Raw genomic sequence first — 246,814 nt, forward strand, 5'->3', positions numbered from 1 at the left:
CATATGAAGAAGAAGCAACGTACCCAGGAGCCACCTTGTATGAAAAATTGATAGAAAATGGGAATAGACCAGTAGGAGAAGAGAGGATTGAGAACAAATGTTCTAAGCTTATGGGAGGGAAGGGCAAGAATGTCACACATGGGAATTAGAGAGTTGGAAAGGGCAGGAAGGACTGCTTTGACACCTCTATCTTCCCATATGTCTTACTTTCTATTTAGGGATAACAGGAGATAAAGCAACACTTTTGGCTGCATTCTCGACACCCATTTCCCATTTCTCCCTTGCTGTATCAGTCAGAAAGGGTTGAAGCCTCACTGACATGGCTTCAGCACACTTTCAGCAGCCTTGGAAAGGTTTCCACACCAGCTCCCTCAATCTAACATGCATTTCCCAACAAATCATCATTTAATTTCCTTTTTAAAAAATTGTTTAATTTTTTATACAAGGGGGAAGGCAGATGGGGAGAGACAAGGATACAGATAGATAGAGGGACAAATATATAGAGACAGGGAGGGAGGCAGAGAGAAATAAAAAGAGAGAAGAAAGTCACGGAGAAATAGGAGGGAGAGGAGAAGGACAAGAGGTCCTAAATGAACTAAGCAAGGCAGGAGGACCATGGAGACTCTCATTACTTCCTCCTGGGCAATGTATGGGTACGGAGCTAAGAAAAAGGCAGAACCTGAATGTAGCTAGAGTCTATCAGAAATGGCAACTCCAAACCCCCAAGCTGCCTCCAGAGCAGACATTACCAATTCAACCCAGAGCGCTCTCTGGGTTGAATTTAATTTCCTAAAATAAGCCATGTGGGTCTTGCCATGAATACACAGCCAAGACCGAAACGAAATACCTGAAGATGCACTTGATCAGCCTGCTCTTGAGAAGGAAAAAATGAAGTTTTTTCCTTCTTCAAGGGAGCTCAAGGGACGAGCCACACTTCAAATGTAGAAATGTGCAGAAAAAAATTAATGGCAGGCCTAAGACTGCTTCCTTAGAAAGTCCTGCTTGCAAGCCTGGCCCTTGACTGGCATCTGGGAACCTAGATGTAGGGAAGGTTCCCACAATTCCTTAGTTCGTGAGAGTGGCCTGAAGTGTCAAACTGTGGTTTGTGCTGCATACCTGCTGCCTTCTACATTTACTAATTGAGCTCCAGTTGTTTTTTGTTTTATTTTGTTTTTCAGGTATGAACCCTATAGTCTAAATCAGTCATAGCAGAAATTTTGTCTTGCCTAATGACTGCTTTAAGTATGAAGGGGCATGTGCCCCAGTTCAGACCAATGATACACTAAGGTAACTCAGCTGGGGCTTCTGGGAGAGGGTTTCGAACTTACAGAATGTGCTCAAGGAAGGGATATTGCTTTCTGCCTCTGGACTGAGTATTTCTGGGCATGATATTGATAACTACTGTGTACATCCAGACTGAGGAGGAAATCCTCATGGTAAACTTGGCAAAGCAGAAATACAGAAAGAACCTGAGTCTTTTTTTTTTTTTTTTTTTTTTTTAAGACTGAGTTTTGTTCTTGTTACCCCGGCTGGAGTGCAATGGCGCCATCTCTGCTCACCGCAACCTCCGACCCCTGGGTTCAGGCAATTCTCCTGCCTCAGCCTCCCGAGTATCTGGGATTACAGGCACGTGCCACAGTGCCCAGCTAATTTTTTGTATTTTTAGTAGAGATGGGGTTTCACCATGTTGACCAGGATGGTCTCGATCTGTTGACCTCGTGATCCACCCACCTCGGCCTCCCAAAGAGCTTGGATTACAGGCGTGAGCCACCGTGCCCGGCCCAGAACCTGAGTCTTTTGCTGACATGTTTGAACTACTGAATGAACCCAGGCAGAAGTCACCATGTCTACAGACTTCTTGCTGTGTGTGATAATACATCTTGTTTAAATGATCTTTGATTGAATTTCTCTTATTAAGTATCCTAGCAGACAATTAAAATATAATTTCACTACCTCGTTAAGTGAATTTAGATTGTAGTGTTTCCTTGTTGTTGTTCTGTAGAGAAGGAGCTCTTCCTGTGTTGCCTAGGCTAATCTGAAACTCCTCAGCTCAAGCAGTCCGCCCGCTTTGACCTCCCAAAGTGCTGGGATTATAGATGTGAGCCACTGAGCCTGGCCTAGACTGTAGTTTTTGAAGAAAATGTATTTATGCAGTTGTTTAACCAACAATTTATGGAATGTCTTTTATATGCTATGTGAATGGAGGACATCCAAGAAGAATAAGAGAAAGGGCTTATAATTTCAAATATAAATAAATATATAATTGTTTACCCAAATAAATACATAACAAATATAACATGAGGCATCTTAAGTCACATGAGATACTACAACATAATGCTGGTGTTCTGTAAGTTGTTTTACACCAATGTTGTTCAGGGTTCATGTTATTTAGGACACAAGTTACTCCAAGTCCTTAGCAGAGCTATCTTGATGTCTTGTTGTCCAGAATTGGGGCAGAAACCCATTCATGCTTAGAGCAGTCACTGACAAGCAAATGCCCACCATGAAAGATTGAGCCTCTGGGAGTGATCAGGACAGAGCTTGTAAAGTTTAGGTCTTTTTGATCTCCTCTTTGCCCCCTTCCCCCTGCCCAGTGAAAGGAGTACCCACATGAGGGACTCCCCTGATTTCAAGCTCCTTAAAGTAATAGTTGCTTGTGGTTCAAGCACACGCTAGCCTTCAGCTAAACACAAACGGTCAATCCACGGTAGAATGTTCAGCCTCCCAGAGCTCAGGCTCCTTTATCATATGGAGCTATTATGAGTTCCTATTTCTCTTAGTTGGGAAGAGGTTCCCCAGGTACCATCCTATTCAGGGAATACATGGTTCAGTTTACTGGATAAACAACCAGGCTTTCTGACTCTTATCTGTTCAATGTATACTTACTGTCCACTTCCCTTAGAAATGTGACTCCATAATGTGGGAGAGGATGGGGTGAGAGCAACAGGCTCTAGTATCAACACAGCAACACCAGCTAGCACAGGCTTGAGGAAAACAATTTTCAGACCCATATTCATGGGACATCTTTTAACCCAGTAATTCCACTCTAGAAATTTCCCTAAGAAGGAACTAGTAGGCAAATAGATACTTCATTGTAACATGATTAAAATAGAGATCAAGTAGATTTCTTTGTGAAATTACTAAAAAATAAATTTTTATAAATATCTTCCTTTCCTTAAGGACCTGCCTCAGCTGATCACATTATTACTTTCAATCCCTATAACAATCTATGAGGCAGCTATTAGGAACTTCATTCTTTTTTTTAATTTCACTTTAAAAAAATTTATTTATTTTACTTTAGGTGCATACTATATCTGGCATTTCTCCCCATGTTATCCCTCCTCACCCTTCCTTTCCTCCCCACCCCTTGCTGTCTCTCCCCTAACCCCCACAACTGTCCCCAGTGTGTGATGCTCCTCTCCCTGAGTCCACGTGTTCTCATTGTTCAACACCCACCTATGAGTGAGAACATGTGGTGTTTGGCTTTCTGTTCTTGTGTCAGTTTGCTGAGAATGATGGTTTCCAGATTCATCCAAGTCCCCACAAAGGACAGGAACTCATCGTTTTTTATGGCTGCGTAGTATTCCATGGTATATATGTACCACATTTTCTTTGTCCAGTCTATCATTGATGGGCATTTGGGTTGGTTCCAGGTCTTTGCTATTGTACACAGGGCTACAATGAACATACGTGTGCATATGTTTTTATAGTAGATGCTGGAGAGGATGTGGAGAAATAGGAGCACTCTTACCCAGTTGGTGGGAGTGTAAATTAGTTCAACCATTGTGGAAGACAGTGTGGCGATTTCTCAAGGATCTAGAAATAGAAATTCCGTTTGACCCAATAATCCTATTACTGGCTATATACCCAAATAACTTTAAATCGTGCTACTATAAAGGAACTTTATTTTTAAAATGAAGAGGCAAAAATTGAGAAAGGTTAAATTACTTGCCCAAGATGAAAGAACTACTAAGTTGAAAAAGTAATAATAAAACCTACTTTTCTGTATGCAAACTTCAGTTATTTCTGCTGTGCTACAAGTTAAGTTGATATACATATTTTCAGGTCTTTTTGTAGTCTTCATAATGATCATATGAATGAATTAATAATATTTTGTTGATAATTATGATATAACAATTAGGAAAATATATTAGTATCAAATCAAAAATGTAACAAGTGTGTATTCACCCTAAAAATACAACTGTGTGAAAAAATATTAGAAGGAAACATTGAACAATAAAAACAGCTTTTTTTTGTAGATAGCATTATAGACAATTTTATTCCTTTTCTTTAACTTCTATTGTTATTAATATTATTTTAGAGGCAGGGTCTTGCTATATTGCCCAGACTCGTGTGCAGTGGCTTTTCACAGGCATGATCATAGCTCACTCTAGCCTTGAACTCCTAGGCTCAAGTGATCCTCCTACCTCAGACTCCCAAGAAGTTGGGACTGCAGGTGTGTGCCACCATGCTTGTCTAATTTCTTTTATTATTATTATTATTTTGCTATTGTTTTGCTGTTATTTTGTACACAGTTGCTTTTGCAAGAAATGCTGGGGTAAAGCAAACGCTGAAAGTTCATTCTTTTGGAATCATCAGACTTTCTTCCCCATCTCATAGTCCCAGCAAGTTGCACTCACTTCAAGGAAGGAAAAATAAGGATTATATAGGTATTGATATGCCTAATTCTAACCATATACTCTTCACAGACAAGCTTATTTGTGGTTCCAGGTAATCAGTTTATTATCTTAACAGTCTGTAAGAGCCAGAGCAAGATAGTCACCGTTTCTTCCCTGAAGTGCTAATTTCATCTGAGTGTGGTATTCCAATTGCTGTGGATCAGTAGGGAATAGTATGTAAGAAATAAGCATCAGGGAACAGGAACTTTCTTTTGATGAAACCACAGGTTGAAATAAGTTTTTTCATCTTTGTGTTAGCCTCTTCATATCTCCACAGTGTTGTTTAAACAGCAATTTATGGAATGTCTTTTATGTGCTATGTGAAGGGAGGACACCCAAGAAGAATAAGAAAAAGAGCTTATAATTTAGATGGGAATACAAAATGGACACCCAAATAAATATATAATAAATACAATATGAGGCATCTTTAGTCACATGAGATATCGCAACATAATGTGAAAACACAGTTTTCACCTTTGTGAAATACTCGCAAGAGTTATTGTGAAATAACTCTTACACTCAATTCCCTACTGATCCACAGCAATTGGAATATCACACTCCAGTGTTGTAGAGTTAAGAAGAGGCTAACACAATGGTGAAGAATTTACTTCAAGTAAAGGTAAGACTATACACAGACATGGGGGATTCCTAGTTTTCATTTCTGTAAAGAGGGAAAGATCTACAGGAACCCAGCTATGGCATGATGGAGGCAGCCAAACCAAGCCCACTTCTGCCGTTTCTTTTGATACATTTGGCAGAGTCGATGTGGATGTTCTAAGGAATAGGGAAATATACTGAAGAGGAAAGGGATAAAATAAAAATCAATTATGTTATGACCCAAATAATAACTTTAAAAGGGGCAGCATCTTTCTGTTGTCAAGTTGCTACAAAATCATCTCTGTGACCTGAGCATGAGCCCATTATCTCTAATAACATCTCTCTCTGTTCACTGGGTCTGGGGTGGGTGCCCATATCCCAGCTCCCCAACTCCAGCCACCATTAAAGTTTATTCTTTGGGATTCGGTTTATTCATTCAACAAATATTTGAATGCTTACTAGGTGCTAAGTATTGAGACAGGCATTGAGAGAGTGAAAGTTGTCAGAATCAAAATGGAGTCATTTGTGTTAAAAACTCTGACAAATAGAGCTGGGGAAAGCCCTGAAGGGACAGTTCCTAGGCTTTTATGCCTGATAACCAGAACTGTCCCCAAAGACTCTGCAGTAGCCATAACCTTGCACAAAGAGGCCCCCACAACCTTACACACAAAAATACCTCTGCAAGGGCATCAACCTAGCAACTGCCTGTCCAACCTCAGACTGGTGCTACCTTTGTTATTGATCCTTGAAGCCACGGATAATTATCTCATAGATAATTAATTTAATTCTCTACTTTTCTCCTAAAAGCCTTTACCTCCCTGAATACACACATGGGTGACTATGGCACACATATTCCCATTGGAATGCCCTGTCCATGAACAAATACCATTTTATTTTAGAGAGCCTCTCTCTGTTTGTTTTTTAGGTTGTCAGGAGACTAAAAATACATGTGATCTTCACCTTGTGGAGCCTACAATCCAGCTAGAAGACAGAAATTAGTCAGAAAAACTATGAAAAGTTAACATAATTTCAGCTGTGATCGGTGCTACCAAAACAAACAACTCCCCCACAACCCTCCAAAAAACACACAACTTAGTTTTAACCTGAGAATGATAGGCTGAGTTGACCTGATTGTGAACGTCAAGGAGGACTTCCTTGAGGAACAGATGACTGAAGGAGCTCTAAAGGAAGTCTGCATTAACTAAATGAGAAAGGAACAGCATATTCCAGCAGAGAGTGGGAAAAGTTTGTGCAAATGCCCCATACCAGGAAGGAACAAAGTCCCAGAAGCAGACCAGTGTGGAGAAAGGGAAAGGCAGAAAGGGCAACTTGGCACAAGATGAAGCTGGTTGGACGTCAGACCACATGGAATCTTGAGAACCATGTAAGTAGTTTTGTCTTTATCCTAAGAGCAATGAGAAACTGTGGAAGATGTTCATGATCAGATTTGGGTTTTAAAAAAAATGACTGTGGGTCAGGCATGGTGGCTCATGCCTGTAATCCCAGCACTTTGGGAGGCTAATGTGGGCTGGCAGCTTGAGTCCTGGAGTTCGAATCCAGCCTAAGCAACATGGCAAAACCTTGACTCTACCAAAAAAATCCAAAAATTAGCGGGGCGTGGTAGTATATATGCCTGTAGTCCCAGCTACTCGGGAGGCTGAGGCAAGAGTATTGCTTGAGCCTGGGAGTTTGAGGCTGCAGTGAGCTATGATTCTACTTGCCACTTCACTCCAGCCTGGCGGGTAGAGTGAGACCCAGCTTAAAAAAAATCACTCTGGCTTCAGAGTAGAGAAGGGCTTATAGTAAGAGCAATGGCAGTTCCTGGTCTGTTGCAATTTTCCAGGCAAGAAATGATGGTGGCTTGTACTACAGTGGTGATGTTAGTGGTTATGGAGATGGGAAATGAGGGGGAATTCACAAAGGTCTTCTGAGTCATTCTATAATTAGGGAAACATACCAGAAAGTATGACATATAACAACTTTTTCTGCCAACATATTTGTTGGAGATTTGGAGGAAATAATATGGTGAATGCTGTGGCTTGGGCCACTCAACTTCTAACCTAATTTCCTTCTAATGTGCTTTTCTTTAGTGCAGAGGCCAGAAAGATAAAATTGCATTGCAAATCCCCTGCAGTTAGATTTGCAGATGTGGTTCAGAATGTACCAACCCAATGTACTTACATAAAACATGAATTCGGGAAAGAGGTAATAAGGGAAGAAGCAGGATTCAAGGTATACTTTGTGCCGGTGTGGCTTGTAACAGAAAGGGTAGGGTTCTGGCAATTCTTTCTGATTTGACAGGTGGCCTCCTGATGGTGGCAGGAGCTAGGGCAACCAGCAGCCCAGTTTAGCAGTGCCTGGCCCATAAATGCTTAAAACTCATGGGCTATTATTATTATGCTTGGGCTATACAGCAGATAACAATACAGGATGTCTATGTGCTACAGAGACAGTGACTAAAGGATAATCAAATGCTCACCCCAGCTTCTAAGGTAGTTTAATCCTGAAGGGAATATTGTTTCATGGTTTAATGTGTATGACATTGGTGTTCCGAAGCCCCTGTTATATTCCTTTTTACAAGTAGCTTGTGCTCCACAGGCATAACATGCTAAAAAACCTGATTCTGTCAAATGCTTGGGAGAAAGCTAGTCTGTTGAAACTAAAGGTGGGCTGGGTGCAGTAGCGCATGCCTGTAATCCCAGCACTTTGGGAGGCCAAGGCAGGCAGATTGCTTGAGCCCTGGAGTTTGAGACCAGCCTGAGCAGCATGGCGAAATCACATCTCTACAAAAAATACAAAAGTTACTGGATGTGGTGGTGTGTGCTTATGGTGCTAGCTACTGGGGAGGCTGAGGCAGGAGGCTTGCTTGAGCCCAGGAGTCAGAGGTTACGGTGAACGAAGTTCACACTGTGGCAGGCCAGGTTTCACTAATGCAGGCCTCCATAACAACTGTTTCAGTACTGATTGAGTGGTTAAGTTAAATATTAAAAGCCAGTGCCCTCATACAAAGACTGGGATGTAACAAAAGCACAAGAGTTTTGCCTAAGCCTTTCCTGAGCCTTAAAGCATGACAAAATAATGAAGGAATTCTTAATAGGATCCATTTAGGATTAAGTAAGTTTTATTGTGGGTCTGAAGAAACTCCCCAGGCTTCCACAAACAAGTTTATTGGGAGTCAAAAGGAATGCTCCAAACCTCCGTGATTTAGCAGGAGACAAGGTAAGGGTAGTCATCCCAGCACCTAGACCCATGTAAATTAAGTAAATTTACTGAGGCTCCAAAGGAAGGTCTTCAGGACTCAGACCTTAGTTATAGATTAAAAGAAGTTAATCACTTATGTCTTAAATGAATGCACGCTTACATGCAGACATACAACTTAGAAAGTACATAAGCTCTGGAAAACTTTGTAATTTCGAGTTGGTCTGGTGATAATTTCCAGGCCTTCTCCCTGTAACCAGTTGCAGAAATAAAAACTCTCTCCCTTCTTGGTTTATCTGCATCTCCTTATTGGGCCACGAGAAATAGCAGCCCAACCCTCAGTTTGGTCTGGGAACAACACCATTGCACACCAGCCTGGGCAACAGTGAAATCTTGTCTCAAAAAAAGGGAAACTAAAGCTGAGCAATCTACCTCTAGAATATCCCAGTAATCCCAGAAATTTTAAACAGCTGATGAAAAGCAATTTAGAATTAGAATAATCTGTGACCTTTAGTTGTACTGATAGTATTGACTTAAACTAAGCAGGAACTGTATCTGAACCAGGAAAACTAACCATGTTACAACATTCTCAACAAGGATACCTTTACTGTAATAAATAAGAATTTTTGTTGAAAAGTTAAAAACGTTAACAAAGACAGGCAGGAAATGGTTCTCTGCTCCTAATTCCCAAAATAATTTCTCTCTTCTTTGAACACATTTTTGGTACCTCTTAGGATGTTTTCCATTTTTTAGCTTGTGTTGTAGTTATGTCCAAATCTGATCTGCCCAATATAGAAAACTATAAAAGCACTGAAGGGACACTTACTGATTCATTTTTATTCACTTTAAAGGGCTTGCTAAGAACGATCCCTTATACAAAGGAGGCAATCTATATTTAATAAGGAATTGGTGAATCCTTGAACAATCCTTGTGAAGAATTAAACTAACAGTTGTAAAAGAATGCTAACAAGGTGTTCATATGCAACTAAATACTTTGATTTATTTATCAGATAAAAGTGAAGGAGGAAGAAGATGAGTCGGATTGTACAGGGTGAAGAGGGTGGCAACTCTGCTTTAGACAAGTGTTTTTCCCCCTTCCCATAGGTGGTAGATATGGCAAAAAGATGGCTAAGAGGGTTAGAGACTTAGCCTCTGACCATTTGTAGGCTGTATGATTATGGTCAAGATCCTGGGAACTTCCTGGGCCTTGGTCTGCCACCCCTTCATAAAAGAGGTTGATGAAGTGATAAACAATAGTTCCTCCTCACTTGTAATTGTATCAGAAGACTGAAGCTATTAGGGATCTTAAAGGTCATCTAGCCCCAGAATGGCAATTCAGCATCATCTTAGATGCCTATCAGTGGCAGCTTCTTGCAGTGCTGAGAACCATTCACAGGCTCTATTTGCATTCAGTGGAAAAGGCAGCCTTGACTTAATAATGATGTCTACATAAGGTGGGAGGAGAGTGGCAGCAAATAAGTCAAGATGTGCCATCCCTAATCTAGAACAATGCCTTCTCTTCACAGGAGAAAAAATGAGACCACAGCCCATATTTTGAGTTTACCATGTGCCAGGCACTGTGCAAATTACTTTTGCATGCACAATTGTATTTAATCCTTAGACAGCTTTAAGAAGTTAGCATTATTATCATTCTCATTTTACAGATGAGGCTTAAGGAAGCAACATTTGCCTGAGGTTCATACCATAGAAACCCATATCCATAAGCATTTCCCCATATTGCCTCCTGCAGGTTCTTACCATGTTATGCCAATGGTTCTCAACAGAGGGGATTTTGCCTTCCAGAGGACTTCTGACAAAAGTCTGGAGACTTTTTGTTATTAAGACTGGGGAGGACAGGGTGTTCCTTGCATCTAGTAGGTGGAGGCCAGAGATGCTGCTAAATGCACAAGACAGCATTCACCACAACCCCTCACCTCCAGCAGGAAAGAATTATTTACCTAAAATGTTAATAGTGCTGAGGTTGAGAACTGTGCACTAGGCTATGCAGCAATTGTTTGCAAATGGATGGTCAAACTTTTCCTACAGTCCAGCAGGTACATAAATATCTCCATTTTACAGACAAGGAAAGGTGATCTCAGAATCAGGTGGTCATCACAAGACAGGAACTGAAGTACTCTCATTCTAGTGTTCCCTGCCACTATACCCCATTATGATCAGTTTCCTTTACTATCAAAACATGCAGACTCAAGTAGCACCTGCTTACCTATTACCAATTTCAGAAGCTAAGAACACTGTGCCATCTGTGAAAAATTCCCACTGTGGTGTGTGTTTCCAAAGAGAAAAAGTACCTGTTCCACAGTTCAAAGAAGAGGGTCTCTAGGAACTTACTATGGAACCACTGATCTTTATTAGCCATTCAAATCATTGCTTTAAGATAAGACTCTTGAGGAGAAAGCTAATTTTAGAACATTAACAAGCTTCTTCAAGAATAATTAGCTCTGCGTGGGTTTCAGCTTTAACTTTTTTTTTCCTTTTGATTTTAGGAGCTGGAAAGCCTGGAAGCTTATTTAGGAGAAGAGGAAATGAAACTATGAAAAGCCCTTGTTTTCTTGGAGGCAAGGCACAGTCTGAATAATTCTCATCCTGTCTAATTAACTGCCCTCAGGTACACACACACACACACACACACACACACACACACACACAGAGAGAGAGAGAGAAAGAGACAGAGAGAGAATGTACACTCTATTATGGCTTGATTTGGAAGACATTAATGAAAAAGCCCAAAACGGCATGCTAGTTTAAACAATAAAGCCCTATGCAAATAACTTGCTTTCGGTTCGAAGGCTTGTCTCCTACAGAAAAACCAATGCTAAAGAAACAGGCAGAGAGATTCTGAAGGTGGAGAGCAAAAGAAAAAGAAATAAAATAGCTTGACCAAGGACGGGGACTGGCAGGAGGAGGAGAGAACAAGCTTCTCTCAAGAGGAATTACAGAAAAATGAAAGGAAAACCCAGTCTAAGCTGCTCCGGTGGCAGGGATGGGCGTGGGCAAGGTGCCTTCTTGGACGGTCCGCGCGCCTGCCAGACACGTCCAACCACCTGGCGCTGGTCGGGCTTTGAGAGGTGGTTTAGGAACTGCAGAGTCATTCGATTTGAAATCTTCTCCAATAAGCTTCTCCGTGTGCCGACGCCGGCAGCGTGACAGTCGGTTTCTCGGCAGCATCTCTGGCGCCTCCCGCCCTCGCCCGCTGCCTGCCAGATCCGAAACAGACAGTCCCAGACATTCCGCGACGGGGATGGTTCCAGAAAGCAGAGATCTGAGCGTGGTGAATGATATGTGAACAGAATAGCTCCGGAAAGAGTCTTGGAAACCTTGAATTGGGGTCTGTTGAGACTGGAAATGCGTTGAGCGCCGCAGGTGGGGGATGGCAGGGGAATGTAACACTGTGGAACCATTACTCTGTGCCAGGCGCCGAGCCCAGAGAGCCATGCGCGGCGCTCAGCTCGGGGAGGTCGGCCAGTTGGGTCTTCAGGGAGGCGAAATACCTTGTATTTACTATGCCCTTCGCCTGGAACGTTCTTCTCGAGACTGGGTGTGACAGCTTCTTTCCCAGGCTCAGGAGTCTGGGTAAAAGCCAACCCCGCCTAGAGACCCTCAGGGTGAGCGCCCCATCACGCACTTCAACACTTTTGAAAGCTGGGCTTAGCCCTTCTCTCAGTACTAACAGTCTGTCAGCCTTTTCTTTTGTGCATAGATATGTATATTCTCTTCTTTATTGTCTGCTTTTCCACAAAAATGTAAGCCCCATGAGTACTGGAGCCTGGTGCTCCTTTCTCACAGTTGCAAGTTCACAACGGCTCCTGGCACACAGTAGGTGCTCAGTAAATGCTCATGGCCTTCCCACCCCGCCACCTGAGGCACTCGACACTTGCAGCCTGCAAACTGACCCCAAATCATCAGCTGCTTGCATTTGTGCTAGGATCAAAGAGGACCACTGAGCTAGAGGAAAGTCAAGTCGGGTAGGCTTTCCCGTCTTTCAGGAAGATTTAATAGTAATGACGGTGCTCTCCCCACCTCCTAGCCCCTTGCACGAGAACTGCACAGAACAAAACCACCCGGGCACGAATCTGCACAGCTGCCTCTGGAGGTGGGGTCACGGTCTGCGAGCCCGGGTTCTCACACTGATGCTCTCCTTTGTCATCCTGTGCCTAGAGTCTTTCCTCCCCATGCATTTCCTCCGTTCTCGACTCCTCTGTCTCAGTCTGACTTCCTCAGGAGGTCGAGTTCTCCTAGCCGGTGCTACCGCCAGAGTCCCCTGGAGTTTTCTCCTTAAACCTGCCCCTCCCGCGCCACCCTCACTTCTTCCTCCTTCCCCGGCCCGGAAACGCCACTCGAGGAACATTTACGAACGCCTGCTACGCGCAGGCACAGAGCTAGGCCGCCGGGAGCCCCACCCCGGGCCCCACCGCCATTCTCCCCTCCCTCTGCGATCCCCACCCGTCCGGAATCCGGGGTCCCTAGTCCCCCGCCGCGTCACGGAATCCTCGGGCTTCTTCCGAGGGCATCGCCCCACCTCTTTCCCCGAAGACGACTCCTGACTGGTGGGAGTGTGCGTCACTCTGATGGCTTCTCGCTCCTCAGGGCCCCGCCCCTGGGCCTCGCAGGCCCCTCCCCTGCGCTCCCGCCCTGCGCGGCTCTTCAGGCTAATCGCCTGGCGGCGCGCGTGGAGAAGTTCTGAGCAAACTATTGAGAACTGGCCGCGTACTCGCGACGCCCGCCAGCCAGCCCGAGAGAGGGGACCCTAGCGCGACGCGGCCGGTGCGCAGAGCGGCTCCGGCCCGGCCGTCTGTCCGCGAGTGGCCGTCCCCGCCCCCGACTCCCGTGGCGGGTGCGGGAGCTGTCAGCTGCACGTTCCAGGGGTCCGGAGAAGCCCGGGTTGTCTTCTTTCGGGTCTGTGCGCGAACCCCAGAGCCCAGCACCGGGGAACTAGGAGGCGTCTCCGGCGGCACAGCGCTCAGGTGAGCGGCGGGGCGCCAGCCTAAATGGAGCCGGGAGGTCGAGGGGCCTGGCGGCGGGCTTAGAAGGGCTGCGGTTTTGGTGGGCGCCGCTAGTCTCCGCAGGACCGGAGTCTCTGCTCCTGTCGCCCGGGGAGGAACCGGCCCTGGCGCAGCCCCAAACCAGGGAGCTCACCCTCAGTGCCGGCTGCAGCTCCCGGGGAGGGAGGACCCATGTCTCACCCATCCTAGGGTTCCGTCCTTCGAGGGACCGCTTGGGGATTGACTGCCAGGAGGAGCCGAGCGCAGGAGCCGGGGCGCAGGTGCAGGAGGATGCAGCGTGCGGAGCTGCCCTGGGCAGCCGGGAGGCGCTGCGCCGGGGTGGGAGGCGCAGGAAGCCTGGTTAATTGGGCCGAGCGCGACGCTTTACCACGTCCGCGGGATGGGGCGCGCCGGGGAGACTGGGACAACGCTCCGCGGGGCAGGCGCTCCGCTCGTCCACCTTCCCAAACCAGGCATGCTCGCCCCTTAGCGCTGCCAGGTTTCCCGGCGAGTGTTTGTAGCCTGTAGAGTAGCTGATGGACACTGTCATAGGTCATCCAGATACTTCTGGAGCCGGGGCCGCCGCCCCTCCTTTGGCAACGCAACTTGCTTGCTGCCTTCTGCCCACTTGTGCTCGCCCTTCTCCACCTCACAAGCCACCAGTTTCTTCAGTCGGGACACTTGGAGCTGAGGGGACTGTGAAGTTGTCTCTTTCCGTGTGTCTGCATACTGCGCAGAGGTGCTTGAGGCCCCCTTAGGTGTTGCTCTGACTCTCAGAGTTTGAGTATTGGGCTGAGGGCATTCAAAAATATTTTAAACTACAGCTGCAGAAAAGATACTGCCACAGATAGATGAAAGCGAAGGCCTGGCTTCTGATCATCCACACTGTACCATCATACAAGGTGAGGTCTTTGTCCTGCCTAAAGATCAGTCAAGCATACCTGGGCTCGTATGCATCCAAGCTAAATGACCGTCCCCTCCAGCCAAGCCACATCACCTTGTTTGTTGTTCCTCTCTCTCTGAAATTGTCCCTTCGGGTTATCTGCCTTCCCCAGCAAGGATGCAAATACCAGGAAAACAGAGACCTTGTCTGCCTTGTTTCATCACTGATTGCCTGCGTCAAGAACACACAATAAGTTTACAGTAAACATTTATAGAATGAATAAATGAAACCTCTGTAAATATGAGGAATGGTGATTTTATATAGCTGATTTTGGTTTTTATCCTTATCCTTTTTTTACTTTTGGGAAAATTAACAAATAGCAATACTAGGAACTTTTGTAGATTATCTCATTCAGCTTACAGAAGTCTATTAGCTAGGTATTTTTAACCAGATGGGAAATTGAGGGTCCAGCAGGTTAACCAGTGTGCCAGGGTTATCCTGGCAGAATTAGGATTACAGCCCATTTTGTCTCTATTGTGCTGGACCTCTTCCAAGAAACTAAAATGTGGTTTCCACCAGTACAGCTAATAGACATTTAGCTTTATTTGTATCAAAAGCCGTGGCTTAGCCAAAAGATTTACTATTTTATAATTGAGATATATTTTCAATAATCACTAATAGTTACATCATAACCCAGATAATCCCAGGCTGCCATAAGCTGTATTATCTCATTTAATTTCCACCATCTTGCTGGGCTGTGTTGTGAGGTTATCTCCATTTTTCAGGTGAAGAAATGGAAAACAAGGTTTAGGAACTTGCCTAAGGTCACCAGTAAATTGCTGAACGGGATTTTTTTAATGGTCTGACTTCAAACCCTTATCTCCTACTCGGTAAAGATTCCTGTCCCACTCTTTAATTAGATGTTAACTCATGGTAGAGTCCAGTGACACAAATATTAAAACCATCTGAGATTGGGTTATAAACTTTCTGGTGCCCATATCAAGTGTCTAGTTGTACTATTTTCAGAATCCTTAAGACTCGTACTGCCATTGATTTTTGTGGCTGAGTTTGTGGTTTGTGGGCCTGGTAGATTGGGAACTTTTAATATAGAAGGAAAGGAAATCCTCCTTTCATCTAAATCTAAAGAGAAATCTGGTTGGTTTTACCCGCTGTGGTAAATGAACTTGGAACAGTTATGCTTTTATACCTCTTAAAGAAAGTGCTGGAAAGCCAGCTAGTTCCTCTGTTCTCTAATGTGGAGAGTTAGAAACCACTGCTGATTCCAAAAGCATCTGCAGTAGGCTTTCAGTGAAACAACTACATTTCAACTTTCCCTTCTTGCGCTGAGGGTGGAAAGTTGGGGAAGAGTGGCATGGGTACCACCTAAAGCACTCATGGCAAAAGGGGATGGGTAGGGAATTAGTGACACCTTCTTTCTTCTACTTTATTCCAGTTTGGGGACCGGTATAACATTTCCTCTTGCATGAGGGTCTGGATAATGCAATTTTATTTATAATGTGCTTCTCAGCAGTACTATATTTTTCTATTTGTTAATTCCATTTCAGGAATACTCCAGAGAGGGTTGGAGAACCCTGCAACCTAGAATGCCTGAGGAAGAGCTTGAGCTGTAGGATACCAGGGAAGATGCAAACTGTTAGGTAGAAAAAGTCTTCCAAGCATAATTGAGAGTTGTTTATGGTTTTCTGCACATTCCTTTCCTAAATTTACATATTCATCAGTTTTCTGGCCCCTTTTGGAATTTTTTTTTTTTTTTTTTTTAACTTTCCAGTCGCTGTGGTTGAGATCACCTTCAGCCTCACTGTAACTCTTGCCTCAGTATCTCTCATGTTGGTCCTTTACTGGAGGCCCTGCAGCATCTCACTTCAGGATCTTAGGGACTTCTGCACCCTGTCTTAACGTTGTCTGCAGGTGGGTTTCCCTGTCTCTGTTTATTCCATGGTAGGTAAATTCTTTAAGTACTATCATGGTGTTGTTAAAAATTCTTGTGTGGCTTAAATAATTAACAATAACATTAATAACAGCAGTAATAGCTGCTGAACTTTTATGTACCGGGTGCTGCCATAAGTTGCTGTACCTTCATTATTGCATTTAATCCTCAGGGCAGCATTGAAGCAGGCACTGTTTATACCTCCAATCTCCAGGTGAGGCTAGGAAAAGTTAAGTTCACAACTGCTTTGCAACCAACATATGGTGGATCTCAGACTCAGTCTCCAAGTTCTTTTCTCTACTTATTTGCACATAGTTTTCTTATGTAGGGCTAAGGTCCCCACAGGGTCGTGGGGTGTCCCTTTTGCTGTGCTGAGGTGCGGGTTCTGAAAAATAAAGAGACAGGACACAGAAGTACAAGAAAAAACGCAGCTGGGCTCAGGGGGTCCACGCCACCTATAAGCAGAGACAGGCGAGGCCCCGAATGTCCAGAAGCATCTGTAGTTATTGTGTATAGGTTAGGGGGCAGGGTAGTGAGTAAAGTCATCTTTAAGGATAGTGATAGGGTCGTGAGCAGTAAAACAAGGAGTCCACCCCCATTAGGTCACCTAGGGTAGGAGGTGGACAGTGCGCAGCACGGGGTGCATTCCCATTAGGTCATTGAGGCAAGGAAGTGGGCTGTGTGCAGTAAGGGGTCCACCCCCATTAGGTCACCAAGGCATGGAGGTGGGCTGTGTGCAGTGAAGAGGGTGCAGTGTGCAATACCTCTATCTATGGGCATGCTACTTCTAAGAAGATTTATAGGAGGGTGCTTAAGTCCCACATCAGTGACAGAGTTGTCAGGGTCTACCACCACCTGCTGGCAGCTTCCAGTGATTTCTATAGGAGAATGCTTTTTGAGCAAGCACAGTACAGAGCTGATAAAGTTCACAGTCACCAAGGTGCGATTATCTGGAGGGATTTTGAGCCCTCGGATGCTTGAGGGTTTGCCGGTCTGAGGGCAACCTTCCACAAGAACTGGAGCAAGGTCCTACAACTCCTTTATCAGGAGGAGTGGCTCTTGCCCTAAGCCTGCCATACAGCGGGTGTCTTTACGATACTGAACGCTGCTGCCTGGGCCATGGATTCTTGTGCTGGTATAACTGTTTTCCCTTAAATCATGCTCTGTGCTGTGTCTGCTCCAGACCTTCCTCTGACTATAAGCTGCTTATTCCTTAATCCATGCTCTGTACCGTGTCTGCTCTAGGCGTTCCTCCAATTATGAACTAAGATATATATATATATATATATATATATATATATATATATATGGAAATAACTGAGTGGTAAGATATTCTTTAGGCACTCATTCTATGAACTAATATAAGATTATATATAGAGGATTATATAAAAGGAAATAATTGAGTAGTAACATTATAAACTGAGATATTCTTCAAGCCCTAATTCTATAAACTAATATATGATTATATATAAAGGATTATATAAAAGGAAATAACTGAGTAGTGACACTGTAAACCGAGATATACTTCAGGCCTTAAGTATGCCAGGATTCTGCTTAGCTCTCCTTCCTCGATACCTATTTGGGGGGTTACCCACACCTTAGCCTAAAGCCAGGATCCAGCAGCCTGGGCTTAGCCTTGGCCTTCATCCCATCATTCCCCAACCCTGTGAGCTGGTAGTCTGAGTTTTATTAATCAACCAAGTGTTTTGCCTTTGTCCATGCACTCCTGTTGCCTAGAAAGCTCTTTGGCATCTCCGTGTGAAAACCTAAGTCTTTCAAAGCTGAACTCATAAACTACTTTTGTCAGCATAATCTCTCTAAACCCAATTTCCCAGAGCATTTGTTTTTTAAAATATGAGAAACTTCCCAGTTCAGTTTCTGATCACAAAGTATGCTGCTGGTGCCCTTCCTTCCTTCAGCACTTCTTACCATTTACCTTTCCTATTCCTCTCACCCTGTTGTTTCCTGGCCTAGTAATTTATTTGAATCTATTGCCTCCCTTACTGGATTTTAAATGCTATGAAGCGGGGAAGGTGTGTGTGTGTTCCTTAGGTTTCTGTTCCTTTACGTCACTAAACATGGTGTCCTGTCTATAGTAAGTGCTCAATTGAAAAAAAGAATATTGAACAATTATATTTGCTTGCCTTTTGTTAGAATATTCTGTGAAAAAGTAATTGGAACATGACATTTTGTTTTCTAGTTTTCTAATTTGTTTTGATCAACGGTATTTTAATGCCATCATTATTTTATGATGAAGCAATAGAATTCTGAGTTAAATCCATGAAAAGCACCTGTTCTGGTTGCTCTCCTTTTTGGACCAAGGAGATACTGCAAGGTCTTAAATTCACACATATAATAATCATTGTCTGTAGATAAATATCTTGCCTATGTTGTGTACTATTTTTTCATGTCTATGGTAATGCTGCCACTAAAAATGTACTAAAATTGTTATGGAATTCAAATGGAATTTTTGTCAATATTTTATGAATCAGTTAATATTCTACATTTTAAAGCAGATTTGCAAGACCCTCTGAATCAGCTCCTGCTTCCCTGTCTAGACTCATAGCTCACCACTCACCATTTATTCTGTGTGTTCTAGTTGCACTGAATTAAGTAAAGCCTCCACCCTTACCCCCAGAGCCCATGCACGATGAGCTCTGACTGCCCAGCTTTTGCCTAATCTGTCATCTTCATTATATTTTCCTTCTCAACCATATTCATTCACCTGGCTCATTTCCATTCATCCATAAGTTTCAGCATAGATGCACCTTCTAGGAACCTTTCCTTGCTCCTCCAAGTTGCAGCTGGAGAATGCTCGCAGCACTCTGTGCCCACCCATTTTATATGGAGTATTATCATACTGCTGTGTAACTAACTGGCAGTCACTTGTCTGAATCTTGCTCTGAACCACTGTTTGTCATTTGGCTTACATTAAAATTACTTTACTTAGAGATCTTTAAACAATGTTCCCTACCCAGGCCCTATTACCAAAGTTTCTGGATCAAGTGGCTTGGTATGAGAAGGATTGGTCACTGGAATATTTTAAGAATATTTTTCTAAAGCTTTCTCATTCTGTATTACAGCTGGATAAAATTCCATTGTGTGAATGTAGTATACTTTAGTTACTTTAAAAAATAACAGCAGGGTGGGCATGGTGGCTCACGCCTGTAATCCCAACACTTTGGGAGGCCAAGGTGGGGATAGATCACAAGGTAAGGTGTTCGAGACCAGACTGACCAACGTGGTGAAACCCTGTCTTTACTAAAAATACAAAAATTAGCTGGGTGTGGTGACGCGTGCCTGTAATCCCAGCTATGGGAGTGAGGGGATGGGGGGGTAGAGGGGGTGGGAGTGGTGGGGCTTAGGCAGGAGGATCACTTGAACCAGGAGGCGGAGGTTGCAGTGAGCTGAGATTGTGCCACTGGACTCCAGCCTGGGTGACAGAGCAAGACTCTGTCTCAAAAAAAAGCCCCCCAAAAACAAAAGAGCCGTGCAAAAATAGCAATATTGAGATAAAATTCACATTTCATACAATTCACATTTCAGGTCGAAAATTTAATGGTTTTTAGTATATTCAGAGTTGTGCAACCATCACCACAATTGATTTTGAAACATTTATCACCCCCCCAAAAAAAATTTGTACCCATTAGCAGTCATTCCTCATACTGTCCATCCATTCCCTCAATCCCCATCCACTAATCTACTTTATGCCTGTATAGATTTGCCTGTTCTGGACATTTCACATGAGGGGAGTTTCTGTGGCCTTTTGTGTCTGGCTTCTTTCACTTACTATGTTGTTTTCAAGGTTAATTTCTGTTGTAGCATGTATCAGTACTTTATTCCTTTTTACTGCCTAGTAATACCCCATTGTATGTGTGCACCATGGTTTTATTTACCTATTTGCTAGCGATGGAACTGACATTTTTAAAAAAGTTTGATTCTAATGTGACCCTAATGTGTAGTCCAGAAGTTCCTTTGAGCCCTGTTCACTGTTTCATTGTGGGGCTAGAATTGGCACCTGGCACAAGATAGTTGCATAATAAACATTCAGATGGCTGCAGCATTTTACTAAAAGTGTAACTCCTATTACGTTGCAGTCAGCGAAAAATCTTGTCATTAAACAGAGGCCCTCATAGTTGATTGTTTAGATACTGATTTGAGCAACCCAACTGTTAAAAAAAAATGAGTCAAGGAACTTTGAAGATGGCTGCAGTGCTACAGTATTTAGGATTTGCTCTGAAATAATCTGGGGGTGAGGAGGGAGTACAGAGGAAACAAGGATCCCTGAGCTGATGATCATTGAAGCTGGGTGATGAATTCTCTATGTAGTTTGCTGGGGCAGCCATTGGGTGCATGTGGCTATTCAGCTTTTAAAATGTGGCTAGTCCTTATTGAGAAGCACTGGAAGTATTAACACCCACTGAGTTTTCAAAGACTTACTATGAAAAAGAATGTAAAAATATCTCAATTTTTAAACATCACATGTTGAAATGATAATATTTTGAATATATTGTAATAATGTGTAATTAAAACTAACTTGTTTTCTTTTACTCTTTGTCTACTTAAAATTACATGTATGGCTCCTATTACATTTCAGCTGGACAATGCAGCTATATACTTTTGTATATGTTTGAAATTTTTTGTAATAAAAAGTTTAGAAATATCAAATACATCTTTTTTAAAGTCTGGATTATATGTGTGTGTGTGTGTGTGTGTGTGTGTGTATATATATATTTTAAATAAAGGATTCCTCTGGTGTGAAAGGATGGGAAATACTGATTTTTTTCAAAGATGCTTCTTTGTAGAAGCTTATAGCAGGCAGGCTATAGCCTTCCAATATCATTCCTGGGCTTATTTAAGCTATGTTAACATTTTAAAATTCCTTTATAATAATAAGTAGAATAGCAGTGTAAAGAATTGCTTCTTTAGTTATTAATCTAAATAATTTTGTTTTGAAGTTGATGAAATATTTTCTTCATCTTGGAAAAATACAGAAGGCTCAGTGGTAATTTCCTTGTTCTTAGTCACATTGTTTGTACCCCTGAAATTGAATTTCCTCTGGACTTGGTTTATAATCACCTCTACCTAATTCTGTTGTTTGAGAGTCAGAATATGGTTGTTTCTAGATGCTCAAAGACTCCTTGAGTATGAGTGGAATATGATTCTTAAAATAATAGTAATGTGTGAGTTTAAAGCCAGGAAGCAAACTTCTTTCATAAAAATTTCTTTAGATGAAAATTTACTTATGAAAAAAGATCCAAGGTAATCAGCCCAGTTCTCTGACGGGGTATGGGCTGGATGAACAATCTTAGAGGAATTCTCATCTATGATTTCTGAGATTGTGTGAGAGTAGACCTGAGTTAGAAAATAGCTTAAATGTAAAGCAGAACAGAATGAAATCGCAGTGAGCAATCCAGTACGGGATTGGCAGAGGATCCCTGACAGTTACTATAAGTAAAGTTTGCCATGTTGTTTATGCTCTACAGTTAAAATACTAAAATCATTATTTTTAGTATTGTGTGGGTCCAAATACTTTCCTCAGTATAACATTTCTCCACATATGCATTAAACTGCAGTACTTGTAAAGATTCCCACACTGGTTTCCTGTCTTGATATAAAATATTGTAATAGTTACAAGAAATTTAAAATTATAGTTTACATCTTATAAAACAAATATTTCTCCCTCCCCAAGTCATTTGTAGTAGACGGTGATTTGAAATGTTTAGAAGCTAAAGCTAATATGTATATTTTAATCAACATATGTATATATATAAGTATGTGTATATATTTATGTATGTATATATTTTTAAATCTCAGCAACTCTTATTAAATTTGAAGTTAATGCCTCCCTAGAATTAAAGCACGGACTAAGATTTTTGCTCATACATTTCATAAATATTTATTAAGCACATGCCATGTGCCAGACACCAGGCTGGGTGTAGGGGATGTGGTGGTGAATTGAACAGTTGTGGAACCTCCCTTCAGGGTGCTTACAGACTAGAAAGGGATGTAGACATGAAAGAGTTGGAGAGAGTTCATTAATTACTGTGGGGGGATGTGGCTCAAAAGGAATGAAACTGGCTTTTAATGGGGACCTCGGAGAGAAAAGTTCCATTTTTCTGTAGGTTGTGATTCAGGCTGCTGAAGGAAGAGAAGAGAGAATGTGGCTGGGGAATACTCAAAGGAGGATGAGATGAGCAGAGTCCTGCACTTTTGTGTTTTTCTGCCATTGCTGGAGGCCACAGGGAACTGAGTGGGAAGAAGCCTTAACTCCTCTTTTGAGGTTTTGAATTTCTTTCTCTGATGAGACACACAGGTTTGTTTATTTGCAAATGGGAGTTGAATCCACAGTTGAGTTTTTAACACCTTTGTAGCAGAAACAGAATGAGATCTAACAACCTGTCCTCTAGCATAGCCCTTCATGTAGCTTAAAATAGCTTGCTGGCTGGATCCTAGTGTAGCTTAGTTGTCTAGCATCTGAGGCAAAATGGGTTAGAGGTATGTGAAGTCTAAAAGAATACAGGGAAGCCCACTCGGGTTTTTCTCACAGGTTTAGGGCTGCTTCATGCAAATCCCTGGTGTATGTAGAATTAACTGAGGTTTCCTTTGGAGCTCGTTGGAGTTATTAGGGAATGGGAAACCATCCTTCCTTTGAAGGTGGAGGTAATTATGAATAACAATAATAGCAGTGCAGCCAGTAGCTAAATGCCAGGCTAAGTGCTTTACATTCACTACCTCTTTAGCTCTTATAACTTAGGAGGTGGTTGCTGTCATTCCAGTTTACCAATGACAAAAGATTTTTCTAACATCCTTTTACTCTTCCTGATTTCCATTTGAGAAATCACTTCTTGCTTTGGATGTAGTCTGCTGGAACCAGAAGGAGGGGCCCTGTTCCCCTAAGCCGTGGCCCTGTAAGCCATAGTCATCTGACCTGTGAGGTCAGTCAGATGCCTCTCTTTGGACTCTGGGTGTGGGAGGGTTGTGGAGAGTGTGCTGCGAGGTGTGTCATGGCCAGACCATCTGTGCATACAGCTGTGTTATACGGTGTAGCTTTCCATCCCTGAGAGCTGTGCCTGGGCTTGCCTCTCCAGCCCCCTCATAGTTCCTTCAATTGATTTTATTCTAATACATTTTCTTTGGCTTCATTTATGAAATTGTTTTCTGTTGCTTCCACCCAAAGAACCCTGGCTATCCAGGCCTAGAGAGGGTGAAATAGTTTACCTGTGGTCACCCAGAGAGCAAGCGGCAGAACTGGGGTACAGTCAGGTCATTCAGCCTCTGTTGCCAAGCCCTTGACCAGAGACCCCCTCTGTGTGCTGAACATCACTGCACTGGGAGTCCGAGGAACAGAGGATGGATGCAGTTCCAGTGCCTTTGGGACTTTGGGCCACTGCCTCTTTAAGCTGGACAGGGTAGACAGGATGAAATCTGTACATATGTAAGTGACACCCAGCTTGAGAGGAATATTCATGTCCATGAGACTTTTGGACACATTTTGCCCCAGTTTTCTAAGGGCATTTACTTTGAGGTTTGAGGAACGGTCTGAGGTAGTGGTTTTCAAAGCGGGACTCCAGGAGATGTTTCAATGTCACCTAGGAACTTGTTCACCAAGTGGGTGGGGCCCTAACCCATAGATTGGAAACTCTGGGGGTGGAGTCCAGCAAACAGGTTTTAGCCCTTCAGGTGATTATGATGCACACTAACGTTTTGAGCCCCAGACATTTTCATTTTATTAAAAACAGTTTATTATGTTCAAGGTGCTAACCTAGAAGCAGAGAGCAGGCAAATGTTAATTAGCCATAGCCCCTAACCTCAAAGAATATTCACTTCAGTTGGAGAAATACACACACACACACACACACACACACACACACACACACGTATATGTTTATAGCACTCCTCCTTTTCCCTACAATTGTGTTTTTTATATCTATATGTCTGTCTATATCTATATCTCTATATATTGATAGATCTATCTCTCTACTTCTATAAACAAAATATTGAAATACTATAGGAGTGAGGGAGGAGTGAGGGAGATGTTTTCGCAGAGAAGTGGGTGTTTGAGCCATGTCTTGAAGGGCACATGGGATTGAGATAAAGGGATGAAGGGGCTGAGTGTGATGGCTCATGTCTGTAATCCCAGCACTTTGAGAGGTTGAGGTGGGCAGATCACCTGAGGTCAGGAGTTTGATACCAGCTGGACCAATATAGTGAAACCTCATCTCTACTAAAAATAAAAAAAATTAGCTGGATGTGGTGGTAGGCACCTCCAATCCCAGCTACTTGGAGGCTGAGGCAGGAAAATCTCTTGAACTTGGGATGTTGAGGTTGCAGTTAGCTGAATTCTTGCCACTGCACTTCAGCCTGGATGACAAGAGCGAGACTCTGTCTCAAAAAAAGAGAAAGGGATGAAGGGAAAGGTAGGAAGGACATTCTAGGCAGAGGTGCTAGGTAGGATGAGCCCAAGGCATAACATTTTAAGAGTTGATGGACCACCCAACTTGATAAAGAGAAGGACTGTGTAATGGGAGAAGTGAGAGCATACAGGTAGATTGAGGCCTACGTGGTATAAGTCCTGAATCCCATAGTAAGTCCAAAGACTGTTCTGTAAACAGCAAACATGGAGGTGGCATGGTAAGAGCTATCTTAGAGGAAAGTGTTCTGGTGGTGGTGGAGAAGGGCAGAGGCCGGGAGTATAGGCACAAAGCAATAAGACCTGAACTGGGATGGTCACAGTGAGAGGAGAAAGAAGACAGATCACATCAAAATACTGGAAAGTTAGAATGATAGTCCCTAGGAACTAGGTGTTGGGAATAGGGTGAGGGAGAAGATAAAGATGATTCCACAAGTGATAATAAATGGTGTTGGTACAAATCAGACAAAAAGTAAAATAAATTTCACATTCATCAAAACTTTTAAAACAAATAGGAATGCCAAAAGTAGAATACCCTATTTTAGTAGTAAGATGAAAAATTCTTTCTAGATAGGACACAAAAGCCAGAAGCTGTAAAATAAAAGATTGGTTTATTTGATTACACATCATTTTTGCGGGCCCAAATTTTAAAAACTATGTCAGAAGGCAACCAACACATTTATCAAAATAATTGCAATTGATATCACAAAGATCTACTTTTACCAATATATAAAGAAGTCCAACAAATCAGTACAAGAAAGGCCAGTTACTGTAAAGGCAAAGAGTTTGAACACATAGTTCACAAAATGGCATACAAATGACTCTTAAACCTATGAAAACTTTAACCTCACTCATAAAAAGAAAAGTGTGAATGAAAACTTCAGTGCGATGCTATTTTTCACCTATCAGATTGGCAAACATCACAAAATGTAATGGTATTGGCAAAGGTTTGAAGAAACAGGTACTCATATATCGTGGATGGAAACGTAAATTAGTCCAAACTGTAGAGAGCCATTGGCAGTGTCTGTCAAAATTGCAAATGCATGCACTCTTTGAATCAGCAATAACAGTCCTAGGAACTTTATTCTATAGATACGCAAATGCACAAAATGATATATATGCAAAATTTTTTCTTAGAGTATTTGTATAAATACAAGATTGCAGGTAACTTAATTTTCAGCAATAAGTACTGGTTAAAAATGAGGCATTTCTACGTCTTCTGATATGGAATGATCTGTGAGATTTATTGTAAAGTTAAGAAAAAAGCAAAGTACAGAATATCCATATATAATATATATATTTTATATGTATATATACATATGCACATGGACATATATTCATGTATATATGCACACACGTATAAAACTGGTGGGCTGAGGCCAGCACCATGGCTCACACCTGTAATCTTAGCACTTTGGGAGGCCGAGGTGAGTGGATCATCTGAGGTCAGAAGTTCGAGACCAGCCTGGTCACTATGGTGAAACCTCATCTCGACTAAAAATACAAAAAATAGCCAGATGTGGTAATCCCAGCTACTCAGGAGGCTGAGGCAGGAGAATTGCTGGAAACCGGGAGGCAGAGACTACAGTGAGCTGAGATTGTGCCATTGCACTCCAGTCTGGGTGACAGGGGAAGACTGTCTCAAAAAAAAAAAAAAAATAGGCGGGCCGAAGCCAGTTTACACTGGCACGTGGAAACCAACTGTGTGTATGACTTACCAAGCCCTTAGCTGATGGCAGTTTGAAATCAGCCACAGTGGGAGTGTTTACACCGTGGAAATCAGGAAATATAACACATCAGGACATTTTTGTTTTTGTTTTTTCCAGAGAGTTGGTTGATAAACATTTAATTGTACTCACTGTATATATATAAATATAAAGCATCTTTTGAAGGTGAGCCTGCTATAACATCAGGCTTTCTCAGGAATGGGAGGCAGGATAGGTGTAAAGTTGAAATTGTACCTTTCAAATATTGTTCCAAGTAAATGTATTACTTATTTGGAAGTAAATATATAAAACAAACCAAAAGTAACTGCAGAGTTTCAGGCCTATGTGACTCTGTTATTTATGGTGCCATCGACTACTGCTGGGGAAAATAGGAAGGTGAGTAGATCTTAGAGAAAGAGAATGCTTTTGATTTTGAATGTGCTGAGCTTGAAGTGTATGGGTGGTATCAGTGCGGACATGTCCAGCAATAGCACAAGAGAGAGGGCAAAGCTGTTGATCAGTTCTGGAAATCAGCAGTTTAGTTAAAATTGTGACAGTTAAGGGGGCCCTTAACTGTACAACCTTTGGGACAGGTCCTAGGAGAGAAAGGGGGAAGCATGTGGTACGTTGAAGAATGTAAGCCAAGAGGTATGTAGGGGAAGGGTAATTGGTCACAAAGTTCAAAGGACCATAAAATAATAATAATGGTGGTTTTTTAAATGAAGTGTTTGCTGGAAGTGAGATATTATTCTCTGTACTTTTTGAAAGAACATCACCTGATTTAATTCTCACAATAATTCTCTGGGATGGGTACTTTTTTCAAGATATCCTTCAGTTGGGGAGGATAATTACAAAGAACAAAGCAGAAGAGATCTCTTGGGAAGGGTGTTAATAGAGCAAGACCTTGAAGTGGTAGAATTTCAAAAGGTAGAGAAATGAGAGAGAGAGACATTTTAGGTAGAGGGGAATGATGAGCAAAAGTGGAAACAGGGTTATCCCTTGCAGCTGAAGGGCAAGAATTCATGGGAACCCAAGGGTGGTGCATGACTACTTCATCCTCTGGCCATTGGAGAGCCACAGAATGTTTTGAGCTAGGGAATATATGTTAATCAGTTCAACTGGTAGTCAAATGCAAAAATTAAATGTTGTATGATTGGAAGACTTCTGTGTGTACATTGTGGGAAGGAGGGATGATAGGAAACAGGAAAAATTACCATAAAAATGTGAGATATGGCTGGGAGCAGTGGTTCATGCCTGTAATCCCAGTACTTTGGGAGGCCGAGGCAGGCAAATCATGAGGTCAGAAGTTCGAGACCAGCCCTGCCAAAATGGTGAAACCCCGTCTCTACTAAAAATTCAAAGTTAGCCCGGCATGGTGGCACGTGCCTGTAGTCCCAGCTACTGAGGAGGCTGAGGCAAAAGAATTGCTTGAACCCAGGAGGTGGAGGTTGCAGTGAGCGGAGATCCCACTACTGCGCTCCAGCCTGGGCAACAGAGAAGACTCTGTCTAAAAAAAAAAAAAAAATTGAGATAATGTAGATGACTTGTGAATACACATATTTAGAGTGTCTGCAAACAGGCATTGTGATGGCTCATGCAAATTCAGTTTCTTAAGCTAAATTTGCCGTGTGGCAGTGTATTGCTTATCTTATATATTAGTCATTTAGGGGATGTTTTCCCTGTATTTTCTAGAAGACTGCGAATGGGGAATAAGCAAAGTGGAGGTAAATAAAGAAGTGATTATTTGTGATGTACATTTGTATGTATGTGATTTATAAATGAGTTCTGCCTGGGAAGTATTGATCAGCCTCACGAGGGACACACAAGCCCATCCTCTTTAGAGAAGCACTGTGTTTGTACTGGCAGTTCTTTTACCTTATAAACATGTATATACAAATATAGAGGAAAAATTCCACCCTGATTAGGTTTTCAGCTCAGTTTTTCTCTGGCCCAATGTCTTCTTTAAGTGTGTTTTTTATGTGTATCATTAAGGAATGATACCAATAATAGGGTGTCGAAAAGGAAAGTCTTTGGCCTAAACATGGCTCAGAAAAAGGACTGCCTGGCCTTCTTCATGCAAACCTGCCAGTGTGTCATACTTCTGACCTGTAATTCCTGTTTTTCTAGTCTTTGATCCTGTGGGGCAAAATAACATTCCGGCTTGTTTGTTACTTTCAGTTCTGCATCGTTTGTTCCTTGATTAAGGGCCTGGAAACCTCTCTTGTTTGTGGCATCCATAAATCTTATTTTCCTGGGTGTGTATAGATAGGTGTAGATAGATCTTGTATTAGATGACTGCTTTTTCTGACCCACAGATAAGACATCTTTGTCTGACAGATGGTAGGGGCCAGAAGGACAAGATGTGGAAATTTTGGTTCCTTTTGTAAAATGTGCAGTGTGTGGTCTCCACAGGTGCTAGATTTCCCTTTGTGGCTAAGAACTTCGCAGTCTGGAGAAAATACCCATGTTGTAGGAAGTGAGATCTATGGGTCTTGCTGTAGCTAGTTAATTCAGACTGAGATTTAGCAAGTCATGGACCTCCCACATCCTTGTGAGCAGTACCGTTTTTCCTTCTCTCTCTGAGAGGACTTGTGTGAGACTTAGCCAGGTGTCAATGGATGTGAAGGGGGTCTAGAGGAAACAAGGGCAAGGCAACATTCCAGCTGGGCAGGGAGCCAGCTGGAGGGGTGGGGCCGCATGAATGGGACACACTCTTGAGGGCAGTGGTTCTAAACCTCAGCAGTGTCGGAGTGTCCTGGAGGGACTGGTAAAACACAGATTTGAGTCAGTCTCAGTGGCTCACACCTATAATCCCAACACTTTGGGAGGCCGAGGCGGGAGGATCGCTTGAGGTTAGGAGTTCAAAACCAGCCTGATCAGAATAACCAGACTCAGTCTCTACAAAAACAAACAAACAAATTAATTAATTAATAAAGCAGATGATAGGGGCCTACCCCCACAGTTTCTAATTTAGTGGGTTTGTAGTGGGACCTGAGAGTCTGTAATTCTAACAAGTTATTAGGAGTTACTGACTCTGGTTCACAGACCTCTTAGCAAATCCAAGCATTGGTTCAGTAGACTAAAGACCCAGTCTTAACCAGCCTGCAGTCCATTCTGATTCAGAGAAGAACCAGAGAATTCTGGTTATCATTAATTTTTCCTAACCCCCTTATTTTATATAACATTTCCACATTTGTAAAGCACTTTGGCATGTGTTGCTTCTCACAACAAAATAAGCCTGTGAGGTAGGCAGGGCAGGTATTAACCTTGCTGGGAGATTAAGGAAAATCAGACTGAAGATAGATGACAGACTTATCCTAGGGGCAAACATGGTTGAGCTCATGCTTGTATCTAGATTTTCTTACTGTAGATTTATTGCTTCTTCTACATTACCTTTTCTTCTTTGAAAAATACTACATTTTTTTTCAAATGATTTTTAGATAAAACAAAATTAGGGAGATGTAGAATCCTTTCTCTCATGCATTCACAATAAATATTTTTTGAAGACATAATACAGAACACATACTTATTGTTGAATAAATGAATGGTTTCTATAACTCCCTAACTCTACTTCATGTACTTTTGTGGCCCAGTAGTATGAATTACAAATAAAAAGAAAAACAATAATTAATCATTATAGCATGCTTATTAAAAATACTACCCAAAGCATTGCCTTTAAAGCTAGTTAAAAGCTTAGATCATCTGATTATGTAATGCTCAAACTTTGTCCAACTTTACTTGTTTTAATCACAGCCCCCAACACAAAATTGAGTTTAGAGTAGTTTTAGAGGTAGAAAAAAGATGTAAAGATACTCAAAGAATTCCCGGCCGGGCGCAGTGGCTCATGCTTGTAATCCTAGCACTTTGGGAGGCCAAGGTGGGCGGATCACGAGGTCAAGAGATCGAGACCATCCTGGCCAACATTGTGAAACCCCATCTCTACTAAAAAATACAAAAATTAGCTGGGTGTGGTAGTGCGCGTCCCAGCTACTAGGGAGGCTGAGGCAGGAGAATTGCTTGAACCCGGCAGGCGGAGGTTGCAGTGAGCCGAGATTGCATCGCTGCCCTCCAGCCTGGTGCCTAGAGACAGAAGGAGACTCTTGTCTCAAAAAAAAAAAAAAATTCCCATATGCCCCAAGTGGTTCCCCATTGTCAATATCTTACTATGATACATTTGTGACAATGAATAAACCAGTACTCTTGCAGTATTATTAGCCAAAGTCTATACTTTATTCAGATTTCCTTAGCTTTTCCCTAGAGTCTTTTTGCCATTCCAAGACTCCATTTGGGGTTCTACATTATGTTAGTTGCCATGTCTCCTTAAGACTTCTCTTGGCTGTAACAGTTTCTCAGGCCTTCCTTGTGTTTGATGACCTCCAGAGCTTTGAGGAGCAGTGGTAAAATATTTTGTAGAGTACGGTCTCCATTGGGATTTGTATGATGATTTTCTCGTATTGGACTGAGGTTATCGGTTTTGGGGAAGAAGATCACAGAGATAAAATGCCACTCTCATCACATCATATCAAGAATATATGTTATCAGCATGACTTACAGTTTGGTCATGTTGACCTTGCTCATCTGGCTGAGGTAGTGTTTGTCAGGTTTCTCCACCATAAACGTTGTTTTTTCTTTCCCTTTCCATACTATACCCTTTGGAAGTAAGTTATTAGGCACAGCTCCTACTTAAGGACTGGGTTACGCTGCACTTCCTTGAGGGTGTGTAGCTACATACGTTATTCAACATTCTTCTGTGAGTCGGATTCGTTTCTTCTCTTGCATTTATTTATTTATTCAATCTGTATTTTTTTAATCAGCGTGAATCCATTGATATTTATTGTATATGTTGGATTATAATCCAGTAGTACTCTATTTTGTTGCTCAAGTTCTTCCAGCTTTAGCTATTAGGAGCTATTTCATTTGACTCCTGTTCCCTTTGACATTAGTCCGTCATTGTGGATGTTTTTTTAGCATGTCCCTACTTTCTGGCACTACAGGGTACTGAGGCTCATCTTGTATATTCCCTGTCCCTGGTCTAGAATCTTTTTGTGTGTGTGGTTGATGTTGGTCTTGATCCACTAAATTGATTTCATCACCCACCACATGGTTTACTACCGCCGGTGAAAACACAGATCCATTTCCACTCCTCACATGTTAAAGATAAGAAAATAGACACCTCGAAAGGTGCAATGGTTTATCTAAGGTTATGCCTCTTTGGTAGCAAATCTCAGGCTAGGATCATGTCTTCTGAACTTTTAGTCCTGTCCCTTTTCTGCCACTCCATGCTGGCAAAGTCCACCACTCAGAGCCTGCTTCAGTGTACTCCCACCTCGCCAAGGTCCTTGTGCATAGGCAGTCAGATGTGCGCTCAGCGGGATGTGCTACTGTCTGCCCAGGGCAGATATCTGCAAAAAGGGGAAAGTGGGCTGGCTGGATTCTTTGTGGAGGCTGCTGTGGTGAGTCTGTGTTGCCTGGTTGAAATGGAGTTTTGTCATGGTGAACCCATTACAGACCCACAGAGTGGCACTGCAGACATCAGCACTTTGTGGCTGTGGTTTGACCACATGACTGGCCTCTGTGTGGTGGGGAAGTGGGCAGAAGAGAGGCTTGTAAAATCCAACACCCCCTTCTTTGGGTTCTCTTCCTTTTCATGGGGGAGGGTGAATTCAAGCAGCAAACCCCTCAGATTTCTCTTTATCCTGTGAACTCCTGACATCCACAAAAATAGAACCGAGCAGACAGGTTTTTGGTGTTCTAAAAGCCCAAACAACCTGGTATTAGGATCGGGTGTGAAAAATCAGTTATGCCAAGAAGCTTATTTTCCTTTGTGAGTGGAAATAATTTAGTCATCAAAAGGTTCTGAAGATACAGGGAAGAAGGGACAATCTTATTTCATATTCATTTCTCAGAATGTTCCATTTCAAAAATATTTGAAAACTCTTTATTATAAATTGAGGGTAGGCACACTGGCTGAAGAATTATTCCTATAAAGAGTTTTAAAAGAATTCAGCAATAGTGCTGAATTAGGGCATTTGTTTGCATGACAGTAACTCATCCAGCATAAGGACAATGTAAAAGAAAATGTTTTGGCTTGTTACTAAAATGTCCAAGAGTAGGGCTAGCTTTAGACACGGCTGGACCTAGGTAGGCTCAAGTTATGCCATTAAAGCCCTGTTTCTTGCCATGTCTTAGCCTGTTTTCATGTGACTTCCTTCTCAGGCACACTTTCTCTGTGTGTTTCTTAGCAGCCACTGGCTTCTTTCCTATATGCCCAGTAACTGTTAGTTCTACAGATGCTTCTTGGCTCTGGTTATTCCTGCCTGGGTCATGTGCCTAACCTTGAACTGGTTGTTGGGGCCAGAGTTGTCAGGGCTGTCACTGGCCAGGCATGGGCCAAGTGTCTATTTATTTATTTCTTGGAGGCAGAATTTCGCCCTTGTTGCCCAGGCTAGAGTGCAATGGCAATATCTCGACTCACTGCAACCTCTGCCTCCCGGGTTCAAACGATTCTCCTGCCTCAGCCTCCCAAGTAGCTATTACAGGTGTGTGCCTCCATGCCTAGCTGATTTCTGTGTTAGTAGAGATGGGTTTTCACCATGTTGGCCAGGCTGGTCTCGAACTCCTGACCTCAGGGGATTCACCCGTCTTGGCCTCCTGTAGTGCTGGGATTACAGGAGTGAGTCACTGAATGTCTCTTCATTAAACCATAGAAAGGTTGATGTTCTGGTACAAAAATGGGGAGTTGGCTGGGCAGACCACAATAGCGGATGTCTTTTTTTTTTTGATGTTGTTAACACTGAGGGTAAATGCTTGATGAATGAGTAAATGGCCTGCTCAGTGCTATCCATGCATTTGTTTATCTAGTCCTTTACCAAGTTGTACTCATTTACTGTATGGATTTTTGAGCCCTTCTAGAGAGAGCTCCTTGTTTAATGCACTGTGCTGACTGCCAGTATTTGTTGGGCCCTGTTTTAGTTTGTTCAGGCTGCTATAATAAAATACCAGAAACAAAGAAGTTTATAAACAACAGAAATTTGTTTCAGTTCTGGAGGCTGAGAAGTCCATTATCAAGGCACCAGAAGATTTGGTGTCTGGTGAGGGCCTGTGTTCTCATCTACACCTTCTAGATAGGTCCTCTAAATGGTGGATGGGTAAGGCAGCTCTCTGGGAGCTTTTTTATGAGAGCGCTAATGCCATACTGGAGGGCTCCATTCTCAAATCACCTCTCAAAAGCCCCACTTCTGAATACCATCCCCTTGGGGATGAGGATCTCAACATAGGGATTTTGGGGGAACATAAACATTCAGACCGTAGCAGGACCTCAGCAAATGCAAATTCTGTTAATTTGTTATGGTCTGAATGTAAATGTCTTTTGTTAATTTCAAGGTTAATTTCAGCTAGACTTGGCTAGATCATGATGAGCCTCTCTTCTCTGAACCTGGTCAGATGCTGGTCTAATACTAACCATGTCAGTATTAGATAGTTTATGATTGGTTTTGGCTGAATGGTCAGCCTAAAGACCATTTTTATTAAAGACATGGATGCTGTTGATGGAAAGAATATATCTTCCTTTTTCCCTTCATGCCATTCTTAGTTCAGATTATTAGTGGCTAATTCTAATCTTCCCTCTATAAAGGGGAGAATAATTTTTTTTTAATCATTACATGAACAAAGAATTGTCCCAGGTTTAAAAAATTATTTCAAAGTTTAATTATTCAGATCCCTTGCTGGTTTTCCTTGTTGCTACCTGCTTTCTGCAAATTTCGCTGCCCACCCAAAGATAGGCAAGGAAAGATTGAGAGGTGTCATTAAAACCTTGATAGCAGCCTATCTTTTTTCTTACTTCTTTTTGGAAGGACTGTGTACTTGGTGATATTTCTGTGCAAAATCAGTTTTGTCTATTGACCAACATGAACTGTGATGGATTATTCGTGAAATTCAGTTAATCATCTTTTCATGTCTCCTTTTACAACAGGAAGTTTAAAGTTGACTGTGAAATCACCCCTGGCCACTGGTGGTCACCTAGACTTCCCGAATCCTTTTCTTTTTCTTTCCTCTTGAGTCTTGTTGAGATCAAATTAAAAATGAATTAATGCTAGGTTCAGAAGAGGGTAAATGTTTGGGGCTGTTCATCTGTCTCAGAGTACCAGTTCTATATTTCACAGCCCAATAGAAAAAATTTTTAAAAATCTGCCTCCATTAACACAGATAATTGAATATACTTTATATTGATTTTGTGTTGTCTAGCTTCTGCATTTATTTCTGCTCTGCTTGACGAGCTTAGCACCATCAATTTCTTTTCCTATTTTTAATCTCCAAAGTATTTGTATGTGGGTTGTGGTCAAGATTCATAAAAACCATTTTGATTAGGTTTCTCATTCATTTATGTACCACACAGGCAGGGTATACCTTTGTATTTTGAGAATATTTTTAGAAGACTAATGAGGTGGAAGGATCTGTGTTTCATTTCCCTTAGTTTCCCTCTATTGAGACACCTGCAGTTGCCATTAATTACGCCTCCTGTGCTACTCTCATGCTCTCTTTGTCTGTTGTGCAATGTTTTAAAATAATATTGGGAGGGAAGCTGGGTGCTGATGCATATATCTGCCCTGGAATAAATAATCATTTTTTTTTTCTTGGTAGTTCAACAGAAGGTTCATTTAAGAGTAGTAGCTATTTTGGTACCATTTTAAGGAAATTTTGTTACCTTTCTCTGAAATATTTGCCTGCTCTCAGTAGCTGATCTCCTTTGGTCACCTCACTTAATTTTTAATCAAAAAATGTGAATACCATTTGTGACTCATGAATTGTTTTGGGAACAGAAAATTTTTTGGTCCAAGTTCTCTTTTTAGTGGTAGGCTCTTTGGTCAAATTAGTGCAAGTCAATTGGATTTTACAAGTGTCTGATAATCACGTCAGCATTTAGAAAAACATTTATTCGTGAAAGGTGTTTTAAAAGGAATATATTTTCTTTTGGAAGTTTCACCTGTTGATTTATTTTAGGAACATTTTTATTAAAATATAAAATGCCTGCAGAAAAGTATAGAAAGCATCCATGTATAAACTAATAAGTTTTCAGAAAACAAATAACCTGTGCAACTAGCATCCAGAACAAGAAACAGATTATTACTAGCTCCTCCAAAGTCCTTTTAATATAGCATCCAGTCCCTATCCCTACCTGTAATGGGTAATTTCCATCCTGATTTTAACATCATCAGATTAGGTATGCTTGTTTTTGCAACTTATGTAAATGGGCTCATGTAGATGCTTCAGGTCTGTGAGAGTCACTCATATTTTGATGTGTGATTTTTAGTTTGTTTATTCTTCTTGCTGTTAGAATTGCATTGTGTTAATATGCCAAAATTTATTTATCTGTTCTATTGATAAAGATTTGTTTTTTTTCTATTGGGAATTTTTATGATTAATGCTGCTGTGAATATTCTCATATACAACTTTTGGTGAACATAAGTCTGCATTTTTATTGAGTACATACCAAGGAGCAGAATTGCTGGGTCCCAGAGTTAATTTATGTTTAGCTTCCATTGATTCCCGCAGACAGTTTTCCAAAATGGTTGTGCTCATTTACACTTCTTCCAGCAGTGTATGAGAGTTCTAGTTGCTCTACATCTATACTTGTTCTTTTCTTTTTTAGTTTAGCCATTCTAGTGAATGTTTATTACAATTCATGGATTATAGAAAAGAAGTGTGTAATCCCCTTTAATACTTTTATCTTAGTTATGTACTTCAGTCATTCAAGTCACAGCCAGGATTTCATGGTAAAGCAAACATTAAACAAAAAACTTAGAGAAAAGACGATCAGCATTTAAGTTGTGATATGAATGTCTAGGCCAAAGAATAAGTCTCCAGATCTTCACTTTATTTATTATCCCCATCACTAGATTTACAACATTGCTTTGGAAGTTTAAAACCACATATGCAGTTAGAAATGCACAATCTTTTAAATTCAGTCTTGCATGCTGCACTAATTGAGTGAATGTGCTGACATTACAGGGAATGCTAAGATGAAGAATATAGTCTGGACCTTCAAGAAGTTCGTGTGTGTACCTGGCAGAGTGAAGTGATGCTATTAGGAAGCGTTAAAAATGCACCCTGGGCACTCTGAGGGAGGAGGGATTAAGTCCTTTGAGAGGAGTACAGGAACCCTTCATAAACATTGAAATGCCTTTGAACTTGACTGTCAAGAAATTTTGTAAGTGAAGGGGGAAATAATGGGCATTTTCCAAAATGTAGCCCATTTGCAAATAGCTCAGAGTGGCTGGATCATAGAATGTGCACAGTAATACAAAGGAAGAAAGTTAAAGAGAGTGAAATAAATTTTCTTAAAATTGATGATTATATGATTAATATATTAATGATTGCTAATATATATAATAATATATATATTATCTATATTTACTTGATTATATTAATTGCTTCCTGAGGGAACGAGATCATGGAGGACTTTGAATTCTAGTCTAACAGTTATATTTTTTAGGGTTTATAAAATTCATCCACTTGTTCTTCCCTCATTAGTTCTCACATTAACCAAGTAAGGAAGCAGTTTTTATTTGTGTTTTACAGATGAGAAAGTTGAGACGCAGGAATTTAAGCAAAACCATTCAGTGGTTGATATTAGATTTGAGAACATTAAGTGTATTATTTAAGAAATAACTTAGATTTACTGTCTTTTGTTACTAAAAGGACAAAAAGCAAAATACTAGAGTATTTTTAGGATGAATGTGTACTGAATAACAGCAGTTGAAGCTTAGTGATTTGAGATGTGTTTATTAGCAATTTTATCTGGATCCTTACCTGAGTACCCTATTACCACCATGATCACATTTCAGCTGTTCAACCTAGATTAAAGCTTGGTTTCATACTCCCTATCCCTGGGTGGAAAAATGGGAATTGATTAGGAAAGAGGTAGTTGAAGGCTCGATAAGTTTTTGCTTAATGCAACCTGAGGATTTGTTTGTTTGGGGCGTTTAGAACTGTAATCCTGTTTTTTGTTTTTTTAATTGACTGGAAGGCAGGCATTGGATTTGTTGGTAAATTTTTTTTTCTTTTTTTGTCTGTTTTGCCATGTCTCAGCAAAGTGTGGGTGACTTTAATAGGATTGGCCCCCCTTCTTTTAGAGGGTTAAATTTTTCTCTGATTGGAAGCAATAGGTCCATTCAGGTACAGAGACTGAAACTTTCTAGAGTGGCTTAAATAGCAGATCTACCTACTTGGTCTTATTTGACCTGCATAGCACCAGGCAAGGCAGACAGCATGAGTTATTCTAGTTAGACTGATGAGCAGACAGAACTCATGGTTGCAAAGGGGTGTGCCCCAAATCTTACCACTTTAATTGATAGAACAGACAATGAATAAAAAAATCTAGAAATTCAGTAGAACAAAGAGAACACATTTTAAAAAAGAATTTCAACAGAACTCCTTGAGAAGAAGGTAATAAAGGTTCAGGGGTAAAAGAGTTTAAAAAAGAAACAATTCTGAATTTTCTTATAAAGAAACAAAATACTATATCCCCATGGAAAAATAAAAGTTTATTACTAAGATAACACAAGTATCTAAAAGACAGATGCGGAAACCACAAAATGTAGAAAAGGCCTGTTTTACAAGGAAGAATACAAAGAATCCAAAAGTTTTAGTTCTTACAATGAGACTAACTTTATAAACAGAAAACCTTCCTTGATAAATGTATGCCCCATGTACACAAGGCAAAAGAAGATGGCCATCTGATAGTGAAGTTGTGAAAATGGTAATACTAGTGCTTTACTCTGCAGTTCTTCATAACAACAAATACACTGAATGGGCAGGTGTGACAACCTAAAGCCAGAGTAGAGAAAACTAATGCAGGATTGGTTTTTAAAAATTAACTGTATTCTCATCTGAGTTTTCTCATCCATTAATGAATAAAACCATTCTGTCCACTGGCATCCTTTGCAGATGTGGAAATAGAAGAACAGGGAAGGGTTGGTTAACTGGGAACCAATTGGCACCTTTGAGGCTGAGTCCGGGGCAGGCTTTGCAGTATTTCCGTAACAGAGTGGTTTTATTGAAGCCTTTGTGGCTAAGTGGTTTCATGCATGATGGGAAACAGCACTGAGTTCACATTCAGATGTTGACTGTGGGTCATTTTCATCCTGGGAGGAGTCAGTGAATATTTTCCATGGAGACTGATCCTTGGCCTGATGGAAATGGACATTTTCATTAGTGATCTGGAGTGGAAATTATACTGTTAGGGTTTACATAATCTCATAGCTACAAATTCAAGGTTTTCTCAGCAGGACCAATAAATAGTTTGAGTGGAAATGATGTGAAAGATCTAATACTACTTAGATCTAATTACTAATGCATCAAGACCCTTTGTGAGTCCAGGGGATACAACAGCAAACAAAGTCCCTGCCCTTCTGGAATTTGCATTATAAGCAAATAAATATATGTTAGGTGATAGTAAGTGCTGTGGAGAACATTAAAGCAGGGATAAGCAGGTTAGAGTGTACAGGAGACGGGACACTGCTATTTGATTTTACATAGAAATGGCCAAAGACTTCTCTGATTAGATGACTTTTGAGCAGAAACTTGAAGAAATAGGAGAAGTGCAGACTGCACAAACATCTACTTAGAGAAAACAAGAAGTGCAAAGGCCCTGAAGTCACACTAGTAGCTGCTTCTCCACAGAGCAGCCAGGGAGAATCACTAGAATGGAAGCTCTAGGAGGGCAGGAACAACATGTATCTTGTCTACCACTGTATTTACAGCACTGGAAAAATTCCCAGGACGTTGTAAATGCTCAGTATATTTTTGTTGTTGCAATGGATTAATTGCCAAATGATACAGTAGCCCCCAAACTCATTATGGGAAAAGTTTGCATATTGCCTTATTGGTGGGGAATTAACTGGTAAATTAACCTACGACTGGCTTTCGACAAATTCATGAATGATTGAACTGTAACAGTTTATTAATTCAAAAATAATTTTTTGGAAGTCTATTATGTGACACTGTTCAAGTGTTGGTGATATGTATAGTAGTGAACAAAATAAAATCCCTGCTTCGTGAAACTTGAGATATGGCTAACTCCCTGGCAGAGCTGACAAATGGTCAGATACTGAGAATCAAGAAGTAACCAAGGCACATTATGGATCTTTGAGGCCATGAATATGGAGGGCATGATCACATTTTTCCTGTCTGCCCCGTTGCCTCACCCTCTCCTTCATCCTTAGATCCATTCCTTTAGCACTGTCAGCAAGAACCCTTGGCCAGAAGGACCACTTATCAGACCCCAGGTGATACTTTTTATACTCTTTCCAAAAAACCTTTTCAAAGTGTCTTCCACCTTTATAATTTCTACGTAATAAGGTTTGGTCATCATATTCATGCTAAAAATTTCCAGGTTTGAAATTAAAGAGAGTGTCGATGCGAGATGAATTTTTGTTTGTTTGTTTAGGGTCCACATCTTTAATTCCTTTCAATGTACTGTTGGAAGAACCCAAGTTTTTGTAGGAATGGGGTAAGGAGGATTGCAGACTTGACTTTTTAGGTTTTGGACCCCTCTCTCCCCGCGCCGACATTCTTTTTTTTCTGATTTGTGTGAGAGAATTGGCCAGGCAGCAGTGAGTAACATGGGATAGAGAGAGTGCTGTTTGTCTAAACACTTCGTTTGCAGCAGAAATGCAAAGGTTAACTGGGTCTCTCATGGATATGTTGATATGAATTCAAGTAGTGTAGATGATTGGCATAAGCATAGCTGTAACAACATTCATTATTATATAAAACTTTAAAGCTATTTTGGTCTGATACCTTTCCTTGGGACTGAAAGATTTTGACATCCTTATAGAGAATGGATTAAAGAGTAAGTCTCCTTGGGTGCAGAGAATAAATAACTTCATGTCTAAAAATATCTTAATGTGCAAAAAAAAAAAAATTAATCCAACGTGTTTGGACAGATTTTTCAGCACCACCAGATGATTTCTGCTGCTCAGGAGAGTATTTTGGCTTAAGTGATTCTGTGTTTGTACTTTATCACTACTTTGTTTGCCTACATGAAAATGATAGTTTTGGGAGAAAGTAGAAGAGTGGTATACCATGAAAGAGGAAGGAAGGTCTTGGTTGGAGAAGAGCTTCACAGGGCCTGCTGGGTGCCGCCACCTCCAGTGTACCCAGACCCTTTCTCTGAGTTTGCTCTAAGATTCATCTGGTGACTGAGGAAAAGTTCCAGACTGTTGATCATCATTGTGATGATTACCATGAAGATTATTTTCTTCATGAGCTGTTTAGTCTCACATTTTGTAGCAAAAGCTATGCTGGAATACATGCTGCCTCCTTGTAGTTCATGCTGTTGAACATTTAATGGAAAGTCAGATGGTATTGTCCATTTATTAAATGGAGCTCCAATTCTGCCTTGATCTAAGTGACTTGGAGTTTTATTTTCATTCATTTATTGAGCACCTACTGTACTGGGATCTGAAATAGGTAGTGGGCACAAATCTGCAGCTTCTGTTTAGAGTAAGCCTCCTTCCCTGGCTGTGAACTGTTTGATCAGTGATACAGTCTGACTGCTTTCTAATGTGCCTAATTCTTTTTCTGATAATTTATTTAGTTTTCTACTGAGAGTAGTAATGAATGCTCAATTGATAAACTTTTATTTAAGATGAATATTCAAGTCTGGTTACAATTCAGCAGACATGCAACACTTTTTCTTTTTTAACGATACTTTAATAAGGCACATTTAAACCCAACTTCTGAGCAGCTTTTCTGGGAGGGATAGGAAATTAGAACCTGCTGGTATAATTTTTTTTGAAAGAAACCCCAGGGAAGAATGGCTTGATTGGGAAAGATATGGGCTTACTCCTTGGCAGAGCCGACAAATGATAGCATATTGAGAATAGAGCTGTAGATGGATTGCCAGAGTAATTAAAGTGATGAAGCAAAACTACTCAAGTGAAGGCTTTACTCTTTTTATATTTTAAGATAGTATTATGTTAGCAAAAGCCCAGAGTATTTATTTATTTACTTATTAGAGACAGGGTCCTCACTCTGTCATCCAGGCTGGAGCGCAGTGGTGTGATCATGGCTCACTACAACCTTGAAATCCTGGACTCAAGTGATCCTTCTGCCCCAGTCTCTCAAGTAGGTGGGACTACAAGCATACACCACCATGCCCGGCTAATTTTTAATTTTTTTTTTGTAGAGACAATGTCTTGCTGAGTTGCCCAGGCTGGTCTTGAACTCCTGGGCTCCAAAGATCCTACCACCTCTGTCTCCCAAATCTGCCTCTGAGATTTTAGGCATTGGTCATCCCAGAGTTATTTTACATAAGATTGGGAAGAGGAAGCGGGTTGGTAGGGAATTGGGTGGGGAAATATTTTATATCTGGGAACCTTGATGGTACTCTTGTTTATAGATTAAGCTGATAGTTTGCATATTGGTAGGGCGGGCCTAGAATCCTGGAAATAACCCTACCATAATCTCCATAGAGTTGATGTAATGCACAAAGTTAAGAGTGTTGCAGGATTTTGCCTGTGAATATACATATGCCTGGCATGAACTGTACTGAGATACACGGAAAATTTCAGTACCTAGTCTCCAAAGGTGGCTCATTGGAGGATCCTTCCTTATTTATAGAACAGCATCTAAAATTTCATCCAATTTCAGGATATTCCTTAAGGCTATTAAAAATAACATTTTATACATGGAAGATTAGACTATACCTTCTGAGGTTTCTGAGGTTTCACTTTGCTACAGGGCATTGTATTGAATGTCAGGAGACTTAAGATAACCAGATATATGGCTAGTGATTACATGACATTGGGCAAAACTTGAGCCTTGTGGGCCTCAGTTTCTCTGTCCTTAAAATAAAAAGTTGGACTACTTATGTTTTACTTAGCATCTTAATTTTTTTTCTTAATTCTGTTTAGATTACATATCCTAACTCACATGAAATATTAGCCTATTGAACAGAATTTTGGGCATTGTTTCAGTGTCTGTGTAGTTCAAGTGCCTCCTGCCTATTGCATTCTAAGACTTGACTCAAAGTCTGAGCTTCCTTTTTGAAGCTTGAAAGATTGGCTGGGGGGAGGCCTCTCTACATTCATCCCTGACTTTCTTTTAAGTTATTAGATGTTATAATCCAGTCAATAATATCCCTAAGAAGTGTTGCTGTCAACAGTACTAGAGCTCTCTACAGTCTCATTCATGTTGGAATAAATTGATTCCTTTTTATGTTTCAAAAAATGAAAACATTTGAGATCTCACTGGAAGTGTTTATTCATTCCAGCTGAAAGATGTACCGTGGGTGTTGTGATTTTGGAGAGCTTCTGCAGCAGGTTTATGTCTAGAGTGTTTTGTCCCTGTTTGTGTTTGTTTAGACTGAAATTAATAGAGTTTTTCTTGCAAGCCGTGAGGATCATTAATACAGTTTTCTCCCCCATGGTGTGTTTGTCAGCCTTTACATGAAAGAACAAAATGAAAGAATATTTTTTATTTTAAGCTCAAAGCTTATGTCTTTATCATTAAATTGGGGAACTTGGGAAAAAAGAAAAGAACATCCTGTGTGTGTGTGGAGAGGGAAGGCATTTGTGTGTATGCCCAATAATAAAGTTTAAGTCACAAATACTAATAGTCTTCTGGCTTTTGCAAACTAGATTTCTTTCCTGGCTCTAAAAGTGTTTTTATTTTTTGTGTCTATATCTGAAGTCATGCACTTGATGCATATGTTTAATAATATTCAGTGATTTTTTTGGTTCACCATTATTTTTCATTTTTCCCCTTTCTTTTTACCAGAAGGGATATGAAATTAAATATAAATTCTCTATGCATAATTGAAAAAGTGATTTTGATTTACTTTTTACTTGAGCAAGGAGTTGCTTTTATTTAAAGGCATTTTTATTGTTAAGAAGCTTGGGGAAAAAAACCCACTTAAGGATTTACTTACATAAGGCCACTAGCAAATATTTTTAGATAAGATTTTGATTGATTTCTTTCACAGTCTAATTCCATAATCTCAAATTTCTTCATTTCTTTCCTCACACTTTCCATTCTCTTGATGCCACAATCATCAAATAATTTGTATTAGGAGATTCTTTCTTTTTGTTGGGGCTGCTGAGGGGGAGAGAGATTGTTGTTTTGAATATTAAATGATCATTTAATGGGGGCTTTGATATAATATCATGTAAATGCAACTTTAATCCATTAATTCAGATTTAAGGCTTAGCTTTAATATAAATATGAAACTTAAATTTTTTTTCTTTCAGCTCAAGTGCAGTCTCCCTGATTTTGTAACGGACTTTTAACTGTTGAGCATTGACTTTAAACGTTCCTCTGTGGTGACTTGAGTTCCAAATTACATAACCACTTTAATTCTGCACAAATTTGTTCTGAATGACCCTCTTTCTTTCGTTTTACCCTTATCATCTTTGGCTAAGAAATTTTACATGTTCTGTGTATTGAACTAAATAGTTTCTGCCTTTCCCTTTTGAGAACTTTGATGAGTTTAACTTTTTCTATATTTTTTGGATTTCAAGTTGTAAATCCTAGTTATAAGGACTTAAATGAATATTGATACAGGCATTTTGATTCTGTAGAAATCTGCTTTCACCAGTATGTGTGTGTGTTTGTGTGTATTTTTGTATGTATATGTCAAGGTGCATGGATATGTGTTCCTGGAGCCTTAATTGCATTACTAATATTTTTTTCTGGTAAAGAAAGGCAGTGTGGCAGAATGACACGTTTCCTTAGGAACTTTTATGCTGGCACTCCATGCTGCCACAAATACTTTTTACAACCCAGTTTGCTAATCCCATCATTTATAATGGCATTTAAATGATTAGATTAGCAATTATATTTTTTTGAAAATAATTGAAAGAAAATGTTCCACTAAGGAAGGAAAATATGCTGCCAGGTAAACTATGATGGCTGTTAAATGTGAGACACACCTATTATCAGAGATATTAAAATGTGGAAAAGGGTGTGTTCCAGAATTGGTGGAACACAGGGATGTGAAGCTATACTGTAGGTCTATATGTCCTGTTATGGAAAGATGTTAGGAATACATTGTTAAATGAAAATGGCAAGTTATACAACAGTGTGTAAAATGTGGTTCCGTTAATGTGAATAAGCAGATTGATAAATTCTAGGTGAATTTACACTCAACTATTAACACGAATTCTCCCCAGTACGGTGAGATTACTCACAGTGTTTTCATGGCGAGGATGCACATGGTATGACACAATTCACAAAGAAAAAATAAAGTAAAAGTCCAGAGAAATCATGATTTGCAGACTCTTTTGATAAGTCATTAACATAATAAAAGCCAGATCTGAAGCTTCCTCCTGGAAATTGTTTAATTAATTTGTTTCTGTTGACTAGGAGCAACATTGTCATTAGGAACAACTAATTTCCTGTGATGACTCATAATTCAGCGTATACTTTGTATGCATACCTCAGAAGAGCTTGTCCTGAGGGACCTCCATCTACCCTTTCAGTTAAGATACTCCTGATCCCTTTCTTCACTCTTGATGACAGAGGGCTTAGTGAGATTAGCTGGCTTTAATATTAGCGTAGGTAGCCAAACATCAAATAAAGATGTAGAATTAAGGATTCTGAGATCTTTAATAGATGATTTGGGAATTATGTACTCAAAGAAAAGATGGAGACCTCCTCTTCCATAGAATGGAGAATAGAATCTTAGGGCTGAAAGAAGGTATGATAGTATCACCCAGTTCAATACATCATCTGATTCTGTAATCTATAGAACTTTGTGGAGGGACATCATTTAGCCTATAAAAGTTTTTTCAGTGACTCAGTACTATTGCCTGAAACCCATTCCAGCTCTCAAATTGTTAGAAGCGTCTTTAAAAAATAAAAAAAATTAAAAAACAAAGGATAAGGTAAATCTGCTTGCTTTGACTTCCACCCATAAGCTGTAGGTCTATCTTCTGAAGTATTAATATAAAAGTCTAATGTCTTTTGTATAGAAGTACTTCAACTATTTCCTCTGAAGTAAAATAAGCCTGATGTCTTCTGTACAGCAATACTTCAAATATTTGAAAAGACCTATCTGTCTTCTCCTAAGACTTTCCTTTATAGGATATCATTCCCAGACTTGAAACCGCTTGAGAATCTTCTCTCTTTGTCTTCCGTAGCCAAGGGAGACTGTTTCTCTGTGATCTGTCTTTGTTAGCTCCAGCCGAAGGGATTTCTGTATAGATCTGCAAGCTTGCTGTATGGCATGTCTTAGTTTGATTTTTTATTTCTAGTAAAAGATTTAGAAATGAACATTGGATTAAAGAAATCATTCTTCTCTCTTTTTTTTTTTTTCCATATGGAGTCTCACTGTTGCCCAGGCTAGAGTGCTGTGGTGCTATCTTGGCTAACTGCAACCTCGTCTCCTGGGTCACTCTGTTGCCCAGGCTGGAGTGCAGTGGTGCTATCTTGGCTTACGGCAACCTCCGTCTCCTGGGTTCAAGCGATTCTCCTGCCTCAGCCTCCCGGGTAGCTGGGATTACAGGCGCATGCCACCATGCCCAGCTTACTTTTGTATTTTTAGTAGAGACAGGGTTTCATCATGTTGGTCAGGCTGATCTTGAACTCCTGACCCCTTGATCCACCTGCCTTCACCTCCCAAAGTGCTGGGATTACATGCTTCAGCCACCAGGCCCAGCAAAAATTCGTTATTCTTAAAGCTTAATCTGCAATACAATTCTTGCATCTTTGGCACACAGTGAATGGATGGAGTTTTTGGGGACATTACAGTGTCTGCCTATACAGTGTCAAATCACCAACACCAGTCACAGAATCTGCCGCATTGGTAGTATGCAATAAGTGAGTGAGTGTGGTGTCTGTGATTTAATTAGCTATGTGTGTGTGTTTGTGTGTGTGTGTATATACATACACACACACACACATTACTGGTGTTCAGATTATAGTTTAGTTTGTAGCATATTTCCAATGTTCAAATTTCAATAAATACTGTGCTATCTACTCAGAAATAGTGATTCCTAGATATTTTTGGCAATGTTTGGATTCCTCCCTCCCCATATAGATAAGTCGCTGGTATGGTTAGGGATTAAACATTATGCTAAAAATGTGACTTTGATATTCATTTCTTGATAGGGACTAAGGAAAGGTAGTTTCTGTGAAATAAAAATTTCAGCTTTCAGGAGAAGTCACCAGGGGAGCAAAAGTAGCAGTTGGGAGTGATGGTCTGGAGGTTTCTGTTGCCTGGGTAAAGCCAGACTCCATACATGATGTGGGCTGATTCCTTCTGTAGCCATTGAACTATACCTGGAAGAGCTTTATTCAGAGAATTTCCTAGCTGTCTTTTTCTCTATGTTAATACATTTTCGGAAGGAGATAGTGAATACTGACATCCCACACATTTATAGGAATTCAGTTTTGCTTTTGTTTTCTAAATCCCTTTTTATGGAATTGTAAAAGTCTTTCTTAGAAGGGACCTTAGAATCTTAGAACTTCCATCTGATGTTTTACTACTCTCTACAACATCTTGACTTGACATTAAGAACAGGGCATCCTGAGTTTGTTTTTAGACAGCTCCATGCCTTGCTAGAACTCAGCAGTCCAGCTTCCTCTGGTGCGGATTGTTTTCTTTGTTTTACAATTTAAAGACATGAAAGGGGCAAGAATAATGAACAATAAAGCTTATCCTTTTCATTTTGAGCACAAGCCAAGCAGCAAAGCTTTATTGTCTGCCTACTGCTTTATTGGCAAGTACTGGGAAGAAAAAGAGTTAAGACAGTTCTTATCCTCACAAAGCAAATGATATAGATGTAGTCAATTTCTCTCTTCTCCCTCTTCTCTTTCTCTCTCACACACACATCCCTGGTACTTCAGCTCATGAATCCAAAGTATATGATTAAAAAATGATGCGAGCAGAGGAGGAAGAAATGTTTGCCATATGGAGTGGATAAGGCGGACCTGAGCCTGCCCTTCTTACTGGACAGGACTCTATGGTTGTGTGGCCTTTTGTTGCTTAAGAGTCCAAAGTGCAGAAGCAGCTCTATAACCCTCAGCAAAACAAGATACTTGTTCTGAGCAAAATAACAGATGTCTTTTATTTCCCTCTTAATGTCTCATATCTAGAATACAGTCTTCTACCTAAGCACATTTATTAACTAATGGAAACTTACACCTTTAAGTTCTGTGGAAGTTTTAAAAACTCACCAGAAGTTCTTTCATTGATAAGTAGGGTCTGTTTACCCTCCTCTTAAATACGAGTTGGTTTGTGTTTGCTCCAACTGAGAAAAGTACGGCAGAAAATAACACTATATGACAATCTAGTATTGAAGATTGTAAAAGGCTATGCAATTTCTGCTTGCCTCTCTTGGGACGTTAGTTCTGACCATGCTAACTGCCAGGTAGAAGTGTGGCTACTCTGAGATTCCATGCTGGAGAAACCATGTGTAGGTTGCTCAGTCAACAACCCCAGCTGAGCTCCCAGCTTACAGCCAGCATTGACTACCAGCCTTGGAAGGGAGTCACCTAGGACACCCACCCATCGGAGCCTTCAGATGACTCTAGCCCCACCTAGCTCCAGCCCCACCTGGAATCTGATTGCCATCAACTGAGACACTCTGCGAGAGCTGCTGAGCCCAGCCTTTCCTGAATGCTTGACCATTTAAATTATGAGCCAGATGAAACAGTTGTTTGAAGCTACTAAGTTTTGGGGTACTTTGTTACTTAACAATACTACCTGGAACAAGTACTAAGAAATAAAAATCTTTAAAATCACATCTCTCTAAATTGTATTCTCCACTGTACTCTTTCTTTGAACAGTTGTGACATAATTCGAACCTCTTATGAACAATAAGCATCTTCCCTCTTACATTGTGATTAATATAGTTATACCCTCAAGCTATAAATTGAGTTGCAAAGGGACTCTAGACTGCTCAGCTTATCAGAGTCTTATGTATACTTCTAGTTTTTTTTCCACACCTGGAATCACTGTGTTCAAATTTAGATACTGCCCTTCATGCCAGATGTTTTCAACAAATATTTAATGAGTACTTACTTTGTGTCTGGCCTTGTTCTAGGTGCTAGATGAGATGTTTAGCTTTAAGATAGCAGTGATTTTTGTCACTGATGTATCTCCAGTTCCTAGAATAATATTAATACTTGGTATCACTAAGTCTTTGTCGAATGAATAAATATACAGGACACTGTGTTAGGTGATCAGAGCACATACTCACGATGGATTCTACCCTTAGAAGAGTGAATAGGATGGAGAAGGAACTGGAAACCGTGTTATGGGAGAATGAGTGAATTAAATGGAGATGTTGCCTGGAAAAAAGAAGGGTTGATTGAAGGAGAGAAGGTTTATCATGTGGAAGAGAAATGATACTAGATTTGAAATAAAGTATTTTTCTTTTTTATTTGTTCCTTTATTATCAAGTGATAATATAATTTAAGATAATACAGGTGATAAACTCTACCCAAGACTTCATAATCAGGTAATCAAGTCTTGATTGGGGTTTGCCACCAAATGACCTGGCAGTGGCAGTTCTGTTTAAAGACTGCTGCTTTCTCAAATGCTAGAAAATATCTAGTCACGGAATCTAGCAGGAAGAGAAAATCAGATGTTAACACCATTGGCCAGAATTATTGTTTCCTGTTTTGTGTTTTCTAAAATATTTCTTGACAATGATGTGGTTGTTCATTCATTTAAAATGTCACTATTAAAGCAAATGAGAAGAGTTTTATAGACGAGTTATGCACTCTGCCAGATAAGAAAAATACAAATACCATTTTGTGGTACAAACCTTTGGATAAAATAGTGCATGCAGAAGAACTTTTGGCATTCCTTCTGTTTTGAAAGAGAGAGGATGAATCTCAATAAACTCAGGTTTATTGAGATTTTAAATTCTTAAATATCACCGGGGCACTTTTAACACTTGAAGTTTCTTGTTAGTTTCACCACCATAGTCCCAGTAATGATCAGGTAAGTTTAATGCAAATGAGAAAATAGACGTCTTGCTTAAAGTCTCGCAATAAGTTTAGGAGGTGTTACAGCCATTATTGTAACCAGACATCTTAATTTAGAATACAAAGAATCCAAAAATCTCTTCAAGTCAAGATAACTTTTTAATCTTTGGTTTCTCCCTGATAAAAATGTTTTCTTAAATAATTGTTTTTTTACTTTAGACTGGAAAATTTTAAATTTCTTTCTTGGTTATTCTTTACTTATGAAAGGAAATTATTGACTTCCTATAGTCTCCTATCCATGCTAGGAAGACTGATTAAGTAAAAGATTCTTAATTCAGTTTTTATTGTTTCTTCCAGTTTGTGTTTAATCTGCAACATAAGGTACATTTCACAAATTGACTTACCTGGTGGAGTACAATTATAAATATCAAGATTCAAAATGGACCAACCATAGGCACATCTGTTTATGATATTCATTCTGGATAGTGACATCTTCAGCAGTGCATTCCAATTTAGTTGTGTCATAGTGAAGATGTAGTCAGCACCAGGGAACATGAAAGCTTTTCTTAGAGTCACATTTCCATTTTAGTAAATTCCACTTGCCTGATCTGTTTCAAAATTGAATCTGTTTTTTAGCATGACTCTAATAGGACATGGGTTTCCTTGGAGATATGTAGAGATACAGAATTACAGCATTAACTTTGATCTTATCTCTAGTTTAATGGAACTGTTCTTAGAAGAGGTTCCATTTTTTCTGCATACCTTTCTTAGAAAGGTATATCATTATTTCAGTCATTAAAATATCCCACCAAAGCAAATATAGAAACTATGCAGGTAAGATTTGAGGTGATAAATCCCAGGTTATGAACATGGTGCTTGATTGCAGGGATTATTTCGGAGGTGAGGATGGGGAGTAGGGGAAATGACTGCATTTTTAAGTATCGCTCCAGATAGACTTTTTAGAGGGAAAGACTGTGGATCAGTGTACCTGGCAAATACCAATCCTAGTGCCAGCAATTTAAGTTCATATGACTGTGGAAAGAGACCTAGCATGTACCTGATATTTTCCTGCTCTTTAATAAAATAAGAGAAAACGGATTCTGCATTCTCAACTGTAAAATTTTGAAGACTCCAGAGATGTATAGAGGGAGCCTAGGAGGGAATTCATGACACCTTGTTCAGAATTGAGCCTATTTGCTTTTTAAAATATTGTGTCACTTGTCCTCTAAATGATGCCAAATACAGGTATGCCTTGCTGTGCTGAACCTAATCCATGGAAATGAAACTGACGTTCATCATTCATACGTAATGGGACAAATCTGACATAAACACTTGATAACTATGTTTTCAGTCTTTAGGCTGTTTTCTTTAGTCGTGCATTTCATTAAACATGTACTCAGACTATTTACATCTGTGGAGATCCATAGGCCCCTTTTCTTCTGCTTCATTTTTGTCTGCCTTGTGTTTTTTAAATGTTATATCAGTGAATCTGCTGATAACACCAGCTTAGCCTTCACAGAGGGCCAAGAAACTGGGACCTAGGAATCTCATGAATGGGCATGTCATCCTGCACCAGCATCTTTGGAGGAGGCCCAGCTTAGAAGCTAGAAACCATATTTGTTATTTTTATATTGGAATGAAATAACTAAATGAACGGACTGAAATGTATTTTGTCCTTCCTTTAAGCCTCTAAGGTACAAGCAGATGTATACAGTCTGCCTCACAGCTTGAGTATCCTTGTCTCATTCACTGTGTCATGACTTGCTATGGTGTGACCTAGAGTATTGGAGAATGACAGGGTCAGATTCTTCAGCATGAATCTAGCTAGTGTGCTGGTCATGGCACTGCACCAGGGCAACCATGGAAGAGATGTAAATTAGTTAATTCATGAACCCCTGGGTTGCCATATCCAGGAAAGTCTATAGTAAGGACTTAATCATCTGTAGCATAACAACATGGGGAAACTTTCTGAGGTTCCATTTTACCTGGGCATTTCTTCTAGCCCTGGGCTGGTGTTCTGTTTGAAGCCGGAGAGAGATCGGCCTTTGCAGGTGGACATTGCCATAGCATCTTACCTTTGCAGAAGAAGCAATAATACTGCTCAGCTCCTTAAGTTACAGTGTTACACAGTTGTTTGTAATGTAGTTTCTTAATCACAGTTGTGAAATCTGAATAGTGACAGGTTTTGGGCTTTTTGTGGAGCTCATTTGGTGAGTTTGCCCTGCCCTTCCATGAGGCTATTCATGGTTATTATCCCACTTAAAAGGGATGTTCATACATGCAAAAATATCAGTGTGTTTGACTGTGAGGTGCTGCTCTAAGCTCTGCTGGAAGTGTTATAAAATATATGATGTGTATCATATTACCTTCAAAAAGCCATTTTGAATATTCCTAGCCTTGAAGGTTTCAGAAAAGGAAGTGAAGACTTGTGCCTAACAAGAAGAAAAATGGCCGTCACCATAGAAACACAGAAGCTTTCATACTTTGCATTTATCCTAAGTTAATATTTTAGGGACTAAATTCTCTGTGGTTGAGTAGATGAGACCTGATACCAGGATATCCGTATTCTGTTGGTGATCAGTGTGGAGTGCATGGATTATCATGGGACAGAGAAGAGGCCTGTGAAGGATCTAAATCCAGGAAACAACAGAAGCAAAGTGTCTGGAAAGGTGCCAGACAGACATGCTTCAGGCACTCCTGGCTCTAAGTGCACTTAGTGCCGTGGTCAGACGTGGCGGTTCTTAGCTGTATTTAGAACTACAGGTTCATTATATTAGTTGTATAAAAGAATACCTATGCTTAGGTTGACTATTTAGTAAATTTGGTTTAGTTCATTCCATATTGTATGAATTCCATTTTTCAAATAACCCCCTTGTTTCCTTATCAAGTTCTGAGGTTAAAAAAAAGCATCTTGAGATATTTTTAAAGGAAGGCTTCTTGAGTCAGTCAAGATATTTTTGAGTCAGTCATTTTGGGCACCACCAGACACAACATTTCTGGTGGTGCCCAAAGTATTGGAGCCGATAGGCAGCAAGCCTTACAGAACAAAACTTCTGTTGGATTATATGTTAGAAAGAGAGATGTGAGCAAAACACAGCCCTGGGTCCTTAGAAAGACATTGAAGTTTGGATATGGATAACTATGCAGCCTGCCTGCCCTGGCTTGCCTTGCATTTAGGAGAAGTGGAATAAAATGTGAGATAAAGGGGGAAAGAAGGTTGGGTTGGCACTTGGGAGGGCCTTGAATACCACCACTGTATAGTTGGACTTCATGTTGTACATCATTTGTTCACAAGTTTTGCATTTAGAATTCCATGCAATGATGTATTACACTTCAGATAACTAAATGTATTATTTTATGCTAAGTTAGAGAGCTCTTCTACTAGATGTGATTATGGTCAAGTGGAGAACAGATTGCCATTTCTTGATTTTTGTGGTGGGAATACTGTGACCTATCTTATGGGATACAGGTGCTAAAAGAGCTTGAAAGTCAGTGCTCTGGGTGAGGAGGAGTCACTGCAGGTCTTCATGTAGAGACGAGTAATCAAAGAGATGCTTCAGGAGGATTCAGTTGGCAACTGTGTGTGGCATGGTTTGTGGAGAGAGCCCACTATAGCTTGGAAAGCTAGGTAGGAGCTACTGTAGTCATGAAGGCAAGAGATGATAATTGCTACCTAAACCTGGCAGGCAGCAGTGGGAATAGAAAGGGAGGAAATGTTGGGAGCAGAGACTTTAAGGAATATCCTAAGTGCATTGGATTTATCTCCACTTTTCTCATTTTATTCCTCCAGGGCTCTTCTAAATTGATAAGAAGAAAGACCCAATTAGGAGTTGTCTGATAATGGACTGGAATTTTTAGGATTTTCCCATGGTTCAGGACAACATTTTTAATGCGCATGTGAAAGGTCATCTCTCTGAAACTACTGTTAAGGTGAATGGAATTCTCCTTAAAAGAAAGAAATGTTAAGAAGATGATGTGGGAGGTGTGAGCTTTGGTATGTAGCTGTCTTCTGTTTGCCTTCAAGCTCCTGGACTGTTGTTATCCTCTGCTGTGCCCATATTGAGGACTTACCTGGCATTCTGATTCACTGTTCCTCATCTCCTTGGTTTTAGAGATTTCCCACACCACCTCAGCAGCCCATTTCAGTGGCTAAACCCTGGTGCTCTCACTTTGGAGATGGTTATCTCTGAAGTCACAGCCCCTGTCTTTCCTGTCTGCTTTCTCTCACTAAGACTTATTGTGAATTTATTCCCTGATCTGCACCGTTTGTTCAGCCTGTCTAGTCTTTACTCTTCCACACTCTTTACTTCTTCTCTTGTGTAGCTGGTCTATATTGTTAACACTTTTGATGATCTGTCATTGGTACTAGTAATTTTTTTTTTTTTGAGACGGAGTTTCACTTTTGTTGCCCAGGGTAGAGTGCACGATCTCAGCTCACTGCATTTTCCACCTCCTGGGTTCAAGTGATTTTCCTGTCTCAGCCTCCTGAGTAGCTGGGATTACAGGCATGTGCCACCATACCCAGTTAATTTCGTATTTTTAATAGAGATGGTGTTTCTGCATTTTGGTTAGGCAGGTCTTGAACTCCCGACCTCAGGTGATCTGCCTGCCTTGGACTCCCATACTGCTGGGATTACAGGCGTGAGCCACCGCACCTGACTGGTACCAGTAATTTCTACACCTCCTGATCTTCAGTAGGATTCATTTCTTTATCCAACTCTGATTCAACATAGTAGTCTACTTCTTCTGTCCTTGTACTCAGTTTATCACTCTGCTTCTTGGCTTTCTTACAAATTTATGATTTTAATATTTACAGAACCTTTTGCTGTTTTGACACACCTTTTCCCATTTTTTGTAGCAGCGTTTCCAAACCTTTATTATTCTCTTCAAGAGTACAACTTTCTTTCACAATCTCGTTCTCACCATTTGAACTTGTTTTGTTTCATCTGGAAATAGAAGTTACGAGGAAGAAATTCTCCCAACTTTATTTTTATTTATTTATTTTTATTTTACTTTAAGTTCTGGGATCTATGTCCAGAACATGCCGGTTTGTTAGATAGGTAGACATGTGCCATAGTGATTTACTGCACCTGTCAACCCATCATTTAGGTTTTAAGCCCTGCATGCATTAGATATTTATCCTAATGCTCTTCTTCCCCTTGTCCCCCACTCTCCTAACTTTAGTTACAGCCTCCTGTTATTGATTTTTTACCCCTTCTCAGTGACTGAACTAGGCTATTTCATTCTAAATCTTCACTGTCTCCCAAGGCCTGCGATGACATTTTGGCCTGTCTGTTAATGTTTAATACTGTTGACTATTAGGATGATTTTGGCTGCAAGTAATGGAAAACCCAAATAGATGAAATTACATTTAAAAAGTCTGAAATAGGGGCAATTTCTGAGTTGCTTAATTCAGTGGGTTGATAGTGTCCTCAAGTACCCAGTTTCTTTAGTCTTTTCTTCCTGCATGTTTAATTTTTTTAAAACGTGGAACATGTTAACTTTTTGTCTCCCAAACTTTCCCTAGGGTTCCATTGGCCAGGATTGTTTCAGATGCACTTGCCTAAGCCAATCAATAGCAAGGGGAAATGGGATTACCTGATAGGTTTAGAATTGTTAAGATTTACAGCTAGGGTTGGGGAGGGGCCCAGGCTCTCCTCAAGCACATAGCTTCCTAATAGCTGAACAAAATTGGAATTCTTGTTAGCCACAAAGCAGCACAGGAGAGTGGCTGCTGGGCAGACAATTACCAGTAGCTTCCACCTCCTCTATCCTGAAAGACTTTGTTCCTTTGGATTATGGACAATGATTTTCTTTCTTCTTTGAATATTCTTGATGTCTTAGTTTCCTTCATTGACCTTTTCTCTTTCTTTCTCTTAAATATTACATTTCCTGGGATACTTACCTCACCATCTCTTCTTGTTCAATGCTGGTTCCTTGGGCTATCTTAACTGTTCCTATGATTTAATCTGGTATCTCTTTGCCAAAAATTCTTTAATCTTTATTTCTACACCAAGTCCTACTCCCTGTGCTCCTTCCTTTTATTTGTTCTTGTGTTGTGCATTGTAATTAATCACATTATTTACTATGTCAAATAATGTTGTCTTCCATTATATACTTTTTTCTTAATAACAGTCTTTTTTTTCTTTCTTTCTTGGCCACATCACAGTTTTGCTCTCAAAAAACAAACACATCAAACAAAACTGCATTATCCATTTTTCCTTGCAGTTTGGTATGGCCATGTGACTGAGGTCTTGCCTGTGTATGTTACTAGGAGTATTGTATGGGACTTCCAGAAAGCCCAATAAAAAGAAAACTGTTCAGCTGGGAGTTATTCCCTTTTACACATCAACTTTTCCTTCTTCTGCCCTTCAAATTTGAGAGATAATTAGAGTTTTGGAAGTCATCTTGGACCTTAAGGAGACCCTGAAAATTGAAACTGGCATAGAAGGATGTTGGGTCATTATAACCATGCAGCTGCCATATCAGCTGTGGAATGCCTACCTGTGGCTTTTTATATGGCAATGTATTAGTTCAGGCTGCTATAACAAATACATAAACTGGGTAATTTACAAACAGTAGAAATGTGTTGCTTACAGTTCTGGAGACTGTGAAGTCCATGATCAGGGCTCTGGCAGATTCAGTGTCTGGTGAGGGCTCTTTGCATCATAGATGATGCCTTCTATATGTCCTCATGTCGTGGAAGGCAAGACAGCTCTGTGGGCTCTTTTTCATAAGGGCATTAATTCCATGAGAGGGGGGAGCCCTCATGACCTAATCACCACCCAAAGGCTCCACCTCCTAATACTATCATCAGGTTGGTGATTAGGTTTCAGCATGCCAGTTTTAGCGGGACAAAAACATTCAGCTCATAGCAGCAAATAAACCCTTGTTTACTTAGACCACCATTTGGAGATGAAGAGGAAGCATCTTATTGGTTGCAGTTAAATGTAGTTCCTAACAGATATTTCTACTTTTGTTACCCAAGCAGAACACTCCATAGTTTTCTTCTCTGTCCTTCACTGTCCACATCCTAATTCATGGATTACACTTTGGAAATAGCTCTTGATTCTGGAAACATACTGTAAAACCAGAACAAGAATATCATTTCTACACTCATAGATTTGTTCAAATTAAATAGCTTGACTATAGCAAGTTTGGGCAAAGACATGTAAAATGAAAACTCATGTTTTGTTAATGGCAATATCATTTGGAACAACCAGTTTGGAGAATGATTTGGTAATAAGTAATTATTTAGTTTTAAGGTGTTTCATGGTTTATGCCTTATAGCACTATACACCTGCAGTTTTAATTCCAGGTATGTAAACGTGTGGCACATGTATTGGGACGTATTCTATATGTTTTGTTCACTGCTGTATTGTTAGTTAGAGCAAAAAATTTGAAGCAAACTAAATGTCCATGAGTGAAATGGATAAATAACTATAGTGGACTCAGTAAATTAAATTCTGTAGAGCAGAAAGAACTGAAACTATATGTATCCTTATGGGTAAAACTTAAGAATAATGTTGAACAAAAAAGTCAAGTTGGGGATTATATACAGAATGATACCATTTATAATAGTTAAATAATTGAAATAAAAATTTACTAATATGGTTTGGTTGTGTCCCCACCCAAATCTCAGCTTGAATTGTTGTTCCCATAATCCCCACATGTCATGAGAAGGACCTGGTGGGAGAGAATTGAATTATGGGGGAGGTTCCTCCCATCCTGTTCTTGTGATAGTTCGTTCTCACTAGATCTGATGATTTTATAATATAAGGGCTTTCTCCCCCTTTGGCTTGGCATTTCTCTCTCCTGCTACCATGTGAAGAAGGACATGTTTGCTTCCCCTTCTGCCATGATTATAAGTTTTCTGAGGCTTCCCCAGCCATGCTGAACTGTGAGTAAGTTAAACCTCTTTTCTTTTATAAATTACCCAGTCTTGGGTAGGCCTTTATTAGCAGCATGAGAACAGATTAATACAGTATCCTTTTCTCTGACAAATGCTGTTGCTGCTTCTAGTCAGGACCTTATCGTTTTTCACCTGGTATATAGCGTTAAGAGCTCAGTAATTTATTTTCCTATTCCATTCTTTCCATTCCAACTCACTTTTGATACTGATAGCAATCTAGCCCTCTGTTTAAAAGCCTTTGAGTTTCCTACTGCATGTAGGATAATGCAGGCAAACTTTTATCATGGTATTCATGATTGTTTCCAGAATCATGTCCCTTCACACCGTCCCTAATTTGTACATACCTGTTCTCCAGCAGGTCCTCAAAGTCTTTGTGCCTGTAGGCAGTCTTTGTGAATGGAGTGACTCTTTCCCCTATTTTCATTTTCTCTTTGTCACTGGCAAAGGCCCAAATAGAAGGTTTCAAGGCCCACAGCTAGGGTCCTTCTTTTCTCGGAGTCATTCTGCTTTCCCACTCCTAAACAGAATCGTCTATTTACTTCTCCATATGCTTTCAGGATATTATTCTCATTGGTGGTATAAGAACTTGGTTCACTGTATTGCATTGCAGTTTTGACTTTTTTAAGAGCAACGATCTTTGTCTTGTGCATGTTGAGGTCTTGGAGAACTTTGCATAATTTTAGCACAGTCTGTGGTCATTAAAGGTTATATTGAAAGAATGTATTCATGTTTGTGGATTGTGAGAGGAAAAGTTCGCCCTAAGTAACAGCCTGTATTCAGTGTCTCAGCTTCCTTTGAAATATTCACATATGTTCTTACATACTCACTGAGCTTCATGGGGAAGGACTTTTCAAGTTTGTCTTTTATTGGAACCAGTAACTTAAGATCCCTTCATTACGAAGTTGATATAGGTTGTGTTTTAGAGGAGTGATACAAAGGATCGTACTCTTCAACCAGAAGAAATCTTAAGAATGAATTCTTTTTTTTTTTTTTTTCAGGAGAGAGCTGGAGTAAGGAATGAATTCTTGATAAAAGTGGTTACAAAAAAAGATTCCTTCTTTGAGAATACACAGTACATATCTTTTTTGGGTCTTTTTTTCTGCTTTATTAAAGTAACTCGTACTCATTGCCAAATAAATGCCAGAATACATAAAGTAGAATTTTTAGAAGAAAATTAAATGTTGGTGTTCTCCCTACCCCACCCGTGGGCACATAGAGACACATTATGTGAGAATTGAATCACTCTATAAATATTGTTTTGTAACTTTAAAAGAAAACTTAATGTGTCATCAATCAATAGATCTTTATCATCATTCTTTTAAAATATAAGCATACTTTATAATCTAAATTGTATATATCTGAAGTATATGGCCTAAACACCACCCAAGTCAAGATATAGACCATTTCTAGTACTGCAAAAAGTTCCCATGTAGTTTTCTCTGTGGTGATGGACAATTCTGTATCTTGTTTGTGGTGGCAATTACATAAATATATATGAGATAAAATTGTATGGAAATATATACGGTACATATATATACACATACACACAAAATGAGTTCATGTACAAATTGGTGAGTTTCTGAGTAAGTTCTGTAGCTTACTATAATCTGTGTAAACTTTGTAGCCTAATTAATTGTATTGTGCCAGTATTAATTTCCTGGTTTTTTTTTTTTTTTTTTTGAGACGGAGTTTCACTCTTATTGCCCAGGCTGGAGTGCAGTGGCGTGGTCTCGGCTCACCGCAACCTCCGCCTCCCAGGTTCAGATGATTATCCTGCCTCCATTTCCCAAGTAGCTGGGATTGAAGGCATGCGCCCCCATTCCCAGCTAATTTTTTTTTTTTTTTTTTTCCGTTTTTAGTAGAGATGAAGTTTCGCCATCTTGGGCAGGCTGGTCTTGAACTCCTGACCTTGTGATCCACCCGCCTCAGCCTCCCAAAGTGCTGGGATTACAGGCATGAGCCACCGTGCCTGACAAGTTCCTATTTTTGACTGTAGTTATATATAAGATGTTACCATTGGTGCGTGCTGAGTGAAGGGTACACTGGACCACTCTGCACTATTTTTGAAACTTCTAGTGACTCTATAATTATTTCTTTAATTAAAAAACCTCCCTCATGCCTGTTTTATCATTTTAATGGATGTCTTATAGTTGTACTATACATTATTTATTCAGTTTTCTCTCCATTGAGTGTTTTCCTGTTTTTTGACTAGTACAAACAACCTTATGATGAGCAACCTTATATACATGTTTTGAAAGGGACTTAAAAAAGGAAAAGTCACTAAAGGTACTTGTGAGTATTTTAAATGGCTACATACAATTTTTAAGAAAATGCATTACATAGAATGAAACAAACCCATGCAGCAGAAATAACTAAGTATATTGAAGAAATAAATGCCCCAGAAAGAAGGCATTTCAGCAAAATTATGATTTCTGGCTTTTCCATCTGCTTGTTGCCAAAAGTCCAAGGGTGTTGAATCTCAAGCCAAGGAATAGAAGACATAACTGAAAGCTGGCCTAATTCAAACCCATGTCGTTACATTGCTTCTGAAGGGTGAAATATTTCTTGAAAAGATCCATTGAAAAGTAATGTGTGTGGCAAACTCTATTTTACAGTCTTTATTTAAAGGATAAAGCCGGCTAAGTAGTTATGCTAAGTTTCCTTGATATGGTTCATCCTGATTTCTAATCGGATTTCAAGAAGACCAGCTTGCATGTCAGGCTTCTTGAAAGCCTAATATACTTTGTGCTACTCCCTAGTGGTTGGCCAAAAGATAGATGTGTTTTTGGTAACACATGAATTATCTGAGAGTTGTTTTCCATCTGGGCACAGCAGGTACTCTATGCTCTAACAGTAAATGAAGGTGTTTTGTTTGGTGTTGTTGACAGTGTTCAATTCACTTATGTTCTATTCCTGGCTATTGTGTCTTTGATCCGAGGAGCTCAGCTATCTGTCATTAAAGCTTAAAACTCAGACACAAGAAAGGATTATAATGAAAAGGTTATTGCTTCTGAGACATCCAGCAAAGCAGGCTTACACTTGTCAATAAGATCAGTGTTGAACATGCCATATCTGTGTAGTATTTGAATAAAAATTTGTTGAGATGATTGATACTGGTGTTTTTCAAATGAGGCCTGTATTGAAGTGGTGAGATTTAATTTTTCACGTAAAAGACTTTATGACCTTTTATGACCAGTATGACCTTATTTTCCATCGTTTACAAGCTTTAACTCTTGGCTCCAGCTGAGAAAATTAACTTTCTCTCAGATTCTCATTTTAGAGCTATTACACACATGGCCTGTCTGTATTCTGAAACTTTGCTTTTCTCATTTTATCTGTGAAGGTATTCGTAGACTAAACTGATTTAATGCCAACAAATCTTAGTATTTGTTGTTTTACTCTTTCTATTTATGTATGTTAAGTGATATAGCTCTTGTGTATATATGTTTCACTGTATATTTGACTGAAATTCCAAATTTTGATAGCAAAAGCAGATAGTAACTTTGGGAATTACCCATTGGTTTGCTTTTCTCATAATTATTTAAATATATATTTCTGATCAGAACTGAGAGCACAGGCAAATACTTGCCTCAGCTGGAGTTTAAGATAAATAAATAATAGAAATGCAAAATTTCTTTCTTACATAAGCTTATAGTTTTGCTGAATTACTAGTTTTTCTTGGGAATGGAATCATAATCAGAAATATTAATGATTTAAATGTTTTACACAGTAGGGTGAATCTTTGAGTTTTAGACTAGCTTGTGACTGTTAGTAAAGTTTTCTGGATATTTTTGTTTTCTTGATGTTGGGCTTCTTTTTACATACTCATAAACTTAAGATATTGTTATGCACATGAAATTATTCAGTAAAATTTGGGGACCAAATCAGAGTCCAGTGAGAGAGAAAATGTTTTAAAGGGTGTATGTTGGCAGGGTTGCTTTTTACTTTCATGGGTTGGTTCTTTTTTTTGACTCTAGAATACGGTTAATAAATTGTCAAGCTGAAATGCCTCATATTTGACTGCCTTTTTGGGAGTTTGCAGGTGGCATTAATGATGTTTTCTCCCTTGAACACGTGTAATTTGACTATCCCTGTTCTCTTTGTTCCCTGTTTTAACCTTGAGCAGTGAACCCCCCTCTCAGCTGGGTCCCAGTTCTGCAGGCGTCTGTGTGCGTGGCCCGTTATTACTCTCTGAATCACTGCTGGCCTTATTAAACTATTCTGGGCAGCAGCCTTTCCATTCTCCTCCTGTGAACCGTGAAGACTGGAGTTGCTGCAGCAGCATCAGGTCCGGTGTGGAATTTGAATACAGAGGAAAGACGGTTCACTGGTTTGTAACATGGCATTCTGCCTTACAGAACAGTGGGGGTCTGCCCACGGGGACCACTTTGAGTCTTGAAAGTTTTCATTTGTTTTAAAAAGTGACCTTAGAAAGATTGTTTCTGAATTCTCAACATTTAAAATGCTTGATACATAAGGCAGTTTGGTCTTTTCCCCTGTCTTAGTCCATTTGGGCTGCTATAACAAAGTAGCATAAACTGGGTGGTTTATAAACATCAGAAGTTTACTTCTCATAGTTCTGGATGCTGGAAAATGCAAGAATGAAGTGCTGTTGGATTTGGTGTCTTAGAGGCTCATTTTCTGGTTGGTAGACAATGTCTTTTTGCTGCAAGGCAGCTCTGTGGTGCCTCTTTAAAGGGCATTAGTCCCATTCATGAGGGCTCTGCCTTCCTGACCTAATAATCATCTCCCAAAGACCCCACATCCCAGTGCCATCAAATTGGTGACTAGGTTTTAATGTATGAATTTCAGGGGAACATAAACATTCTCACCAGAACATCCCCTTTTCCCTTTCATTTTCTCTAGCATGTTTATGATCCTGGGTGGTGTTGGCGGTGTTTCCTTGCTCTTGCATTCTAACCTAACTCAGACCCCAGGGCCCACAGCTTGAACCTTGACCGGGAAATGCTGCAAGTACGCTGGCATTTCTGGTCCAAAATGCCTGCATTCAAATCCCAGTGATGGTGGACAAATATGACCTTGTTAAGCCTCAGTTGCTGAAGCTTTATACTGGACAAATGTGCCCATTCCATTCTTTTTTTTTTTTTGAGACGGGGTTTTGCACTTGTTACCCAGGCTGGAGTGCAATGGCATGATCTCAGCTCACCGCAACCTTCGCCTCCTGGGTTCAGGCAATTCTCCTGCCTCAGCTTCCTGAGTAGCTGGGATTACAGGCATGCACCACCATGCCCAGCTGATTTTTTGTATTTTTAGTAGAGACGGGGTTTCACCATGTTGATCAGGATGGTCTCGATCTCTTGACCTCGTGATCCACCTGCCTCGGCCTCCCAAAGTGCTGGGATTACAGGCTTGAACCACCGCGCCTGGCCCCATTCCGTTCTTATTAATTAAATAAGACATGGTTTATGGGAAAACTGACCACTGGTTTAGACCAGTCTGTAGGGAAGTCTCTCTGGCCTTTGTTCAGGAGATATTATCATTCATCTAGTCTACATGTTTTGTTTTATAGATCAGTCACTGAGACCCGAAGGTTATGTTTTCCCAATGATACATAGTCGATGTGGGAGGAAGAGAGCCCAGGTTTTCTAACTCCTTAATATTTTTCCATTAAGCCTTAGCTTCCCCATATAGTGCTGGCTCAGGGCCACATTTGAGACAGTATTAGTCTTGTTGACAGACATGTTTGTTGTTCATCAGAAAATGCTTTTTTCATATGCTGTTTCATACTTCTCTTTATTTCCTTACATCGCCTTCCTTTTTCTTTAAGGGAAGACTATATTCGTTGCCTGTTACTGCTATAGCAAATTAAGTTGCTTTACACTTAAGTTGTTTAAGTTTATGGTTTGAGCCAACACAATTTTATTTTCTTACAGCTCTGAAGGTCAGAAAACTAAAATCAGGTGTCAACAGGCTTTGTTCCTTTGGGAGGCTCTTGTGGAGAATTCACTTCCTTGCTTTTCTGTCTTTTAGAGGCTACTTGCATTCCTTGGTTCATGGCCTCACATATGACTCCTTGTCTTCCTCTGCTTCCATCATCTCAGATTGCTTTCTACATCTCCTGCCACCCTCTTATAAGGGCCCTTGTGGTTAGATTGGACCTCCCAGAACAATCCAGGATAATCTCCCCGTCATATCTGCAAAGTCTTTTTTGCCATATAAGGTACATTCAGTGCTTCTGGGGATTAGAATATGGACATATTTGGGGACCATTAGTCTGCCTACCACAGATAGACACCTGCCTTATAACCCAGAGTTCCCAGATTATCTCTTTTCACCTACTGTTCTGAATTTTTTCCAAATTAAGTAGCATTTATCGGTCTGCTCGCAAACATTTTTGCTAGCTATTCACACTCCTCCCTCTGTGCCCCACAATAAATACCTCCGTTTAGAAAAGACCTATTCTAGAAAGGGAAGGAACTGACACCACCCCCTCAAATGACTATTCAGACTTCTTGGCTTACCTTGATGTTCAGGAAGCAATGGTTGGGAAATGGATGTCTGGGAGCATCTGTCTTCCCACAGCTTACTTTTTGCCTCTTAACATGTACTTCCTGTGAGAATGTTAAATAATTTTTGAAATTAAAAATATCGTCTTCACATTCTACCATGTATATGTATTTGACATTTGGATTGGAGAGAGGTTTGCCTTCTTGTTTTTGGATATAGGTCAAGTTTGAATGAAGAAATCTCATTGATGAATTCATTTAAACAGAAGTCCTTCCTCTCAACCTAGGTTCTTAAACCCTTAAAGACTCCACAGAAGGTTTTCAGAGCACTAGACTCCTTGGGACCATGAAAAACCATATAATCATTTCTGGAAAGAATGGACCATAACTTTCATTAAATTTTTTAAGAGGTTAACCTGGAAAGGTTAATGACCAACTGAATTGATGCCTTTATTCTTAATTTCTCCCTTAAGGTAAGAGGCCCTAAGGAAGTACACTGCATATGTATTTTTAATCTGTGTTCTTTTTTTGCCTGCAACTCAGTGTCCCCCATTCATACTGAAATGGACCTCCCACTGAAACTCATGTCTTTTTTGCTGTCAGCAATACAGTTTTGTGGGTTTTTAATTTTGGGGGGTGGGGCATGTTTTGAGATATCTTTAGAACAAGAGATGGGAAACCTTTGTTAAGTGTAATCTGCATCTTGGATAGACAGTATATAATTGGTTTGTTTAGACAGGAATTGAAGATAGAAAGTGTTGCTTTTTTCCCTGTATTTCCACAAACACCAGATGTTTTATTTGTACATTTTTTTTTAGTGCATATTTCTTTGGAACTGAAAAAACTAATTTCCTTCAGTTTTGCTATGCATTTCTCCCTTACCTTTGATCATTAGTTACCCTTTCTTCTAACGCCTAAAGTTTCCTCATAAAGAATGTATGATGTTTTCCTTCCTTTATCATTAACTATGCCTTCACTTTTACTTTGTCTCTTTACCTTGCTTTTTGAGAACCCAGAGAGGTGAAGACTAACTTTGGGGATTTGGTTGGTTTTCTTACATTGCTAGATATACAAGGCTGAGCAATAGTAAAAAGATATTGTATAAGCATAAGGCAGACTGTCAAATGAAATCCAAAGATTTGCCAGTTGAGTCACTGAACAGTTTAAAGCTTAGTGAGTAAAACACACATGACCAAGGATGATTACTTATGCTTTTTGAATCAGAAACGTTTTACAAACAGATACAATTTGGAATTAAGCTCAGATGACTATGAAAGGAATGCATTAATGTTCACATGAAAGTTCATGATTTGGCAAATTAGCTTGGAAGCAACAGGCAAGAATTCCTTCTGTCGAATGGAACCCCGTTCTTGATAGATTCTTATTCCTTAAAAAAAAAAGTGTGGTATTTTGGAGAGAATTATGGCATGAAATAGAATATATTATCATGCAAATTCTCTTTGAAAACTGTTGGACAGTCTGTAAAAAATGCTTAACTATTATGAAAGTACTGTGTAATTTCAGTAAAACTCATTTATGTTCATTTTTATTTTGTACATGAATTTAAGCCTTATTTGGCCCAATTAACTATTTTATTAATAGGGAGAAATGAGGTGGGTTAGATAGTCTTTAAAGCATTATGCAACTATTTAGTGACAAAATTGGTGATAAAATTTAGGACAATGACCCTGATCCAGCAACCTTTCAGTATGCCACATTGCCTGTGTTCCTTAGAATGAGGAAACGTTTAATCACGGAATGAAACAGATTTCATACCTTCTAAATTACTGCAGTGAGGCACACCTGCATACCCATCAGCATGACTAAAATGTAAAAGACTGACAATAGCAAATGTTGGCTAGGATGTGGAGCAATTAGAGCTGTCATGCATTGCTGGTGAGAGCATAAAAAGGTAAAGCCACTTTGGAGAGCATTTTGGCAATTTCTAAAGCTAAACATCCTTACCCTGCTCCTTTGGATTTACCAAAGAGAAAGGACTGTAATACAAATGTTAATAGCAGCTTGATTGTAACAACTAAAAACTGTAAACAACTCAAAGGTTCACCAGCTGGTGAACAGATAAACTGTGGTATATTTTATACAAAAAAATGCTACTCAGCAGCAAAAAAGAAGGTACCACTAATGTTAGCAACAGCATGGCTGAAACTCAGAAACACCATATCGAGGTGAAGAAGCCGTAAATGAAAAGAGCATATTCTCTATGATTCCATTAATATGATGTCCTAGGACAGGTAAAACCAGATGATTTTGATAGAAATCAGAGGCATCAGGGTCAGAGTTGACTGTAGAAGACCATGGGGGAGCTCTTTGGGTGAGGGAATGTTCTTTGAGGTGTTGATTACAGCAGCGGTTATATAGGCATATACATTTGTTCCAGACTTACCAAACTGTACACTTAAAAGGGGTGCTGTATTATCCCCTTCTGTTACTGCTATAAAGAAGTTAACAGAGTAATTTATAAAGAAAAGAGGTTTAATTGGCTCACGGTTCTGCAGGCTGTACAGGATGCATGATTGGGGAGGCCTCAGGAAACTTAACAATCATGGCAGAAGGTGAAGGGGAAGCAGGTACGTCTTACATGGCCTGAGCAGGAGGAAGGGAGAGAAGGGGAGGTACTACACACTTTTAAACAGCCAGATCTCACAATAACTCACTCACTATCATGAGAACAGCACCAAAGGGGAAATTTATCCCCATGATCCAATCACCTCCCACCAGGCCCCACCTCCAACATTGGAGGTTACAATTTGGCATGATATTTGAGTAGGGATATGGACCCAAACCATATCAGGTACATTTTATTGTATATAAATTACACCTCAAGAAACATTTTTTTTCTTTACAGAAAGAAATAAGGTAGTGAGAAGCTAAGGTGTTGAACAGCAAAACACAGTTGGTATAAAGTGTAAAATATTTTTAGCATGTCATTGAATTTTCTCTGGTCCTATTTTCTCTCTCAAAATGGTAAACCTTCTGTTACTATGCCCTTACCACTTGTCTGAGAACACAGACATAACTATAAGCAAGTGTATCACTGTGAAAAATACTGAACAATCCACCCATACACATTTTCATCAGCAAGTTTCTTCTGTGCCTGAGGATATTTTGCCAACTTAAGCAGTAATCATGGGAATCATTGAGAGCTTCAGTTATTAATTCTTCTTTAGTCACCAAAATTTTACTAGCATAACTATATATGCAAGTAAAATAATACCAAAATAATACCCCAAGAAATGCCAAGTGCTATTCTGTTCTCTGGGAGGAAGTTTAGAGGATTTGTAGACTGAGTAGCTTGGATTTATTGCCATATTTTCTGCTAAAACGTCTAAAAATAAAAACGTTGGCATTATAGTTGGTGTTCTGAGTCATATTTTAAGTCCCTCAAGCCTGTAGCTTAGAAAAATGCTATTCAGAAAACTCTAAACTGCACTAAAATATATCTTCGTTTTTGTCAATTCCCCTCATGGCTTTTTTCTTTTGGGTTTTCTGTCAGAGATATCTGGGACTAGAGTTGAAGACATATGAATCCCCTTGAAATGAGTTCTAGACGTAAAATGGAAGCAGCATTGCTTCTAACTGAGTCAGAGATCCCCAAGCACTTTCTCTTATAGCATGCTTGAGGATGATTAAGTAACTCTTGGAACCCAACGCTCATTACAAAAAATCTATTTGAATAAAAACTAGCGATTATGTCCATTCAAATTTTCTTCTGTTCAGCTCAAAATAATGCCAGCAATCTGTTTCTTACAACATTGACCACATTGGTTTTACTGGATGCAATTATTAGTTCATCAGACATTTTTTCATTACCTATCATATAATGGGTATTTTGCTAGACAGCAGGATATCAAAATCACAGAGACCAGGTCCTGTCCTCCAGGAGCTTATAGTTCAGATAGGAAAGAAGCATGCAAGTATCTTTATTGTAATGGTATTGTAATGTATATGCAAAGTATATACAAGGGCAGCTGGTGCATGCCAGCCTGGGAATGTTAGGCAGAAATTGACAAGAAGGCCTCATTTGAGCTATGACCTTATACAGTGGCCACTCTGCCGTGCCCACAGTGAGGGTAGGCATGGATGCTACAAAGGTTTAGAGATAGTCTGTAGAGAACTGCAAGTTTATTTGTGTGGCTGGATGGTGAAATGTCAGCTGAAAAGTGGTGGGAATTGAGCCTTGTATGTAACACAGAGACTTCCTCTTGCAAGCCTGTAGTCCTCAATCCTGTGCATTTCAATCATCTGGAAAGCTTTTTTTTTTTTAAAAAAGAATGTTTATAACTGGATCCTGGGAACATTGAATTAGAATTTTCAGGGAGAGTATGTCCTGAGCATGTATTTTTCTTTAAATTGTCCATGGGTGATTCTGAGTTGGAGATAGATGACCTCTTATTTGTAGGTAATGAATATTCACTGAATAAACTTGTAGGGGCATGGCATGACCCTACATTTCCAAATTGAAAACTGGAAAACTTTGTATGAAAGAGTCCATCTTATAAACACTACTTCTATAAGTACAAAGATGTCATTATCGTTATCCTCAATTCAGTACACCTAAGGGGTAATTGTTGTAGAAACAGAGAAATAATAGGATCCAGTTACCACGGCATACCAAGCCCTGTTATGGGAACCACCTGACTGGAGTGTCCGCCTCTTCATCACACCATTGCAAAACTTAAGGCTGTTAAGATTTCAATCTCTAGCTATTTAAGGATCCTTTTAATGAAACAGGATGAACTTTATATTTCTAATTCCAGTTCTATCATCTTGTGTTAATAGTGATCCATGGAAACTAAAACTGCTATTCTGTTTAACCTTTTCCATATCACAAATCTGGGTGATATAAATATAGGTAGCCAGCCAACTCTCTTCACTCTAGCAACATTGAGGTATAAAGGAGAAAGCTTGCTTTAAATGCACATCAGTGAACTTGTATCTATTCCTGCTTTTCTCTTGTATACAATTCAGTGATTCTGTCTGTTGCAGTGATCGAGAAAAGCAGTGAAATGTTCCAGTCAAAATCGGAACTGCTGAATGCATGTTTAGCCCTGATAAACTAGAGAATACTTTTGCAGGGAAGGATTTATTCCTTAGGAGTTGAACTTGAAAGGGAAGCCGTCTTTGTAGAGTTCCTTTGAGACATTTCAGTGCCTCTTGTTTCAAGCAGTCCTGTCAACTGGCTGCTTAGAAGAAAGACAGATTTTATTATTAAGTAAGGACCAGCAAGGAAAGATGGGAAAACTGTACTGGGTCTTTGAATATTCAGGCTGGAATTGGGATATTTCTTCTTTGCTTGAAAAGTCATGTGGCTACATATTATTATAGGCAGACATCACTCCCCAGTGTTCCAAAAACTCAGACAACAATAACAAAGTCAGATGAGCATGCCCATGTCAGCCCAGAAGGCTAACCACCCACCCTCTACATGTGCTTCTGGGGTTGATGTTGAAGGGGCTGAGGGAGGTTTGTAATCACAGCTATAGGGCTGTAAACAGTCTACCAGGATAATTTCTTTTTCAGCTGTTGGCTTTTAAAATCCAACTCTGTGCTCATATACATGGTTTTTTGTTGTGAGCCCGGGAATCTCGTCCAGCGAGGGTCCCAAACCTGGAAGAGAGCGTGTGCTAGAAAAAAAGGAGAAAGAAAAGAGCAAGGTCTGGAGGGCCACATGAGCTATGCCCATGCAGCAATTTTATTTTTGCAATAGGTTCCATTATATAGTTTTCTGCTTAATGTTGTTTACATCAGATCAAAATACTTAAGTCAAGTCACAAGGTAAGCAAGTTAAGCCCACTAAGTAAGTTACTCCCAGTAAGTAAGTTACGCCCAGTAAGTGGGTTACGCCCAATAAGTCAAAGTAAGTAAGTTACACCCAGTAAGTTACGGTAAGTAAGTTACGCCCAGTATATACTTAAGTTAATATTTTACAACGAATGTAACAAGGGTCCAAAATGAACACAATGAAACAATAAACCATAAGGAGCCGAAAGTGGACACAATGCCTCCCAAGTCTTCATATCCATAAAGTAATGTCTGTTAATTATTTTGAATAACATAGTTCCTCTCTCGGTTCCTGCTTTCCCTCAGCTCGACTCCTCCAACTGGGGATATGTGTCCGGGCTCAAGCTCACCGTATGGCATGGCCCATTTCCTAGGGGCCTTACACGGGAGCGATCCCCACAGATCCCTCAGTTTTTAAAACACCTAATTCTGTGGTCATGTCATTTTGAAATCTTTAGTAACATTTTTTGAATGTTAATTGTATGTGTAGTTCCATTGTGCTCTTACAAAGAACAGAAAGACTTATACAGATGAAGAATTGCTATGCCTTCTCCCTTGTCTCCCTTGTGTATAAACACACAGAAAGAAGTGAAAAAGAGTGACAGCTATATAGAGTTGACTCTTACTATCCCCTAAAGAAGGGAAAACAAACACAACACCTGAACTGGGACAAATCTGACTGCTAGGCAGAACCATGAGCAGCTCTAGGTCTAGGTATCTTCAGAAAAGGGGGAACTTGTTGAGCATCTAACAGCCTTCTGATTACTTTCAGAGTGGTGAGCTGCTAGACAGGCCTCAGCATGGCTGATTAAGTTGGAGATAATCAATGTCACCCAAACATTTAAAAATGAAATTGGCTGTTTTAGGAAGTAGCAAGTTGCCCATCAGAGTATCAGCAGCCATTACTCAACCTTGTACAAAGTGGGCAGGCATTGAGGAAATGTTTACTGAGTAAATGTCACCATGACAATACTGGGAAAAAGCTTAGCCAGATGATGGCAATTATTTTTCTATTTTTATTTTTAATTCAGTTTGAGAGCAGGTATTGCTTATAAACCTACCAGCTTAGAAAAATAATCATGGTAGACACCTTAGTTCATTCTTTTAATAAGCCTGTTGATCTGGTCCGTTCTGTTGCCAGCGTCTCCACCTTCTACAAAATGGGTGCTCTTTTTCTTCATTTCACCTCATGGAGAAGATAATTTGAGGGTACAGAAGTTATTTGCTTCTTTGAAGTGTTTTCCAACAGTATAGATCTCGTGAATCAGATCCTCCATGCAGGTGATGCCATATTTACCAAGAGATCAAGCAATCAACGTGTTACCTGTCAGAGCAATTCGCTTCTTACTGATTTTGCCATTACCAGACTTATTAGTTCATTTACTGATTCAGTTTTGGAACCCCCATGCAATATATGGCTCTGCAGTCCTCAGCATGCTAATTGAAGCCTTGTTGAGTTTCACAAAGGTTCCACTGAAGATGTGACGAAGGGAAAGAAGCTGCACCACCTTTCAGACCTTTGGGCTCACACCATTGATACCTGTGATCCTGATGACAAGCACCAGTTTGGGTTCTTCAGGTATTTAGAAGTTGCTGGCTTTTCTTGCCATCCTTGCCATTCCTATTTCAGTTCTGTACATCTGCCTGTATTCCTTGTGATTCCTTATCACTTTGTCGTAGATAAGTTTCCTCCTTGCCTTTTGAAGCATCTTTTGGGCAAACTTCTTTCTCAGGCGCTTGATCGTCAACTCTGCAAAATTCCTTCACTTTTTCTTAAGGGTTTCTGGCACAGCAGGAACCGTCTTCTTCTCTTCTACACCCTCCATGGTTCCAGCCGGAAAAAGAGGGATGGTAATTCTTAGAGCCAGTTCTGTGTAGGAATCCATACTGGGTGTTGTAGCAATAGGAAAGTCACAAGTAGAAAAGTGTATTGGGGATAGACTCTTACTACTTTTTCCCTCTTTATTCTATTTTTTGAGTAATTAAATATATCATCTTGAATATATTCTCATTATGGAAATGTTGAAAATACAGAGAACATATAGAGGAAGAAAAAAATCTCTTAGCGTTGCCACCCAAATATAGCCTCCTGTCATCTCTCTGGATATTTCCTTGTGATCTTTATTTTCAATGTACATTTTTATATAGTTCTAGGTACTTTTTTATAGTTAGCATTTTTCTCTTAACCATAAATATTTTTAGAGGCGATATTATTCACCACATGAAATAAATGTATTCTGGTCTTAATTTGCTTAACTTTTCTTCTACTGTTTGGCATTGTGGTTGTATATACTTTTTTCCTATATACAAACAATGATTGAGTCCAAAGATAGAATATTTTATAGAATTTTGATAGTGATAGCTAAGTAGTTTTCCCAGATATTTTTATTTAGTTATCCACAGTACATGTCAAAGTTGCCAATCCTTCTCCTGTCACTGGGTGTTAATATTTAAAATTGTTTTTCTAGATTTCGTAAGTGAGAAACAGACTGGATCAGGTAAGAGAGGGTTTATTGAGTGATGCAAGGGGGCAGCTCTCAGAGCCCCTGGCAGGCAGCAGGAAGCACCGCTGTGACGTTGGAGGGCATCCCACTTGGAGGACAGAGCCTTTAGAGGATCTCCCTTCTCCTGACCCAGCCGCCCGCCCCACTCCCTATCTTACTGGGCTCCTTTGGGTTTGTGTTACTTTGCCTGCCTCTGTCTCATTGCATGCGCGTGCTGTCTGTCCGCCTGACTCTGTGCCTCACACTCTGCATTTCTCCAGGACTCTTGTCTGTCACTCTCTCTTCTTCTCTTTCAGTCTGTATCTCTCTGTCTGCCCCGCCTTCCCATTCTCATCCCTGCTTGCCCCACTCATGGTTAAAAATAGCAGCCCTGGTAGTCCTGCTCATCTACTGAGTTAGTTCATTGGTCTTCAGAGTCTGTCTAGGTCACTGTATGTCTAGCTTCCAAATTCTTCCACATTCTAAGGAAGGGAATCTGTTTGGCTCAGCTAGGTCAGCACAGTGGCAGCCCTTGGTTGGGGTTACTTCAGTGGCCTGGGAGACATGAGGCACAGACCTGGTTGCTGATTCCCGCCCTGAGAGTGGAAGATGCTGGTTTTAGGAGCAGGTTGCTGAGGAGTGGAGATACTCTTCTAGCTCTGACTCCATAGTCCTGAGGAGCCTCCACTCTAGGGAGAGGTCAGCAGACGTGCTTGGGCTCCTCTGTGGGCTTAGTGATGGCCCTTTCTAGATAGATAACCTATCATGATTGATGGAAACTATTTTCTAGGATTAGATTTGCTGTTCTGAACTTGAAGATTTGCTTCATTTGTTCCATCTCTGATTCTGTGTGTGTGTTGGGGTGGGGGAGGTATGTGGTAGTTAACAGTGTAGAGTGTCTCTGATGGTCATGCTTATATGTTTTATTCTTATTCTTTTCCTTTATTTTTTCTCCCCAAACTGTAAGCCAATGTGCTTTTTTGTTTGTTTGCTGCATCGACCCTAAGGTAATAGCTTGCTTTGGAATCAGAATTAGCCCTGTGGTTCTCCCTGAGAGGGTGATCCCACTTTCACCAAGAGAGTGAGGACGGGGGGACAGGGTTGGACAGAGATCCTTGACCTGGAAACCTGAAGCAGGACTTGGGGTTTACATGCAAACAGCATGGTTCATAGCAAGGCTGTGAGTCAGAAGCAGGTGGTCAGGCTAGAATGAGGTCAGATCGAAGACCAGGGCAGAGCTGGCAGCTCTGTGGAAGTCACAGGACAACCAAGAGAGGGCACAGGGAAATAAGGGAAGGGTTAGGGAGAGCAGCCTGGCATTTTTATGCACTTCCCAGCTCTCACTTGGGGTTTACTGTAATGATGAATCACATAGTGCATTTTATGTATTTAATTGTTGAACGAGAAAGGCATGTTTATAGAACCAAACTTTAAAAGCACCATGGTATCCACTGAAAACTTAATCTCCCTCCCACTCTGTTTATTCAGCCATACAACTCCCTTGAGAGGGAATTGTTCCTTGGTTGAGAATATTAAGGTACAAGAAGCAGATTTACTCAAAGTCACATTGCTGGCAAGGACAAGCCACCTTTCTAACACCAAAGTTTGTGCTCTCCCCAGTCTACCTCACTGTGCTCTATTAGGACTTCTTGAAACATAGTCCAGACAATGCAGTATTTGTGAATAGTTTGTGTTTTTTAACTTATTTCCTATTTCTCACCTAAATGATGTCTTTTCTGAGGCCAGGTCAATCCTGTTAATCTCCATCACACTGTATGTAAATTATTTTACAGTATTTAAAAAGTAAGCTGCATTCACAATACTAACAATGTTAGAAGTCCAGAGATTCTGCAAGTGTTTCTGAGGTAGCTGCTATGTGCCAGCCTCTTTGCTGGGTGTGGAACATAAAGGTGGTGAAAAATTGAATTTGTATTGGTTGTAGATGTTGAGAAGCTGCCAAAAGTAACGAATCTAGTTTTCCTAATTTACTTTTCATGTGTCTTCCCTATAAAATATGTTTTTGAAATATCCAGCAATTTGGCTTTCTGTAAGAATGTAGTACTCCATTGGAAAGTTCTTCAAAATCCCATAATGTGAACTCTTGTTTGTTTTCTTTTCCAAATTAGCAGAATTTTACAGAGATTAGAACTTTGGGAGAGTAGCAGGAAGCCACGGGTCCTTCCAGGCTTAGAGATCCCTTGTGAAGGATTTGTATGTCTCAGTGGGAGTAGGATGGGATTCCCAGTGTGGACCATGCCCTGTATTTGCTCATCAGTTTAGGGCACCTGAGAGGTACCATAGAGGGTACAGAGTCTTTCTATTTCCTGCTGCTGCAGCCAGGATGCTGCCACTTCTGAGGTGCATTCTGGAGTTGACCTTGGAAGGCGTGTTTAGCTTCAAGGACATTGCATAGCCCTATCTGGGCTGGCCTGGCACATGACCAAACTTCTATGAAAAAATGTGTTTTGAGTAGTGTCAGAGAGCTGATTTACAATTACCTTTTGGAACACAGCCTCTCAAAAGTTGGGATTATCTGTGCTGCTCTATTCATTTTGTTTTTTTGACTGTAGACAATGCAATTCAGGCTTTTCATTAGCCTGTGTCATTCTTTGGATTCATGATGGGTTGGTTTGTGTGAATATGGGTGTACATATGTGTATCTATTTTAGCCTACATTGTGGTATTTCTGAGAATTAGAGTTGTAACTTTTTCTTTTAAATGTGGGCTTGAGTCACTGCTAAATGTAAAGCAAGCGTATAGAGCAAAGATCAACCAATTGTTTCAGAGTTTGAAAGTCATTTTCATGTGACATCCAGATTAGGCTTTTAGTCATTCTGTAAAGATTTTCATTAGACCTTGGATTTACACATAAATAGATGCTCAGAGATCTAAGCTGGGGCTGCCTTCTGGGATAGAAGAAAGTCTTGAAGATGTTAGAAGGCCCCAGGTTCATTACTAAATATAACTGTCACCAGTCTCTCAAGTGAGTTCTAGGATAACTCATGTGGCAGCAGGATTGACAAGTCTTGTCATAATTTGTACAAATGTTTCCATGTGTTGAAGTTGGATTTGACCTCTGACTTTTGCTGTTTCATTCTTTCATTTCCTTGAGTTTACTAGATGGTATAGATTCAGTAGGCTTTATGTAGACTGATTCTAAATCACAAGGTCCCATGTTGATTTTATTTGGTCATTTGTTTTCAACTGAGCCTGCTATTTTAAAGCAGTCTTGGTGGGGTTTTCAAAACTTTCTCGTTGGAGTTTTCAAGGGATTTTTACATTTAGATATAATTAGCATACCACAAAATTTACTCTTGTAGAACATATGCCAATAATATTTTTTAGTATCTTCATAAAATCATGTAACCGTCACCACTATCTAATACATTTCTATCACCTCAGAAAGAAACGCCATATTACTTTATTTCCTTCTGCCTCTACCCCTTGGCAAACATTAATCTATTTTCTGTCTCTAAATTTGTTCATCAAACAAATTTGTTCATTTGTTTATATTTTATATAAATGAAATAATACAATATATAGCCTTTTAAAAATCTGTCCTCATTCACTTAGCATAATGTTTCCTAGGTTCATACATGTTGTAGCATGACTCAGTTTAATTCCTTTTTTTTTGGCTAAAATAATATTTCATTGTGTGGATATTCTACTTTTTATTTATGCATTCAGTTGATAGACTTTTAGTTTTTTCTACTTTTTGACTATTATAAATAATGCTACTATGGACATGCCTGTATAAGATTTCGTGTAGGCATACATTTTCATATGTCTGGAACTGCCTGAAGGTTATTCAAAGTTTACATTCCCACCAAACTGTATAAAGTTCCAATTTCTCCACATCCTCAATAACTTGTTACTGTCTATTAGTTAATTAATTAATTTTATGTAGACATTTTAGTGGTATCTCATTGTGGTTTTGATTTGCATTTCCTTATGGTTAATGACATTGAGCATCTTTTCATGTGCTTATTGGCCATTTGTATGTCTTCTTTGAAGGAGAAATGTCGTTGTAGTTATTTGCCCATTTAAAATAGTGGGGTATCTGTTTTTTATTCTTGAGTTGTAAGAGTTCTTTATTCTGCATACTAGACCCATATTAGATGATTGGCAAATATTATCTCTCATTTTGTGGACTATCTTTTTATTTTCTTGATAATATCCTTTGAAGTGCAAAATGTTTTAATTTTGATGCAGTTCAATTTATCACCTTTCCCCCTCTGTGTTTTAAGCGCCATATATCAGAAACCGTCACCTAATCCAAGGTCAGGAAGAGTTATCTCTATGTTATCTTCTAAGAGTTTTGTTGATTTAGCTCTTACATTTATGTCTTTGGTCCATTTTGAGTTAATTTTTGTACATAGTGTGAGGTAGGGAGCCCAACTTTATTCTTTTGCATGTAGATATTAAGTTCTAGTACCAGCATCATTTGTTTTAAAAACTGTTATTTCCCCATTTGATTATCTAGGCCCTTTTGTCAAAAATGAATTGACTATAAATGTGAGAGCTTGCTGTCTACCTTCTCATTCTTACTCCACTGATCTGTATGTCTGTCTTTATGGTAAGACACATTGTCTTGATGCCTGTAGCTTTGTAGTAACTTGAAATCAGAAAGTGTGACTCCTCCAAGTTTGAAAAGATTATTTTTTGATGTGATATTGATGTCTGTCCTTCTCCCACACATATTTTGAGATATCTTTTTTTTGTCATCATGAAGTCGTATTGGAAATGTTATTTTGAAGTGATCATGAATTCAGTTTTAGATCTAGCCTCAGTATTTATATAAAAGGTGTGGACTTGGATGGAATCGGACATATTCCAAAAATTTGGCCACTGGCTCTGTCTGTTCCTTAACTATAAAATGAAACTTTATCAAATCAAGAATAGTTTTGGGAATAAAATAATGTGACATATGTAGGAGCATCTAGCATTGTACCTGGGAAATGTTAGGTACAAAATTTATGTCTTTTGCCTTTTCTATCCTTTTCTCATGGATTCAGAAGCTTGCTTGGTACCTTGTAATATGATTCTAAATTCTTCCTTAAAGTAATTTGTCTTCCATTTAGAAATTATTTTCTCCAGGGTCCTAAGAATTGGAGTTACTGAATTTTCTAGTCTATGCTGCGATATTTGTGTAATGTTTCAGACCAGGTTCACTGCTTTATCTCCAACGTCTAGGACTGTGCCTGACCAATCTTAAGTGATCGGTGAACATTTGTGAATTGAGTACTAAACGTTGATCCCATTTTCTTATTTGCTTGGGTAAATATAAAGTTAATTGCTTATACATATGTTTCTGTGGTAAGCCCACATAACAGTTGTGTGAATATTTAATTACTGAGGTATTTTCCACAAGATTTTTATGAGTAGTTTATCCAGCCGACTTAGTGTTTTAACTCTCTTGTGTGGCACTTCTTTCTTCCAAATACTCATGTACTCCCATCTAGATGTTTTCTCTCTAGGGTAATTCCAGATTGAAATAGTAAGGATTGAGTCTGAGTAGTAAAGTTTAAACAGCAAGTAGAGAGCAGAGTGGGACATTGGGGATGGAATGTCCAAGGAGGGACCAAGGAGGGAAACTTAGGGAGGATAAGGTCAGGTAGGAAAGCACGCTGCCAGCTTCTGAATGTTGCCACAGTGTTTATGTGACGGTCAGTTTCTCATGACTCTGTTGACCTCTCAGGTCTATACATGAAATGATAAAGAATATCCAGGTGTTAATACTGCTGCTGTGAGCCTGATACACACTGAGAAATGGCACCTATGCTTGTTATTATGTGCGAGGGTAGGCCAACCTTTATAGGTAAGAGTTCAAGTCATTTTGTGGACTCATAGGATCACTAAATTTGAAAGCTAGACAGGCTCGTCAGGCTGAAGGAATGTTGGTAACTGGGTAAGTTTTGCCTCAGGGAATGGATTCCATAATCAAATAGGTTTGGAATGAGTTCAACCAAGTTAACAGGTTTGGGTTTTGTTGTTGTTGTTGTTGCTGTTTATCAGGATTTCTCAGTCTTTAATGTGCCAACATATGTTACATGGTGTCATTAAGAGTGAATGTAAGAGCAGGACTTCCCAAAGATGACTAGTCTCTGGAGTCTCCCCGTAGCCCGCAGAGAGCCTTCTGGGATTGTTATTTGCCAGGGCATATTTTGCAGTTAGGATTCAGGGTAATGCCTTTATTTCTCAGACCTGAAGTCTTATTTTTTTAGTCTTTCTGAGTTGCTGTTTCTAAGAAAGGTCATGTCTGCTGGTGCATAACAGAAGCTGACTGTGTCTGTTCTCTAAGAACTGTCACAAAATGAGAGCTTAAATTGGGAGTTACAACCAAATTGATGAAACTCTGTGTATGTGTGTATATATATGTTATAAAATATCCTATGCTCCAGGGTATCAATATTTGGGTTTTAAAAAATCTGTTACTTGTATTGCTCGGTTTGTGTGATGCCTGATAATCTTTGATACAGTGAACTTGAAAATGCGATTTCTGCAGCTTTTGCTTTGATACACACCCCTTAAGATGGAGAACAGGGAGAGACAGGAGGAGGACCTGTGGTAAACATGACCACTGACTTCTGCTACAGAATAAACAAAATATGGACCATTATCATGGTGCTGGGGTTGTAGATAAGCTTGTCATCACTGGAACACATTCGTGGAGTTCTGTGGTAGAGCAAATTGTGTATAGTTACAAATGTGGGTGCAGGCCTCTCCACTCCCGGGAATTCTTTTTCCTTCCCTCCCTCTATCCACACACTCATCCTTCCTTCCAACTTCTAAGTCATCAAATAGGAGTTATTTAATTTTCTAAAAAAAAAGAGAGAGAGCAATGGGGGAAAATGGAAGGCGTCTTAGTGGCATGGCTGCCAGTAAACTTGGTTTGTGTGTGTTGGTGTATGTCACCATTGTGGTGTAACAGCAGCACAGCTGGGATTCCCAGCATGGGTAGTTTCCATTTCACATCTCTAGTGAAAATACCCAGACACCACGTTTTTCTTATCTACATTCTTGGGAGGTTTCTACACTTCCCTACTTGATGATGCTGTCGGGAGGAGTGATGTCAGGCAGATTCTTTTACCTTAGAGCATGACATATACGGTTTTTCCAATAACTGAGACACGACCAGAGAAGAGGGTCAGGGAATAAAGAAGACTGATGGAGGTATATGAGTCAGATTCAGAGGTTGGTGAGTATTGGGGGAAATAAGAGAAACACAGATCAGGTGAACAAATGGAAAAAGAACCATGCAAACCAGAAAAGTCATAGCTGTTTTATTTTTACTTTAGCAATATTTTCCTAATTTTAAAAAATAAAAAAATTCAAAGGAGAAAGTAAAATATTACCCCATAAAGCTCAAGCAGAAGATACAAATGTTAACATTTATTTCAGCCATGCCGCTGCACGTATAGTGAGAGAGGAACAGAGGATGGGGAGATAAATGACAGGCAGAAATAATTGTGTAAAATTGAGTTCAAACAAAACATGGCTTTACAAGTACCGCATTCAGTTTGATCTTACTTGAATTTAACAAAAGAGAAAGAAGTTGTCGATCTTCTGAAAAGTAATTCTTTAGCATAAGAGTATTTATTCTCTTAGGTTCAAAAAAAAGATGAAAATCGCCAAGAGGTCGGGAGGCAGGATGAATTGAGAATAACCCGACCACGTGATAAACATCGAGTGTCTCCTCCCTCCGTCCCTGCCTGGCTTTCTGATATATGCGGCTTGTTTTATTTTTGTTTTGTTCGGCTTTATACTTTTAATACTCCGTATCTCTAATTTCCCCTTGGTATCCTTTCACCTATTTATTCCTAATCAATGTACTGTTAACCATTGGTCTTTTTACCGTGGATTTTCATTCTTAAAAATTTAATGTTTGGTAATTTAATGGTCATTTTTTTTTTTTTTTAGAAATGGGTTTTGGATGCCATATTCCTTGAGTTTGGAAATATTTCATGTTTGAGGATTACCATGTTTGGGAATCGTCTGTTGCCTTTTATTTTTGAAAGACTTTTTTAAATTGCCTAACTGTCTTCTAAAGAGGTTGTTTGCATTTCTAGGCTACTAGCAATTTGTCAGAATGCCTACCTTCAATGGGGAGCTTTAAAAACTGTTTGCCTGAAATGGTGAATGCTATTGGGTAGTGGCTGAAGTCAGTTTGAGTTGGTAAATCAGGGGTCAGATTATGGAAAAACTTACATGTTGGAGAACTGGCTGTTTTCTTGGTGAGTTTCTCCTTTCTTTGATAGATTAACAACTTTCCAGCAGGCCAAATGAGAGCCGTTGGACAGCTTTGTGGAGCTGTTTACAGGACTTTGTAAACTGTGTGGGAACCCTCTTAAAATATTTCTCATTCTCCCTCCCCACTCATTGTGAAAAGGCCCCTGGCTGGCTGATGGTAGGTTTCAGTAGCCATCTGAAGATATTAGAAAGTGATAAATAGTTTCATCTCCCAAAAAAAATTGGCATCTGATTTTTTTTTTTTTACCAATAACTTTTTTGGTTATGAAGTATGATCTTTTGCCTTGTCTGACAGCCTGTTGTCTTGATACTGAGCAGGTGGATTATGAGCCATTCCTAAACAGTTTCTAGTTGAAGCTGTATGAGCTGGAAGGTCTGGTCCTTACAGGGCAGCTCATTCCTTGTGACAGATACACAGTTTGAAATACCTGTCAGTTTATGTTAGGCTTTTTACTAAAAAACCCTGCTGATCTCATGTAGAAAACCAATAGCCTGTTTTATTTTTTATTTCATTTTATCCAGACAGTGGAGGAAATGGGAAAGAAAATTGCCTGGATATGACTTAATACCCTTAAGTTTTGGCCTTATACTTTGTGGTAAGTCAGGTGTACACCAGCCACCTACTTTTTCAGAGGAGGTGGAGCAGGACACACCTGGAAGATTTCAGGAAGCAGAAATGTCTAGGTTTGCCCATTTTGTGCTATAGAAAAAGGGGAGAAGGTTAACTGGTTTAGAGTGATATGGTCTAAAACTGGGTTCTCCAGTATGGTAGATGCCACCATCTGTGGCTACGTAAATTTCAATAATTTGAAATTTAGTTTCTTAGTCTCACTGGCCACATTTCATGCTCTCACTAGGGCATGTGGCCGGAAGCTACAGTATTGGACGGTGTCAAGTTCTACTGGCTAGTGGATGCTACTGAACTTGATACTGTCCAATACTGGCTCTGCTGTCCAATGGTTGGCTGTGGTCTGCATGCTGATCTTTTCTTTCCATGATCCTGCGGGGTTCATCCCAGCCTTAAGAGTTGGGCTCTTGTCTCTTCTCCCTTGTTGCTCGGGATTTTGACTCTTTCATAATAAATCTTCTCCTTAGGAAAGTTACAGTGCATACACGTACAATTTTTACTTTAGCTCCCTTTTCCCTTTTTGGATGTATGTTCTTGACAGGATATGGTGTTTGATGCTTGGCCCTGTCCTAGTTGTACCCCCACTGACTGACCCTGTGACCTTAGTGAGAGACTTAATTTTTCTGTGGCTCAGTTACCACATGACAATGCACTCCCAACCACAGCTTCAACTATTATGAAGATAAATGCCAAATGATAAGGGAGAAATTTTGAGGTCGGGGCTGAAAGGAATTTTTATAGGGTTTTTAAGGATTTCATATGTCATGTTTCTGCCCAGTCTTAGATTCCCAGTGTCACTTTGTGATCTGTCTATCACTATCAGACACATATAGGCCTTGGTCAGCTGATTGGCCCCCACACTAGACAATGTCTGCTTCTTGTAAGTGACTTTATAAGGGAGTCAGGGTTTGTTGGTCAAGGAGCCTCCTTCTAAGTCTGACCTACATGGCAGGAGTGGGATGCTCTGGTAGAAGGAGCCTGCTGGCCTGAGGGTCAGGAGAAGAAAGCATTGCTGCTGACTTAACTAGGAGACTTTTTCACTCCACATTCTCATACTTCCCACCTGCCCAGCCTGGAGGTCAGCCAGGGCTTCCTGCCTAGGGTTTCAGTGGTCTAATGCTATGTAACAACCCCAAAACTTGGTAAATTGAGACAATGACAATGAATTGGAGGGTTAATGGCAATGTTTTTGTATCTCTGACAGCTTTAATTTGGGTGGCACTTGATGAAGAGACATAGTTTCTGCTCTACTCAGTGGCAGCTGGGACAGCAGGAGGGATGGAGGCTGGGAAGGATTGAATGCTTGCTTAGTAACATGTCTGCGTGTTGATGCTAGTTATTGGCCTAGGTGGCAGGGGCTGCCATTCTTTTCCAAATGGATCTCTCCATGTGTTCTTTCCACATTGGCTAGCTAGAGCTTACTCACATTGTGGTGGCTGAGTTGAGACAAGAGGATATCAAGTGGAAGTTACATTGTCATTTTTAACGCAGCCTCAGAAGTCACAAGCATTATTTCTGCCCTAATTAGAAGCCACTCAAATTAAAAGAATGGGAAAATAGAAGCCACCCAATGACAAAGAAGTGTCGCTGTCACATCGTTAGAGGAGCGTGTGGGATGGGATGTATATTAGTGTGGTCATCTTTGAAAAATATGCCTTCCACACACCGTAATGATGAATCAGAACTGGCATTAGCTTGCTCTAAGCCGTAAATAAGCCTTGACGTCTGCCTTGGGTCTGAGACTGGGTGTCTCATTTTCAGGAGCTGTGATTGTCATTATTCTGTGCGGACTGTTCTGTCTTTAGGTGTGAAGATGGAGGAGTTGCCTTTTGCATAGTAGTCAGAGTTCTTTGATGAAAAACGGTAAGCACAGAATGGTTTATTAGACCACCCTTAATCAATGGATGTCTGCAATGAATGTGCAAAATAGGGGAATAGGCAAGGAAGACCAGGGCCCTGGTGGCTGAATTTGATTTTTAAAATTAACTTGATGTAATCCAGCTTAGAGTTTTAACACATTACTTATATCCCACATTTTGACATAGATTTTCTTATTTGTAATTCCTATGAACTGTTATTTTTTGATAACGTCCTCATTAGATGTAAACTCCTAAAGAATTAGGATCCATCTTTCTACAATATTTAAAAGTTTGATAAATGAATTCTTGCGAATATTTTCTTCTGAGATAAAATAAGTTTAGTAAAAATCTTCTAGCAGCTAGTGTGAAGGGGAGGGAACACAGGTTATCAATTTTATAAACAAGCTACCACCAACCAGGTCAATTAAGACAAAACAAAAACAAGAATGAGACAGAGTCTTCAAATTATTTCTGATCTATGCACTCTTCTGGAGAGAATAACTGTGTCATTGTTAGCATTGGGAACAAAGGTGCTTTTAGATTTTTCTTGTCTTTTTTAGCTCTAGTCTGCCAGTAATCACCCCACCTTTTAAAAATCGGTTTTCTCTGCCTTTTCCATTTATGTCTCTCTTTTTTTCCAGTTTGTACTAGTTTAAGAGTGTCTCAGGTTAAGTTTTTTTCAGTAATCTTTTTTTCCCCATAGGTATGAGTAAAACTTCCTGTATCCCTTTTTCTCCCCACCTACGTACCCTAAATTAGTGATTCTCTTACAAGGAATTGTTTATTATTGCCCCTGCAGTTTTGGAAGGATACCTCCAAAATATATCTTGGGGACTTAGATTTATAGAACTTGGTTTAAGTTTAGATTTCTAGTCCCAGGGTTATTTTTAGTTAGGCAGACAAACAAACCTGAAGTGTGTACATCTGATACATGACCCACTAGGGTATTTTGTTACTTGTTATTTGAGAGCGTTCAGTTAGTACTTATAGAGCATTAACCATTGTTAGCTGGCTGTTCACATTTCTGAAAAGATGATAAGTAGATTTTTATAGGAAATAGGGAAGTTTTAAAAATTCACACTCAAAGTTTATAGTAACTCAATTGATAGTCTTTTTAGATAGGTAATGAAATGCTGTCTGTGGTTGCCAATTGTTAAAATTCTACCAGGCTTCCGCAAGCAGTTGTCAGTTAAGGGAACGTAACAACACCCACTGATAAAATTCAAACCACCAGATGTTATTTTAAGTTCTTGGGTGGTGCTATCTTTTCTTACCCTTTAAACTGCTAAGTCACATCCTGCTTTGCATTTCAATTTTGTGTAAATTGGAAGCAGCAGACATAGGTCTGGCATAAGATGCTCAAACAAAATTAAATACCAAAATTAAAGAAGGCAGTTCTGTGGAGTAAATCTGTCATTTCTGGATGCAAGATTATGTTAGCGCAGTGGCTCAACCCTTGCTGTGTATCCTAATCACCTGGGAGTATCTCAAGATGCCCTTTCCCTGGCCTCATCCCCAGTGTCTGGACCAGTTGGTATGAAATGGCACCAGGCTTTGGGATTTTGTAGAAGCTTCCCAGTGTGATCTTGTCATGCAGCTGGAATTGAGAAATGTTGCAAGAGGTGCCCCTCGCTGCCCAGCTCACGGCTTTGTCTTCCATGCTTCTCCTTACCCAGTCAGGCCCTACTCACATCTTTATGGCCCCCTGTAGGCCACCCCTTCCAAGCTTTTTCTCAGAAGTCCAGCCCCACTGAGCTCTTCCCTTGTGATTTCCCGCAGCACCTACCAGATGGCTCCCCCTGGGATGTGTTCTGGCTTATTTCATTTGTGACATCTTATCTCCTTGATCACAGTGGTTTTCTCCTTGGATTAAGCTTCTGTCACTTAGTTTCCATCACTGAAGGGTTATCACGGCAGTGGACACATAGTAGTTACTTTATGGGATAGATATTGAATTGAGTTTTCATCAGTGTGCCTGTCTTCTTTTGGCCACCTGTTCATTGTAGCTTCCTTTATTAGCTTACATTTGTTCTTAAGTATTTCTTCCTTGTAAGGTGTGGAAGGACAAGTAAGAGTAGCTAAACTGTAGAAAGAGGAGGAAAACTCAGCCCATTTCTGATTTCAGCATTTAGGAGTGAAGGAGTTGTCAGAGGACTTACGGACTCATCTCTCTCCCTTCAGAACATTGATTTATCCTGATCTGTAGTGACTCTTGGGACCACATGGGTGACAAATGCAATGTGAAAGTGGCTGTCCTGCTGGAGAAGGTGAAAGTGATTTGAGCGTTGGATCTCTACCATCTTTTTTTCAGAAGCTGGGATTATGTCAGGCCCAGATAATATACACATTCAAATTGAAAATAGTAGCTTTTGGCTGGGAGAGGTGGCTCACACCTGTAATACCAGCACTTTGGGAGGCCTAGGCGGGCAGATCACCTGAGGTCAGGAGGTTGAGACTAGCCTGGCCAACATGGTGAAACCTCATCTCTACTAAAAGTACAAAAATTAGCCGGATGTGGTGGCGGGCATCTGTAATCCCACCTACTCAGGAGACTGAAGCAGAAGAATTGCTTGAACCCAGGAGGTGGAGGTTGTAGTGAGCCAAGATCGTGCCACTGCACTCCAGCCTGGGTAACAAGAGCAAGACTCTATTAAAAAAAAAGTGTAGCTTTTCTTATTTTGTCAGATAATGAAAAGGATTCTCATTGCCAGAGGTTCCTATTTCTGGCACAGGAAGCTGGCCAAGACAGAGGTGATTGGCAGCTTTTTGTTAAGATGTACAGAGGTGACCTAAGGTTCCTAATTTTAAGGCATGCCAGCTTCTTAGGGCCAACATTATTGGCACTAATACTGTATAACTGAGAGATCCAAAAAGTAAGCAACTTTAACACGGTTAAAGTTTATTTCTCTCTCATGTAACTGTCTAGATGTCGTTATTCCTTGGCTGGCATGGTGACACTACAGTCTTCAACTAGTGGCTTTCATTTCTGGGTCCAGCTATCACCATCTTTTATTTCTCAGGAATGAGGGAAAAGGCAGGGAACATGTGCATCTCTTTTTAGGATCATGACCTGGAAGACAAACAGCTCTGCTCACATCTCATTGGCAGCCCTTAATCACGAGCCCCCACCAAGCTGCAAAGAATGCTAGAAGTGTAGCCTCTTATTAGGTGCCCATGAACCCAACTAAAACTCAAGAGTTCTATTGCTAAAGAAGGGAGAAAGGATATTGCTGGACAAAAAGCCAAGGCATGCATGCTAACTTACCAAAATATCAGATCTATCATTTATCACCCCTGTTCACTGCTTTGGGTAAAAATACACTAAGTGTCAAAAGAAACCTCAAATGTATCATGAGTTCTATGAAATCATGGTAGGAAACTAAAGAACTTGAGGGGGATATGTGGTGTCTCCACCTTTTGGGGAAAGGTAGACCATGAGCTTGAAGAGGATATGGAAAGTGTACATGTAACTACAGCACAAATAATGTTGACAAGTAGAGTTTGATTTGTGGAGTAGGTTCTCGCCATCTTTTGAGGACAAAAGTGTGTTTGCCAAGAGATTTGCTAACCTGTTTAAGAGAGTTGAACTGATATTTGATGGGAAGGAAAAAACATTAAAACTTGATTGGCTGGAGAACAACAGGCAGAGCAAAGATAAGAAGACCAATAACAGGTGGAGAACTTCAGTAATTTCTTTTTAAAAAAAGGCTGAGCAGCTGTTGGTTGGTAATAATACCTGCAGCTATTTGCCATTGCACAGCCTATGAGAATGAAGCGAAATAAAGCTGAGACATTAAAAGTTGGATATAGATAGCATCACTGGATCTGTCTCTCCACAGTTAGGGTGGTTCTCGTGACCAGAATATGATTGTAGCAGGGGATGCTTTGCTGCAAAGAAGCAGAGTCTTGGGGAAATCTAGACCCTAATGATGGATCCCTGGGTAAGGGGGAATGGTAGGGAAGAAAGATTGTATTATGGATGGCCAGACAGAGGCTATAGTGGGCGCTTTCTTCTCAGAAACTGTAACTTTAGAATGAATACCACATGTGCTGATAAAAAAGAGATTCAATCAGATGTGTCATTCTGCTAACTTATGATAAACTCTTGACTTGTTTTGCTGATCATTTAATTTTTAAGAAGATTGAAAAAATTATGCAGAGAATGATAGCTCTGGGTTTCTTTCTGAGCCAGCAAAGAAGTATTAGCCAGTGACGGAAAGTGGGAGAAACCAGGAAATGAAATCCCCCAAGAAGGATGCTTTGGGCATAACATCTGTATGATACTAGAAATATTTGAGACAAGTCAGAGAAAAGAGAAATGATGTTTCTTATGGCCAAAGACTTAAAATGACAAGGAGATCTCACAAGGAAAGAATAGCCAAAATATTCTGAAATACATAAGTAATCCCAAATGATTCCAGTGAACAGTAAAGGAGGAAGGCGCCTACAGGAATAAATAAATGTGCTCACACAGAGAACTCTTTCCCTGGCTCACCAATCTTTGTAAGTTACTTTTCCACAGAATGTAGAGATGAATAAAATGCAGTCCCTGAGTGAATTGCAGACCCAACATCTAACAGTCAGGATATGAAGAGTGAGTCAGAGTGCAGGAAACGTGACTAATACTTTCAGGGAGCACAAAAGTGAAGCAGAGTCCAAGAAGAAGCAAACCCATTTGGGGTGGGAGGGGGGCTGAGAAAAGGCTTCACGGAATAGGCAGTGTTGAAAATGGTCTTCGGAAGATGGAGGACTTTGCCTCAGACGGAAGAGGGAAAGTGGGATAAGAGGATGCTCCGTGAAGAAGGACTCACTAGGACAAAGGGAGAGGGTAGAATGCAGAGTGTGTATATGTGAGTTGTTAGAGATGAGGTTTGAGTAATAACAGCCAAAATGTAACTGAGTGATGTCTGGCAAGGACTGTGCTGAATGTTTTACATGCATTATTTTAGTCAATCTTGACAAAACCCTGTGAGGTTAGTATGGTTATTCATGCCTGCTTTCAGATGACGAAGCAGCTCAGACATTTAGCAACAGAGTAAGTGAGAGGTAGAGCTGGAGTCCAAAGCCAATGAAATGTAACTGTATAGAGGAGGATTTTGCCTGCTAGGCCTTGCTGTTTTACTCAAGCCTGTAGGCATTGGGAATTGGAGCAGGGGAGAGCCTGGCAATGACTCGGACTAGGGATTGAATATAAGGATTGAAGTGCTGGGAGAGAAAATCTGGAGTCAATTGCAGGGCCTAATGGTGGTCTAAAATGGATTGGTGGTTTTGAGAATAGAAGAATGTAAAACACATTGTGGGGTGATGAAGTCAGTCAGTGTCAGGGAGAGCTGGAATCTACAGTACTGAGGGTTCTGGGAGAGCTGGAATCTACAGTATTGAGGGTTCTGGGAGAGGTTGGATTAGTAGAGGGTGTGTGTCTTAATCAGAGTTAGGGAAGCCAGTGACAGGTATTAATATAGTATGAGGGAGTGATGAGCGTAGGCTTGCTGTTCCAGTGATGAATCCAGGGGCCAACACCAGGCTGGGGACTGGAGGGAGGGTAAGGAACAGTGTGGCAGCTTTGCTAAAGTCACAGGCCTATAAGATGACTAAGAGCTGAAGTGCATAGAAAGAAGTGGATAGGGGACAAAACTTTGGTGATTGTCTATGGAAATGGGAGAGAAAAAGAGGAGCCAGTAAGCAACATTTTAAAGTTAAGAGGTGTCAGCACTCCTGTGTTCACAGAAGCACTGTTTATGATAGCCAAAATGTGGAAACAACCTAAAAGTCCATCAACAGATGAATGTGTGAAGACACTGCGGTAGGAACAGAGGGGCCAGTGGCCTGCAGAGCAGCTTTCCCATGTGTGATTGTGACTATTGCAAGACATACCTCACTCATGACTCTTCTGTGCAAAAGATACTCTACAGTGGTATCTGCAAAGAGAATATGAAAGACTACTGTCAGAACTGGGTTGAAGAGCAGGCTCAGAGCCTGATGGACAAAGCAACATCTGCATTTCAACAAGGAAAGCTTCCTCCTACTTCGTTCTCTGCCCCTCTCCAGCAGGGGCAATGATCCCACCTCCCCTCAAGTCTCCTGCCTCCTCTTTGCTGTGGTATGATGCCAGCAGCTCTTATGAGGGGCCCTCCCATGATGTCAATGTTGGGTTCTCCTCCTCCTGGGATGTTGCCAGCGGGACCTGCTCCTGGAATGAGGCTGCCATAGGAAGCCACATGTCAATGATGCCTATGCTCCCAGTGATGGAACCTCCCCCTGCTCCATGATCATGCCTACTCAGCCTGGAATGACTCGACTGTACAGATGAGGACAGCAGGGAGGCTTCTTTATATGTGTTTTCTTTCTATTACTTGTTCTGCTTCACCAGGAGATCATGGTGCTGTGTCTTTGCATGTTTCCTTTTTTTTTTTTTCTGAGATTGAGTCTGGCCCAGGCTGGCATGCAGTGGCGCAATCTCGGCTCATTGCAATGTCCCCCTCCCAGGTTCAAGCAATTCTTCTGCTTCAGCCTCCTGAGTAGCTGGGATTACCGGTGCCCACAACCATGCTTGGCTAACTCTTATATTTTTAGTAGAGACAGGTTTTCACCATGTTGGCCAGGCTGGTCTTTAACTCCTGATCTCAAGTGATCTGCCCACCTCGGCCTCCCAAAGTGCTGAGATTACAGATGTGAGCCACTGCTCCTGGCCACTGGATGTTTTCTTAATAGCATGGCAAGGAAGACTTATGCCCTCTTCCTATCAAGGAGAATAGTTTTGGAGTCCATACTTACCAGTATGGAGTCATGACTCTTAGCCCTGGACACCTGTCAGAATATCCTAAGGAGCTTATTCCACTTCAGTCATAGACACTGGGTTGGGGCCTGGGCAGCAGTATTTTGTAAAACTACGTCAGTAGTTTGCAGCCAGGGTTGAGAATAATTGGTCTAGATTTTTCAGAAATTTCCTTTCTGTTTGTAATAATCTTTACAGGATCTACCCAATTTTCATTTTTTGATACCTATCTCACTCTCCCTCATCCGGTGTAGTTTACCGTCAGGTCCCATGAAGACTGAAGTCGTTGAGTCCCCTCATCTGTTTGAGCTAAATTGTTATCTGGAACCCATCTAGCAGAGCTGGGTACACATTTCCTATCTCTTATCTGTCGTTTCAAGTCTCTCTTCTCTGTGGTTATTCTATTCTTTCTCTTTAGTACCTCTCCTTTAAGAAAAAAGATGGAAAACAAGTGGGATTGCAACAATCCTCTTGACCCCTGATGCTTTTTGAAGGGAGTTTCCGCACCCAGAAGCTCATCTTCTGTTTGTGCATCTGGCTCTGGCTATGTGTCCACAAAGCTGTTTAGTTTTCACCACTGCTGTTTGTGAGCCTTGGCTTGCTCCTGATACTAGTCCTGCAGGCATTATTCCAGCATGTTGTGCAATAGTCTTGATTGTGGGCCTGGCCATGCAGTGCTCTAAAACACATACACACATACACACACACATACTCTCTCTCTCTTTCTCTCTTTCTTATTATGGTCAGAAAACACTTAACTGAAACTGTGTATCCATTAAACAATAACTGGTATTCTCCCATCCCCCCAGCACCTGATAGCCACCATTCTCCTTTCTGTTTCTATGAATTTGATTATTTTAAGTATCTCATATAAGTGTAATCATGTAGTATTTGTCCTTCTGTGACTGGCATTTTTCACTTAGCATAATGTCTTCCAGGGTCATCTGTGTTATTGCCCATTGTAAGATTTCTCTAGGTTTTATGGCTGAAAATATTCTGTTGTATGTACAGTTGTCACCCAGTATCTATGGGGAACTGGTTTTGTGATCGCCACCGATACTAAAATTCACGGATGTTCAAGTTCCTGCTATAAAATGGCAAAGTATTTGCATGTAACCTATGCACATTCTCCTGTATATTTAAATCATTTCTAGATTACTTATAATACCTAACATAGTATAAATGCTATGTAAGTAGTTGCTATACTGTATTGTTTTAAAATCTGTATTATTTTAATTGTTGTATTGTTATTGCTTTTTCCTCCTGGAATACTATTGCTCTGTGATTGGCTAAATCCATGGATGTAAAACCTGCAGATACAGAGGGCTAACTCCATATACCACATTTTCTTTTAATTAAAAGAGTTGGCAGTTATATTTTGACATTTCAGCTGTACTTTTTCTGTTCTACATCTCTCCTCCAAAACTATTCTCTTTGCTAGGAAGAGGGAGTAAGTCCTCCTTGTCACGCTGCTAAGAAAACATCCAGTGGCCAGGTGCAGTGGCTCACGCCTGTAATCCCAGCACTTTTGGAAGCTGAGGAGGACCGATCACTTGAGGTCAGAAGTTTGAGACCAGCCTTGCAAACATGGTGAAACCTCATCTCTACTAAAACGACAAAAATCAGCCAGCTGTGGTGGTGCATACCTGAAATCCTAGCTACTCGGTGGCTGAGACATGAGAATTGCTTGAACCTGAGAGGCGAAGGTTGCAGTGCGCCAAGATCTCACCACTGCACTTCAGCCTGGGTGACAGGGTGAGACTCTGTCTCAAAACAAAACAAAATGGTGAGAACATGGTAGCCATTGGGGAGGACACAGCCTGATGAAGTCAACCCTACGGCAAAACCCACTATCCCAAGTGATGTCAGTGGTCAGGGGTCAGGGGTCAGGGGATATGTGCCAATAGTGAAGCCCATGTGACCAGGAGGAGGGACTCAGCATTGGAGCAAAGTCCTGGGCATTCAGGTATTGAGTGTTGGCAGACACAGGGGTGGATGTGTAGCAAACATCTTTCTCTCTCTCGCTCTCTTTTTTTTTTCTGAGACAGATTCTTGCTCTGTCACCCAGGCTGGAGTGCAGTGGCATGACCTTGGCTCACTGCAACCTTTGCATCCCAGGTTCAAGCAACTCTCTGCCTCAGCCCCCTGTGTAGGTGGGATTACAGGCACCCACCACCAGTCCTGGCTAATTTTTGCATTTTTAGTAGAGACAGGGTTTCACCATGTTGGCCAGGCTGGTTTTGAACTCCTGACCTCATGATCCACCCGCCTCAGCCTCCTAAAGTCCTGGGGTTGTGAGCCATCATGCCCAGCCATCTTTCTCTTTTTTTAAGGAGGATGTCAGACTTCTGAAAAGTCCACTTGAGGTATTCATCAACATATCTATCTGGTGATAGCATTGTGAACAAGGTAGAAAACCAAGATCTGAGTCAGTAGCTTTTCCTGGCAAAGGATAGGATTACATTTGCATAAAAATCATTTGGAAATTATCTTTCCCTCCTTCTTCCAATCTGCCTGCAAGTGCCCTCTCCCAGGAATCCTGCCAGCTTTGAATTGTCCATCTGTGAACTTCAAAAGGCTAGTAGTAAGCAACCTTAGACATTTGGGTCTCTCTTAATCTCTTCCTTTCTTCACTGGCAGGTACCTTTGATATGTGGCTTTCTGATTCTGTGAACTAGAGGCTGTTATTTGTGAGTCTACTCTTTCCTCATTTCTCACTTGTTCTAAGGATGCTTGTGGCCATAGGAACTGTCAAGCTGAGTCTGGGAGCCATAGGGTTCACCCAGAAGATGAAATTGAAGGCATCCTAGCGTTGGAAGCCAAGTATTAGGTTGGTGCAAAAGTATTAGGTTGTGCTGTGGTTTTTGCCACAGTATTAGGTTGGTGCTGTGGTTTTTGCCAATTAGAAAACCACCAGTACCAGAACATCTTGCCAAGAGCACAGCAGCACCTTGCCTTACTTTCCAACTTAAGAATAAAAGGCAATTTATTTATTTATTTATTTTTAACCTGGTGATAGGCATTTTTATTTTTATTTTTTTATTTTGCTTTAGGTACATACTATATCTGGCATTTCTCCCCATTTTATCCCTCCCGACCGTCCCCACTCCTCTCTGTCTCTCCCCTACCCACCCCAACTGCCCCAGTGTGTGATGCTCCTCTCCCTGAGTCCACGTGTTCTCATTGTTCAACACCCACCTATGATTGAGAACATGCAGTTTGGCTTTCTCTTCCTATATCATTTTGCTGAGAATGATGGTTTCCAGATTCATCCAAGTCCCTACAAAGGACCTGAACTCATCGTTTTTTATGGCTGCATAGTCTTCCATGGTGTATATGTACCACATTTTCTTTGTCCAATCTATCATTGATGGGCATTTGGGTTGGTTCCAGGTCTTTGCTATTGTACACAGGGCTGCAATGAACATACATGTACATATGTCTTTATAGTAGAACAATTTATAGTTCTTTGGGTATATACCCAGTAATGGGATTGCTGGGTCAAATGAAATTTCTATTTCTAGGTCCTTGAGAAATCGCCACGCTGTCTTCCACAATGGTTGAACTAATTTACACTCCCACCAACTGGGTAAGAGTGTTCCTATTTCTCCACATCCTCTCCAGCATCTGTTGGCTCCAGATTTTTTAATGATCACCATTCTAACTGGCATGAGATGGTATCTCAATGTGGTTTTGATTTACATTTCTCTAATGACCAGTGATGATGAGCATTTTTTCATATGTTTGTTGGCCTTATATATGTCTTCTTTTGTAAAGTGTCTGTTCCTATCCTTTGCCCACTTTTGAATGGGGTTGTTTGTTTTTTTGCTTGTATATCTGTTTTAGTTCTTTGTAGATTCTGGATATAAGTCCTTTGTTAGATGGGTAGATTGCAAAAATTTTTTCCCATTCTGTTGGTTGCTGGTTCACTCTAATGATGGTTTCTTTTGCTGTACAGAAGCTCTGGAGTTTAATTAGATCCCATTTGTCTATCTTGGCTTTTATTGCCATTGCTTTTGGTATTTTAGTCATGAAGTCCTTGCCTATGCCTATGTCCTGGATGGTTTTGCCTACGTTTTCTTCTAGTGTTTTTATGGTGTAGGTTGTATGTTTAAATCTTTAATTCATTGGGAGTTAATTTTAGTGTAAGGTGACAGGTAGGGGTCCAGTTTCTGCTTTCTGCACATTGCTAGCCAGTTTTCCCAACACCATTTATTAAACATGGAGTCCTTTCCCCACTGCTTGTTTTTGTCAGGTTTGTCAAAGATCAGATGGTCATAGATGTGTGATGTTGCTTCTGGGGCCTCTGTTCTGTTCCATTGGTCTACATCTCTGTTCTGGTACCAGTACCATGCTGTTTTGTTTACTGTAGACTTGTAGTATAGTTTGAATTCCAGCAGTGTGATGCCTCCGGCTTTGTTCTTTTTGCTTAGGATTGTCTTGGTTATGCGGGCTCTCTTGTGATTCCATAAGAAGTTTAAAGTGGTTTTTTCCAGTTCTGTGAAGAAGGTCATTGGTAGCTTGATGTGGGGGATAGTGTTGAATCTATAGATTACTTTGTGCAGTGGGGCCATTTTCATGATATTAATTCTTTCTAACCATGAGCATGGAATGTTTTCCCATCTGTTTGCGTCCTCTCTTATTTTGTTGAGCAGTGGTTTGTAGTCCTTAAAGAGGTTCTTTACTTCCTTTGTTAGTTGTATTCCTAGGTATTTTATTCTCTCTGTGGCAGTTGTGATTGGGAGTTCACTCTTGATTTGGCTCTGTTTGTCTGTTGTTGGTATATAGGAATGCTTGTGATTTCTGCGCATTGATTTTTTTATCCTGAGACTTTGTTGAATTTGCTTATCTGTTTGAGAAGATTTGGGGCTGAGACGATGGGGTCTTCTTGATATACAATCATGTCGTCTACAAATAGAGACAGTTTGACTTCCTTCTTTCCTAATTGAATAACCTTTATTTCTTTTTTTGCCTGATTGCTCTGGCTAGAACTTCCAATACTATATTGAATAGGAGTGGTGAGAGAGGGCATCCTTCTCTAGTGCCTGATTTCAAAGCTTTTGCCTGTTTAGTATGATATTGGCTGTAGGTTTGTCATATATAGCTTTTTATGTTTTATGATACATTCTGTTGATACCTAGTTTATTGAGGGTTTTTAGCATGAAGGGCTGTTGAATTTTGTTGAAGGCCTTCTTTGCATCTATTGAGATAATCATGTGGTTTTTGTCTTTGGTTCTGTTTATGTGATGGATTATACTTATGGATTTGCATATGTTGAACCAGCCTTGCATCCCTGGGATGAAGCCTACTTGATTGTGATGGATAAGCTTCTTGATATGCTGTTGCAATCTGTTTGCCAGTGTTTTATTGAAAATTTTTGCGTCGATGTTCATCATGGATATTGGCCTGGAGTTTTCTTTTTTCTTTGAGTCTCTGCCTGGTTTTGGTATCAGGATGATGTTGGTCTCATAAAATGAGTTAAGGAGATTCCCTCCTTTTGTATTGTTTGATACAGTTTCAGAAGGAATGGAACCAGCTCCTCTTTGTACATCTGGTAGAATTCAGCTGTCGGCCCATCTGGACCTGGACTTTGGTTGGTTGGTAGGCTATTGATTGCTGCCTCTACTTCAGTTATTGGTCTATTTAGGGTTTCAACTTCCTCCTGGTTTAGTCTTCATAGAGTACAAGTGTCTAGGAATTTATCCATTTCTTCCTGGTTTACTGGTTTATGTGCATAGACCTGTTGGTAGTAATTTCTGATGGTAGTTTGTATTTCTGTGGGATCAGTGGTGATATCCCCTTTATTGTTTTTTATTGCATCTATTTGATTCTTCTCCCTTTTCTTTTTTTATTAATCTGGCTAGCAGTCTATTTTGTTGATCTTTTCAAAAAACCAGCTTCTGGATTTATTGATTTTTTTGAAGGGTTTTTTGTGTATCTCCTTCAGTTCTGTTCTGGTCTCAGTTATTTCTTGTCTTCTGCTAGCTTTTGAGGTTTTTTTTTTTTTTTTTTTTGGTCTTCCTCCTCTAGCCCTTTCAATCTTGATGATAGGGTGTCAATTTTAGATCTTTCCTTGTTTCTCATGTGGGCATTTATTGCTATAAATTTCCCTCTTGACACTGCTTTAAAGATGTCCCAGAGATTCTGGTAAGTTGTGTGTTCATTCTGATTGGTTTTGAGGAACATCTTTATTTCTGCCTTCATTTCATTGTTTATTCAGTCGACACTCAGGAGCAAGTTGTTCAATTTCCAAGTGGCTATGCGGGTTTGAGTGTGATTCTTAATCCTGAGTTCTAGTTTGATTGTGCTGTGGTCTGAGAGACTGTTTGTTATGATTTCCATTCTTTTGCATTTGCTGAGGGGTGATTTGCTTCCAATGATGTGATCAATTTTAGAGTAAGTGCAATGCAGTGCTGAGAAAAATGTATATTCTGTGGATTTGGGGTGGAGCATTCTGTTTATGTCTATTAGGTCTGCTTGGTCCAGCTCTGCATTCAGGTCCTGGATATCCTTGTTAATTTTCTGTCTCGTTGATCTGTCTAATATTGACAGTGGAGTGTTGAAGTCTCCCACTGTTATTGTGTGGGAGTCTAAATGTCATTTTAGGTCGTTAAGAACTTGCTTTATATATGTGGGCGCTTCTGTTTTGGGTGTGTATATATTTAGGATAGTTAGCTCTTCTTGTTGGATTGATCCTTTTACCATTATGTAGTGTCCTTCTTTGTCTCTTTTGATCTTTGTTGGTTTGAAGTCTAGTTTATCAGAGATTTGGATTGCAACCCCTGCTTTATTTTGTTCTCCATTTGCTTCGTAAATCTTCTTCCATCCCTTTATATTGAGTCTCTGTGTATCTTTGTATGTGAGATGGGTTTCCTGAATACAGCATACCAATGGGTCTTGACATTTTATCCAGTTTGTCAGTCTGTGTCTTTTGATTGGGGCGTTTAGGCCATTTACATTCAATGTTAATATTGTTATGTGTGAGTTTGATCCTGCCATTTTGTTACTGGCTGGTTTTCTTTCCCATTAGTTGACTCATTTTCTTCATTGCATTTTTGGTCTTTGCCAACTGGTTTGCTTTTGCAGTGACTGGTACTCCTTCCTTTCCATGCTTAGTGTTTCTTTCAGGAGCTCTTGTAGGGCAGGTCTGGTGGTGACAGTATCTCTCAGTAATTGCTTGTCGGTAAAGGATTTTATTTCTCCTTCACTTATGAAGCTTAGTTTGGCTGGATATGAGATTCTGGGTTGAAAGTTCTTTTCTTTAAGGATATTGAATATTGGCCCCACTCTCTTCTGGCTTGTAGGGTTTCTGCTGAGAGATCTGCTGTGAGTCTGAATGGCTTCCCTTTGTGGGTGACCTGACCTTTCTCTCTGGCTTTTTCCTTCATTTTAACCCTGGTGAATCTGACAATTATGTGCCTTGGGGTAGCTCTTCTTAGGAATATCTTTGTGGAGTTCTCTGTATTTCTTGAATTTGAATGTTGAACTGCCATGCTAGGGTTGGGAACTTCTCCTGGATAATTCATTCTCCCCATCATATTCAGGTACACCGATCAATACATAGATTAGGTATTTTCACATAATCCCATATTTCTTGGAAGCTTTGTTCATTTCTTTTCACTCTTTTTTCTCTTGTTTTGCCTTCTCTTTTTATTTCATTGAGTTGATCTTCACTCTCTGATATTCTTTCTTCTCCTTGATGGATTCAGCTATTAAAGCTTGGGTTTGCTTCATGTAGTTCTCGTGCTGTGTTTTTCAACTCCATCAAGTTGTTATGTTCTTCTTTAAGCTGGTTATTCTAGTTAGCATTTTGTCTAACCTTTTTTCAAGGTTTTTGGTTTTTTTGCATTGAGTTAGAACGTGAGCCTTTAGCTCGGACACGTTTGTTATTATCCACCTTCTGAAGCCTGTTTCTGTCAATTTGTCACACTCCTTCTCATTCATATTGTGTTCCTGTGTTGTTGAGGAGTTGTGATCCCTTGAAGGAGAAGAGGTGTTCTGGTTTTTGATGGTTTCATCTTTTTCGCACTGATTTGTTTCCATCTTTGTGGATTTACCTGGCTGTGGCGTCAGAAGGCTTGCTTGATCAGGTCGCTTGTCTGCCTGTGGAGGCACTACTGGGTTTCTAGGGACTCCTTCAGGTTACTACGGAATCTTCCTGTGTCTTTTTTGTTTACACTGGGGGTTTAGGCCCACCTCTTCCGCTGACCTGGTGGTGCTGCTGGGTGGTCAAGAATGCAGTCCCGTTGCTACCTAGGCTTCCTGTGTTCTTTGTTAAAACATGTAGCCCAGTCCCATCTCTCTAATCGTGGGTTGTACACTTCCTCCACTGGGCTGGATCGTTCAGGGTTCAGCTCAGACTGTGGCACTGGCTGCGCAACCTGCTAGAGTCAGAGCTTCAGCCCCCTGGGGTTTGTGGGGGAGGGTAGGGACCCGCCCAGTTGCACCCAGCCATCTCCCCCTTTCAGCTTCCTCTCTCTCCAGTCATGGGGTAGGGGCCTGCCCAGCTGCTCCTGCTTACAGCTCCCTCTCCCTCCAGGCAGGCTCTCCCAGCCGCCTTTTGGGCTTATGTGTCTGTTTAGGTCTGTGCACCAATACGGGACACCGTCCTGGGTTATTATTCAACTCCGTAATTCCTGGCGCTTGACTGACAAAGATCCCCTGTTCTGTGTATTGATGAGGCTTTGGGGGAAGCGCTGTGTCTGGACCGGAGTGCCAGAGGGAGAGGCACCAATTTGCCGGTCAGATGTACTTTCTGGGTGAAGCAACACCCTTCCCCGCCTCGGTCTGCCCTGCGTGGGCTTTGCTCACTGTCGGACCAGACCTGTTGAAATGCACCTGGTACCTTGGTTGGAGCTAGGCGATCTCTGGATTTCTGCGTCTCTCTTGCTGCGTGTTGTGTGCTGGAGTTGTGTCTATTCGGCTATCTTGGAGAGTCCCCCAAAAAGTAATTTGTTTACACATTGTCTTATTCCACAGAGTTTTTGAAGTAGTCTCCAATAATACACATAGTGCACATGGAATTAGTCCATAGTTGAGAGAATTGGAGCACAGTGACAATAAAGGGAAGCCAAGCATGGAGAAATACACATCTCCTGCTCGGGAAGGTTATCAGTGGTGACTCATCAATTTGACCCCCTGTCTTCCTAGTACCTCAGACAAAGAGGGAGAAGCTCTGTTCTCAGTCTCTAAAAGCTAAGAATAAGCCAGTCGTTTAGGTGTGGCATTCAAGAATCCCTTCTTTATTATTATTTTTTCTTTTCTCTTGTAAATGACCATAGAAGAGACTTTTAAAAGAAGCCTCTGTACAGTGTAAGTTGGTGAGGCCATTTTGAATAGCAATTTGGAATAGTAAAACAAAAACTAGCCCTACCTTAAGATGCAGCAGTTTCACTTTAGAAAATTACCACCACAGCCTCACGAGAAGCAGATACAAGGTTGTTCATTGCATCACCATATTTAATAGCAAAGAATCAGAAACATCTGAATGAATAAGTACAGTAAGGCATAGTCGTGTTGCAGGAGTGGAACAAAATGTGTATTTTTGTATGTGTGATAATTTTCAGTGAAAATAAGCCAGCTGCAGAAAGAAATGTATGGTATGATGCCATGTATTATGCAACGTTTAAAAAGCCCCAGAAAAATGTGTGGAAACCTATTAATATTGGATGATAATAATATGGATATTTTTATATATCCTTTGTGTTTTACTGATTAAAAGAGTACAGTACCCATTGTGATGTTGTACAGGATAGTGACCAGTATCCTACACTGCCTAACTCCTAGCAGTGTGATTGCCTTCTGCTAAATGGCCTTATATGGATTAGCTCATCTAATCACCTCAACAACCCCTTTCAGGGAGATCCTTTAATTATTCCCATTTTGGAAATGAAAAATTGAGATCTAGAGAAACTAAAAGCTTACTAAAGCAACTTAGTAAGGCTGGCTGTGAACCTGGGTAGTTTGAGTGCACAGCTTTTAGTCTTTATGTACTGCTCCACACAATTTCCCAGTATCGTACAGTGGGTTGGTTATTTATTTATTGACAGTGATTATCTCATTGTAGGCTACCCCCATACTCCTAGAAGACAATGCAAGGAAAGCAGTTCTTAGAGATCAGAATAGGGTAGTTCCATCAACTCAACCATCAGATGACATGGCTTGAGTTAGGTGTATACGTTGTCTTATCTTTTTGGATCGATTAACGGTGGCTCACAGTCCCGGAGCACCTTGTCAACCCTGGTCCTATACCAGAAAAACCTGTGGAGGTTTAGGAATACCAAAGCCTGGCCCCACCAGAGATTTCAACATAATAGACCTAGGATAGGCCTGTTGATCAGCATTTTTTAAAGTTCTCACATTATTTCATTATGCACTCAAGTGTGTGATCCACTGAATGATAACGTCTGGACAGTACATCGTTCAAAGTTATAAAGTTTGGCAAGAGCCTGGTGCATGGGAGTTTTGTGTTGAGGATCAGGGACAGGTCCGTATGTGTTGACTTTTATGAGCAGATTACAACTAATGTCCTGTGAAATCATGGCTCTTAATCAGGATAAAGGATTGCATCTTAGCAGGATAGATCTGTCTTACCAACTCTCTTTTTTTTTTTTTTTCCCAAGATGAAGTTGTACTCTGTCACCAAGGCTGATCTCAGCTCACTGCAACCTCTGCCTCTCGGTTTCAAGCAAATCTCCTGCCTCAGCCTCCCTAGTAGCTGGGATTATAGGCGCCTGCCACTGTGCCCGGCTAATTTTTGTATTTTTAGTAGAGACGGGATTTTACCATGTTGGCTAGGCTGGTTTTGAACTTCTGACCTCATGATCTGCCCTTCTCGGCTTCCCAAAATGCTGGGATTACAGGCATGAGCCAATGCGCCAGGCTTTTTTTTTTTTTGAGACAAGGTCTGGCCCTGTCACCCAGGCTGGAGTGCAGTGTCAAAATCTTGGCTCACTGCAACCTCTGCCTCCCAGGCTCAAGTCATCCTCTCACTTCGGCCTCCCCAGTAGCCGGGACTACAGGTGTGCACCAGCACACCTAGCTAATTTTTGTATTAGGTTGGTGCCAGTGGCAAAAACTGCACGTTTGCACCAACCTAATATTTTTTGTAAAGACGGGGGGTTTTGCCATGTTGCTCAGGCTGGTCTTGAACTTGTGAGCTTAAGCGATCCACCCACCTTGGTCTCCCAAAGTGCTGGGATCACAGGCATGAGCCACCATGCCCGACTGGTCAACTCTGTGTTTTAGTTTTCTGGAGAGCTGTTTGAGGAAATTTGCCATGATGACAAAGCATAGGAGTGGAGACTGGAAGCACATATATCTGGTATTTGCCATCCCTTGACTAAGGATTGGCTAAACAGTGGGACAAAATCTTTCTCAAAAAGAACTCAGGATCTACTCCAATCCCTGACAGTAAGTCCTTATGTATCTTCATTGATAAGTTCTCGGAAACTGTGACTTTAAGTGAAACGATGTATAAAGCTAATTTTACCATAGGCTAATTGATAAAAACAATGGTATATTTTCTGTGGCATATTTCTGGTTGCAAAAAACATCACCAAACTTCTAAATAATGAAGTTAGATAAAACAACATTATTTGTGGACCTGCTGTATACCAGAGGCCTAAAGATTCTATGCCATGGATGTGATATTAACCTGTGACAGTGGTTCCTGGATAACTTGTGAAAAACAGATCCCTTGTTCCCACTCACAGGTCCTGATTTTGTATGTCTGTGTTCTGAGATTTTGCCTTCCTAACAATGTCCCAGGTGATACTGATGCTGCAAGTCTGAGGGCCACTCTTTAAAAACCACAGGACTAGGATAATGAAAGAGGGTTTTAGCTTCCTACCCTCTGCCACATCACACATACACACATAGAAGGATTGGCTCAGAGTCAGATAAGAAGAGTTAAAAGCTATAGGCTAAGTTAGTTATGTTCTCAAACTTTCATGTAGGCAAAAATCACCCAGGGCACGTGTTAAACATGTAGATTATCAGGCCCATCCCTAGACAGAAATTCTGATTCAACTCATCTAAAGTGGAGCAAAATCTGCATTTTAAATAAGGATCTGGAAGACTTTGAAGAAGGTGGATCTGGACACTTTGAGAAATTATAGGAGCCTATCCAGTTATGGGTATTTACAGTGGGTTGGCAAATTTGTATGCAGAAATGCTAATTAATAAACAAATTAATGTCAGGCTGCAGAGACCTCGATGCCCTGGGTGCTCTTCTCCTTACTAAATCTCCAAGTACAATTTACTTGGGTGAGTATAGAATTCATATGCCTGTGCAATCTATGTATGCTGTGACAAAGAAGTCAGCCAATGACCATTGGTCCCCAGAAATATCTTGATGTGGGTCAAAATTAACATGAGATAATTTAATAATTAGTATAATGATGGTAATAATAATAGAATAGTCAAGTCCTGAATTTTAGTGAAAGGAAGTAAAGGAGCCTTGTTCAGAAAGAAGGAAGCCCTACTTCTGAGAAATCCCTATGACCTGACACTCCCGGTAAGAACTCTGAGTGCTGGAAAGAAATGCGCGTTCCCCCAAAGCTAAGGCAAATCCAGCAGTATTAACAATTGCAATGTGTTTGAGGCCGGGAAGGTTGTCATTGCCTTCTCTTCTGCTCTGTCCAGACTACCCCTGGAGCTTGTCTTTAAATCTGGGCATCAATATCAGAGAAGCACAAATTGAAGTGTGATTAGAGTTGAACATCTGGGATCCCAAGGGCTCTTGATCCATGTCCCATAAGAAATGGATGATGATGACAATGAGACTGTTTAGTGTGGAGAAGAAAAGATTCGCTGGGTGGGATGTGGGGATGGTGGTGGTTTCAGTGAAGGTTATGGTTTTAAAAAAATGGTCTGTCTTGTTCTTTGTAGCTGCCAAAGACAAAAATCTAGGAGCAGTGTGTGAAATTATAGTGAGTAATTATTTCAGCCCTAAATAATGACAAACTATCTAGAATAGATTTTTAAAAAAATAAAAAGTGAAATGGAGTTTCTTGTTTCTATCACAAGAAGTGATCAAGCAGTGATGATCTAACCATGTTATAGAAGGAGTTCTTGCTTTGTTTAAGGAAGAGCTTGGGCTAGAATTCATTCTTAGACTCCATGAGTCTGTCTAATGACTGGTGTTAAACACTTGTTTTGTTTACTCAGTGATGACAAAGAAATGGTTCCAGCATACATTGACAGCCAGATACCACTGTTCAGCTTTTTGTCTCATGGAAGCTGCACACTTCAAATATGCATCCGGGTGCATTTCTGTTGCTAGATTGAGCTCTGAGCAATCTGATCTTCCCTGAAGAAGTGAATTATGAAGGTCATGGATGGCGTAGGGAATAGAAATGGATACCCTGAATGTGCCAGAGTAAGCATTTGAGTCTTTAGGCCTGTGGACTCCTGTCTTGCCATAAGTGAGAATAAGATAAAAAAGTGGTTTATGGAGGAATTGTTTGACTTTAAGGAAGTGACTTCTGTGCACACTGAGCCTTAGTACTCATCTTCCAGAATCAGGCAGATATGTACCTTTGGATCAGACCAGCAGTTCAGATACTCTGGACACGTGGACAGCAGTTCAAACAGAGGTCCAGGATCACCAGTCAGTATCTGAAGCTGTTGTGATTAGAACCTGCTTCCAGAAACTTCTGATGCTGAATCTCTGGTCCGTGATGCTTAAAGCCAAATAACCAAAGTGCTGCTTTTGACCATGTAACATTTTTGAAATCAGGATGTTTCTGAGGGGACCTTTTGTAAAATGATGCATATCTAGGATTTGAATTATTTTATTTTACCAAAGACCAGAAATACATAACCCACTTTAAAATTTTTTAGTTCAATTCAGGACATAATTTCTTTATATGTTTTACTGGGAAATTACCAACTATTTGGAATTATATGCCATCTGGCCTTCATGAAAGTTGTTTCCAACTATGGAAGCAAAATCTCTTTCTCAAGCAAAATGTGGCCAAGTGTCTGAGTATAGACCCCGAGGCCTAATGGGTTAATAAGTAGCTGTGTTACATGCCACTCTTTGCAACCTGCCAGATAATATTGCTTTTTTGGAGAGCTGGTGGTGATGAATTCTGTGGCTTTTATCTTTCTGCATTTGTATCTTCTTCAAAAGCAGGCACGCTGCTTTAATGATTTAACACTAGTCTGTTCACACTCATGTTACAGATTTTGGGAGATTTTAATATGTTGAAGGACATACACATTTTAAGATTCTGTCATCTTTATTTGTTTGTAGTTGAAGGAGGGTTAGAACTTCTTATTTTGTGCTGCACCTGCCACTTTCAGCAAGCCAGGAGAGAGGAGGCAATGGGCCTTTGCATCTGTTGAGCGTCTATTCTATTCCAAAGCCAGACACTGTATCCTCATTTTCTCATTTAATCCTTCTAATTTTCCTCCCTCCCTCCCATCCGTCTGTCTCACTCTGTCACCCAGGCTGGAGTGCAGTGGTGTAATCTCAGTTCACGGCAACCTATGCCTCCCAGGTTCAAGCAATTCTCCTGCCTCAGGCTCCCAAGTAGCCAGGACTACAGGCACGTGCCACCACACTCGGCTAATTTTGGTATTTTTTAGTGAAGATGGGTTTTACCATGTTGGCCAGGCTGGTCTCAAACTCCTGATCTCAAGTTATGCACTTGCCTTTACCTCCCAAATTGCTGAGATTATAGGCCTGAGCCACTGAACCTGGCCAAATCCTTTAAATTTTCTGAGGTGGCTATTATTATTCCCCATTTTATGCAGGAAAAAATAGAAATCAAAACTTAATACATTTGTCAAGGTGCACAGAGTTTGTAATAAGGAAGCACCAATTCAAACCTAGGTCTGACTCCTTCCAGCACACATATATGTCTCCTTTACATCTTTTCCCAAATTTTGTCTTCTTTTCTGAGTGAAACCTACTAAAATGAGTCTTAAAGTCAGCCTTTGTTGCCAAAATACTTGACGGTGCATTGGTTATTTATTTTTACCCATTCTGGGTAGAAATCAGGGTTCTCTTTTCCTAATGGAAACCCCAGGACAGCTTACATTTGGATGTCATATGCCCATTTGACTTTTAACCAAAACACTACCTTTTCACACAGTGACCCATCATCTTCTCAAAGGTGGGCGGCAGTGGTGAGAGACGATGAAAGTCATCTCAGAGGCACAAACAGCATTTTTGAACTGACACAAGTCTATCTGGTGTTTTGTACCTGTTAGATTTGGTGGCCTCTGTGATTGAGAGGAAGGGGAGGGCCATAAGTTCTCTCCTCCTGAATCTCACCGCCAGGTAGTTTGTTGAAACAAAAGCAGAGCCCAAACTTAATTCTGTCACACATCAAACACTGACACGAGTCAGTGTTTGATGCAGTCATAAAACCTGTCTCATAAACTGGGGGAAGTCCTAGCTCTCCATCCTTAAGGCATGTTGACAAGACCTTGCAGGAGAGATTTACTCAGGACAGCAATCTGCAAAAAGATCAGCTCCAGGGGACCAAGAAGCCTTCTTGGCAGGCTGTAAATATTCTATTTTTTGATCCAGCTGATGATTATATGAGTACTTGCCAGTGTAACATTCTGTATATGTACTTAAGATTTGTGTACTTCAGTATATCTGTCATTTCTCGGTAAAAAAATAAGGTGTAAATAAATGACCACCTTAAGTTATTCATAGTCTGTGAGTTGGGTAATTATTATATATTGTTCGAGCCCACAAACCTTTTGAATTAGAGGTTTTCCATGGAAGGATCTCCAGGTGGAGTGAAAGTACTCAGGGCCTCCTGCTGAGGCCTCCTCTCTGCTGACCCCAGCCCATCCCCATGGTGTCCCCTAGAGTGGACACAGTAGTTGCCTCCATCCAAGTGACCATCTTGGCACCTGGGATATCTTAGTCTTGGGCTACTGTTGCCTTCATTCTTTATTCTTCCCTGTTTTAAGTAGAGTCATACATTGCTTAAGATGGGAGACATTGTGAGAAATGTGACATTAGGTAATTTCATTGTTATTGTGGGAACATCATAGAGTGCAGCTAGCAAAGCTGGATAGCAGAGCCTACTACACACCCAGACTATGTGGTACGGCCTGCTGCTCCCAGGCTACAAACCTGTATAGCATGATACTGTCCTGAATACTGTAGGCAGCTGTAACACAGTGCAAGGATTTGTGTATCTAAACATAGAAAAAGTACAGTGAAAATACAGATTTATGGTCTTATAGGAACACTAGTGTATAGGTGGGCTGTCACTGACCAAAACACCATGATGTGGCATGTGACTATATACCCTTCTTTTGGAATTTGACTTCTTTCACTTTTTAGGCTGCTTTTTGTGGTTTTAACCAAATGCCTGATGAGGCTAGGCAGGAAGGTTCTGGGGGATGAAACAGATTTATTTCCCTGGGCAACAATCCCAGACTCCACTGTGGGGCTGGGCATGGGAGGAGCTGTGGGTCCCCTTCTCTTTCTTTCCTAGAAGGGGAAAGGCAGGGGTAGGGGTCGCCAGGGGTCGTGCTGGAAGAGGCCTTAGCTCTAAGTGTCAACTTTGATAGCTATTGGATGTGGCCTGCTAAGCCCTGGCTGTTGCCTCCCAAGTGAAATTCCACAGAGCGAAGAGATAAGGGTGACTCTGTATCAGCTGCCTCTAGGACAGGGTTGTGATATTTCTGCTTTGTCGGTTTTAGAATTCCTATGACTTTCATTTATAGCCCATGTTTCTCTCCATTTACATTGCACACACCCCCGTCTCATCCCAGACTCTTGTTCGACAGAACCTCAGCCTTGAAGAAGAAACAAAAGCAAAACTTGCATACACAAACAAATCCACTGTGGAATCTGTTGCCGTACCATGGCTGCCCCCTCTCCACCCTAAGCACAGACACACACTGCATCACTTGGGGCTCCCGGTAGGCTTTTTTTTTTGTTTTTTGTTTTCTCTTTTTCAAACAGCAACAGCCAACACTGTTATTAAATAAACTATTAATGTATCTTTATAGACTCTCTTGGTGCTTTTTAGACTGCATTTGCTTCTAACTTCAAGTACACCCCCATAAGTAAGGCTGACTTTATGAAGAGGCTGGTGCTGGTTTGCTTTTAGTATTACTTATTATTGGATTCAATACTGAATGAATAAAGAGATCTAGGGAGTATCCTAAGAGTCACATGGGAGTTGAGCTCTATGGCTCTTGGCACCTTAATTGCATTTTCTTTTCATTATTTTGATATTAGCTTATTGCTTTAACATACTCTTTATTTTTTTGTTTAAAGAACTAAGTGTTAACGAAGGCATAGGAGATGAGTATTTGATAATTAGCCAAGTTTGATATCATATTTAACTAGCTAGTTCCTAGACAAATATATGATATTCTTCTTTTTACAATTAGACTATGTGAACATTAATAACTGAATGGGTTGGCTATGATTTTTTTTTAATGTTGTTAACATGCTTGGGAAAGTTGTAGAATTTACTTGAACTTGGTGTGTTAAATAAAGTCCTGGTTTTCTGAATCCAAAACCAAACATGTTAGTTACTCTTAACCCAGGGCTATAGGAGAAGCCAGTGATTCTAGACCCACATTTCTCCTCTTTGAAAACTAGAAACTCCTCCATCAGGGCAAGACCCCCAAAAAGCTGCAGGTGGCAGTTCAGCTGACTGCTTGTAGGGGCACCCCACCTTTGTCCTTCTCAGTCTCCTTCCCCACCACAGACACTGTGCCATCTTGGAAATGCGAACCATGCTGTAGTAGGTTTGCAATGAGATGTTGCCTTTTCAGAGCTTGATACCTCCCTCCTGATTCTTTCTAGTTCAGCTCTTAGGTCTCGTGGGTCTCAGAGATGGGGCAACAGCTGTTATCATCAGACCTGGTCACCAGGGAGGGGTGTGCTCATTTCCAGCAACGTAGTTAAAAGGCTGGAAAAAAACTCTAGTTCAGCCTCTTGGCAGCTATGTGATAGGGCAAGTTCCCTAACTTCTCAGAGACTCAGTTTTCTTCTCCATAAAATAATGATACTCCACTCCATCAGGCTGTTGATTAAATGAGACAGTGCTTGTGGGAATCCTTAATAGAGTGCTGGGCAGTAATTAGCATATACTCAATGAATGATCATAAGTTTTCTTTAAATATGCTCAAAGATGATATGGAAAATTCTACTCTACCCCCTCTGGTTATTTGTCACATGAGATTGTAGTTTTTAAAGAAGATGGTTCCAAAAATCTTTGGGAGAAAAAATTCTCTACCCTACTCCCAGAAAACTAGAAAGAACTTTTAAAAAGTTGTAATAAAATTCACTTTTTTAACTATCTTCAAATGTACAATTCAGTGACATTTAGTACATCCACAATGTTGTGCACCCATCACTATCTAGTTCCAGAGCATTCTTTTTTTTCAAACAGTCTCTCGTTCTGTCACCCAGGCTGGAGTGCAGTGGCGTGATTTTGGCTCAGTGCAGCCTCCACCTCCCGGGTTCAAGTGATTCTCCTGCCTCAGCCTCCTGAGCAGCTGGGATTAGAAGGGGCCCACCACCACACCCAGCTAGTTTTTGTATTTTCAGTAGAGACAGATTTTGCCATGTTGGCCAGGCTGGTTTCAAACTCCTGACCTCAGGTAATCCACCCACCTTGGCCTCCCAAAGCGTTGGGATTATAGGCATGAGTCACTGAGCCTGGCCTAGTTCCAGAACATTCTTATCACACCAGAAAGAAACTCTGTAGCCATTAAGCAGTTGCCCTATTCTCCCCCAGTCACCACTAATTATTGGCCTTCCGTCTCTGGATTTGCCAACTCCGGATATTTCATATGGAAACATACGATGTTTGTTTTTTGTGTGTCTGGGTTCTTTGACTTAGTCTAATGTTGTCAAGGTTCATTGATGTTATAGCATGTATCATTAATTCCTTTTAATATCTGAATAATATTCCATTGTATGTATACACCAGATTTTGTTCATCCATTCATCAGTTGATGGACATTTGGGTTCTTTCCATCTTTAACTATTATGAATAACATTGCTGTGCACATTGGTCTATAGCTTTTTGTTTGAGTACCTGTTTTCAGTTCTTTTGGATCCATACCTAGGATTGGAATTACTGGATCATATGATAATTCTGTGTTTAAATTTTTGAGAAATAGAATAGCTACCAAACTGTTTTCCACCGTGGCTGTGTCATTTTACATTTCCACCAGCAATGTCTGAGGGTTCCAATTTCTCTACACTCTAACACTAGTTATTTCCCATTAAAAAATTATTATAGCTATCATAATGGATGTGAAGTGGTGTCTTACTGTGTTTTAAGATTTTTTATAGTAGTAATTTTGTATGTGTCTGGACTCAAATTTCTCTATTAATGTTCTTAAGCCTCCCATATTGCAAAGCTACATGAGAAATATCCTATACAAAATTCCCAATAAGAAAATGGCGTAGAGCTTCTTTTCCTTCTTAGCCCCTGCTATAGCTAAACATTGTGGATGTGTAATCAATCTCTAGTATGTTTAAACTACTTGCAGATGATTTGTGGCAAATTAGAGATGATATCTGATGCCTCTGACCTTCTCTCTAATTTCTGTTTTTTAGGTTTTAGGGTTTCCTTTTGGTCACCCAAAATGCTTTTTAAACACATTGGATAAGAGCTGAACCACCTGCCTCTCCATACTCTCAGCTCCCTTGTCAGACGGAATTTTGACTGTCTCGAGGCCAAGTGACATGCTGCCCATGATGAGTGATGAGAAGAACCTTGGTGTGTCCCAAAAATTGGTATCACCCTCAAGGAGCACAAGTAGCTGTTCTTCCAAGCAAGGAAGTAGACAGGTAAAGTTTAGCTCATGCAAATTTTAATATGCAAATTTAAGCCATCAAGTTTGCTGGCTAAAATGCACACATTTACTTGGGAACTCCTACTTCTCAGTTTAAGAGCATTTGCTTTTGGTTATATCTTGACTGTATGAGGAGAGTAAATTCTGTATAATTTTAAGAATGTAGCTTGAGTGCCTACCAGGTGGGAAGTACTGCATTTGATTCTTCGTATAATTTTATTTAATTCTTGCAGCAGCTCCCCAGTGTCTATATTAACATCTCCATTTTTTCCATGAGGAAGCTGACTCAGACTGACCAGGTTACTTGCCCAAGGACACACAGCTAGTAAGCAGCAGAGCAAGAACTAAAGCTGTCTGTTTGGCTTCAGAGCCCACACTTTCCTTTATATCCTGCTAACCAAAACAAAAAAACAGTCAATCGTTTTTTCCAGTAATTATAATATCCATCCTGACTTCCTTCCCTTTATCAAACCTTTTATGGCAGCTTGTAACCACAGATTGTTAGTAGCTTGGAGTCTTACCTGCTTTATGTCTGTAATGGATGAGGGAAACTAATCTACAGAAAAATGGTCTAAAGAAATTAAGTAGGAGGGAGAAAGAACTGAAACAAAGGATTGAATAATTAACTCCTAGATAACCGTTGGTTAATTATATATTGTTTCTTGGTTTCCTTTCTAATAAATCTTTGTTGGCAGAATTTGCTGGTTTTAGATCAGTGGCAGTAAATGCGCATTAATCATTATAATTCTTCCTCCAGCAGTTAGGTGGAGAGAGAATGAGCTGTCAGAAAGCTGAATTTATGACCAAAGTGGTCTCTGAACTGAGCCTTTTCAGCACCTGCTGGCTCTGTTGGCATTTCCTTTTCGTCATGGGAAGTGCTGGCCTGAGAAATCACCCAGAGTCTTTGGTTCCAGAATTGGAAGCAACAATTAAGCAACTCCCACCTCAGTCATATCCACACATTTATGACACATCATCAGGGGTCTGTCCATCTGAGCGTTGCCTGGGATAAGGAGCTTTGCCACCCATGAATCTGTGATTCCAGGAAAATTAGATTTTGCCACAGGCCTGACATTTGGGAAGCCCTCCAGCATCTCCCCTGAGGGATTAAGGAGAAGAATTTTGTCAGCACTCTCATCAGTTCCTTCTGAGATTAAAAAAAAGAAAAGACTAAAATTAGTCATTAGCTAATGCATCGTGGCTCCCTGGAGTTCTGTTTTCATGAGGGTCATTATGCTTGTCTTCTTTGTCAGCTTTCCACAGGAGTATTTTTCTCCCTAAGCCAAAATTCTGGTTGGTATTAAGCAGCATGTGGTATATTCCCTACCCACACCATCTTTCTTATACCCAGGGATTGTTAGGTCCTTCTTTGATAAAGGGGGAGAACATGATTCATTTAAATAGCAAGTGGTGATTACACCATAGGAATTGGAAAAGTACAATGAAATTCTCAGATCAAATACTACAGAAACTGTTTTTAGGGTGTTATTTTGAATCCATTTGGTTTTCACAAAGCTTTTTTGGAGGTTATATCATAAAGGGTAAGCAGAATGTGCTTGGTCCCTCAACTTATTTCTGACTTGAAATGCTTGGTCAATCAGCCACTCATTCATCAAATGGTCATTTTTTTTATATTTAGGGTCTCCCACTTTAATATGCATATAATGTGGCTTTATAAATGGAAACACATTTCCTCTGTGGCAGACAGAAAAGGTAGAGAATTTAATAAGCGTATTTCAACTTCAGCCTGAAGTTACTTAAAAAGCCCACATTTGATTTCCAGAGGTCGTTTTCTTGGTCCATCTGCTTTCTCAACCTTCTGTCGAAGAAAGGTGTTCTGTGCCAGGGTATGCTTAGGGATTCCATCCACATGGTCCACCTTGACTACCCATACCCCTTTTGCCTTTGCAAACTGGCCCAAGATTGTGCTTCAGTCTTTAAAGTGCCGCAGAGGTGCAGGAACTTTTGAAGCTCCCTCACTTAGGGTACACAGCCATCTCTGATGGTCTGTTGGCTGCTAAATATAAGGATGAAGCTGTGTTTCCAGTCACGTCACTGAATAGTAAAAGTTAAATACTTAAAACGTCAAGATTTTCATAGTAAGCAATTTAATTAGAGTAATATGAAAATATATCTGAAGATAATCTGTGCAAATACCTAATTGTATTTCGAACACCAGTTTAAAGTTATTTTGAAATTGCTCTCTTCCTTTCATCTGGAGGGAATATATCTGATGTTGATTTTATTGGTCATTTTTCTTAGTGCTAGCTTTTCTCATGTGCTCTGGAATTGCGGCTCAGAGCTTCATCTAGAGATGGTTTCTCATGTGTTCTTTCTCTGTACTCACCCTGACCTGTCTAGGCATTTGCTGTTGCCAACTTCCTACCTTCCAGGTCCCCAGTGCAGAGTCAAGTCTAATATTTCAGTGCAGAGTCAAGTCTAATATTTCTGTTCCATGATGATGATGGAATATCTGGGACCCAGCACCAGGCCCCAGACAGCATAGCCCAGTGCCTGACTCTGAGGCTATGTCTCCCTCCTCCCCTCTCCCTGCAGAATTTTTTTTCTTTTTTTTAAAATATATATTTTATTGCATTTTAGGTTTTGGGGATACATGTGAAGAACATGTAAGATTGCTGCATAGGTGCATACATGGCAATGTGGTTTGCTGCCTTTCTCCTCATCATCTATATCTGGTACTTCTCGTCATGTTATCCTTCTTCAACTCCCCACCCCACACTATCTCTCCCCTAGTTCTCCCCCATAGACCCCAGTGTGTGATGCTCCCCTCCCTGTGTCCATGGGTTCTCATTGTTCAACACCCGCCTGTGAGTGAGAACCATGCGGTGTTTGATTTTCTGTTCTTGCGTCAGTTTCCTGAGAATGATGATTTCCAGGTTTATCCATGTCCCTACAAAGGACATGAACTCGTCATTTTTGATTGCTGCATAATATTCCATGGTGTATATGTGCCACATTTTCCCAGTCCAGTCTATCATCGATGGGCATTTGGGTTCGTTCCAGGTCTTTGCTATTGTAAACAGTGCTGCAATGAACATTCATGTACATGTGTCCTTATAATAGCATGATTTATAATCCTTTGGATATATACCCAGTAATGGGATTGCTGGGTCAAATGGAATTTCTATTTCTAAGGCCTTGAGGAATCGCCACACTGTCTTCCACAATGGTTGAACTAATTTACACTCCCACCAACAGTGTAAAAGTGTTCCTATTTCACCACATCCTCTCCAGCATCTGTTGTCTCCAGATTTTTTAATGACCACCATTCTAACTGGAATGAGATGGTATCTCAATGTAGTTTTGATTTGCATTTCTCTAATGACCAGTGATGATGAGCGTTTTTTCCTATGTTTGTTGGCCTCATGTATGTCATCTTTTGTAAAGTGTCTGTTCATGTCCTTCGCCCACTTTTGAATGGGCTTGTTTTTTTCTTGTAAATCTGTTTTAGTTCTTTGTAGATTCTGGATATTAGCCCTTTGTCAGATGGGTAGATTGCAAAAATTTTTTCCCATTCTGTTGGTTGCCGATTCACTCTAATGACTCTTTCTTTTGCTGTGCAGAAGCTCTGAAGTTTAATTAGGTCCCATTTGTCTATTTTGGCTTTTGTTGCCAGTGCTTTTGGTGTTTTAGTCATGAAGTTCTTGCCTATGCCTGTGTCCTCCTGGCACAGTTTTAAAGGTTTCTTTCATTGCGATGTGACGGCTTCCTTCTCCACAGTTTCAGATTTCCAACAGTGAGTCTGGTCTAGGTTCTAGCCTTTTCCTGATGAGACTTTTCACCCCATTAGCCCACAGAAATAGGCCAATGGACACCTCTATCTACAGTATACTTTACATTTCTCTTTGGGTCTGATCCATGAAGATACTAATCTTTTTTTGCCACATTATTCATTTTTTTTTCAGATTTGTTGAGGTAATAAATGACAAACGAAAGTTGTATATATTTATGGTATATAATGTGATGTTTCGATATATGTATGCATTGGGAAGTGATTACCCATTATCAAGCTAATTAACATACCTGTCACCCCCCCATAGTTATCTTTTTGTGCATGTGTGGTAAGAACATTTAAGATTTACTCCTATAGCCAATTTCAAGTATATAATGCAGTTGTATTAACTACAGTCACCATGCTGTTACATTAGATCTCCAGAACTTATCAGTCCCTGGTAATGACCATTCTACCCTCTGTTTCTAGAAGTTTGACTTTTTTTAGATTCCACATGTAAGTGAAATCATGCAGTATTTTTCTTTCTGGGCTTGGTTTATTTCACTTAGCATAATGTCCTCCAGGTTCATCCATGTGATTGCAAATGACAATATTTCTTTCTTTTTAAAGGCTGAATAGTAGTTCACTACATAAGTGTATGTACCACATTTTTCTTTGGAAATATTTCATCTTGTTTTTTATCACACAGACACAGAAGAGCCCTATGTGTTTATAACTTTGTGTATTTTTGCCATATTTGGAATGAGGGTAGCATTTTGTATATTTTTGCCTTATTTGGTATGAGAGTGGCAATAGGAAAGGACACTAAATGCATGAACTTGAAATGCCATCTTAGCTGGAATACATAGTTTTCTTAAGTCCTTTTTACTTAAATTCTTATCCAATATTGCCAAGTGACCTTGAGAGTCTCTGTATTCCAGCCACACTGGCTTTCTTTCACTTTCTGGAACTGAACTTAAATTTGAACCTGGTCTTCCTATCTCAGACCTGTTCATATAAAATCTCAAGGAGCTATGCGTGTATGTATAGATACTCCCCTGCCTATATATCTTTGTTAAAAGAGCTTGCTTCCTTGAAGGAGAAAATGATTGAGACCAAGGTGTTAATTACAATCTGTGTTTTCATTTTCACAACTGACCTAAGACAAAATGTACAACTTAGTGCCATGAAAACCCTAGGAGGAGGGCTCTAACATTTTTTGACTTAAATACTGGGGCTCCTTAGATTTTAAAAACATGCCTCACTTTGCCAGTATGAAAACAACCTGTCTATAAAATCTCAAGATAATTTGAGGAGAAAGGTATGCATAGTGATTAGAACATTAATTCTCCAATCTTGGGTCCACCCGTTAATTGGTTCTATGACCTTAAACTCTCCGAGCCTCAGTTTTTTCATCAACAAAATTGAAATAATAATAGTTCTTTTCTCACAGCATTGTGGTGAGGATTAAAAATAAAGCACTTATTCTAGGGTCAGACTCAGGATAGGTGTGGAGTAAATATAAATGTGTGTTTTTATCATTATAGTTAACATTAATTCGACCTTCATTCTTATTTGTGAAAGTCTTGAATGTGCATAGTGAATAGTTCTAGCTTTTTTTCTCCCAGGAACTTTTACCGTATCATACATGTACCCACTCATACCTTTTTAGTGTTGTGCAAAAGCCCACTACAATACACACTGTACATGTGAATATATACTTTTAAAACAAAAATTACCTTACTCTACGCATTAATAAAATGCTTTTTTAAAGAATACAATAGAATGTTTAATAACTGAGCTGCATTTGACACCTTTAGGCATAACCTGTACCTAAAACAAGTGAAAATAGTTGATGAATTCTTACCCCATTCTGCTATGCCTTGCCTTCCTTAGGTGGTAAATGGTTTTCCCCTTTTGCCCCCATGCCAGCATCTATCTCTTGGTAGTAGCTGCATAGAGCATTGTGTTAAAAAGGACTTTGCAGCTGAGTCTGCATTCAGGGGAAAGATTGCCCTGTTTTTTGCTGTGACTTGTGGGCATAAGGCAGGGAGAGCACAGCATGGACACTGTGTTTGTCACCCCTTTGTGACAGAGAGTTGTTGAAATTAAGAGCTCTCTGTTGCAGTTTTTATATTATGTTTTTGGATGAACTTCAGGCAAGCATAAGTTGTCTCAGTTCTCCATTCATAAAATGGAAGAAAAACTCATCTTCTGCTTTTCCCTCTGGAAGAGAGTTGACCACAAGAGGAGAGATGGTGGTAAGAGAAAATTGAGAATTTTAGAAGACATTGAAAGTCTTTGGAGAAAAGTCTTCTGTAAATTTAAGAAACTGGTATAATTACAGATGAGCTGCCTCTACTTTGGCCAGTTCGGGAATCAGAAGACACATGGCCTTGTTTCAAGAAAGCTGACACTCTGCAGAATTCGTTCCTTTGAAGTAGATCATTTTTCAGATACGTGCCTTCACCATAGAGGAATCTACTTTTCTTGTAGGAACTAAACAGACCCTGCTTATTAAAAAAAAAAAAAAAAAAAAAAAAAGGTTGTTGGTCCCTCCTGACTGTCTTAATCATACCATGTTATTTGTAGAGTTCTAAGCGGACCTTCAATATTCTTCCTCATCCCAGGTTTTGGCTCAGCTATTCCTTTAGCTAGGATGATCCATATGAAACCCTACTGCCCTTTTGAATTATGTCATTTCCTTAGCAATAATTTTCATTTATTGCTTTAAGCTTTTAAAATGATTTTTATAAAAATAAGGTTTGCTCATTGTAGGTCATTTACAAAGTAAATGTGAATTGCTATCCTTTAATTAACTTGTTTTTAAATGGCTGCTGACACGTCAAATAAAATGCCTGAAAATGACCATGGGCTGTGGAGGTCATTGTCATATGGTTTCCTTGCAGTCCTGGGGGTGAAAGGCTGATCAGTGTTGATTGATGAGAGACTAGGAACAGAGAATAGAACATCCAGTTCTACCAGATCCCCCGACAGGATTTGAGAGAGGCCTTCACAGATGTTCTGGTTTGGAACCTTGAGCTTGGCTAATCCCATCCTTAACACTGCCATTATCTCTCCTCTTGTGGTCAACTCTTTCAGTTGCTTCATTGGTTAAAAAAGTATATGGTTCTTTAAATTTATTGAACACCAGCAACAAATGTCCTTCTATTGGGGCAGGTGAGAATGTATGGCCAGGTATACATGCAGAACATGTGGTAGCAAAAAGCCCACAGATTCTTAAGCTCCCCCACTCCAGTGACAGTTATGAGAATCTATAATAAAATGAAGAAGGGCTTCCCCATTGAGTTTATTCTGCCAAATGATGGCATGAGTAAATGTTCTTCTATACCTGTGGTCTGTGAAGGAACCACTCTGTCGAAAGTCTGGAACAAAAGAAAAGACAGTGGCTGTAGAAACTGATGGGTGTTCTCACTGACTTTGCTTTTTGTCTGCTGAATAACCTTGCCATGTTATTTAACACATTCTGAGTCTGAGCCTTTTAGCTGTGAAATTTGGATGATTTTGCTTACTTTTGAGAACTAAACAAAACAGTACTTAAGCACCTAGACTAGCATATGGGAAACATTCATTAAGTGTAGATTAAATTAATGAATGAATGAGTATGCAGTTGCTCAGTAGAAAGATTACCATTCACAAAGTTTTGTAGCTACATTAAGTGGGTTAAGGAATATCTCAGTGGGAGGGAGAATTGCTATTTTAAAATGTGTAAAATGTGAGTAATTGCAATTTCCTCTTGTCTTTTTCCCACTGCCCCCTTACATTTGCTTCCTAGAGCTTTCAAAGTAATACATTTCAGAGGCCAGATTAGCTCAATAAATATGGTTGAATATGTTTTGTCTTTATCAAAAGAGTCCTATAGCCTTGAGTTTTATTTCCTCAACCAGTATCTATTGGGAACCTTTTATTTAAAGGCTCTGAGCAGAGATATACGAAGCTATGAAGGACAGGACAGCTGAACAGTTCATCATAAATAAGAAATAAATTCTGATTGGAAAGACTATGGGCTGTAAAGAGTGCACAGTTTTTATTCATTTTTAAAAATATATTGTTAGCACTTAGCCTAAAAGTTAGAAATAGAGAGTAAATCCTGTCAAAATAATTGACAAGTGCTTCACCCTTGATTGCTGGGGTTTTGAAATGGAGAGATCTATTGCTAGGTAAGTTTCTATACAATTATGCAATTCACTGTTGTCACCCTGCTGTTTCTGGGCTAATCTACAGTGGCTTGAACTCTCTCAGGGTCACCTGATGAGAGCTAATTTATGCAGGGTATTAGATTATGCTGCACTCCAGAGAGCTGGGCTCAGGGCTGGAACTCATAAAACAGGTGAGTGGAATGGGGAAGAATTTGCCAAGAAGAGAAAAGTGAATTAACACTTCAATATCCGGGTGTTTGTAATTTTAGCTGTCTGGGTATTGAAAATGTGTAGTCCCATTTCTTTCTTGGCTTTTTGTTTGTTTGTTTGGTTGGTTTTTCGTGTTTTGAGACAGAGTCTCACTCTGTCACCCAGGCTGGAGTGCAGTGGCATGATCTCGGCTCACTGCAACCTCCGCCTCCCAGGTTCAAGTGATTCTCCTGCCTCATCAGGCTCCCGAGTAACTGAGACTGTAGGTGCATGCCTGTAGCGCCACCATACCCTCAGGTGATCCACCCGCTTCAGCCTCCTAAAGTGCTGGGATTACAGATGTGAGCCACTGTGCCTGGCCCCATGTATTTCTTTTAATTCATAATGTCTTTAGAGATACTAAGATTTATTATCTCCACATTTATTTCAGTATTCAGTGTAGGCTGAATAAACACCACAAGAAAGTCCAGCCAAGGAGGAGGGACCTTGGAAACATTGTGATTGTCTCACATTGTTCTATGATGATCATAGAAGAGGAGAGGCAGCAAGTGTGAACTCTGGAGCCAGATGGCCTGTTTGAATCATGGGCTGTTTGTAAGCTGTTTGACCTTGGACCAGTTAATACCCTCTCTGTGCCTTGTTTTCTTATGAGGTGTAAATTGCTTAGTTCGAAGACAGCCTGTAGTAGGAAGTGCTATGTAAGTATTTGACAAATAAACATTCACCTTTTGTGAGCAGGGGAGTCTCAGGAGCCCTTAAGCAGTGTCACGGCTGCTTCCCTGCTTCACCTTTCCGGCTGGGAGGTGGGTGGCACACTGTAGAGGCAGGCAGCTTGGCTTGTGTCTAGGCTGCTCTTAAGAAGACTCAGCATGGGATGTTCAAAGTTAAAACTCTTCGATAGCATCTTCACAGCTCATAATATCCCTTCATGCTACCCTTTGGAGTTTCAACACAACTCAGTGAGGTCTGTGATGTTTACCCCACTGTGGAAAGGAAATAAGGCCCAGAGGTATTCACTGATTTGTTTGGAGTTCCATGGCTAATAAGTGGTAGGGGACCAGGCAACCAACTATATGGAGAGTACTGGCTTTCTTTAGATGCTAGAAGCCTTCTTCAGAGTTAATTCAAATTCTGGCTTATGTACAAATGGTTATTTAAACAAGCCTCCATCAGCTCACAGTTCTATGAATGGAGGGCCAAGAAGAACGTGGATGATTGAAGCAGACTTAGGATGCCTGTATTCCTGGTGCTGTTTTTTTTTCCCAGTGGACCCCGCTGAGAAAAGTAATTAATTATATATTTCATATAGTTTTCTAGATTCTCTTTTTCTGGGCCTTTTACTTCTCATCTTTACTGCTGACCTTTTAGCCACCCCTATGGTTATGACATACCTTAAAGGCAGGAAGGCTAAAGAAATAAGACAGAATTCTCAATATATATCCACTCTGAGTAAGTCTTAAAATAAATAAACAAACATTTGATATCAGAAGAGGTTAAAGTATCAGCTCGAATGACATATTTGAGTTATCAAGACTTCTTTGTTCCTCTTCATGTTTGCAGATGACAGAGTGTCAGCTGCATTTCACACTCTGAAGATCAGGAGAAACTGAACTCTTAAAACACTTCCAGAAAGTTGCTGAACTATTTGTATTGTTCTGCAATTCTGGAATAATAATCACAGCAAATATATCTGGGTGAGTTTTAGAAATATTACTTTGGTGAAAACTATGTGGGATGCTTTAAGAAAATAAATATATTTATTCATGGTTGGCAGTGGGCACAGTTTAAGATGCAGGAAGGCAGAACCCTGGCCAGATGCTTTGGTTGAGAGCACAGTGTAGAGGCTGTACAAGGTAATGGAACGCTCTCAAGAAGGTATTGTTGCAAATGTGAGATGAACTGACCGATTCAACAGTTCTTTCCTGGAAGGAAAGTCTACTTCAGTAATTTGACAATATTAAAATACTAAAGGTCCAGAAGTAACAGTGTCAGAAGTAGGACAGAGGCACAACGGAAGGTTTTTCTAGTGTCATCTGACATTCCTCTAAAACCTGCACCCTGGCCCTACTCTCGAGTCCAGCTGTGTTTCCTGCTGCCTCTGTACATAAGCCCACATTACCACCTAGATCAGCTCCTCTCTGTTCCTACTCCAGATGAATAACATTCCTGGCACATCTTGGCCCAGTGGTCCCTGGTGCCCTGTGTAGTGAGCTGAATCATCAAAAGACATGTTCACTTCCTACTTAATTAAACTAAAAAAGTTTCTGCACAGCAAAAGAAATAATAAACAGAGTGAACAGACAGCCTACAAAATGGGAGGAAATATTTGCCAACTCTGCATCCAACTGGGGACTGATATCTAGAATATACAAGGAACTCAAACAGCTCAACAACAGCAACAACAACAAACAAATAATCTCATTTAAAAACAAACAAAGGACACGAATAGTCATTTTTCAAAAGAAGACATATAAATGGCCAACAGGTATATAAAAAAATGTTCAACATAATTAATCATCAGGGAAATGCAAATCAAAACCACAATGAGATATTATCTTATGTCAGTCAGAATGACTATTCATACAAAGACAAAGAACAACATGTCAGTGAGGATGCAGAAGAAAGGGAGCTATTTCACACTGTCAGTGGGAATGTAAATTAGTACAGCCTCATCAGAAAACAGAATGGAGATTTCTCAAAGAACTAAAAGAAGAACTACCATATGATCAACTGCTAGGGAGCTAACCAAAGGAAAAGAAATAAATATATCTAAAGTGTACCTACACTCATATGTTTATTGCAGCAGTATTTACAATATCACAGATATAAAATCAGCCTGTTTCCATCAACCATTGAATGGATAAGGAAAATATGATATATACACACAATAGAATTACTATTCAGCCATCAAAAAGAGGGAAATCATGTATTTTTCAGCAACATGGATGGAACTGGACCAGGTCATTATCTTAAGTGAAACAAGCCAGGCACAGAAAGACAAATATCACATATTCTCACTCATAAGTCAGTGTTAAAAAATGTGTTCAGGTGGACATAGAGAGTGGAAAGATCTAGATAATGGAGACTCAGAGAGTGAGTGTGAGGGAGGAAGGAGGAGGATGAGGACGAGAAATTAGGTAATGGATACAATATACATAGTGATGGGTACCCTAAAAGCCCTCACTTGACCACTATTCAAACTATGTATTAAGAAAATTGCACATGTACCCTATAAATATATACTTTTTTAAAAAAGAAAAAGAAAAAGAAAAAGCTGAGTTAAATGCCTGGACTCTCCCCTGGCTGGTATCAATACTTACCCATTAAGGAAAGAGATGACTGCAGAAACCAGTGAGATACCCACCTGCTTGTTCACATGCACGGGTGCTCTCAGCTCTGCTAAAGCCAATGCATGGTGTTTCCAGAGGAACAAGTCCTTTTCCAACTGGGCATGCATGCTAAAAACCTGTATTTTCATGCTTTTCAAACAGTATGAATAGTCAGCCAACTAAAGACTGTGTGTTATGATAACACAAGGACAACTTTCTAGTTAGGAAATTTATTCTGGGCACTTCAGTACTGTGACAGTTACGTTTACAGGACATAGTCTTTTGGGCAACCGGTAGATGCCCAAAGCATGAAGCACATATCTTTTATTGGAAATATGCAAATTCAATACTTTTTCATTACAGTCTATAGAATTGGAGATTTCAGTATTCAGATTGAATTTCAGATTCAATTTTCAGATTGAATCTCCCAGTCTTAGAACCTGTGAATGTTACCACATTTGGAAGAAAGACCTTTGTAGATGTAATTAATTCAAGGATTTGAGATAAGGAGGGATCTGAGATTATCCAGGTGGGCCCTAAATTCACTGACAAATGTCCTTATAAAAGAAACACCTGGGGGAGAAGACAGGCATAGAGGAAAAGGTGGTGTGATGGTGGAGGCAGAGATTGGAGTGATGAAGCTACAAGCAAAGGCATATACCATGGAATGCTGGCAGCCACCAGAAACTGGGAGCGGCAAGGAATGAATCCCCTTGAGGTCCCTCAGAGGGAGCATGGATCTGCCAACACTTTGATTTTGGACTTCTTGCCTCCAGAACTGCTAGAGAATAAATACATGTTTATTTAAGCCACCAGAGTTTGCGACTGTTCATCAAGGTGGCCTCAAGAATCTAAGGCACCCTGCTTCTTACTGTGTGTCATTTTTTTCTGGGTGTCCCAACTCAGGTGGATCTAGGCCTTGGAGATTATGCCTGTCTGAGCTCCTGTAGTGGGTTTGTGTGAATCTCCCATTTGACACTTACAAGTTTTTAACCTTGTGGTATCTCTTTTATTAACATTTGTAATGTTTGTCAGCTTCTTCAAAGCCAGCACTTGATTTTACATCTTCGCATCTCTGGTTCCTAATAATGAGCTTTGAACCTTTGAGCAGGGACCACCTATTAAAGAGAAGCTCAGTTACAAACTGGACTCTAACATACTAAGCACTAAAGTCAATCCTTCTTTGATTTGTAAAGTTCTCTGAGATCTTAACATTGCTTCTATTTTTCATTATGAGAACCAGTTATTCTTGGGTAGTACTGTGGTAAAACTCACTTCTGATTTGGATCCAGATAAAGAAGTTTATTGTGCTAAACTGCCACCTACTCCTGTGATTCTAAATCATGCATGTGTTGATTAGTCAGAATGTATCTCTACTTTGATTGCAAATTTCAATTAGCTTTAAAAAAAATAGTTTTGAGCACCCTGTAAGAGAGAACACTGTTCTCAGCTGGTGCTGCCCAGCAAAGCAGAGGGCCTACTTGAAGAGTCGTGAATGCCGTGTAGTTGGCATACAAAAGTATTATATCTGAGTGCAGAGTCTGTGATTCTCTTCTGTGTGCAGACACCAAAGGGCAGGGCTCTGCAACATGCCTCTGAAAGGTTTCTTTTTTAATTAAAAGATAATGAAGATAAATATTACAATAGTGCTGGGTGATATAAAAAACAAAAATGTCTCACCTTAGGCCTGAATCCCATTCACACAGAAGCCTGTTTTGGAGTTTTTCTTCCCTTCACACAGGATATATGCTCATGAGGTAGAGTCAAAAGAGCTGAGTCTTGGTCCTCAGAGGCCCCTCACCCATTTTTGTGGCTTCAAACAAATTACTCAGCATAAATTCCTCATCTCTAAATGAAAGAGCTGGGTAAATGAATTCCCCATTCTCTGTCGCACTCTGAGACTTAAAACAATGTTCCATGATGGTGCAGGAAAGCCAATCATTTTGGTATACTTGGAAGGAAAAAGAAAACCCAGAAGAGACCCTTGAGTTACTTGGGTGGACAGAGCCATCTTGTCTTTATTGACTAAGCTGCAAGCATATAGAGGGCAGAAATGTGCCCCGGGAACAAAAGGCATACTTGTTGCACTGGGAGAGAGTATTGGGAGTGAGAGGCAGGACTGGTAGGGGAGGGTTGGTAGGTGGTCCTGGATGGACTCAGCTGACTGCTAGTGTGCTTCTAGGTGATCTTGTCCAGAGCAGATGCTCAGCTGTGAGATTCTGCGTGGGATCTCCAGACTCAGTCCGCAGATGGGTTCTACCTCTTAATAGTTTGTGATCTTGCCCAAACTGATTTGGAGCTTCAATTTTCTCATCTGTAAAAAGAGGATAATAATAGTTTCATTATAGAATCACTGCAAGGCACATGATTAAAAAAATAGTAGTCGTCACTTTTATAACTATAATCACTACCACAATAGCAACCGTAAAAACCCCATCTCCACCCCAGGGGGCTGCATGGTCAGAGAGGAATGACATTTATCGGCTGGGTGTTTTCATATTTAATGGTAGCCTAAGAGACCCTGCTTACAGAACAGAGCATTAGGAGGATAGAAAAATGCATAGAAGATGCTGTTTTGGCTTTAAGGAGCTTGATACAATTAGGGAAATATTTAACAAATATTAATGACTTCCAAATATATCTGAGGGGCCTAAAAACATGCCAAAGTAATTGTAGCCATAAATGCTGAGTGAGTGATCAATAGTGTGGAAATTGTCATATGTGCATTGAAGTGTTTTTATTAATGCTGTTTTAATTATAAATCCATCTGTGGTCAATACAGTTGGAAAGCGTTTTTCTCTAATTTAGAAACTCAGTATGGGAATGACCTCAGGTGGAGCCACTGACAGAGCTGGCAGTCCATAGGTTTTTCTCTCCCCATTGTCACTATCAGCTGCTGGCAATGGCTGCTTTTCCTTCCCTTTCTCAGGGGTTCACCACAAAGACTGCTTGAATATTCTCCCATTTTCTAAGTCATGAAGGCACCAGTGTTTTTGGTCTGTGGCTAGTCGAGTAATAAGACTTGAAACAATCTGGGGTCTGAATCATCTGGATATTCACTTCCCGAGCCCTGGCATGAGATTGGAGAGCTACATGCCTGTGTGAAGGGAAAGACGGGATGGTGACGGTGGTGGGTAGCCATTAGAATCCAAGTGCGTGCTTCACTGCTCGGTCTCCTTTTTTTTTCTTTAATCTTCTCACTTAGATCCTGAAGTCAGGGATTGTACCCGAGATTATAGGGCTAATGCAAATGCTGCTATTGAGTATCACATGAGTTTATGGTAGAAGATTTAGAAAGGATCTCACAGCTTGCTTGTTCTAAACTCCCCACCAGTCTTGGAATCTTCTCTGTGGTGCCTGTGCCAGGTGGTCACCAGCCTCTAACGGAACACTCCAGAGACTTTCATAGAGCAGCCATGTCATTTTTGTCATTTTTCATGGCACTCATTAGATAGTGAGACAAACCATCCTTTAGGCAGAGCTGTAGCTTTAGGGCCCTGTAGCTCCCACCCATTAGTCCTGGTTTTGCCCTCAGTCTGTCAAGCCATATCCCAATTTTTTGAGGCAGCCTGGTTTCCTGGAATGTGGCTACAGTTGGGCTTGTGGTCCAGCAGCAGTGACAGCCTCATCTGTGCAGGTGCAGAATATCAGGCCTCCCCCAGACCTACTGAACCTAAATGTATTTTTGAAAGATCTCCCGGTGATTGATATGCAAATTACAGTTTGAGAGGCACTGAGTGAGAGCTCATACACCACCTTTCCCCCAACTAATTTTTTTCAAATTGCCATTGCTATCAGGCCTGCTGGTGCTAAAAACAAACAAACAAACAAAAACTGATAGTTGAGAAACATTTAACAAGAAACAGCAACTCTAGCTGTCAGTGATTGTAATGTGAGTACAGTTTTGGTCTGGCATCAGACCAAAAGCTGTCATTCTATTAATTGAAAATCTATTGACAAGTATTGCCAGTGTTCACAGAACAATCATAAAAGGTAATATTGATGATCGTTAGCCTTTCTTAATAGGCTGTAGAAGATCCTGAATGCCTTTAAAATTAGTAAAGACAGGCTGGGTGCGGTGGCTCAAGCCTGTAATCCCAGCACTTTGGGAGGCCGAGGCGGGTGGATCACGAGGTCAAGAGATTGAGACCATCCTGGTCAACATGGTGAAACCCTGTCTCTACTAAAAATATAAAAAATTAGCTGGGCATGGTGGCACGTGCCTGTAATCCCAGCTACTCAGGAGGCTGAGGCAGGAGAATTGCCTGAACCCAGGAGGTGGAGGTTGTGGTGAGCCGAGATTGCGCCATTGTACTCCAGCCTGGGTAACAAGAGCAAAACTCAGTCTCAAAAAAAAAAAAAAAAAAAAAAATTAGTAAAGACAGATTAAATTACGTGAATTAATGCTGGGTATTGCCTTGTAATTTTTTAAAAACCTGATAAACAGACTAAATAAGTAATCAGGACACCCATTCTCCAGCCATGCCAGATAGAGGCAACCACAAGACTTCCTGAACACTCTTCAGCTGCACAAAGAATAAAAGTTTAAATCGTTTTCTATTTCTGACATCACTGCAAGGGTAGTGACTGAGGATTCAGCATTTGAAAGGTGCCTGTGGAAACAGCTGTGCTGGAGGGAAGTGCTTTCAATTCGTACACTCAGCAATATGGAAATTAACTTGGCCAGCACATGAGCATGAATAAATGCTTAGCTGCCTTTGTAACCACAAAGCAGCTTTCTATATTTGGCACTTTTCAGACATTCAGTAAAACAGACTAAATTTAATGCCAGATGACAGCGCCGGACTGTCTTCAGTGAAACTCAAGCAAAAACCTTAAGAAGCCATACCCCCAACCCTTCCTGTGTTTCTCTCTCCATCTAGTATTCATGGTGACCTTTAAACTTGACACCCTACAGGATGAGACATCAGTGCAGCCGTGTTGGGCTAAGTCAGCAGGGCCTTGATTTCCCCAAGGGCCCAAGTCTATCCTTTATGGTGTCTCAGGATATGCAGCTCAAGGTGTGTGCCCTACTCCTGGGTCACCAGATATATGGAGGACAGCAGGAGTCACTCTTAAGTCCTGGTTCCTTTAGCCAAGAGAAACCAACATTCCTCTCATTTTCTGTCCTGAGTACCAATTCACTTGAATCCAGCACACATTATTAAAATTCCATGTCCTGAAGGTTCTGGGGGACTCTTTTGTTATCCCTCGTGCTTTGCAGACTCATTCAGTAAATATTTATTTTGGCTCCTATTTCCCAGGTAGTAGGTTTATAATAAGACACAGTCTCTGTCCTCCCTGAACCCGTGTTCTAGCTAGGGAGGCTGACAGTGCAAGGTGACTGTCATCCAGGGAGGAGGTTTGGGTCTAGATGAGAATTTACCAGGCTAAGAGGTAGATGGGGCAGATTTGAAATAAACGAATGATGAAGACTTGGCAGCCTAAAATGCACAGGCTAATTTCCCTTCCTGTTTGGTGGGACTACAGGATAAGGAAAACGGTGGCTCTGAGAGGGTTGAAGGCCTTACTTGCCTCCATCCTTACTGCACTGTTTCTTAACTCCTTCCAACTGTCTCAGGGCCTCGGCCCACCACTATTCCTCTACCCCATGGGATTTACTGCTTTTTCTTCATCAGAATTTACATATTTAAACTACAGTAAAAATCCAGTATGCTATAATATGTAACAGGATGATTAAAAATGTAAGTTCTGCAGTCAGGTGGCCTTGTCACTTGGTTTTATAACATAGTCATCGAATTCTCTCTTCCTCAGTTTCCACATGCAAAAAATAAAGAATACTAATAAATTTAATCTCAAAGGTTGTGCAGGAATTAAACATGATCTTCTAAGTATGGTGTTTAGCACGTTATCTGACATAGAAGATGCTTAATAAGTGTTAGCTGTTATAATTGCTCTATTAGTTCTTTCAACATATTTATTGATATATTCTATGCACTATTTTAAGTAGTGAACAAGACAGAAAAGTTTCCTTCTTTCATGGAGCCAGAAAGTGTTCTCCAATTATTTTATATTATTATCACTTATATTGTTATATTTATGTATTATTTCAGTTGACTTCGCTGGGTAGTATTTCCTGAGGCACCATTCTTTTGTGTTTTAAATGGCATGCTGTACAGAATTGTGGATACAGCTTAATATGTCTTTGTAAGCCAGCCACTCAGTGCTATTTACTTCATTTGAGAGCTTATTTTCTTGGTTTGAGAACCCAACAATGAATAAACCAGGGGAAATCTCTTAGTTCCTACTAAATATATACTTAGTACTTTACTAGGATTTTAAGCAAGTTGAAAAGATGGTCACTGTGATAGTTTGGGAAGAAAAGACCAAAGCACTGGAGGTAAAAATGAAAGGGAAAAAAAACCTTACAGGTTAATTAAATGATAAATTATTTGGTAATGGACAGTAATAATAATGCAATTTATAGGAATATGTGACTGACGTGGTTTGGATAATTTAGGAATTTCATGGAAGGAGATAGAAGCCTAACTAAAATCCCAAAGAGTTTACATGGTTGGAAAAGATCAAGAGAAGATTCTGGGAGGCCAAAATATAAGTAAATCCCCAAAGTAGAAATAAAGACAACCATTTGTCATACTCATTTTCATATTGCATGAAGAATAGGACATAATGAGGCCCCATAAATGGTTGTTGACTTTAGTACAAGTGGGGAGCTAATGGAATGGATGAGAGCCGAGGTTAGGGTGGTGGCTGGGGAATAGAGAGGAAAGGAAGTAGAAAATACTCATTTTAAAGATGGAACCAGCAGGACGTACTTACAAGAAAATATTAAGCCTGTACAGTTTTCAAAGTGATTTTACATATCTTGTGTCCTGGCCTAGTATTCTTTCTCACAACGGTACACAAAATTTGTGCCAAGTTGATTAGTGGTTCTTACCCTGTCATCTACTTAACCAATGTCCTTTTATTATGACCAGTATTTTAATGATTGCTTTACTCTCCTCCAAAATTTACTCTCGTACAAATTTATATATATATAATTTATATATGTAAATATGATATATGTTACATACATAATTTTGTACATATTAAAAATGATAACTTTTTTTAAGAAGGTCTCTTTCACCCAGGCTGGAGTGCAGTGGTGTGATCATAGCTCTCTGTAGCCTTATACTTCTGGGCTCAAGCATTCCTCCTGCTTCAGCCTCCCCAAATCCTGGGATTACAGGCACGAGCCACTATGTCCAACTGAAATTCATTATATTTTATTTTATTGTATTTTATTTTGAGATAGAGTCTTGCTCTGTTGCCAGCCTGGAGTGCAGTGGTGCGATCTTGGCTCACTGCAACCTCCACCTCCCGGGTTCAAGCGATTATCTTGCCTCAGCTTTTGGAGTAGCTAGGACTACAGGCACGCGCCACCATACCCAGCTAATTTTTTGTGTGTTTTTAGTAGAGATGGGTTTCATCATGTTGGCCAGGATGGTCTTGATCTTTTGACCTCGTGATCCACCTGTCTCGGCCTCCCAAAGTGCTGGGATTATAGCTGTAAGCCACCACGCCCAGCCCTGAAATTCATGATTAATGTAACCTCCTTGAATACCTAATTTTGAAAGCATCAACATCATGCTTTACTGTAATATAAAGGAAAATTCAAAGAATGTGGTTAATGTTAAAACATGTATTTCCATATGTAAAAGCCCAGTCATGACTATACCATAAGACATAATGAAGTGGTAAGATGTACCTATACATAGAAAGTGACAACTGTAAATGCAGAAGATACAGGTGTATGGTATTAATAACTCAGATGGCATGACATTCAGCAACATCGTTCTCTAAAATAGTTGGAGACATGTGGTAAAGTTTTAGAAAGAACAAAATACAGTCTTCCTTCAGTTACTCAGCAGTTACATCCGAAGAGTGTGTAAAAACCATGCAAAAATACTTTGATGTATGTGTGAAACAGAGTTCTGTTCCATGCTCAAGTGATTTTAAGCACATTTCATCTATGGAAATGGCTAATGGCACTTTGGGAAGTCTTTGGGGTGTGGGACAGCTTTGTCTTGGTGCAAGTCCGAGGCATTGCAGGACATCTAACATTCCTAGCTCACAGCCATTCCATGCTGGAGGCATCCCCCTATCATTGTCACACCCAAAAGTGGCTCCAGGATTCCACAGTGGCCCTGAGGGAGCAGTCGCAACCTCACTGAGAACTACCAGGTTGGATGTTGGCCTTGTGACTCCTGGACGGTGACAGACAGGGAAGTTGGCAATGGGGTGGGGCGGTGGATTTGGATGTCAAGTCTGGAAAAGGACTTGGTGGCACTGCTTTTTCAGACAAAGAGAGCCTTCACTTTCTTAAATACTTCAAATCTGGATTCCAACCTGGTAACAGTTTCAAGTTCTGAGCCCAAGTGGAAGATAAATGAAGAAAACAGTGTTTTGTAGGAAAAAAAAAATGCAACCCTTATTTTTTTGTTTGTTTGTTTACGTGAAGGGCCAACAGATGTACTTTATTTCCCTGCCCTCCATGATCGCTCACTGACAGGAATGCATGCTGCCTCAGGAGGAGGACCAATCCAGTTCTAACAGGAATTTTTGAAATAGTTCTGAGATTTAATTCTTGTTTTCCTTTAAACTTATAGGTATGATCTTATCTATTTTTTTTTTTCAGTTTTGTAAAGGATGCAATAACATCTGATTCCTTTTGGTATTTGCATTGTGCACGATTGAATGTTTTGAGCAGATGTGCCTGATTGTTTAGTATTAGTGCCCTACAGGTTGCTTTTGCCTGAGAGTCTTAAACAAATCAAAAGGGCTTGATCCACTTAGAGTACTTTTCAGAAGATTTTAAGTCTTGGATTTTTATTTAACAGTGACAACAGCACCCACACCCCACTCTTTCACAAATGTGGTTGCATTGTATCTAATTTGTAAATAGTCATTTGATTCAAAGATACTGGGCACACTTCAAATGCATGCTAATTTATGACATTCCAAGAAGATAAATCTCTTTGCAGACTTATTCCAAGACTAAGTTTATTTATTTGCTAATTAGATGCTTACCATCCACAGGACAGCAGATTAGGCATTGTGGGGAAATCAGAAATACACTGGACCTTTTATGCCCTCAAAGAGCCTGCTGTTCAGCAGGGATGATGAACCCTCATATACATATTATCATAAGAAAGTGGTGAACCTCTGAAAAAATAAGGTGGCGTACTTATGGAGTCTCTAGGGATGAAATGGTATTTTCCACTGGAGGAGGTGAAATTTGAGGTGGAATTTTTAACTTGACAACCTTAAAGATTCATTTGTGATACAGCTGGCCTAGAATTAGAACCAGTACAATGCCATTTTAAAATGGGAAACTGTTTCCATTCTCCTGACAATGACTACTAGCCATGGCTTCTGTAAACTACTAAGATTACCTTGCAAAATGCAAAGAGAGGACAAGCTGCATACTTTCTCCTATCTGTAACTGCCAGAATTGCTGGCCTTTGTTTACCAAAGTAAGCACCCCCAGATAATTCCATCGTGGCGCCAAGTAACCTAAAATTATGTGGACCCCACACCTGTCCAAATAATGTATAAACTAATGTTTACCTTGACCTCTGTAAACCACAGATGGCAATCGGAATGACAAAAGTCCCCTGGCCCTTGGAATGTCTGGAGCCCCCTCACCCTTGTCTCAGCCTAGGAGGTGATTGACAGCTTTCATTCCCATCTCCGCTCCTCACCCCCACTCCCAAGGTGGTTTTGTGGGTATAAAAAGGTCTTGTCACTCTTCTTTCTCTGCCATGGGTTGGAGAGACGTGAGTCCTCTGTGGTCGCCGGCAATAAACCCTGTAATTTGGCATTCTTTTGTTCTGGTGTTGACTTTCTGTGCTGAGTGCGATATAACACATTAACATTTAGACGGGTAAAATGTGTTAAATTTTGAGGAATGTCTTTCTGAGCTAAAATAAATTTAAGTAAGGTTTTTGTGTGTGTGTGTGTTTTTAAGTAATGGGAAATCTGACTTCCCATCACTTAGTAGTATGCATTTATTGTCAGAGTGTAATTAAGTGGCCTGGAATAATTGTTAATAGTTCGTATGAAGAAATCTCATTCAACATTGCTACTTTCCTAAAATAAAAAAATCTTCTAATTTAAAAGCTGAAAATTTTTTTTCTTTGCTTTATTTCCCCAAGCTTTGCTTTTTTCGATTAAAGAAGTCTCTTTCACAACTCTAGATTTTGGGATCCCACGGTGATATTTTAAAACTCTGGTATATACCTTTAACTGGATTCACAGTAAAGTGCCTTCAGATAGAAGGCAGGCCCATCATGATCATTATGTAAAGAGTTCAGTTGCTAACACAGGAAAGGGTTCTCATTACCAGGTGGGTCCCATGTATTGAACTTGAGGACAACACAGAAACTGAGCCAGAGCCAAATCAGGACCCCATGTGATTTCTGTGCCCTCCCTATTAGACTACTTGTGTCCCAGGACTTGAATCTAACTACCTCCTGCTCCCTGGTGCTGGTGCAGACTCACTGTCCATCTTCCAATGCCTCTGGCTTCTGTTTGTACCACCTGCCTGTGGCCTGAAGATTTGACTCAGAGGAAGTTAGTCCAGGTGAAATCTTGGCCAAAGTGTCATGCTTGTTAAAACTTAATTACTCTGTGTTGGAAATGTTTTCTGTCTGATCTGGCTGGCAGTTACTGAGTATATGTATAAATATATAAATTTATTGAGGCATACTCAATATGTGTGCATTTCATGTACATTATATCCCAATAAAAAGTATAAAAAATAATAATAAAAATAAACTCCCAGTCACTGATGTATCGGCACTTTTGGTTTATTTTGGGGTGATCTAGCAATGATTTATGCATTTTTAAATATGTAAAAGTAACTTTTCAGAACTTTTAGTGTTTTTGTTTTTCATTTCTTTTAAAATTCTTTTTCAATTAGTTGAAATAACCTGAATAACCAATAGTGGAAGAAGTAACAACTATTTGTAATAATTGGCCAAAGAAAGGAAAGTTTTTTTAATAAAAAAGATGAAAAAACAAATTTCTGGGAAAGGCAGTGAAAATTCTTGTTGCAAATACATACTTTTGATGCTTCCAGATTTCCAATACATTTATATACCTAGAATTTGTGGATGTTGATTTTCAACAAAATCATTATTTCTACCAAGTCGTCATATTTACTAATTTGCATTGTCTCATACTTTTCAGCCAATTCTTAAACCAACTTCTTCCCTCAACAACACACCAACACACACACACACAGCTTCCATCCTGATGCCTGTAGCTTTTGGTTAAAATTCAGACTGAAGTCTAGTTGTGAACAAACAGTAATTGCATGGTAATGTCAAAGTGAACAAAAATAGAACTTACAGGAAAATCTTTACATTTAGCTCTGCCTATTAAGTTTCAAACACAAAAAGAAACATTCCCTTCTAAAAAAGAACTTTAGAAAAACTGAAATTTGATGCCACTAAATTATAGAATTAAATCTATGAAGCCCAGGGACTGTATGGAAATTCAATTTGGATTTCTTCTCCCCAACAAACCCAGCCAGCCTCCCCATCTTGAATAAATTTACTGATAGGATGCAGTGCTTTGTAACTTTATTATTTTTCAAAAAGATAGACATTTAACATGAACTCTTTTGTTGGAACAGGACAGCTGGGAAGTGGTGGAAGGACTGAGGGGGGAGATGAATTACACCCAGGAGCCATCAGTTCAGAAAGGATTTTTGCTGAAAAAGAGGAAATGGCCCTTAAAAGGCTGGCACAAGGTAAGGTTGGTCTTGGCCTCCCCGTTATTTTCACTCACAGTGCCTCCTACTCAGCACCTGGTTCTTAGGCACTGATATTTAATTTGTAGTTGGAATTTGAGATCAAGGAAGGGGTACCAAAATGGAATGTCTTAATTAATAATCTTTCTTCCCCACAGAGATTCTTCTATCTTGACAAAGGAATCTTGAAATATGCCAAGAGCCAAGCTGATGTAAGTCTTTTTGTGGGCCCAGTGTGTACTGGAGAATTCTAAAGGGGTAACTGTCAGCTCAGAGATGAGAGCGTGTATAGTTGCGGATGGCTCTTCTTGAAACTGGAAACCATGAGAGGAATCACTTCTGTCTTAGCTCTGGGTTCCAGACAGGCTCTGTTCCTCTACCAGGTAAAGGTGCAGGGGCTCTCCCAACAAACTCTGGACATCCAAAGGTCTATTCTGGTCTTAGAGTTGTGCAAAGGAGTTCTCTGGGTGGGAGAATACATCCTTGCAGCTAGATAACAGGAACAAAACGTAGGACAAGTGTTGCTCCTGCTCATACTGTGACCGAGGGGTTCAGGGGAGAAGGCGCTGGGTGAAGAAGTTCCTTTTCAGATTAATCCCAGGCAGTTGGTGTGTGAGGGCTCTGAATGACCATTTGCTCTGCCCCTTGTAGGAGTCCTTCTCTCCTCCCTTCTTCCTCTCCTGTCCTCTCATAGTCTCCTTTTCTCACTTTTTTTTTTTTTAATTAATAACATTACTTTAGACACCAGAAACTAATGCAGTGGGAGGCATTGCAGTTGACAGATGAATTCCCTACTATGGAAGTCAGCCCATAGTGTTTACTTTTTTGCTTCCTCACGTCCTGGCTGTGTAAACTGCTTGTTACTTAACCCCACTGTATGCCAGTTTCTGCATCTGTAAAATGGGGAGAATACTTCCTACCTCAGAGATTCTAGAAGACAGTGCATGCCCAGCACATAACTCAGCCCTGGCTCACGCTAAGTGCTTGATGAGTCTCCATGTTTGTGTTTACTATTAGTGGATGTGGAGGGGTGTGTCAGGGATGTGACTATTGCTTTTAACACCATGGTTCTCAAGTGGCCTTCTTGGTGCCTCTCAGATAGAAAGAGAGAAGCTGCATGGCTGCATTGACGTCGGGCTGTCAGTGATGTCTGTAAAGAAATCATCAAAATGCATAGACCTTGACACCGAGGAGCACATCTACCATCTGAAGGTGAGGCCGCTTCCTGCTGTGCAGAGTTCACTTATGTTGGGGAAGGACTGTCAGTTATTATATTATTGGTGATGCCTTTTGGGCATTCAGCCAACATGTAGATGACCTTCATTACCAAAGTGTTTCTCATGGACAGCGTTGCTATTCGAATAAGATGTCATTGTGCAGGACTGTCTGTCAGATTGCTTGAAGGTTTAGCATCCTGGTCGCCTCATCCCCTAGATACCACCCTGCCCACAGTGATTGTGACAGCAGTCAACAATGAAAAACTTTGTTTCCAAACCACCTCCATCCAGACAGTGACAGCTTTAGTGAAGAACCATTTACCATAGGTTAAAAGGTGTTCCTGAAACGTATGTAACATTTAGGCCATGGAGACCTGTTTTACAACTTTGGCAAATTTTATAGGAATTCCACTAAAATCTCATATTGTAGTGAAATGTCAGGATTTTTTCCCCCAAAGTGTGGGTTCCCAAATAGAACTTCAAAGTTGCTTACCCTCTTGTGCTGTCTCTCCTGCAAGTGGTAGGGACAGTCAAAGCGTGAGGCATGAGATCTAGATCTGGTTCAGATTTTGATGAACTTTGGCAAATTACAAATGAACTCACTAGCCATTGAACTTTGGCAAATTACTTAATCTCTGAAAGTCTCAGTTTTTCCACCTAAAACAAGATGAAGATTATTGTAACACTCCTGTTTTCGGGTTGAATGTAGGAAACTTGGCATAGTGCCTAGCCCAGTGTAAACTCAGGAAGTTTAGCTATTGTATGTGTATGTTGGATGGTACCCGAATGTTAGAAATTAATTGAGAAACTACTAAGACTGTTTTCTTACGTGGGCAGATTACTTGAGATATTGGGAATGGGGCATGAGGATTAGGAAAACCAAAGCATGAGATCATGAGCTCCTTGTCTTAATGTATCCCTGTCTTCTCCATGGCATGTATGTGGTGATTGAGCATTGTGGACCTAACATGCCTGTGGTTGGTTGAATGGGGAAGGCAGTCAAATCTTCACTATTTTCTAGCCTAACTGTATCTAGATGGTGTAAAGCAGAGTTTCTCAGCCTCAGCACCATTAACATTGTGAGCTGGATAATGCTTTGTTATGGAAGGCTGACTTTGTATACCGGGATGCTGAGCAGTATCCCTGCCCCTGCCCTCTCTCTAGATGCCAGTAGCATTCTTCTTCAGTTATGAAAACCAAAAATATCTCCAGATATTGCCAGGTGTTCCCTAGAGGTTAAAGTCACCCATGGTTGCAAATGACTAGTGTAAAGAATGGGGGAGAAAAAACAAATTTAAGAAAGAATATTATCCTTTATTCTGTTTCAGTGATTGGTCTCCACTAGAAGAGTTTAGGTTATTTCTTCAGGTACTTCCAATGAATCTTAGTTCTGTATTTTGACGTGGTCAGGAATTAATAGGTTCTTATTTACCCACTATTGTGGCTAACAAAATAAAAGTAATTATTCATAAGTTTTAAAGGATTAGAATACCTTAAAATAGATTGAATGCTAATATTGTGATAAACGCAGTGATTTAAGTTCTGTGATTTAAGTTCTTCTTGGTTTCTTGTTCATGCTTTTGAACATCAGCTATGACTGTTAGTGTAGGTAAGTATATAGTTATCTATGGGTTCTAGTTAATAGCCTCAGAGTCAGGCAGTTTTTAATTGTGGGCCGTTTGGTCCCATTTATTTTATAGATGAGGGATCCTGGGTAGCAGGGAGATTAAGCGGCTATTCACCCATGGCCCTACTTGAGGGGCTGGAACAGGATCTTGGGCAGTAATTTAATAAAGTGCTCTTATTCTTCCACCTTGTTTAACTGATGAAAAAGTGAGTCAAGATGAGTGCTTGGGCACTGACTTATAAGGGCCTCTGAGAATAGATCAGTGGAAAGGATAACACAAGATTCCTGTAAAATCCTCTTAACCACATCTGGGAAATGAAATACATTTCAAGAACATAAATTAGGGGAGACAAATGGATGTGAGTGTGTTTGTATTGCTTCTTCCTGTAAATGACACATTAAAAGCCCCTGCAGGTGCTTCCAGTTTCTAATAATCAGCACCAGAGTCAACCTAACAGTTCCTCCATGAGTGATATTGCTGGCATTTATGTGCATATCCTAGCTCTCATCTCTGACATTAGTAAAGATTTTCACAGATTGACCTGAATTTTTCATCTTAGAAGTTACCCTACCATGCATCCTCTTGGATTATCTTAAATTACAGCTTCACAAGTCTCAGTATCCTAATATATGGGTATCTAACATTTTTTACTTTGAAAATATCAATACACTGTCATACACACACATAAAAATTAACTTCTAAGAAATGTCTATGGTATATAGATGCTTTTTATATATATAAACATTTCAAATATCTTTACATAAGAACTATTTGTTGCAAACAGTATTCTTCATGGAAATTAGAAATTGATAATTGCTGATTTATGGAGAGAATGGCTAAGTGTGAGTATGATTGTAATTAAAGTTGGAAAAATAATAATATTGCTGTATAGTGCTTTATTTCTGAGAGTGGGAGAAATGTTCATTGAAATAACCTTCACATTTATTAACATATTGTATTAGTTTGTTTTCACACTGCTGATAAAGACATACCCAAGACTGGGGAATTGGTTTAATGGACTTACAGTCCACATGGCTGGGGAGGTCTCACAATCATGGCAGAGGGCAAGGAAGAGCAAGTCATCCATCTTCCGTGGATGGCAGCAGGTGAAGAGAGAGAGCTTGTGAAGGGAAACTCCACCTTATCATACCAGCAGAGGTAACTGGATCAGGTCTTTCCCATGGTGTTCTCATCTCACCACCACGAGAACACCATGGGAAAGACCTGCCCCCATGATTCACTTACCTCTCACTGACCAAGTCCCTCCCACAACACATGGAATTCAAGATGAGATTTGGGTGGAGACATGGGGCACAGCCAAACCATATCACATATACTCCTCAGCAACGTGTTCTTTGTTGGAGAGATGAATAAAGTTAAATATTTTGGGAAGAATTTACTAATTCATTCCAGTTCAGAAAAGATTGATCTGAAAAGTCTGAATTATAAAAGAGTTTAAAAAGAAACATGGTGCTAGTATTTTCAGTAGACATGGAGAAGCTGGGATTAGAGAACTTGGAAATGCTTTAAGAGGCAGATAAATATAAATTTCAGTTTATTTGTTGCTTAATATAATTGGTACTGTTCTGTTTTCTTAAAAATGGCATAACAGTTGGACTCACTCATAGAAAGCCAAAATACATGTTTACCCTTCATTTTTACCCTGCATTTCCCTCTCAAACTTATCCCCATAGACCACATCAATATAAAGAGTCAATAAGAGGCTATTTCTCTATTCCTTTTCTTTCTTATTTAGTTTTTTGAGACAAGTTTCTCTCTGCCACCCAGGCTGGAGTGTAGTGGCTCAATCTTGGTTCACTGCAGCCTCAGCCTCCCAGGCCCAAGTGGTCCTCCCACCTCAGCCTCTGGAGTAGCTCAGATCACTGGCATGCACTACCAAGTCTGGCTAATTTTTAAAACAATTTTATGTAGAGATAGAGTTTCACCATGTTGCCCAGGCTGGTCTTGAACTTCTAGGTTCAAGTGATCCTCCCTCCTTGGCCTTCCAAAGTGCTGGGATTACAGGCATCAGCCACTGAATGGTTATTGAAATTATGTGCCAACTGAAAGAGGATTTTTGGGAGTGGCGTCAATTTGATGAGTAATTGCTCCTTCCAGTGAATGATTCTCTTCTTTCCTTTTTTCAATTGAATACATTATAGGTCAAGTCAGAAGACGTCTTTGATGAGTGGGTATCGAAACTTCGCCACCACAGAATGTATCGTCAGAATGAAATTGCCATGTTTCCACATGAAGTTAACCACTTTTTCTCAGGGTCCACCATCACAGACTCTGCATCTGCAGTGTTTGACTCCATTTCAAGTAGGAAGGTAATGAATGTTTTGCCAATAATGAATCTTAGAACGGGGTGGCATTGTGTCATGGAGTACCATCTTGGGAGCTGAGTCTGAGGAAGGAAAGATTTTCAGGGACAAGCAAGGTAGGCTTGGGCTGTGTTTAATTAGTCTCTTTGCCAATTGAGTTAGAACCAAGACCAGATGAGTATCTATTAGTTGAGGGGAACAGTGACTGACATGGAGGAATTTAGCATCCCTGAATGAACTACCTTTCTCCTGACTGGTTTGAGTTTGGTTTTTTTTTTCTGGTTGTAAACTACAGTAAGTATGCATATAGTCATGCAGGATTGCAAAATATTTCCAAACATTTATATTATTAGTTTGGTGTTAATATTTGATAAAAGAAGAAAATAAGGTCCACCATTCAAGGCATGCCATATCATAGCATGATATGGCCAAGCTGGGGTGATAGCCAGAGATCTTAGTGCTTTGCTAGAAGCTTCTTTCTCATTATAGGCAGGTGGTGTCCATTGGTGACTAGCCCACTCTGCTATCATCTACCCTAACATGTCCCCGCTGGGCTCTGTTTCTATTTACAATGTGCTTTTGTCATCTGTGGAACAGCGTAGCAGTATATCAAAGCAGAATTTATTTCAAACTGGAAGCAATTTATCGTTTTCTTGCGGTGGTGAGACACGAGTTCCATTATGGTTGCAGTCTTCAGAAGACATGGAAAAATGCTCCAAAGGTAGAGTGACTTGAAACCTCTGCTTTCTGTCATGGCCATTAGATGATAATGGTTTGATGTTTACACTTCAGGTGCATTTTGGGCTTTCCCCTTCACTTGTCCACATTCCCTTCTATATTTTGCTTGTAAAGGTTGCGCCCATCATCAACAAAAGACACTCTTCATGCAGGTCTTTACGTCTTCACCTGGCTGTACATGCAGGCATGTTTCTTCTTCTGTTCCTGGGTATTGATACCTGATACTGATGCCTGATTTCCAAGTGGGCCTATAAGTCAGTCTCCAAGGGCAGAGTCTGACACACATCCAAGACTGAGAATCATTTTGCTAGAGGCAAGGGGGTGATCAGATGGAGATTTTCACAATGTAGGTGTTCTCTACCCTGACTGCACATTAGCATCACCCAGAGAGCTTTTAAAATGCAGGAATACCCATTTCCAATCCTCTGTCTCAAATAATCTCTTTAAATTGGTCTGAAGTAAGGCCCTGGTATCACTAATTTTCCAAAGTTCCCCAAGTGATTTTGATAAGGTGCTTGCCATAAGGAAGCTCAGCATTCTCAACCTTAATTAGCTAAGACTGACTTAGGGAACTAAAAACTAAAAAGATCCATAGTGGGATTGGGAGTGTTCTGATTAAATTGTCTAGGGGTAGGATTTAGGCATATATTATTTAAAAGATTTCTCCAATTGATTTAAACGTGTAGCTATGATCGAGAACCACTATTAGAGAAAGATATCGGGTGGCAGCCTTGAAAATTGCATTATCTCCTGTTGAATACAGGTAGTATCACCCTTGGGACCATGTAGGCTTTGGCCTTCCAATAAATACGACTCATGAGCTTTACTGAGTGACATCTTGTCAAAGCAGTCCCTGAAGCCTTGTCTCTGGAGCAGCAGCATCGACCCAGCCTGAGAACTTAATCAGAAATGCACATTTTCAGGCTCACCCCAGATGCACAGAATCAAAAACTAGGGGTGGAGCCCAATGAGCTGTGGTTTAAGAAGGTCTCCAGGTGATTCTGATGATATCAAAGTGTGGGAGCCTCTAGCCTAAAGCATTTGGGCCTCTATTCTTCTACAGAAACATCCTTCATCATCCAGTGAACAGCAAATTATGGACTATCTTTTGAGTTAGCAGCTGGAATCTGGTCAGAGAGTTCCCCTTACGTCCTCTCAGCTCCATCTGCAGAGGCTCGTTATGGTCCTCAGGCAGGTCCATGATTGACAGAGTTTTCCTTAGAGACCAGTACAACTTTCATTTTAGTTTTATTAATTTAATGTGCATTGGGTCTTGACAAGTGGATAATGGCAGCGTATTACTACAGGATTAGACATACTGGTGATGATGATGATGATGATGATGGCTAATTTATTTAGTTCTTACTTTTGGTGCCAGACATTCTTCTAAGAACTGTGCAATATCAACTCAATTCTTACAACTCTCTTGTGATCTAGATGTATAATTATCCCCATCTTTCTGATGAAGAAACTGAGGCATGGAGTTTTGTAATTTTCTCAATAGTCAAAGTTCATTAAATAGATTCAAACTGAGGCAACCTGGTTCTCAAGATTAATGGCCTTAGCCACTGGAGTCTGTAGCCTTTCCTGTAAAAAAGGAAGTAAAATTTCCAACCATTACAGATGAAAAAAAATCAAATATAGCTAAATAAGAAAAAGTAGCTGGCATGGTGACAGCACAGTGATCCCTCTTGCTAGTGGAGCATTGTGAGCACTGTCCTCTTTTCCCCCACAGACCTGGCGCACTGTCACACCTACCTGGTAGAAATGAGCCAGCTCCTGCAAAGCATGGACGTCCTGCATCGGACATACTCAGCACCAGCTATCAATGCCATCCAGGTGAGCCTGACTCCTCTTCTGTTGACATTCTGGCCCTCTTCTGCTTTCCTTTCTCCTCCCAGCCTTTCACTAACAGTGGGATGCTATGGTCAGTTGCTTCAGCCAAAATTAAGAGGATGGAGGTGGTCACCTTGCTATGCATTTATCCCTATCGGTTTGGTGGACTTTACTGTCTGTGCTCTCTTTCCTGTTTTGAAACAAAGGGTGGAGCTTTTGAAAGTCCCAAAAAGGAAAAAAGATCGCACCGGAGGTGGCGGTCCAGAGCTATTGGCAAAGATGCTAAAGGAACGCTGCAGGTAACCATTGCTTCCCCTGACAGACTGGTTTCTTCGTTGGCCCTGCTCTGCATGCCATGTGCCGGGAGCTACCTTGACTTAGCTAGAATAGATGAGTGAATATTCTGTAGCTGTTCTTCTCAATGCCCTCTGTAGAGAGATGAATTGAATCACTTAGATTATCTGGATGCTAGGATAAGCACATAGTGGATCATGGGCAAGGGAGAGAATATTTTCTAAGGGAGAAAGGATGTGAGGTTGCAAGACTGCTGCCATTTCTAGGACTTTGGTTTCCCCTTCTTTGCTGTTGAGCCTGCCTGTGCTCTTCCTGCTTGTGTTTGTGCCTTGTGCTGCAGTTGCCGTGTGCTCTGACCTACATCTGCTGGTGCTCCATGGATTCTCATTCCTCTAAGCCCGCAGGCCTGATTCTCTGGGCACAGGACATTGTGCAGATTCTCCTTGGCCTCTTACCGCCAAAGTCCCAATCCCTCATCCAAGATACACTGTGCTAGGAGCTTTCCCAATGCACAGCTAAGCCACAGGCCAAGATTTGCAGCTTAACTGATGCATATTAAATTGTAACATTTTTAGAATCAGCATAAATTTCACTCAAGCTTTTGGTTAGGTCTCCTGATAGACTCTTGTACACTCTGGTTCAAAGTACTTTATGGACTGAAGATAAGCACTTAGAAAGCAAAGAATGTTCCATGTGCAAATGAAGTTCGTTTGTTTTTTTAGAAGCCCTAGGTGCAAAGGAAAGCATTTTAAACGTATCCATTTTGATTATTGCCAAGAAGAAGGAATTGAGTATAAATGAGAAAGTCGGGCAGTTTTAGCTGTCATTTTCAACCTGTAGCTTTAATGCTTCTAAGCTTTCTAAAAGAATATGTGATTTCTCACCCATTTTTAGTTCACAAGAAGCAAATTGCTGAGGAAAGTTTTGTCTGGAGTTCTCATTTTTAAAAATAAGTTATCAAGCAGTAGAAAGACCTACCTATAAAGTGTTTTCTATTACTATATTTCAGTCTTAGAATCAAGTAAATATTCTAAGCAATCTGCATCCGAAAATAAATATCTCCCTTTGGTGTTACTTCAGGTCCCCAAACCTTTTTCTGGCCCAGTAAGACTACACTCCTCCAATCCTAATTTGTCAACACTAGATTTTGGAGAAGAGAAAAATTATTCTGATGGCTCTGAAACCTCATCAGAGTTTTCTAAAATGCAAGAAGATCTGTGTCATATTGCCCATAAAGGTAAATGAGTTTTCTTTCTTCCTAATGTGTTTGATTAAAATGTTAAATGCATGTCTAAATGTGGGATGTCCTTAGAGTATCTTAGTTGGTTCATTTTCTGCTCTATTAAGATTTAGGGAAATCTAATTTTTATTTTATTTCCCTGGTAGTGGAGAATGTATTGGCAAGAACTTTCTTTTTAACCTTGTTGGGGAGACAAAGAGAGAGTTAGTACTTTAAAGGCTGAGCAATTCATGTAATGCTGATGGGAGTGTGAATTGGTAATATTCTAGATGGCAATCTGATATTATGTTCCCACTATTTTTTTAAATCTGCCCATCCAGCAATTCCACTTTGAAGAATTCATTGTAGGAATTAATTAACTTAAAATTTATCCAAGCAGAGATATCCATTTTTGCATTGTCACATCAAAAATTAGAAATAGGTATTCAACATCATTAGCCATTAAGAAAATGCAAATTAAAGCCGTGATGAGATGTCACTACACACCTATTAGAAGAGCTAAAGTTAATAGAAAATATAGTATCAAATGCTGGTGGGAATGCATACATTTAATCTATCATACATTGTTTGTGGCTATGGTGTAGCCACTCTGGAAAAGGTTTGGCAGTGTTGTATAAAACTAAACATGCACTTACTATGCAACCCAACACTCATTTCTGAGCCTTTGTTCCTGATAAATGAAAATTTATGTCCACAAATCTATACATGTGTTCAGAGTAAGTTTATTTGTATTAGCCAAAGACTGGAAACAAACTCAAATGGTTTTCAACAGATGAATGGTTAAACAGACTGCAGTACATCCACACAATGGAATACTACTCAGCAATACCAAGGAACGAACTATTGATATACATAGCAACTTGGATGGATCTCAAGGACATGATGCTGGGAGAAAATAGCCAATCTCAAAACATTACATAGTATTGGTATATAAGTCCATTTTCATGCTGCTGATAAAGACATACCCAAGACTGGGTAATTTATAAAGAAAAAGAGGTTTAATGGACTCACAGTTCCAAGTGGCTGTGGAGGCTTCACAATCATGGTGGAAGACAAAAGTCACGTCTTACATGGTGGCAGGCAAGAGAGAATTAAAGCTAAGTGAAAAGGGAAACCCCTTATAAAATATCAGATCTTGTGAGACCTATTCACTACCACAAGAATAGAATGGGAGAAACCACCCCCCATGATTCAATTATCTTTCATGGAGTCCCTCCCATACACATGGGAATTATAAGAGCTACAATTCAAAATAAGATTTGAGTAGCAACACAGCCAAACCATATCAGTAGGATTCCACTTACATAAACATTTTGAAATGATATAGTTATGGAGATGGAGGAAAAGAGGAATGTGATTATAAAGGGGTAGCACAAGGGATCTTGTAGTGATGCAAAGTTCTTCTGTATGCTGATTGTGGTGCTGGTTACAGGAATGTGGACATGTGATAAAATTTCATTTACTCATACCCACGCATACATAAACAGAAAAGTGCATGGAAATATGGTAAAATCAGAATAAAATCTGTGGATTATACTAATGTCAATTCCTACATTTTTATATTGTAGTGTAGATACGTAAGATGTAAATACTGGGAGAAACTGGGTATTGGATATGTGGGACTTTACTTGTTTTGCGACTTCCTGTAAGTTGATAATGATTTTAAAATAAAAAGTTAAAACATCAGAAGTAATCTAAATGCCAAACAATAGTGGATTGAATTTTTCTAAAATCTAATATAATCATAATGGAATACTACTACTAATAATGACAGCTGCTTAACATCGAGCACAGAACTGTCATGTCAGGCATTTGCTAAGTACCTTACATGCATTGTTTTATTTAATTCTAGTTGCAGCCTGTGAAGGAGGTATCATTGTGTTCTCTATTGCTTCAATAAGTAATTGAGACTTAGAGAAAATAACCGCTTCCTGAGGGTCAAATTGTTACAAAGCAGCCAACATGAGACTTGAATTCTCACCTGTTTGACCCCAGAGTCCGTATTCCTTACCTGGTGTTTCATTGCTCTTACGGATGGAGTGCCAGGGTTATTTTTTATGACATAGAAAGATGTGCACAGCATATCATTGAGTAAAAATGTAAGGTTACAAAACAATGTATAGATATGATCCTATTTCTGGCATATATAGGTGTACTAAAAAGTCTGGAAGGATATATACCAACATTTTAGTGAAGGATGCTAGAGTTATAAGTGCTTATTTATCTTTGTGCTTAACTTTTTTTCAATATTCATATATTATTCCTAAAAGAGAAAACGGATTTGAAATTTTTCACTGGAGGGCAGTGCGTAATGTGGAAAGAGAAGATACTCCCTCTATTGCCTTCCTTTCCTACTTGATATTTTTCTCTCATATATTACTGATTCCTTCAGCTCTCTCTTCCCTTACCCTCTAAATTTAAAACATGTTGGATATGAGGTGGGTTATAGGGAAACCATTTCATCCTTTATACAGATTGCTACGTTGAACGCTTGTCCTAATTACCATTAGAATGTTGTCAGTGTTTTGCTGTGCTGTTGTACGGTCCATCTGTAAAATGGCAAAAGTTACATGGCCCACCTTTAAAGCCTCTTCAGATACCCTCTTGGGCATTCCCTAATATTAAAAGAACCAGTTGCAATTAGGGCATTTTAAGTTTTGTGGGAGGAAATTCCAATAAAACTTTACTTTTTAATAATATGAACATTTTAAAAATGAGATGATAATGCTTCCCTACACAGAGGAAATGTCCTGAGTTTCACCTACATTGAAGAAGCTGCCTTCTCAGCAGAACAGAGGTTATCATATTGAGTGGATTCATTGATGCAATCCTCCTGCAGAGGCCTCCACCTTGTCAAAAGTCTGTATTGGGCCCCAGCCAACAGTTCTATCTTTCCCACTTTGTGAAAACCCACTGGCTGCAGAAGCCACCACATACCTAGACTGGGCCAAGGTTTGTCCTGGAGAAAGGTCCAATGCACTTATTCAGCAGTTGCCTGAGCCCTGTGGGCGTACAGACAACAAATTCCACAGGCAGCCTAACAAGCTGTTTCATTCCTGTGGTTTTACAGTAGACTTGCAGAGATGGAAAGATCTTGCTTTTTCCTGATTCAGGGATTCTCTTACACAGATTGTAATTTGGGGGCCTCAGAGAATAAAGACAGCTCTCAGGTTTGTGCTGAGTCCTGTGACCTTGCATGCCTTCTCACTTCCATGCATTCAAAGTCAAAGCATCTTGACTTTTCTTCCTGTGTAAACCGCATTTTGTTACTGACAGTGACTATTGTGCTTTCTCGACTGCATCACTATTCTGCTGACTACAATTCCAAAGCAGCTGAACTAAAGGCAGGAATTCCAGTAATGTTGCATAGTCTGTGTGACCTGAAACTTGTTAAATGCATTTGAATTCTCCTGGTTTTGTAGATCATATGGTAGGCAACCAATATATACCCATCCTAGTATTAAAAGTCCTTATTCTATATTACAGACTATGAATTTGATTTTTCTGGCATATTGTTGAGCCAGTTCGTGTTGGCTTATGTTTCTGGCTTTGTGTGTATGTTTCTTACACATAAACAGAGAATGAAATGTACTGAAACTGAAAAGTCTCAAGTAATTTTTGTTGCATATATTAGCGTTTACATTTCCCAAAATATATTTTATGAAACATTTCACCCATAAAGTATTTTTAAAAACTAAACAAAAACTGCATGACTAAAAATGTTTGGAAAACAGTACTGACTTGGTCTCCTTGTATTTCCATAAAAACAGTAAATAGTAAAGGCCCCTCTAAGTCCTGCAGCAAAAAACAAAACAAAACAAAAACGCATCTGTTGACTTTGTTTAACTTAGCGACTTTCAGTCTTATTTCGGAACCTTACCCCTATTCCCAACAGCTATTAACATCCTGGAATTTACTTTTCTCAGAAACATACTTTAGGAAACAATGTAAATAATAAGTCTTTTTGGAGCTCCCTCTGTACTGGCTAAGTAGGCCACCTCTGTTACTGACTAGCTGTGGGACTTTGACTTCATTTGTTAACGCTCTGGCCCTTGGTTGCCTGTTAAATGTCCTATTATAGTAGTTGTCCTGACTCTTTTGGTTCTCGAATTGTGCAGTTATTTTCTTGGATTAGTTTACACTGAATAGAAAGAATCCATATTATTGCTTACTGTTACAAAAAGGTTTTCTGACAGAGTGTTCCATTAGCAGAAACAGAAATCACCAAACTTGGTAAGCAGATTTAGGATGGCAAAGCAAGGAACAAGATAGGACTAGGGTCAGGTGTTCTGAATGGAAGCAGCTTTCTGTGTTTTTCTGCCTTGGAAGGGAAGCAAATGATGTTTTAGGGACACTTTTCCTTCAAGTGAAGGAAACTCCTATTCACAAATGTGAAAGCTAAATAGAACAAAATCAAAACTATATTTGCCTATTCTTTTGTTTCTGGATTCTTTCCCTATGTTGAGTAGTAATTATTGAATGGTCATTTTCTGAACTGTTTTGAACTTACGGAAGCATTGAATAAAAAGCCAAGTGTGTTACAGTGATACCTCTTTCATAGATTAAAAAGCTAAAAGAGATATATGACTCCACAGAAAGCCAAATCAGTTATTGTTCATAAATTAGAATTCAGCATAAATGTGCTGAGCAATTAGATTCATAAGCTGGACCATTTAGTACAGTTACCTAATGTATCTAAGTTAATTTGGATGGAATATGGGTTATAAAGTATTTTAAAATCATGGGCATCCTATGAGGTTTGAAATTTCTGCAGATTATGGAAGATCAGAGTGTCCCAGATACTTTAGGAATGTTAACATTTTATTTATTTATTTATTTATTGCATTTTAGGTTTTGGGGTACACGTGAAGAACATGCAAGATAGTTGCATAGGTATACATGTGGCAGTATGATTTGCTGCCTTCCTCCCCTTCACCTGTATCTGGCATTTCTCCCCATGCTATCTCTCCCCAACTCCCCACCCCCTACTGTCCCTCCCCAATTCCCCCCAACAGACCCCAGTGTGTAGTGCTCCCCTCCCTGTGTCCATGTGTTCTCATTGTTCAACACCCACCTATGAGTGAGACCATGCGGTATTTCATTTTCTGTTCTTGTGTCAGTTTGCTGAGAATGATATTCTCCAGGTTCATCCATGTCCCTACAAAGGACACAAACTCGTTTTTGATTGCTGCATAATATTCCATGGTGTATATGTGCCGCATTTTCCCTGTCCACTCTATCATCCATGGGCATTTGGGTTGACTCCAGGTCTTTGCTATTGTAAACAGTGCTGCAATGAACATTCGTGTGCATGTGTCCTTATAGTAGAACGATTTATAGTCCTTTGGATATATACCCAGTAATGGGATTGCTGGGTCAAATGGAATTTCTATTTCTAGGTCCATGAGGAATCGCCACACTGTCTTCCACAATGGTTGAACTAATTTGCACTCCTACCAACAGTGTAAAAGTGTTCCTTTTTCTCCACATCCTCTCCAGCATCTGTTGTCTCCAGATTTTTTAATGATCGCCATTCTGACTGGAGTGAGATGGCATCTCAATGTAATTTTGATTTGCATTTCTCTAATAACCAGTGATGATGAGCATTTTTTCATATGTTTGTTGGCCTCATGTATGTCTTCTTTTGTAAAGTGTCTGTTCATATCCTTTGCCCACTTTTGAATGAGCTTGTTTGTTTTTTTCTTGTAAATCTGTTTTAGTTCTTTGTAAATTCTGGATATCAGCCCTTTGTCAGTTGGGTAAACTGCAAAAATTTTTTCCCATTCTGTTGGTTGTCAATTCTCTAATGACTGTTTCTTTTGCCTTGCAGAAGCTGTGGAGTTTGATTAGGTCCCATTTGTCTATTTTGGCTTTTGTTGCCAATGCTTTTGGTGTTTTGGTCATGAAGTCCTTGCCTACTCCTATGTCCTGAATGGTTTTACCGAGATTTTCTTTTAGGGTTTTATGGTGCCAGGTCTTATGTTTAAGTCTTTAATCCATCTGGAGTTAATTTTAGTGTAAGGTGTCAGGAAGGGGTCCAGTTTCTGCTTTCTGCACAGAGCTAGCCAGTTTTCCCAACACCATTTATTAAACAGGGAATCCTTTCCCCATTGCTAGTTTTTGTCAGGTTTATCAAAGATTGTATGATTGTAGATATGTTGTGTTGCTTCCGATGCCTCTGTTCTGTTCCATTGGTCTATATCTCTGTTTTGGTACCAGTACCAGGCTGTTTTAATTACTGTAGCCTTCTAATATAGTTTGAAGTCCGGTAATGTGATACCTCTCGCTGTGTTCTTTTTACTTAGAATTGACTTGGCTATGTGGACTCTCTTTTGGTTCCATATGAAGTTTAAGGTAGTTTTTTCCAGTTCTGTGAAGAAGGTCATTGGTAGATTGATGGGGATAACATTGAATCTGTAGATTACTTTGGGCAATATGGCTATTCTCACAATATTGATTCTTCCTAACCATGAACATGGAATGTTTCTCCATCTGTTTGTGTCCTCTCTTATTTTGTTGAGCAGTGGTTTGTAGTTCTCCTTGAAGAGGTACTTTACATTCCTTGTTAATTGTATTCCTAGGTATTTTATTCTCTTTGTAGCAATTGTGAATGGCAGTTTGTTCTTGATTTGGCTCTCTTTAAGTCTGTTATTGGTGTATAGGAATGCTTGTGATTTTTGCACATCAATTTTATATCCTGAGACTTTGCTGAAGTTGCTTATCAGTTTCAGGAGATTTTGGGCTGAGATGATGGGGTCTTCTAGATATACAATTATGTCATCTGCAAATAGAGAAAATTTGGCTTCCTCCTTTCCTATTTGAATACCCTTTATTTCTTTTTCTTGCCTGATTGCTCTGGCTAGAACTTCCAGTACTATATTGAATAGGAGTGGTGTGAGAGGGCATCCTTGTCTAGTGCCAGATTTCAAAGGGAATGCTTCCAGTTTTTGCCCATTCAGTATGATATTGGCTGTTGGTTTGTCATAAATAGCTTTGATTATTTTGAGATACGTTCTGTCAATACCGAGGTTATTGAGGGTTTTTAGCATAAAGGGCTGTTGAATTTTGTCAAAGGCCTTCTTTGCATCAATTGAGATAATCATGTGGTTTTTGTTTTTGCTTCTGTTTATGTGGTGAATTACGTTTATAGACTTGCATATATTGAACCAGCCTTGCATCCCTGGGATGAATTCTACTTGATCATGGTGGATAAGCTTTTTGATGTGCTGTTGCAATCGGCTTGCCAGTATTTTATTGAAGATTTTTGCATCTATGTTCATCATGGATATTGGCCTGAAGTTTTCTTTTCTTGTTGAGTCTCTGCCAGGTTTTGGTATTAGAATGATGTTGGTCTCATAAAATGATTTGGGAAGGATTCCCTCTTTTTGGATTATTTGGAATAGTTTCAGGAGGTATGGTAACAGTTCCTCTTTGTGTGTCTGGTAGAATTCGGGCTGTGAACCCATCTGGACCCGGGCTTTTTTTGTGTGGTAGGCCCTTAATTGCTGCCTCAACTTCAAATCTTGTTATTGGTCTATTCGTAGTTTTGACTTCTTCCTGGTTTAGGCTTGGGAGGATGCAAGTATCCAGGGTTTTATCCATTTCTTCCAGGTTTACTAGTTTATGTGCATAGAGTTGTTTGTAATATTCTCTGATGATGGTTTGAATTTCTGTGGGATCTGTGGTGATTTCCCCTGTGTTTTTTATTGCATCTATTTGGTTATTCTCTTTTTTTTTTTTTTTAATTAATCTGGCTAGTGGTTTGTCTATTTTGTTGATCTTTTCACAAAACCAGCTCCTGGATTTATTGACTTTTTGAAGGGTATTTTGTGTCTCTATCTCCTTCAGTTCTGCTCTGATCTTAGTTATTTCTTGTCTTCTGCTAGGTTTTGAGTTTTTTTGATCTTGCTCCTTTAGCTCTTTCAATTTTGACACTAGAGTGTCAATTTTGGATCTCTCCACTCTTCTCATGTGGGCACTTATTGCTATATATTTTCCTCTAGAGACTGCTTTAAATGTGTCCCAGAGATTCTGACATGCTGTGTCTTCGTTCTCATTGGTTTCGAAGAACTTCTTCATTTCATTGTTTATCCAGTCAACATTCAAGAGCCAGTTGTTCAGTTTCCATGAAGCTGTGAGGTTCTGAGTTAGTTTCTTAATTCTGAGTTCTAACTTGATTGCACTATGGTCTGAGAAACTGTTTGTTATGATTTCTGTTCTTTTGCATTTGCTGAGGAGTGCTTTACTTCCAATTATGTGGTCAATTTTAGAGTAGGTGTGATGTGGTGCTGAGAAGAATGTATGTTCTGTGGACTTGGGGTGGAGAGTTCTGTAAATGTCTATCAGGTTTGCTTGTTCCAGGTCTGAGTTCAGGTCCTGGATATCCTTGTTAATTTTCTATCTGGTTGATCTGTCTAATATTGACAGTGGAGTGTTAAAGTCTCCCACTATTATTGTGTGGGAGTCTAGTCTCTTTGTAAGTCATTAAGAACTTGCCTTATATATCTGGGTGCTCCTGTATTGGGTCCATATATATTTAGGATCGTTAGCTCTTCTTGTGGTATCGATCCTTTTACCATTATGTAATGTCCTGCTTTTTCTCTTTTGAGACAAAGTTGGTTTAAAGTCTATATTATCAGAGACGAGAATTGCAACTCCTGCTTTTTTTTTGTTCTCCATTTGCTTGGTAAATCTTCCTCCATCCCTTTATTTTGAGCCTTTGTGTATCCTTGCATGTGAGATGGGTTTCCTGGATACAGCACACTGGTGGGTTTTGGCTTTTTATCCAATTTGCCAGTCTGTGTCTTTTGATTGGTGCATTTAGCCCATTTACATTTAGGGTTAATATTGTTATGTGTGTATTTGATCCTGCCATTTTGGTGCTACTGGCTGTTTTGCCTGTTAGTTGATGCAGATTCTTCATTTTGTTGATGCTCTTTACCATTTGGTATGTTTTTGGAATGGCTGGTACTGGTTGTTCCTTTTATGTGTAGTGCCTCTTTCAGGAGCTCTTATAAAGCAGGCCTGGTGGTGACAAAATCTCTGAGTACTTGCTTGTTCTCAAAGGATTTTATTTTTCCTTCACTTATGAAGCTCAGTTTGGCTGGATATGAAATTCTGGGTTGAAAGTTCTTTACTTTAAGGATGTTGAATATTGGCCCCCACTCTCTTCTGGCTTGTAGGGTTTCTGCCGAGAGATCTGCTGTGAGTCTGATGGGCTTCCCTTTGTGGGTGACTCGACCTTTCTCTCTGGCTGCCCTTAGCATTTTCTCCTTCATTTCAACCCTGGTGAATCTGACAATTATGTGCCTTGGGGTTGCTCTCCTTGAGGAATATTTTTGTGGTGTTCTCTGTATTTCCTGGACTTGAATATTGGTCTGCCTTGCTAGGTTGGGTATGTTTTCCTGGATAATATCCTGAAGAGTATTTTCCAGCTTGGATTCTTTCTCTTCATCACATTCAGGTACACCTATCAAACATAGATTAGGTCTTTTCACATAGTCCCACATTTCTTGGAGACTTTGTTCATTCCTTTTTGCACTTTTTTCTCTAATCTTGCCTTCTCCTTTTATTTCATTGAGTTGATCTTCGACCTCTGATATCCTTTCTTCTGCTTGGTCAATTCGGCTGTTGAAACTTGTGCATGCTTCGCAAAGTTCTCATGTTGTGTTTTTCAGCTCCATCAATTCACTCATATTCCTAAGTTGTCCATTCTTGTTATCATTTCCTCGAATCTTTTTTCAAGGTTCTTAGTTTCTTTGCATTGATTTAGAACATGTTCTTTTAGCTCACAGAAGTTTCTCATTACCCATCTTCTGAAGTCTGATTCTGTCGTTTTATCACACTCATTCTCCATCCAGCTTCGTTCCCTTGCTGGTGAGGAGTTGTGATCCCTTGTAGGAGGAAAGGTGTTCTGGTTTTGGGTGTTTTCTTCCTTTTTGCACTGGTTTCTTCCCATCTTTTTGGATTTATCCACCTTTCGTCTGTGTAGTTGCTGATTTTTAGATTGGGTCTCTGAGTGGACGTCCAGGTTGTTGATGATGAAGTTATTTCTGTTTCTTAGTTTTCCTTCTAACAGTCTGGCACCTCTGCTGTAGGACTGCTGAGGTCCACTCCAGGCCCTGCTTGCCTGGGGATCACCTGCAGCAGCTGCAGAACAGTAAGGGTTGCTACCAGTTTCTTCTTCTGCTATCTTTGTCCCAGAATGATGCCCGCCAAATGTCAGTCTGATCAGTCTTTTGTGAGGTGACTATTTGGATATACGGGGGTCAGGGAGCTGCTTGAGGAGACAGTCTGTTCTTTTTTTTTTCGAGACGGAGTTTCACTCTTCTTACCCAGGCTGGAGTGCAATGGGCAATGGCGCAATCTCGGCTCACCGCAACCTCCGCCTCCTGGGTTCAGGCAATTCTCCTGCCTCAGCCTCCTGAGTAGCTGGGATTACAGGCACGCGCCACCATACCTAGCTAATTTTTTGTATTTTTAGTAGAGACAGGGTTTCACCATGTTGACCAGGATGGTCTCGATCTCTTGACCTCGTGATCCACCCTCCTCGGCCTCCCAAAGCGCTGGGATTACAGGGGTGAGCCACCACGCCCGGCCCGACAGTCTGTTCTTTATAGGAGCTCAAGTGTTGAGCTGTGAACTCTGTTGTTCTTTCAGAGCTGCTGGGCAGGTACGTTTAAGTCTGCTGCAGCAGAACTCATAAACTGCCTTTTTTTCCCCAAGGTGCTCTGTCCTGGGGAGTTAGGGCTTTATTTATGAGTGTCCATTGTGCTGCTGCCTTTTTTTCCCCCCTCAGGGCTGCCCTGCCCAGCAAGGAGGCAGCCTAGTCACTGTCTGCCTGCAGAGGCTTTGCTGAGCTCCACCTTGCTGCTGTTGAGCTTCCCTGTAGTCCTGTTTATATGGGTGTGGTTAGAACTGCCTAGGCAATGGTGGCCCACCTCTGTAATGGGGGACTCTCTCTGTTATGACGGGTTGCCTCAGCAACGGCAAGCTGCTTCAGCAATGGTGGACTTCCTCCATAGGGGTGGAGTGCCTCGGTAATGGCAGATGCCTCTCCCCGACTGAGCTGCACTGTCCTGGGTTCACCTGTGCTTGCCATGAAACTCTCAACCCCAAGCATTTCCAATTGCTGGGTTTTTTTTTTGTTTTTGTGGGGGTGGGACCTGCCAAGCCTGATCACCTGGCTCCCTGCCTCAGAGCCTTTTTTTTTTTTTAAGTTGAGCGGTTGACTCTCTCCTAGGTGTTCCAGTTACCTGCTGAAAGGGCGCTGGGATCTGTGTGATTTCCCGTGCGGCGACCCACTGCGCCGGCTGAAACAACGGCACTGCCTGGGAATCTCCTGGCCAGCTTAAAAGGACAACCAGACCAGTGTATTTTGTACAGAGAGTTGCCGCGTCGGCTAAAACAGCCTCATCGGCCAAAACAGCCGCACTGGCAACCCGTAGGGCTCCTCCACCTAGGAATCTCCTGGTCTGTGGGCAATAAAGATATGTCTAAAAATCCGGCGTCCACTCACCTTCTGCGCTTTCACTGGGAGCAGCAATCATGAGCTGCTCCTAAAAGGGCCATCTTGGATCTACCTGTGGAATGTTAACATTTTAAAGAAACTTCACCTAAAATTTGGTTTTTCAATTAAAAAAGGGGAAAAATGAGTCTCACTGTTTGATTAGGTGCTCTGTGATAGTAGGTTTTCTCATTGCTTGAAGCACTCTTCAGATGTGCCCATTATCCACATGTACAAATGTGGAAACCAAGGATTTGTCCAAAATACAAATGGCAACTGCAACTGAGTGTTAGAGGTAGGATTTAGGTTCAGGCTGGCCTTATTAGAGAATTTCTTTCTTATGTACCACTCTGCTTTCTAGCGCAGTGCCCATGGCATTCATAACTACGTTTTTCAAGGTCCTATTCTTTCCTGATGCTGAAAAACTGCTAAAGAAGGAGCATATTAATAAGTAGAGCTCAGATAAATTGAGTCCAACTATCCTTCAGTATCGACTTTCACTGTCCAAACATTCATCTATTACAGTCTCACCTTCCTAACTCAATAAAAGAACAGCAAAAAGACCACCAAGAGTCACTTGTATGATGCTTATGATGTTCCATTCTGTAGAAGCAACTTAAGACTTCTTACAGTCAAAAACTCAACCTGTGCCCCCCTCTCATAGTCCAGGAAGAGTATCTGAGAAATGGCTAATGACAGTTTGGGAAAGAAATGAATAAATATAGATGCTGCAGTTGCCTTCTGATATTTGAACAGCCATTGAAAGAGGAAATACTCCTGTTTGACAGTGAAGAGACACTGAGGAAAATGTTGTCTTAGCAACAGAAATGACTTTCTAAGTCCCAGAGCAGGATGTACCATTTTAGGAGGTAGCAGGTACTCTGACAAGCATGGACCAACAGACCATTTGGCAGGGAAGCTGGAGACATGACGAGCTGGTCGTGTTGTGGGGTGAGTGGCTCTGGTGATCTTTGAGGTCCTTCATAGCTCTGAGCATCTAGGATTTTCTGTATGGCTTTATTTATTGTCAGGTAACCATAGGTGTGATGTGCTCATTTGAATCTTCTATTTTTTTAAGCTTTTTATTTGCCTCTAGTAAACTTTAATTCATGTTAGAAATAAGTAAGAAAACACTTCTGTCACAGAGAGTGTTCCTGACTTTTGGGATCCTGTGTCTTTAACAATTAATATAAATGTGGTCTCTCATGAGCAGCTTCTGATCATTGCTGTGTGTGTGCGCGTGATCTTTAGGTGGCTGCAAATGACTATTTTAATATCCTGAGTGGATCTTAATAGTCATTTAAAAAATTGAGTACATGGGGATCTGGTCTTCCAAATCCATTTTTTCAGATGATTTAGGAAGAATTTTAGGCCTTATAATATAAGGCCTATAATGACTTTATAAGCATCTTTCTGCTTATCTTATGCCTACTACAATCTTGTCAGCTATACATTTTGAACCAAATATTGTATATTCTGCCAGTTTTTAAAATTTTTATAGGAATCTTCTCATTTGGTGGAAAGCCTTGCTTTTCTGTGGGTCATCTGGAAGTCAGAGGAATTGATTTGGGAAAATGGCCGCCAGCTGAGTGCCATTCATTTTATTTGGAGCAACAGTAGACAGGTAGCTCCCCGAGGGACCCACTGAGATGGCCATGGGCCTCCTGTCTGTGTGGCAGGCAGGGCAGGGGAGTAGTGCCTGTGTAACGACATAGGATGCAGTCCGTTAATTGTGTGGCTTGCTGCTCTCCTCCCGAGGCTGTTCTCCTATGGCTCCCTAGATTCTGGCCAACCCTTCATTCTTAGAATTTCTACCCTGTGTGCAGTTATTTACAAGCTTTGTCCTGGCAAAAGATTAAAGCGTCCTCTCTGCAGCTGCTGCCCACATTTCAAAAGACTACAGTCACCATCACTCTCACCCTCAGGTGTCTCCTTCATCAGCATCACTATGATTATTGCAGTAACATTTGTTATTAATTACATACCATGCATTGGGTTACATGCTTCATCTGCATTCTCTCTCTCATTCAATCCTCATGACAGCCTTATAAAATAATAGTTATCCCCATTTACAAATGAGGAAACTGGGGTTCAGGCACATCATTTACTCATCCAAGGTCATGCAGCGAATAGGTGATTGAGTAGGGAAGAATCTAGAGCTGATGGCAGGGCCCCAGCTGTTGGTCACTCTATTGTTCTGCCAATTATTTTGCTCAATTAAATTGTTTAAAGCAAAGAGCTAATTGTGTTTCATAGGTATTGTTAGAAAATTTTAGTTTCATTTGACTCCCGTCTTCTGTTGGCAGAGGCAGCACCAGTGTGTGCATGTGTGTGTGTGTTAACAAATTGTTGTGACTTTGTTAAGATATTCTAGGTCCATCACTAAATGCTGCAACCTCAGACGAGTTCAGCGACAGTGTATAAAGAGGTTTAGATGCCCTCGTTGCTATTAAATGAAGTAAGCCAATAATGCCTATTTAGTTTCTGTGTTACTAAATAGGCCACTCTTGAGTAACAATACCTCTAAAACTGCAGCCCTGTGGAATTCAGGAATGTGCTAGGTCATTTGAGAAGACATGTTTCTGAGTCTCTTCCTTCTTCCTGCTCTTCTAAAACTAAATATAATAAAGGAAATTGGAAAGATAATATTCAAATGTGATATCCATGATCAGTAATTTAGATAACAGCTTCCTCATTCCTAGGAAGTAATTTGTACATGATGTGATCAAACCTAATGAATAATGATTTTTTTTCTTTGCTCTATATGTTAATTTTTTTTGTTTTGTTTTGTTTTGTTTTTTGAGACAGAGTTTCACTCTTGTTACCCAGGCTGGAGTGCAATGGCGTGATCTCGGCTCACCGCAACCTCCACCTCCTGGGTTCAAGCAATTCTCCTGCCTCAGCCTCCCGAGTAGCTGGGACAACAGGCGCGCACCACCATGGCCAGCTAATTTTTTTATTTTTAGTAGAGACGGGGTTTCACCTTGTTGACCAGGATGGTCTCAATCTCTTGACCTCGTGATCCACCTGCCTCGGCCTCCCAAAGTGCTGGGATTATAGGCATGAGCCACCGCACCTGGCCTGTGTTAATGTTTTTTAACTTCAGTTCAGGCATTGGAGTCCTAATAGTGGCTAAGCCCTCGTTGTACCTGAGTGCTCACTAGGGAACAGAGTAGCTGAATGCCAGGGTTAGAGGTTGGAGATTCTGGGTCCTGCAGCTGGAAAGGCTAACAAGCAAGAAGGTAGAAAATAAGACCTCGTTTTGAAACAATTACAAATTTACAGAAAAGTTGCAAGAAGTATACAGAGAACTTTCTGTATACCCTTTACCCAAATACATAATTTTAAGTACTTTGCCACATTTGTTTTACTGCTGTCTCTCTACACACACGCACACTCATTTTTCTGAACCATTTGAGAGTAGGATTCATACATTATGTTGCTCTTTATGGCTTTATATTTTAGTATATAAAATAGGAATATTCTGTATATAGCCACAGTATAGTAACCAAATTGAGGAAATACAGCATTGAAACAACTTTTATCTGTTCTACCTTCCGTATTCAAAGTTATCCCAATAATGCCTTTAGTACCATGTTGCCCCTTGAGTCGATTTCATTGTCGTGCCTTTTTTGCCTCCTTTAACTGGGAACAGTTTTTCAGCCTTTCTTTCTCTTTCATAAAATTGACACTTTTGAGTAATGCAGGTCAACTTTTAAAAATAAAATGTTTCTCATTCTGGGGTTGTCTGATGTCTCCTTATGATCAAATTCAGATTACATAGCCCTGGCTGGCATACACCAAAGAAGATGTGTCTTTTTCAGCGTATTGTACCTAGAGGCACACGGTCCACCTGACTCTCACTGACAGTTAATTTTGATCACCTGGTTAAGGTGCTGTCCAATTTTTCTGCTGCAGTGTTAACATTTTCCCCTTGAAAATGAATACGCTTTGTTTTTAATCCTTTCCAGTCTTTGGGGATACAAACAAAACAAAACACTGATCGTTGAGGATCCAGAGGCAAAGTCCAAGTGTCAAAAAATCCTGATGAAAAGTCATAAAGTCATGAAATATTATAGTGCATAGGGGACTTAGAATTGGCAAATGTGTGTGTATGGGAGTTAATTTTAATAGACTTTATTTTTTTTGAGCAGTTGTAGGTTCATAGCAAAATTGAACCAAAAGTGCAGAGTTTTTATAAGCCTCTTGCTCCTATATAGGTGCAGTACCCTCACCACCAGCATTTCACACAAGAGTAGTGCATCTCTTACAGTTGATGTCCACCTACGTGGATACATCATCATCCAGAGGCCTTAATTTATATTAGTATTCACAAGGCAGATGTGTCTTTTAAAAGTCCAGGTAGAGTGTCCATTTGCTATACTCAAAATACTCAGGACTGTTACTTCACTTAATTCTTTTAGAGATACATTTTTTATGTATTTTGTTTTTAATTATGCCTCTTTATTCCTTTTTATAATGATTATATCTCTATAGTTTACTTCACTTTAAGGTCAGCTTTTAATATCATGTCAACGGAGAGAGAGAAACTGAGACAGCTGATGGAGCAGGATGCCTCCTCCTCCCCATCTGCTCAGGTCATTGGTCTGAAGAATGCCCTGTCATCCGTAAGTTACATAGCTGCATCCTGAAATGGCTGAGGTGTGTCCAGGCTCATGAATGTTTTGTAATTTCTATTTCCATGGTTGTGTTGAAAATTCACGATTTTCATGATTGTGTTGAAATTTCAGGAGAAAACCAAATTATCCGAATTATATTCTAAGCTTTTATCAAATCTGCTTATTTGAAACACCAAAACTCACCTGTACAAATCTTAGTAGCTACTATTTTATAAGTGATACCTTCTTTAAGTTTGGTTTCCTCTGATTTATCTTAATTTTTTGTTTCTCTAAAATTTTTATTGTACATTTTTGTGTGTATGTGTGTGCATCTTACAGACATTTTTCTGTTAATGCTTATAAAATCTGACAGTTTGGTGGAGATTTTATGGGCATGAGACACCACAAGCTTAGCCTGACTTTCCAAATGACAGGTGGCGGAGTGAAATTTCCAATTCATGCTCTTATCTTCTCTATTGCAAAACACTGATCCTGTTTATCACTATTTCAAAGACATGAGAGTTATTTTGTTTGATTGGATAGTACCAGACATTTAGCTTCCCCGCCCCGCCCCACCCCGCCCCGCTACTGTGGCTACAAAGAGATGAGTCACAAGAAAGTGCCTGTCAGGCAATCACTGTACCTTCATAATAACAGGAAAATCACTGTCAGGGTTCCAAATGATTCTCAGCCATTCTGTCACTCATTCTCTCTCTCTCTTTTTTCATCTATTTCAATTCATCCCTCAGAATAGTTGGGCTCCATTAAAGTGCCATGTCCCACCTCTATTTGAATAAAGTTGTCTGGTTTTTTTTCACTGTGTACTATCAGGAGGCTAGAGAACTTTTGAAATAGCATACTGATTTGCTTTTACTCTTTTCTTGTACTTTGGAATTCCTTCTTTAGAAAGAGAAAGAGTATGTGCACATATGAAATTACCATCTGAAGCAATACTGAATTTTCTATTTCAAGTCAGGCAGGGGAGGTGAATTTTAGGATCTTGTAACCAGAAGCCAACACAGGCACTGAGAGAACTAGAAAATACTGATTCATATTTTCTATTCATCGTATTGCTAAGAAAAGTGATGCTCTTGGTATAATGATCGTGATAAATCCTTTGCCAGTAGCACAGATAGTTGTTGTAGAATACGTAAGGAGTATTCACTTATGGACCATTCCAAGTATGCTATCTTCAAAAGAAACTAAAAATAACATTGGCTTGCTCCATATATAAAGAGGAGTCTTAACTTTGTCCTAATTAAGGTCACAGATAGAATTGTCCCCCCTTTTTATTGTAGCAGACAGCCGCACACTAGGTACTATTTTGGTTTGAGAGAAGCAGAAGCAAAGTGTTTCTGGTTTTTATTTCCTAAATTTCGTATTGTTCCCATTAGGCTAGCTTTTAGTGCATTTACAAAATGTACCTCTGATGGGCTTCCAAGGTCCCTTTCCCTAGGATCTTCTTCTCCCTGCCTTCTCCTGCAGAGGTCTGGCCACTGAGACCTATTTGGCTGCAGTATTGTAAGCCAAGGTTGTTTTCACCTTCACTAAGGAATTCCCCCATATTCATGATTTTGGAAACTTCAGATAAAACCAAATGATCCTTTCGTTCCTTTTTGGCTTGGATTGATGATAGGGTTTAGGACTTGTTTTTTTGAAAATAAAATTTTTAGGACCATGTCAGAGCTATCAGAATGGATATGTTGGTGCTGTATGCACAATGTTGCTGTCTTCTGCTTCTGCCTGTGGCTTATAAAGGAAAGAAAAACTAATAAAATAGCACAATTTCCAAGCTCTACTTAGATTCTAGTCTCCGTACTATGACATGCAGAAAATAAAGTGAGTGCTCCAAAGAGATTGTTATACGTGGTTGTGTGATCTTAGCTCTTGTGCAGTGTTTCTTAAGTAGTTCTCTAGGATTTTCAAATAACTCATACGCTCTGTGGGGACTGAAAAATAAAGTGAGCATTCCTGTTGGAGATCCAGGTAGAGGATTAGGCAGTGCCACATATTTCTGTGCTTTTAGCAGGTTGGTCCTGCAGGCCCTGGTAGATGGAAAAGACTCAGACCTTCTTAGAAAAGAGTCAGGAGGACAGAGAGGCTGAATCTGCATGCAAGCACTGGTGGAGCTGATCATGGGAGTGTCTGGGAAGACAATCAGGAGAACTTGTCCCCTTCCACAGACAGACCATTTGAGAACAGTTGGTCATGAAGTGCACAGGAGTATCAGTGTGAAGGAAACAGCTTCCTTTACCTTTCAGCCACTTTCCTCATAGTTGAGAGGTTGAGATAAGGAATGGGGCCTGCCGAGGGAAATAGAAAAGAGGCCTAAGGTAGTCTCAGATTTGCTCTTCATCTCACACTTACCCATTCCTAGAGCCATGGTCCTTAAGCCTTTATGCAGGTAAGTGAGGTTTACTCATTTCTTTTTTAAAATAAATTGTCTTAGTCCTGAAGAATGAACAGAACAATCAGTACCCACACTGTCACCTGCGGCATTGAGCGCCTAAACATTACAAAGTTTGTCTTTCACAAAGTCCTGCTTCCTGGCACACTTTCTTTTGTTTTGTGACAGGGTCTCACTCTGTTACTCAGGCCACGATCTCAGCTCTCTGCAGCCTCTGTCAGCCTCCTAGGTTCAAGCAATTCTCCCACCTCAGCTTCCCCAGTAGCTGGGCCTACAGGCATGTGTCATCATGCCTAGCTAATTTTTCTATTTTTTGGTAGAGATGGGGTTTTGCCATGTTGGTCAGGCTGGTCTCCAACTCTTGATGTCAACAAATCTGCCTTCCTCCACCTCCCAAAGTGCTGGGATTACAGGTGTGAGCCACCATGGCCGGCCTCCAGCATACTTTCTAAATATGAGTCAATGGGTATGGTAATTAAGTAACACTGAAGTATGCCCAATTATAAGGAGTGGGAGCAGCATATTCTTCAAAGCCGATAGAAGCCTGGATTCCATAGGAAGGGATTTGGCCAAAGAGACTCCAGACAACTAGGGAGGCGGAGGAGATGCTGTGAAACCACTGGTCTTAACAGGAGCCAACAGTGTCTGTGACTTCCCTCCTTGTCACCCTTACCAACCCTCCTTCCATATCTGGAATGAGAAAAGAAAAGGAGCCTCATTTCCAGAGCCTCCAGTTTGTCATCTCCCAGGCATCTCAGAACCAGTTTCCTCTTGGAGAGCATTCAAGGAAAAAAAGTCCAGGAAGTGTCCTCTGAGAGTTTCATCAGGCTCTTAGAGATCACTCCTGTGGGGCCCACTGCTGTGCTTTTCTGAAACATCCATTTATTAACAGAGCCCCACTATTTTTAACATGTTCCAGGCCCTAGCACAAAACACAGATCTTAAAGAACGTTTACGCAGAATCCATGCCGAGTCTCTGCTCCTCGACCCCCCCGCTGTCACCAAGTCGGGTGACAATCTGGCAGAGGTGGGTAGGTTTCTCTTCTGGTAATGTCTCCTCGACCGCCACCCGCTTCCGTGATAACATCTGTCAAGTTGCACGGCCTCCCTGCTTCCCCTCATGGGTGCTGTCCACCTCTCTGCCCTCCTTCTCTGGGTGCTGGCCGCAGCTGCCTCATGGACTGGGGTCTGGGACTCAAATACTTTCTTGAGCATATGCTGCTAATTGCATTTTTAAGCTGCTCCCTGCCCCTGAACTCTTCTTTCTTTTGTATCCACCCTATTTTCCTCCTGAATGTCACCCCTTTCACCAGGATGGTACTGAAGTGGGAACTGTAGACAGGAACATTTTCTTGTTACTACTGTAGAAACCTACATTTCTCTGACCTGCAGTATTTTGGTTCCCTGCCAGCTTCCTTCCCCTCTAACCCTTTCTTGGTGGCTGTTCCCTTGTCCCTCTTCTGTGATTTTCTTTTTCTTTTATAGAACACAAATGTACACTCTGAGGGAAAAAAAAAAACACTGCATTACAATTAAAGTGTCTTGGTCAGTTAAAAGCACATTAAAAAGGTCTTTCCTCAAGACTAGGCATGTTATCCAAAATAGTCTTTGCAGTTTAAAATGAGAAATTTCAGAAAAATACAAGTAGGTTACTCAAAAAACAAGTAGGAAAGAGTAATGAAAGTAAAAACTGTTTTTAAGCTATTTTTTTTATATTATATGCCTGCTTCAGATATGCTAACTTTTTATTAACAAATGAATTAGACTGAGTACACTTGATAAAAACTATAAGGCAGGTAGTAGAAAAGAGGTGTGTGTTTATATACATTTTTTAAAGAAGTTTATAATGTTTAATCATAATCCTTCATCCTTCTTTTCCTGTCCTCAAAGAAAACAAAGCCCCCACACACCTTCATTCCTTGGGAAGTCATTATGCTGGGCAGTGAGGTGAGTTGAGGCTGAAGTCAGTCTGTATGTGGACAGTAGGGCCACTGGCACTGGCCCCATCTGGATACCAGATGGTGCCATGTGTAGGCAGGCCCATCTGCTCTCATGAACCTTAGCCTCGGTCTGACAGAAGCTTGTGAGGCACATGCTAGTGGCTAAGTATGACATTCCTTTATAGAAGCACTACCCACGAGAGGTCTTTTCAGATATTTTAGCCCAGACCTAAACTGTCACCTGCAGCATTGAGCACCTAAGCATTACTTACGGTGCCTTGACTTTAGGTCTGGGCAGGCCCTCTTTTGAATCTGCACATTTGCTAAAAGCAGGGCCCAGTCATGGCCATGATCAGCCATTACTGACCAGCTGCCACGTACCATGGCATTCTCTAGAGTTTGTGCATGTTTTCAGACAGTATTTACCTTTTAAATAGTATTATCACATAATTATGTAATAGGTAGTTAAGTATATAACTTTCATTTATGCTTTTATGAAATTATGCTTGGCATGTCTACTTGGAACTATTTGTTTTGGTAAGAAACCAAAATCACAAGTCTTTTAAAATGTGTGCTTTCAAACTACATATTTCAAACACATGTTTTAAAACTGATCTTAAAAGTAACATACCTGAAAGCTGAAATACTGTACACTGTCCTTGAGAGGTAACGACATCATCCTTCAAACACATACCTTTCAAAACAGCCTTCTTGAGTGTTGATTCAGTGATGCAGTTGTCACCTTTATCTATTTCCTCTTTCAGAAATTTTCTGTTTCTTGTATTTTATCCCTTTTATCATGGAGTGACTCAGGCTAACTTTCCCAGCAAAGGTAAAGTTGTTGTTGTCTTCGAGACATAAGTAGGAAAGTAAGTGAAAATGGCCTCCCAGACTGAAAACTTGACTCCAGTTAATGTTTTTTAGGTAACTCCCAGGCACCTCTGATATTCTATTGGGGAATGACAGTCTCCAACAATGGGGTCAGCTCGAAGTGCTCTCTTTTTTTAGAACTCTCACTTTCTTTGCTTGCTTTGTTACCTTTTCTTTAGCTGCATATATTACCCATCTCTGGTGTTGGGCCTGGCTAATTGAATTCTAAAATCCTCCCTTTTGTTAAATCAGAAATGACCCACAACCTACCAAGTTCTCCTCTTTTATATTCTTGAATGTGAAGATTTAATATTATCAAGTTATCAGTTCTTAGATTATTTTAGATTCCAAATGAAAGGTCAAGTGACTTTGGGAGATAAAACCATACTACATCCAATGTCCATTTAAGAGGCTAAAAAAAGGCCAAAACTTTTAAAGAAAAGTCTGAAAGAGAAGGGAACTTAATTCTTTTAATTGTCTGTTTGCTATATCAGTGTGCATTGGAATGCATTACCTCACAAAATCCTAACCACGACTCTGTGAGGTAGTTGGTGATAGTTTCAAAAAAAAAACTACAAGTTCAGAGAGGTTAAATAACTTCCTCCAGACACACAGCTTGTAACAGACGGAACTGGGATTTAAATTCACAGCTAATGAGGCCAAAGCAATTCTTTTCTCAATAGTATACACTGCTATATAATGAAGAACGGTATGCCAAGCCAGAAAATAAAACACTCATTCAAGCTCCCACAGCTAAAATAAGGTGATGAAAGTTAAGAATGGGACAGAATAACTCTCTCAGGCATTTTGTATATGAAAGAAATAAAGATTATAATTGGAAAAGGCATCAAAAACCAATGGGAAAGAGATGGATTATTCAATAAATTAGGTTGGCACAGCTCAAAGAAGTTTATTACATTATTATTATTTACTATTATTTTGGAGACAGAGTCTTGCTCTCTTGCCCACCTTGACCTTGAATTCTTGGGTTCAAGCAATCTTCTTGCCTTCACCTCCCAAGTAACTGGAATTACTGGCACACACCACCCACCATGCCCTGCCCAAAGCAATTTAAAAAGAAGTTTACATCTTTTCATTGCATGCTAACATGAATCAAAAGGAAATTCAAGTTAAATATACAAATTCAAACTGAAAAATATTAATGTAAATATTTATCAAACTGCCAGAGTAGGGAAGATTTTCTAAATTGGGGTGCAATAGAAAACATTGCAAAAGGAATGTTGATTAGATCTGACTGTATTTGTTTTTAGTAAAAAGTGATTGGCCAGGCACGGTAGCTCACGCCTGTAATCCCAGCACTTTGGCAGACTGAGGTGGGTGGATCACAAGGTCAGGAGTTCAAGACCAGCCAGCCAACATGGTGAAACCCTGTCTCTACTAAAAATACAAAAATTAGCTGGGCATGGTGGCATGTGCCTGTAATCCCAGCTACACTGGAGGCTGAGGCAGGAGAATTGCTTGAACCGGGACCCGAGAGGTGGAGGTTGCAGTGAGCCGAGATCATGCCACTGCACTCTAGCACTCTAGCCTGGGCTACAGAGCAAGACTCCATATCTAAATAAATAAATAAATAAATAAATAAATAAATAAATAAATAAAAAGTTATGTATGTCAAAAAAAAAAGGCGATTTCCAAGGTGCTGCAGTAGGAATGACTCAGGATTGCAACTCTCAGTGAAGGCACAGAGGGTGAGTCCTAGCCACATTTCCAGATGGTTCTTTGTTGCCCACAGAAAGGGGAAATTCCCAGGAGTAGGAGAGACACGGGACGCCAGCACAGCCCTCTTGGCTTGCGTGGCCGTTTCGGCCGGCGCCACAGCACAGCAGCACCCTGCACAAAATGCACTGGTCTGGGTGCCCTGTTAAACCGGCATCCTGAGATTTAGGAGGGCAGATTAGCATATCCATCTGATTAAACGGGACTTGGACAGAGAGCCAGACCAGGAGATTCCTGGGAAGTGACATTTGAGCCAGTGCAGTGGGTTGCTGCATGGGAAATCACACACATCCCGGTGCCCTTTCAGCAGGTGACTAAAACACCTAGGAGAGAGTCAACCGTTCAACTTAAAAAAAAAGAGAAAGCGCTCTGAGGCAGGGAGCCAGGTGATCAGGCTTGGTGGGTCCCACCCCCACAGGGACAAACAAAATGGCTATTCGAAACGCTTGGGCTTGAGAGTTTCACTGCGGGCACAGCTGAAGCCAGGATGGTGCAGCTCGGTGGGGGAGGGCGTCCGCCACTACAGAGGCATTCCGCGCCTACTGAGGTACACTCCCATTGCTGACGCAGCCTGCCGTTGCTGAGGCAACCCACCATAACAGAGAAACTCCGCCAACAGGGAAGAGCCCACGACAGCAGGGCGGAGCCCATGGCAACAGGGTGAAGCCCACAACAGTAGGGCAGAGTGCAATGCAGCAGGGCGGAGCCCACGATGGCAGGGCAGAGCCCACAGCAGCAAGGGAGAGCCAACGGCAACAGGGCGGACTCCGTGGTAGCAGGACGGAGCTTCGGCAGGCAAATAGTGACTAGACTGCCTCCTAGCTGGGCAGGACAGTGCAACGGATACTCATAAAGAAAGCCCTAACTCCCGGAGAGAGAACATCTGAGGGGGAAAAAAGGGGATTTATAAGTTGTGCTGCAGCAGACCTAAACGCACCTGCCTAACAGCCTGAATGAACAACGGAGCTCACAGCTCAGTACTTGAGCTCCTATAAAGTATAGTCCGTCTCCTCAAGCAGCTCCCTGACCCCTGTGTATCCAAAGAGTCACCTCAAAAAGGACTGATCAGACTGATATTTGGCGGGCATCATTCTGGGACAAAGATAGCAGAAGAAGAAACTGGTAGGATCCCTCACTGTTCTGCAGCTGCTACAGGTGTACCCTAGACAAGCAAGGCTTGGAGTGGACATCAGCAGTTGTACAGCAGAGGGGTTAGACTGTTAGAAGGAAAACTAAGTAACAGAAATACTTCATCATCAACAATCTGGGCATCCACTCAGAGACCCAATCGAAAAGTCAGCAACTACTCAGACGACAGGTGGATAAATCCACAAAAATGGGAAGAAACCAGCACAAAAATGAGGAAAACACTGGAAACCAAAACACCTCACCTCCTACAAAGGACCAAAACTCCTCCCCAACAAGGGAACAAAGCTGGACGAAGAATGAGTGTGACAAAATGATGGAATCAGACTTCAGAAGGTAGATAATGAGAAGCTTCTGTGAGCTAAAAGAACATGTTCTAAATCAATGCAAAGAAACTAAGAACCTTGAAAAAAGATTCGAGGAAATGATAACAAGAATGGACAACTTAGGAATATGAATGAATTGAAGGAGCTGAAAAACACAACACGAGAACTTCACGAAGCATGCACAAGTTTCAGCAGCCGAATTGACCAAGCAGAAGAAAGAATATCAGAAGTTGAAGATCAACTCAATGAAATAAAACGAGAAACCAAGATTAGAGAAAAAAGCGCAAAAAGAAATGAACAGTCTCCAAGAAATGTGGGACTATGTGAAGAGACCTAACCTATGTTTGATAGGTGTACCAGAATGTGATGAAGAGAATGAATCCAAGCTGGAAAATACTCTTCAGGACATTATCCAGGAAAATTTCCCCAACCTAGCAAGACAGGCCAATATTCAAGTCCAGGAAATACAGAGAACACCACAAAGATATTCCGCAAGAAGAGCAACCCCAAGGCACATAATCGCCAGATTCACCAGGGTTGAAATGAAGGAGAAAATACTAAGGGCAGCCAGAGAGAAAGGTCGGGTCACCCACAACGGGAAGCCCATCAGACTCACAGCAGATTGTTCAGCAGAAACTCTACAAGCCAGAAGAGAGTGGGGGCCAATATTCAACATCCTTAAAGAAAAGAGCTTTCAACCCAGAATTTCATATCCAGCCAAACTGAGCTTCATAAGTGAAGGAAAAATACAATTTTTTGCAAACAAGCAAGTACTCAGAGATTCTGTCACCACCAGGCCTGCTTTACAAGAGCTCCTGAAAGAGGCACTACACATAGAAAGGAACAACCAGTACCAGCCATTCTAAAAACATACCAAATGGTAAAAAGCATCAACAAAATGAAGAATCTGCATCAACTAACGTGCAAAACAGCCAGCTAGCATCAAAATGGCAGTATCAAATTCACATATAACAATATTAACCCTAAATGTAAATGGGCTAAATGCACCAATCAAAAGACACAGACTGGCAAATTGGACAAAAAACCAAAATCCATCGGTGTGCTGTATCCAGGAAACCCATCTCACATGCAAGGATACACAAAGGCTCAAAATAAAGGGATGGTGGAAGATTTACCAAGCAAATGGAGAACAAAAAAAAGCAGGAGTTGCAATTCTCAACTCTGATAAAATAGACTTTAAAGCAACAAAGATCAAAAGAGACAAAGAAGGTCATTACATAATGGTAAAAGGATCGATACAACAAGAAGAGCTAACGATCCTAAATATATACGGACCCAATACAGGAGCACCCAGATATATAAGGCAAGTTCTTAACGACTTACAAAGAGACTTAGACTCCCACACAATAATAGTGGGAGACTTTAACATTCCACTGTCAATATTAGACAGATCAACCAGACAGAAAATTAACAAGGGCTTGAACTCAGACCTGGAACAAGCAAACCTGATAAACATCTACAGAACTCTCCACCCCAAATCCACAGAATATACATTCTTCTTAACACCACATCACACCTACTCCAAAATCGACCATATAATTGGAAGTAAAGCACTCCTCAGCAAATGCAAAACAACTGAAATCATAACAAACAGTCTCTCAGACCATAGTGCAATGAAGTTAGAACTCGGAATTCAGGAACTAACTCAGAACTGCACAGCTTCATGGAAACTGAACAACTGGCTTTTGAATGTTGATTGGATAAACAATGAAATGAAGGCAGAAATGAAGAAGTTCTTCGAAACCAATGAGAACAAAGACACAACATACCAGAATCTCTGGGACACATATAAAGCAGTCTCCAGAGGAAAATATTTAGCAATAAGTGCCCACATGAGAAGAGTGGAGAGATCCAAAATTGACACCCTATCACCAAAATGGAAAGAGCTAGAGGAGCAAGATCAAAAAAAAACTCAAAACCTAGCAGAAGACAAGAAATAATGAAGATCAGAGCAGAACTGAAGGAGATAGAGACACGAAAAACCCTTCAAAAAATCAATAGATGCAAGAGCTGGTTTTTTGAAGTGATCAACAAAATAGACAGACCACTAGCCAGAATGATAAAAAAGAAAAGAGAGAACAACCAAAAAGATGCAATAAAAAATGATAAAGGGGAAATCACCACAGATTCCACAGAAATTCAAACCATCATCAGAGAATACTACAAACAACTCTATGCACATAAACTAGTAAACCTGGAGGAAATGGATAAATTCCTGGACACCTGTGTCCTCCCAAGCCTAAACCAGGAGGAAGCCGAAACTATGAATAGACCAATAACAAGGTCTGAAGTCGAGGCAGCAATTAAGAGCCTACCACCCAAAAAAAGCCCAGGTCCAGATAGGTTCACAGCCGAATTCTACCAGACACACAAAGAGGAGCTGGTACCATTCCTTCTGAAACTATTCCAAATAATCCAAAAAGAGGGAATCCTTCCCAGATCATTTTATGAGACCAACATCATCCTGATACCAAAACCCGGCAGAGACTCAACAAGAAAAGAAAACTTCAGGCCAATATCCATGATGAACATAGATGCAAAAATCTTCAATAAAATATTGGCAAGCCGATTGCAACAGCACATCAAAAAACTTATCCATCATGATCAAGTAGGATTCATCCCGGGGATGCAAGGCTGGTGATTCAACATGTGCAAGTCTATAAACGTAATTCACCACATACACAGAACCAAAAACAAAAACCACATGATTATCTCAATTGACGCAGAGAAGGCATTTGACAAAATTTAACAGCCCTTTATGCTAAAAACCCTCAATAAACTCAATATTGCTGGAACATATCTCAAAGTAATAAAAGCCATTTACAACAAACCAACAGCCAATATCATACTGAATGGGCAAAAACTGGAAGCATTCCCTTTGAAATCCAGCACTAGACAAGGATGCCCTCTATTCAGTATAGTACTGTAATGCCCACCACTCCTGTTCAGTATAGTACTGGAAGTTCTAGCCAGAGCAATCAGGCAAGAAAAAGAAATAAAGGATATTCAAATAGGTAAGGTGGAAATAAAATTGTCTCTATTTGCAGATGACATGATAGTATACCTAGAAGACCCCATCGCCTCAGCCCAAAAACTCCTGAAACTGATAAGCAACTTCAGCAAAGTCTCAGGATATAAAATCGATGTGCAAAAATCACAAGCATTCCTATACACCAATAACAGACTTAAAGAAAGCCAAATCAAGAACCAACTGCCATTCACAATTGCTACAAAAAGAATAAAATACCTGTAAATACAACTAACAAGGAACGTAAAGGACCTCTTCAAGGAAAACTACAAACCACTGCTCAACGAAATAAGAGAGGACACAAACAGATGGAGAAGCATTCTATGTTCATGGTTAGGAAGAATTAATTTCGTGAAAATGGCTATACTGCCCAAAGTAATTTACAGAATCAATGCTATCCCTATCAAACTACCATTGACTTTCTTCACAGAACTGGAAAAAACCACCTTGAACTTCATATGGAACCAAAAGAGGGCCCACATAGCCAAGTCAATTCTAAGCAAAAAGAATACAGTGGGAGGCATCACACTACCAGACTTCAAACTATACTACCAGGCTACAGTAATCAAAACAGCATGGTACTGGTACCAAAACAGAGATATAGACCAATGGAACAAAACAGAGGCATTGGAAGCAACACAACATATCTACAACCATACAATCTTTGATAAACCTGACAAAAACAAGCAATGGGGAAAGGATTCCCCATTTAATAAATGGTGTTGGGAAAACTGGCTAGCTATGTGTAGAAAGCAGAAACTGGACACCTTACACCAAAATTAACTCCAGATGGATTAAAGACTTAAACATAAGACCTGGCACCATAAAAACCCTAGAAGAAAATCTAGGCAAAACCATTCAGGACATAGAATAGGCAAGGACTTCATGACCAAAACACCAAAAGCATTGGCAACAAAAGCCAAAATAGACAAATGGGACCTAATCAAACTCCACAGCTTCTGCAAAGCAAAAGAAACAGTCACTAGAGTGAATTGGCAACCAAGAGAATGGGAAAAAATTTTTGCAGTTTACCCATCTGACAAAGGGCTGATATTTAGAATTTACAAAGAACTCAAACAGATTTACAGGAAAAAAACAAGCAAGCCCATTCAAAAATGGGCAAAGGATATGAACAGACACTTTACAAAAGAAGACATACATGAGGCCAACAAACATATGAAAAAATGCTCATCATCACTGGTCATTAGAGAGATGCAAATCAAAACCACATTGAGATACCATCTCACACCAGTTAGGATGGCGATCATTAAAAAATCTGGAGACAACAGATGCTGGAGGGGATGTGGAGAAATAGGAGCACTTTTACACTGTTGGTGGGAGTGTAAATTAGTTCAACCATTGTGGAAGACAGTGTGGCGATTCCTCAAGGCCTTAGAAATAGAAATTCCATTTGACCCAGCAATCCCATTACTGGGTATATATCCAAAGGACTATAAATCATTCTGTAAGGACACATGCACACAAATGTTCATTGCAGCACTGTTTACAATAACAAAGACCTGGAACCAACCCAAATGCCCATCGATGATAGACTGGACTGGGAAAATGTGGCACATATACACCATGGAATACTTTGCAGCAATCAAAAATGATGAGTTCGCATCCTTTGTAGGGACATGGATGAATCTGGAGAACATCATTCTCAGCAAACTGACACAAGAACAGAAAATGAAATACCGCATATTCTCACTCATAGGCGGGTGAGGAAAAATGAGAACACCTGGACACGGGGAAGGGGGTACTACACACTGGTCTAAGGGGGGGAATAGGGGAGGGACAGCATGGGGAGAAATGCCAAATGTGGGTGAAGGGGAGGAAGGCAGCAAAACACACTGCCATGTGTGTACCTATGCAACTATCTTGCACGTTCTGCACATGTACCCTAAAACCTAAAATGCAATAAAAATAAATAATAAATAAAATAATAATAAGAAGGCAAATAATAGACTGGGAAAAATATTTTCAGTGAAATTGACAGACTGTGAGTTAATGCTAAATTAATGATAGTGTTTTTAATATGTAACCAGTGAACAAATAATATCAAGTAACTTAAAACTTTAATAAGTAAATGGAAAAAGGCCATAATTCACACACACACAAATACAGATATTTATGAGTGTGGTTTTTTTTACTTACTTTGCAATATTTATAAATTCACAGGAAAGTACAAAGAAATGCAGAGGGCGTTCCCATGCACGCTTCATCCAGCCTTTTCCTACGTTAACATCTCTACAAGCTTGTTTGTTAAAAAGGAAAAACTCTTCAGCCTAATGAAAACTAAACAATTAGATTAACACAAATATTTTCTAAATTATGGTATGCAGTGTCCTTCATATAGTAAAAACAGGTTTCCTTATTTGTTGGTGTGATTAGGTAATATATATTTTGCCTTAAATGTTATTAACAATTCTCCCAATAATTGATTTAAGAATTAACAAGATACAAGCAAAGACATATTTACAAACATACTAAACCATTTTCACAAATCTGTACATGTCCTTAATTTTATTATTACTCCGTGACACAAATATGTAATAAAATATTTATCAATGAAAGTCCATTGTCTCAACGAATTTTGAATGGTCAGGGAAAATGTTCACAATATAATGTTTAGTGAATGAAGCAGACAGTATGTAAGCTATGTATGTGTCAGTTTTTCAAAATAAAATTTATACACAGATATTTTAATATGAAAATAACAGCAAGTTAATAGGGACCACATCCGCTTCCACATTTATATCCACTTCAGTGGGACTTGAAGTGATATTTTATTTACACTTTTTAATATTTTCTATTTTGAATACATATTTTTCAGAATGCATTTTAATTTTGAAAAAACTATCTTGCCATGTTGTTTGGGGGAACTTTATAAAATTGCATATATAGAGATATGAAAATAGCATGATTACAATTATTTCAGAACAAAGCAAAATGACATGTATAAAAAAGATGAGAAGAAATGTGTTAAAATGCCTGTAGTGTGAACTTTTCCTCTTTTTTCTCTGTTCCTTTATATGTTTTTTTTCCTCTTTTTTCTCTATTGATTTGACTTAGGGGTGTCCAGTCTTTTGGCTTCTCTAGGCCACATTGGAAGAATTGTCATGGGCTACACATAAAATACACTAACACTCATGATAGCTGATGAGCCAGAAAAAAAAAAAAGTCACAACAAAATCTCATAATGTTTTAACAAAGTTTATGAATTTGTGTTGGGCCACATTCAAAGTCATCCTGGGCCATATGTGGCCCACGAGCTGTGGGTTGGACATACTTGATTTAACTTTCTGTAATGTAAATAATAGATAACCGTGCATTACAAATGTGAAAGGAAATTATTGAATTGAACCAATTGGGTTAATATTTTAACAAATGAGGTCCTGAGTTGTTTAAGACACCATGCTGGAGACTTGCGGCTGCAGCAGTGCTGGTGAGTTTTTAGTACATATAGGAAGACACCACCAGAAAGGGCTGGGGGCTAGGACTATTATTTTCAGTGTTGGTCAGCCGAGAAATTCTTTTGACCCATCAGTCTACGAGGAGGAAGATACAGAGAGAGCAAGAGTAACTAGTAATAAATTAATGAGTAGAACAAGTAAATAAATCATGAGCATCTTTTGTGACAGGAGCACACAGAAGACACAGGACAATTCTATTGTTTGAGTGAGGGTTACAGAAGCTATTCCTTACGATGTTTTTAAACTCAATAGCTTTATGCCTGGCTCTTTTAAGGACAGAGACCTTTTCCTTAAAGTTAACAGTTGTGATACTTAGAGATTCTACAGTGATCTCTGTTAGGGTAGAGAAGAGGCTTGCTTTACAGAAGGCTGCATGGTATTAAAATGGGTTGGATCGTTAATACCTTGGGCAGATGCCTTATATAGGGAAGGAATATATATTTCAACAATTTATAGATACATATTTACAAATGGAAGCAACCAATTTGTAAAGGGATCACTATATTTTATTAATTATGAAAATCTGCTGTGGCCTTCCTGTCATAGCATTCCCTCCCTATGAGACTGAGGGGTATATCCCGAATTCAGACAATTTCTGGGCAATATATAATCTGCCTTTTCCCCAAATTATTCTGGGTGATACAGAAGCAGCTCTTTTGTCAGCCCAATAAAAAATGTGAGTGGCTGTACTACTACCTGTCTACTCTGATTCAAAGAAATCAAATTAGCCTGTCCTGAATCTGTTCTTTTTCTTCAAGTGCCAACTCTGTGAAGCCCTCACCAAACCAGATCTCCTTAATCAGAATCAATCTCTCCACTTTGCCAGCACTTTGTCTCTTCCACAGTCCTGGTCTGATGCGTGTTGGATGCATTCTCTCACCACTCATTCAGGCCACAAAGCTTGCCTGGTTCATTGTGATATCCTGTCATGGCCAGCTCAGGACCATATATAAATCATTCACTCAGTTTGTTGAGTTCAGTCGAATTGCCACTTCCAAACAGAATAGAAAACACACTACCCAATACTTTAAGTCCTCCCCAGAGGGAAAGTCCAGACCCAGTGGAATGGAGAATGGAGGGTCATGCGAGGTTAGAAAATAATGAAGTTCTGTTGTATTATTTGTACAGAGGATTATACAGAGGACTGGGGACTTCCTTCCCTTGCACAGTCATTGTGGGTGGAAAGAGACAGACAAAGAGAACTTACATCATTCATTGATGAATAATAAATAATCTGCCACCAGGGTGCTTCTGGACCAAAATGCACTGTGTATTTGTCAAGGGACACCTCAAAAGCAGCATATTGTTCCCTCAGAGAGCATAGGGGCAGAAGAAAGCTATGTTGCTCTGAACCAGCCATGCAAGAATATGCATCAGTGCAATGCAGAGGAAATTTTAGTATAAAAAGAAACATCCAGCAGTCTTAGCAAATAAGAGGATATGATTCGGAGAGCACTGGAATTTTTCCCCTTTTAAACGAAACAAAGAGTGACCTAGACAGTTGTTTTTTGCCTTGTGTTTTGTTGCATGTGTGTGAGATGTGATAGTGCCTGGAAGTGAGGTGACCATTTGCAGGAAGAACTTTATGTTTTGCATGAGGCTTGCTTCTTAGTGTGGGAGCTGACCTCTGCTTCGAGTTGCTTATTTGCATGGGCCTGTGACCTCTTGTATTGTGCAACTAAATCATTTGTTTATTTTCTTTCTCTTGAGTATATTTCTAAATGTATGCATTTTTGGTTTTGTTCTTCACATAGGAAAACTCCAGAGATGAAAATCGAGCTCTGGTTCATCAGCTTTCTAATGAAAGTAGACTCTCCATCACTGACTCCCTTTCCGAGTTTTTTGATGCTCAGGAAGTTCTGTTATCTCCAAGCTCTTCAGAAAATGAGGTTTGAGCAATGTTTTCAGTTAGGTGCCTCAAAAATCTCTCTTGTTGCTTTACTGATTAATCCATTCAGTAAATAATCCATAATCAGAAACACCAAACTCAGTGACCCTTTTCAGTCATTATATTCTGAGAGTTCTCTCATAGCTCATACCCCAAAAGTACAAATGTACTCCAAAAGTATACTATATGTTAGAAGAAAAAGTAAAAGTAGAGAGCATTGGATGTTTGCTCATTTCTATAACTTGATTTGTTAAATTTGTTATACTTTTTTTTTTTTTTTGAAATGGAGTCTCACTCTGTTGCCCAGGCTGGAGTACAGTAGTGTGATCCCAGCTCACTGCAACCTCTGCCTCCCAGGTTCAAGTGATTCTCCAGCCTCAGCCTCCCAAGTAGCTGGGACTACAGGCACACGCCACTACATCCGGTTAATTTTTGTATTTTTAGTAGAGACCAGTGTTTCACCATGTTGGTCTCAAACTCCTGATCTCAGGTGATCCTCCTGCCTCGGCCACCCAAAGTGCTGGGATTACAGGTATGAGCTACCGTGCCCAGCCTCTTTTCTTTTCTTTTTTTTTGAGAAAAAGTCTCACTCTGTTGCCCAGGCTAGATTCCAGTGGTGTGATTTCTGCTAACTGCAACTTCTGCCTCCCAGGTTCAAGCAATTCTTGCACCTCAGCCTCCCAAGTATCTGGGGTTACAGGCGTGTAACCCCATGCCCATCCAATTTTTGTATTTTTAGTAGAGACGAGTTTCCCCATGTTGGCCAGGCTGGTCTCGAACTCCTAGCCTCAAGTGATCCATTCGCCTCAGTCTCTCAAAGTGGTATACATCTCTTCAAGTACAGGTTAATAATTTTGACTTCTATCTACTTAATAATGTAATGTATCTACTACAGAGAAGGAAATTAGCATCCTGTATATTTTTTAGTCATGGGATTTGACCTATATTGATTTATAATATATAATTATTTTTATCATAATATGATTATAATAATATTGGTTTATAGCATTATTTGTCTTAAATTGATGCATAAAAATTACACTTTCCTGAATAGCAGTTATCATAGTTAACATTGCTTTGTGTCAGTGTGTACTAATAATGTTATTTCTTAAATATAAACATAGTCATCTTGTTTGGTAATTCCCATAGAAGATACTTTTTACACAAATAGCTCAAAGACAATTGTAACTCCTTCTACTCAAATACTAATAAATTCTGAAAATGCAGCCTGAATTAATAAGAAGCTTTATAATAACAGTCTTGAGCTTGCTTCCTGTTTTCCTTGTGAGAACTAATTTAGAATGTATAAGAATTTTAAGAACAGATATTTGTTTTGAACACCTCCTTGGCAGATTGGTATATGGACCTTTATGAGAACAGTGCCCAATAGTATTTGTATATGGAGTAAGAGTTTTGTGAAAATCTGGCTCTTGTTTATTCTAACTCTAATGAATGTTATTTCTTCTTTCCCATAGATTTCTGATGATGACTCATACGTCAGTGACATAAGTGATAATCTTTCCTTAGATAATCTCAGTAACGATTTAGATAATGAGAGACAGACCTTGGGTAAGATTTACATTATTTAATCTCTGAAAAGTTTGGGTTTTCATAGAATACTAATAAGTTGTATAGTTGACTCTTGAACAATATGGGGTTCAGGACATTGACATCCTACACAGCTGAAAATCCATGTATAACTTTTGACTCCCCAAAGATTTAACTACTAACAGTCTATTAACATATATATTTTGTGTGTTGTGTGTATTTGAGACTGTATTCTTATAATAAAGTAAGCCAGAGGAAAGAAAATGTTATAAAAAATCATTAGGAACAGAAAAGATATTTACTATTCATTAAAGGGATCATCATTAAGTCATCGTCCTGGTCATTGTCATGTTGAGTAGGCTGAGGAGGAGGAAGAAGAAAAGGGGTTTGTCTAGCAGGGGCAGAAGAAAACCTGCATACAAGTGGACTCATATAGTTCAAACCTGTGTTGTTCAAGGGTGAACTGTGTAGAGGACCTGCTGCAAGCAAAGAGCTCTAGCAAGTACTATGTAAGACAGCTAAGAACTCTAGCAAGTACTATATAAGAAAACTAAGACACGGACACCACCCCCAAGGATTTTATAATCTAGGAGAGGAGACAGCACCCACATGTAAAAGATGTGTTAATTCAAATAAATGTCTGCTTGTGCAAATTTTTATTTTTATGAAGTGAATGTATGCCAATTATATGAATATAAAAAATTTAACAATATCTTTTTTGTTTGTTTTGTTTTGTTTTTTGAGATGGAGTCTTTCTCTGTTGCCCAGGCTAGAGTGCAGTGCCACAGTCTCAGCTCTCTGCAACCTCTGCCTCCCGGGTTAAAGCAGTTCTCCTGCCTCAGCCTCTGGAATAGCTGGGGAATACAGGCACATACCACCACATCCAACTAATTTTTGTATTTTTTGGTGGAGACTGGATTTCACTATGTTGCCCAGGCTGGTCTTGAACTCCTGACCTCAAGTGATCTAGCCACCTTGACCTCCCAAAGTGCTGAGATTACAGGCATGAGCCACTGTGCCTGGCCCAGATATCCCTTGTACGGTCTAATGTTCTCTCTGTATATATGTTAGAATATGGCTTTTTGTCCTTTGATATCTAGGGGTTTTTGTAACTTAGGAATGTGATAGGGCTGTATAATAAAAGATACGATCCAAGTGGTCATTTAGATTCAGATGCTTCAAAACAAGCATTTGAAAGTAACAAATGGCTACTTCCTAGGATGGACCCCTCAGGGTATCTCCTAAGATGACCCTTTATTACTGGTTGATCCCAAGAAGGGTAGGATGATCCCATGGGTAGTTGATCCCATGATGGGTAGGAAAGATATTTCATAATGCTAGTTTGAACTGTGGAGTATCTGGAGTGTCTGGCCAGCCCCCAAAACAGCTCTGATTTAGGACTTCAGTAAGCAGATTGGCTTGTTTAAGAAGGTGCCCTTAAAAAGAATCTGTCCACCTGGACAGTTCTCTGCATGGGTCCTTGTGGCATCAAACATTTATCAGTCTCGGTATTCATTATGCCTTGGCGTCTCTAGATTTGTCTGCACTGTGCCTTGGATACTCAAACCACCACCTATTTTCATATCTACACAGAAGAGAGGGACTGTCACACACCTTTTTGATATTTCAGTGTTTCTCAGCTCAATATTATGTGCAAACTGATGAATTGTTATGTGCTAAAGAGCCACCTTTTGGGGGACCACACTATAAGGGAAGAAAGCGGTAATTTTACCATGCTCTGGAAGAGTATTCTTGCAGCATCACACCTGCTACAAATGAGATGTTCATAGTGGTCTGTATTTTGTTTGAAATGTTTCTGGGGTGATGAACCCCTTCGTGGAAAAGTCTGAGAGCCAGTGGGTTTGAAGAAGAAGGTCAAAAACACTGGAGAAAGTTTCTGTGCTGCTTATTTTTCTAGAAAAACAAGGAGGCAAATTGAAAGAGAAAAGAAGAAACATCACTCCCTTGGCAAACAGCACACAACTAAAGTGGCGAACCCACTGTAGATGAGGAGGATCGACAAAGTGGAAGTCATTCATCTCTTTGAGACTATAGAGAGGGAGCCACAGGGAGCACAGACTGGAGAGTTCAGAGGTCAAAGGTGAAGAGAGGGCATGGTCCACAATGTAAGACCACAGCTGTGCTATGTTGACACCAGCCAGGAAAAGCTTAGAGGTTAGAGCTGGTTCTGTCTCACTCCATAGCCATGTTGCTAGAATGCCAACTAACATTGCCTTTTTGTGTGTGTGAAGACAGAGTCTCACTCTGTCACCCAGGCTGGAGTGCAGTGGTGCGATCTCAGTTTACTGCAACCTCTGTCTCCCGGGTTTGTGCCTCAGCCTCCTGAGTAGCTAGGATTACAGGCATGCACTACCGTAGCCAGCTAATTTTTTGTGTTTTTACAGAAACAGGGTTTCACCATGTTGGCCAGGCTGATCTTGAATTCCTGGCCTCAAATGATCTGTTGCCTCAGCCTCCGAAATTGCTGAGATTATAGGCATGAGCCACCGTGCCTGGCCTACATTGCCTTTCTTGAATAAGCCCTGGGAAAAACCCAACTTTCTTCTTTGTCAGTATTTGAATACTAGAAATGTGGGTCCTCCAGTTCTTTACACACATTCCCGGGGTTGGGGGGAGATTGTATTTCTAAATACAATAGAGTAAATACTACTAACAGCTAATACATATCTTGCTAATACAGAGTAAAGCAAGATATGTATTAGCTGTTAGTAGTATTTAATTCACAGAGTAAAATGCAAGATATGTATTAGCTGTTAGTAGTATTGCTGGTGATGATGGCGATGGAGTAGCACTCTTTCAAAACTTAGATCAGTGTAATTGAACATTTTTTTAGACTACATGAAAAGCTGTTTTCAAAAATGAGCATCAATACTAAACATCAATACTCTACTGAAAAGATTGGATACAGAAGTAACGTTTATATCATTTTGCCCATGTTAGGCAACAGGAGAGGACCAGGGTCTTGATACACTATTATTCTTTGAGTTTATAGTAAACATGGAGTTTTTAGACTGTTTCCTTTTAATTTCTCCCCAGAAATGTTGCTGGGTACATATTAGGACCTAATATGGATTAAGGGACCAGACTTCCTTGGCTAGCCCCAGCTCTACTGCTCAGTGCTTGTGTGTTCTAGAACCAGATGCTTACCTTCTCTGTGCCTCATTTTCTTCATCTGTGAAATGAGGATAATAATACTGTTTACCACAAGTGATAGTTACAAAGGATAATTGGGAATAATGCAGGTAAAATGCTTAGAAGACTGCCTGTCACAGAGTAAAATGCAAGATATGTATTAGCTGTTAGTAGTATTGCTGGTGATGATGGCGATGGAGTAGCACTCTTTCAAAACTTAGATCAGTGTAATTGAACATTTTTTGAGACTACATGAAAAGCTGTTTTCAAAAATGAGTGCAGGCAAGGCGTAGTGGCTCACACCTATAACTCCAACACTTTTGGAGGCTGAGGCAGGAGGATTGTTTGGGGTGAGGAGTTTGGGACTAGCCTGGGCAACACAGCAAGACTCTATCTCTAAAAAAAGATACAAAAACTAGCCAGGCGTGGTGTAGCATGTCTGTAGTGTGAGCTACTCAGGAGACTGAGGTAGGAGGATTATTTAGGCCCAGGAGTTCAAGGTTACAGTGAGCTATCACACCACTGCACTGCAGTCTGAGTGACACTGTTGAGAAAGACCCTATCTAAATAATTAATTAAATTTAAAACTGCCATTTGCAGCTATTTACCTATGTTGTATTTACCCATATTAAGCAATAAAAACAGGCTGGACATGGTAGCTCACACCTGTAATCCCAGGATGTTGGGAGGCTGAGGTGGGCTGATTGCTTGAGCTGAGGAGTTTGAGATCAGCCTTGGCAACATAGTAAAACACCATCTCTACAAAAATACAAAAGAGTTAGCTGGGCATGGTGGTGTGCATCTGTGGTCACAGCTGCTTGGGAGGCTGAGGCAGGAGGATTGCTTGAGCCATTGAGGTGGAGGGTACAGTGAGCTGAGATTGTGCCACTGTACTCCAGCATGGGAAACAGACCAAAACTCTGTCTCAAAAAAAAATTTAATTTAATTTTAAAAAAGTAAAACAAATTCAAAAGTTAATTGGATGATTAGATTAACATGAGATGCACAGTGTGACCCTGTTTTCATATGTTTCTGTTAATCAGAGCAGCCTCTTTATTCAGTGATTGGCTTTATAATAAGTAAATGTTATATATATATATATGTTTAATAAATATATATCAATAAAGTATGTTGGTAAAATGTAAGAGATTTCATTTGAAAACAGGCACAATGGGGGATAGGAATTTCAGAGCATAAAAGGAAGGAAAAGATTGATAGATTGACATACCTAAAATGTGTTTCATTCATCAAAATATTCCATGAACCAAATGTAAGGGTAAATGCCAAATGGGGATTAAACTGTAAAACAAATATAGAAACAAGAGTATGGTCTTAATACACACATAGGAAGGCAGACAATTCAGCAAAGAAGTACTCATGAAAGCACTCCAAACTGCACAGGAAATGTTTAAAATGTAAGCTAAAACAAGGAGATTGTACTATCCACCTGACAATTTGACAGAAATTAAAAATGAAAAATGACAAGCCCGGAGAGGCCTCAGGAGATGGATGCTCACATCTGTGGCTGATAAATGGGGAAGTTGGGACAGCCTTTTTGAAAAGCAGTCGATCATATCACTCAAACGTGTAACAACATTCATAGTTGTTGACACAGTAATCCCACTTCTCTGTATCCTAAGAAAATAAAGATACAGGCAAAAAATATTTTTATGGTCATTAAAAATGATTTTAAAAAAAACTCTTAGGTTCAGGGGTACATGCACAGGTTTGTTATACAGGTAAATTGCATGTCACAGTAGTTTACTGTACAGATTATTTCATCATCAAGGTAATAAGCGTAACACCCAAATAGGTAAGTTTTTGATCCTCACCCTCTACCTACCTCCACATTCCAGTAGGCCCTGGTGTCTTTCATTCCCTTTTTATATTCATGTGAACCCAATGTTTACACCCCTTTATAAGTGAGAGCATGCACTGTGGTTTTCTCTTCCTGTGTTAGTTTGCTGAGGATAAACAGCCTCCAGCTCCATCTATGTTGCTGCAAAGGATATGATCCCATTCCTTTTCATGCCTGCACAGTATTCCCTGGTGTAGATGTACCACATTTTCTTGATCTAGTCTACTGTGGATAGGCATTTAAACTGATTCCGTGTCTTTGTGATTGGGAATATTACTGTGATGAACATACATGTGCATGTGTCTTTACAGTAGAACAAAATATATTCCTTTGGATCTATATCAATAACAGGATGACTGAGTTGAATAGCAGCTCTGTTTTAAGATCTTTGAGTAATCGCCAAACTGCTTTCCCCAATGGCTGAGCTAATTTACATTCCCACCAGCAGCCTGTTCTGCAACCTCACTAGCATGTTATTTTTTGACTTTTTAATAACTGCCATTTTGACTGGTATGAGATGATATCTCATTGTGGTTTTGATTTGCATTTCTCTAATAATTAATGATATTGAGCAAAAACGGATGTTTTAGGAAAATTTTAAGTAACATAAAAAAACTCTGTTAGCTGAACAAGCAGAATATAAAATATGCATACAGTACATACAGTATGAGCAGCCCAGATGGAGAAAACACAAAGTGAAGATACCCTAATATATAAATGGCTGCTATTTTGGGGTGGTAGAGCAATGAAATGACCATTATTTCCTTTATAATTTTCCTGTACTCAACACAATTGTTTTTACCAGAATTTAAAGTGATTTTTTTTAAAGTTTATAAGTTGTTATAAACAATAAGCAACTGTAGGCATAAAAATCCAATTTCCAGTTTTATTGTAAATAAATAAATATTATAAATATTGTAAATGTGTATGAGCTACAAGGAACTAGGTTTTGAGAAACAACTCAAGGTCTTTCCTGTGAATAAAGTTGATGGGTTTAAGTGTGTGTAATTTTTGGTATTTAATTGCTCAGAATTCTGTTGCTGATTTTCTGACTTCCAGTCATACTGTGGACAACTGAGTTTAATAGTAACATAGAGTACTAGCTAGTTAAGGTTTTATTCATGGATTAAAAACAATAGAATAAAATGAAAAGCTTTATAGAGACAACCAGGCCTCTTTCCCTCTCAGGGCCTGCCCTTGAAAGTGGTGGAGAGACAAAGTCCCGGAGGAGAACGTGCCTGCCCGCACCCTGCCCGGGCAGCAGTAACATCAGCCTGTGGAACATCCTGAGGAACAACATTGGGAAGGACCTGTCCAAGGTGGCCATGCCCGTGGAGCTGAATGAGCCCCTTAACACGCTGCAGAGGCTCTGTGAGGAGCTGGAGTACAGCGAGCTCCTCGACAAGGCTGCGCAGATTCCCAGCGCCCTGGAAAGGATGGTGAGGACTCAGCCTTCCTGTGTCACTGTCCAGCCTCTGTCCCTGAGCCACGAGGCCAGTCACGGGGCCCATCAGAGAGACAGCCCTGTTCCCTCTGGTTTCATTTTGATTGCTCCATAGATAGGTTCATCCCTCAGAGCTGCCTGGCTTCCTCCGCCTGCCTGTTTCCAGTCACTTTGTTAGGATTTGGAGGCAGGGTTGGGGGCTTCTGTGGTACTCGGTGCCTGGGGTGGTTCTCTTCAGTGGGTTTGTGCTTCCTCTTTCTCCAGAAGCCTTCTGTCTGATTGTTCTGATGTGCCTGGCTGGAAAGCATGTCTTTAGGGCTGTCTGCGTGTTTATTTTTACTACCCTGGCAGGACAGAATTTAATTTCTCAAGCTGTTTTTCTCATCCAGGGTAAATTTCCCCTGAGAATGTTTTTGTTTGTTTCTGGAATTGTCCTATCAACTCCTAGGTTTTTGGAAAATAGAGTTCACAAGAAGAGGTTTTCACTTCAGAAATAGTCTCTTTTTCTCTCTCCCTCTTACTTTATAGAGTACTTAAAAAAATCTTAGAAAAACCCTCCTTCTCTTCTCTACTTGGCATCAACTCCAGTCACAGTGTGCTGTCTTTTAAAAGGGCTTCCAAGTATTTCTCATCTTTCCCGTCTCGTGGCTAGGGAGATTAGGAGGGGGCTACTCAAAGGGCAACACTCTGGGCCCTCTCTATGACTGTGACTGACTTTGTTTCTGAACTTGGGGTATCTGTACCTCTTTTTGCTTCCTCATATTCAGTGACCTTAGAGGAGTAAGGTCATGGTCTCTGGGATGCTGGGACATTAGTGTCCCCCAAATGCAGAGTCTCTCTCCTGGAGATGTAGCCAGTTGGCTACATTGGAATTGGAATGCCCCCTCGGCTTCACAGACCTAGCCATGCTAATACCCCCCATTGATAGAGGATGCTATTTTTTTCTACATTTTAAGCATTCTGTAATTTTAGTGCTCATTAAAACATCATTACTTCCATGATCTTAAAATTAAGGGGAAATCTTAACTGTTGGCTGAGAGGGATATCCCATCGTCATTCTGCCCAGTCTCCAGGCTCTCCCCTATCAAAGAGACTTTCTCTTTTTTTGAGTAAGGGTCTTTGTCGCCCAAGAGGGAGTACAGTGGTGCAGTCCTACCCCACTGCAACCTCAGACTCCTAGGCTCAAGTAACCCTCCTGCCCTGGCCTTCCAAAGTGCTGAGATTACAGGCATGAGTCATTGTACCTGGCCCAAGAGACTTTCTTTCTTGTTATCGATAATCAGGGTAGGAGACAAAAACAAGCTGTATTCTTTAAACTCTTCTTTGTTACTTTTCCCTAGATAATTTTTACTGAATAAAAGAAAGGCAAAGCTTCTAGAAATAGCTTTTAAGGCAAGTGTTGGCAGAGCACGGTGGCTCATGCCTGTAATCCCAGCACTTTGGGAGGCCAAGACAGGTGGATCACGAGATCAAGAGATCGAGACCATCCTGGCCAACATGGTGAAACCCTGGATCTACTAAAAATACAAAAATTAGCTGGGCGTGGTGGCGTGTGCCTGTAGTCCCAGCTACTCAGAAGTCTGAGGCAGGAGAATCACTTGAACCTGGGAGATGGGGTTTGCAGTGAGCCAAGATTGCGCCACTGCACACCAGCCTGGCGACAGATCAAGACTCTGTCTCAAAAAAGAAAAATATAGCTTCTAAGGCAAGTGTTATAAAAGTCAGCTTTTGTGGATAGTTCTTTTCTTTAAAGGAAATGATTGGCTTTGAGGATGAAAGTTTCTTAAAGATGTTTCTTGCTGTGGCAATTTAGAGACCCTTAGAATATTCAGCTGATTGATTGTGGTAACTGACCTTGAGCAGAGGTTTGAGGAGAGGCTTCTCATCCCCAGCATAACCACTAAGCCGGAGTCTTATCATGGGTTTTGTTTACTGTCCTGTAGGTCTGCTTATGCCCCTGCCTAGACTTTCCCTCATGCCACCAACTCACAGGGAAAGTGCTTCCTTCTGCCTCTCCCTTGCTCTGTCTTCCCCACAGTATCATGAATGGCACTAGGTTCTTTCATTGGTTGTGTTATATTTTACATGGTTAAGGTGATTCAGGGTTGATTCAGTGTTCCATACACAGTGTGGCTGTACTGTTTCACAGGTCACCAACGTGGGGAAGCAGGGAGAGGAACAGACATGCAGGTTTCAAGAACATAGTCAGTCACAAGTAGGACTAACTTGAGTGTAGTTGATTTCTTCTTCTTCATTTTTTTTTGAGACAGGGTCTTGCTCTGTCTGTCACCCAGGCTGGAGTATAGTGGTGCAATCACAGCTCACTGCAGCCTCGACCTCTTGGGCTCAGTCAGTTCTCTCACTTCCCACTTCCAAAGTAGTTGTGACCACAAGAGTGTGCTACCACACCCAGCTATGTTTTTGTATTTTTTTGTAGAGAAGAAGTTTTGCCACGTTGCCCTGGCTGGTGTTGAACTCCTGGGCTCAAGCAATCCACCTGCCTTGGTCTCCCAAAGTGCTGGAATTACAGGTGTGAGCCCCTGCACCCAGCCAAGTATGGCTGATTTTTATAAGCCATTCAGCTTCTCGTGAGAATTCTATAGCGTGAGGTAGTTGATGTGGGCCCTGTTACAGGCAACACCAAAAATTTAGCAGAAGGTTAAAAAGGAAGGTTACGTGATTAGTGAGCATTTATGAAAGGCACTCAGCTTGTCCTCAGTATAAAAAACTGCATAAAATGTGCTGGGAAGAAATCTTGAGATTGTTACTACCCGAGATTAGAAAGGAAAATTTGCCATCACTGCTTAGGCTTAACTGTTTTCACATACATGGAAAAAAAGACAAAGAAGGTAATGTGCCTCTTTGGTGCCCTGACGGTGAGCTGCTAAAGAGCCAAGACCTCACGGGGAGGCCCCCAGAGAGTTTGCTCACTTTGTGTTCATATAAAGTGTTTATTCCTTCCTCTATTTTTATTGGTATTTTTTAATGGTTCATTTTTCTTCCCAGAAAAGCAGAACTTTAAAGTCACTGTATCCTGTGGCAGGTTTCCCAGGCTTAGGAAATGACTCACAGATTTTCTGTGGTCAAAATGAATGTTTTGGTTTCTATAATACGACATTTTGAATGGTTAAATTTATGATGCTTATTCCTGAGTTTTGGAGGGATTTTTTAGTATTCCTTTTTTAATAGTCTTTTCCCACTCCACCCTTAAAGCCTTAGCACCGTATCAGGATCCTCAGATAATGTAAGGCTTAAAAGTACTGGACTCAGCTTAACAGTTCCAAAAACGGTGTATTCCATTTTGGAAATGTCACCATCTTGATAGCATCTCCCAACTTTTAGGCATTAAGATAAATGGACAGCTTTAAAACATTGGGTTAATTTGTTTTGTGGACCAAACAAACATTATTTACACCTATAATTTTAAACCTATTTTTAAATAAGCAAAGACAAATCTTTGGCTCTCTAAAAGAAAATCATAGAGGTTTTATTTTGTTTGGTTCTTTGTGGACAATAAAGCTCTTGGTGACACAGAAATGACAAAGTTCTTTCCTTCTTGTACTTAGGTGTATGTGGCAGCCTTTGCCATATCAGCGTATGCGTCTAGCTACTACCGAGCTGGGAGCAAGCCATTTAATCCGGTTCTGGGAGAAACGTACGAATGTATTCGGGAGGACAAGGGCTTCCAGTTCTTTTCAGAACAGGTAGACACACACCTTTTTTTTGTTTGTTGGGAGGGGTTGCTTATGTCTCCTATTAAATGTACTGCTGAAATATTTATTTTCCACCTTTTACTGGCTTCAAAGCAACCGAGATAATTACAGTGCTTTTAAACAAGAAGGGAAGGATCAATTTTCCCTCCCACGGAAGCCAAGCCACCACCTAGGGGCTTAAAGGTACCAGTAATTCTGCACACTTGCTTGGCCACATGCATTGCCAGTATCCTTTCTCTTTAAAATCGTTAGCAAAAGGAATTTTGAAGAGACAAACATTGGCCCAAACTTCAATTTAGAGATTTAACATGTGCTCCCTAACACACTGACATCATCACTCCAGAGCAGAATGCCCCCAGCAGAATGGATAGCACTAGATAAATGTGTTATTCTCAACTTTGATTTGAGAGAATCATTCATTCATGTATTTATTCATTCACATCAATCTAGAATGTATACCATGTGCCTGCTGCTGTTCCAGGTGCTAGGATACTGCAGTACGGTGCAGGTGAGGGGTCCAGACAGGTTCCCTGCCCTCATGTAATGGATGTGCAGCCCTGTACTCATGCAGCCTAAGGCTCCATCAGACTCTTGCCATGGAAGTAGCGTAGAGGCATATTCAGGCATCAGACAGCCTAGGTTCCATCCTATCTCAGTTCCACCTCTTACTCGCTTTATAACCTAGGACAAATTACAGAGCTTCTCTGTGCTTTTGTTTCCTCTTGAGAGTGGAGATGATGACAGTTGTATGTACCTCATATGGTTTCGTGATGATTCAGTGAGACACTGTCTGCAAAGCACTTGGAGCAGCATCTGAGACATGAAGAGACAGGTTATATGAGCATTTGCTGTCATTACTGCTGCATGCCAGCACAGCTTGTAATGGTGGGGTGTTGGGAACATCTGAAATACTTGTCAATAGGGAATTATTTACTTAAAATAGAATGTATACATATTGAAACTTAAAAAAAAAAACCTTCTCTTACTAAGATAGGCAGAAAGAAATTTTATTAAAATTATAACAAATTTAAAAAATAAAATAAATCCTTCTCCCACCTCGTTAAGGTAGCAATCAAACATATTCACTCTCTGTATATCCTTAAATGTCAGCCTAGGGACATTAAACATCATTGCTTCTACACGCTTCTCACCCCCCCAGTTCTTAGAGAACTGAGGAGAAAGGGGGGTGGATTGTTAAAATATTCCTTTATCTTGCTGCTCTCTTTATCAATGGATTTGCACTACGGGGAAAGGAAGGGAAGCGTGGGTTGGCTGAGAAACTTATGATGAGAGTGCTTATCTTCACTGTAAATGATAAGCAGTGTTCTCTGGAACCCAAAGGAAATTGAATGTACAGTAACCCAAAGTACACTGTCAGTAGCTTGCCAGTTACAAGTTAAAACAAGAAATTAAACACGGGTTGCTGCTGGGGAGGTAGGGGGTTAAATCAGTAGTTAAAGAGGATACCATAATCTGTCTGATTCAAAATTCATCTGGGTTATTTAAATACTGAACCTAAAATAGAGTGAGAATAAATGAAAATATAATTTGGTTTCCATGGTATCATATGCACTCTCGTGAAAAAATAAAGGCCAAAAATAGCCCCAAACTACAGCAGACAATTGGGACAGGATGAATAGCTTGTAAGAAAAGAATAGTAACGTGAGCTGTGTAAAGTTGAGCTTCAGTCCTCTGAGCCCTGATGGGACAGGGCCAAATTCAAGGTCTGGTCGTGTATTTCCCATGGTGGCTCAAGGGGAGAAATCAGAGCTCCTGGGCACATATGCACAAAGACAGAAAGAGGGTTACATAACTTAGCATTTAGTTCCATGAAATAAGCAAGAAAGAGAACTGGTTATTGTTAGTAGTTTAGGGCGCGCTGGGTGTAGGATGTGCAGACCTGCCTGCTTCCAGTCTTGACTCCACAATTTGCTCCATGTGTGACCTTATTTAACCTCCTTCAACTTTCTGAGCCTCCCTTGCTTTTTTTTTTAATCTGTAAATTAGGACTGATAATTCCTGACTAGTAAGTTGTAGTAAGGCTTAAACAAAATAACATATTGATGGAAATATTCAGCAAATGGCTATTGTTCTTATTATTTAGCGGGAACTTCTACAGTGGCTTTTTGTTTGTTTTTCTGAGACAGAGTCTCACTCTGTCACCCAGGCTGGAGTGCAGTGGCATGATCTTGGCTTACTGTAATCTCTGCCTCCCAGATTCAAGTGATCCTCCCGCCTCAGCCTCCTGAGGAGCTGGGACTACAGACTTGTACCACCATACCCAGTAAGTTTTGTATTTTTAATAGAGGTGGATGGGGTTTTACCACGTTGGCCGGACTGGTCTCAAACTCCTGACCTCAGGTGATCCCCCGACCTTGGCCTCCCAAAGTGCTGGGATTACAGGATTGAGCTACCATGCCTGGCCTACAAAGCCTTTTCATATACAGTGTTAAGAATAGTAAGAGTTTGGGAGGCCAAGGTGGGTGAGTCACTTGAGGTCAAGAGTTCAAGACAAGCCTGAGCAACATGATAAAACCCCGTCTCTACTAAGAATAGAAAAAGATAGCCAGGTGTGGTGTTGTGTGCCTGTAATCCCAGTGCTTATATACTCAGGAGGCTGAGGCAGGAGAATCACTTGAACCCAGGAGGCAGAGGTTGCAGTGAGCTGAGATCTCACCACTGCGCTCCAGGCAGGGCAACAGAGCGAGACTCTGTTTCAAAAAAGAAGAAAAAGAATAGTAAGAGGAGTGTTGACAAGGCAGAGAGGAGCCTCAGGAATGACTTTGATGAGAGAAAACTGGAAAGGCATGTATCCATTATAATATATACTTTCTTATGTTCAAATAAGGTATGCTATATCTCCTCTTCCAGAACAAGTGGTTTGAGGGGGACTTGAGGTTGCCGGTGAGTCTCTGACAGAAAGTAACTATCAGGCAGCCAGGAGTTCTCACACCTGGCTTCACCGTGGTCACACCACCAGTCCTGTCTGTAATTTAGCCTGATGGCCACAGATAGTTGATTATTTTAATATACCTATTACATAAGAATGGATGAGTCTCTCAGGGATAGATTCACAATGCCTAAGCTTACAAGAGACTGATGTATAAACTAAAATGCTACTATATGCATTGACTGTGAAAAATAGATGTACTATGGGGATCAGAAAGCATTGTCCAGTGTGACTAGGTATGATTTTCTCATAGGCAGATTACCCGGAAGCCAAATGAGAATCCTGAGTGAGTGTACAGTGTGAAGATGCAGCTGTGTGATTCAGTATGCCAAGCAGCCCTCTGCCCTAGGAGTGGGAGGGGTGTCAGGCCAGGGCCTTACTTTCCCTGGCCAACAGGAGTCTATCAGTACAGTGTCCCTCTTTTGCCTCTCCCGACCTTATCTATTCTAATTTAACACATCTGAAGAGAGTGCCAGAGCATATTTTCTGTTTCCTGCTGGTAGCTGGTATGGCTCTTTCTGCTTCCAGCCCAGGAGACTGTCTACCTTGATGGAGACAGCATGACTTTGCCCTTGTCCGTTTCGTGTCATTGATATACTTAAGCTCTCATGGCTTAGAGGTTTGTTTTCTGTGCCTCTCTACAGTGAGTACAGGTTTCTGAATGACTAATATAATTTCTATCAACATCCTCCTTACAAAAAAAATTCCACCCAAAAATATTATTTCGGGGCCTTGCTCAGTTTATTGTATCTCTAAGCTTAAGGACCTGGCAACAAACAACTTGGCTTCTCTTGTGAGTTTTCTAGACAACAGTCTGATTTGGAAAGCAATGGCTGTCTGTGTCCGCCAAGCCCCTTGATTTTGTTGCCTTGTGGATTTGCTGGGTGTGTGATGTTCGAGGTAGTGAGTGGCCAGGCAAGTGGAAGTCCTTGCTGCTTGAGAGCGCGACTCCCTTGAAGCTTGTCTGTCTGTATTCTTTCTTGTCTAAAAATCCCCAAACCACAACATCGAAATGACTAATGTGGTCAGAAACCAGAGAAAGCATTTCTCATTAAAAATGTTTCCTGTAACAAGGTTTGTGGAGTGCTCTGTGCATTCATGATCTTGCTTGATCAGCAGAACAAGCTCTCTGTGGAACGTGAGGCAGGGATCAGTTCCAGGTGAGGAAACGGAGGCCTAGAGGAGCCGAGCTTCCCAGTGTCCCTCAGCAAATGCTAGAACCCAGCCCCTCTGTCTCCTTCCCTGCGTCCTTTTTCCCTCACCCTTTGTAGGGTCTCTTGTATGGATTCAGAGCTACTGGAGTCTGCGGTGGACGTGAAAGCAGCCCTTTGTGTATGCTGTTCATTTTCGCCATGCAAAATCTCTCCAGACTCACAGAGGACTTTGTTCTCAGCTCCCGTGGTAGGCTGGGGTGTGGCCTTTGGAAAGAAGAACTATCAGGAGTGAATCATAGACATTCCTTACCTGGGTTCTCACCCTCTGGCTACTCCACCTTCTCAGAGGTTTCCTTTGTGTGGAAAAATCTCATTCAGCCTTGGCTTTCTATATAAACCCACAAAAGGAGAAATTCAGAGAAAGGACCTCCCTTCTTTCCTGACTGGTCAGAGACTGAGTATCCTCTGGCAGGTGATTCCCTACTTGCTGCGCCCTCCTTCTGACTGGCAGAGCTAACACACTGGTTTTGAGCTGAATCAAGGGAATAGATGGATCAGAAAACTCATTTCGGTTGGCTACGTTCCTTTTTTCATACCTTTGGGAAAGGTTTGGTGTTGAAAGGATATGCAATTAAGCGATAGTCTAAAAGTAGCTTTTCCTAATTACATGAAACTTTAGTTGTCCCAATCATTGTTCAAGTTATTTTAACCATTTACCCGCCCCTCTGCATACTCTTGAGAGTGTCAGAAAAGCTGAGTGTCATTATTAAAAGTTACTAAAATGTTCTTACATTTTAGTAACTGAGATTGAAATGAAGACATTTTCCTTTTCTCTGTAGGCTCAGCCCTTCCTCCTTTCTGTTTCTTACTGGAGGACTCTGAGTACACCCGTTCTTAGACGGACTTACACATGCCACACCCATCACTTCCTCCTGGCACACTCATGTCGCCTCTCTGAATAGTCCTTACATCTACTAGTAAGCAGAGTTATTTATTACTGATTAACTAAGTAAATAGCATCTTAAAGACACTATCAAAAGGTAAATTCAAGCCATTCAAATAAAACCAGCAGTAAATCAAATGTAAGACAACTATACCATTGCTTTGGGGTTTTCTACAGTCCTGGCTCTGGAAACAGGAGACCAGTAGTGAGTCCTCCTGCAATAATCCCAGTCATTTCTAGGTCAAGTCAGAACTTAATGTGTTTTTGTTTTTTTTATTTTTTTTTTGCAAGAAGCCATGTGTTTATGAGATGATTCACTCTGAACATAGGAGAAGAGAAAATAATTGGCATCTGTATTCTCCCCAAAATCAGGCCAGATTTCTTGGCATCATCCTTACTAGCTCTTTCTCTCATAATTCACATCCTCTCAGTAGCAAATCCTGGGGTCTCCCTTCAGAAGCCTTCCTTCCACAGCTGGTCATTTTCACTCTCTCTCCCATTGGTGCTGGTCATCTAGCTCAGGCCACTAAAATCAGTGATTGGGATTGTTGAAATAGGACGTATTACTGGTCTCCTGTTTCCAGCGCCATTTAATTCCTCATCCAGGAGCAAGAGTGACTGCTTAAAACAGAAGCAGCAGCTGCTCTAAACCCTCCACCAACTTCCCAAGTCACTTGGAATAAAATCCAAAGTCCTGGCCATGGCCCACAGAGCCCTCAAATGCCCCGCCCTCAGACACTTCTACTTTCCCCGTCCCCTCACTCATCTCTGCCATGCTGGCCTTGCTTCTCCTGCTTCATACCAAGCATTTTCCAGCCATTGGCCTTTGCTGTGTCCTCTGTCTGGGATGTGCTTCTCTCAGTTACCTGCATGGTTACCTTTGGAACTTCTCTCAGCCCCACAGGTTTCATCATTAGAGTCCTGCCCCATCACCCTGCCTGACTAGCACTCCTACCCACTGTCCCCACATCCTCATGCCCTGCTGTTTTTCCTTAACACACATTGCTGCTGACAAATTGCGTGCTTCTTATGTGTCATTGTCTTACCCACTTCTACACTAAAATAGAAGCTCTGTCAGGGTAAGAATTTTTGTTTCTTTAGCTTATCATTTTACCCCTGGTGACTAGGAGAGTGCTTGACACATCAGAGGCAATCAGTAAGTGCTTGATGAGTGACTGGAAAGAATGGCCACTTGGTCCCATCTCTGGATGACTTCTTCACCGGCACCTGCCCTCTTTTCCACTATTGCCCTGTGTTGCTGCAGGGAAGTCAGGACCTGGGAGGAGTAGACAGTTATGTCTTGGAGCAATTGCAGGGTGGAACGGATGTATTTAAGGGCTACTTTTCTAACTCTGAAAAAAAAAAAAAAAACCTTACAAACTGCACAAATACTGAAAATATATTCTTTCCCTATCTGCTTCTCCCTTGACCTCTTATATAAAGTGCATTCAAAGCATAAATTAAAAATGATTAGGTCAAGGTAAAGAAGGGCCTCAGGTATATAAATGAATTGTAAATTACCAGAATTTTTAACTGCCAGGGGAACTGTATTGGGGCTGTAGAAAGAAAGATAGATACATGTGTTATTATATAAATACTTGCATAATAAAAACCATGTGTACTAATTTTTAGAATGCTTGGACATCCTTACTAATAAAGAATTGTTCTTCTTTGATGGGAGAGGAAGTGATAGGGAAGAATACCAAAACAAAAATGTCTAAATTGGATTTATTCAACAGGTTAACAGACAGCATCTCTTCCAGGGCTGGGTCAATTCAGACAAATGCATCTACTGCCCTTTTTGCCTGAGTTAAGATGTAAGAAGAATACAGACTCAACCAAAATCCTGCAATAATAAAGACAGGCTAGATTCTGCTCATTATTCACTACTCTAGCAGATTTTAGAAAGATTATCATCAATAAAGATTAAGTGATTAACTATGAATTACCCCTTTCCATGGGCATTCAAGTTAATCAGAACCTTAGTATAATATTTTCAAGTTGGCTAGCATCTGCCACCACCTCTGATGCTAAGATTCGAAGAAGACATTAAGAGCAAATGTTAGAATTGGAGCATTCTGAAGCCAAGAGGGATCCTCACACCTCATTTTGCAAAGAAATATGTGAGACTCAGGTTGGAAAGGTCAAATTCAAAAGTTTTTTTTCTCTAAATGTCCCTGAGAAGGGACCTTAATGATGTGTCCTGGCTTTGGGGAGGGACAAGAGCCCTAAATCTGGAAGAGGATGCCCTAGGTTTGGAGTGTCCCCTTTATCACTCATTAATGGTGTGGCACGGGGGAAGCTTTCTGCTAGACAGATCCCCTATTTCCCAATTTATAAAACAAGGCTAACAAAGATACAAGGCTGCTGCAAGAACTAAGTGAGAATACACTCATTAAAAAAAAAATCAAAATTTAGTCTCTGTCTAATCCACATCAGCATAAGATCCTGGACGGTTTGCATGTGTTATCTTTCTTTAGTTGATCGAGTCAGTGGAATCAGCCTTACTTTACATATGAGGTAACATAGGCTGAGGGGCTTAAAAAACTGTGAAGGTCACACAGCCAGCAGCTGATGTTAGTCAGGACACAGGTCAACAGAACAACAAAAGCCTTTCCCGAGTTCCCAGATACTAGGGCAGTGCATGGCAGATGCTCCAGAAATCAGAGGAAATGTACAAACAAACAAACAAACAAATAAATAAATAAGCAAGCTATCAATGTCAGTCGCCCCAGAAAGCTTTGTAAAACTCTTAAAAGCAATGTGGACCAAATAAACCATTCCCAAAGTCCTATGTAAGCCATAAAGAAATAAGTAAAGTTACTGATACTTAAAGGTTGAAACTTATTCAGAAAACATGTGTTGAACCCATCTAAACGTTATCTGCTAAACATTCATTCATTAGCACAATAGTTTAAAAAAAAAACAAGGTTGGGTTTTTATGAGATATGTGTATACAGTAGGTTTTTAAATAATTCATATGGACAGTATATTTATTCCTGTTTTATGGGGTTTTAAATTATTACAGAAGAGGTGTATTGTTTTTATATACTGTGTTTGGCTTTAATGTTTACATTCGGCCACACCTGTAAAGATGCCAAATTCTTCATCAGAGCTGTAGTGCTCCTTTCCCACGTTGCTGCATTGTTTTTGTGGGAGGAATATTACCTACTTCATAATAATCCATTTAAAAATATGCCTACATTATGAGGAAGAGGAACAATTCATAGCTCTCCTTCCACTCTACAGTGGGTCATGGCAGGTGGGGTGGAGAAGTGGGGAGTGGGAATTGCCTTGAGCTGATTTAAGGTTATTATTATTATTATTATTATTGATAGGGTCTTACTCTGTTGCCCAGGCTGGTCTTGAACTCCTGGACCCTGGGCTCAAGGGATCCTTCAATTTCGGCCTCCCAAGTAGCTGGGATTACAGGGCTGTGTTGATGCACCCTGATTTTGTTTTATATGATCCCATGGTTTCAAAGCTAACTCCATTGTTTTCACTGAGAGACAGCTAGTGAAGAAAAGGAGAAGAATGTAGGATATTATGATATAAAGTATCTCCAAGTGGTAGGATTTTTTTTTTTTAAGACAACTGGATATGGTGGCTCATGCCTGTACTTTGGGAGGCTGAGGTGGGAAGATCATTTGAGGCCAGGAGTTCAAGACCAGTCTGGGCCACATAGCAAGACCCCATCCCTACAAAAAGTGAAAAAATTAGCCAGGCATGGTACATACACCAGCAACTTGAGAGGCTGAGCCCTGGAGGTCTAGGCTATAGTAGGCTGTGATTGTGCCACTGCACTACATCCAGCCTAGGTGGCAAAGGGACACCCTGTCTCAAAAAAATAAAAAGAAAAAGAAAACGACAACATCAAAGGAAATCAGGAGTTACATTATGGGATGAGGTTTCTAAGTCGGTGCTTGAGTGAAAACTGCCCTTGAAAATCCACAGGCACAGCGAAGGGCCCAAGTTCTTAGGAAGCACACGGGAACTAAGACAAACCAAAGAGCAGCAAATTTGAGTCTCCTGCTTTGTATTGCAGCTGGCGTTTATGTTCATTGAGTAATCCGAGAGACACTGACATGGTTTACTACATCTTTGTTGCTTTCTTTGGCCCACACTGGTATGGCTGTAATCCCATGAGGGTGTGGGGTGCATGACTGCATCCTCCCATCCCTGCAGTCCTGCAGCTGGAGGTGGCCTGGCACACAGAAGCAGTTTCAAACCATATTCTTCAGCCGAGGGTCCCAAGGAAGGTGAACAGCTATGGATTTGTCACCCACTGCCCTCCCTTCCTCCCACATGTTTATCTCAAGCAAGGGCTCAGTATTCTGGGTTCTTGATAAGATGGGTTTGAAAACTGTGCAGTCACTTAAAACATTCTTTTTTCTTTTTTTTTTTTTTGGAAAGTTTGAAAACCAGTGAGGTAAACCAAAACTTCTGGGACTTACCTCTACCTCTTCCCCGATGTCGATGCGGCTTGGGAAATGTCACTTAATCTTTCTGGTTTCCATCTTTTCGTTTATGAGGTGCAGGATTTGAGCTAGATACTCTCAATATAAGATACCTCTGCTAAGAACCAGCTACATGAGAGAACTTTCTGGAAACACCCCTGGCAGTATTACTGGGGTTTCACCAGTACTGAATTAGAATAACAGGATGTACACCTCTCAGCATTCCCTGAGTGCAATTGAGATAATGAGCAAATACACGGAGGAGCCATTTTTTCTTCAGCATCTTCATTACTGAATAAAATGAGTAATGATCTTTTGCCAAAAGGCAGTCTCTGCTCCAGGGGATTCTCTTTTCTGGAATGAGATTACTTATTTGCTCAAGATAGTTTTTATCTTGACAAAAAATAAATAAAATTTTCTTGACAGTTGACTAACATTTCCTCAACAATTGTGTGTTTAGTTGTTTTTTTTTTTTAATAGAAACATTCTTTTCTAAAAAATTACCTTGTATCGGTCTCTTGTAGGTGATTTGAAAGATGCTGGACTTTATGATGCAGAGTTTTCAAGAGTTAAATCGGCTGAGCCCAAGGAAGAGCATTTTTGTGTTGCATGTTAGAATACTTGCTATTTGACATCCTAATTAAAACATCTGCAGCTCCTTTCAGAAGAGCTGATAGAGATGTTGACCTTCGTAGCCAGTGTCAGATTATATGGTTTATGGATGAGCAGTCAGTCCTCACATGTCCCTGTTTTCTTTTTATGTCTTTCGAAATGCCTTTCTGTCCTCATCACTCGCCGAAACGCCACCTGGCCCTCCTCCCATGAAGGCTTCTGGAGGCTTCCATTCAAGGGCCTTCCCCTCACCGTTGTCCAACCCGAGCAAGTCAGAGCTGACTGTATCAGGAGCGCCCTCTTGAGGACAGACTTGTCGAGGGAAACTAAAAAAGTTTTTTCTTCTGTTCAGCACTGCACACTGCACATCTCAGTGCAGAGGAGAAAGAATGCATTTCATGAGAAACACAAGTTCGTTCATTTTTGTTTTTCTGGTCTTTGTTTCCATCAGGTCAGCCACCATCCGCCTATCTCTGCGTGTCATGCTGAGTCTGGAAATTTTGTTTTCTGGCAAGGTAATGTGTTATATATTTGACTTCCATGATGCTATGTAATATGTTGCTGATTTATTTTATTCAAGAATCGCTATCAGTTCCTACTAAGATCAAAAGTGGTCCCTGGATTTGGGTCTGGTTAGAAGAATCAGCACCACTTGCTCTTGTTTCTCATCTCTCACTTAGTTTTTCCTTTTGAAAAAATCCTCAGTCTTTATCTGTGTCATCTCTGTTTAATTCTGTAACTTTATCTTATTTAAAAGTCATTTAAAATGCCTCACATATTTCAAGAGACACTAAATATTTACATTTGTTTATCAGAGTGTAGACAGCAGAGAGATTTTCTGCTTTTGTGAAAGTTAAATTTTATTTCTGAGGTTGTATTTTACATTGCTTACTTCTTTTCATTATTGAGGTGATTGTTCCTAAAATTTTGTTCCGTTTATATTTTGAGTTGGGGGTGGGTGGGTAAATTTTCTAAAGAATAAATAAGGCTGTAGATATTTCCTAAATGGATTAATTTTGTTAATATCTCCATAGAAGGAAAATATAAGCATCCTAGGTTTTTAGACAGTGAGCACATACACATTTTAAAAATATTTTTCTCTGCTACCAGTGATATCACATGTTGTCTTTACACACACACACACACACACACACACACACACACACACAGAGTCTATAAAACTTTAAAAGTACAGCTAGGCGCAGTGGTGGTTCACACCTGTAAGCCCAGCACTTTGGGAGGTCGAGGCAGGTGGATCATGAGGTCAGGATATCGAGACTATCCTGGCCATAGTGAAACCACGTCTCTACTAAAATACAAAAAATTAGCCGGGTGTGGTGGCGTGCACCTGTAATCCCAGCTACTCAGGAGGTTGAGGCAGGGGAATCACTTGAATCCGGGAGCTAGAGGTTGCAGTGAGCTGAAATCATGCCGCTGTGCTCTAGCCTGGCAAAAGAGCAAAACTCTGTCTCAAAAAAAAAAAAAAAAAAAATTTAAAAGTACAAAACAGTATACTGTCATCCCCTTCCCCAGCCACCCAGTTTCTCCCTCTGGGGGTAGTCAGTATTTCCAGTTTAAAGTGGCAAGTACCATGGTTTTCTTTCTTCACCTTTGCTATTAAAGTTTAAAATTAAAACTGCTCTCTCACGAAAACCTTCTGTAAATATTCTCGTCCTAGCCTCCTAATAGCTAAATCTAACTCATGCTATAAGCACCTCTTCTTTGTTTCTTCAAGGTTGGATTTTTTTAATGAGTGGGATCTTCTCGAAGAAGGTCTGTGTGCTCCCCACGTTATGTGCTCCCCTTCTCAGCCCTTCCTGAGCATCCTTCTTCTAGGCCATCCTTCCCCAAAAGCCTTTTCCTGAGCAACCCACCTATTTCCATGGGCCTAGGAATCCCACATCTTGCTTTGTAACCCATGCTGACATTTCTCTGCCTTTTATGTAGGTCATGTAAATGTGTCATTTGTTGTGATTGTAGGTGTAATTGGACTTAAATCTGCCCTCGATATTTCTTTTCCGTTTGTCACATCTGTTCTTTGTTCTTCTTTTCCTCTTTCTCACCCTTTTGGATTGAATAATTTCTATCATTCTCTTTCATCTCCTCTGTTAGCTTTTAGCTATACTTACCTATTTTGTTTCTTGTTAAAGTTGTTACTTTAGGATTTATGTTATGTATTTTTAATATCATCAAATACTATTATGCTAGTTTCACATATAGCGAGATTTACAGACGTATACTTCCATTTTTCCCTCCCAACCTCTCTACTGTTTTTGACATGTATCTTATATATATCATAAACCATGTAGTACATTCTTATTACTTTTGATTTAAATAGCCAGCTATCTTTTTTTCCTCTCGGTAACAATTTTATGAACATATAACTTACATACCATATCATTCACCCAGGTAAAGTGTACAATTCAATGGTTTTTATTATATTCACAGAATTGCAAATTTAATAAACTTTGCAGTTATCAGCACAGTTAATTTTAGAACATTTTCGTCACTCCAAAAAGAATCCACTTTAGCAAATATTACCCTCCCCATCTGCCACCTGCCCCATTTCTCTCAACAGTTCCCGGCCTATACATTTGCCTGTTTGGGCATTTTATATAAATAGGATTATACAATATGATGCCTACCATGCTTGCTGATCCCAGCTCCACCTGTCTCACCTGGACCCCAGCTAGGGCTCCCCACTGTCCTCCCTGCTCCCACCCTTACTTCCCTGTGGTCTGTATATCCTCAGTGCAGCAGCCAGATGGGACCCTCTCACTGTTCTTTTCTTATTCCCTGGCTTCTCTTTGGTACCACCATTCATGCAAGTTAGAGAAACTGACATTGTTTATAAATTCTCCCTTTTTCAATCTGTATCTAATTTGTCACCTTGTTCTGCATATTTCTGCTTCCTTGGTATCCAGGGCTCGCTGACTTCCCCATGTCTGTTGTCATGGTTCCCTTCATCCCTGTTTGTTATCCTCTGGGCAATTGCAGTAGCCTCTTGTCACCTTGCTTCTCTTCTCTCCTACTCCTGTTCCATTCTCCATATGGCTTCCAATTGCCTTTGCAAGGTCCATGTCTAGTCACATCAGAGGCCTGATTATTTCCACTCAGTGCACACAAACCAGACGTCTTAGCTAGGCTTGGAGAGCCCACTGTTTTTCGTTCTTAGTCTTTTTTCTTTTCTTAGACAGTGTCACTCCATCACCCAGGCTGGAGTGCAGTGGCATAGTCTCAGCACACTGCAACCTCCACCTCTCCAGTTCAAGTGATTCTTCTGCCTCAGCCTCCCAAGCAGCTGGGACTACAGATACCCACCACAATGTCCGGCTAATTTTTTTTTTTTTTTTTTGGTAGAGATAGGGCTTCGCCATGTTGGCCAGGCTGGTGTTGAACTCCTGACCTCAGGTGATCCACCCGCCTTGGCCTCCCAAAGTGCTGGGATTACAGGTGTGAGTCACTGTACCTGGTCTTATTCTCAGTCTTTCTACTCTTCTCTCTAGACAAGACAACCTGAGACCTAGAGGACAGAATCACACTACGTTTTCCTGTACTTCTGTCCCCTTGGACAAGCTGTTTATTTGGTCTTAAATTGTTTTTTCTCTGCCTAGTGAACTCCCGTGTATTCCTCAAAGCCCCGTTTAGATGGCCCTTCCGACAAGCCTCTTCTGATGCTTTCTCCAAGCAGGTTCATCATTCCTTCTTCTCTGGTTTCATTTTACCTTATAACACACTTAAGTTATACCCTGGACCTCTCTGTATGCTACTACTTGTTTTCACCTCTGTCTGCCTTTCATGCTGTTAACACATTCATGTGAAGACTTTATCTTATTATTTTAGTTTCCATGGTTCTGCTCCAAGGGCCCATGGGGTTGGTACTTATATTTTGTGAAAAGTAATCCTAACCAATAATTGACTTAATTGTGAAGAGGTTCTACTATACAGTGATTGAACATTTATCTAGCCTACAAACTATTTGATCTACCTACCTCTCCTGCTAAAAATGTGATATTTGGTGTTTTATTTCAGATGTGAGATGGAAAAACAAATTCTGGGGAAAATCCATGGAAATTGTTCCAATTGGCACAACCCATGTGACTCTGCCAGCGTAAGTTCTGTGATTAAGGAGCTTTATAAAATTTAGGGCCAAGATTTTGCTTTGGAGACAGGATGCCCACCCTCCCCCACCCTTGCCAATTGCATTGAGTGCCTGTTTTTTCTTTAATCTGTCTGGCAGTAGGTTTAAATGTTCCTCCTTTTGGCAAGCTCACTTTTTAAAAATGTTTCTCTTTCAAATGCAAATATCTCCTGGAGAGCAAAGTTCCCTGAATATATACTTATTCAAACTCCTTTTCTCTTCCTAACAAGATTAAGAATGATGGTTTTAGCTAGGCGTGGTGGCTCACACCTGTAATCCCAGCACTTTGGGAGGCCAAGACAGGTGGATTGCTTAAGCCCAGAGTTTAAGACCAGTATGGGCAACTGGCAAGACCCTGTCTCTAGAAAAAATACAAAAATTAGGCATAGTGGTGGCATGCACCGGTAGTCCCAGCTACTCAGGAGGCTGAGGTGGGAAGATCAGTTGAGTCCAGGGAGGTTGAGGCTGCAGTGAGCTGTGATCATGCCACTGCATTCCAGCCTGGGTGATGGAGTCAGACCTTATCTCAATCAAAAAAAAAAGTGTTTTTCTCTTATTTTGCTGCTTTGCTGTCAAAATCTCTTCTAAAAAAAGGTATGGCCTTGATCTGATAGGGTTGATCAATACTTATATATAAAGCAGGGTGCTTCTGAGCAGGGACTCTGGAACTGGAGCTGAGATTCACCTGCTCGCTCTGGCATGTATTACTAACAGTGAATCCCTGGGCAGGTTACTTCACCTTTCTGATCACCAGTTTCCCATCTGGAAAATGAAGATAATAAACCACCGACTTCCTATAGCTGTTATGAAGATTAAACAGATGATGTACAGAAAACACCTAAAATAGTACTTAGCGCATTGCCTATGTTTTACTAGTAATACCATTTTCCTCATAATTATTATTGAACTCCGTAACTAATATCTGAGTACTTTTTCATCATAAAGGATGCAGGCAATATACATTTAGCAAATTGTATAAAACCTTCATCCCTTCCTCAAGCTTCCCTTTCCTACTTCTGCAACATTAAACAAGCCCCTCTGGCTCTGAATCGCCTCCTCTGCCAAAGGAGGGAGTGGGCTCTTGCAGGAGACCACCAGCTTCTAGTGAAGCCTCTGGTAGCCTCCAGAGTGCAGAGTCTGGATGCTGTCATCCTCTGTGGCGTGCACGCCTCCTTGGAGACTGGAAGCTCCTGGAAAACCTGACATGGTGTAGACACTCAGCCAGTGTTGCTTCTGTGAATAAAGGGATGGGTAATGCATTACATGACTTTTTTTTATAGAATAGCAGTGTTTGTATTTGCTGCTGGCTCTTCTGGAAATTGGTACTTCTGCTTTTTCCTTCTTTTAGTTTTGGGGATCATTTTGAGTGGAACAAAGTGACCTCTTGCATCCATAACATCTTAAGTGGGCAGAGGTGGATTGAGCACTATGGAGAGATTGTCATCAAGAACCTGAATGATGATTCCTGCTACTGCAAAGTGAATTTTATAAAGGTAACTCCAGTGGCTCTCTGAGCTCTGAGCCTGGAAGGGCTGTGGCAGAGCCAGGGCCCCAGAGCACAGGGCATTTGAGAGCTTTTTCATCTTCACCTTTGTGCCAGCAGGCAAACAATGCTGCAGTTCCCTGGTCCCAGCTGTACCTCTCTCACCTAGACCAGGGCAGTTGCCCCTCCTGGCCTCTTACTTCTATAGGGTCTGTCCTCAGTACAGCAGCCAGAGAGACCCTTTTAAAACATAAATTACTATGCTGCAGTATGGATGCACCTTGACAGCATTATGTTGAGTGAAATAAGTCAGCCCCAAAAGGACGAATATTACATGATTCCACTTCTGCGAGATCCACCGAGAAAGAAAGCAGAATGGGGCTGCAGGAAGGAGGAAGGGGGAATTAGTGTTGAATAGGTACAGAACTTCAGTTTGGGAAGATGAAAATGTTTTAGAAATAGATAGTGGTGATGGTTGCACAGCATTGTGAATGCATTTAATGCCACTGAATTGTACCCTTAGAAATGGTTAAAATGGTCAGTGTTACATTACGTATGGTTTACCACAACTTTTTCAGAAAAAGTCATGCTGTACCACTTTGAGCAAAATCCCCCCAAAGTTTCCATGTTTCTCAGAGTGCAGCCTGCATCCTTATGGTTCCCCACTAGGTCCTGCAGAGGCTACACTCCCCATCCCCACCCTTTCACGCACATACGTGCACACTTGCAGATACACACACACGTACACACAGGCCACCTCATTCCTATCCAACCTGAGCTTCTCTTATTTTTTCCTCCTCTCTTTTTCCCACTGTCCTCTGGCCACACTGGCCTTCTTTCTCTTTCTTCATTTCCTTCTGCTTGGGCCACTGTCCCCAGATCCTTCCATCACCAGCCCCATCCTGTCATTCACTCCCTGCCCTGTCTGTCCCATTTTCTCCAGAGTGCTTATCACCATCGGAAGTCAGCCTGCTCATCGTTGCTGTGCTTATTTTCTGCTCTCCATACCCTCCTCATCATCCCTGACTCCAGAAGAGCAAAACCTAGTCTATCTGCTCATTTCTGTAGCCCTGATGCCTGAAATGGTGTCTGACGCACATCAGAGACTCATAAACATTCAGAGACTAAATGGAAAGATTGGCCGGAGGCAAAAACTATGGAATAGTCTCTTTATCATTTTAACCATTTTAAAAGCCTTGCTGGGCAGCCCTCCCTGCTTTCTCTCCCTCCTAGATTCCTTCTTGCTCTTAAAAACTGTATATCTTTAAAACATTACCCTCCTCAAGGAATATTTGCATTTAACAGAGATTGAGATAATAAGCAGAGAGGTGAGGTTTTATTGTGGAACTTCATGCAGTACCTTTCTGCACCACCTGTAACCTCTAGGGAATGATTAGGAAGAGGTGGATTGGGGTCTTTATTACATCCTCAAACTGGGTTATAGACAGACATAAAGCCCATAATGACCTTAATGTGGGACAAAAGCCCTCAATGTGGGACAAAATAGAAATGACCCTGCCTCAGAAGCTTTGTCTAAGCTTTCTGCAAACAGAAACAGAAAGCAACCTGAAACAGGGATGTATGACCTGTGACCCAGGTGAAAGTCACATAGCTCTCAATATTTCCCCCAGGAAGTGTGCTTCACTCTGGTGTCTACCACATACCTGCTTCTCATCCACTTACGAGCAGGAGAATTGGGTTTGTAGTCATGAGAGAGGAACACTGGGCATGTCTGGTGTTGGAAGAGAAGCTGCAAGTGGATGCCACACTCACCTGTGGAAGTTGGCAATGTCCTTTGGTGGCTTCCAACAAATTCTCAGCACTGGATTTGTTGGCAGATATCTCTAAGGGAAAATCTGACACCTGCTTCAGAATAAACTTAAGAAGCCAGGTGCCATGGCTGACACTGTAATCCCAGCACTTTGAGAGGCTGAGGCAGGAGGCTCACTTGAGGCCTGGAATTTGGGACTAGCCTGGGCAACATGGCAAGACCTCATCTCTACAGAAAATTTAAAAATTAGCCAGACATGGTGGCATGCACCTGTAAGTCCCAGCTGCTGGAGAGGCTGGGGTCAAAGGAGCACTGAAGCCCGGAAACTTGAGACTATAGTGAGCTATGATTGCCCTACTGCACTCCATCCTGCACCCTGGGGAACAGGGTAAGACCCTGTATCAAAAAAAAAAAAAAAAAAAAAAGAATCAACTTAAGAGTCTAAATAGTCTTTTTTTTTTTTTTTTTTTTTTTTTTTTTTGGTGGGGGTGTGCTTTTCCCTCATTCTTACATGGCTGGAAAACTCAACTTTAAATTTCTAATTCAGCTGAGACACTTCAGTTTCCCACCCTTACATTTTTGCCACAGCCCTGAAATGGAGAAGCTGAATTACCAGAATCTGACCTGAAAATGCCATTCAACTTTATTGGTTTCCAAATATGGATTCTGTTTCAGCTGAAAATAGTACTAGGGTTTTTGATTTATGGAGAAATTCTTCCCTTTGCTGTTCTTTCATAGAGATTTTTAGGGCAGCCAGGTAATTTGGAAAAAAAAAAAAAAATCAACTCTAGGGAGCTAGATCTCCATCTGCTGGCTGCATTGTGGTACTATATAAAATACTCTGCACTGGGCTGGCCTGAGCTGAGCTGAACTGAACAGAGTGCAAGATTGCCTTGCAGACTAGGACCAATACATAGCGAGACTATCCACACTACTTGCCTGATGTATACATCTCTATAGAGACTGAACCTTTTCTTTTTCTTTTCCTTTTTTTTGAGATGGAATCTTACTTTCACCCAGTCTGAAGTGCAGTGGTGTGATCTCGGTTCACTGAAACCTCTGCCTCCCGGGTTCAAGTGATTCTCGTGTCTCAGCCTCCCAAGTAGCTGGGATTACAGGTGCCCACCACCGTAGTTGGCTTATTTTTGTATTTTTGGTAGAGATGGGGTTTCACCATGTTGGACGGGCTTGTCTTGAACTTCTGACCTCAGGTGATCCACCCACCTTGATCTTCGAAAGTGCTGGGATTACAGGAGTAAGGCACTGCACCTGGCCGAGAACTGAGCCTTCTCTTGCATTGTATGTAGCAAAGGTAGAAATAAAAATGTATCTTACACAAATATTAGTTGAGTTACAAACTGTAGATATTTAACTGTTTATTTTTATTAAATAGCCAAAGGTATGATTTTTTTAAAGCCAAAATCCAGGCGTAAAAACAGATATATAGAACAATAGAACAGACTAGAGAGCTCAGGACTAAATCCATGCATTTATAATTAATTGTTTTTTGACAAAGGTGCCAAGAACACACAATGGGGAAAGGATAGTCTCTTCAGTAAATGGTGTTGGAGAACCTGGATATTCATATGCTGAAGAATGAAATTAGAGCTTTATACCATATGCAAAAATCAACTCCAGAAGGACTAAAGACTTACAATAAGACCTGAAGCTGTAGAACTACTAAAACAAAAACATAAGAGGAAAAGCTTCATAATGTTGGTCAGGGCAATTATTATTTTTGGATATGACCCAAAAGCACAGATAACAAAAGCAAACATAGACAAATGGGATTATATCAAACTAAACTGCAACTTGATCAATACAGCAAAGAAACAACCTACAGAATAGGAGAAAATATTTGTAAACTATACGTTCGATCAGAGGTTAATACAAAAAAATGTATAGGGAACTTAATAGCAAGAAATCAATCTAATTTAAAAATGGACAAAAGACCTGAAGAGGCGTTTCTCAGAAGAAGACACACAAGTGGACAACAGATACATGAGGAAAAAATGATGAACATCAGTAATCATCAGGGAAATGCAAATTAAAACCATAATAAGATACCACCTTGTATCTGTTAGAATGGCTATTATCAAAAAGGTAAAAACGTATTCAGGAGGATATGGAGAAGAGGAATCACACACCATTTGTGGAAATGTAAATTAACACAGCCAATATAGAAAACAGAATGGAGGTTCCTTAAAAAATTAGAAATGGAATTACCCTATGAGCTAGCAATCCCACTACTGGGTGTATGTCCAAAGGAAATGTTATCAGTATGTTGAAGAGATACCTGCGTCTCCATGTTCCTTGCAGCACTATTCATAATGGCCAAGATAGGGAAACAATCTCTGTATCCAACAATGGATGAATGGGTAAAGAAAATGTGGCACATGTAACACAGTGGAAAACTGTTCGGCCTTTAAAAAGAAGGAAATCCTGTCATTTGCGACGACATAGATGAATGTGGAGGATGTTAAGTGAAATAAGCCAGATACAAAAAAGACAGATGCCACCTAGTCTTACTTCTATTTGGAATCTAAGAGTTGATCTCACAGAAGCAAGAGGGTAGAACGATGGTTAACATGGGTTTGCCGAGGGTCAAGGGGAGGATTGGGAAATATTGGCCAAAGGATCCAACATTTCAGTTAGACAGGAAGAATTAGTTCAAGAAATCGATTGTACAACATGCTCACTATTGTTAGTTTTTCTTTTCTTTTTTTTTTTGAGATGGAGTTTCGCTCTTGTTGCCCAGGCTGTAGTGCAGTGGCACAATCTCAGCTCATTGCAAACTCTGCCTCCCGGGTTCAAGTGATTCTCCTGCCTTAGCCTCCCAAGTAGCTGGGATTATAGGCATGCACTGCCATGCCTGGCTGATTTTGTATTTTTAATACAGATGGGGTATTTCTGTGTTGGTCAGGCTGGTCTCAAACTCCCGACCTCAGGTGATTTACCCACCTCGGCCTCCCAAACTGGTGGGCTTACAGGCATGAGCCACCATGCCTGGCTGCTGAGAGAGTATTATTTTTGGATATGACCCCAAAAGCACAGACAAAAAGCAAACATAAACAAATGGAATTATATCAAACTAAACAGCAACGAAAACAATCAGTACAGTAAAGAAACAACTGGCAGAATGGTAGAAAATATTTGTAAACTATACATCTGATAAGAGATTAATATAAAAAATGTATAGAGAACTCAGTAGCAAGTATTATCATCATAAGTAAGTGTGTAAGGTAATACCTATGTTAATTAGCTTGATTTAGCCGTTCCGCAATGTATACGTTTCAAGACATTATGTTGTACATGATAAATATATAAAATTTTTGTCAATTAAACAGAACTCAGAACTAGTAACTAGTAATATGCAATGTAGAACCACTCTTACAGTTCTTTCTCTAGCTTTTCCTTCTTTCCTCAGTATCTGTAATAAGCTGATGCTAAAGAACTAAGCCAACAACTCTCATTTGAATCCTAGGCGAAATACTGGAGCACTAACGCCCATGAGATTGAAGGCACAGTGTTTGACAGGAGTGGAAAAGCGGTTCATCGGCTGTTTGGGAAATGGCATGAAAGCATCTACTGCGGCAGCTCCTCCTCTTCTGCTTGTGTATGGAGAGCAAGTGAGTGTCTGGGTTTGTGGACCCCAGGCTGCGAGTGGGTAGATGGGCAGGCATAGCAAAAGAAGCCACACAGGACAGGACCAGTGTCTGTTCAGCGTCTCCAGCCTCTTCTGCTTTTAACTAGGCTAGAGGTGTTGGCTCTCTTTCCTTCATCCAGTCTTCCTCTCCTTGTCATGCTTACTTATAGCAACACCTTGTTGGGCTGCTGGGTCCCAATTCTTAGCCCCAGAACAAGCATTGCTAATCAGGGGGCATTCTCTGAGGGAATCTTCCAGTCCACGTGCATAACTGTACTAGGCACTATGAAAGAATATCAGTGAAATGCAAGAAGTCATTCTATAGCACGGACAAAGAGAAAAGTGTTCCTGGAAAAGCAATGAGCCAGGAGATCTACAAAAATTAGCTATCCCCAGGCTGACCTAACCTCAGAAACCATCCTCGTCACTCCTGTGATGCCAGGAGGGTGCTGAGCTCTTGGAGCAGATGGGGACAGAAGAGCTAAGGAACCCCAGCTTTCATCAGGATGTCCCCACCACATTTTAATATCTTATTCCATCTTCTAAGTCAGAAAATTATGTTGTTTCCAAGTCACAGCCATATTGTAAAGCCAGTGTTCTGAGATAGGCCTGTTAGGATGCTATAGGCAGGTAAAAACCAAACAGAATACCTTCGACTTGTGGCTTAAACCATTAGGCTGTGTGCTATTACATAACAGTAAGTGAGGCAGCCGGTGGCCCCAGGGGTATTACATGGGCAACTTACCTGTGTCAAGGACACACACAGCAGTGAGAATACATTCTGCTGCCCCAGTGTGCTGTGATGTCTCCCCTGATGGATGAAAAATGCTTATTACCATTCAGTGTCATACCGCTGCATGACAGCATACCAACCACATAATGAGAGGACAAAAGAGCTTTTTTCTCCTGTGCCTCTTTTTTTCTCAGGAATATTTTCTAAGATCCCCCAGCAAATGGAACTTTACATCACATCAGCCTGCAGTGGGTTCAGACACATCTGTGAACCAGTCATGGGTAACAGGGTAGGCAGGAGAAATTCAAATGTCTTACATTCATCCCCAGTAAGGGCACAATGACACTTGAACAGAATCAGTATTCTGTTAGCAAGCAAGAAAGAGAAATGATGGTCAGGTAGGCAGCCAACAGTGGCTCTTTCAGTGGGTAGCTGCCACATCTCCCACCGTTGTAGAGGTTGCCATGAAGCTAGAAGGAATTGGCACTGGTGGAAGCCTTCCTAGCTTCAGAGGCACCATGAGGTTTTGCAGATGGCGCAGTCTCTCTCCTTTGCTTAAAGTATGCATCACAGATGAGAACTACCATCCTGTCTCAGTGTTAAAGTACTATCTTGATAAAGCAACGCTGTGTAAATTTTTGTTCCTGTCATTATTCCGTGACTTTATGTCTCTCTGTTGGCGGTGAGCATCCCTGGCCCATCTTTAAGAAGAAGCACCATCTTCACTCCCTGGTGGCTGGAGAGTGACCAAGACCCATAGGAAACTTCGCTACTGTTTTTATGCTTAGGATACACAGAGGATTAGACTAGTTACATGGAGGACTTCTGAAGATTCAAAAAATGGATCCTGGCCAGGCATGGTGGCTCGTGCCTGTAAATATGCCCCAAGTGGGCATATTGCTTAAGGCCAGGAGTTCAAGACCACCCTGGACAACATGGCAAAATCTTGTCTCTACTAAAAATATGGTGATGTGCACCTCCTGTAGTCCCAGCTACATGAGAGGCTGAGGCATGAGAATCACTTGAACTCTGGAAGTAGAGTTGCAGTGAGCCGAGATCGTGTTGCTGCACTCCAACCTTGGTGACAGAGTAAGACCCTTTTGAGGAAAAAAAGCGTGGGGGGCGGGGGGAGTGGTCTGCCGAAGAGTTCTTGGAAAGCATTTAGGCTATGAGTGGATCTCAGTCTACATTTGATTTACATAATATGTCAATTTCAGTGTGTTTTGCTTGAAAAGCTGGAATTCCAGTTAGGGCAATGCACCTAATGTTTTAAAGATGTAAGATTGCGGGGAGGCAAGAATTGGTAAAAAGGGCAGGGATGAAAGAAAAGAATAACATTGATTAACTACTTGCTGTGTGTTCAGCACCATTCTAGGTACTAAACAGAATCAGCATAATTTGACATCACTTAAATAAAATCGGATTCTCTAGAGTGAGAATCAGGAGAAATGGACCCAGAGCTTATATTTGCGTGTTTGTTTATTATTATCATTTATTTATTTATTTATTTTTGAGATGGAATTTTGCTCTGTTGCCCAGGCTGGAGTACAGTAGCACAATCTCAGCTCACTGCAACCTCTGCCTCTCAGGTTCAAGCGATTCTCCGGCCTCTGCCTCCCTAGTAGCTGGGATTATAGGCACTTGCTACCACGCCCTGCTATTTTTTGTATTTTTAGTAGAGACGGGGTTTCACCATGTTAGCCACGATGGACTCAAATTCCTGATCTCAGGTGATCTGCCCACCTTGGCCTCCCAAAGTGCTGAGATTACAGGTGAGACACTATGCCCAGCCTATTTATTATTAATATTATTATTACTATTATTAATTTTTGAGATAGAGGTTCACTCTTGTCACCCAGGCTGGAATGCAGTGGTGCGATCTTGGCTCACTGCAACCTCTGCCTGCCAGGTTCAAGTGATTCTCCTGCCTCAGTCTGATTATAGGCACCTGCTACCACACCTGTCTAGTGTTTGTGTTTTTAGTAGAGACAGGGTTTCGCCATGTTGGCCAGCCTGGTCTCGAACTCCTAACCTCAGGTGAGCCACCCACCTCAGCCTCCCAAAATGCTGGGATTACCAGCATGAGCCACCATGCCTGGTCTAGCATGTTTATTTTAAAATCAAATTATTTTCATAGTTTAAGCACTATAGAAACTTCACAGCATTGTATAAATTTGCCATCTGACCACACATAGAAGGCCACATCCCTGTAGACAGAAGAAAAATTATAGAGAAGAAAATTTATAGAGAAATTTTTAGCGCCTGTTCATTAGTTAGAATATTTTAACAGAAATGGAAAGGAACTGAGAGATAAAAACTGTAGCTAGCCTGAGATGAAAAAGGTGAAGGAATTAAAAGGTAACGTAAATGACATGCAAGTTAGGGGTGAATGATTTATTTTCTTCTTAGATCCCATGCCGAAAGGCTACGAGCAATACTATGGCTTCACACAGTTCGCGCTGGAATTAAATGAAATGGATCCATCGTCAAAGTCTTTATTGCCACCTACTGACACTCGATTTAGGCCAGACCAGAGGTAAGGATTCTTTAAAGATTTTTCTCTCCAGAGATTTAAAACCCTTTGCAGAAAGTCTTATTAACAACCTTCAGGCCACCAGACGCACCTGAGAAAGATGGAAAATGCCATTAGGAGTTGAGAGGTAGGGGGGCTTTAAACAATTGTATCACGGAGGAGATGGGGCCCAGCGAGGATCCAGGTGTGGCATGGCCTTTATTAATCATAAAGCCTCATTTCTACTGAAACACCAAAAAAGGTGTTTATATTGAAGAGTTTTACTGCATGCAATAATAAAGAACTTAGTGTGAATTTGAAAGGGTAAAAAGCATCCAGCTCCCCAAGCCTTCAAATTTAAATTCTTTTAGTGCACTGGGATCTAACTGCTGATCCTAGGTTGCTGCTCACAAGCTGTGTGATACATGGTAGGTCTTTTCATCTTTCCCAGCCTCAATTTCATACTCTGTAAAATGGAAATAATAATGTCTCCATTCAGGCCTTTCTAATTAAGGCTCAAAGTCTAGAAGCCCACGGAAAGAAAAGATTGCTACATTTGGCTTTATTAAAAATAACACTTTGGGAGGGCCAGGCAGGCGGATCACTTGAAGTCAGGAATTCGAAACCAGCCTGGCCAATATGGTGAAACCGCATCCCTACTGAAAATACAAAAATTAGCGAGGCATGGTGGCACATGCCTATAGTTCCAGCTACATGTGAGACTGAGGCACAAGAATCACTTAAACCCAGGAGGAGGTGGTTGCAGTGAGCCGAGATCACACCATTGCACTCCAGCCTGGGTGTTGCAGTGAGACTCTGCCCGCCCCCCAAAAAACAAACAAACATAAGCTCTTCTTTGTGGCAAAATAAATGAAACTATATAAGGTCAGAAGATAAATGACAAACGGAGAAGTCCGTATCCACAGCTCGTATCATGAATTGCCTCTAGAAATTTAGTAACAGATCAACCCCTTAGAAAAAATGAACATATGGAGGTAAATTTGTTTTGCAGGGATTGAACACTATTGTTAGCAAGTACCTAAAACAGATGTGAAACAGTTTATATATGTCAACTGTAACAGTATGTCCCAAACGGGCATATCCCCCTAATAATTTTATTTTAAAGAAAGCCGTACATAGAATGCTTCAAGCTATATTGCTGTGCACATTATGCTTGTACTGTTTTGTGCAGTTTGTCTGCTTTTTTAGGGAAATTTGTTTTGTATAAAATCTGTTACAGTTGTGTTTCTTAAATTGAGCCTAAGGATGGAGTTAACTGGAAGTATACGTAGGCACGGTTTACACCATGATGGAGATCATTCATGATCACTCCACAGTTAAGCAGCATGGAAATCCCAAGCAGTCTGTTTCTTGCATTGTAGAAGTTCTAATACACCTGGGCTTGCATTTGGAACATTTACAGTTATTTTTAAAATAACTTGCCAAGAAGTTCTTAAGATAGATTTAAATTTTTAAAGAAGGTATGAGAGATCCACCTTTCACCTCCCTATCTCCTCTTTTAACTGAGTAGAAGTGAAAGCCCAAGGCACTAAGGGGATCCTATTGAAGGACTCAGTGGAATGTCCTGGGCTTAAGTCTGACTCTCCTCACTAACACGCCAGGGCCTAAATGGTTTTAGTTTTTCTGTTTGTTCTTCTTTTTAAAAAGTTAAATAGGCATATGTAGAAAGCAGCAAGTTTCTATATTAATAATATATGTGGTGCTTAAAGAATGGTTAAGCATTGTTAATTTCTGTAATGAATTTTTTCAATTAAATTATTTTAAGTTTGTGTTTAAAAGAAAAAGGGAAAATAAACAGTCCACAAAATAGGAAATGCAGATATCCCTTAAACATGTGAAAAGATGCTCAGCCTTAGTCATAATAAGAAAAATGCAAATTTAAAAAGTCATGTCAACATCCCATTTTTTAGCCTATCTGATTGGCAAAAAATTCAGAAGTTTTATACACTCTGAGGTTATGGGAGAAAAGGGCACTCTCAATATTGCTGATGGGAGTGTAAATTGCTATAATCCCATAAAGGGCAGTTCAGTAATATATAAATTACCACACTCACCCTTTCACCCATCTATTTCCCTTCTAGAAATTTCTCCTACAGATTTTTCCTACTTACTCATGTAGTATCATGGATATACAGGGTCATTTATTGCAGCATTAATTGTCACATAAAAAAATTGGGAACGATTAATGTCTATCCATAGGAAATTGTCTAAATAGATTCAGATACATCCACACAACTGGATATTATGTGGCTATCAAAAAATGAAGATGTCTATGTATATCCATGGAAAGCTCTCTAAGATAAATTGTTAAATAAAAAGTAAAGCAAAACAGGAAATCAAGGGGTAAATAGCATGCTCCCATTTATATGTTTTAAATGGAGGGAGGGGTAAGAATATGTATCAATATTTGTTGATATACACATGAAGAATCTCTAGAAGGATGCAAAGGAAACTAGTAACTGGGTTTCCTAGGGTGGGAGGGTGAAGGTGCCTGGAGTTAGAGACAAGGAAGAACAGAAGACTTTGCTTCAAATTCTTTTTTGTTGACAGAATTTTTGAATCATGTAAATATTGCCAATTCAAAAAATATCTTCTCTAACTGCTTCAAGATACTAATTAAAGGGTTAGGGGCGGGGTCTTACATATAAGAGAGGATTTTGAATATCCGGTCGTGGACACATGCAAGTTGAATAGTAATGATTATTTTGTTTTCTTGAATTCATATCCTTTAATTTTTTTCCTCTCAATGCCTCAGGTGTCTAGAAGAAGGGAACTTAGAAGAAGCTGAAATCCAAAAGCAGAGGGTGGAACAGCTACAGAGAGAAAGGCGGCGGGTCTTAGAAGAAAATCACGTGGAGCACCAGCCTCGGTTTTTCAGGTTTGTGCCTGGATTGAGTAGGTTTTTGGTTGATAGATGGTGCCAACACGTTATGCTTCTGGTTTGCAGAAAGTGAACAATACTGTGTCTTCCCCAGATGAGAGCATTCTCCCTGCTTTTCCTGCTTCCGCCTGGGGAGACTGCTCCTCTGTGCCAGGGCCGACTTCCCTGACACTTACCTTCAGGCTCTCCCTCTTGCTGACCTCAGGCAGGAATAGGGCCTGCGTTTTTGCATTCCTTGAGCTTTGCCAGTGCCTCAACCAGTGGGTTTACAGAGGAGGTTCTCAGTACAGGGAGCCTGCCAGAGCTGGGTCCCAGCTCCAGGCCAGCTTATTGAATTCACAGCTATGGCTGGTCACTCGCATAGGCATGGTTTACACCGTGACAGAGATCATGATCACTCCACAGTTAAGCAGTATGGAAATCCCAAGCAGTCTGTTTCTTGCATTGTAGAAGTTCTAATACACCTGGGCTTGCATTTGGAACATTTACAGTTATTTTTAAAATAACTTGCCAAGAAGGGCTTGTTAAGATAGATTTAAATTTTTAAAGAAGGTATGAGAGATCCACCTTTCACCTCCCTATCTCCTCTTTTAACTGAGTAGAAGTGAAAGCCCAAGGCACTAAGGGGATCCTATTGAAGGACTCAGTGGAATGTCCTGGGCTTAGGCCTGACTCTCCTCACTACCACGCCAGGGCCTAAATGGTTTTAGTTTTTCTGTTTGTTCTTCTTTTTAAAAAGTTCAATAGGCGTATGTAGGAAGCAGCCAGTTCCTGCTCTGCTCCACCCGCCAGGTCCTGCTTCCAGGGCTATCACCTCTTCATTGTTTTAGGACGCTTTTTCCTTTGTGTCTGTGTTTGCTTTTAGTGGACGACAGAAGTACTTTGGGGAGGATTCCGGTACTAGTAACAGCAGCAGTAATACTATATGTATTCCAAAACATCAAAATAGTAACAAGTAAGGGTTTGTCTTGACAATATCATGCTCTTTTCCCTAAAGTTGATACAGATTCTACTAGATGCCTTCGGATCATTTTCACAAATTCAGGTTATTAGTGATTGAAAATCAACTGACCAAAATTTCATCCTGAAATATTCAAACTTCATTTAAACATTTAAAGAATAAGATGTAAATATTACGTTCCTTTTTGAAAAAGGCAAGAAATAGAAAAATGGATAGATTAACAGACTAATCCGTTGATTTACTTATCAGTTGATAGGTAAGCACATAACAGACACCTGTAAGTATGTTGGTTCTTTTTCTCCCATACACTGTCTAGTTTCATTTTTTTAAAAAGAAAACCCTACAATTATAAAACTATTCATTACAGTACTTTCTAGGATCATTAAAAATGGTAGGTAACTAAAGTGTCTCAAGGACTCGTTAAGGAGATTCACCAACTTGATCCAACATGAGGCATTAAGGATGACCTTACAAAGCCTGCGGAGCTCTGCAGGCTAAATGCAAGATACAGAACGTGGTTATGCTGTCATTGCAATCAGGAAGGAATTATGTCTGGAATAGAAAAGGTTGGAGAGCTGCTTCAGCTGGGGCAGCCATCACTCTTTTTCTTATTGATTGTATATAAAATAATGATAACATTAGATGGGGAAATTTTTTAAAATTGGAGAAGAAGCGAGAGTTGTTAGCAGTAGTGGTCCTCCCTGGGACTGCTGAAATGAGAAACCTGGCAAAGAGATTTTGGAGAGGAATATGGGACTTGGATGTTGTCATGAACACTTACGGAGGAACAACAAAATCACTGAAAATTCTAAGTGGAAGCTGGAGCTCAGACCAAATTGAGTCTCATTATTTTAAAATAGTGAACTGTCTGTGTGCGACCTACCCTCTGCAGGAAGACTGAGCTGGTTCGGAAAAAACCGGACCGCAGGCTAGAGGAAATTTCTTAAGTTCAGGCTTTATTGAGAGGAAAGAGCCTCCGGGCGGACCAGCCGGGACGAAAAGGAAAAATGGCCGTGCCGCCCAGAGGGGCAGAGTTGTCTTATAAGGGTAGAAGGGCTGGAGGAGAGGAAGAGTTGGGGGCTAGGTGGTGGGCAGCTGTTGGCCAGTTTGAACCGCTAGGCGGGAAGCCGGGCGGCGGGAAGCCGGGGAGAGCTGATGAGGCAGAAACCGGGCGGGCGGCGGGAAACTGGGGAGTGCTGAGGAGGCATAAGCGGCGGGGGGAGTGCTGATAAGGCAAAAGCGGCGGGAGGTGGCTGCGGCGGCGAGAAGGCCAGGGCAGTTTGTAAAAATAGGAGAGCCTCTCTGTGGGGGCGGGGGGGAAGAGAGAGAGAGCTTTCAAGGTAGAGGCAGAGTTTTCCAAACAGTCTGATACACAGATTGACTCATTTTTACACACGTCCCATTACTAGAACAGGGAAACAGGTGTGATTAAAAAAAAAAAAAAACCTAGATTCCTGAGAGTGTGGGAAAACAGGCACTCTCCACTTTTGCTTCTAAAACATATGGTAATGTCAGTCACCATCACAAATGCACATACTCTTTGACCCAGCCATGCTAATTACAGGGATTTCTAATGTAACTATACTCACATACACACAAAATAACATATGCTGAGCTACAGTTTAAAAATAACCTAAGTAGAATGTCATACAACTATATAAAAAGAAAATGAGGAATCCCTTATTGCTGGAGTCACTAAACTTTTCCTATGAAGAACAAATGATAAGTGTTGTTGGTTTTGTGGGCCTTCAGGTTTTAGTAGCAATTATGCAGCCCAGCTGTTCAGCATTGAAAGCAGCCATAAACAATATTTAAACAAATGGACATGGCTGTGTTCCAATAAAACAGTATTTCAGAGATAGGCAGAAGGCTGGATTCGACCCTTGGGCCATAGTTTGCTGACCCTTACCTTATTGTACTAATCGGAAATGATCTCCAATATATTTCATTATGTCAAAGCTGGAAGGATAGAGCAGTGTCTGGTACAATATTATGTCACAATGAGAGGGGATAGAGTGTGTGTGTTCCTGCACACATGGACACACACACACACACACACACACGGAATTTCCCTGAAAGAATGAAACTGACAACATCCCTACCTCTGAGGAGAAGAATCAGGAGTCTAGGAGAGATGGGGAAGAGAAAAACTTGAAGCAGTATATCCTTTTGTGCTCTTTGAATTTTGGTCTATGTCATATATTCTCTATTCAAAGATTAGAAAATCAGCCCTAATCTCTCCAGACTCTATGGCTTCCAATCCTTTTTGTTTTGTTTAATGTTAACCACTTCCTATGCACAAGCTCGTTGATGTGTAGCTTTTCTGCACTCATTCCCAAGGTGGTGACAGTCATGCAAGTCATGTTTTGTATCCAACAGACTCTTCCCCGCATCCTCCTTCTCTCAGAAGCACCACTTTTCACAGACTCTAAGTTTGAGAAGTCAAAGTCAAGAGTAACAAAATACACCAGGCACGGTAGCTCATGCTTGTAATCCCAGCTCTTTGGGAGGTGGATCACCTGAGGTTAGGAGTTCGAGACCAGCCTACCCAACATGTTGAAACTTTGATTCTACTAAAAATACAAAATTAGTTGGGCATGGTTATGCATTCTTGTAGTTCCAGCTACTCGGGAGGCGGAGGCAGGGGAATCGCTTGAACCTGGGAAGCAGAGGTTTCGGTGAGCCGAGATCACACCACTACACTCCAGCCTGGGCGACAGAGCCAGACTCTGTCTCAAAAAAAAAAAGTGGGGGGAGTAACAAAATGATTTCCAGATTTCCATTTCCCAGAATTTCCAGTCCCAACACTGGGATGCTGAATGCACGTGGGAATAAGGATGGGGAAAGCAGGGAGGTTAGGAGAGAAAGAGACTTGAGAATATGATGCTGGTTTTGAATCTGCAAGAAATTGTTTCCTCTTTCACAGGAAATCCATCGATGACTCTTGGGTGAGCAACGGCACCTATTTGGAACTTAGAAAAGATCTTGGTTTTTCCAAACTGGACCATCCTGTCTTGTGGTGAAAAAGTAAAGAAGAAAGATAACATTAGTGTATTTCTCCTGTGTTTGCATCCTGAAGCAGCACAAACCTGTGTTTATATATTTAAAAGATACTCTAGGATGATCACTTGTGCTTAGCTTAGCATTGTAACTATTTAAGTCTATATTTTCCTCAGTGGGTTTCTTTACAATTTCAAATGTTAACCTGATTGTTTATATGAATGTAGAACACCTTGATATTTCTTTTTATATGTAAACTAGTAAAAATGAAAGACTGAATGTTCATGTGTGGGTTAAGAAAAAGAAGCTTTAACACTAATTTTCCAAAGGTTAGGGAAGATTCCAATTAAATTTATGCCTTATAAAATTACGTTGTAAAAAAAAAAATCAACCTCTCCCAGGTGCATTAAGAAATAAGAATACCCAGGGTTACTCAACCATGCATAAGCTACCGAAGTTTAATTCGGTAGCTGAGATATCTTTTTGCCTCAGACAGCTCTTGAATTGCTCATACAGAACAATTCTGCTGGTGCTGGAGTCTGAAGAATATTTTCGTTTGCATTTTAGTGGTTAGGGAGAGGATGTAAGATTAACGGAATGTATATTTTTATATAAGACGAATATGGCACCTTCTTGAAGAGGAAGCATTTGAACTTGTTTTTCCCTATAGTTCTGTTGCCTTATATGCAAAAGTGTACCCTCTTGCTCAGAGAAACTGTCGTTAATAAGAGAAAAAAATTCCAATTAATTAAATATTGTGATAGCATCCCAGAGAGACAGTAGGAAATTTCTCCTCAGTGAGAGCTGAATCCTTGAGAAGTTAAGAGACTGTTTCCTGCTTCCCACCCCGCCTAGTTTTTTGACCCTCTGTTCGATCACATCCCTGTTGAGTATAGAATGTCCCAGTTTAATATAAAACATGTAGTTTATTCCATACAGCAGTTTGACTTTGTAAAAGTTTAGCAAAATAATTGATTTTTTGAATAACTCAACATGTTTTTCTTAAATGCTGTTTCAGTATTTTCTACCTCTTAATAAGCACCATATTTTAGATCTTGTGTAAAAAGTTTGCCATCTGCCTTATAGACACATGTAGAGAATTGATGTTCTTGCTTTGTGTTGTGTTCTGGCAAAGCTTTAAGTAAGTGTCTTACCCCTTTCCTATACTTGTTATCAATATCACTCTTTGTGAGTTTTGCAGCAGTCTTGAATAATACAAATTATAACTACTGAAAGGGAAAACTTTGTCTTTTTAAATGTGTTATTTTAATCTACAATCATATAATTTGTGTAGCAGTTGAACTGTGTTATCAAAGCAATTCCACCTTCTGCCCAGATGACATTAAAACCAAAGCCTAATTGTTAAGCTTTTATTCTCAAGTCCATCACAGTCCTATGGAATGTCAAGTATGATGTGGTATAAAGATTTCTCCAGAAAACACTTTTAGATACTTACATTCAGAGCATATCAAATGTTATGAATGAAGAGTAAAATAATTACAGGAAAAGAATGCATGATTTTTCATTGTCACACCAAATAACCAGTTGGACAATATTGCATTTTCAAAATGGAGAGTTATTTAAAGTGGATCTGTAGCCTTCTGGAATCCATGCGTGACTGGCATTTTAAAACAACTCATTAAATATGGGATTCATTTTATCGAGATGCCAAGATGAACACAATGTGAGTATCATTTCCATTTCTAAGCAGTTGAATGACACAGTCAGATTCTTTGGTGTATGCTTTGTTCTTTTCATTGCAAGCATTTATCCAAATTCTGCTCACAGACATGAGGAAGCAGGCTATAGATTTAAGGGCACTCAAGGGGAAAACAAATGTAGTTTCCACAATGTGTGGGTAAATGTAGAATCTTAGTAATATTGGCTGTTAAATTGGCCTGCTCCAGAAACTGGCTCAAAAAAGAAAGAAGCAACAAAAACAAAATGTACAGCCTGCAGGGATGTAGCGTTGTCATGTGGCATTTGGAAATTCTTCAATTATCCTAATGTTATTATTTCAGTTGCCCTTATGCTTTATTTTAGAGTCCCAAGGACAACAGGACTAAATATCACGTCTTTAGTCATCTTATTTGAGATGAGGGTGGGAATGAATTAAAATATGATACAGAACTATGTGCAGATTTTGAAATCTGACTGGTCAGTGCTAGCATCTACAAAGGGCTTTTCTGAAATTTAAACAGGTTGGTGATGCATCCTGACATTATAAGCTTAAAGCTATCTTGAGGGGGAAGTGGCTTCTTTTTTTCTTCTGTCCCTTTTCTGAAAATCATCTTTCCACCAAGTTTGTGTCTCTAGGACATTTTATAGTTTTAAGAGAAAGAAACAGAAACGTGGCATCATTTGGGAAGAACCAACACACAGTTTGATTTTCTGGAATTTAAATCTCCTGGTTAAATAATACTAATCACTGTCCCATTTGAGTTACATGTTTTAACCTCCTTTTTTTTTTCCTACTTATTCCATCTAAAATTTCTGGTGAAATACACAGAAATTCTTGGAAATGGGACTTTGTGCAGGTAACCACCACCCTGCAGTTCAGGTGATGTTCCTGTCATAGCTATCTACTACCCCACACTGCAGGAAATCCATTCAGAAATGAGCTAACAGTCTCCAGTGTAGCAGCAGAGCCAATCAGTTCCTTCCCCAGCTCCCTGAGCACCCCGAGGCTGGTATTCCCTTGAGTCATAGGTATGTATTAATAATAAAAGCTTCAGTGCAGCTTCTCCATGTAGTTCCTCTCCTAAAGCCAGGTAGATTCTGGTCCTAACTAAAGAGATGGGAGTTCACTTGAGGGCAAGAAGTACCCAGGGTGCCCTAACAGCCCCACAGTTGTCTTGTGCTTCCTGTGAGACTCCTTCAGGGGGAATATTCAAACTAATATCTTGTAAATGTTTACTTCATTTAGGCTGCTTCTCTTCTCATGTTCTGCTTTAATTACTTGCAGTAAGTCATTTGCTTGGGCTTCAAGCACTATCCTCATTCTCCATCTTCCAGATTTATCATGAGTGACCTTGTTCTACTGTAATGATGTCAAGCCTAAAATAACAATAATAAATTATTTGGCTGTTGAACTTTGATGTAGGCCTACTGCATACACTGTAAGTTATGCCTTCCGGCTATCATAGAATCTCCACCGACCTTTTAGTTGTAAGTAGAAGCAATAAGAAGTTGTCCTTATGATCTTAGGAATAATGGTTCCAATGTATTGGCATAATTTGTTTGAATGTCTTTGATTTTGATATTAACATCGGCATAAATCTATTTTTGCTACCAGATGATAGCTATTTTCATTTGCTCAGTTTTCCTCTGCATTGTACTAATTATCTGTTATGAGGGTTAGTCTTCATTTTTCTGTGTTGGAAACCTGTGTCATGTAAATATCTGCAAATTATGACAGTCTAAAGTGCAAACCATTTTCAGAGACTTTGGTTTGGGGAATGCAATGATCAGAAGTGGCTAATTTATTTTATTTCTGATTATTTTATCCAGAGGATACTTTTTAAAAATCTTCCACTTAACCATTGAAAATTATTTTCTGTTTTAATCCCACCCTTCCATTCATACCTATGTGCCTCCCAGAAAGCTCCTATTAATTTGCTTATCCCCCTCATGTAGCTAGTTGAATGTGAATAAATAACATGGAAAAAATGCTACTTTTGTCTTTGTTTTTCCAGGTTAGTGGGTTTATGTGGCTGCTGAAAGGGAACAGAATAGGACCCTTGCCTGGACTCTTTCAAGGAGGATCGCACCAGGTTACTGAAAGTGATGGGGATTGGAGATAAGAATACCCCGGGCCACAAAATACTTGGAAACCGTAATGTCACCAGACTTTTTCCACTAACATTCCAAGGCACACCACAATTGTAGATCCCCCTCAGCCCTTGGAAGAGAGAACTGAGGCAACTGGAGCCCCAGGCAGGATACCTCCAGTCCCAGGAGACCCTCTGTTGATTCTAGTGTGTTATGAAAATATTACAGTTGACTCTTGAACAATACAGGGGCTAGGGTGCCAATACCCCATGCAGTTGAAATTCACATATAACTTTTGACTCCCCCAAATCTTCCCTACTATTGGCTCACTGTTGACCAGAAGCCTTCCCAATAACACAATTAACACATCTGTTACATGATATGTGTATTATAGACTGTATGCTTATAGTAAATTAACCTAGAGAAAAAATGTTATGAAGGTAATCATTAAGAAGATAAAATACATATACTGATACTAAGTGGCAGTGGGTAACAATAAAGGTCTTTGTCCTCATCATCTTCACGTTGAGTAGGCTAAGGAGGAGAAGGAAGAGGAGGGGTTGCTCTTGTGTTTTAGGGGTGGCACAGGTGAAAGAAAATTTGAGTCCAATTGGACCCACACACGTCAAACCCATGTTGTTCACAGGCGTGTGTGTGTGTGTGTGTGTGTGTGTGTCCTAATATGAGACAGGAAAATGCTGACAACTAAACCAACATAATCGTCCTTATGAATAATTAATTCATCTCTCATACCTGAGTTGTGCCTTTTGCAATACCAGGAACACCCTTAGCACTCTCTAAAATTCCATTTGCTTCCGTTGATACATTAATGGTGTTACACAGTGCACTAGCTGTAAAAGACATTTGGATAACAATAAGTAGAATTTGCATATAAACATAATGAAATTATTGCCAATTTCCCTATGCATATTGTGATATTGCCTGTTGAACTGAATCAACTCTGCCTTTAAAGGAGGATAGTTTTTCACCATTATTTAAAATAATGTGTTAGGGGCACTAAAGAATATCTTTAAAAGCAGCCTCAGAATATTTTAACATGTTGGTATTGAAACATCCTAAGCTGTCAGCTTTGGGAAGGCAATACAATTTGGAGGCATAAGTTCCAAGCCATTAGTTTAGAAATTTAGTCAGATTATTTTCTAATCATACCAGTGAAGTACCAACATTATCACAGTTAATGTCTGTCAGTGATCAGCACATCAGGACGTCACTGACAGTAGTAAAGAATTTCTTTTTATGGGCTTATTAGTTGGGACCCCTGCAGGAAACAGAATCCAACTCAGATGGTTTGAGAGTCTTATATGAAGGGACTACTTATATGGCTGTGAGCAGGCTGAAGTCACTGAGAGATTAGCAACATGGGAAGTGGGTGCTGCCCCAGCAGTAGCTGGAGTGCCTGAGGAGTGACATGAGGCATCTGCCAGAAAAATTCAGCCCAGGGTAAGGAAGAACTATCCCAGCCTCTGTCTCCTTGGGGCACCACTCTCCTCACAGTGCCCCCTAGTGGCTGAACCTGTGAGAGCCCCAGGGTGCGGTTCTTGGGGCTCAGTGCATGGGGCAGGGGAAGAGCCAGGGCAAATAGAAAAATAAGCCCCTTATATTTATCAGAATAGTTCATGTCTGAGTATTTGGAGGCATTTTTAGTAAATAGATACAATTTGTTCAGTGCTTTCAGCTCCCATTTATTTTATGAAGGTCAAATTATGATTAGCTGTGCTTTAAAAAAAAAACTCTTTGGGCCAGGTGTGGTGGCTCACGCCTGTAATCCCAGCATTTTGGGAGGTCAAGGTGGGCGCATCAAGAGGTCAGGAGTTCTAGATCAGCCTGGCTAACATGGTGAGACCCCATCTCTACTAAAAATACAAAAATTAGCCAGGTGTGGTGGTGTGTGCCTGTAATCCCAGCTACTCAGTAGGCTGAGGCAGGAGAATCGCTTGAACCCAGGAGGCACAGGTTGCAGTGAGCCGAGATCCTATGCACCCCAGCTTTGGTGACAGTGCGAGACTTGGTCTCAAAAAAAAAGTTCTTTGGTTCTCCATGATATTATTATTTTTGTAATGGCTTTAATGAGCCAAGAGCATGCTGTCTTCTTTATTAACTGCTGTAATTTAAACAAATATCAGACTGGAAAGGTATATTGATGTAAACAGTGATTGTCAGATTTGGCTAATGTCCTGGTGGTAATTTACACCTACCCACCGCTGCCACCACTACCACCAACTCCCACCACGTAGTTCAGACTCAGATAGCCCCACACAGTTTGTGGATCAGCGTCTGATCAGCACATAGCTAGGACACCACTTTCTAATTTCATGATTGTTCTAGGGCCTCAAAAATGGCATGTGGTTCACAACGATGTGCTTATTTTCATTGAGTTTCATTTATTGCTTTTGTACTGTCTTTGAAATTTATGGGTAGGGGCCATGATTCTTCCTTCCCCTGTGATGCTTGGTGGATACACGTGAGAGGACTTGGCAGCCAGCATGAGTCATGGTTCCTCTCCATGCTGAGTAAGCCACAAGGCAGCTGCCCAACTTAAGTCACAATGAAATTTTTGATGTGTCACAATATCTGGTGTTTCCTCATCCCAGAGGCATGAAACAAAGGTCGGAGAGTAGATGCCAGCAGCACTTAGCTGGTTAAGGGGAGCAGAGGAGGCCGAGGAAACCATGCCCAAAGACCTCAGCTCTTCCCTGTACCAAGATCGCATAAGCCACAACCTCCAGTGCCCCCTCCACATCCAAATGCAATCTTCGGGAGGCACAGTGAGGCCAAGGCCCAAGGAATTGAGAGAGAGGTCATCTCTCCAAAAGTGACTGTGCATTACCACAGCAGACTGTCTACATGATCAGATTAGGCTGCTTTTTTATTGTGATGAAATACACATAAATGTATAACAATTTTTAAGTATACAGTTCAGCAGATTCAATGTTGTTGTGCGTCCATCACCACTGTCCGCCTCCAAAACTTTTTCACCATCCCAAACGGAAACTCCATACCCATTTAGACTAAAGTTTAAAGTTCCAACTTCAGTTAACTTTTTCTTGCTCACCAATATGTGACGGGGTCATGAGGACTAGGTCAGTTATTGACAAAGTGACAGAATATTTTTCTCACTTGAGTTGTAGTGTGAGTTGCAGTTTTGCAACCCCACTCCAAAAGCCTCACAACAACCCCATTTAGGCAATCCCCTGTTTGTCAGAAGCATTCACTCAGGACTGGAAGTGAAGCAACTTCACCAAACTCTTACAACTCATTGCTGGCAGTGAGGGGCTGTGAGTGTGTGTCTGCTGTGTTTCCAAGGGCATCTCCTTGTGCCACAACATGAGATGCCAACAGTGTGATTCCAATACGCCTTTCTCTTCCAGGTTTAAGTGTTTGTTCTTTAATCTTAATTCCAAAGTTTTCCTCAAGTCTTTGAAGTAGACACAGGCAACCCGGGGCACAAAAAAGAACCCTGGGATGGGACTTGGGGAACCTACCTCTAGTAAGTGGGGAGACTTTGGGTAGGCCACTTACCCTCTGCATACCTCATTTGCCCCACCAGCAGACGGACAGATGATCATGAAAGTTCTCCACTGCCACTCTGTGATCTCAAGAATAGGTAGAAATGTTTTGCAGTCAGTCAACAACCATTCCTGAGCACCAGACATGTGCCAGACACAGCCCCGCCCTCACAGAGCTTACCTATAGATTGCAGGATCTGCCCTCAATTATTCTTTTCTTTTTAATCCTATAAGTGGAAATTATTTGGCCATCTGGAAGAATTATATTGCATATGTATGTTCAGGGACTGTGAGATGGTAGAATCAATAGATTGCAGATAGCCATGGGGCTGAAGAATTGTTGGAGACAGAGAGCGAGAAGGAAGGAACTGGAAAGACAGCAAGTGGCCGCCCAAGACCGGGTGCTTCATGTGTTTAAAACAAGTGAATTATGGAATAAATAAATATTGAAACCCCTTTATGTTAAAAGAGAGACTGTGATCTTTATTTAGTTGGTATTTCTTTAGTATTTTCTGGTCGGGAACTATGCTATTAGCACATTATAAAATAAATAGTGAAACTGCAACTCAAGTTACAGTTCTGTATCCCAAGGATCTGCCATTTTTTTAGGTTAGGTAGTACCTGTCTTAGGCTCTGCAGACCACATGGTCTCTGTCACGCTGAACTCTGCTGTTGTAGCCCAAAGCTGCCAGAGACAATAAGTACATGAATGGGCATAACAAAAGTCTGTTTTTAAAAAACAGGTAGCAGGCAGGGGTCGAACTGCAGGCTACAGTTTGCTGACACTTACTCTACCCAAAGCACTGTCTGTAGGTGCCTATGATGGTTAATATTAAGTGTTAACTTGATTGGATGCAAGGGTGCAAAGTATTGTGTTTCTGGGTGTGTCTGTGAGGGTGTTGCCAGAGGAGATTAACATTTGAGTCAGTGGACTGGGAGAGGAAGACTCGCCCTTAGGGGGGCACCATCCAATTGGCTGCCAGCATGGCTAGAAAAAGCGCCGTGGCCCACACCTGTAATCCCTGCACTTTTGGAGGCCAAGGCAGGTGGATCACTTGAGGTCGGGAGTTCGAGACCAGCCTGGTCAACATGGTGAAACGCAATCTCTACTGAAAATAAAAAATTAGCCAGAAGTGGTGGCAGGCACCTGTAGTCCCAGCTACTAGGGAGGCTAAGGCAGGAGAACTGCTTGAGACTCTGTTTCAAAAAAAAGAAAAAGCAGGGGGAAGAAGGTAGGAACAGCTGGCTTGCTGAGTCTTCTGTGCTTTCATCTTTCTCTCTTGCTGGATGCTTCCTGCTCTTGAACATCACATTCCAGGTTCTGTGGCCTTTGGACTCTTGGACTTAGACCAGTGGTTTGCCAGGGTATCTCAGGTCTTCAGCCACAGACTGAAGGCTGCACTACTGGCGTCCCTACTTTTGAGGCCTTGGGACTCAGACTGAATCACTCCTGGCTTCCTTGCTCCTCAGCTTGCAGGTGGCCTATCGTGGGACTTCACCTTGTGATCATGTGAGTCAATTCTCCTTAATAAACTCCCTTTTATATATATCCTATTAGTTCTTTTTACATATATCCTATTAGTTCTGCCCCTCCAGAGAACCCTGACTAATACAGTGCCCATGGAGAAGTCCTCTCTCAACCCATCATAGAAGAAAGTAAAGTTTCCAAGAAACACACACCTGAAATGTAACCAAAGTAGAGAAAGGCAAACTACTCTTTGGATCTTAGGCCCATAGAACCTTAGCAATGAGAGCATTGGAAAAGCAAACACCTTGGCCAGGCTTATCCAAAATTGTGGCTTTCTCTCCAGAGAGAATGCATGTCGGTGTCTGCTGCAGCATCGCCTGACCTCTCCTGACCTTGCCATCCACATTTCATTGCCTGTGGAAATCCCCTGGGGCATCTCAAACTCAACACATCCAAGAATGAAATCATCTTCCCCATGCCTAACCCATTCCTCTCTTTTCTGTCTCAGTAAATGTCTCCACCACCCATAATCTCACACAAGGAGCTGGGAGAAATTCTAGACTCCTTCCCTCCCTCATCCCCACGGTCATGGGGACTAAGTACTGCCCACCCTACCTGTGAAGTTCCTCTCCCTCAGCCCCAGAGCCTCTGCCTCGGGTCAGACTCTTAGAATGGAGCCTTCGTCTGCAGTCCTAACTCCCATCCATTCATTCTCTTAGCTGCCACCAGACGGATTTTTCTAAAATCAGGTCATATCATTAATCTGCTTATAATCTTTCTCAGCTCTAAACACCTCAGTGTGATGTGTGTATAACACTGCAGTCACAAACTTGGCCTTCAATTGAGAGAAATTGCATTTGAATCCTAGCTCAGCTGTTCCGATCCTCCGTGTCCTCAGTTCTAAACTGGAGTAAACCCCCAAGGGTAGTTGTGGGGATCGCTGGTTGCTGCCATTTCTGGAGCATTCACTCCATAAATGTGTGAGACACTGTTCTAAGGCTGCCTTACTGTCCCCATTTATACTGGAAGAAATTGAGACGTAGGGTAGGTAACTTGATTACAGCTACAATCTTGAACCGGATAAAGCCAGGATGCGAATTCTCTGAGCCTCAAAGCCAGCTGTTCTCAGAGCGTGGTCTTAGGAATCTCAAGACCCATGTAAGAGGTATGCAAGGCCTCATAAAATATTTTTCATAAAAATATTAAGACACTATTTACCTCTTCCTCTTTCATTCTCCATGAGTGTACAGTGGAGTTTTCCAGAAGCTGCATGATATGTGAGAGTATAACAGGTTAATGCAGAAGCAAGTAAGAGAATCCCATTGTCTCCTTTTAAGCTAGACATCAATTGGATTTGCGAAAATATAAAGCAAAGCTATTCTTCCTTCTTTCTTTTTTTTGTTTTGGTGACTCTCTCTCTCTATATATATATATGCATATATAAAACATATATAACATTTATATATATCATATATATATATATATATATTTGAGTTGGAGTCTTGCTCTGTTGCCAGGCTGGAGTTCAATGGCACAATCTCGGCTCACCGCAACCTCTGCCTCCCGGGTTCAAGTGATTCTCCTTCCTCAGCCTCCCAAGTAGCTGGGATTACAGGCATCTGTCACCATGCCCGGCTAATTTTTGTATTTTTAGTAGAGACGGGGTTTCACCATGTTGGCCAGGATGGTCTCAATCTCTTGACCTTGTGATCCACCAGCCTCAGCCTCCCAGAGCTGGGATTACAGGTGTGAGCCACCACACCTGGCTGCTGTATTTCATTAAAAGTATGTTTTTGGGCTGGGTGCAGTGGCTCATTTCCCTAATTCCAGCAGTTTGGATGGCAAAGACGGTAAGTTTGCTTGAGGCCAGGAGTTTCAGACCAGCCTGGGCAACATAGCAAGACCCCATTTCTACAGAAAACAAAAATAATTAGCCAGGTGTGGCGGCACATACCTGTAGTCCCAACTACTTGGTAGGCTGAGGTGGCTGGATTGCTTGAGCCCAGGAATTCAAGACCATGAGCTTTGAACAAGTCACTGAATTCAGCTTGGACAATAGGGTGAAACCTTGACCCCACCCTCCACCCGCAAAAAGAATGTTTCATTAACATATAATAGGTTATTATTGGTATTTTAAATGAATTAATATTTTTACATTTCTGTTTGAATTTCTAATATGGTAAATAGCAGTAGATTTAACCCACATAAACAAATGCTCTGTGGGGTTCTTAATTTATGAAACCGGAGGATTATTCAGGAACCCACCCACTTCTATCAATAAGATGACCTTTTCCTTCTCAAGGAGAGGTAAATCCTCTCCACAGGGCCTGGCTGCCTCTGCTTTTGCCATTCTGCAATTACTAACGACTCGTTTTCGAAAGCATAAAGGTCCCTTGAGATTAAATCGTTTGAGAAAGACAGACATAACCTATACATACTATATGTAATGTATAGCCCTCAGCTGTACATAGTATAAACAAATTGCTTGTTATTGTGCCTAGTGGAGAACCAGGTGGGTTTGGTTTTTTTTTTTTACCATTTTTAAGGTGCTGTGTCACGAATATGAACTCACTGGCCATGACTCCCGTAAGCCGCGCATCTCACGGCTTCCCCATGTGCGCTTTTCTCCTGTGTAGCTGGAACTACTCTCAGCCCAGATCTCCTTGCCTTTATGTACGCTGTTCCTCTTTGAGAAGTGTCTCCTCCCACATATGCTCCCCCTTAAGACTCAGCTCCAGCACCCACAGCTTCTAGAAGCTGTCTGGAGTTAGGCTCTCCTCCTCTCCTGCCTGTCTGTGGCCACACTGACTTGGGCAGGAGGTCACGTTGATCTCCTTGGACAGGGACCAGAGAGGAAAATTTGTTCACTACCCATACAGCACACCTGAGAAAGATGCCTTTTTCATGGTACATAGATGCCTTTTTCTTGCCCATATGTGTAAGAGCTGAAGAAACGTCATGGCCAGGCCAGTGTTTCCCAAAATGTGGCCTAAGTCCCTGTGTCAGGGTCACTCGGGTGCATGTTAAAATGCAGAGTCCTTCCAGTGTCCATATCCTGGGTGAATGAGGCCTTCTAAGGGTAGGGGCTGGGAATATGATTTTTTAACCCTTAATTCTTGAGGCGATTGGGTGATTCTTCACACCCAACCCAGAACCACTCTTCTAGATTCTGCTGGGCTCCAGAAGAAGCAGCGTGCCACCATCAGGTAGCAGACAAAGATGACTGAGATCCTGCTCTGCCCCTTGCGGAGTCTGTGCTCTCTGGGAGAATTGCACTGCAAGGAGAGAGGGTGTAACGCTCAAGAATATTTACAATGCGCAGAAGCTTAACAAAGGGAGGAGTTCCATTTCAGGGAGGGTTTCACAGAAAGCATGACATTCAGTTTTGAATGGGCATTTTTCAGGCAGAGCAAGACCACAAAGATATCCAGGCAAGAAGGGTGCGTGTCAAGGGGTAGGAGTGTGGCACCAACAGCGAAGTGCAGAAAACAGCCGACATCATTTGCTTGGATGTTATGTTTCTCGGTTATGCTCAACCAATAAACTTCCTGAATATTAATATTGTTTCTTAGCTTCTTTGTGTGTACCAGATGATAACCACGAGTTTTCTAGCCATTAGAGAGAGGTTTGCACATCCTACATTACAAGTCAATAAACTAATACCCTGGTTTATAAGCTGACCTTTGGTGAGGGTGTATCAATACCCCAGCACTTAATCAATGCATCAGGTGGCAAAGTTAAGTTTCTAATATGTCACACTAGGCCCTGACTGTGATTTCTCAAGGCGGGAACTTTGCATGGGACCTGCCAGAAGGGCCAGCCGACTTTTCAAATGTCCTGCCGGGAATGCCAGAGATGGCCTCAGCCATCCTTCTTACTTATTAGCAGAACTTTCTCTTTTGATGTAGGCAGCCTTGTGCTTGAAGAAGGGCGAAGCCCCTTCCCAGCCCCGGGACCCTGAGCAGGCTGAGCCTAGATGGCATTCCTGCTCCTGCCAGCGGCTGCCTTTGGAATGGGCATGGGATACAGTTCTGGCCCATGAGATGAGGGAGAAATGTGCTGGCAGCTTTGGAAATGTTTCCACGGTCTCAGAAAGGGACTGAAGAGAAAAGCATCTCCTTTTAAGCCTTGGGATGCAGTTTCTGTGGACTGTTTCTGCAGTCATCCTGAGGCCAAGAAGGGGTGAGCCTGAGGATGGTGCCAGGGCACTGAGGATGGCAGCAAGAGATGGTGGAAAGAGCCCACGCCACTGGCAACGTCGCTCAGTCTCCAAATCCGCTCGCCCCAGAACTCCTCTTCCTCTGCACGTCTTGCTAAATGACAGCTGTATGTCTTTTTTGGTTAGGCCATTTTTAGTTGGGTTTTCTGTTTTGTTTTGTTTTTCCAGCTGAAAACCCACTGATGGCACAACACACACACACACACACACACACACACACACATACCCCCATGTATCACTTCCCCACCCTGTGAACTGAGATTAAGATGTAGGAATGTAGGAACAGCTGTACTCTTGGGCCTCCAGAGACTTTAATACATCTATGAAACCGGAGGATTACTCAAGAACCCACCCACTTCTCTTAATAAGATGATCTTTTCATGGCTTCTACTTGCTCATAACTTCTGCTGTCTAATTTCTTTCTGGATTTTTTTTCAGTTTCTGCAATTGACTCACTGACTTCCCGTATCTGCCTTTCAGTTCTTTTAGGAAAGAGTCATATCCTCGTGTGTGAAGGCTGTTGCATCAGCCTATCTCATCGGCTGCTGGAAGTTGGCTGCGCTTGGGTCATGGGATGAGCCCGAGTCCACTCAGCTGAGGCTTAGGTGGAGGTCACATGGTACCAGCCTGACAGTGTATCCAGGAAGACCCATTTAGGAGGGAGGAGTGGGGTATGGCAGGTGTTGTGAGGTCGATCTGTTCAGTACTGTGGCAGCTTGCTAGATGCCCCCCAAAAGTATTTTCCCCTAATACAAAACAATAGATAGAGAAGCTTTGGCTGGGTACATGGTTATCCAGCTAATGACAGCATATCCCAGGTTCCCACTAGGAGTGGCCATGTAACTGGATTCTGACTAGAAAATCATGAGCAGCAGCAGTAGGCACAGCTTCTATGTTGTCCCTTTAAAATGAAAGAGGCCAGCCCTCCGTGCTCACTCCCCTTTCCTGCTGGCTGGCCCATGGGGGTAAGGATGGAAGCTGGAGCAGCTGCCTCATGCCCCAAGATGGAACCTGCATGTTGGCCAGCCAGCAAGGTCAATGGGCCCTGGGTCCACACACCTGGGGCAACCAGCTTGTCCCGGACTTTCCTGATTCTAGCACTGGTAGTCCTGTGAACCAGGGACCCCCTCAGCCTTGGACAAAGTGGGACAAGTTGGTCACCCCACACCATTGAGCTGCTACGTTAGCTCTAACTCTTACTAGAGAGAGAGAGAGCAACAAAAGAAATAAAGCAAAAGTCTTCCATTTGTGATTTCTTTGTTTACTTCACACTATCCTGTCTCTTCATACAAATACATTTGGTCTAAACATCTTTGATGAGCACTTTTTGTTGTTGCTCAGCCTCAGATCTGATGCTGAGGTCTGAAGCTCCCTGGCCAGGCTTCTAGCCTCCATTGTCTGGTCTATGCATGTCTGGATTCCAGCCTTTTCTTACAGAGGCCCCTGGGAAGGCTGAGATCTGATTGCTAGCTCTAACCTGGTCCTTCTGCATGGATTTCTCCTTCCCTTTCTGAATGAGAAGGGACTTTTTGAAACCTGTTGTTAATCCATTCTGACACCACTACAGACACACATGCACACACACATTCTTTCTCTGTCTCCCCCTCCCCCTGCCATTCTCTCTCTCTGTCCCTCCATCTTTTTTTTTTCATTCCCAGCCTTTTAGAGGGAGCCTTTATGGGAAACAGATGAGAAGCTGGAGTGGATTCAAGGGCATGATATATTTGTTTTTCTTTTTTAAATCACACAATATATGTTCTTAGCAGAAAAATTGGAAAATGGAGTATGGTTTTACAAACTTCGTTTTTGATTTTGTCTTAGAGATGGAATCTCTCTGTGTTGCCCAGGCTGGCTACAAACTCCTGAGCTCAAGTGATCCTCTTGCCTCTGACTTCTGAATAGCTGGGACTGGGACTACAGGTGCGTGCCACTGTGCCTGGTTTTCATAAACTTTTTTAAAACGCAAAATAGGCCGGGCATGGTGGCTCACGCCTGTAATCCCAGCACTTTGGGAGGCTGAGGTGGGAGGATCACAAGGTCAGAAGTTCAAGACCAGCCTGGCCAACATGATAAAACCCGTCTCTACTAAAAATACAAAGTTAGCCAGCGTGGTGGCGCGTGCCTGTAATCCTAGCTACTCAGGAGGTGGAGGCTGGAGAATCGCTTGAACCCAGGAGGCAGAGGTTGCAGTGAGCTGAGATGACACCACTGCACTCCAGCCTGGGCAACAGAGCGAGACTCTGTCTCAAACAAAAAAAAGGAAAAAAATGCAAAATGAATGGGACCAATACAGGACATTAGGATTTAATCTCCTTTTGTCATACCAAGAGACTGCCCGGAAGAACACTTGAGCTGAGCTAATGATCTGGGTTTAGGTGAGGGGTGCTTCTTGGAAGCAGAGGAATTCTGGCTCAGTAGTAGGTGTAGCCTTGCTGTTCAATGACATCACCTGCAAGATTAGCTCCAAAAAGAGCCAGTGGCCCACTGTATGTTTGCATTTTTTTTTAGAGGAGCTCTACTGTCAAATATCCTATCTTTCTTTCCCTAGGAGCCATCTGTAAAACCCCAAACTTCCAGTGGTTCGATTCCTGAACTTCTTTTCCTACATCTCTTCTTGTTCCCCAAAGCAGCCTTCACAGCCTTGGTCAGCCCACGGGTGTGGTTTCTGTTTCGGATAATAGGGCCGGATTTTGATTGATCCACAGGCACACTAGAGGATTGCCCACATGGACAATTTCAAGGTGTCCCAGTTGTGTTGCTTGATTAAAATATTTCTCCCATTTTAGATTTTTACTGAAGAGTTCAACCCATTTAAGGAAGCCAAGTTGTTATTTTCTATGCAACCTTTTTTGAATTCATATATTCTTCATGGTGGGCATTTTTGTTCATTTTCTTAATCATAAAAGTAATTTATTACTTCTGAAAGTAGAGAAAATATAAATGATTATTAAAATAGAATACAGTGAATGTAACAATTGTATTCATTTTTTATAGATCTGTAAACATTTAAAATAATTATAAGCTAAAAGGAAAGAATAAACTGAAATTTTCCTGAGTTCATACCACCCCAAGAAAACACTGTTAATATTTTGGTGCACTGTTTTTTACTTTTTGGCACCATTTCTATGACTATAGGCACACACACATATAAATGAGTTTACAGTCTTTTAAGAAATGAAAGGATAGAATTTGCATTCAATTGGTTCAGAAAATAAATCACCTTTAGAGCAGGAGGTGGGAATAGTGAACTAAGAAAGAAGAGAATGAGGCTGACAGAGTGCCCTTTTGATTTTCATATCCCAGGCTCATTTGCTTAATAGAACTTATATCTTATATCTGCTGCAAAAAGTTTTAATTAAGGTAATCCATTAAGGATTTAATTTTAATTGAATTTTTAAATACATAAAAACAAACTGGTGACATATTGAAGATCTGGTTATAAGATGAAACCTAGGATTTGCTTCAAAATAAAAGAGTTGGGGGTGGGGAGCTGGGTACGGATGAAACAAGATCGCCCATATGTGGATAATTATCGAGCAGGATGGTGGACACAGGGGAGTTTATTATACTGATCTATCTTTTTCATATAGATTTGATGTTTTTCAAAATAAAAGTTAAAACAAGTGACAATTAAACCCAGAACTGGCTCCTGGTGACAGATACAATCTGACTCAGGTCCCTGCATCTTGTCATTTTGAAGTCTTCTCTCTTCTTGGAAGTAATCATGCTCACTGTGGCTTGCACCCAGGAGCTCTTCATATCACACCTCCTCCTTTTTTTTTTTTTTTTTGAGTCTCACTTTGTTGTGAGACTAGAGTGCAGTGGTGCGATCTCAGCTCACTGCAACCTTCACCTCCCAGGTTCAAGCAATTCTCCTTCTTTAGCCTCCCAAAGAGCTGGGACTACAAGCACGTGCCACCAAGCCCAGATAATTTTTGTATTTTTAGTAAAGAGGGGGTTTCACCATGTTGGCCACAATGGTCTCAATCTCTTGACCTTGTGATCCGCCTGCTTTGGCCTCCCAAAGTGCTGCAATTACAAGCATGAGCCGCTGTGCCCAGTCCATATCTCTTCTTAACAGAGATTCTTTTCTTTCTTTTTTTTTTTTTTATTTTTGAGATGGAGTCTTGCTCTGTCACCCATGCTGGAGTGCAGTGCCATGATCTTGGCTCACTGCAACTTCCACCTCCTGAGTTCAAGTCATTCTCCCGCCTTAGCCTCCCAACTACCTGGGATTACAGGCGCTCACTACCACATCCAGCTAATTTTTGTATTTTGAGTAGAGACAGGTTTTCACCATGTTGGTCAGGCTGGTCTCGAACTCCTGATCTCAAGCAATCCACCTAGCCTTGGCCTCCCGCGTCCTGAAGTGCTGAGATTACAGGCATGAGTCACCGCACTGGCCCTTAGCAGAGATTCTGAGAGGCTGCTTGGGGCAGGCAGGTAGAGAAGGTGGACAGCAACTTCATGGCATCCCCAGCAGCTCCTTGCAAGCTTGAAGGATCATCAAATCCTGTCACTTCACACGTTTGTGTTGATTTTGCATTCCAAACAATGTGATTTTAGGCAAATTAGTTAACATCTCTGAGCTGTAGCTTCCAAATTAGTTAAATGGATATCATCACACTGATTTTATAGTACAGAAATTAATAAAATAACATATATCCAAAGATTATGTACCAGTGTGCTGGGCATAGCAGATGATCAGCATTCATCACCTGCTTTGGCCTCCCAAAGTGCTTCCTGTTTCCTGAGTTACTAAGAAATCTGAAAGAAGGTCTTTGCTTTCCTAGACTTACAACAGAGTTCAGAAGACAACGTGTTCATATAATGTTTTGTAACAGCATGAGGATAAATGTACCATTAGACTTGGTATTGGAATACCTCTGGGGAAAGGAACTGTTCTTGTTGGGAAAATTAATTTGATGAAACACTCCAGGTGAAATATGACACCCCGAAGGTATAAATCAGCAGAAGACAAAAAAAAAACCACAGACATGGCTCTCAGTGGAGCTGGAACAGGATTGACTGGGACAGGACTCGGAGATTCTTCTTAGGAGTCGCTTGCCTCCCCTCCTCTTGGCCTTTCCTTTCTTTAGAAATGTTCCTGCAGCCAGGCAGGCTCCGGAGCAATTTATGATTTACACCAAAATGTAAAAGAATAATAATAGCACTTTATCCTAAGCTATCAAATAATGTTTTTCAATGTGCTTCAGCCATCTGGGACCTTTGCACACCAGGGAGTGTGGAGCATCCAAGCCCTCCCGGGACGGTCTTGACACTCTTTCCCAAGCTCTCTTGGGTACCCTTCTGTAACCTATAAGTACCAACGAGGGGGACCACCTATAGAAGGAGAATAGAGGCCCCAAAACTCAAGCAACTTGCTCAGGTCACACAGCCAGTAAGTGGCAGAACCAGGATGCAAGCCTGGCTACACTCCTTCCACTGCACCAAAGGCCGTATTTCAGACTCTAAATAAACAAAAGCATTAATGTGTCCACCACAAATTCAAGAGCTCATAGTAATCTGACTGAAAGGTCTGCTTTCCAGGGAGGCTTTCCTTGGCCTCTGTATCAAAAATTCCAAACTTTGCCCCATGTAACTCTTGGGCCTTTCCCTTATATTTTTCCTTTTGGCATTTACAGTTACCTAACATGCCTTATATTGGATTTTTGCAAGATGTTTTATCTTTGACTTTCTGCAGTTTGAATACGATATGCCCAGCTTTAGCTTTTTGTCATTTATCCTGCTTGGTAGTCTCTGAGATTCTAGGGTCTGTGGTTTGCTGTCTGATGTTAATTTGGGGAAATTCTGTCGTTGCCCTAAATATTGCTTCTCGTTCTCTCTCTCTCTCTTATAGTTCCATTACGCTAATGTTACACCTTTTGCAGTTGTCCTAGTTTGGGGGTATTCTGTTCTTTTTTTTTTTTCAGCCTTTCTTCTTTTTGCTTTTAGGTTTTGAAGTTCCTATTGACTCAAGTTCCTAATACTCAAGCTCAGAGGATTTCTTCTTTTCTCAGCGGTGTCCAGTCTATGAATAAGCCCATCAAAGGCATTCTTTATTTCTGTCTCAGTATTTTTGATCTCTAGCATTTTTTGGTTCTTTCTTAGAATTCTCATCTCTCTGCTTCTATTACTCTCAGGTTCTTTCTGGGTGTTTTCTGGCACCAACCAGTTCTCTGATTTTGCAATTCTCTGACACGAGCTGGGTGTCCAACAATTCAATCCCATTCTGACATCAACTCTCAGAGTGAGCACAGACTCTACAGGTGAAGAGCTGAGCCTTACAAGCTGCAAGTATCAGGTTTCCACGTAACCCACACTTCTGTGTAACTGGGCTGTGAATGTGGGAATTCTCATGACTTTCTCCTCAGGTTCAATAATCCTCTAGACTGACACAAAACTCAAGAAAGGGCTGTACTTAATATTACCAGTTTATCATAAAGGTTACCACTCAGGAACAGTCAAACAAAAGAGATGCATAAGGCAAGATATGGGCAAAGGGAGGAAGAAAAAGCTTCCCTGCCCTCTCCAGGCACAGCCAGTACCTAAGAGTGCTCACCAATGTGGAAGCTCTGTGAACCTCCATGATGTAGGCATGGTTGATTATCAGCCATTGGTGATGGAATTGGATCTCCAGTCCCTTTTCCCTCCCTGGGACTTGGGGGTAAGGCTGAAAGTTCCAACCCTCTAATCACATGGTTTGGTCTTTGTGGGACAAGTCCCTTTCTGAAGTCATCTATGGACCCTTAGCCAAGAGCCATGTCATTAAACACCAAAAACAAACTTATGTAGGAGTTCCAAGGGTTTTAGGAGTTCTGTGCCAGGAACCCGGGACACAGACCAAGTCTGTTTCATTATGCCAAAATTACCCATCTGTTCTTGCATGTTGTTTACTTTTCCCATATTAATTGTAGTGAATTTTAAATTCCTGGTCTGATAATTCCAACATCCCTGCCATATCTGTGCCTGGTACTGATACTTGCTTTGTCTTTTCAAATTGTGTGTGTGTGTTTTTTTGTTTTTATTTTACTTTTCAGCATGTCTCATAATTTTTTTGTTGAAAGCTGAACATGATGTACTGAGAAAGAGGAACTGTGGAAAATAAGCTTTTAGTGATGTGGTATAGGGCTGGGGGAAGTGTTCCATAGTCTTATTAGTCAGTCTTAGAGTCTACGACCTGGGCTGTGAAATTCACACATGCATCTCAGTTCCATCCACCCCTTATGTGGGGCAGAATGGCTAGAGAGGACTGGAGTTGAGTCAGGCTCTGATAAAACCCGCTTGTTTAGGCTTTGGTGAAATAGTTTCTCTTTAAGAAAGGCCTCATTGAGAACAGAATGCTCTGGCATGTTTCAAAATGGCTATGTTCCCCGCCTCCTTCTGCAAGAATGAGGGGAGTTTTCTCTGATACTCCCGATGGTTAGATCTCCTGTAGGTAAAACTCAAGGAAGTGTGGAGAGTTTCTAACTCTCAAATTTGTCCACTCTGAGCTTCCAGCAGTTTGTCAGTTACAGTTCAGGGTTTCCCACTCGAGTGATGGTTCCTGTGGTTTCTGCTCCGGTAAGTTGTGATTCAGTGAATCTGTCTCTGCCGCCCCAAGACAGTGGTTTGTCTTATGATCTCATTTCTCTGATAATTCTAAGAGTTGTGGGCTTTGAGTTTGTTCAGCTTTTTAACTTGTTGTTAGGATAGAATGACAACTTCCAGGTCCCTTTCAGGTTGTACCCGGAACCAGAAGTGTATTTTCTTTACTTGTTCTGCTTGTTGTCATTTTGCCCAGTAGAGCATGAGCTCTATGACAGCAGTCATTTAAGTCTGTTTTTGTCTGTTGTTCCCAGCTGTATCTCCAGTGCCTAGGACAGTGCCAAGCATATTCCAGGGGCTCAATGAGTGTATTGAGTGAGTTTTCTCTGTTATTCACTCATTCACTTAACTAACATAACACAATGTAATACAATGTAATGTAAATACTGTTTATGCTGGGACTGCTGATGAAAGCCATTTCATAAGCAAATTAACTTGGTGAACCAGATTGCTTTAAGGTGGTGCTCCCAATCTTTGTCATAGCATAGTACACACAGAAAATAAAGGCGTTTGTTCCGCAGCCAGCCAGAGGCTCCTGTTTCAAGAATCGAAGACCTCAGTTTCTAGTTCCACTTACACTTGCATGCTGTACCACTTGGGAAACTCTGCTTTAAGGGTAACGCTTAACTGAAGATAAAAATCCGTTTGGCTAGGCCCATTTGAATGGGTCCCAAGGACTAAAGAGAGCTTAAGCCAAGAATGAGGAAAATGGTATAGATAAAAGATCTAAATGACACTTTGCCACTGCCATGCAAGACCTGCCACAGTCTGGTCTCAGCTGATCCTTACAATCTGAGTTCCCTTCCTTCCCCTACAGCTGACATGGTGTCTCACGTGGCTCCCCTTACACTGTTCCCTCTCCTTCTGTTCTTCTGTTAGCGCCAGGCACAGCTCAGCAGGTGTTTCTTGGTCATCCCAAGCAGAATCACCTGAGTTTTTGGTCCACAGCACTGCAATTGAGTTTGAGGTTTTTTGCTCCAAATTTTAAACTTTGAGTAACTTCAGAGGCTGGGTTTAACCTTTGATTTTCAGATGAACACAGGGGACCAGAGAAGTAGAGGGACTGCACTGACCACAAAGCCAGCGAGGGGCAGCCTTGGGATATGGGTGTCCTGCCCCTCTGCTCTTTGTTCTACTCAATTTAATTTCTTTTGCTAATGATGAAACTTGATAATTTATTAATGGGCAAGAACTGATTCATTGAAGAGTCTATATGATTGGTAGCAACAACCAGATGGCCCCTAATAAAACATTAATAAAGCAAAGGCAGATGGCACTTAATAAAGTATTGCATAAACATGCCTGAGAGCCATCAAAAGCTTTTTTTCCCCCTGTACTTTCTAATAATGGAGAATTACTAGACAATATATAAAAGGGAATATTGGCCTCTAAATTGTGATCTAAGAAAATGTCTTTAAGGTTTTTGCAGATAGTTTGGATAATATAGAATTTTTAATGTAACTTCATCCTAGATTTCTTAGCCCTACAACAACTGTGGTTTGTAACAAGCTTTAAGAAATGACAAAAACCTTAGTAGAAACAAAAATAAAATACTACAACTCCATTCTCCTTTGAAAATCCAGCCAAAGCCATGCTGCCCAACTCTTCCCACTTCTTTAGAAAAACAAAAATTTCTAGAATTCATTCAAATAATGTAAACATTCTAGATAGAGGTTTCCTTCCCTCTTGCAGTGATGGCGTAGGGGGAGAGGAGAATGAGACTGGACATGAATATACAGAAACTTACATTGATAGTTTTATTTCATTGTATTTTTTTTTGAGACAGAGTCTTGCTCTGTTGCGAGTCTGGAGTGCATTGGGAAGATCTCGGCTCCCTTACACCTCCGCCTCCTGGGTTCAGGCAATTCTCCTGCCTCAGCCTCCTGAGTAGCTGGGACTACAGGCACGCGCCACCACGCCCAGCTAATTTTTTTGTATTTTAGTAGAGACAGGGTTTCACTTTGTTGGCCAGGATGGTCTCAATCTCCTGACCTTGTGATCCACCCACCTTGGCTTCCCAAAGTGCTGGGATTACAGGCGTAAGCCACTGAGCCCGGCCTATAGTTTTATTTTTTAACTGGGTAGTGGTTACATGAATTCATTATGTTATTCTTATATACCTTTATATGAGACAAATATTTCATTTTATATATATATATATTTTTTTTTTTTTTGAGATGGAATCTAACTTTGTCATACAGGATAGAGTGCAATGGCTTGATCTTGGCTCACTGCAACCTCTGCCTCCCAGGTTCAAGTGATTCTCCTGCCTCAACCTCCCAAATAGCTGGGATTACAGGTGTTCACCAACATGCCTGGCTAGTTTTTGTAGTTTTAGTAGAGATGGGGTTTCACGATGTTGGTCAGGCTGATTTGGAACTCCTGACCTCAAGCAATTCACCTGCCTCAGCCTCCCAAAATGCTGGGATTAGAGCGTGAGTCACCGTGCCCAGCCCATAATAATTTTTTAAATGTTAAAAATAGAGCGTTGTGCAGGATATGCATTTTATTAAAAACAAAGTAAATGAGTATAGGTTGACTGTGCAAACATGCAAATACACACACACACACACACACACACACAGACACACACAAATAATGTGATTTAATATCATGGCCATAGAAATCACTAGACTGAACTACATGAGCTGTTTTAGGAGTCGCTAACCTAGAAGACTTTTAAGAACAGAAGAAATAATCTGTTTTTGGTGAATGAATATTCATGTACCTCAAGGTAAAAATATGGACTTTGAGGTTTATGTTTTGTTTGACATTTTCCCCAGGTTCACTCATTAGGCAGTAGTCAAAACTTAGAGCACGGACTCAGATCTGAGTTCAAATCTTCGTATATTGTGCCAGATTTATAGGATTCAGTTTTTTTCTATCCATAAAATAGGAACAATAATAATTTGTAGAGTTGTACAAAGATTCAATGAAATGATGTATATAAAGGACCATGCTGGACGAAAATAAGCAATCCAAAAAATTTGGGTATTACAGATATCTAACTTGGTGCTTTTAAAAGAAAATCTTTAGATAAATTAACGTTAACAGAGTTTAATTGAATCAAGAATGATTCTTGGATCAGGCAGCTCCCAGAAGCAGAAAGGTTCAGAGCAACTCTGGGACTGCCACATGTGTGGATAACATTGAAGGACAGGAAAAGGGAAGTGACTTACAGAAAAGGAAAGTGAGGTTCAGAAGCACTAAATTTGGCACAGCTCCACATTCACCTTATTTCAACACTGGGTTGAGCAGTTGGCCCTGTGATTGGCTGAGCTGTAACCTAACACATCCATTGAGGTTGCAGTTTACGATACACGGAGAAACCTTTAGGCGGAACTTGGAATATGTAAGGAGGCAGCTTTAGGCTGAACAATTTAACAGTGCCCATTATTCTCACTTAACTAAAAATAGCAAAGTTGTAGAATAATTTCATATTAATTTCCTTTTTGTAACCCTTTTGTGTATTTTCAACAAGAAAGTATCCGTATCGACATTTATAACTTAATTGGATTGTTTGTTGCACTGTGACTTCTCTAGGGGCTATTTACATCTCAAGTCTATTTCTAATTCTGGAATGTAAGGCTAATCATTCCTAGAGAGGAGGTCCAGCGTTAGCCGGGGCAAGGCTTTTTGGTGAGGAGGGAGAGGTGAGAAATGGATTCTTGGGAACTCTTGCTTGCTTGGCCTTCTCTGTAAGGCCCTAATTAAAGGCTGGTCTTTCCATGACATATTTCCCCAAGACTCCCTCTCCCAAGTCAGAATTGCTGGAACCTTTGTAAGCTTTTTCAGTAGGTCACTCCTCTAGTGGTTGTAAGCTCCTTAAAGGCAGGAATCCAGATTTATTCAGGTACACAGTAGGCACTCAACAATATTTGTGAAATGGAGTGGAATTCCAGGGAATCAGAAAACAATAATCAGAGCTACCATTTATCAAGTATCTAGGGGTATACGTAATCACAGTAACTTGGTGAGCTGAGCGTGCTCTTTCCCACTTTTTGGATAAGGAAATGGAGGCTTGGAAGAGTGGTGACAGCAAGTAGAAGGCAGAGATAAACTCAAACACAGCATTTGAACCAACTCCAAAATCATCAAATAGCCACGTCTTAGTTGGCTGCCCGCACTGACACTGGGATTTGTTTGGTTTTGGGGTGGTGTTGATTTTTTTTTTTTTTTTAGATGGAGTGCATGTCACCCAGGCTGGAGTGCAATGACGTGGTCTTGGCTCACTGCAACCTCTGCCACCTGGGTTCAAGCAATTCTCCTGCCTCAGCCTCCCAAGTAGCTGGGATTACAGACACCTGCCACCACATCCAGCTAATTTTTCTATTTTTAGTGGAGATGGGGTTTCACCAGTTGGCCAGGCTGGTCTTGAACTCCTGATCTCATGATCTGCCCACCTTGGTCTCCCACAGTGCTGGGATTACAGGCATGAGCCACCGTACTCAGCTGATTTTTTAAAATTGTGTTTTAATATAAGAAAGTTAACAAAGGAAGATGGATTTTCTTGCAGAAAGCAAGCCTACTTGATTTCTGAAGTCCCTGTGTGCCCATTTCCTACTGGATGTCTAGATTCCTTACAGAGATGGAGCCTCAGAGTGAAATGACAGGTACAGTTCTTTTGGGGAGAAAAAAAAGAAACTCAAAGATTTCAACATACAGTATTAGAAAAAAATGTTCATTTCTATCAACAGTTTGAAACAAAAGCTTTCACGATGTCAGAGGTCCCCAAGGTGATGAAGCTCTACTTCCAGAGCTGCTTTCTTTTCTGTCATTCAGACCAACAAATTTATTACACTGCTGCTTTCAGCAATCAGTCAAGATTGAGTCAGATGCCAGGGTAATTTTCCTTGCCAAGTTGCTTTTTCCATCGCAATTAGCCTTTTTAAGGACCCTACCAAACAACAAATGTGTATACAATTCCCATACTCCCCCTCCAATTATAACTCAGCTAAGAAGTTGTATCAGTAATGAATTGTTATAGATGAAAACATCAACCTCACCCACTCTATCACCAGTTTCTCTGTGTATTCTTAGAATATTGGAATCAGATGTAGGAAGAAAGTCTCTTTTTTTTGGGACAGAGTCTTGCTCTGTCACCAGGCACCAGGCTGGAGTGCAGTGGTGCCATCTCCGCTCACTGCAACCTCCGCTTCCCAGGTTCAAGCAATTCTCCTGCCTCAGCCTCCCAAATAGCTGGGACTACAGGCACGCGCCACCACACCCAGCTTAATTTTTGTATTTTTTAGTAGAGACGGGGTTTCACCATGTTGGCTAGGATACTCTCAATCTCTTGACCTCGTGATCTGCCCGTCTCGGCCTCCCAAAGTGCTGGGATTACAGGTGTGAGCCACCGCACCCAGCCAAGAAAGGCTCATTTAAAAAAAGAGTGTGTTATATAATCAAAAAATATATTATTTAAACTAAATCAGTTCAGCTGTCTGGCTTACCCTAGTTAGGGTTCTTTATAGAAGCTCTGAACTTGGCCATCACCTATTTGCTCTCTAAAGTCATTCTGTACAAAGCTGAGTCTGTTACTGCTCTCAAAACCCTTTTTCTCTAAAGCACAAAGACTACGTTTTCCAGGCTGTCTTGCAATTAGGAGAGACTCTATGACTGATTTCTGGCCAAAGGAAGGTACAGTAGGTTCCTCCCCACACACATTTATCTGCAGTTTCACTTTTTGTGGTTTCAGTTACCCACAATCAACCTCCATCCAAAAATATTAGATGGAAATTTTCAGAAATAAACAATTCATAAGTTTTAAATTGATTCCATTCTGAGTAGCATGATGAAGTCTTGTGCTGTGCTCCCCTGTCCTCCCCAGAGACATGAATCATCCCTTGTCCAGCATATCCACGCTGTCTACACCCCTGCCTGCTAGTCACTTTGTAGCCCCCTAGGTTATCAGATTGGCTGTCATGACATCGCAGTGCTTGAGCTTGATAACCCTTATTTTACTTAGTAATGGCCCCTCTGTGCAAGAGTAATGATGCGGGCAATTGGGATATTCCAAAGAGAAGCTGTGAAGTATTTCCTTTAAGTGAAAAAGTGAAAGTTCTCAACTTAATATGGAAGGAAAAAAATTGTATGCCGAAGTTGCTAAGATCTATGGCAAGAACAAATCTTCTCTCTGTGAAACTAAAGAATGGAAAAGACATTTGTGCTGGTTTTGCTATCACACCTCTGTGAATGTTACGGCCACCGTGTGTGATAAATGCTTACTTAAGATGAAAAAGGCATTGAATTTGTGGTTGGAAGACATGAGCAGAAATGTATTCCAATTGATTGATGGTGGCGGGGTTTGGTACCATCCTTAATTTCAGGCATTCATTGGGACTGTTGGAGTGTATCCTGTACCTGAAAGTGTCACTCCCATAAAAACCTCCCCTGAGTGAGTCTCCAGGTTCTTTCCTTGTCTACCTGCGGGAGGTGTCCATGCTCAGGGCAACCTCGGCAACCTGGGGAAATGGCAGAGCCTCCCCTACCTTGGTACCTAAAGGAACGAGGACTATGGTTTTCCCTCCCCACCCACCCCACCTAAAACCTAGAATTACCTTAGTCAGATTGTTTACCAAGCAGGAAATGAGGTACTATTGTATTTGTGCCATTATAATTGGGGGGTTTGTTTTAGCAGTTAGCTTACCCTAACAATGACAGCTGATCATTGTACTTTTCTCACCCTCTGTCCTTCTTGTTTATCTGTCTGCCTTTCCTACAAAGCCCACAGATATTTTTTTTTTACATGCTGAACATTTTATTAATGTTAAGTTTAAAAGCTTTACATTTGGGTTACACTAAGATACAGGGCTGCTTCTTCTTAAAGAGGTTATCCACTGGCATTGGGTTGTTGGGTTAGGAGTAATGGAGCTTGACTATTTTTTTGCTAAGCAGTCACAATTTATAAATTCACAATCTTGGTCTACGACTTGGCTCAGACAGGAGGGGCATGAAGCACATTCTCCTTGGTCACCTTATATCCTCAGTACCTAATAAAGTGCCCAGCACTAATAAGTATTTGTTGAATTTTAAAAAATGCTGAGTGCGTGGACTTTGCTTCTCTGTGCTGGGTATAGCGCACTTGGATGCTAGACAGTATTTATAAATAATGAGATGAAAAAAGTTTGTATATCTCTGGATTGCATTACTTTGAATATTTCTGTAAATTAGATATCTGGTGGCTGACTACTGGTCTTCATCACAATTTTCCTTAATGCTGATAATAATGTATGTTTCTCCATGAAGAATGGACAAACAGTATAAAAGTTTTTACTAACTGTGTTTATGTAATGCCACTTTCTGGGTTTTTTTTTTTTCACACAGTTTCTGTCACCCAGGCTGGAGTACAGTGGCATGATCACAGCTCACTGCAGCCTCAACTTCCCGGGCTCAGGTGATTCTGCATCAGCCTCCAGATTAGCTGGGACTGCAGGTGTGCACGACCATGCCTGGCTAATTGTTTATATTTTTTAGTACAGCTGGGGTTTCACCACGTTGGCCAGGCTGCTCTCTAACTCCTGGGCTCAAGTGTTCACCCATCTCAGCCTCCCAAAGTGTTGGGAATACAGACAGAAGTAACTGCACCTGTCCTGTAATGCCACTTTCTTTCATGAAAACAAATGTGGCAGATAGAAGATGTCTGGAAATTCTTTGCTGTTTCTCCCACTGAGAGGTGGAATATACCACCCCTATGTTTGAATCTGGGCTTGTTGTGGAAGTTACGTTCTGGGTGTTTAGAGACTAAGTCATAAGACTTGGAGCTTCTGCCTTGTTTCTTTTTCTTGAACACTTGCTTTTGGAGCCCTGAGCCTCCATTATAAGAAGTCTGACTCCCCAAAAACCACCATGATGAAGAGGCCACATGTAGGGCTCTGGCTGATAACCTTCAAGTTCAGCCCCACCCTCAAGGCATCCCTGCCAATGCACCAGACGTGGGATGCTATGGTCTGAATGTTTGTGTTCCCTTAAAGCTGTATGTTGAAATTTAATCACCCGTGTGATAGTATCAGGAGTTGGGGCCTTTGGGATGTGATTAGGTCAAGAGGTAGAGCCCTCATCAAGGGGATTAGTGCCCTTATAAGAGACCTAGGGAGCTTGTTTTGTTTGTTCTTTCCTTCCACCAGGTGAGGACACATTGAGAAGTCATAGTATCTATGAACTAGGAAGCAGGCTCTCACCAGATATGGAATCTGCTGATGCCTTCATCTTGGACTTCTCAGCCTCCAGACCTGTGAGAAATAAAGGTCTGTTGTTTAAAAGCCACCCAGTCTATGGTATTTTATTACAGCATCCCAAATGGACAAAGACATGGGTGAAGTTATCCAAGTCCCTCCAAACCAGGCCATTTACCTTCACCAGCTAAATTTCACTGAGGGACCCCAGTCAGTGTCACATGGAACAGAAGAGTCACTCAGCTGAGCCCTGCTCAAAGCCCTAACCTACAGAATTGTGAGATACAATAA

The 246,814-nt window shown here is 40.7% G+C and overlaps 1 protein-coding gene across 17 annotated transcripts; it reads left to right on the forward strand.

Moving 5' to 3' along the window:
* The first annotated feature begins 13,163 nt into the window (after positions 1 to 13,163).
* OSBPL3 (oxysterol binding protein like 3) lies at positions 13,164 to 219,145 on the forward strand. Of its 17 annotated transcripts, none has more exons than XM_054237150.2 (25): positions 13,164 to 13,456; positions 16,147 to 16,286; positions 109,106 to 109,339; positions 132,439 to 132,555; positions 132,714 to 132,767; positions 133,654 to 133,767; positions 137,563 to 137,730; positions 138,322 to 138,445; positions 140,198 to 140,301; positions 140,505 to 140,597; positions 141,673 to 141,829; positions 157,836 to 157,966; positions 161,284 to 161,391; positions 174,663 to 174,797; positions 176,272 to 176,365; positions 182,544 to 182,794; positions 185,237 to 185,329; positions 186,366 to 186,503; positions 197,080 to 197,143; positions 200,661 to 200,739; positions 202,118 to 202,262; positions 207,508 to 207,652; positions 210,812 to 210,938; positions 213,691 to 213,813; positions 217,704 to 219,145. In XM_054237150.2, the coding sequence occupies exons 3-25, from the start codon at positions 109,235 to 109,237 to the stop codon at positions 217,798 to 217,800; spliced, it is 2,766 nt and encodes a 921-aa protein (XP_054093125.1). In that variant the 5' UTR covers positions 13,164 to 13,456; positions 16,147 to 16,286; positions 109,106 to 109,234; the 3' UTR covers positions 217,801 to 219,145. The 17 variants fall into 17 exon arrangements, with proteins under 17 accessions (XP_054093125.1, XP_054093127.1, XP_054093128.1 ...); XM_054237152.2 differs by lacking the exon at positions 16,147 to 16,286 and adding an exon at positions 53,153 to 53,356; XM_054237153.2 differs by lacking the exon at positions 16,147 to 16,286 and adding an exon at positions 53,153 to 53,292.
* The last annotated feature ends 27,669 nt before the right edge of the window (positions 219,146 to 246,814 follow it).

This window comes from Callithrix jacchus, chromosome 11, assembly GCF_049354715.1.
Source record: "Callithrix jacchus isolate 240 chromosome 11, calJac240_pri, whole genome shotgun sequence".
NCBI classification, from domain to species: domain Eukaryota; kingdom Metazoa; phylum Chordata; class Mammalia; order Primates; family Cebidae; genus Callithrix; species Callithrix jacchus.

What these genes read in the sequence shown, in the direction of transcription:
- OSBPL3 (XM_054237150.2), top strand. Translation starts at nt 109,235, where the DNA reads ATGCTGCCCATGATGAGTGATGAGAAGAACCTTGGTGTGTCCCAAAAA. An exon ending in CATGGAAAAATGCTCCAAAG is followed by an intron (nt 138,446 to 140,197) that starts GTAGAGTGACTT and finishes TTTCCCCCACAG; the next exon opens with ACCTGGCGCACTGTCACACC. An exon ending in TGAAGAATGCCCTGTCATCC is followed by an intron (nt 157,967 to 161,283) that starts GTAAGTTACATA and finishes AACATGTTCCAG; the next exon opens with GCCCTAGCACAAAACACAGA.